At 40.0% G+C, this 288358-nt stretch overlaps 1 protein-coding gene and 3 pseudogenes across 4 annotated transcripts; all 4 read left to right on the top strand.

Moving 5' to 3' along the window:
- Positions 1–31660: 31660 nt before the first annotated feature.
- On the top strand, positions 31661–31862 carry LOC141569809 (U2 spliceosomal RNA; annotated as a pseudogene).
- Positions 31863–33853: 1991 nt separating this feature from the next.
- On the top strand, positions 33854–33960 carry LOC141569805 (U2 spliceosomal RNA; annotated as a pseudogene).
- Positions 33961–79176: 45216 nt separating this feature from the next.
- Positions 79177–80501, top strand: LOC109439111 (large ribosomal subunit protein uL4; annotated as a pseudogene).
- An 11072-nt stretch (positions 80502–91573) lies between these two features.
- DCX (doublecortin) lies at positions 91574–287846 on the top strand. Of its 4 annotated transcripts, none has more exons than XM_074323613.1 (7): positions 91574–91674; positions 93422–93807; positions 116443–116783; positions 192829–192931; positions 210482–210604; positions 246137–246231; positions 279227–287846. In XM_074323613.1, the coding sequence occupies exons 2-7, from the start codon at positions 93444–93446 to the stop codon at positions 279281–279283; spliced, it is 1083 nt and encodes a 360-aa protein (XP_074179714.1). In that variant the 5' UTR covers positions 91574–91674; positions 93422–93443; the 3' UTR covers positions 279284–287846. The 4 variants fall into 4 exon arrangements, with proteins under 4 accessions (XP_074179714.1, XP_074179713.1, XP_019574886.1 ...); XM_074323612.1 differs by having other exon boundaries at positions 210482–210619; XM_074323615.1 differs by lacking the exon at positions 91574–91674 and adding an exon at positions 91719–91844 and having other exon boundaries at positions 210482–210619.
- Positions 287847–288358: the final 512 nt, after the last annotated feature.

The raw sequence follows: 288358 nt of genomic DNA, 5'->3' as shown, positions 1-288358 counted from the left end.
TGAATCCAAGAATTGGTTTTTAGAAAAGATAAACAATATCAACAAACCTTTAGCGAGACTCATAAAAAAAAAAAAGAGAGAGAGAGGACCCAAATTAATAAAATCAGAAATGAAAGAGGAGAAGTCACACCAGACACCACAGAAATACAAAAAATATGAGCAAATATATGCCAAGAAATGTCACAATCTGGAAGAAATGGACAATTTTCTAGAAGCATACAACCTTCCAAGGCTAACTCAAGAAGAAACGGAATACCTGAATAGACTGATTACCACCAGGGAAATTGAATCAGTAATCAACAATCTCCCAACAAACAAAAGCCCTGGATCAGATGGGTTTACAGATGAATTTTACAAAACATTCAAAAAGGAATTATCACCTATACTCATATCAAAGTACCAAGTACGTTTTTCACAGAAATAGAACATATAATCCTAAAATTTATATGGAACCATAAAGGACCCTGGAGAGCCTCGACAATCTTGAGAATTAAGAACAAAGTGGGAGGTATAACGATACCTAATATCAAATTATACTACAAGGCTACAGTAATCAAAACAGAATGATACTGGTATAAAAACAGACACATATGTTTACAGTGGCCAAGACATGGAAACAACCAAAATGTCCTTCGATAGATGGATGGATAAAGAAGCTGTGGTATATATACACAATGGAATACTATTCGGCAGTAAGAAAAGATGATATAGGAACATTTGTGACAACATGGATGGATCTTGAGAGAGTAATGCTGAGCGAAATAAGTCAGACAGAAAAAGCAGAGAACCATGTGATTTCACTGATATGTGGTATATAAACCAAAAACAACAAAAGAACAAGACAAACAAATGAGAAACAGAGACTCATAGACACAGACAATAGTTTAGTGATTGCCAGAGGTTAAGGGGGGTGGGGGGTGGGGGGTGGGAGATAAGGGTAAGGGGGATCGAATATATGGTGATGGAAGGAGAACTGACTCTGGGTGATGAACACACAATGGGATTTATAGATGATGTAATACAGAATTGTACACCTGAAATCTATGTAATTTTACTAATAATTGTCACCCCAATAAATTTAATAAAATAAAATTAAAACAGCAACAACAACAAAAAAAACAGACACATAGATCAATGAACAGAATAGAGAGCACATAAATAAATCCATGCCTGTATGGTCATTTAATCTACAACAATAGAAGCAAGAATGTACAGTGGGGTAAAGACAGTTTATTCAATAAATGGTGCTGGGAAACCTGTATAGACACATGCAAAAAATCGAACCTGGATCACCTCCTTACACCACATACAAAAATAAATTCAAAATGGCTTAAAGACTTAAGTGTAAGATCTAAAACCATAAAATTCCTAGTAGAAAGTATAGGAAGAAACTTTACAGCCGTTACCCTGAGTAAGATTTTTACTGATATATGCCCTCGGGCAAGGGAAGTAAGAGAAAAAATAAACATGTGGGAGTACATTAAACTAAAAATTTTTTCACAGCAAAGGAAACCATCAGTAAAACAAACTTGATCCTACTGAATGGGAGAACATATTTGCAATGACATAGCGTATAAGGGGTTAATATCCAAAATTTATAAAAAACTCACTGAACTCAACTCCAAAAAAACAAACAACACAATTTAAAAAAGGGCAGAGGATATGAAGAGACATTTTCCTAAAGAGAACATACAGATGGCAAACAGACATGAACAAATGCTCAACCTCACTAACCATTAGAGAAATGCAAATAAAAACCACAATGAGATACCACCGCACCCCAGTAAAAATGGCTATCATCAATAAATCAACAAACAACAAATGCTGGCAAGGATGTGGAGAAAAGGGAACCTTTGTGGACTGTTGGTGGGATTGAAGACTGGTGCAGCCACTGTGGAAAACAGTATGGAGGTATCTCAAAAATCTGAAAATGGAACTACCTTATGATCCAGCAATTCCACTCCTAGGTATCTATCTGGAGAAATCCAAAACTCTAATTCAAAAAAATGTATGCACCCCTATTTGTATTGCAGCACTATACACAATAGCCAAGACATGGAAACAACCGAAATGCCCATTAGTAGATGACTGGATTAAGAAACGGTGATACATTTATACAATGGAGTATCATGCAGCCATAAAGAAGACAGAAATCTTACCATTTGCAACAACATTGATGGACCTAGAGAAAATTATGTTAAGTGAAATAACTCAGACAGAGAAAGACAAATACCATATGATCTCACTTATATGTGGAATCTAAAGAAAAGAATAAATGAATGAACTAATCAGAAACAGTTTCAGAGACATAGAGGAAAAACTGAGGGTTGCTAGATGGGAGGGAGGGTGGGGATAAGGGGGAAGGTGAAGGGATTAGAAAGCACAGTCAGTCACCACAGGATTGACGAAAGTTAATTTGTGGAATGTAATCAATAATGTTGTAAAGATTTTGTAGGGTATCAGATGGACACTTGTCTCGTTAAGGAGACCACCTCAGGGAAGATGTAGATGCCTGATCACTGCACTGTACACCTGAAGCTGAAGCTGAACAATAATGATTGTCAACTACAACTACAAGTTTATATATATATATATATATATATATATATATATATATATATATATATATATATATATAAATACACACACACTTATATATACAGATTATGTATATAGTTACAAGAAGAGGAGTACAGCATTAGGAATAGTTACAGTGGAAATGTAATGGCTGTGTGTGATGTCAGACGGATAGTGGATGGGGGGAGGGGGGTTGACACAGTGTGAGTGATATAAATGATAAATGTCTAACATTGTTTTGTGCATCTGAAACTAATTAAAAAAAACACAATCAAACAGCAAAAAAATAGACATCACTGCTTCTGTTAAAGACATTAAGCAGCTAAATCCTTCAGCATTAAAGACCTTGCCAATGTTTTCAGGCATACTGCTTTGGAAGGTTTGCATTGTTTCACGTCATTAATTTTCCTTTTGGGTCTTCTTTTGCTGTTCTGTCATTCAGAGAGATGGTGATACTTAAATGTAGGTATAGTTATCACCTCTGCAAAATGCATAATGTGTCTTTGGGGAAAGGAAGGTAGTGCTGTTGAAGAGATGGAAAAGTAGAAACTCCAAGGGAAAAAACTTAGAATAGAGTGTTTTTAGTGTATCTGCAAGTCAGTAGGTATAGTTATCACCCCTGCAAAATGCATAATGTGTCTTTGTGTGGGGAGAGGAAGGTGGTGCTGGTGAAGAGATGAAAAGGCGGAAACTCCAAGGGAAAAAGCTTAGAATAGAGTGTTTTTAGTGCATCTGCGAGTTACAGACCAGTCAAGTGGAACCTCACTGTAGAAACTGTCGCTTGTTATCTGTAGTGAGTTTGCTTGTGGAACAATGCGTGTCCATCTCACAGTTGTGTGTATTAAGCCAATACTGAATTTCACCAACTGTCAAATTGAGAAGCAAGAGAAACACTATCTACTCAGTTGCCTGAGGCTGACGCATACTGAGGGGCTCTCTCTTTCCCCATTAATTTATCAAATTTTAAACTACATCTTGTTGCTTATCTTCTTATTCATCTCTTACCTACTGCCTTCTCAGCAAGGAAACTCCAAGACAGGGTAGGCAATCATTCATCTTGGTCATACTACTCTTTAGGTGTAACACAGAGAAACGAGCCTTCCTCCAGGAAGTCACCAGCTGGGAAGCTTTACGGAGACTCAATAAAAAACTTCCAAAGCTCTGATTCTCACTTTCATTTAGAATCTAATACTTCAATGCCGATGCCTCTGAGTTGGTGGGCTTTTTGAGGTTGTGACCATATTCCATGTCACTAATGACATTAGTTAGAATGTAGCAAAAGCATTGTGGGCTACAAAGTAGTATAGTATGTGATTTGAAGGGCACTAAGAGGCACCCCTTACCTCCCCAAACATTCCCTCCAAAAAATCTCATTAAATCACTTAGTTTCAATTTTTTCCAGGATCAAAAATTAATTTGGATGAACCTGATTTTTTAAAATGCCGAGTCAAGATTATTCAAGAGCTCTCTATCATCCCTACCTAAGCTTGAATTAGTTCAATCAGATTTTATGTAGTTAAGACTAAATAATAATAAAGACCACAAATTTTAATGATGACCAGGGAGAATGGAAGTCTAATTTTACAAAATGGGGATGGAAGAACTTTTTGGTGGAAGGAATGAAACCGGGTCCAACTAGAGAACAGAATTTGGGGGAAGAGAAGAAGGAGGTTTAGAGCACAATCCTAGGTTTTAAAATGTACTAATGCAATTATTTTCAGAGTTCCCATTAAGCTCTCACCTTTGGCTGAGTACATATCATCCTTTGGCTTCATAAATTATTTTTAATTATTGTCAGCAACAAAGGAAATCATTTTATCAGAATGTCTCAAATGTTCATAAGAGCATCAGAGCCTTTCTCTAAGATTGGACTAAAGGCTCCTGCTAGCTTTCCTTGTCTTTGTGTTGCTCATTCTACTGCTTCCATGAGGCAATACCCATATTCAATACCCAGGTTGCTCTGCTAAGCAACACTTAGCTGGCACAAGGGAGCTGTTGCTATTTGGCTTTTTTCTTCCTGCACTTTTGTTTCTTGGGTCTTCCATGCTGGGGAATGAGGGATTTTAGGAGAGAAGATTTCCTATCTAGGGCTTTATCCTCTAAACTCCACTTAAATGTTCAAGTGTCCTAAAGTCCATCTCCCCTGTGTTAAGAAATGGACTAAACAGCAAAAAGTGCAGGGGTGGGGGCTTCACATCAGTTTGTCCTAAGTGATTTCACTATAGACCTTCCTAGAGGCTAAGGAATGAACTAGGATATGGATGGCTTGTTGTGGGGCCTGTGCAAGCCCCTTGATTCCTTGGTTCTAAGAGAAATTGCTATTTCCTTTTTAGGCTGTCATTAGGTTGTCGTGTTGGTTGCCCTGATTCCCTTTCTGCTCCTGACTGCAGAAGTTTCAGTAATTATTTCCCTGAGCTCAAGACTTGAGATGACAGGCAGCAGGCACAGTGCTTCACCAGCAATCAACCCAATGCAACCTCCCTACAACCAGACGCCATCAGGGATCAGACTGTGTCTGAGGGGACTGGAGACAGGCAAAGCACTGATGTGCATATACAGCTCTGACTCTCTCCCCTAACTGTTTCCAATAAGCTGAACCTAGGAGCAGAGAGAAATAGATTCCTAAGGAAAAAAAAAAGATGCAATGATATTGCACTTATTTCCCACAAAACTGTTATCCCAAGCAATCTATATGTTTTCTGTTTAGTTAACTGTGTGACTACAAAGGGCTTTACTTGCACAATGTCAAATGCATTGCAAAAGCAATTATTTATTTGTATGTCCACCTAGGGAAATTATAGAATCCAGTTTATTATTAATATGTGAGAATTGCCATTCGAGTCTAGTTTATAGAAGGTTACTCACTTCAGTTCCAAGCAAATGCTTGACTTACTCAAATCATGCAAAGCAAGGGTCAATGTCATAAGTATATGTTTAGAAATGCCACTGGGTGTAGTGTCCTAATGACAGTTATGATGCTATATGATGCTATAATGATGGTTGACATTTATTGAATGCTATATGTCAGTTATATTTTCAAGCATTGTGTGTAAACTAATTCATTCAATCTTTATAAGAACACTGTAAAGTAGGTACTATTCTTATCCCCATTTTACAAACTAGAAGACTGTCAGAGAGGCAAGTAACTTGTCTAAGGTCAACGGTGATGGCAGGTGTGGGGAGAAATGGGAAGTGACTACTAATGGATATGAGATTTCTTTTCAGAGTAATTAAGATATTCTGGAATCAGATAGGGTTGATGCTTGCAACACACTGTGAACATATTTTAAAACATTGAATTTTCCACTTCAAAGGGGTGATTTTTGTGTTATGTAAATTATGCCTTGATAAGGCTGTTATTAGTAAAGTGACTTGCCCAAAGTCATAGAGCTAATGCATAATAGAGCTGAACTTGCATCCAGCACAGCTTTCCTCTAACCTTGATTTTGAATCTTCATTAGTTATTCTAAAACACAACATTTGTGATGGCCTTCCTCTTATTAAAATCCTCTGGGAGCTTTCTCATAAAATAGAAACTCCTCACCATGACATTTAGCCTTGTTTACCTTGCATTCTTAATATTCACTAATGATTCATTCCTTAAACAACTGAATCCCTACCATGAACACCTCCACTTGCTAGGACTGAAGGTCTTAAAGTAGTAGTTGTGGTGGTAAGCCCCACTGAAATAACTATAATACAGGGTACAATTAGTGTTGTGGTAATTCAGAAAAGGCAGAGAACATTTGGATGGTGTTTGGGTGTATTTGTAGGTGAAGGGAGGTGGTAGAAGGGAAGGGTTTGTTGAGGAAATAGCATTTGAATTGGGCTCTGACAAGGAAAATACTCACTATCCAGCAAAAATCATAGACAAAGGCAGTAGAATCCAGGGCAGGTTTGGGAAGCAGCAAGTAGTCTGGCTAGGTGGGAATATGAGATTGGACACTTAAGTTCACAAACTCATCCTAGAAAAAGTGCTACATACCTCATTGCTGAATATCATTATGGTCACCTTCAAAGTACACCCCTTGGGAAGCTATGGACTGATGCGAGCACCTAGTCCACCTTTCAAAGCAATTTTGGAATTCTTTTTCTGGAATGGCCATCAAAGCTGTTGTCGTATTATCCTTGATGTCCTGAATGTCATCAAAATGTCTTCCTTTCAATATTTCCTTTATCTTCGGGTAAAGAAAGAAGTCATTGGGGGCCAGATCAGATGAGAATGGAGGGTGTTCCGATATAGTTATTTGTTTACTGGCTAAAACTCCCTCACAGGCAGTGTTGTGTGAGCTGGTGCATTGTCGTGAATCAAGAGCCATGAATTGTTGGCAAAAATGTCAAGTCATCAAACTTTTTCATGCAGTCTTTTCAGCACTTCCAAATAGTAAATGTAGTTAACTGTTTGTTCAGTTGGTACAAATTCATGATGAATAATCCCTCTGATATCAAACAAGATTAGCAACATTGTTGCAACAAGTTCATGAACTTAATTGTCTGACCTCATAGAGTGGCTATAAAGAGAAGAGGTGTGAGATGATGGGAAAGTAAACTGGAAGATAATGGAACACTAACCTAAGGTATCTGGGCTACATCGGGATGTGGCGTAGAGTGAAAAGACCATGGTCTTTGGACACAAGCTTGAATTCAAATCTTGACTGCGTTACTGAGCAGGCAGGTGACCTTCAGTAAATTATTTTTCCTAGTTTTCAAAGTGGGAATATGGATATCTACTTCATCTTGTTTGTGTAAACTAAATGGAGTAAGAGTAACTATTATGTGTTAAGAGAACCGCTGGTAAATTTGGGGAGAAGGATAGAGGAAGTGATTAAAGCTATGCTTTAGAAAGTTTCATCTATCAGCGAAGGAAAGAGGGAGGAACTAGGTAATGATAGCAGTCAGGATGCTGCTGCTATAATTCAAGTGAGAGATATACTGATTCTAAATCTGCAGCTGTCAAAGGTTTCCTTACACTGATGAGATGGTGATATCCAAAGACCTTCTTCTAGAAGTAATATCAACAAGATATTTGATGGCTGAGCTGCATGGAGCAAGGGAAAAAGGCATCTAAGAGGACTCTGGGCTGTATAAACTTAACTGAATAGAAATTTTATTGCTATCGACAGAGCCTGGAAAGTCATGAAGCTGAACTAGTTTGGAATAGGGGTGGATGAGCTAGGTTTTTTACTCCTGTGATGAAATAATAATTTTATGGAGAGTGATGAGAATAAGAAATTCGAAAGCCATGGGAGGACTGGAGATGCGAAGGTAATTTAGGGAGCTGTCAAGTTGGGAGCTTAGAGTAGCCTAAAAGGCACTATAACCCTGACTGGGAAAGGTGTAGAAAGGAAGGTGGGTATTTTTCAGGAACAATTTGGCATGTTTGAAAATTTGCCTCAAGCAGGCCATGACTGTTCCTGAGAGAGGAGCAGGGATTGTAGAATTCTCTTCCTCATTCTTCTTCTCCTCTTTACTTCTATATGCATGGCCCCCAGCAGCTAATATTGAATAAGAATATAGAATTCCAAATACTATCATAATATTGTAACTCAGCTGCACTGGAGGATTAATAGGTTTTTATGGGATGGATAGGAAACTGAAAATTAATGCATAACATTAATTCTACAGGAAAAATATGGTTTGAGTTCCAAGCCATTAAACCTTTGAAATACATTTTATTTATAATATGGGGGCTACCGCTACTAAAATAATAGTTATAATACTTTTCCACTGGACTCCACCATTCTAGAAAGCTAGATGGTAAAGCATGTAGAAAAAAATCTGTTCTCTATGTGGATACTCCAGTATTAGTTTAATTAGCTGGTTGGCTACTGGTCTATCTGCTCTTGATAAAGAGCCTGGCCATCCACAGCTCTTGAAGGGATCATGTCAATTCACTTTATAACAGGTGTTAGCTGCTTTGGTCATAGTCCCTAAGCACCCATATAGAAAGAAGCATGGAGGTCAGTAATGACCTCAATCATCCAGGACCTCTAGCTACTGTCTTGTCCTAGCATAAGTCAGTTCATTGAGAGTTGCTCTGGTTTAGTGGCCATTCTGCAGGCCTGGGAACATGCTGGGCATTTAGTATCCTTTCAGGGTACCACTAAACCCTATGTACAGAATGCCTTTGTAATGTCCTCTTTTTGGGAACCCAGTTTTCTATAGTCCTGTCTTGTCATTTAGCCAACTGGCAAGTGCCTTTGGTCACTCCATGCTCTTCTTCCTGAATATTATCTTTTTGTGCCACCTGAGGTGCTCATGGACAATTAACTGGCAATGGACATCACAATAATCCTGAAAGAGGAAGGAACATGGGTCCCTATACGGTTGAACCAGGGCCTTGACTCTTGAAGAATAGGTAAGTATATTGAATTGAGTTTACTGAAGTATAGGTAAGCATATTGAACTGAGCATATCGAATTCTCCATCTGATTGGGTGAGACAGAAGAGAAATACAGAATGTAGAGCATTTCTCCAAAATGTTAAAGTGACTCCTTTTGTCTATAGATACTGGGTCTAGTTTTCCATTTTCTTCTGCTAGATCCACATACCAAAACACAATTCTAGGGAGGAAAATAGTGCCAGATTTGGTTGACTATAGATATGAAAATTACAAGGACAAAAAAAAATCGGACATCATCAAAATGGCGGTGTGAGGTGAGTCTGGAAATCTCCCCTGGAATTTACAACAAATTGAACAACTATAACTCCACAGGACTCCTTGCACAACAGACAGGCAAGACGAAGAGGCTCACTACTGAATTCACCTAAAGGTGGGCAAATTGCACAAGAGGGGAGGGGGGGAAGGGAGAAGTGCAGAGACGGAACCATACGGGCGAAGGACTCAAACCTAGCTCAGAGCTCTGACTCGCTGCATGCCAGAACTACCGCATCTGTGGGAGAGGGAAGAACTAAGACTGCTAGGGCTCCGTTTAAGGCCCACAGGACTGAGGGGACAGCATATAATACGGCTGAACCCAACGCTCAGGGCAGAGACCTTGGAGAAAAGACTAAGGGAAGAAGACTGTAAACAGTGGTTTAAGCCCTCACTGCCGAGCAGAGAACGGAAGCCTTAGGCACGGAGACGAGACAAGCCGGCCTCTCCCTACCCTCCCAAAACTCACCCCACCCCCACCTGTCCAGTGCTAGAAATGGAACAGTAGCAGTGTCAGATCAAAAGAACAGAATATTTGCAGTTCTGAGAACTGTGGTCTGTAAACACAGATTTGAAGCCCAACCAGTTCCGGCAAAGGGGAGGGAGTTGTGGAAGCAGGACTGCCTATGATGGTGGTTGCCGCCATTGCTCTAGGCCAATTCTCACAACTCACCCAGCCCCCTCTCCACACCTATCTGGGGGAATCCCTGCAGGGGTAAACAGAACTGCTGATATACACGGGATCTGAATCTGGTGCAGGAAGAGCTTTGGAACTTCAAAAGCTCTCCACATCCCCACAGGGACACAGTGCCCTATGACCCAGGCAAACTGTTAACAGAGGAGAAGCTTGCCTTACAGGGAATCCCCCCATTGTGGGAGAAGCTGGAATAGTGCAGAGAAAACATAACACTACAGTGTGAGAGAGAAAAAAAGGCTACAGTCAGAGAGAAAATAAAACATTCTACAAACACGTACTGGTACACAAAAGAAAGACCTCTTCCTATCAAGAGTTGCAGAACCCACTCCTGTAGATGTCTAGGAAGAGAAACAATAAATCATTAATTGCCATGACTAACAAAGGCAAAGAGACAGCTCAGAAAGAAAGTGAAAATCTCCAAAAAAGGAACTTAAAGATATGGAAATATGTGACTTAAATGACAGAGAATTCAAGATTGCAGATCTGAAAAACTCAAAGAAATGCAGAAAACACAGAAAGACAGTTTAATGCACTGAGAAGCACAATTAAAGAACAACATGAACATTTTACCAAAGAAATTGAAATTTAAAAAAAAGAACCAAAAACGGCCGGCCCAGTGTCTCAGGTGGTTAGAGCTCCATGCTCCTAACTCCAAAGGCTGCCAGTTCAATTCCCACATGGGCCAGTGGGCTGTCAGCCACAAGGTTGCCAGTTCGATTCCTGGACTCCCGCAAGGGATGGTGGGCAGTGCCCCCTGCAACTAAGATTGAACACGGCACCTTGAGCTGAGCTGCTGCTGAGCTCCCGGATGGCTCAGTTGGTTGGAGCGTGTCCTCTCAACAACAGGGTTGCTGGTTTCGACTCCCGAAATGGACCACAAGTTTGCTGGTTTCGACTCCCACAAGGGATGGTGGGCTGTGCCCCCTGCAACTAGCAACAGCAACTGGATCTGGAACTGAGCTGCGCCCTCCACAACTAAGACTGAAAGGACAACAACTGGAAGCTGAATGACACCCTCCACAACTAAGATTGAAAGGACAACAACTTGACTTGGAAAAAAGTCCTGGAAGAACACACTGTTCCCCAATAAAGTCCTGTTCCCTTTCCCCAATAAAAATGTTAAAAAAAAAGAACCAAACAGAATTTCTGGAGATTAAGAACTCAATAGAAGAAATAAACAATGAAGTAGCCAACTGAGGTAGTAGAATTGACCAGATGGAGGAAAGAATCAGTGACATCGAATACAGAAACATGGAAATTACATGGAAGGAAGATGCAAGAGACTTGAGACTTAAAAGAAATGAAAGAACTCTGCAAGAACTTTCTGACTCCGTCAGAAAGAGCAATATAAGAATAATGGGCATACCAGAAAGAGAAGAAAAAGAGAAGGGAACAGAGAGTATATTCAAACAAATAGTCAATGAGAACTTCCCAAACATGTGGAAAGAACTGGATCCTCGAATCCAAGAAGTAAATAGAACACCTAATTACCTCAACCCCAACAGGACTTCTCCAAAGCATGTTGTATTGAAGCTGTCAAAAATCAATGACAAAGAAAGAATCCTCAAGACAGCCAGGGAAAAGAAGATGGTAACCTACAAAGGAAAGCCCATTAGACTATCAGCAGATTTCTCAGCAGAAACTCTACAAGCCAGGAAGGAGTGGAACCAAATATTCAAACAATTGAAAGAGAGAAATTTTGAGCCAAGAATAGTATGTCTAGCAAAGATATCCTTTAGATATGAAGGAGGCATAAAGACCTTTCCAGACATGCAGAAGCTGAGAGAATTTTCTAATACACAACCTGCACTACAAGAAATACTAAAGGAGGCTATTCGACCACCATCAACAGGGACAATTTGTGGCAACCAAAACATAAAAAGGGGGAGAGTAAAGGCCTGAACCAGAATATGGGAATGGAGAAAGTAAGCATGCTGAAGAAAATGGAATATTCTAAATATCAAACTTTCTTTTACATAAACTTAAGGGTAATCATTAAAAAAAATACAGAACTGAAAAATATAATAAACAAAAGAAGAAACAAAGGGAAACATCACAGAATACCACTACACAGAAATAATAAACAACAAAAAGGCAAAGAAACAATGGAGACACAGTGTTATCTGAAAACTAAAGATAGAATGATAGGAAATCCTGACATATCAATAATCACCTTAAATGTAAATGGACTGAACTCACCAATAAAAAGGCACAGAGTAGTAGATTGGATCAAAAAACTAAAGCCAACATATGCTGTCTCCAAGAGACGCATCTCAGCTACAATGAGAAGCACAGACTGAAAGTGAAAGGGTGGAAATTGACACTCCAAGCAAATGGTATGCAGAGAAAATCAGTTGTAGCTATAATGATATAAGATGAAAAAGACTTTGGGGTGAAAAAAGGTAACAAGAGACAATGATGGACATTTTGTAATGGTAAAGGGGACTATACAACAAGAAGACATAACAGTCATCAACATTTACGCCCCCAATAAGACAGCACCAAAATATACCAAGCAACTACTACCAGATCTAAAGGGAGATATCCACCAAAACACAATTATAATAGTGGACCTAAATACATCATTGATGGCTATGGATAGATCATCCAAACGGAAAATAAATAACGAAATAGTAGCCCTAAATGACACATTAGATGAAATGGACATAATTGACATTTATAGAGCACTTCATTGTAAAACATCAGACTGAACATTTTTTTCTAGTGTACATGGAACATTCTCAAGGATAGACCATTGGGATATTGGGATGTAAAACTAACCTCAACAAATATATACTAGCAAATTTATGATAAAATTTTGTTTAGGATTTTTGCATCTGTATTCATCAGAGATATTGGTCTGTAGTTTTCTTTTTTTGTGTTGTCCTTACCAGGTTTTGGTATCAGGGTAATATTGGTCTCATAAAATGAGTTAGGGAGTACTGTCTCTTCATTTTTTGGGAAGAGTTTGAGCAGGATTGGTATTAGATCCTCTTTGAATATTTGGTAGAATTCACTAGTGAAGCCATCTGGTACCAGACATTTGCTTTTGGGAAGGTTGTGGATGACTGATCAAATTTCATTACTGGTGATCGGTCTGTTTAGATTTTCCATTTCTTCATGGTTCAGCCTTGGAAGGCTATATGTTTCTAAGAACTTGTCCATTTCTTCTAGGTTATTAAATTTGGTGGCATAGTGTTATTGGATGATCTTTTGTATTTCTATGGTGTCTGTGATAACTTCCCCTTTTTCATTTCTGATTTTGTTAATTAGTGTCTTCTCTCTATTTATCTTAGTGAGTCTAGCCAAGGGTTTGTCAACTTTGTTAATCTTTTCAAAGAACCAGCTGTTTGTCACATTAATTTTTTCTATTGTCTTTTTGTTCTCTATTTCATTTAGTTCTGCTCTGATTTTTGTTATTTCCTTTCTTCTGCTGAGCTTGGGTTTCATTTGTTCTTCTTTTTCTAGTTGTTTAAGGTGTAACGTGAGGTTGTTTAGTTGGGATTTTTCTTGTTTCTTTAGATAGGCCTGTAATGATATAAATTTCCCTCTTAAAGATTTTTGCAAACAGTGCCTCCGATAAGGGGGTTAGTATCCAGAATATACAAGGAACTCATGCAACTCAACAACAAAAAAACAAACAACCCAATTGAAAAATGGGCAGAGGACTTGAAGAGACATTTCTCCAAAGAGGACATACAAATGGCAACTAGACATATGAAAAAATGCTCAACATCACTAATCATCAGAGAAATGCAAATCAAAACCACAATGAGATATCACCTCACCCCAGTCAGAATGGTGGTCATCAACAAGACAAATAGTAACAAATGTTGGAGAGGCTGTGGAGAAAAAGGAACCCTCATATACTGTTGGTGGGAATGCAGACTGGTGCAGCCGTTATGGAAGGCAGTGTGGAGGTTCCTCAAAGAATTACGAATAGAATTGCCATATGACCCAGCAATCCCTCTCCTGGGTATCTACCCAAAAAATCTGAAAACATTTAGAGATAAAGACACGTGTGCTCCAATGTTCATTGCAGCTTTGTTTACAGTGGCCAAGACATGAAAACAACCAAAATGTCCTTTGATAGATGAATGGATAAAGAAGTTGTGGTATATATACAGAATGGAATACTATTCGGCAGTAAGAAAAGATGATATAGGAACATTTGTGACAACATGGATGGATCTTGAGAGAGTAACGCTGAGTGAAATAAGTCAGACAGAAAAAGCAGAGAACCATGTGATTTCACTGATATGTGGTATATAAACCAAAAACAACAAAAGAACTAGACAAACAAATGAGAAACAGAAACTCATAGACACAGATAATAGTTTAGTGGTTGCCAGAGGGTAAGGAGGGTGGGAGGTGGGGGGTGGGAGATGAGGTAAGGGGGATCGAATATATGGTGATGGAAGGAGAACTGACTCTGGGTGATGAACACACAATGGGATTTATAGATGATGTAATACAGAATTGTACACCTGAAATCTATGTAACTTTACGAACAATTGTCACCCCGATAAATTTAATAAAATAAAATTAAAAAAAAAAATTCCCTCTTAAAACTGTTTTCGCTGGATCCCAAAAATTTTGGTAGGATGTATTTTCATTGTCATTTGTTTCTATGTATCTTTTGGTCTCTCTAATTTCTTCTTTGACCCGGTCATTCTTTAAAAGTATGTTGTTTAATCTCCATGTATTTGTGTTTTTTCCTGCTTTCTTTTTGTAGTTGATATCCATTTTCAAAGCCTTGTGATCAGAGAATATGCTTGTTATGATTTCAAACTTCTTAAATTTGCTGAGACTGATTTTATGTCCCAATATATGGTCTATCCTTGAGAATGTTCCGTGTATACTAGAAAAAATGTAGTTTGATGTTTTAGGATGAAGTGCTCTTTATATGTCAATTATGTCCATTTCATCTAATGTGTCATTTAGGACTGCTATTTCGTTATTTATTTTCTGTTTGGATGACCTATCCATAGCTGTCAAAGATGTATTTAAGTCCTCTAGTATAATTGTGTTTTGTTCAATTTTTCCCTTTAGTTCTGTTAGTAGTTGCTTGGTATATTTCAGTGCTCCCTGATTGGGGGCATAAATATTGATGACTGTTATGTCTTCTTGTTGTATAGTCCCATTTACCATTATGAAATGTCCATCTTTGTCTCTTGTTATCTTTTCACTCTGAAGTCTGTTTCATCTGATAGCATTATGGCTACACCTGATTTTCTCTGGATACCTTTTGCTTGGAGTGTCAATTTCCACCCTTTCACTTTGAGTCTATGCTTGTCCTTGTAGCTGAGATGTGTCTCTTGGAGACAGCATATGGTTGGGTTTAGTTTTTTTATCCAATCTGCTACTCTGTGGCTTTTTATTGGCGAGTTCAGTCCATTTACATTTAGGGTGATTATTGATATGTGAGAATTTCCTGTCATTCTAGCTTTAGTTTTCTGGTAAGTCTGTGTCTCCATTGTTTCTTTGCCTTTTTGTTGTTGTCTATTATTTCTGTGTGGTGGTATTCGACGATGTTTCCCTCTGTTTCTTCTTTTATTACAGTATATATTTCAGGTCTGGATTTTTTTTGAGTGGTTACCATTAAGTTTATGTAAAAGAAAGTTTGATAATTAGAGTATTCCATTTTCTTCAACATGCTTACTTTCTCCATTCCCATATTTCCGTTCAGGCCTTTACTCTCCCCTTTTTATGTTTTGGTTGCCACAAATTGTCCCTGTTGATGGTGGTCAGAATAGCCTCCTTTAGTATTTCTTGTAGTGCAGGTCATGTATTAGAAAATTCCCTCAGCTTCTGTATGTCTGGAAAGATCTTTATTCCTCCTTCATATCGAAAGGATATCTTTGCTGGATATAATATTCTTGGCTCTTAATTTCTCTTTTTCAATAGTATGAATATTTGGTTCCCTCCCTCCTGGCTCGTAGAGTTTCTGAGGAAAAATCTGATGATAATCTAATGGGCTTTCCTTTGTAGGTTACCATCTTCTTTTCCCTGGCTGCCTTGAGGATTCTTTCTTTGTCGTTGATTTTAGACTGCTTCAATACAATGTGCCTTGGAGAAGGCCTGTTGGGATTGAGGTAATTAGGTGTTCTATTTGCTTCTTGGATTCGAGGATCCAGTTCTGTCCACAAGTTTGGGAAGTTCTCATCGACAATTTGTTTGAATATATTCTCTGTTCCCTTCTCTCTTTCTTCTCCTTCTGGTATGCCCATTATTCTTATATTGCTCTTTCTGATGGAGTCAGAAAGTTCTTGTAGAGTTCTTTCATTTCTTTTAAGTCTCAAGTCTCTTTCTTCTTCCATCTGTGTCATTTCCAGGTTTCTATCTTTGGTGTCACTGATTCTTTCCTCCATCTGGTCAACTCTACTACCTAATTTCATTCTTAATTTCTTCTATTGAGTTCTTAATCTCCAGAAATTCTATTTGGTTCTTTTTCTAAAATTTCAATCTCTTTCGTAAAATGCTCATGTTGTTCTTTGTGCTTCTGAGTTCATTAGACTGCCTTTCTGTGTTTCTTGCATTCTGTTGAGGTTTTCCAGAACTGTGATCTTGAATTCTCTGTCATTTAAGTCACATATTTCCATATCTTTAAGTTCTTTTTCGGAGACTTTTCACTTTCTTTCTGAGATTTCTTGTTGCCTTGGTTATTCATGGCAATTACTGATTTATTATTTCTCTTCCTAGAGACCTACAGGAGTGGCTTATGGAACAGTTTTATAGGAAGAGGTCTTTCTTTTCTTTTCCAGTACTTGTTGGTAGAAAGTTTTGTTTTCTCTCAGACTGCAGCCTTTTTCTCTCTCTCACACGGTAGTGCTATGTTTTCTCTGCACTATTTCAGCTTCTCACACAATGGGGGGATTTCTTGGGAAATGGGCTTCTCTTCTCTTAATAGTGCTCCTGGTTCACATGGTGCAGTGTCTCTGTGGATATTCGGAGAGCTTTTGAAGTTCCAAAGCTCTTCCTGCACCAGATTCGGAGCCGGTGAGTTTAAACAGTTCTGTTTACTCCTGCAGGGATCCACCCAGAAAGGTGGGGCCAGGGCCGGGGTGAATTGTGAGAGGTGGCCCAGAGCAACGGCGGCGACAACCACCACAGCTGGTCCTGCTTCCACAGCTCCCTCCCCTTTGCCAGAACTAGTTGGGCTGCAAATCTGTGACTGCAGTCCACAGTTCTCAGAACAGCAAATATTCTGTACTTTTAATCTGACACTGCTACTGTTCTGCTTCTAGAACTGGGCCGGTGGGGGCGGGGTGAACTCTGGGAGGGTAGGGAGGGGGCGGCTATTCTCAATGCGTACTACTTCCATTCTCTGCTCGGCCATGAGGGCTTAAACCACCGTTTTGAGCCTTCTTCCCTCAGTCTTTTCTACGAGGTCTCTGCCGTGAGCGTTGTGTTCAGCCATGTTATATGCTGTCCTCTCATCCCTGTGGGCCATAAACAGAGCCCAGCAGTCCAAGTTCTTCCCTCTCCCGTAGCTGCAGTAGTTTCGGAATGCAGCGAGCTCGGAGCACTGAGCTAGGTCTGTTGTCCTGCTCCCGCGTGGCTCAGTCTCTTTACTTCTCCCTTTCCTCCTCCCCCGCCTGCGCGATTCTCCCACCTTTCGGTGAATTTAGCAGTGAGCTTCTTCGTCTTGCCTGTCTGCTGTGCAGGGAGTCCTTTGTGGAGTTATAGTTGTTCCATTTGGTGTAAATTCCAGGGGAGATTTACAGAAGCTCTCCTCACCCCGCCATTTTGGTGACGTAAACTATTTTTTCAATTACAGTTGACATACAATAGTATATTAGTTTCAGGTGTACAACATAATGATTAGACATTTACATAATTTATGAAGTGATTCCCCAGGTAAATCTAGTACCCATCTGACATCTTATATAGTTATTACAATATTATTGGTTATATTCCTTAACCTATACTTTATATCCCCATGACTATTTGGTAACTACCAATTTGTACTTCTTAATCTTTCACTTTTTTCACCAATCCCCCCAACCCCACTGTGGGGACAGAGCCAGGAGTGCAGTTTCCAGGCTCTCAGCCTCACGTGGAAAGGTTCTGGCTCAGGTAGTAAATGGCCATCAACTGTGATTGGATGGCCATCAGCTGTGGCTAGTTGGCTGTCAGCTGTAACCAGTGAGCCATTGGCCACTAATGTAACTGCTGTGGCTATGCTAGCAGCAAATGGGGGGCTAGCAAAAAGATGGTGGCTGGTCTAGCAAGCACGTATTGTGAGAGGCGGTTGTCACCAGCGAGAATATAGTGGTATGACTCCCTCATTTATGGCTCCATGGGTGTTCCTTTTTGGTCTCACCATATCTTGTGTTCTTGTGTGGGGTGCGGGAGATGAGAACCTGCAGACTGCCCCGCATGTCACATGGCGCAGCGAGCAGGATCCCCCGCACGACACATGGCACAGGGAGCAGGGTATGGCACTGGCCAAAGCTCTCTGAAGGGTGGTGAAGCAGTTTATATGTATGAACACTCAGTCTCAGGAAAACTAGGAGGAGCAGCTGCCGGCGAGCTGGACCCCCGTGGAGGGATGGAAAGACATGGATGGTTCCCCAACCAGCACAGGCCAGAGAAAGCAAAGGTCATTGCGGCCCTGTGGGCTGGGAAGTGCTTGCTGAGGTAGCCTGGATGCAGGACTTGTAGTCCCAGGAGGAAGCGCTTGCTGAGTCCTCCGTGGGAGCTGAGGGTGAGGTCAAGGTCGTCCCTCACACCCAGGGCAGCCCTGGCAAATGACTATGGACTATGGGGAATTGCCTTCTATCCCTAATTTAATGGACTACTTGACTGATTGTTTGGGAACATACCACCGTGTAGTGGAACTGACGGATGTTTGCTTTTTTGTCTTGACTGGCAGCCATCTAGAATATGTAACCACCTTGACTGTGAGTCGCTGTTGTTCCAGCATGGTACCCTGAGAGGATCAGAGAGAGTGGCAATGCCCTGAGAGCCCTGGCTGAGTCCAGGAATTCTGACTGTTCCCAGAGAGAGTGGCAGTGTCCTGAGAGGCCTTGGCTCTGTCCAGGAAATCTGGCTGTGCCCAGAGAGAGTGGCAGTGCCCTGAGAGGCCCTGGCTGTGCCCGGGAAGTCTGGTGGTACTCTAAGAAGCCCAGGAAGTCTGGCCATGCCCAGAAGGACTGGTGGTGCCCTGAGAAACCCTGGCTGTGCCCAGAGAGTCTGGCTGTGTCCAGGATATTGCATTCACCTCCAAGTTCCTTGCACAGAGCCCCTCGCGGAAGATGCTTGTCGCATAGATTGTGATGCGAGACCCTGTAGGGATGGAGTGTGGGGATAGAGCCAGGAATGAAGTTTCCCAACTCTCGGCCTCACGTGGAAAGGTGCTGGCTCAGGTAGTAAATGGCCATCAACTGTGATTGGATGCCCATCAGCTCTGGCTAGTTGGCCATCAGCTATAGCCAGTGAGCCATTGGCCACTAATATAACTACTGTGGTTATGCTAGCAAAAAATGGGGGCTAGCAAGAAGATGGTGGCTGAGCTAGCAAGCGCGTATTGTGAGAGGTGGATGCAGCCAGCAAGAATATAGTGGCATGACTCTCCCATCTATGGCTCCATGGGTGTTCCTTTTTGGCCTCACCATATCTTGCGTTCTTGTGTGGGGAGCGGGACCAGAGACCCCGCAGGCTGCCCTGCACGACTCCCCCTCCCATCTGGCAACCATCAAAGTGTTCTCTGTAACTATGAGTCTGTTTCTGTTTTATTTGTTCATTTATTTTGTCCTTTAGATTCCACATGTAAGTGAAATAATTCTTTTTTTTTTCCTTTTTAATAATAGCCATCCTAATGGATACGAAGTGGTACCTTGATATGGTTTTGATTTTCATTTCTCTAATGACTAGTGATGTTGAGTATTTCATGCGTTTATTGGCCACTTGTATACCTTCTTTAGATAAATGTCTATTCAAGTCCTTGGTCCCTTTTTAACTAGGTAGTTTTGTTGTTGAGTTGTACTTGACACTTTCAAGCTGCTGAATCAACCAACTCTGAGGCTTCCTTTGTCTTAAACAATAAGGTAGTGTATTAGTTTCCTGTTACCACTGTAACAAATTATCACAAACTTAGAAGGTTGAAACAACACTAATTTATTATTTCTCAGTTCTGGAGGTCAAAAGTCTGAAATGGGTCTTGCAGAACTAATATCAAGGTATAGGCAGAGTTGCATTCCTTCTGGAAGATCTAGGGGGAAATTTATTTCTTGCCTTTTTCAGCTTCTAGACACTTCCCATATTCATTGGCTCATGGCCCCATGTCACTCTGACCTTTGCTTCCATTGTTATATCTCCTTCTCTGACCATGACCCTGCTGCATCCCTATCATAAGGACCCTTGTGATTACATTGGGCTCATCTGGATAATCCATGAAAATCTTCCCATCTCAAAATACTTAACTTAATTAAACCTGAAAAGTCCCTTTTGCTATGTAAGGGAACATAAAAGCAACAACCTGATTAAAAGGGGGGCAAAAGTTTTCTGTTATTTATAGGCAACAACATCTTAATTGATATACCAGGTAAACTAACAATAAAATGGCCAATCTCAGACTTTTCATGAATTTTCACTATATTGCAACCATGTTTGGGGAGGTTGCAAATAGTTGTTGCAGTACGGGGGACTGACTAGAAAAAATAAATTCTGATGTACATTATGGTTAGAGAACAACTGAAATTGCACTCAAATGTTTGATTAATAAATGAATGAAAAAATTTATTTGATTATTGGTGTTTATAATGCTCCCCTGGTTTAATGATTCTGTGGTACTGACCTGATGGGCCTACCTATTCTTTACCAGACTTTGGCTTGGCATGTGTATTTGAGGGGGAATATGCATAGGAGTTGAATGTTTCCCCAGAGACTTGTCTTATAAACTCAGACTCCTTTGCAAACTATTTTGCCTCCTTTAGGGACCTTTTCCTTCCCTGTTATTTGTTGTTAAATCACTAGGCTGAATTAAGTACCTAAACAACAGAGCTTTCTCATCAGGTCCCAGAGGAAAGAAACCTAGTCCACTCACCTTGAACCTCAAGTCCCCAAATCACCAGTGAAGCATACAATATGTAAGTTCCTTAATCCCAAGTCCTGATTCCATCTTTGACGGGCAGAAGTTCTTACCTTAAAACAAATCAAAGCAAAAATAAACCCAACCAACCAACCAACCAACCAACCAACCAAACAAACAAACAAAACAGACAGCCTTTTCCCCCTTCTTCTCCTGATATCTAGATTTCATGTTAAAACTGAATTTTTTGTCTTTACTCTCAGATGAGAGGGTGGGGATTACAGAGCAGTGCTATAAAGATTGTTAAAGACCCTGCAGATTACTTTGAAGGGAGAAGAACAATTTCTGAAAAATATATAAGCAATCCCTGTGTCTAGAAGTAAAGCTGTTTCCTGGAATAAAATTTTCCATTAATCAGGTATCCATCTCCCCACGATAAATTCCAAATAACTGGAGATACAATCATTTTTCTTTCTAGGCTAGCTGATAATCTAAGTCATGGATTCTTAAGACACTTGGTTTCTTCCTAATCTCCCCATGGCCGCTGGATTTTTTGACTTTTCATAGCAGGTCAGCAGCCCACTGAAGCTAAAATATTGTCCTTGGTACATGTAACTCGAATTTCAAGAATCATAAGAAGTTGGGTATTTTTGCAAAAACAGGTCTCCAATGAACTGCTTGAATCCAAGCTTGAGGGCTCAAGAGGTGAACCAGCCTGTGCAGGGAGATCTGCCCAATCTCATGTCCTTAATGAATTAACTTCAGGTGCAGAATTTAACTTTCAGCTTGCACTTTGGCATAAGACCGGCTTAGGTTCAAGTCTTGGCTTTCTCCCAGTACTAGCTCGAGGTAATTTTTAGGTTAACCATTTCACGCCTCAATTTCATTATCTATGAGATGGGGATAATAGTATTTAACACTCAGTGTTGTTGTAAGCATTAAATGAGATCACATGTGTACAAATCCTCAAAAAAGGTTACAGGTATTAGAAAATGTTTGTTGTGGCTACTTGGGGGCCAGGTTCTTGCCCTATGATTCTCGAGACTTATCTGATAAAATCATAATTCCTGAGTGAAATTTTATAATGAACACTTGATAGACAGCTCTGGCACTGCAGTTTAAACTCTACAACGAGAGAGCACAGATCTTGCTCTATGACATTTTGCCATCACAATTTTCTTCAGTTCTGTTAATTGTGACTTAAGATAGATTATTTTAGGGAGCAAGCAGCTTCTCCGGGGCAAAGAAAGCATTAAGTCTAACAGGTATCAGGCTATGTGACATAGAGAATCAGTAATCCCAGTGCCCAATTTTGTCAAACACACATTCAATTCCAATTATGTTACCTCTCACCCCAGTGATCTCCAGGGCTAACTCAACCTGGCTCACTGAAGAGGTGACGCCGTCCTCTCCCACTGCTCCATGTGTTATGTTGTAGCACCGTCTTATGTGAATATTAAGGCTCAAGGGGAATATGAATCTATCCCTCCCTGAACTATAGACTGTAAAAAGTAAGGTAAGGTTTGTTCCATTCCACTTCCAGCATGGTAGATTTATATCAGTTTCCTAATCAAAAAGAGGTACATAGGGTCATCTAAATGATCAGCACAATCTCTAACAGTGCCAATGCCAACTCAGAAATGGCATTGAGGATTATGTCATAGAAATGGCCATGTAAGGTGACCCTCTTGAAATCTCCCCTGGAATTTACAACAAATTAAACAGCTATTAATATAATTCCACAAAGGACTCCCTGAACAGCAGACAGGCAAGACTAAGAGATGCACAATTGAAATCATCTAAAGGTGGGCAAATTGGGCGAGCTGGGGAGGAGGGAAAGGAGAAGTGCGGAGACTCAGGCTGCAGAACACAGACTGGAACTTGGAACTCCTAGTTCCCTGCATCTCAGTGATGTAGGTAATGTTGGATCTGCCAGCAATTTCTGAGTGTGGGCTGGGATCTTGTCTTGTGAAGCCGAAGAATGGAAACACGGACCAGGGAGAGGCAAAAAGATTTAAAAAGAGGATAGTTTATTACAAGCAGGAGAAGAGGTTGCAGTTCCTGAGCGGGATGGGGTCCCGAATGGGGGGTGACTCATGAGTGAGGCAAAAGCTCTTACTTTTATGCCTTCCCTTGCCTGCTTGGGGAAGGGGAGCTGCTTGAAGAAGGGAACTTGTTTGAAGAAGAGAACTGGCGCCTTCTAATGAAATTTGTCTACCAGGTTTGTTCTGCTTGCCCATCCTAAAGGAATTAGCAAAGTAACCCACTCTTATCTATCAGATCTGCTCCATTTGTCAGGCCAAAATGAATTTTATGATTAACTGCAAGGCCTTGTTACATTATGTCTTGGAGCAAAGGAGTGATTTCAAAGCCTGAAGTTTTAGGATATGGCTGTCTTTTCTTTATTTTACCAGGGACCTCCCTGTCTACCTAGGCACATACTAACTCTCCTGTATCGTCAGAGCTATAGCAGTTACGGGAGAGGGAAAACTTTGGACTGCTAGCACTTCCCTTATGGCCTGAAGTCCCAACTAAGGAATCAGCATATAACACCACTGAACCCAATGCTCAGGGCAGAGAACTTGGAGCAAAGACTGAGGGAAGAAGGGTGACAACAGTGGTTTAAGGCCTCACTGCCAAGCAGAGGACAGAAGACATACGCATGAAGCCTGGCAGACACCTCAACACCCTCCCAGAGCTCACCCCACCCCCACCTTCCCAGTGCTTGAGGCAGAAAGTTAGAAGTGTCAGGTCAAAAGAACAGAATATTTGCAGTTCCTAGAACTGTGGCCCTGCAGACATGGACAAATGGCCCAACTAGATCCAGTGAAGGGGGTGGGGGATCCTCGGTTGCAGGTTTGGCTAGGCTGGTGGTCACCACCATTGCTCAGAGCCACCTGTCACAACCCACACCACCCTTGTCCCGACCTATCTGGGAGGATCCCTGCAGAGGCAAAGAGAGCTGCTGAAACACACAGGCTCTGAACCTGGTGCAGAAAGAGCTTTGGAACTTCAGAAGCTCTCCACATCCCCCACAGAGGAGGTGCCCTGAGACCCAGGCAAACTACTCACAGAGGAAAAGCCCACCTTCCAGGGAACACCACCCCACCCATTGTGTGAGAAGCTGGAACAGTGCAAACAAAATATAACACTATAGCGTGAGAGAGAATAAAAGGCTGCAGTGGGAAAGAAAATAAAATATTCCACCAACGTCTACTGAAAAGCAAAAGAAAGACCACTTCCTAAGAATCTGTTGAAGAACCCAGTCCTGCACATGCCTATGAAGAGAGATAATAATTCATTAATTGCCATGAATAACCAAAGTAACAAGGCAGCTCAGAAAGAAAATGAAAAGTCTCTAGAAAAGGAACTTAAAGACATGGAAATATGTGATTTAAATGATAGAGAATTCAAGATTGCAGTTCTTAAAAAAACTCAACAAGATGCAAGAAAACAGAGACAGGCAGTCTAATGAACTCAGAAACACAATCAAAGAACAAAATGAACATTGTATCAAATAGATTGAAATTTAAAAATAGAACCCAATAAAAATACTGGATATAAGAACTCAATAAAAGAAATAAAGAAATAGCGAGCTTAGATAAAAGAGCTGACCAGATGGAGGAAAGAATCAGTGACACGAAGATAGAAATCTTGAAATGATGCATACGGAAGAAGACAGAGAATTGAGAGTTAAAAGAAACTAAAGAACTCTAAAAGAAATTTCTGACTCCCTCAGAAAGAGCAATATAAGAATAGTGAACATACCTGAAGGAGAAGAAAGGGAGAAGAGAATAGAGAGTATATTCAAACAAATAGTCGTCAAGAAATTCTCAAACCTGTGGAAAGAACTGGGTCCTCAGTGCTTGCTTCGGCAGCACATATACTAGAACTGGGTCCTCAAATCCAAGAATCAAATAGAACACCTAATTACCTCAATCCCAACAGGCCTTATCCAAGGCACATTGTATTGAAGCTGTCAAAAATTAATAACAAAGAAAGAATCTTCAAAGCACCAGGGAAAAGAAGACAGTAACGTACAAAGGAAAGCCCATTAGATTATCACCAGATTTTTCAGCAGAAACTCTACAAGCCAGGAGGGAGTGGAATTAAATATTCAAAATATTGAAATAGAGAAAAAATGAGCCAAGAATAATATATCAAGCAAAGATATCATTTAGATATGAAGGAGGAATAAAGACCTTTTCAGAAACACAGAAGCTGAGGGAATTTTCTAACACATGGCCAGCACTACAAGAAATAGTTTCAGTTTTATATACCACATGATGTATTGCAGAATTGTACACAAGAAATCTATGTAACTTTATTAAAAATTGTCACCCCAATGAACTTCAATTTAAAAAACAGGAAAGAAAGAAATACTGAAGGACGATATTTGACCCGAAACAAAAAAAGTAAAAGAATACAAAACCATAAATAGTATTATGAACAGAGCAGGAAATGGTAACCCCTACACCAAATAGGACACTATACACTTAAACGTAATGTACAGGGTAAAGAAAAAAATACTTAAAGGAAAAAGACAACTTGCTACTGCAGTGCAGAAATCAACTCACAGCACAAAAGGGACAAATTGTGACAACAAAAGCATAAAAGGGGAGAGAGTAAACGTCTGAAACGTCAAAAGGGCATGGGATAGGAAGCATGCAGAAGAAAATAGAATACCCTAAATATGAAAATTTCTTCTATGTAAATTTAATGGTAGCCACTCAAAAAAAAAAAAAAAAAAAAAAAAGAAAATCTCGAACTGAGATATTTAACATAAAACAAAAAGAAACAGAGGAAAAATCATAGAATCCAACCACACTGAAATAATAGACAGTGACAAAAAGGCAAGGAAATACGGAGACACTGTCCTTCCAGAAAACCAAATATAGAATAATAGGAAATTTCATATATCAATAATTACCCTAAATGTAAATGGACTAAACTCACCAATAAAATGGCGCAAGTAGCAGATTGGATAAAAAAAAAACAAAAACTAAACCCAACTATATGCTGTCTCTAAGAGACACATAAGAGCTAGAAGGAGAAATACAGACTCAAAGTGAAAGGGTGGAAAATGACAATCCAAACCACTGGTATTCAGAGAAAACCAGGTGTAGCCATACTGATATCAGATGAAGCAGTCCTCACGTTAAAAAACGTAACAGGAAACAAAGATGGATATTTCATAATGATAAAGGGGACTATAAAACAAGAAGACATAACACTCATCAATATTTTTGCCCCTGATCAGGGAGCTCCAAAATATTCCAAGCAACTACTAACAGAACTAAAGGGAAAAATTGACCAAAAACAATTTAAAAAATTATAGTAAGGGACCTAGATACATCATCGACAGCTATGAATACACCATCCAAACAGAAAATAAAGAAATAGCAGCCTGAAATTACACATTAGAATAAATGGACATAATTGACATTTATAGAGCACTTTATCCTAGAGCAATAGACTATATATTCTTTTCTAGTGTACATGGAACATTCTCAAGGACAGAGCATATATTGGGACTTAATACTAGACTCAGCAAATTTAAGAAGATTGAAATCATAGCAAGCATAATCTCTGATCACAAGGCTTTGAAATTGGATATCAACAGCAAAGAGAGCAGGAAAACCCACAAATATGTGGAGATTAAACAACACATTTTTAAAGAACCATTGGATCAAAGAAGAAATAAGAGAGCTCAAAAGATACATAAAAACATACGAGAATGAAATTACATCCTACCAAAAATTTTGAAATGAAGCGACAGCAATTTTAAGAGGGAAATTTATATCATTACAGGTCTATCTCAAGAAGGAAGAAAAAAATCCTGATAATAACCTCACGTTATACCTTAAAGAACTAGAAAAAGAAGAACAAAAGAAACCCAAAGTCAGCAGAAGGAAGGAAATAATAAAAATCAGAACACAACTAAATGAAACAGAGGTCAAAAAGTCAACAGAAAAAAATTAACGCAGCAAAGAGCTGGTTCTTTGAAAAGATTTAAAAAATTGGGAAACCCTTGGCTAGACTCACTAAGATAAAAAGAGAAAAGATATAAATAAAAACAAAATCAGATGTGAAAGAGATGAAGTTAGCACTGATGTCACAAAAATACTAAGGATCATCCAAGAATACTATGAAGGACTACATGCCACCAAATTCAATCACCTAGAAGAAATGGACAAGTTCTTAGAAACATATAGCCTTCTTAGGCTGAACCATGAAGAACTGGAAAATCTAAATAGACCGATCAACAGTAAGGAAATTGAATCAGTCATCCAAAACTTTCCCAAAGGCAAAAGTCCAGGACTAGATGGCTTAACTAGTGAATTCTACCAAACATTCAAACAGGATCTAATACCTATCTTGCTAAAACTCTTCCAAAACAATTGAAGAAGAGACAATACTCTGTTACTCGTTTTATGAGTCCAACATTACCCTGATACCAAAACCTGGTGAGGATAACACAAAAAAAGAAAATCACAGACCAATATCTCTGATGAATACAGATGGAAAAATCCTAAACTAAATTCTAGGAAATCTAATGAAACAATGCATTAAAAATATTATACATCACAAGCAAGTTGGGTTCATCCCAGAGGCACAAGGATTGTTCAACATATGTAAATAGATCATGTGATACAAAACATAAACAAAATAAAGGACACAAATCATATGATTATATCAATAGATGCAGAAAAAGCATTTCACAAGCTACAATATCCATTTATAATGAAAACGCTTAATAAAATGGGTACAGAAGGAAAATACCTTAGCATAAAAGGGCCACATATGACAAACCCTCACCTGATATCATAATTCATGGTGAAAACCTGAATCCCTTCGTTCTACGTTGAGAAACAAGACAGGGCTGTCGCCCATCACCTCTGCTTTCAACATACTACTGAAAGACCTGACCGGAGCAATCAGGCAAGAGAAAGAAATAGAAGGTATCCAAATTGGGAATGAAGAAATTAAATTGTCTCTCATACAATGTTGGTGGGAATGCAGATTGGTGCAGCCGCTATGGAAGGCAGTGTGGAGGTTCCTCAAAAAATGACGAAAGACATTTTGGTTGTATCCATGTCTTGGCCACTGTAAATAAAGCTGCAATGAACATTGGAGCACATGCATCTTTATGGATAAAAGTTTTCAATTTTTTGGGTAGATACACAGGAGAGGGATTGCTGGGTCATATGGTAATTCTATTCATAATTTTTTGAGGAACATCCACACTGTCTTCCATAGTGGCTGCACCAGTCTGCATTCCTATCAACAGTGTATGAGGTTTCCTTTTTCTCCACAGCCTCTCCAACACTTGTGACTATTTGTCTTGTTGATGATAGCCATTCTGACTGGGGTGAGGTGATATCTCATTGTGGTTTTTATTTGCATGTCTCTGATGATTAGTGATATTGAGCATTTTTTCATGTCTATTTGCCATTTGTATGCCCTCTTTGGAGAAATATCTCTTCAGGTCCTTTGCCCATTTTTCAATTGGGCTGTTTGTTTTGTTGTTTTTGTTGCCTGAGTTCCTAGTATATTTTGGATATTAGCCCCTTATCGGAGACACTGTTTGCAAAAACATTCTCCCATTCAGTTGGTTGCCTCTTAATTTGTCAATGTTTTCTTTTGCTGTGCAGAAGCTTTTAAGTTTGATATAGTCTCATTCGTTTATTTTAGCTTTTACTTGTCTTTCCTTTGGAGTCAAATCCATAAAATGGTCTTTGAACCCTAGGTCCATAAGTTTAGTACCTATGTTTTCTTCTATGCAGTTTATTGTTTCAGGTCTAATGCTTAAGTCTTTGATCCGTTTTGAATTAATTTTGATACATGGTGACAGATAACAGTCCAGTTTCATGATTTTGCACGTTGCTTTCCAATTCTCCCAGCACCGTTTATTGAAGAGGCTATCTTTTCTCCATTGTATGTTTTTTGCTCCTTTGTCAAAAATTATCTGTTCATATTTATGCGGTTTTATTTCTGGGTTCTCAAGTCTATTCCTTTGGTCTATGTGTCTGTTTTTCTGCCCAAACCATGCTGTTTTGATTATTGTTGCCCTGTAGTACAAGCTAAAGTCATGGAGTGTGATACCTCCATTATTGTTCTTTTTTCTTTTCTTTTTTTTTTTTTTTAATTAAATTTATTGGGGTGACAATTGTTAGTAAAATTACATAGATTTCAGGTGTACAATTCTGTATTACATCATCTATAAATCCCATTGTGTGTTCACCACCCAAAGTCAGTTCTCTTTCCATCACCATATATTCGATCCCCCTTACCCTCATCTCCCACCCCCCACCCCCCGCCCCCGTTACCCTCTGGCAACCACTAAACTATTGTCTGTGTCTATGAGTTTCTGTTTCTCATTTGTTTGTCTTGTTCTTTTGTTGTTCTTGGTTTATATACCACATATCAGTGAAATCACATGGTTCTCTGCTTTTTCTGACTTTTTTCTTAAGATTGCTTTGGCTATTCGGTGTCTTTCATGGTTCCAAACAAATCTGATGATTTTTTGTTCCATTTCGTTAAAAAATGCCATTGGGATTTCGATGGGGATTGCATTAAATCTGTCTATTGCTTTGGGTAATATGGCCATTTGAAGTAGGTTGATTCTTTCAATTCATGAACACAGAATGTTTTTCCATTTCTTCATGTCCTCTTCAATTTCTTTTAAAAATATCTTGTCGTTTTCAGGGTATAGGTCTTTCGCATCCTTTGGTTAAGTTTATTCCTAGGTATTTTATTTTATTTTATTTTATTTTTGCAATTGCAAAAGGAATTTTGAAAAAAATTTTTTTTCTGAGATTTCATTGTCAGTATATAGGAATGCAGTGTACTTTTGTAAATTGATTTTGTAGCCAGCAATTTACTGTGTTCATTTAAAGTTTCTCATAGCTTTTCTGAGTTTTTAAGGTTTTCTATATATAGAATCATGTCATCTGCAAAAAGACACAATTTAACTTCTTCATTCCTAATTCTGATGTGTTTTATTGCTTTCTCTTGCCTGATTGCTCTGGCTAGGACTTCCAATAATATTGAAAAGCAGTGGTGATAGGGGACAGCCCTGTTGTGTTCCTGAATGTAGAGTGAAGCGCTTTGATTTTTTGCCATTAGTTATCATATTGGCTGAGGGTTTGTCACATATAGCCTGTTTTATGTTAAGGTATTTTCCTTCTATACACATTTTGTTCAGTGTTTTAATCATAAATGGATGTTGGACATTGTCTATTGCTTTTTTTGAAATTAAAGTATATTGGGTTGACAATTGTTAGCAAAGTCATATAGATTTCAAGTGTACAATTCTGTATTACATCATCTATAAATCCCATTGCCTGTTCACCACCCAGAGTCAGTTCTCCATCCATCACCATATATTTGAATCCCTTTACCCTCATCTACGACCCCCCACCCCCCTTACCCTCTGGTAACCACTAAACTATTGTCTGTGTCTATGAGTTTTTGTTTCTCAACTGTTTCTCTTGTTCTTTTGTTGTTTTGGTTCATATACCACATATCAGTGAAAACACATGGTCCTCTGCTTTTTCTGTGTGACTAATTTGGCTTAGCATTATAATCTCAAGATCCATCCATGTTTTTACAAATGGTCTTATTTCATCTTTTCTTACCGCCGGAAAGTATTCCATTGTGTATATATGCCACAACTTCTTTATCCATTCATCTATCGAAGGACATTTTGGTTGTTTCCATGTCTTGGCCACCGTAAATAAAGCTGCAATGAACATTGGAGCACATGTGTTTTTATGCATAAATGTTTTCAGAAGTTTTGGGTAGATACCCAGGAGAGGAATTGCTGGGTCATAAGGTAATTCTATTTTTAATTTTTTGAGGAACCTATACATTGCCTTCCATAACGGCTGCACCAGTCTGCATTCCCACCAACAGTGTATGAGGGTTCCTTTTTCTCCACAGCATCTCCAACACCTGTTAATATTTGTCGTGCTGATGATAGCCATTCTGACTCAGGTGAGGTGATATCTCATTGCGATTTTTATTGGCAGTTCTCTGATGATTAGTGATGTTGAGCATTTTTTCATATGTCTATTTGCCATTTGTATGTCCTCTTTGCAGAAATGTCTCTTCAGGTCCTCTGCCAATTTTTCAATTGGTTTGTTTGTTTTTTGTTGTTGTTCAGTTTCATGAGTTCCTTGTATATTTTGGATATTGGCCCCTGATTGGAGGCACTGTTTACAAAAATCTTCTCCCGTTGAGTTGGTGGCCTCTTTGTTTTGTTGATGGTTTCCTTTGCTGTGCAGAAGCTTTTAAGTTTCATATAGTCCCAATTCGTTTATTTTAGCTTTTACTTCCATTGCCTTTGGAGTCAAATTCATAAAATGCTCTTTGAATCCAAGGTCCATAAGTTTAGTACCTATGTTTTCTTCTATGCATTTTATTGTGTCAGGCCTTATGCTTAATTAAGTCTTTGATCCATTTTGTATTAATTTTGGTACATGATGACAGATAGCAGTCCAGTTTCATTCTTTTGCATGTGGCTTTCCAATTCTGCCAGCACCGTTTACTGAAGAGGCTGTCTTTTCTCCATTGTATGTTTTTTGTTTCTTTGTCAAAAATTATCTGTCCATATTAATGTGGTGTTATTTCTCAGTTCTCGATTCTATTCCATTGGTCTATGTGTCTATTTTTCTGACAGTACCATGCTGTTATAGCTTCTCGGCCTTTTGGCTAAGATCAAGTGTAGTACCATGCTGTTTTGATTATTGTTGCCCTGTAGTAGAAGCTAAAGTCAGGGAGTGTGATACCTCCAGTATTGTTCTTTTTCCTTAAGATTGCTTTGGGTATTTGGGGTCTATTTTGGTTCCAAACAAATCTGATGGTTTTTGTTCTATTTCTTTAAAAAATGCCATTGTGATTTTGATCGGGATTTCATTAAATCAGTATATTGCTTTGGGTAATATTGCCATTTTAACTATGCTGATACTTCCAATCCATGAGCACGGAATGTCTTTCCATTTCTTTGTGTCTTCTTCAATTTATTTAAAAAATGTGTTGTAGTTTTCAGCATATAGATCTTTCACATCCTTGGTTAAGTTTACTCCTAGGTATTTTATTCGTTTTTCTGTAATTGCAAAAGGAATTTTTCTTTTAGTTCATTTTCTGAGTATTCTTATATTGCTCTTTCTGATGGAGTCAGATAGTTCTTGTAGAGTTCTTTCATTTCTTTTAATTCTCAAGTCTCTTTCTTCTTCCATCTGTGTAAATTCCAGGTTTCTATCTTCGATGTCACTGATTCTTTCCTCCATCTGGTCAACTCTAGTACCTAAGCTGGTTATTTCATTCTTAATTTCTTCTATTGAATTCTTAATTTTTAGAAATTCCATTGGGTTCTTTTTTAAAATTTCAATCTCTTTCGCAAAATGCTCATGTTGTTCTTTGATTGTTTTTCCGAGTTCATTTAACTGCCTATCTGTGTTTTTTTGCATCTCGTTGAGTTTTTTCAGAACTGCAATCCTGAATTCTCTGCCATTTAAGTCACATATTTCCATATCGTTAAGTTGCTTTTCTGGAGAATTTTCATTTTCTTTCTGAGATTTCTTGTTGCTTTGGTTATTCATGGCAATTACTGATTTACTATTTCTCTTCCTAGACATCTACAGGAGTGGCTTCTGCAACAGGTTGATAAGAAGAGATCTTTCTTTTGTTTTCCAGTACTTGTTGGTACAATATTTTATTTTTTCTCCGACTGCAGCCTTTTATCTCTCTCTCACACTGTAGTGCTATGTTTTTCTGCACAATTCCAGCTTCTCACATAATGGGGGGATTCCCTGAGAGATGGGCTTCTCCTCTGTTCATAGTTTGCCTAGGTCACAGGGCGCAGTGCCCGGTGGGTATGCGGAGAGCTTCTGAAGTTACAAAGCTTCTCCTGCACCAGATTCAGAGCCTGTATGTTTCAGCAGTTCTGTTTATTCCTGCAGGGATCCACCCATAAAGGTGGGACTAGGGGCGTGGTTAGTTGTGAGAGGTGGCCTAGAGCAATGGTGGCGACCACCTCCACAGCCCGTCCTGCTTCCACAGCTCCCTACCCTTTGCGTGAACTAGTTGGGCTGCGAATCTGTGTCTGCTGTCCACAGTCAGAACATCAAATATTCTATTCTTTTGATCTGAGACTGCTACTGTTCCGTTTCTAGCTCCAGGCAGGTTTGGGCGGGGCGAGCTCTGGGAGGGTAGGGAGGGGGTGGCTAGTCTCCGTGCCTAAGGCTTCCGTTCTCTGCTCGGCAGTGAGGGCTTAAACCACCTTTTTCAGCCTTCTTACCGCAGTCTTTTCTCTGAGGTCTCTGCCGTGAGCGTTGGATTCAGCCGTGTTATATGCTGCCCCCTCAGGCCTGTGGGCCATAAGCGGAGCCCTAGCAGTCCGAGTTCTTCACTCTCCCGCAGCTGCGGTAGTTCTGGGATGCAGTGAGCTGGGAGCACTGAGCTATGTCTGCGTCCGACGCCTCGGGGCTCCGTCTCTGCACTTCTCCCTTCCCTCCTCCCCGCTCACTCGATTTGCCCACCTGTAGGTGAATTCAGTAGTGGGCCTCTTCGTCTTGCCTGTCTGCTGTGCAGGGAGTCCTTTGTGGAGTTATTGTTGTTCGAATAGTTGTAAATTCCAGGGGATCTTTACAGAGGCTCACCTCATGCCTCCACTTTGATAGAAAAAAAAAATTTTTTTTAATGATTTCTATGTCCTCCTTTATGCTAAGTATATCTTTGTTGAAATTCTCAGTATGTTCCTTAGGCGTTGTTTTTTTAAAAAAATTCTTTCTTTTTTTAATTAAAATTTATTTTTGTGACAATGGTTAGTAAATTTACATGGGTTTCAAGTGTACAGTTCTGTTATATTTCACCTATACCTCACATCACTTCTTCGTCTTTTGGATAAGATCAAGTGTAGTATGTATTCTTATCAGTTTAATATCTGATACATGTTTTAAATTGTCTCTGGCAGGTTGTTTGCTTCCCTTTCATTTAGTTTCATTTCTGAAAGTTTCTCCTCTTCTTTTTTTTGGGGGGACATGTTTCTTTGTTTCTTCATTCTGGCTGCCTCTCTATGTTTGCTTCTATGTATTAGGTAGATCTCCTATGTCGCTCAGTCTTTGCTGGGTGGCCTTCTGTATTATGTGTCCTGTATGCACCAGTGGCACAATCCCCCTGATCTCCTGTATGTGTGTCTGTTCCAGGAGTGTCCCTTGTGTGTATTGTATATGTTCTTTTGTTATAGTTGAACCTAGATTGCTTTTGATGCATCAGTGGATGGGATTGACTCCCAGGCTTACTGCCTGTGAGGATTGGCTATACTCACAGTGTGTGAATTGCTGGGTGGGGGCTAACCCTTCCTAGTTGGGTTTGCCCTAGCAGGCTCTTGTGCCTGTTGATTCTACCCTTTGTGTGTGCCACATGTTGGGATAATCATATAGTGTACTGGTGTATTCTGGTGCCAGCCTCTGTGTGTGTTGAGTCTGATGTCTCTTGGGTGGGGCTCCCATACAAACTGATTACAGCCTTCTCTGTGAGTGGCCCAGGCTACCCAGTAGCAATTATATAGCTATACATGTTTGGTTGCTGCCTGTGCTGGACCTGCAGGCATGTGGGAGTGGCCTCCCTGTGAACTAAGGCTAGCTGCCACCTGTATTATGCCTATGCCATCTTAGAAAAAGGCCGAGGACTCCTAATGCCTGTTGCCACCTGCCAGCTGCCCATAAGGCTCAGCTTTTGAAAGAGCCACCTTAGGTGCGTGGGCCAGGCCGGTTGACCTTGCGTTGAGAGTTCCTCTGGTGTTGCAGCCTTAGGTGTGTGGGATTGGGTTCCAGGGAGTTATAGGGTGTTGGTGGTTGTTTCCACAAAGTTAAGGAAGTTTTGGTTCTTGCACCAGTGCCAGGCCCGTGACCACTTGCCTCAGTCCCCCAGCTCTCCAGGAATTACCCAAGATAGTCTGCAGTGTAAGGTTGTAGCATGCTGCTCACTACCAAAATTTGCCCAGGCCAACCCAGGCTGTTTGTTGCTGCAAAAGGCTTCTGCAGCTCATGACGTGGTGCCGGGCTGGCACTCAGCAGCTGAGAGTGCCCCCAGTGATGCAGCCCCAGCTGCGTGGGGCAGGAACTGCAAGCATCAGCAATGTGGTGTGCATGCACAGACTTTACCAGACCAGTACAGTCTCAGATTTCACCCTTTGGGGGAGAGTACAACAAAAGATGGCATCTTTCTTTAGGGTATTCATAAGGCAGGCTCTACACAGGGACAATGGCTGGTCCCCCCAGCTCTTACCCTGAGGCCACATGATTTATTCTTTCCTTGTATGTCTCTGGTGCCTCTTAAGATGCTGCCCCTCCACTAGAGACCATGTAAGTGTTTGCAAGCGAGTGAGTCTGCATATATTCCCCAAAGAGGGTGTCTGTTTTTCCAACCACCTTCTGTCTCACGAGGATAGACAGACAGAGTCCTCGCTGATCTTCACTGCGTGATGTTGTGGGAATTCCTCTTCCCAGCACAGGACCCCAGAGCTGGGGAGTCTGGTGTGGGGCTGGGACCCTTCCTTCTTTTGGGGTGACCTCTGCGACAGAGGTGTCCCTCCCAGTGCTTAACCACTATCTGTGGTTTTGTGGTCATCTCATTTGACATCTCCACCAATTCAACCAGTCTTTTTTATTTTTATATTAAAGTTCATTGGGGTGACAATGGTTAGTAAAGTTACATAGTTTTCAAGTGTACAATTCTGTAATATATCATCCATATATCACATTGTGTGTTCACCAAGAGTCAGTTCTCCTTCCATCACCATATAGTTGATGCTTGTACTAGTCTTGCTGTTGTCTGTTTCATAGATACTGAGTTATATGTGTTCTGTTTAGCTAGTCTTCAGGTAATTCTTGGGGTTGATTTTTTGATAATTTATTTGTAATTTTGGTATGATCCTGGGAGGTAGTAGGAATAGTGTTTACTTAATCTAATCCACCATCTTGGGCCTTCTCCTTTTTGTCATTATTTCTTCAAATACATTCTCAATCCCTTGTTTTCACTCTTCTCCTTCTCGTACCCCTATGATTCAAATGCTGTTATGCTTGATGTTATCCCAGAGGTTCCTCAAACTATGGTAATTTCTAAAATTCCTTTTTTCTTTTTGCTGATCTGATTGTGTGTTTTCTGCTACCTTGTCTTCTAAATCACTAATTTGATCCCCTGCTTCATCTAATCTGCTGTTGATTCCTTCTAGTTTATTCCTCATTTCAGTTATTACACTCTTCTTTTCTGACTGGTTCTTATTTATGGATTCTATGTCCTTTTTTATGCTTACTAGCTGTTTTTTAAATTTATCACTAAGTTTCTCATTAAGTTATAATCAGTGTTTTGGAATTTGTATCGTGTATGGGTGGGATTGACCTCATGCTTACTGGCTGTGAGAGTTTGCCATGACCACAGAGCAGAGATGTTGTTTTGGGGCTGACCCCATAAAGTGAGATTTGTCCCAGGGGGCTCTTGTGCCTGCTGACACTACTCTTTGAGTGTGATGCTTGTGGGGTCAATCAGGTTCTGTTCTGTTGTTGTTTGTAGCTGGCCATCATGTGTACTGGTTCTGGGGCCTCTTGCGAGGGGCTTCTGTGCAGGCCAAGGCCAGCTTCTTCCTGTGACTTGTCTGGGGCTACCTGGTAGGAGCTAAAAAACAATCCATAGTTTGTCGCTGATACTGGTGGACCTAGAGGTGTGTGGAAGGTTCCATGCTGGGAAATGAGGCTGGCCATCATCAATATTGGACTTGGGGAAGCTCAGCAAAAGGCCTAGGGCATGCCAAGCCCTGCTACCACCTGCCAGCTCTCCATATGCCTCAGCCACTGAAAAAGCCTTGGTTGGTACAGGAGTTGGGTGGGACGTAGTCTCAGAGAATCACCATCATGGGGCAAATGGTGTTCAACAGTTTAATGCAGACTCTGATTTGACACCAGTTCTAAGTCTGGCACCACTCTGCAAAAGACTCAGAGCTCACCAAGGCCTGCCACCACCTGTCTGGGGAACGCATATCCCTGAAAGTTGTCCAATGAGGACTGCAGTGTGGGCCAACACTGGCTGCCCACAAGCTGCCAAAACTACCTCTGGCAGCTCTAGATTGGTAGGGTGGGGTGGGGTCTCAGGGAGTCACTAGCGTGGGGTGAGTGGTGTTCAGTGGGTTAACACAGATTCACAATTGACTCCAGTTCTGCACCTGGCTTAACTCTGCAAAAGTCTCAGAACACACCAAGGCCAGCCGCCACCTATCTGGTACCCATGGACCCCCAAGAGTTGTCCAAGAAAAACTGCAGCATGGGCTAACCCTGGCTGCCTGCCAGCTGTGAAAATGCCTCTGGCATTGTGCAAGTTGGGTGGAGTGGAGTCCCAGGGAGCTACCAGAGTGGAGTGACACTCACCAGCCCAATGAAAATTCAGATTTGGTTGGATGGAGGGAGGGCTCAACACAGGAAACATGGAGTCCACCCACTGGCTACAGGGTAGTAGGGATCAACACAAGGACAATGGCTGTTTTTCCCCCAACCCTTGCCCTGATGCCACACAATTCAGGCTCTTCCCCTATGTCTCTGTCACCTCTCAAGCCACAGTCCCTTTTCCGGAGCCCAGGATGAGTGCCTGGGAGTGAGAGATTCTGTGTGCAGTCCCTTTTAAGAGGACGAGTGGATTTCCAGCCACCTTCTTTCTCACCTGGTCAGATGGAATCCCTGCTGATTTTCACAGCCAGATGCATTGGAGATCCTCTTCCCGGCACTTGTGCTCCAGGCTGGAGAGTCCAGTGTAGTGCTGGGACCCCTCACTCTTTAGAAGGGACCTCTGCACCTGAGATATTCTTCCCAATTCTTGACCACCATACGTGGATGAGAAGTCAGCCCATTTTGCGTGTCTGCCCTTTCTACCAGTCTTGAGGTGCCTTCTTCTTTATATACTTAGTTATAGGACTTCTGTTCAGCTAGTCTTTGGATGGTTCTCCAGATTGATTAGGATCTCCTTCTTTTCTACTATCTTGAAATAAAAAAAACCTTACAGTCGACACTTTGTTCTACTCTAGCCCCTACCTTTTCTTTATAGATAAGCTTCCTGAAAGAAGCTCTAATTTATCTCTCAATCATTTTCTCTTCTGATCTCAATATTTCACTTCCCAAAGTCACCAATGGCTACATTGTGTTTGATGTAAAGGACAATTTTATTTTTTATTTATCTACCTATTTATTCATTCAGTCATTCAGTCATTATTTCTCTACCTTGTGATAAAGAAAAGGAATAGACAAGTAGGTACTATTATTATCCTTCTTTATGGATAAATAAATTAAGGCTTAGCAAGGTTAAGAATCTTACCCGGGGTCTAATGAGCATCCAAGGTAACACAGCTAGCAAGTGGCAGAGCCAGGATTTGAACCTAGGTCTATCTCCTGGATTTCCTACACCACATAGGTTACTATTTCTCAGCCTGATTCGCAAGTTCCACTTCATCACTGGAGTGTCCCAGACCTCAATACTCAGACATTATGTCTATCTACAGTTGACCTTTGAACAACTCAGGGTTAGCAGCACCAACCTACCATACCAACAAAAATCCACATATATGTTTTGACTCCACCAAAACTTAATTATTAACAACCTGTGTGGATCAGAAGCCTTACCAATAACATAAAGAGCTGATTAACACAAAATTTGTATGTTATATGTATTATATACTATATTCTTAGAGTAAAGTAAGCTAGAGAAAATAAAATATTATTAAGAAAATCATAAAGAAGAGAAAATAGATTTACAGTGTTGTACTATATTTATCAATACTGTAAGTTTATGTTGTTCATTTACAAGATGAATCATCTGTCAGTACCTACATCAATATTGTCTTATATGATACAAAACACTGTAGATGTTATATGTATTACTGACACTAGACATAAAAAATGAAAACATAATTTGAAATTGAAATTCATATTTGTTTATAAGTATAATGATTCATGCATTGATAATGAAGAAGAAGCAATATGGTAGTCTACCTAGTGTAATTGATATGATTGCTTCATGGTAAGAAATCTTTAAAAAATTTTCCAATACATTTATAGAAAAAAAAATCCACATATAAGTGGACCTGTGCAATTCTGTATTGTTCAAGGGTGAACTATATATTCACTCCCTTAACAATCTCATGACTTTAAATATTGTGGTGCATTTTCTGCAAAGATGACCAGCAATTCCTCCCATTGCTGTATGTGCACATTATACCTCCTATAAGGAGGTGAAGTCTATTTCTTTTCTTTTTTGAATCTGGACTGGTGTTGAAACTTGCTTTGACCCACAGAATGTGGTAGAATGTGGTGAAATTAGAATGTTACAGTTCTTGGTCTAGCCCTTAAGAGACCTAGCAGCTTCTGCTTTCTTTGAAGCCAGTTCCCATGTCTGAATCTTGTGTTACATGAAGAAGGGACCATACAGAGAGAGAGAGACCACATCGAGGAGAATTAAAATGCCTCAGACAACAGTTAGCACCAAGGCCCCAGGCATGCATGTACCAGCTGCACCTGAACTCACAGATAATGCAGCCACATGAGTCATGACAAACCCATAGAATCATGAGGAATAATAACTCATTATTGCTTCAAGCCAGTAACATTTGCGGTTTCTTTTAACATAGCAATAGTTAACTGAAAACAAATGTTATCAACATGCTGATGACTCCCAAAATTTTATTCCCAGCTTGAATCTCTCCCCCCTTTTAGACTCAGGTATGTAACTGTTCACCAGATGGCTAAGAGTCACTAACAGGCCTAATACAGTTTTTTTGTAACAACTTTATTAAGATATAATTCACAAATGATACAATTCACCCATTTAAAGTATACAATTCAGTGGTTTTTATTATATTCATGGAGATGTAACACAGACCTTTGATTCCCACCTCACTACCCAAAAAACCCTACCAACTTTCTTACCGATCTCCCTAAGTGTTTTTAAGACCCAAATCTAAGAATCATCAGGGGCCCCTCTCTTTCCCTCCTACTGCTCATCCAATCCATTGGCAAGTTCTGACATCTTTACCTTTAAAATACATCACAAATTTAACTATTTCCTTTCACTCCCACTACTCCCATTCTAGTCAGACCATCTCTTCTTGCCAGGTATACTGTAATAGCCTCTGAACTTGTCTCTCTAAACCCCACCTAAATGGTTATTCACTCATATGACCCTCAGTCAAGTCTTCACAAAGCAGAGCAATGATTTACTAGTATAGATGTTGTCCCCTGTCTGAAACCCATAAATGACTTCCAATTACAGAATAAAATTCAAACTGCTTACCATGGCTTATGAGACCCCTGTTTATATCTGACTTTACCTCCTACCACTTCTCCCCAACTCTCTCTGCTCTAGACATGTTGAGTTTCTTTTTGTTCCTTCAAGTTATTAAACTCATTCCTGCCTCAGGGGCTTTTCACTGACTACTGCTACTGGAATGCCGTTTTCTCAAACTTTCACATGGTTTTCTTCCTTAATCAGGTGTTCGATCAAAAGTCACCTCCTGAGAGAGGCTTTCTGTGATCATGTTATCTCAAATATGAGCTCTCCTTCCTCTTCCAAGCAAAAGTCACTTTTTACGGCCTTATCCTGATTTATATTTTATTCCTAACACTTATCGCTACCTGACATTATATCCTACATTTAGTTGTCTATGTGCTTGTGGCAGCTATGTAAATATTCTTCTCAGATCTTCTTCAAGAAAACCTCTTGCAGGAAGCATAATTGACAGTCCCAGCTTATATCTATTTGGACACATCACCACATTGCTACCAAAGCCACACTTCTCTGAGGCTGCTCCTAGCCAATGATTGAACATGACAGGCACACTAGAACTGGCTTATTGCTGAGGGATGCAGGACTCCTTTAATGTATTACTTTGGCTCATGGATTCCCCATTGACCTGGCAAAAACTTTCTTAGAATGGTGCTGCAGTCTGAGAGTCTTTCTACCCAAGCTTCCTTTCCCTCTTTCCTTCCACAAAGGTCAGACAGGCACTGGGGTCTGAAGACTCTCTGTGCTCACTCCTGCTCCCTCCTTTTTATACCTCCTTTGTATTTCCCCCAATAAATATCTTGCACATCTAAACTCACCTTGACATCTGCTTCTTGAAAGACCCAAACTGATCCACCTATTATGTACCCAAGCGAAGGGTCATGGATATACTGATGGGATCATGGGACCAACAGAGATCTGGAAGTCGGACAAGGCCACTGAGGGTGGGGGCCTTGATGTCTAGGGGCAATGGCATAATCAGCAGACAGCCAGAGTGGATGCTATTTTATGTCAAAAAGGCATATGGAACCACTTGTATGCAATATATGTCAGTCCAGAAATCAGTCTAGACCAGCCATCTTGCAGCAAACACCAGCAGAGGCAGGCAGGATGGGATGGCACTGAAAGTTGGCCATCCTTTCTCCAATTTTTAGGAGAATCTGTAAACTGTCTCTTATACCACCTATACCCCAGTGGGGTGGGGAGCACTTGAATAAGATTAGACCAGTAAGAGAAAATAAAGAAGTCATATTGTTTGTACAGCTATATGTAGTATATAAATCATTCACCATATAGAAAAGAGGACGTTAACATCTCTAGTTTTAACTAAACAATCCCAAGCCTTTTCATGGCCAGCATTAAAGCTGGTGAATTGAAACCGATGAATTGAAAGATCTGGGTTTACTCCTATCTTTGCTTTTTACCAGCTTTATGGGCCTGGAAAACTCTGAGTTTGTTTCCTCATCTATAAAATAGGATAACCATTTCCTGTGCAGATCACATAATTATGGTGAAGAAAAATCACATATTGAAAAACCCATATGTAAATTATTTTGTTCATTTTTTAAAGTATTATACAAATATAAGCTGGTTTTTTTTTTTTTAATTTTTATTTATTTATTTATTTTTTAAATTAGTTTCAGGTGCACAAGACAAAGCAAAACTTAGACGTTTATCATTTATATCCCTGACACTGTGTGAACCCCCCTCCCCCCATCCACTATCCCTCTGTACGTTCCCAAAACCTCTCACCTTCCCCTTATCCCCACCCCCCCGCCCCTCTAGCAACCCTCTGTTTTTCCTCCATGTTTCCAAAACTGTTTCTGATTAGTTCATTCACTTATTCTTTTCTTTAGATTCCGCATATAAGTGAGATCATATGGTATTTGTCTTTCTCTTTCTGACTTATTTCACTTAACATAATAAGCTTGTTTTTAAAGATCCATTACAACCTGAAAATGCTGATCCTTTCTTCAGACTGCTTTTACGTTCTGAGTCTACTTTTGTATAATGATGCCCTCTGCTGTTCCCTTGTATATCTTTACTTCAGTCCATACAAGAAACAGAGTTTATATCATCATTCTATCCAAAACTATTAGAGTGGGAATGATATGTGGAGATCAGTTAGTCTCGTTTTTTTTTTTTTTTTTTTTAAATTAAATTTATTGGGGTGACAATTGTTAGTAAAATTACATAGATTTCAGGTGTACAATTCTGTATTACATCATCTATAAATCCCATTGTGTGTTCACCACCCAGAGTCAGTTCTCCTTCCATCACCATATATTCGATCTCCCTTACCCTCATCTCCCACCCCCCACCCACCACCCCCCTTACCTCTGGGAACCACTAAACTATTATCTGTGTCTATAAGTTTCTGTTTCTCATTTGTTTGTCTTGTTCTTTTGTTGTTTTTGGTTTATATACCACATATCAATGAAATCACATGGTTCTATGCTTTTTCTGTCTGACTAATTTTGCTAAGCATTACTCTTTCAAGATCCATCCATGTTGTCACAAATGTTCCTATATCATCTTTTCTTACTGCCGAAAAGTATTCCATTGTGTATATATACCACAACTTCTTTATCCATTCATCTATCGAAGGACATTTTGGTTGTTTCCATGTCTTGGCCACCGTAAACAAAGCTGCAATGAACATTGGAGCACACGTGTCTTTATCTCTAAATGTTTTCAGATTTTTGGGTAGATACCCAGGAGAGGATTGCTGGGTCATATGGCAATTCTATTCGTAATTTTTGAGGAACCTCCACACTGCCTTCCATAACGGCTGCACCAGTCTGCATTCCACCAACAGTGTATGAGGGTTCCTTTTTCTCCACAGCCTCCAACATTTGTTACTATTTGTCTTGTTGATGATAGCCATTCTGACTGGGGTGAGGTGATATCTCATTGTGGTTTTGATTTGCATTTCTCTGATGATTAGTGATGTTGAGCATTTTTTCATATGTCTATTTGCCATTTGTATGTCCTCTTTGGAGAAATGTCTCTTCAAGTCCTCTGCCCATTTTTCAATTGGGTTGTTTGTTTTTTGTTGTTGAGTTGCATGAGTTCCTTGTATATTCTGGATACTAGCCCCTTATCGGAGGCACTGTTTGCAAAAATCTTCTCCCATTCAGTTGGTGGCCTCTTTATTTTGTCAATGGTTTCTTTTGCTGTGCAGAAGCTTTTAAGTTTCATATAGTCCCATTCGTTTATTTTAGCTTTTACTTCCATTGCCTTTGGAGTCAAGTTCATAAAATGCTCTTTGAACCCAAGGTCCATAAGTTTAGTACCTATGTTTTCTTCTATGCAGTTTATTGTGTCAGGTCTTATGCTTAAGTCTTTGATCCATTTTGAATTAACTTTGGTACATGGTGACAAATAGCAGTCCAGTTTCATTCTTTTGCACGTGGCTATCCAATTCTCCCAGCACCATTTATTGAAGAGGCTGTCTTTGCTCCATTGTATGTTTTTAGCTTCTTTGTCAAAAATTATCTGTCCATATTTATGTGGTTTTATTTCTGGGTTCTCAATTCTATTCCATTGGTCTATGTGTCTGTTTTTCTGCCAATACCATGCTGTTTTGATTATTGTAGCCCTGTAGTACAAGCCAAAGTCAGGAAGTGTGATACCTCCATTATTGTTCTTTTCTCTTAAGATTGCTTTGGCTGTTCGGGGTCTTTTGTGGTTCCAAACAAATCTGATGATTTTTTTGTTCTATTTCTTTAAAATATGCCATTGGGATTTTGATGGGGATTGCATTGAATCTGTATATTGCTTTGGGTAATATGGCCATTTTAACTATGTTGATTCTTCCAATCCATGAGCACGGAATGTCTTTCCATTTCTTTGTGTCTTCTTCAATTTCTTTCAAAAATGTCTTATAGTTTTCAGCATATAGGTCTTTCACATCCTTGGTTAAGTTTATTCCTAGGTATTTTATTCTTTTTGCTGCAATTGCAAAAGGAATTGTTTTTTATTTCTTTTTCTGAGATTTCATTGTTAGTATATAGGAAGGCAATGGACTTTTGTGCGTTGATTTTGTAGCCAACAACTTTACTGTATTAGTTGATTGTTTCTAATAGCTTTTTGGTGGAGTCTTTAGGGTTTTCTATATATAGCATCATGTCATCTGCAAAGAGTGATAATTTAACTTCTTCATTCCCAATTTGGATGCCTTTTATTTCTTTCTCTTGCCTGATTGCTCTGGCAAGGACTTTAACACTATGTTGAAAAGCAGAGGTGATAGGGACATCCTGTCGTGTTCCTGAACGTAGAGCAAAGGGCTTCAGTTTTCTCCATTAATTATGAGATTAGCAGAGGGCTTGTCATATATGGCCTTTATTATGTTAAGGTATTTTCCTTCTATACCCATTTTATTAAGTGTTTTAATCATAAATGGATGTTGTATCTTGTCAAATGCTTTTCTGCATCAATTGATATAATCATATGATTTTTGTCCTTTATTTTGTTTATGTGATGTATCACATTGATGGATTTTCGTATGTTGAACCATCCTTGTGCCCGAGGATGAACCCCACTTGGTCGTGATGAATAATCTTTTTAATGCATTGTTGTATTCGATTTGCTAGAATTTTATTTAGGATTTTTGCATCGGTATTCATTAGAGATATTGGTCTGTAGTTTTCTTTTTTTGTGCTGTCCTTACCAGGTTTTGGTATCAGGGTAATGTTGGCCTCATAAAATGAGTTAGGGAGTACTGTCTCTTCTTCAAATTTTTGGAAGAGTTTGTGCAGAATTGGTATTAGATCCTCTTTGAAGGTTTGGTAGAATTCACTAGTGAAGCCATCTGGTCCCGGACTTTTGCTTTTGGGAAGGTTTTGGATGACTGATTCAATTTAGTTACTGGTGATCGGTCTGTTTAGATTTTCCAGTTCTTCATGGTTCAGCCTTGGAAGGCTATATGTTTCTAAGAACTTGTCCATTTCTTCTAGGTTGTTGAATTTGGTGGCATATAGTCCTTCATAGTATTCTTGGATGATCCTTTGTATTTCTGTGGTGTCCGTGATAACTTCCCTTTTACGTTTCTGATTTTGTTAATCAGTGTCTTCTCTCTTTTATCTTAGTAAGTCTAGCCAAGGGTTTGTCAATTTTGTTAATCTTTTCAAAGAACCAGCTCTTTGTCACATTAATTTTTCTATTGTCTTTTTGTTCTCTATTTCATTTAGTTCTGCTCTAATTTTTGTTATTTCCTTTCTTCTGCTGACCTTGGGTTTTACTTGTTCTTCTTTTCTAGTTCTTTAAGGTGTAACATGAGGTTATTTATTTGGGAGTTTTCTTGTTTCTTGAGATAGGCCTGTAATGAGATAAATTTCCCTCTTAAAACTGCTTTCGCTGCATCCCAAAAATTTTGGTAGGATGTATTTTCATTGTCATTTGTTTCTATGTATCTTTTGATCTCTCCTCTAATTTCTTCTTTGACCCAGTCCTTCTTTAAAAGTATGTTGTTTAATCTCCATGTATTTGTGTTTTTCCGCTTTCTTTTTACAGTTGATATCAATTTCAAAGCCTTGTGATCAGAGAATATGCATGGTATGATTTCAATCTTCTTAAATTTGTTGAGACTGATTTTATGTCCCAATATATGGTCTATCCTTGAGAATGTTCCATGTACACTAGAAAAGAATGTATAGTCTGATGTTTTAGGATGAAGTGCTCTATAAATGTCAATTATGTCCATTTCATCTAATGTGTCATTTAGGGCTACTATTTCGTTATTTATTTTCTGTTTGGATGATCTATCCATAGCTGTCAATGATGTATTTAAGTCCCCTAGTATAATTGTGTTTTGGTCAATTTCTCCCTTTAGTTCTGTTAGTAGTTGCTTGGTGTATTTGGTGCTCCCTGATTGGGGGCATAAATATTGATGACTGTTATGTCTTCTTGTTGTACAGTCCCTTCACCATTATGAAATGTCCATCTTTGTCTCTTGTTATCTTTTTCACCTTGAAGTCTGTTTCATCTGATATCATTATGGCTACACCTGATTTTCTCTGGGTACCATTTGCTTGGAGTGTCAATTTCCACCCTTTCACTTTGAGTCTATGCTTGTCCTTGTAGCTGAGATGTGTCTCTTGGAGACAGCATATGGTTGGGTTTAGTTCTTTGATCCAATCTGCTACTCTGTGCCTTTTATTGGTGAGTTCAGTCCATTTACATTTAGGGTGATTATTGATATGTGAGGATTTCCTGTCATTCTATCTTTAGTTTTCTGGTAAGGCTGTGTCTCCATTGTTTCTTTGCCTTTTGTTGTTGTCTATTATTTCTGTGTGGTGGTATTCTATGATGTTTCCCTCTGTTTCTTCTTTTATTTCAGTATATATTTCAATTCTGGATTTATTTTGAGTGGTTACCCTTAAGTTTATGTAAAAGAAAGTTTGATATTTAGAGTATTCCATTTTCTTCAGTACGCTTACTTTCTCCATTCCCATATTCCGGTTCAGGCCTTTACTCTCCCCTTTTTGAGTTTTGGTTGCCACAAATTGTCCCTGTTGATGGTGGTCAAATAGCCTCCTTTAGTATTTCTTGTAGTGCAGGTCGTGTATTAGAGAATTCCCTCAGCTTCTGTATGTCTGGAAAGTCTTTATTCCTCCTTCATATCTAAAGGATATCTTTGCTGGATAGATTATTCTTGGCTCATGATTTCTCTCTTTCAATAGTTTGAATATTTGGTTCCACTCCCTCCTGGCTTGTAGAGTTTCTGCTGAAAAATCTGATGATAATCTAATGGGCTTTCCTTTGTAAGTTACCGTCTTCTTTTCCCTGGCTGCCTTGAGGATTCTTTCTTTGTCGTTGATTTTAGACAGCTTCAAAACAATGTGCCTTGGAGAAGGCCTGTTGGGATTGAGGTAACTAGGTGTTCTGTTTGCTTCTTGGATTCGAGGGTTCAGTTCTGTCCACAAATTTGGGAAGTTCTCATCGACAATTTGTTTGAATATATTCTCTGTTCCCTTCTCTCTTTCTTCTCCTTCTGGTATGCCCATTATTCTTATATTGCTCTTTCTGATGGAGTCAGAAAGTTCTTGTAGAGTTTTTTCATTTCTTTTAAGTCTCAAGTCTCTTTCTTCTTCTATCTGTGTCATTTACAGGTTTCTATCTTCGATGTCACTGATTCTTTCCTCCATCTGGTCAACTCTACTACCTAAGCTGGTTATTTCATTCTTAATTTCTTCTATTGAGTTCTTAATCTCCAGAAATTCTCTTTGGTTCTTTTTTAAAATTTCAATCTCTTTAGTAAAATGCTCATGCTGTTTTTTGATTGAGTTTCTGAGTTCATTTAACTGCCTATCTGTGTTTTCTTGTATCTTGTTGAGTTTTTTCAGAACTGCAATCTTGAATTCTCTGTCACTTAAGTCACATATTTCTGTATCTTTAAGTGCCTTCTCTGGACATTTTTCACTTTCTTTCTGAGCTATCTTGTTGCCTTGGTTATTCATGGCGATTACTGGTTTACTATTTCTCTTCCTAGACATCTACAGGAGTGACTTCTGCAACAGGTTGATAGGAAGAGGTCTTTCTTTTGTTTTCCAGTACTTGTTGGTAGAATGTTTTATTATTTCTCCAACTGCAATTTATTTTTCTTCTCCCACACGGTAGTGCTATGTTTTCTCTGCACTATTCCTGCTTCTCACACAATGGGGATTCCCTGGGAGACTGGCTTCTCCTCTGTTAATAGTTCGTCTAGGTCACAGGGCGCAGTGTCCCGGTGGGTATGCGGAGAGCTTTGATGTTCCAAAGCTCTTCCAGCTCCTGATTCAGAGCCCGTATGTTTCAGCAGTTCTGTTTACTCCTGCAGGGATCCGCCCAGATAGGTGGGGTCAGGGCGGGTGAGTTGTGAGAGGTGGCCCAGAGCAATGGCGGCAACCACCACCACAGCCGGTCCTGCTTCCACAGCTCTCTCCCTTTGCTGAACTAGTTGGGCTGTGAATTTGTGTCTGCCCACAGTTCTCAAAACAGCAAATTTTCTGTTGTTTTGATCTGACACTGCTACTGTTTCGCTTCTAGCACCGGGCAGGTGGGGGCGGGCGAGCTCTGGGAGGGAGGAGGCGGCTAGTCTCAGTGCCTAAGGCTCCGTTCTCTGCTTGGCAGTGCGGGCTTAAACCACCGTTTTCAGCCTTTTTCCCTCAGTCTTTTCTCCGAGGTCTCTGCCATGAGCGTTGGGTTCAGCCGTGGTATATGCTGTCCCTCAGCCCTGTGGGCCACAAGCGGAGCCCTAGCAGTCCGAGTTCTTCCGTCACTCGCAGCTGTGGTAGTTCCGGGAAGCAGCAAGCTCGGAGCACTGAGTGAGGTCTGCGTCCTGCGCCCGCGCGGCTCCGTCTCCGCGCACTTCTCCCTTTCCTCCTCCCTCCACTCGCGCGAATCTCCCACCTGTAGGTGATTTCAGTCGGTAGTGGGCCTCTTCATCTTGCCTGTCTGCTGTGCAGGGAGTCCTTTGTGGAGTTTTTGTTGTTCGATTCGTTGTAAATTCCAGGGGAGCTTTACAGAGGCTCACTTCACGCCTCCATTTTTCCGGAACTCTAGTCTCGTTTTAAGGATGAGAAAAAAGCATGATCATAATGGTGAAGTGCCTAAAATCAGTCAAATCAGGACCAGAACCCAGGCTTCTAGACTCCAAGATCACTCTTCTTTAGTCAAATGACAATATAGAGGTATAAAAACACTGTAGAATATGGTCAATAATATGGTATGGTGTCAGACGGCTATGAGACTTATCAGGTGATCATTTCATAAGTTACATAAATGTCTAATCACTGTGTTGTACACCTGAAACTACTATAATATTGTATGTCAAATGTAATTAAAAACAATTAAAAAGTAAAATAAAATATATAATGACAGGTCAAGGAAACACTATGGCGTTTGAAATAAATGTCCAAATAGACTTTATTATCATGCCTTAGTACTTGTTCTTCCTCCTAAACTTATTATCAACCTTAAAGAGTTATTGGCAGCATCAACCCAGTCACCCAAGACACAAACCTCAAAGTAAGCTTAAATCCGCTCACTGCTTTACCCATCACATTAAATGTGTTATGTACTTTCTCTCTCTCTGAGCAATCTCATACATCTCAAGACTAAATATTCTACCTCCTAAACCTATTTCTACCTTCTAAATCTATTAACATTATCTTCTTTGTTTGAATCTACTGATCAATTTGTTCTAAATACTTTAAAATTTATTGGGAGTCTTTGTTGAAATCATCTGTCCATATTTATGTGGGTTTATTTCTGGGTTCTCAGTTCTATTCCATTGGTCTGTGTGTCTGTTTTCTGCCAATGCCACACTGTTTTGATTATTGCTGCACACTAATACAAGCTGAAGTCAGGGAGTGTGATACCTCAAACGTTCTTTTTTCTTAGGATTGCTTTGGCTGTTTGTGGTCTTTTGTGGTTCCATACAAATCTGATGATTTTTGGTTCTATTTCTTGAAAAATGCCATTGGGATTTTGATGGGGATTGCATTAAATCTGTACATTGCTTTGGGTAATATAGCAATTTTAACTATGTTGATTCTTCCAATCCATGAGCACGGAATGTCTTTCCATTTCTTTGTGTCTTCTTCAATTTTTTAGAAATGTCATAGTTTTTAGTATATAAGTATTTCACATCCTTGGTTAAGTTTATTTGTAGGTATTTTATTCTTTCTGTTGCAAGAGCAAAAGGAATTGTGGTGTGTTTTTTTTTTTCCATTTCTTTTCTGAGATTTCATTGTTAGTTTATAGGAATGCAATAGATTTTTGTATATTGATTTTGGAGCTGGCAACTTTACTGTACTCGTTTATTATTTCTAATAGCTTTTGGTGGAGTCTTTAGGGTTTTCTATATATAGCATCATGTCATCTGCAATGAGTGACAATTTAACTTCTTCATTCCCAATTTGGATGTCTTTTATTTCTTTCTCTTGCCTGATTGCTCTGGCTAGAACTTCCAGTACTATGTTGTAAAGCAGAGGTGATAGGGACATCCCTGTCGTGTTCCTGAACATAGAGCAAAGGGCTTCAGTTTGTCATCATTAATTATGATACCAGCTGAGGGTTTGTCATATATGGCCTATATTATGTTAAGGTATTTTCCTTCTATACTTATTTTATTAAGTGTTTTAATCATAAATGGATGTTGTATCTTGTCAAATGCTTTTATGCATCTATTTATATAATCATGTAATTTTTGTCCTTTATTTTGTTTATGTGGTGTATCACATTTGTCAATTTGTGTATATTGAACCATCTTTGTGCCTCCTGGGTGAACCCCACTTGGTCATGATGTATAATCTTTTTAATGTATTGTTGCATTGGATTTGCTAGAATTTAGTTTAGGATTTTTGCATCTGTATTCATCAGAGATATTGGTCTGTAATTTTCTTTTATTGTGTTATTAGTATTTTTAATGCAATTTTAAATAAGATTGTTTTCTTAATTTCTATTCTGATAGTTCATGATAACTGTATAAAAATGCAACCAATTTCTGAATATTAATTTTTATCCTGCTACTTTACTGAATTCATTTATCAATTGTAATCGTTTTTAAAAACTGATTAAAATATAGCTAACATACAACATTATATTTGTTGCAGGTGTATACCACAGTTTTTCAACAATTACATACCTAAAAGTGATCACCGTGATAAGTCCAGCAACCGTCTGACACCGTACCAGCCCATCACAATATTGTTGATTATATTCCTCATGGCGTATATTATATCCCCATGACTTATTTGTTTTATACCTGGAAATCTGAACCTCTTACTCCCTTCATCTTTTCCCCACACTTTTAAATTTTTCAATTATAGTTGACATTCAATATTATTTTATATCAGTTTCTTGTGTACAGCGCAGTGGTTAGACATTTATATAATTTAAGAAGTGATCCCCTCACCAGTGCTGAACCTACCTGGCATTACACATAGTTAATACTACATTATTGCTTATATAACTTATGCTTTACTTTACATGCCCATGACTATTTCGTAACTATCAATTTGTACTTCTTAATCCCTCACCTTTTGCACTACCCCAACTCCTCTCCCATTTATCACCCTGATAAATTTAGTACCCATTTGACACCTTGCATAGTTATTGCAATATTGTTGACTATATTCCTTATGCTATATCCTATATCCCCATGACTACTCTTTAAAACCAATTTGTACTTCTTAATTTGTTCCCTTTTCACCCACTCCTAACCCTTCCAGTCTGGCAACCTAAAAATGCTCTCGGTATCTCTGAGCTTGTTTCTTTTTGTTTGGTTTTTTTGTTGTTCTTTAGATTCCAAAGGTAAGGAAAACTACATTGCCTCTGTCTTTCTCTGTCTGACATACTCCACTCAGCACAATACCCTCCAGGTCAATCCATGCCATCACAAATGACAATAACCCACTCTTTTCATGGTCAAGCAATAGTCCATTGTATATATGTACTGCCTCCTCTTTAACCATTCATCCATTGATGGATACCCAGGCTGCCTCCAAATCTTGACCATTGTAAACAATGTTGCAATGAAAATATGGATGCTCACATTCCTTCAAAGTAGCATTTTGGGTTTCTTCAGATAAATACACAAAAGTGGGATTACTGGGTACTTCTTTGCCTCTTGTTATACCATTTGTTTTAAAGTCTATTTTGTCTGGTATAGGTATTGCTACCCCAGCTTTTTTTTCATTTCCATTTTCATAAAATATTTTTTCTTCCCTTTATTTTCAGTCTTTCAATTTGGAGTTTCACTCCAGTAAGCAGCATATGCAAGGGTCTTGTTTTCCTATCCATTCAAACATCCTTTCTTTTGATTGGAGCATTTATCCATTTACGTTTAAAGTAATTGTTGAATAACAATGAGATCAAGGAAGAAATCAAGATATCTCGAGACAAACGAAAATGAAAACATTATGAACCATCTATGGGATCCAGCAAAAGCAGTCCTAAGAGAAATTCATAGCAATGCAGGCCTACCTGAAAAAACAAAAACCATTTATCAACAGTTTATCTTCACACTTAAGGGATCTGGAAAAGAGCAAAATAAGCCCAAAGGGAGCACAAGGAAGGAGATAATAAAAATCAGAGCGAAAATAAATGAAACAGAAAAAAAAATAAAAATTTTACAAACGATCAATGAATCCAAGAGCTGGCTTTTAGAAAAGATAAACAAAATTGACAAACCTTTAGCTAGACTCATAGAGAGAGAGAGACCCAAATTAATAAAATCAGAAATGAAAGAGGAGAAGTGACAACAGACAACACAGATATAAAAAAAAATAAGAAATTACTATGAGCAGCCATATGCCAAAAAATTTTCTAGAAACTGACTCTGGGTGATGAACACACAATGGGATTTATAGATGATGTAATACAGAATTGTACACCTGAAATCTATAATTGCCAATAAATTTAATAAAAAAGAAACAGAAAACCTGAATAGACTGATTACCACCAGGAAATTGAATCAGTAATCAACAAGGTCCCAACAAAGCTCTGGACCAGATGGCTTTACAGGTGAATTTTAAAAACATTCAAAAGAAATATCACCTATTCTCCTTAAACTATTCCAAAAATCCAGAAGGAGGAAGGCTTTTTATGAGGCCACTATCACCCTGATCCCAAAATCAGACAAAGACATTACAAAAAAAGAAAACTACAGGCTGAAATCCCTCATGAATATAGATGCAAAAATCCTCAACAAAATATTAGCAAACAGAATTCAGCAACACATTAAAAAGATCATACACCATGATCAAGTGGGATTCATTCCTGGTATGCAAGGGTGGTTCAACATTTGCAAATCAATTAATGTGATACACCACATTACCAAACTGAAAAATAAAACTCATATGATCATATCAGTAGATGCAGAAAAAGCATTTAACAAAATCCAACAGCCATTTATGATAAAAACTCTTAAGAAAATGGGAATACAGGGACTGTGTCTCAAAATTAAAAAGGCCATATATGATAAACCCACAACTAACATCATACTCAATGGGGAAAAGCTAAAACCATTCCCCTTAAAATTAGGAACAAGGCAAGGTTGCCCACTTTCTCCACTACTATTCAACATAGTGCTGGACGTTCTAGCGACAGCAATAAGACAAGAAAAAGAAATAAAAGACATCCAAATTGGTAAGGAGGAAGTAAAATTGTCATTATATGCAGATAACATGATACTATATATGAGAATGCTAACGACTCCACCAAAAAACTATTAGAACTGATAAATGAATTTAGTAAAGTAGCAGGATACAAAATTAATATTCAGAAATCAGTTGCATTTTCATATACCTATAATAAAATATCAGGAGGAGAAATTAAGAAAACCATCCTGTTTACAATTGCTTCAAAGACTGTAAAATAACTGAGGATAAATTTAACCAAAGAAGAAAAAGATCTGTACTTATAAAATTATAAGACACTGAGGAAAGAGAGTAAAGAAGATACAAACAGATGGAAAGACATACCATGCTCACGGATAGAAAGAATTAATATCATTAAAATGTCCATACTGCCTAAGGCAATATACAGATTCAACACAATTCCTATAAACCTACCAAGGACGTTTTTCACAGAAATAGAACATATCTCCTATGGATTTGGTTGATATGGAACCAAAAAGACCCCGGATAGCCTCGGCACTCTTGAAAAATAAGAACAAAGTGGGAGGTATAACGATACCTGACATCAAATTATGCTACAAGGATACAGTAATCAAAACAGCATGGTACTGGCATAAAAACAGACACATAGATCAATAAACAGAATAGAGAGCCCAGAAATAAATCCATACCTATATGGTCACTTAATCTACGACAGTGGAAGGAAGAATTTATGGTGGGGTAAAGACAGTCCATGTAATAAATGGTGCTGGGAAACCTGAACAGACACATGCAAAAAAAATGAAGCAGAACTACCTCCTTACACCATATACAAGAATGAATTCAAAATATGTCATGCACAGTGTTGTGCAGGGTCTCTACTGGGGTCTCTAGTCCCACTCCCCACATAAGAACTCAGGATATGGTAAGGCCGAAAGGGAATACCCACGGAGCCATAGATACGGGAGTCATACAACTATAGTCTCGCTGGTGGCTAGGTTGGAGACACAGGAAGCAGGATCCACGCGATCTGCAACCTTCCACTCACTTCTCTGCCAACCAACCTCACTTGCTAACTGCAATCCGCAATGCGAACTGCAATCCGCTCTTGCTAGCTCAGCCACCATCTTCTTGCTAGCCCCCATTTTCTGCTAGCGTAGCCATGGCAGTTATATTAGTGGCCAGTGGCTCACTGGTCACAGCTGATGGCCAACTAGCCACAGCTGATGGCCATCCAATCATAGGTGATAGCCATGTACTACCCGAGAGAGCACCTTTCCACGTGAGGCCGAGAGCCTGGAAACTGCACTCCTGGCTCTGTCCCCACAGCCTCTCAGGGCACTGCCACTCTATCTGGGCACAGCCAGACTTCCTGGACACAGCCAGGGTTTCTCAGGATACCCCAGTCCTTCTGGGCACAGCCAGACTTTCTTGGCACAGCCAAAGTTCTCAGGGCACCGTGCTGGAACAATAGTGGCTCACAGTCAAGGAGCTTACATATTCTTGATGGCAGCCGGTTGAGACACAGGAAGTAAACATCCACCGGTTTCACTGCATGGTGGTACGTTCCCAAGCAAACAGTCAAGTGGTCCACCAAATAAGGGGTGGAAGGTAATTCCCTATAGTCCACAGTCATTCACTAGGACTGTGCACCGGCCCCACAACGTGTGCCCTCTCCACAGGGCGAGGGCTCCAAGTCTTCCCCAACCTGGGGGTGAGGGATGACCTTCAACTCACCCACATCCTCCACCAAAGACTCACCAAGCGTTTCCTACTGGGACTACAAGTTCCGCATCTGGGCTGCCTCAGCAAACACTTCCCAGCCCACACGGCCACAATGATCTTTGGTTTCTCTGGCCTATGATGGTTGGAGAACCATCCACGTCTTCCCACCCCTCCATGGGGGTCCAGCTCTCTGGCAGTTGCTCCTCTTGGTCTTCCTGAGACTGAGCGTTCATACATATAAACTGCTCCATTACCCTTTGGAGAGTTTTGGGCAACACCATATCCTGCTCTCTGCGCCATGTGTCATGCAGGGTGTCATGCGGGGTCTCTTCTGGGGTCTCTAGTCCTCCTCATTTATAGATGATGTAATACAGAATTGTACACCTGAAATCTATGTAAGAGTACTAAAAATTTTCACCCCAATAAACTTTAATTAAAAAAGAATAAAAGAATGTTAAAAAAAAAAAAAAAAAAGAAAGAAAACAGAGAAAACCTTGTTTTGGCCACAAGATGGCGCCACCAGTTGCTTGGAAATCCAATTCCAAGGTGATCTTCAGCACATTTTTTTTTTTTATTGGGGTAACAATTGTTAGTAAAATTACATAGATTTCAGGTGTACAATTCTGTATTACATCATATATATATCCCATTGTGTGCTCACCACCCAGAGTCAGTTCTCCTTCCATCACCATATATTTGATCCCCCTTACCCTCATCTCCAACCCCCCAACCCCCTTACCCTCTGGTAACCACTAAACTATTGTCTGTGTCTATGAGTTTCTGTTTCTCATTTGTGTGTCTTGTTCTTTTGTTGTTTTTGGTTTATATACCACATATCAGTGAAATCACATGGTTCTCTGCTTTTTCTGTCTGACTTACTACGCTCAGCATTACATTCTCAAGATCCATCCATGTTGTCACAAATGTTCCTATATCATCTTTCCTTACCGCCGAATAGTATTCCATTGTGTATATATACCACAGCTTCTTTATCCATTCATCTATCGAAGGACATTTTGGTTGTGTCCATGTCTTGGCCACCGTAAACAAAGCTGCAATGAACATTGGAGCACACGTGTCTTTATCTATAGATGTTTTCAGATTTTTTTGGGTAGATGCCCAGGAGAGGGATTGCTGGGTCATATGGCAATTCTATTCGTAATTCTTTGAGGAACCTCCACACTGCCTTCCATAACAGCTGCACCAGTCTGCATTCCCACCAACAGTATATGAGGGTTCCTTTTTCTCCACAGCCTCTGTCATGTGGAAGAATTAAACAACAAAAAACACACAAGCAATCCAGGTTTCAACCTGACCAAACAGAAGAAGGAGAAGTATGTCTTCATTTCACTAATGCCTGGGGAAAAAACAAAACAACAACAACAACAACAAACGAAGAAATGAAAATCCATGTTTTTGGTTATAGTCTGTCAACTGATAATCCTTTAAGGTAGACTGGGATTTTGAGGTTATCCAGAAAATATTCTGATTCAAAAAGAGAGACAGGCCCTTAAAATTAAAAATGTGTTGCATTCCCTAGGCTGTGTTGGAGGTGATAGAACCATTTATAGCTTCTCATACAATGTAAGGAAAAAAATACAATTTGTTGTATCACTTCAACCATAATGTAACCGAAGATCATTACTACCCTGCTCGCTGCGCCATTTGTCATGCGGGAGATCCTGCTCGCTCTCTGCTCCCGCTCCCCACACAAGAACACAGGATATGGTGAGGCCAAAAAGGAACACCCACGGAGCCATAGGTAGGGGAGTCATACCACTACGGTCTCACTGGAGGCTGGGTTTACTGGATGTGCGACCTGCTGTCCGTTTTGTCTGCAACCCACCGACGACTCTCTTTCAGTCTCCTCCACTCTCCTCGGCTCTCCTTCGTAGCCGCAGCAGTTATATTAGTGGCTAATGGCTCAATGGCTACAGCTGACGGCCAACCGGCCACAGCCGACGGCCATCTACTACCCGAGCCAGCACCCCTCCACGTGAGGCCGAGAGCCTGTAAACTACTTTCTGGGGCTCTGCCCCCACAGCCTCTCCAACACTTGTGACTATTTGTCTTGTTGATGATAGCCATTCTGACTGGGGTGAGGTGATATCTCATTGTGGTTTTGATTTGCATTTCTCTGATGATTAGTGATGTTGAGCATTTTTTCATATGTCTATTTGCCAATTGTATGTCCTCCTTGGAGAAATATCTCTTCAGGTCCTCTGCCCATTTTTCAATTGGGTTGTTTGTTTTTTTGTTTTTGAGTTGCGTGAGTTCCTTGTATATTCTGGATATTAGCCCCTTATCAGAGGCACTGTTTGCAAAAATCTTCTCCAATTCAGTTGGTGGCCCCTTTATTTTGTCAATGGTTTCTTTTGCTGTGCAAAAGCTTTTAAGTTTCATATAGTCCCATTCGTTTATTTTAGCTTTTACTTCCATTGCCTTTGGAGTCAAGTTCATAAAATGCTCTTTGAACCCAAGGTCCATAAGTTTAGTACCTATGTTTTCTTCTTTGCAGTTTATTGTATCAGGTCTTATGCTTAAGTCTTTGTTCCATTTTGAATTAATTTTGGTACATGGTGACAAATAGCAGGCCAGTTTCATTCCTTTGCACGTGGTTATCCAATTCTCCCAGCACCATTTATTGAAGAGGCTGTCTTTCTTCCATTGTATGTTTTTAGCTTCTTTGTAAAAAATTATTTGTCCATATTTATGTGGTTTTATTTCTGGGTTCTCAATTCTGTTCCATTGGTCTATGTGTCTGTTTTTCTGCCAATACCACGCTGTTTTGATTATTGTGCCCTGTAGTACAAGCTAAAGTCAGGAAGTGTGATACCTCCATTATTGTTCTTTTTTCTTAAGATTGCTTTGGCTATTCGGGGTCTTTTGTGGTTCCAAACATATCCGATGATTTTTTGTGCTGTTTCTTTAAAAAATGCTGATGGGATTTTGATGGGGATTGCATTGAATCTGCATATTGCTTTAGGAAAATGGCCATTTTAACTATGTTGATTCTTCTAATCCATGAGCACGGAATGTCTTTCCATTTCTTTGTGTCTTCTTCAATTTCTTTCCAAAACGTCTTATACTTTTCAGCATATAGGTTTTTCACATCCTTGATTAAGTTTATTCCTAGGTATTTTATTCTTTTTGCTGCAATTGCAAAAGGAATTGTTTTTGTATTTCTTTTTCTGAGATTTCATTGTTAGTATATAGGAAAGCAATATACTTTTGTATGTTGATTTTGTAGCCAGCAACTTTACTGTATTCGTTGATTGTTTCTAATGGCTTTTTGGTGGAGTCTTTAGGGTTTTCTATGTATAGCATCATGTCATCTGCAAAGAGTGATAATTTAACTTCTTCATTCTCAATTTGGATGCCTTTTATTTCTTTCTCTTGCCTAACTGGTCTGGCGAGGACTTCCAACACTATGTTGAAAAGCAGAGGTGACAGGGGCCAGCACTGTCATGTTCCTGAACATAGAGCAAACGGCTTCAGTTTTTCTCCATCAATTATAAGATTAGCTGAGGGTTTGTCATATATGGCCTTTATTATGTTAAGGTATTTTCCTTCTATAACTATTTTATTAAGTGTTTTAATCATAAATGGAAGTTGTATCTTGTCAAATGCTTTTTCTGTGTCAATTGATATAATCATATGATTTTTATCCTTTATTTTGTTTATGTGATGTATCACATTGATGGATTTTAGTATGTTGAACCATCCTTGTGCCCCAGGGATGAACCCCACTTGGTCATGATGAATAATCTTTTTATGCATTGTTGTGTTCAATTTGCTAGAATTTTATTTAGGATTTTTGCATCAGTATTCATCAGAGATATTGGTCTGTAGTTTTCTTTTTTTGTGCTGTCCTTACCAGGTTTTGGTATCAGGGTAATGTTGGCCTCATAAAATGAGTTAGGGAGTACTGTCTCTTTATCAATTTTTTGGAAGAGTTAGAGCAGGATTGGTATTAGATCCTCTTTGAAGGTTTGGTAGAATTCACTAGTGAAGCCATCTGGTCCCGGACTTTTGCTTTTGGGAAGGTTTTGGATGACTGATTCAATTTTGTTACTGGTGATCATTCTGTTTAGGTTTTCCAGTTCTTCATGGTTCATCCTTGGAAGGCTATATGTTTCTAAGAACTCGTCCATTTGTTCTAGGTTATTGAATTTGGTAGCATATAGTCCTTCATAGTATTCTTGGATGATCCTTTGTATTTCTTTGGTGTCCGTGATAACTTCCCCTTTTTCGTTTCTGATTTTGTCAATCAGTGTCTTCTCTCTTTTTATCTTAGTGAGTCTAGCCAAGGGTTTGTCAATTTTGTTAATCTTTTCAAAGAACCAGCTCTTTGTCACATTAATTTTTTCCATTGTCTTTTTGTTTGCTATTTCATTTGTCAGCGCTGATTTTTGTTACTTCCTTTCTTCTGCTGACCTTGGGTTTTACTTGTTCTTCTTTTTCTAGTTCTTTAAGGTGTAACATGAGGTTATTTGGGAGTTTTCTTGTTTCTTGAGATAGGCCTGTAATGAGATAAATTTCCCTCTTAAAACTGCTTTTGTCGCATCCCAAAAATTTTGGTAGGATGTATTTTCATTGTCATTTGTTTCTATGTATCTTTTTTTTTTTTTTTTTTTTTTTATTAATTAGTTTCAGGTGCACAAGACAAAGCAAAACTTAGACATTTATCATTTTTATCCCTCACACTGTGTGAACCCCCCTCCCCCCATCCACTATCCCTCTGTACGTTCCCAAAACCTCTCACCTTCCCCTTATCCCCACCCCGCCCTCTAGCAACCCTCTGTTTTTCCTCCATGTTTCCAAAACTGTTTCTGATTAGTTCATTCACTTATTCTTTTCTTTAGATTCCGCATATAAGTGAGATCATATGGTATTTGTCTTTCTCTTTCTGACTTATTTCACTTAACATAATGTTCTCTAGGTCCATCCATGTTGTTGCAAATGGTAAGATTTCTTTCTTCTTTATGGCTGCGTAATACTCCATTGTATAAATGTACCACAGTTTCTTAATCCAGTCATCTACTGATGGGCATTTCGGTTGTTTCCAGGTCTTGGCTATTGTATATAGTGCTGCAATAAACATAGGAGTGCATAAAGATTTTTGAATTGAGTTTTGGATTTCTCCGGATAGATACCTAGGAGTGGGATTGCTGGATCATAAGGTAGTTCCATTTTCAGATTTTTGAGATATCTCCAAACTGTTTTCCATAGTGGCTGCACCAATCTGCATTCCCACCAACAGTGCACCAGCGTTCCCTTTTCTCCGCATCCACGCCAGCACTTGTTGTTTGTTGATTTATTGATGATAGCCATCCTGACTGGGGTGAGGTGGTATCTCATTGTGGTTTTTATTTGCATTTCTCTAATGGTTAGTGAGGTTGAACATTTCTTCATATGTCTGTTTGCCATCTGTGTGTCCTTTTAGAAAAATGTCTCTTCATGTCCTCTGCCCATTTTTAATTGGGTTGTTTGTTTTTTGGAGTTGAGTTGAGTGAGTTTTTATAAATTTGTGATATTAACCCTTATCAGATATATCATTGGCAAATATCTTTTCCCAATCAGTAGGATCCTTTTGTTTTATTGATGGTTTCCTTTGCTGTGAAAAAGCTTTTTAGTTTGATGTAATCCCACATGTTTATTTTTCCTCTTACTTCCCTCGCGCGAGGCGATATATCAGTAAAAATCTTACTCCGGGTAATGTCTGTGAAGTTTCTTCCTATATTTTCTTCTAGGAATTTTATGGTTTCAGATCTTACATTTAAATCTTTAAGCCATTTTGAATTTATTTTTGTATGTGGTGTAAGGAGGTGATCCAGCTTCATCTTTTTGCATGTGTCTGTCCAAGTTTCCCAGCACCATTTATTGAATAGACTGTCTTTACCCCACCGTACATTCTTGCTTCCATTGTCATAGATTAAATGGCCATATAGGCATGGATTTATTTCTGGACTCTCTATTCTGTTCCATTGATCTATGGGTCTGTTTTTATGCCAGTACCATGCTGTTTTGATTACTGTAGCCTTGTAGTATAATTTGAAGTCAGGTATTGTTATACCTCCCACTTTGTTCTTATTTCTCAAGATTGTTGAAGATATCCGGGGTCTTTTGTTATCCCATATAAATTTTAGGATTATATGTTCTATTTCTGTGAAAAATGTCGTTGGTAGTTTGATAGGAATTGCGTTGAATATATATATTGCCTTAGGCAGTATGGACATTTTAACTATATTAATTCTTCCTATCCATGAACATGGTATGTGTTTCCATCTATTTGTATCTTCTTTCATTTCTTTCTTCAGTGTCTTATAATTTTCTGAGTACAGATCTTTTACTTCTTTGGTTAAATTTATTCCCAGGTATTTTATAGTCTTTGGAGCAATTGTAAATGGAATTGCTTTTTTAATTTCTCCTTCTGATGTTTTATTATTGGTATATACAAATGCAACTGATTTCTGAATATTAATTTTGTATCCTGCTACTTTACTAAATTCATCTATCAGCTCTAATAGTTTCTTGGTGGAGTCTTTAGGGTTCTCTAAATATAGTATCATATCATCTGCATATAATGACAGTTTTACTTCCTCCTTACCGATTTGGATGCCTTTTATTTCTTTTTCTTGTCTGATTGCTGTGGCTAGAACTTCCAGCACTATGTTGAATAGAAGTGGAGAAAGTGGGCAGCCTTGCCTTGTTCCTGATTTTAAGGGAATGGTTTTAGTTTTTCCCCATTGAGTATGATGTTAGCTGTGGGTCTATCATATATGGCCTTTATTATGTTGAGATATGATCCTCTATTCCCACTTTCTTAAGGGTTTTTATCATGAATGGCTGCTGAATTTTATCAAATGCTTTTTCTGCCAATTGATATGATCATATGATTTTTATTTTTCATTTTGTTAATGTGGTGTATCACATTAATTGATTTATGGATGTTGAACCACCCTTGCATACCAGGGATGAATCCCACTTGATCATGGTGTATAATCTTTTTAATATATTGCTGAATTCTGTTTGCTAGTATTTTGTTGAGGATTTTTGCATCTATGTTCATTAGCGATATCGGCCTGTAGTTTTCTTTTTTGTGGTGTCTTTGTCTGATTTTGGGATCAGGGTGATAGTGGCTTCGTAAAAAGTGTTTGGGAGTCTTCCTCCTCTGGATATTTTGGAAGAGTTTGAGGAGAATAGGTGACAATTCTTTTTGGAACGCTCTGTAAAATTCACCTGTAAAGCCATCTGGTCCAGGGCTTTTGTTTGTTGGGAGATTGTTGATTACTGATTCAATTTCCTTGGTGGTAATCAGTCTATTCAGGTTTTCTGTCTCCTCTTGAGTTAGCCTTGGGAGGTTGTATGCATCTAGGAAATTGTCCATTTCTTCCAGGTTGTCAAATTTGTTGGCATACAGTTGCTCATAGAAATTTCTTAGGATTTTTGTATCTCTGTGTCTGTTGTCACTTCTCCTCTTTCATTACTGATTTTATTAATTTGGGTCCTCTCTCTTTTTTTAATGAGTCTGGCTAAAGGTTTGTCAATTTTGTTTATCTTCTCTAAGAACCAACTCTTGGATTCATTGATCTTTTGTATTGTTTTTCTGGTTTCTATTTCATTTATTTCCGCTCTGATCTTTATTATCTCCTTCCTTGTACTCCTTTTGGGCTTATTTTGTTGTTTTTCCAGATCCCTTAAGTGTGAAGATAAACTGTTGATTAGTGATGTTTCTTGTTTCTTTAGGTAGGCCTGCAGTGCTATGAACTTCCCTCTTAGGACTGCTTTCGCTGCATCCCATAGATTTTGGGTCGTTGTATTTTCATTTTCGTTTGTCTCGAGATATCTTTTGATTTCTTCCTTGATCTCCTGTTTGACCCATTCATTGTTTAGTAACATATTATTCAGCCTCCATGAATTTGTGTGTCTTCCAGTCTTTTTCCTGTAGTTCATTTCTAATTTCATAGCACTGTGGTCAGAGAAGACAATTGGTATGATTTCAATTTTCTTAAATTTATCCAGACTTGCTTTGTGGCCTAACATATGGTCTATCTTGGAGAATGTTCCATGTGCGCTTGAGAAGAACGTGTATTCTGCAGCATTGGGGTGAAATGCTCTGAAAATATCAATTAAATCCAAGTGGTCCAATGTGTCATTTAAGGCTGTTGTTTCCATATTGATTTTCTTTGTGGAAGACCTGTCCCTCTTTGTCAGAGGTATGTTGAAGTTCCCTACTATGATAGTTTTACTGTTGATCTCCATCTTTATGTCAGTCAATATCTGTTTTATATATTTAGGTGCTCCTATGTTGGGTGCATAGATGTTTACTAGAGTTATATCCTCTTGTCGAATTGATCCCTTTATTATTATATAGTGTCCATCTTTGTCTTTTAATATTTTCTTCATTTTAAAGTCTATTTTGTCAGAGATAAGTATTGCAACTCCAGCTTTTTCTCATTTCCATTTGCATGGAATATCTTACTCCAACCCTTCACTTTCAGCCTGTGTGTGTCTTTTGATCTGAGGTGAGTCTCTTGTATACAGCATATACAAGGGTCTTGCTTTCTTATCCATTCAGCCACCCTATGTCTCTTGATTGGAGCATTTAAACCATTTACATTTAAAGTGATTATTGATAAGTACATAGTTATTGCCATTTTTAAATTTGTGGATAAATTGTTTTCGTCTTTCTTCTATTTACAGAAGTCCTTTTAGTATTTCTTGCAATGCTGGCTTGGTGGTAATGAATTCCTTTAGCTTATTCTTTTCTGGGAAGCTCTTTATCTCCCCGTCAATTTTAAATGATAGCCTTGCTGGATAAAGCAACCTAGGTTGTAGGCCTTTGTTTTCCATCACTTTGAGTATCTCCTGCCACTCCCTCCTGGCCTTCAATGTTTCTGCAGAAAAGTCATTTGATAGTCTTATGGGAGTTCCCTTGTATGTAACCCTCTGTCTTTCTCTTGCTGCTTTTAGGATTCTCTCTTTGTCTTTAATCTTTGCCATTTTAGCTATAATGTGTCTTGGAGTGGACCTGTTTGGGTTTATCCTGGTTGGAACTCTCTGCACTTCCTGGACTTGTATGTTGGTTTCCTTCATCAGGTTAGGGAAATTTTCAGACATTATTACTTCAAATATGTTCTCAATCCCTTGTTTCTTCTCTTCACCTTCTGGTATTCCTATGATGCGCATGTTGTTGCGCTTGATGTTATCCCATAGGTCTCTTAAACCATCTTCATTGTTTTTTATTCTTTTTTCTTTCTGTTGTTCTGTTTGGGTGATCTCTGCTAACTTGTCTTCTAAGTCGCTGATTCGATCCTCTGCTTCATCTAACCTGCTGTTAATTCCTTCAAGTGAGTTCTTTATTTCGGTAACTGTGTTCTTTAGTTCTAACTGGTTGTTCGTTATGATTTCTACATCCTTCTTGATGTCCTCTCTAAGTTCCTTAAACATTCTTATCATCAGTATTCTGAACTCTGTCTCTGACAGTTTGGTTACCTCTGCTTCATTTAGTTCCATTTCTGAAGGTTTCTTCTGTTCTTTTATTTGGGATATGTTTCTTTGTTTCCTCATTCTGGTTGACTCTCTGTGTTTGCTTCGATGTATTAGATAGGTGCCCTGGAGTTCTTAGTTCTTGCTGGATTAGTATATAATAAATGTCCTTTATATTTGACTTGCACTACTGTTCTTCTCCCCTCGTGTGCTCTAAAAGTGACTCTTGTGTTGTGTATATTGTCCTGTTAAAGAAGATCCTTAATTGCTTTTCGCTTGTGAGTAGGTGGAGTTAACTCCTAGGCTGACTAGTTGTAAGACTTGGCTTTGCCCACGCAGGGTATTCTGCTGCGTGAGGATTGACCGCTTAGATGTGGTTTGCCCTTTGGCCTCTATGTGCCTGTAAAGAATCCCTCTGAGTGTGTCACTTGTAGGTCAAACCCGGTAGTACTCTGGCTTGGTCTGGAGTTGGCCGCTGGGTATGTTGAATCTTGTGCCTCTTAAGCTGGGCACTGGTAGGGCAATTACAGAACAAAGCAAATCACCAAGCACAACAATAACAACAAGGAAAAAGTCAAATACATTCACATGTAAAAAACAATCGACAACCCCCACTGACATAGGCAAAGATGTCAAAATATAAAGACAAATCAACACCGAACAAAAACAAACAAACAAACAAAAACAAACAAACAAAAAACAAACAAACAAAAACACAGCGCCAGTTGTGGCTTAAGCCCACCAAGTAATCTCCAAGTTGTTCTCTGCTGTAGCACAGAATCCCCACTGACACAGGCAAAGATGTCAAAAATATAAAGACAAATCAACACAGAACAAAAACAAACAAACAAACAAAAACAAACAAACAAAAACAAACAAACAAACAAAAAACACAGCGCCAGTTGTGGCTTAAGCCCACCAAGTGATCTCCAAGTTGTTCTCTGCTGTAGCACAGAATCCCCACTGACACAGGCAAAGATGTCAAAATATAAAGACAAATCAACACCGAACAAAAACAAACAAACAAACAAAAACAAACAAACAACAAACAAACAAACAAACAAAAAACACAGCGCCAGTTGTGGCTTAAGCCCACCAAGTGATCTCCAAGTTGTTCTCTGCTGTAGCACAGAATCCCCACTCGACACAGGCAAAGATGTCAAAAATATAAAGACAAATCAAAACAGAAAGAAAAGAAAGAAAAAAAAAAAAAAAAAAAAAAAAAAACAGCGCCAGTTGTGGCTTAAGCCCACCAAGTAATCCCCTGCGTATTGTGCAGGTAGAGCCGTCACCTGATGCCCAGAGTGACTCTGAGGCTGCAGCTTTAGATGCGTGGGGCTGAGGGGTCTGGACAGTAGGTTTTACAAAGTCAGTGCAGTTTCTGCCCTTGCCGGCACATATGCACACCGAGAATAGCACCACCAGCCCTGTGTCCAGCTCTCCTGAGTCTTAGGGCACCTCTTCCCTGTGTGTGTGTGTGGCCGGCAGGGAATTCCTCAGCTGCTGAAAGCTGAGTGCTGTATATACCACTTACTGCTGATCCCTGGGAGTGCCTCCGCCATGTAATTGCCACGCCCTAGGCAGGCCAGAAAGGGTGGGGGCTGGGGATGGAAAGAGGGGTCTTCTCTTTCCCAGCCCAGCTGTGTCACACCCCACCCACAGGCCAGAAACGGTGGTATCTGGGGGTGGATGAGTCTTCTGTCTCCTAGTCCAGGGCAAACCACACTCTTCTCAGCCTCTTCCCTGGACCAAAGCCAGCGGCCAGTCTTCCCTTAGCCCAAACCCCAAGGCTCCTCTGTAATCTGACACTGCTCTTCAGATCAGGAGCCAGTTTAAGTCTCTGGAAGGGTGGGGGTAGGATTGGAAGAGCGGGGGGAGGGGCCCAGGTATGGAGTTTAATAGTCTCAAATGCTAGAAATCCTCCCTCTGCGGGAGGGAGAGGTCTGCTGTGGGACGCAAAGTAGAGTCCGGCACTTGGCTTTTGTGTTCTCTCGTGTCTCCTGGGAACCCCTGCGTCTCTGCAGCTGGGGATGTGTTTACCCCGCTCTAGGCTGGCTAGAAAGGGTGGGGGCTGGGGATGGAAGGAGGGGTCTTCTCTTTCCCAGCCCCGCTGTCTTAACACTCTTCCCGCAGGCCAGAAAAGGTGGTGGCTGGGGCCGGAAGATTCCCAGCTCCTAGCCTCCTCCCTGGGCCCGCCTGTCTTCCCGGAGCCGGGGCTCCAAGGCGCCTCTGTAATCTGCCGCTGCTCCTTAGTGCAGGGGCTAGATCAAGTCTCTAGAAAGGCGGGGGTAGGGTCAGAAGAGCGGGGGAAGGTGCCCAGGCACGGAGTCTGTGTTCCTTGTCCGGCCCAAGGACCAACTGAGGTTATTAGCTGAAGTTAATGCTGGATATGCTGCCCCTGCAGCGGGAGAGGTCCGCTGTGGGACGCAGGGCAAAACGCCCACCTCCTGGCTTCCGGGCTCTCCTCCGTCCTGGGATATCCTGCGTATCTGTAGCCGTGGGTGTGGGCTGGAATTTCACAGGCACAGGTGCGGAGCAGATTTCCACAACCCGAGGGTGGGGGCCGAATTTCTACCGCCACAGGTGTGGACCGCGATCCCAACCCGCGTCCCCACCGCCACCGCAGGTGCGGCGCGTCTCCGCTCCGCTCCCTTCCTTCTTCCCCTGCTCGCCCAATTTTTCCCCCCACCTGCAAGAAATCCCTGCGCGAGTCTCTTCGCTGTTCTGCGTGATGAGCAGAGAGTCCTTTGATGGGTTATAAGCTTCCCGTTTCTGATAAGATCCGACGGAGAACTCAAAAAGTGCGCCCCGCTGCCGCCATTGCTATGACGTCACTCCTCTATGTATCTTTTGATCGCTCCTCTAATTTCTTCTTTGACCCAGTCGTTCTTTAAAAGTATGTTGTTTAATTTCCACGTATTTGTGTTTTTTCCTGTTTTTTTTTGCAGTTGATATCAAATTTCAAAGCCTTGTGATCAGGGAATATGCTTGGTATGATTTCAATCTTCTTAAATTTGCTAAGGCAGATTTTATGTCCTAATATATGTTCTATCCTTGAGAATGCTCCATGTACACTAGAAAAGAATATATAGTCTGATATTTTAGGATGAAGTACACTATATATGTCATTTATGTCCGTTTCATCTAATGTGTCATTTAGGGCTGATATTTCGTTAGTTATTTTCTGTCTGGATGATCTATCCATAGCTGTCAATGATGTATTTAAGTCCCCTAGTATAATTATGTTTTGGTCAATTTCTCCCTTTAATTCTGTTAGTAGTTCCTTGGTATATTTCGGTGCTCCCTGATTCGGGGCATAAATATTGATGACTGTTATGTCTTCTTGTTGTATAGTCCCCTTTACCGTTATGAAATGTCCATCTTTGTGTCTTGTTATCTGTTTCACTCCTAAGTCTGTTTCATCTGATATCATTATGGCTACACCTGATTTTATGTGGGTACCATTTGTTTGGCGTGTCAATTTCCACCCTGTCATTTTGAGTCTATGCTTGTCCTTGTAGCTGAGATGTGTCTCTTGGAGACAGCATATGGTTGGGTTTAGTTTTTTGATCCAATCTGCTACTCTGTACCTTTCTATTGGTGAGTTCAGTCCATTTACATTGATATGTGAGGATTTCCTGTCATTCTATCTTTAGTTTTCTGGTAAGGCTGTGTCTCCAGTGTTTCTTTGCCTTTTTGTTGTTGTCTATTATTTCTGTGTGGTGGTATTCTATGATGTTTCCCTCTGTTTCTTCTTTTATTACCGTATATATTTCAGTTCTGGAGTTGTGTGAGTGGTTACCCTTACGTTTATGTAAAAGAAAGTTTGATATTTAGAGTATTCCATTTTCTTCAGTATGCTTACATTCTCCATTCCTATATTCCGGTTCATACCTTTACTCTCCCCCTTTTTATGTTTTGGTTGCCACAAATTGTCCTTGTTGGTGGTGGTCAAATAGCCTCCTTTAGTATTTCTTGTCTTGCAGGTCGTGTATTGTGACAACATGGATGGATCTTGAGAGAGTAATGCTGAGCGAAACAAGTCAGACAGAAAAAGCAGAGAACCATGTGATTTCACTGATATGTGGTATATAAACCAAAAACAACAAAAAAACAAGACAAACAAATGAGAAACAGAAACTCATAGACACAGACAATAGTTGAGTGGTTGCCAGAGGGTAACGGGGGCAGGGGGTGGGGGGTGGGAGATGAGGGTAAGGGGGATCGAATATATGGTGATGGAAGGAGAACTGACTCTGGGTGATGAACACACAATGGGATTTATAGATGATGTAATACAGAATTGTACACCTGAAATCTATGTAATTTTACTAACAATTGTCACCCCAATAAATTTAATAAAATTAAATTAAAAAAAAAAAAAAAAAAAAAAAGAAAATTCCCTCAGCTTCTGAATGTCTGGAAAGGTCTTTATTCCTCCTTCATATTTAAAGGATATCTTTGCTGGATATATTATTCTTGGCTCATGATTTCTCTCTTTCAATAGTTTGAATATTTGGTTCCACTCCCTCCTGGCTTGTAGAGTTTCTGCTAAAAATTCTGATGATAATCTAATGGGCTTTCCTTTGTAAGTTACCATCTTCTTTTCCCTGGCTGCCGCGAGGATTCTTTGTTTGTCGTTGATTTTAGACATCTTCAATACAATGTGCCTTGGAGAAGGTCTGTTTGGATTGAGGTAATTAGGTGTTCTATTTGCTTCTTCGATTCGAGGATCTAGTTCTGTCCACAAGTTTGGGAAGTTCTCATCGACAATTTGTTTGCATATATTCTCTGTTCACTTCTCTCTTTCTTCTCCTTCTGGTACTGTCCATTATTCTTATATTGCTCTTTCTGATGGAGTCAGAAAGTTCTTGTAGAGTTCTTTCATTTCTTTGAAGTCTCAAGTCTCTTTCTTCTTGCATCTGTGTAATTTCCAGGTTTCTATCTTCGATGTCACTGGTTCTTTCCTCCATCTGGTCAACTCTACTGCCTAAGCTGGTTATTTCATTCTTAATTACTTCTATTGAGTCCTTAATCTCCAGAAATTCTATTTGGTTCTTTTTAAAATTTCAATGTCTTTTGTGAAATGTTCATGCTATTCTTTGATTGCACTTCTGAGCTCATTTTATGGCCTTTCTGTGTTGTCTTGCATCTCGTTGAGTTTTTTCAGAACTGCAATCTTGAATTCTCTGCCATTTAAGTCACATATTTCCTTATCTTTAAGTTCCTTTTCTGGAGACTTTTCACTTTCTTTCTTTTTTTTTTTTTTTTTTTTAAATTAAATTTATTGGGGTGACAATTGTTAGTAAAATTACATAGATTTCAGGTGTACAATTCTGTATTACATCATCTATAAATCTTATTGTGTGTTCACCACCCAGAGTCAGTTCTCTTTCCATCACCATATATTCGATCCCCCTTACCGTCATCTCCCGCCCCCCACCCTCCGCCCCCGTTACCCTCTGGCAACCACTAAACTATTGTCTGTGTCTATGAGTTTCTGTTTCTCATTTGTTTGTCTTGTTCTTTTGTTGTTCTTGGTTTATATACCACATATCAGTGAAATCACATGGTTCTCTGCTTTTTCTGTCTGACTTGTTTTGCTCAGCATTACTCTCTCAAGATCCATCCATGTTGTCACAAATGTTCCTATGTGGCCAAGACATGGAAACAACCAAAATGTCCTTAGATAGATGAATGGATAAAGAAGTTGTGGTATATATACACAATGGAATACTATTCGGCAGTAAGAAAAGAAAAGAAAACATTGTTTTTGTTTTTTTTAATCATTCTAGTAAGTGTGCAGTGATATATCATTGTAGCTTTAATTTGCATTTCCCTAAGGAAAAATGATGTGGAACTTTCATTCATGGGCCTATTTGCTATTCACATATCCTTTTCAGTAATATATCTGTTCAAGATTTTTGCCATTTTTAATCAGTGGTTTCAGACTGACATTTAAAAAAATGGAATCTGATAATGTTCAACATCTACCCTCCCTGCAATGAAACATTTATTCCTTATTTTTAATTCCATTCATTTTTTATTTTTGATGTGCATTTGCTGACTTTTGACAAATGCATGCACCTGTGGCAACGAAACCCCTATGAAGTGATATAACATAATCACATCCCAGAAATTCCCTCATGCCCCTTCCAGTTATTCCCTGTCCCCAATCCCACCCAAAGTAATTAGTGTTCCAACTTTTTCACCATACATTTTGCCTGATTTAAATGGAATCTTACAAAATATACTCTTTTGTAAGACTTCTTTATTTAATGTAATATTATTGAGATTCATCCATCTTTCATGCATCAGTCATTCTTTTTTATTGCTGAGTAGTATTCCATCATATGAATAGATTATAGTTTGTTAATCCATCTTTCTTTTGATGAATATCTGGGCTGTTCTCAATTTGGATTATTATGAATAAAGCTGTTGTGAAGATTTATATACAAATATTTTTCTGGATATACATTTTCACTTATCTTGGATAAATACCTGGTATTGAATTGCTGGATCATAAGATAGATATAGAGTTGACCCTTGAGCAATACAGATTTGAACTTCATGACTCCACTTATATGCAGATGTTTTTGAATAAATGCTGTAAATATATTTTCTCTCCCTTATGACTTTCTTAATAACATTTTCTTTTTTCTAGCTTACTTTACTGTAAAAATACAGTATATAATACATATAACATACAAAATATGTGTTAATCGACTGTTTATGTTATTAATATGGCTTCTAGTCAGCAGTAGACTATCAGTATTTATGTTTTTAGGGAGTCAAAAGTTATATGCATGTTTTCAACTGCAGTTGTTGGGGTCAATGCCCCTAACCCCTGCATTGTTCAAGGGTCAACTCTATATGTAACTTTGTAAGAAACTTCCATACCTTTTTCCAAATGTGGAGAAACACTTCTTTCATTTAAGATGGCTCAGGCATCTCTGACTCATGGGTTTCCCAGGAATACAATTACCTTTTGTTATGGAAATTGGGGAGGTGCAATGATTCCCACCCACTTTACGAATCAGAATTGATCCAAGAAGATATGTGCCTTTCCAAGCAGCTCTGCTCTCACAGCTTTCAGCCCTGGTCAGGGGAACTTGGGGAAGTTTAAGTATTATGCTTCTGGCAGTTTCTGCTCAGAGATCCCAGTGCCTGCTGCACCAACAGCTGAGCTCAGCTGCTGTACTGAAAACTCACCTCTTAATATCTGGCTCTTCCTTAGTAGGCCTACTTAATAGTCCAATAATTTTATGGTTCCATGTGCTCAGTTCTAGTCTGGAGCAGGTTTCAGGCTGCAGTCACACTCCAGCTTGAGAGGTTTGCATAATTTTCCTCATCTTACTATTGGGTTGGCTGCAGCCCAGGACACAGCCCAGCAGAGCCTAACTATCGTGTTTCCCCCCAAATAAGACCGGGTCGTGTATTAATTTTTGCTCCAAAACACGCATTAGGGCTTATGTTCAGGGGGTGCCATCCTGAAAAGTCATGCTAGGGCTTATTTTCTGGTTAGGTCTTATTTGCGGGGAAACATAGTACCTGACAAAAGAGTCCTCAGAGTCATCGCATTTGAACATATGTCCACTGACTGGCTCTGCTCATGTCCCTCTGGGATCCATTTGTATGTCCTCTGTCTTCTTTCTTCCATGGTTGATTAGGAGAGCAGGGACACCAGTATGCTCTGGGATGCGAGGAACTCTTGTTTTTCCTTTTCTGGAAATGCTCTTACTCCCATAGCACTTCAGCAGTGCCTCTTTTATGACACTGAACAGTTTATATCCTGTATCATCTCTATTTGAGGTCATTTGCTTACTTAATACTACACCTTGTTCCAGAAAGGATTTGAAGTGATTTTTAGAGTAAATAAAGTACAAATAGATATCACAAACTAAAAGTGGAATAAAAGACAAATAAAGCTGAGGACATAAAATGGAGCCCAAAGTGCTATTTTTGTACACTTCTTAACCCTCTTTATAGTGCCGTAATGAAAAAACTGTTTTATTCATCTTTGTAGTTCTAAAAAGACCTCACCCATTCCTTTTCCTTAAATAGCTATATTGAGGTATAATTCATGTACCACAAAACTCACCCATTTAAGTGTGAAAGTCAATGATTTTTAGTATATTCACAGAGCTGTGCAATCACTGTTACAATCCATTATTGAATATTTTTGTCATCCCCAAAAGAAACCTCATACCCTTTAGCAGTCACTGCTCCTTTCCTCTTACCCCCAGCCCCTGGCAAACATTAATTTATTTTCTGTCTGTATGGATGTGCCTCTTCTGGGTATTTCACATAAATGGACATATACAACATATGGCCTTTCGTGTCTGGCTTCCATCACTTAGCATATTTTCATGGTTCATTCATGTTGTAACATGTATCAGTACTTCACTTCATTTTATGGCTGCATAATATTCCATTGTATGAACATAATGCATTTTGTTTATCCATTCATCTGTTGGCCATTTAAGTTATTTCCACCTTTTGACCATTATAAATAGTGCAGCTCTGAATATTTGTGTACAAGTTTTAGGTGCATGTATGTTTTCATTTTTCTTTGGTACACAAGGTCTGACAAATTTGCAAATTTGTTCTAATGATGCTAACCTTTTTGTGATATCAGAAGGATTATTCATTATGAATTTTTACCAACTGGACAAATGGTGAACCAAGTTTACTGTTTGGAAGCGCTGAAAAGACTGCATGAAAAAGTTAGATGACCTGAACTTTTCGCCAACAATTCTTGGCTCTTGCATCATGTCAATGCACCAGCTCACATGGCACTGTCTGTGAGGGAGTTTTTAGCCAGTAAACGAATAACTATCGGAACACCCTCCCAACTTACCTGGTCTGGCCCCCAATGACTTCTTTCCTTACCCGAAGATAACGAAAATATTGAAAGGAAGACATTTTGATGACGTTCAGGACATCAGTGGTAATACGGCAACAGCTCTGATGGCCATTCCAGAAAAAGAGTTCCAACAGTGCTTTGAAGGGTGGACTAGGTGCTGGCATCAGTACACAGCTTCCCAAAGGGAGTACTTCGAAGGTGACCATAGTGATATTCAACAATGAGGTATGTAGCACTTTTTCTAGGATGAATTCATGAACTTAATTGCCCGACCTTCATATACCTAGATTTGGAATTGTTGGATTATGTAATAACTCTATGTTTAATCATTTGAGGAATTGCAAGACTGTTTTCCACAATCATTGCACCATTTTATATTCTCATAACAAAAGCACAAAAAGCACGAGGGTTCCAATTCGTCTACATTCTTGCCAGTATTTTTTATTATCTGTCTTTATGATTCTTCCATCCTAGAGGGTATGAAATAGCACCTCATTTTGGACTTAATTTGCATTTCCCCAATAACTAATGATGTTAAGCATATTTTTATGTGCTTATTGGTCATTTGTATATCTTATTTGGAGAAATATCTGTCATATCCTTTACTCATTTTTTATTGTGTTATTTGCTTATTTTTGAGTTGCAAAGTTTCTTTATATAGCTTACATACAAGTCCCTTGTTAGCTATATGATTTGCTACTATTTTTTCCTATTATGTGGGTTGTCTTTTCACTTTCTTGGTGGCATCATGTAAGCATAAATGTTTTAAATTTTGTTGTAGTTCAAGGTATCTATTTTTCCTTTTGTCATTTCTGCTTTTGATGTTGTAAGGAATTTTTGCTAAACCCAAGGTCATGAATATTTCCCAGCCCTTTCTTGCACAGATTGGACATGCAAATGTTTAATTATAATGACAGCTACCCTTTGTTGACTACTTGCTTTGAGCTTGACATTATAACATGCACTGTCTAGAGAGTATTGATGTAAGTAATGGCAACAATAATAACTAGTTTATTGAACACTTAAATGAATGATCTAATTTAATCCTCACAACAAATCTTTGAGGTAACTATGAATATCTCTATTTTACAGATAGCAAAACTGAGGATCAGCGATATTGTTTGCATGTGATGACTACAAATGCTGTGGCTATCTGGCCATGAAATGAGGCATTGATATTAAGCCCTGGAGGACAGAACAGAAATCTGGAAAAGACCATCATCTATTGATAAAACATCAAATTAAATGCTAAACAATAACTTCTTCCACAATATGAATAGCTGACATTTAATGAGTACTTAACGAGATTTATCTCATTCAATAGTTATAACAGTTCTTTGGGGAAAAATCCACTCTGAGGACCCCACTATAAAGCTCAGAAATCTTAGGTACTCTAGCAAACCTTGTTTATCCTTTCCTCTTCCTTGTTAATAGAACCTCAAAATTTTCACTTTCCTCTGGGTTGCCATGATTATTTGGGGGGCTGAACTCTTTCCCATCCTGAGGAGGTGAATCATGATTAATTTTACCTAACCAGTGCTCTCATTTCCCTTGCTAGTAATTGTTTTTTTTTTCCATGGATATGGGACTAATCCTGGTCAACAGGACCTGAAGGGAAGTCTGGTGAGGGGCTTCTTAGGAGAGACTTTTATTGAGAATAAAGACACTCATGGGAAGAAATGTTACTTAAAATGAATGGTTCAGCATAGGATGTCTAGAACATCTGTAACCTTGTGGCTCATATGAATACATGTAGACATTGCTGACAACTAGAGGTGGGGAGAGGAGATAAATAGAAAGTTCTGGATCCCTGATAAGCCACTGAATTAAGAACTCTAGAATTGTCCTGTGTCCAGACTTGTTGTTTAAGCCACTGTTCATTGGTCATTTTGTCATTGACAGCTAAATTCATCCTGTGTTATCCAAATACAAAGGCAGTAAATGGTAAATTCAGCAATCAAACCAAGATCTGTCTGACTCCAAAGCTCATTAGCTTAAATACTATATAAAGTGTCTCTGAACGGGTGAAATTTCAGTGCAGGACTAACAGTCTGTGATATTATATAAGATCTTATAAGTTAAAAATCATTTTGTGTTGGTAAAAAATATACGTATAAACTTAGAAGACAAACTTAGAATCTTAGCGTTGTAAGAAATCTTAGATGTTTTGATCCAACCTCTCACTTGGTCAGGAATTCCCTCTCTAACACCTCTAAGTGATGATATGTATAATCAACTTAAATATTTCCAGTGGAGAGGCAATAATTTTTTCCAGTGGAGAGGGAAAAGTTAGACTTTGGAGTCTGACCTGTACCTGAATCTTGACTCTACTATTACCTTAGCCTTTTTGAACCTAAATTTGTAAAATGGGCGCAATAATAGCTACTCCAGCTTGTGATGATGGATAGTACAATAATGAATATAAAATGTCTGACACAAATTAGAATGTAGAGAGGTCATTATCTCATAAGGCAGGTCATTCTATTGTTGGACATACAGTCATTTCTGATGAAAATAAGTTGAGCTCTTATTCAAGCATCAGGGAAGAGGAAAACACATCTTGGTTTTTTAGGGCTAAAGCATTTTGACGGGTGCTAGCTGATACTAAGAGTAACAACCACACCATTTTATAGGCATAGGGATCTTTGGGATCCCATCTGACATTTGCATTTTGAACTTACAAATTTCTTTTTTTTTTTTTTATTAAATTTATTGGGGTGACAATTGTTAGTAAAATTACATAGATTTCAGGTGTACAATTCTGTATTACATCATCTATATATCCCATTGTGTGTTCATCGATAACATAAAACATTGTATGTTCCTATATAATTACAACAATATTTCTTTCCTTATGTGTTCTTCAAATGTGACTTCAATATTCTCCCCATTGAAGAGTGGGCCCTGTGTTTCTTCCCCTTTGACACACTTGATGTCTGGAAGTCAGCCATCATGCTGTGAGATAAATCATACCAACCCAAGAAGAGAGACCACATGGAGAAGCTCTGTATGGAGGGGAACTGAGGCCCCCAGCTGACAGCTTGGATCAACTAGCAGACATGTGAGTGAACTAGCCTAGAGATGATTCCATACACTAGCCTTAGTATTCCAGCTGAGGCCTCAGACATTATGGAGCAGAAACAAGCCATCTTCACTATGCCCAGTCCAAATTCCTGATGCACAGAATCCATAAGCATAATAAATGGTTGGTTTATGCTTTTAAGTTTAGGGGTAATTAGTTATGCAGCCATAGTAACTAGAATAGGTAATATACAAAAATTCAATAACACATATGTAGGGTAATTTTTAAGCACAAACCTATGAATCGTAGTTATTATTTTATATCACCAGGTATGGGCCCAGAACTTTGTATGCATTATTTTATTTAATTCTTACAATTTCCTACAGAGTTGGCCCTAATATTATCCACATAGTATAGCTGAGTAAACTGAAGCTCAGTAAGATTAAACAACTTGCTTGGGGTCATGCAGTTAAAGTCTACACTCTTTCCACTATGTCACATGGCTTCTTAGGAAGAACTGTAGTTTAAATATGCAACAAAAGATGGAATCTTCAGATTTCCAGTCAAGATGGTGGAATAGGTAGATGCTATGCTTACATCCTCTCATGACCACATCAAAATTACAACTAAACTACAGAAAAACTGTCATTGAGAATTACCTGATGTCTAGCTGAACCAAAGTCCAACCTCTAAGGACACACAGAAGAAGCCACTTTGAGACTGGTGGAAGGGCAGGGACATGGAATGGGCTGGTCCCACACCAATATGTGACGGTTAAAAATTGAGAGGGGTATCTTGGATGTTGAGGTTCCCCCACAGGAGTGAGGAGTCCTAGCCTCACACCAGGTTCCCCACACCAGGTGATCCAGGGTTGGGGAGAGATGTCCCTATAACTTCTGGCTGTGAAAATCAGTGGAGATTGTGGCTGAGTGAGACAGAGGACAGCTGCAGCCCTAGGTGCTCCTCTTAAAGGGTGGGCTTATGGACTTACTCACTGATGGACTTACTTGCTCTGAGCTCCAGCACTGGGGCAGCAGCTCAAGACTTGCCAGGGACATATGGGGAAGTATTGAATTATCTGGCTTCAGAGTGAGGGCTAGAGGGGCAGCATTCTCCCAGACAGAAGTGCTGGTTGAATCCATTGTTTGTTTGTTGAGCCCTCCCCCCTCACAGAGTACAGATGCAGATGGCTACCATATCTGAGTCTAAATCAATTTGGCTAACACTGTTTGTTTCCTGCCACCCCCCCTCTTTCAGTGATTCTATGAGACAACCCCCAACCCAATTTGCAGGCACACCCAAGCCACTTCCAGTGGATTTTCCATACAAACAGCCTGTCTTAGCTCATGCTGTGAACTTTCCCAAAGTATGGCAAATGTTCACAAAATCCAAACAAGTAGCATCTGGCTTCAGTATGTCCCATAGCTCTTGCCGAGCAGCCCCAAGCCCAGCACTAGCAGCAATTAAACTCTCTTCACAGCTTGGCGTCTCCCAGGAACTGAAAACTTTCCTAACCTGGTGAAGGAAGTAGACATACAAGCCCAGGAAGTGCAGAGAATCCCAAATAAGATGAACCCAAACAGGCCCACTCCAAGACACTTTATAATTAAACCGGAAAAGGTTAAAGACAAAAAGAGAATCCTGAAAGCATCGAGTCAAAGGCAACTAGTTACTTACAAGGGAGCTCCCATAAGTTTGCAAGCTGATTTCTCAACAGAAATTTTGCAGGCAAGAAGGAATTGGCAAGAAATATTAAAAGTGAAAAGCAAGGAACTACAACCAAGATTACTTTACCTAGCAAGGCTATCATTTAAACTTGAAGAAGAGATAAAGAGCTTCCCAGACAAGAGAAAGTATTAGAAGAAATGTTAATGGGACTTCTTTAAGAAGAATGGGTGGGAGAAATAGAACATAAAGATGAATTTTAAAAGTGGCAAAGACTACGTATCAATCAATAATCACTTTAAATGTAAATGGATTAAATACTCCAATCAAAAGACATAGGATAGCTGACTGGATAAGATAACAACACCCTTACATATGTTGCTACAAGAGACTCACTCCAGAGTGAAAGATGCACAGAGACTGAAAGTCAAGGGAGGGGAAAATATATTTCATGAAAATGCAAACAACAACAAAAAAGCTTGGAAAGCTATACTTATACTGACAGAATTGAATTTAAAACAAAGGCTGTAACAAGAGACAGAGAAGGACCTAGTAATCACAATTCTGGGTTATTTATCTGAAGAAACCCCAAAACACTACTTCCAAGGGACATACATGCATATGTTAACTGCAGCATTATATGCAATAGCCAAGATATGGAGGCAACCTGGGTGTCCATCAATGGATGAATGTATAAAGAAGTGGTGGTACATATATACAATGGAATACTACTTGGACATAAAAAAAGAATTAAATTTTGCCATTTGCAACAACATGGATGGATCTGGAGGTTATTGTGCTGAGAGGAGTAAGTCAGATAGAGAAAGACAAATGCCATATGATTTCACTTGTGTGTGGAATCTAAAGAAAAAAATAAAGCAAACTAATATATTATTGTAAGTCAACTGTAAAAGAAAAATAAAACAATTATTAAAAATAAAAGGAATGAGCTTTCCTTTTTTCCTGTGGGAGCCTCCGGGTTGAGAGGAGCATGGCTGTCTCCTCTCCCCACCATGGCGTGTGCTCGTCCATTGATATCAGCATACTCCAAAAAGGGGGAATCATCTGGCAAAAATGTCACTTTGCCTGCTGTGTTCAATGCTCCCATTCAACCGGATATTGTGAACTTTGTTCACACCGACTTGTGGAAAAGCAATAGAGAGCCCTATGCTGTCAGTGAATTAGCAGGTCATCAAAACAGTGCTGAGTCGTGGGGTACTGGCAGAGCTATGGCTTGAATTCCCAGAGTTCGAGGTGGTGGGACTCATCGTTCTGGCCAGGGTGCATTTGGCAATATGTGTCATGGAGGCCGCATGTTTGAAACAACTAAACTTGGCGCCATTGGCTCTGCAGAGTAAACACAATGCAGAAGCGATATGCCATCTGCTCTGCCTTGGCTGCCTCGGCCTTACCAGTGCTGGTTATGTCTAAACGTCATCGTATTGAGGAAGTTCCTGAACTTCCTTTGGTGGTTGAAGATAAAGTTGAAGGCTACAAGAAGACCAAAGAGGCTGTTTTGCTTCTTCAGAAGCTTAAGGCCTGGAAAGATATCAAAAAGGTCTATGCCTCTCAGCGAATGAGAGCTGGCAAGGGCAAAATGAGAAACTGTCGTCATATCCAGCGCAGGGGACCTTGCATTATCTATAATGAGGACAATGGCATCATCAAAGCCTTCAGAAACATCCCTGGAATTACTCTGTTTAATGTAAGCAAACTGAATATTTTGAAACTTGCTCCTGGTGGACATGTGGGCCATTTCTGCATTTGGACTGAAAGCACTTTCCACAAGTTAGATGAGCTGTATGGCACGTGGCATAAAGCTGCCTCCCTCAAGAGTAACTACAACCTTCCCATGCACAAGATGCTCAATACAGACCTTAGCAGAATCTTGAAAAGCTCAGAGATTCAAAGAGCCCTCCGAGCACCATGCAAAAAGATTCATCGCAGAGTCCTGAAGAAGAATCCACTGAAAAACCTGAGAATCATGTTGAAGCTAAACCCATATGAAAAGGCCATGCGCTGGAACACCATTCTTCACCAGGCCAAGAATCACAAGCTCCAGATGGATAAAGCAGCAGCAGCTTTAGAAGCCAAATCAGATGAGAAGGGGGTTCCAGGCAAGAAGCCAGTGGTAGGAAAGAAAGGAAAAAAAGCTGTTGGCATTACAAAGCAGAAGAAGCCTTTGGTGGGGAAAAAGGCTGCAGCTACCAAGAAACCAGCAGCTGAGAAGAAGCCTGCAGAAAAGAAACGTACCACAGAAGAAAAGAAACCATGGCATAAACTTAAATTTGTTTATTTCTTGAAAGTCAAATCACTTTGGAGAGCTAATTTTGAATAAAGGGATCAAAGAGGCAAGGAGAAACATGAAAAAAAAAAAGGAATGAAGTGATGTCATCAAAATGGTGACGAGAGGTGAGTCTCTGGAAATCTCCCCTGGAATTTACAACAAATTGAACAACTATAACTCCACAAAGGACTCCCTGCAAAGCAGACAGGCAACACAAAGAGGCTCACTACTGAATTCACCTAAAGGTGGGAAAATTGAGCAAGCAGGGGAAGAGAGAAGGGAGAAGTATGGAAACGGGATTGCGTGAGCACAGGGCACAGACCTAGCTCGTGCTCGAGCTCCCGGGATCCCTGAACTATTGAAGCTGTGGGAGAGGGAAGAACTCGGAATGCTAGGGCTCTGTTTATGGCCCACTGGGCTAAGGAGACAGCATATTACACGGCTGAACCCAACGCTCAAGGCAGAGACCACAGAACAAAGACTGAGGGAAGGAGACAGAAAACAGTGGTTTAAGACCTCACTGCATCAGAGAATGGAAGCCTTAGGCACTGAGACTAGCCACCCCCTCCCTACCTTCCCAGAGCTTGCTCTGCTCACACCTGACCAGTGCTAGAAGCAGAACAGTAGCAGTGTCACATCAAAAGAACAGAATATTTGCAGTTCTGAGAACTGTGGTCCACAGACACAGATTCACAGCCCAACTAGTGTTGGCAAAGGGGAGGGAGCTGTGGAAGCAGGACTGGCTGTGGTGGTGGTTGCTGCCATTGCTCTGGGCCACCTCTCACAACCCACCCCGCCCCTGTCCCCACCTATCTGGACGGATCCCTGCAGAAGTAAACAGAACTGCTGAAACACACAGACTCTGAATCAGGGGCAGGAAGAACTTTGGAACTACAAAAGCTGTGCACATCCCTACATGGATGCGGTACCCTATGACTCAAGTGAACTGTTAACAGAGGAGAAGCCTGCCTTCCAGGGAATCCCCCCATTGTGTGAGAAGCTGCAATAGTGCAGAGAAAACATAGCACTTCCGTGTGAGAGAGAAAAAAAGCTGCAGTCGGAGAGAAAATAAAATGTTCTACCAACAAATACTGGAAAACAAAAGAAAGACTGCAACCTATTGACCTGTTGCAGAGCCCACACCTGTAGATGTCTAGGAGGAGAAACAATAAATCATTAATTGCCGTGAATAACCAATAACCAACAAACAAGACAGCTAAGAAAGAAAATGAAGTCCCCAGAAAACGAATTTAAAGATATGGAAATATGTGACTTAAATGACATAGAATTCAAGATTTCAGTTCAGAAAAAAATGAGATGCAAGAAAACACAGAAAGGCAATTTAATGAACTCAAAAACACAATCAAAGAACAACATGAACATTTTACCAAAGAGATGGAAATCTTAAAAAAGAACCAAATAAAATTTCTGGAGATTAAGAACTCAATAGAAGAAATGAAGAATGAAATAGCCAGCTTAGGAAGTAGAGTTGACAAGAGGGAGGAAAGAATCAGTGACATCGAAAATAGAAACCTGGAAATGACATGGATGGAAGAAGAAAGAGACTTGAGATATAAGAATAATGGACATACCAGAAGGAGAAGAAAGAGAGAAGGGAACAGAGATTATACTCAAAGAAATAGTCGACGAGAACATCCCAAACTCGTGGAAAGAACTGGATCCTCGAAACCAAGAAGCAAATAGAACATCTAATTACCTCAACCCCGAAGGCCTTCTCCAAGGCACACTATATTGAATCTGTCAAAAATCAATGACAAAAAAATAATCCTCAAGGCAGCCAAGGAAAAAAGAAGTTAACCTACAAAGGAAAGCCCATTAGATTATCATCAGATTTTTCAGCTGAAACTCTACATGCCAGGAGGGAGTGGAACCAAATATTTAAACTATTGAAAGAGAGAAATTATGAGCCAAGGATAACATACACAACTAAGATATCTTTTAGATATGAAGGAGGAATAAAGAATTTTCCAGACATACATAGGCTGAGGTAATTTTCTAGTACATGACCTGCACTACAAGAAATACTAAAGGAGGCTATTCGACCACCATCAACAAGGACAATTTGTGGGAACCAAAACTCAAAAAAGGGGAAAGTAAAGGCCTGAACCAGAATATGGGAATGGAGAAAGTAAGCGTGCTGAAGATAATGGAATACTCTAAATATCAAACTTTCTTTTACATAAACTTAAGGGTAACCACTCAAAAAAAAACCAGAACTGAAATATATACTGTAATAAAAAAAGAACAAGACAAACAAATGAGAAACAGAAACTCATAGACACAGACAATAGTTTAGTGGTTGCCAGAGGGTAAGGGGTGTGGGGTGTGGGGTGGGAGATGAGGGTAAGGGGAATCGAATATATGGTGATGGAAGGAGAACTGATTCTGTGTGGTGAACACACAATGGGATTTATAGATGATGTAATACAGAATTGTACACCTGAAATCTATGTAATTTTACTAACAATTGTCACCCCAATAAATTTAATAAAATAAAATTTAAAAAAAAATAAAGAAAATGCTCTTTGTGGAGCTAATTAAAACAAGAAATACTAAAGGAGGCTATTCGACCACCATCAACAGGGGCAATTTGTGGCAACCAAAACTCAAAAAGGGGGAGAGTAAAGGCCTGAACCAGAATGTGGGAATGGAGAAAGTAAGCATGCTGAAGCAAAAAAAATAAAAGATCAAGACAAAAAAATGAGAAACAAAAACTCATACACACACAATAGCTCAGTGGTTACCAGAGGGTAAGGGGGGTGGGGGTGGGAGATGAGGGTAAGGGGGATCAAATATATCGTGATGGAAGGAGAACTGACCCTGGGTGGTGAACACACAACGGGATTTATGGATGATGTAATACAGAATTGTACACCTGAAATCTATGTAATTTTACTAACAATTGTCACCCCAATAAATTAAAAAAAAAAAAAAAAGGAAAATGGAGTACTCTAAATATCGAAATTTCATTTACATAAACTTAATGGTAAACAACCAAAAAAATCCAGAAGGGAATGTATACTGTAATAAAAGAAGAAAAAGAGGGAAACATCATAGAATACCACCACACAGAAATTATAGACAACAACAAAAAGGCAAAGAAACAATGGAGACACAGTCTTACCAGAAAACTGAAGATATAATGATAGGAAATCGTCACATGTCAATAGTCACCCTATATGTAAATGGACTGAATCACCAGTAAAAAGGCACAGAGAAGGACAGGAGGAAAAATGGCTGCGTGAGGTGAGCCTCTGTAAAGCTCCCCTGGAATTTACAACAAATCGAACAACAAAAACTCCACAAAGGACTCTCTGCACAGCAGACAGGCAAGACGAAGAGGCTGACTACCGAAGTCACCTACAGGTGGGAGATTGTGAGAGCGGGGAAGAGGGAAGGGAGAAGTGCGGAGACGGAGCTGCGGGGGCGCAGGACGCAGACCTAGCTCAGTGCTCCGAGCTCGCTGCATCCAGGAACTACCGCAGCTGCAGGAGAGGGAAGAACTCGGACTGCTAGGGCTCCGCTTATGGCACACAGGGCTAAGGGGACAACATATAACACGGCTGAACCGAACGCTCACGACAGAGACCTCGGAGAAAAGACTGAAGGAAGAAGGTTGAAAACAGTGGTTTAAGACCTCACTGCCAAGCAGAGAACGGAAGCCTTAGGCACTGAGACTAGCTGCCCCCTCCCTACCCACCCAGAGCTCGCCCCGCCCCCACCTGCCCGGTGCTCGAAGCGGAAAAGTAGCCGTGTCAGATCAAAAGAATAGAATATTTGCTGTTCTGATAACTATGGACCGCAGACACAAATTTGCAGCCCAACTAGTTTCGGCAAAGGGGAGAGAGCTGTGGAAGTAGGACCGGCTGTGGTGGTGGTCACTGCCATTGCTCTGGGCCACCTCTCACAACTCACCCCGCCCCTGACCCCACCTATCTGGGTGGATCCCTGCAGGAGTAAACAGAACTGCTGAAACATACTGGCTCTGACTCTGGTGTAGGAAGAGCTTTGGAACATCAAAAGCTCTCCGCAACCCACCGGGACACTGCGCCCTGTGACCTAGACGAACTATTAACAGAGAAGAAGCCCATCTCCCAGGGAATGCCCCCATTGTGTGAGAGCTGGAATAATGCAGAGAAAACATAGCACAAATGTGTGGGAGAAGAAAAATAAGCTGCAATTGGAGAAAAAATAAAACATTCCACCAACAAATCCTGGAAAACAAAAGAAAGACCGCTTCATATCAACCTGTTGCAGAAGATACTCCTCTAGATGTCTAGGAAGAGAAATAGTAAACCAGTAATTGCCATGAATAACCAAGGCAACAAGATAGCTCAGAAATAAAGTGAAAAGTCTCCAGAAAAGGCACTTACAGATACAGAAATGTGTGACTTATGACAGAGAATTCAAGATTACAGTCCTGAAAAAACTCAAAGAGATGCAAGAAAACACAGATAGGCAGTTAAATGAACTGAGAGACACAATCACAGAACAGCATGAGCATTTTACGAAAGAGATTGAAATTTTAAAAAAGAACCAGAGAGAATTTCTGGAGATTAAGAACTCAATAGAAGAAATTAAGAATGAAATAACCAGCTTAGGTAGTAGAGTTGACCAGATGGAGGAAAGAATCAGTGACATCGAAGATAGAAACCTGGAAATGACAAAGATGCAAGAAGAAAGAGAGTTGAGACTTAAAAGAAATGAAAGAACTCTACAAGAACTTTCTGACTCCATCAGAAAGAGCAATATAAGAATAATGGGCATACCAGAAGGAGAAGAAAGAGATTTAGGAACAGAGAATATATTCAAACAAATTGTCGATGAGAACTTCCCAAATTTGTGGACAGAACTGGACCCTCGAATCCAAGAAGCAAATAGAACACCTAGTTACCTCAATCCCAACAGGCCTTCTCCAAGGCACATTGTATTGAAGCTGTCTAAAATCAACGACAAAGAAAGAATCCTCAAGGCAGCCAGGGAAAAGAAGACGGTAACTTACAAAGGAAAGCCCATTAGATTATCATCAGATTTTTCAGCAGAAACTCTACAAGCCAGGAGGAGTGGAACCAAATATTCAAACTATTGAAAGAGAGAAATCATGAGCCAAGAATAATATATCCAGCAAAGATATCCTTTAGATATGAAGGAGGAATAAAGACCTTTCCAGACATACAGAAGCTGAGGGAATTTTCTAATACACGACCTGCACTACAAGAAATAGTAAAGGAGGCAATTCGACCACCATCAACAGGGACAATTTGTGGCAACCACAACTCAAAAAGGGGGAGAGTAAAGGCCTGAAGCGGAACATGGGAATGGAGAAAGTAAGCGTGCTGAAGAAAATGGAATACTCTAAATATCAAACTTTCTTTTACATAAACTTAAGTGTAACCACTCAAAAACAATCCAGAACTGAATTATACACTGAAATAAAAGAAGAAACAGAGGGAAACATCATAGAATACCACCACACAGAAATAATAGACAACAACAAAAAGGCAAAGAAACAATGGAGACACAGCCTTACCAAAAAACTTAAGATAGAATGACAGGAAATCCTCACATATCAATAATCACCCTAAATGTAAATGGACTGAACTCACCAATAAAAAGGCACAGAGTAGCAGATTGGATCAAAAAACTAAACCCAACCATATGCTGTCTCCAAGAGACACATCTCAGCTACAAGGACAAGCATAGACTCAAAGTGAAAGGGTGGAAATTGACACTCCAAGCAAATGGTACCCAGAGAAAATCAGGTGTAGCCATAATGATATCAGATGAAACAGACTTCAAGGTGAAAAAGATAACAAGAGACAAAGATGGACATTTCATAATGGTGAAGGGACTGTACAACAAGAAGACATAACAGTCATCAATATTTATGCCCCCAATCAGGGAGCACCGAAATATACCAAGCAACTACTAACAGAACTAAAGGGAGAAATTGACCAAAACACAATTATACTAGGGGACTTAAATACATCATTGACAGCTATGGATAGATCATCCAAACAGAAAATAAATAACGAAATAGTAGCCCTAAATGACACATTAGATGAAATGGACATAATTGACATTTATAGAGCACTTCATCCTAAAACATCAGACTATACATTCTTTTCTAGTGTACATGGAACATTCTCAAGGATAGACCATATATTGGGACATAAAATCAGTCTCAACAAATTTAAGAAGATTGAAATCATACCATGCATATTCTCTGATCACAAGGCTTTGAAATTGATATCAACTGCAAAAGAAAGCAGGAAAAACACAAATACATGGAGATTAAACAACATACTTTTAAAGAAGGACTGGGTCAAAGAAGAAATTAGAGGAGAGATCAAAAGATACATAGAAACAAATGACAATGAAAATACATCCTACCAAAATTTTTGGGATGCAGCAAAAGCAGTTTTAAGAGGGAAATTTATCTCATTACAGGCCTATCTCAAGAAACAAGAAAACTCCCAAATAAATAACCTCATGTTACACCTTAAAGAACTAGAAAAGAAGAACAAGTAAAACCCAAGGTCAGCAGAAGAAAGGAAATAACAAAATTAGAGCAGAACTAAATGAAATAGAGAACAAAAGACAATAGAAAAATTAATGTGACAAAGAGCTGGTTCTTTGAAAAGATTAACAAAATTGACAAACCCTTGGCTAGACTTACTAAGATAAAAGAGAGAAGACACTGATTAACAAAATCAGAAACGAAAAGGGAAGTTATCACGGACACCACAGAAATACAAAGGATCATCCAAGAATACTATGAAGGACTATATGCCACCAAATTCAACAACCTAGAAGAAATGGACAAGTTCTTAGAAACATATAGCCTTCCAAGGCTGAACCATGAAGAACTGGAAAATCTAAACAGACCGATCACCAGTAACGAAATTGAATCAGTCATCCAAAACCTTCCCAAAAGCAAAAGTCCGGGACCAGATGGCTTCACTAGTGAATTCTACCAAACCTTCAAAGAGGATCTAATACCAATCCTGCACAAACTCTTCCAAAAAATTGAAGAAGAGACAGTACTCCCTAACTCATTTTATGAGGCCAACATTACCCTGATACCAAAACCTGGTAAGGACAGCACAAAAAAGAAAACTACAGACCAATATCTCTGATGAATACCGATGCAAAAATCCTAAATAAAATTCTAGCAAATCGAATACAACAATGCATTAAAAGATTATTCATCACGACCAAGTGGGGTTCATCCCGGGGCACAAGGATGGTTCAACATCAAATCCATCAATGTGATACATCACATAAACAAAATAAAGGACAAAAATCATATGATTATATCAATTGATGCAGAAAAGCATTTGACAAGATACAACATCCATTTATGATTAAAACACTTAATAAAATGGGTATAGAAGGAAAATACCTTAACATAATAAAGGCCATATATGACAAACCCTCTGCTAATCTCATAATTAATGGAGAAAACTGAAGCCCTTTGCTCTCGTTCAGGAACACGACAGGGATGTCCCCTATCACCTCTGCTTTTCAACATAGTGTTGGGAGTCCTTGCCAGAGCAATCAGGCAAGAGAAAGAAATAAAAGGCATCCAAATTGGGAATGAAGAAGTTAAATTATCACTCTTTGCAGATGACATGATGCTATATATAGAAAACCCTAAAGACTCCACCAAAAAGCTATTAGAAACAATCAACGAATACAGTAAAGTTGCTGGCTACAAAATCAACGTACAAAAGTCCATTGGTTTCCTATATACTAACAATGAAATCTCAGAAAAAGAAATACAAAAACAATTCCTTTTGCAATTGCAGCAAAAAGAATAAAATACCTAGGAATAAACTTAACCAAGGATGTGAAAGACCTATATGCTGAAAACTATAAGACATTTTGAAAGAAATTGAAGAAGACACAAAGAAATGGAAAGACATTCCGTGCTCATGGATTGGAAGAATCAACATAGTTAAAATGGCCATATTACCCAAAGCAATATACAGATTCAATGCAATCCCCATCAAAATCCCAATGGCATATTTTAAAGAAATAGAACAAAAATCATCAGATTTGTTTGGAACCACAAAAGACCCTGAATAGCCAAAGCAATCTTAAGAAAAAGAACAATAATGGAGGTATCACACTTCCTGACTTTGGCTTGTACTACAGGGCTACAATAATCAAAACAGCATGGTATTGGCAGAAAAACAGACACATAGACCAATGGAATAGAATTGAGAACCCAGAAATAAAACCACATAAATATGGACAGATAATTTTGACAAAGAAGCTAAAACATACAATGGAGCAAAGACAGCCTCTTCAATAAATGGTGCTGGGAGAATTGGATAGCCATGCAAAAGAATGAAACTGGACTGCTATTTGTCACCATGTACCAAAGTTAATTCAAAATGGATCAAAGACTTAAGCATAAGACCTGACACAATAAACTGCATAGAAGAAAACATAGGTACTAAACTTATGGACCTTGGGTTCAAAGAGCATTTTATGAATTTGACTCCAAAGGCAATGGAAGTAAAAGCTAAAATTAATGAATGGGACTATATGAAACTTAAAAGCTTCTGCACAGCAAAAGAAACCATTGACAAAATAAAGAGGCCACCAACTGAATGGGAGAAGATTTTTGCAAACAGTGCCTCCGATAAGGGGCTAATCTCCAGAATATACAAGGAACTCATGCAACTCAACAACAACAAAACAAACAACCCAATTGAAAAATGGGCAGAGGACCTGAAGAGACATTTCTCCAAAGAGGACATACAAATGGCAAATAGACATATGAAAAAATGCTCAACATCACTAATCATCAGAGAAATGCAAATAAAAATCACAATGAGATATCACCTCATCCCAGTTAGAATGGCTATCATGAACAAGAGAAATAGTAACAAGTGTTGGAGAGGCTGTAGAAAAAAAGGAACCCTCATACACTGTTGGTGGGAATGCAGATTGGTGCAGCCGTTATGGAAGGCAGTGTGGAGGTTTCTCAAAAAATTATGAATGAATTTCCATATGACCCAGCAATCCCTCTCCTGGTTATCTATCCAAAAAATCTGAAAACATTTATCCATAAAGACATGTGTGCTCCAATATTCATTGCAGCTTTATTTATGGTGGCCAAGACATGGAAACAAACAAAATGTCCTTCAATAGATGAATGGATAAAGAAGTTGTGGTATATATACACATTGGAATACTATTTGGCTATAAGAAAAGGTGAAGTAGGACCATATGTGACAACATGGATGGATCTTGAGATTATAATGCTAAGCGAAATAAATCAGACAGTAAAAGCAGAGAACCATGTGGTTTCACTGATATGTGGTATATAAATCAAAAACAACAAAAGAACAAGACAAACAAATGAGAAACAAAAACTCATAGACACAGACAATAGTTTAGTGGTTACCATAGGATAAGGGGCGAGGAGTGTGGGAGATGAGGGTAAGGGGGATCAAATATATGGTGATGGAGGAAGAACTGATTCTGGGTGATGAACACACAATGGGATTTATAGATGATGTAATACAGAATTGTTCACCTGAAATCTATGTAACTTTACTAACAATTGTCACCACAGTAAACTTTGAAAAAAAAAAGAGAATAAAGTCTAATCCAAATCCTTAATGTTTAAGTTTTAAAATTCCACCCATTTTTATATCCTCAATGGAAATGAAATGATTTTGAATTGAATGCAAAATCAATTGCTGGATATTTATAGAATGCTTATGATGTGCAACAAAAAGCAATTAAGGCACTGGCCTTTCTGGACAAACAAGTTTCAAGCATTGATAAGAATTTCCATATTTCCCTGCTCCCATTCTTTGATATTTCTCTTCTCTTGACCTGACTAACCCTGGGTTTTCCAGAGGTGGCCTCAATGTTATGCAGAAAGAAATGGAAGAGAACAGGAAACATGCATGCAATCACCTGAGGGACTTACTTAGAAACCAGGAGAGCAGCAACAAGCTGTTAAAGGGACATGACTGTGCAGGTTGCACACTTCAGGCTGACCACCAAGCTAACATAGATAGCTAGGCTTTGCTGAGCCAACACCTTCCAGAAAAGGAAAATCGTAATTTTTCTCCTACTTCAAGGTAAAACACATGCATGGAAAGTGCTTAACTGTAAATCCGCAACAGTTATATGTAAAAAAGAGGGTCAGTTGTACTAGGAATCAGATATAAGATAATTACTGAGCATACTATTAACTCTGAGATTCCTGGAGGGCAGGTAAAAAATGGAAACATGTAGTTAAAGACAGTTTCATATTTATGTATGTAGCTTCATTTGTGAAGATAGTAGCACACCCCACTTTAATCTCTCACCTTTCTCTTTGGCTACATTACTTAATTAAATTTGGATGCTTCCTAGTCCCTTTTAAAATATTTGATGTAAATAAGTCAATTAGAAACAAATAGGTAGTTTGATGAGAGAGACTTTAATATTTATCTTGTACCATCAGACTCACTTCACATAGAAAGGTCTCTGGATTGGATTTGAACTCTCAAACTCCCGAAGGTAAATGCCACAAATCCCATTAACCAAATTACTACATGAAGATGAAAGTTCTATGCGGTCTTTTCTCAACTCTGTCTTCCATGAAATTTTGGAACTCTTTTCCTTTTTCTTGTCTGTTTCCTACTTCCTCTTAGTCTACTCCTCAGTTCTCACTTCAAAAATAACCAGTTGTTGGATGCATAAACTAAAATGCCTTAAAGAATTTGCAGATTTGATTTTTTTTAATCAAGAAGGTGAAAGAAATAGAGCTACAATTTCTAGGAAGCCTGGTTTGACTGAATCCAGCCCCAGGAAGATTAGTTCCAGGTTTGGAAAAGTGAAATTGTCTATTCCCTAAAAGAAAAGGCTAGCACGTTCGTTGCTTATTAGAGCATTCTGAACTTGCTTGTGCAATCTTTTTGCTATCCTGCAATTTCCTGTTGGTTATAAATGAAATCTTTCTAGCTGTTAATGCAGCCTGTGAATTGAGGAAAAAAAGGATGTAATTAATCATAGGAGATTTGGGGGATTCACTAAGTCTGAATATAAGGGAGATGTTGGACAAGGCACTAGGACCTAGAAGGCATCTATCCACCCTGGCAGGAATTTCTTGCTTGGAGCTCAGACAACAAAGGCATAGAGAGATTGGTTTTCTTTCCCTCAGCATCTCCACCCAACCAGCAGAAAACCGGTGAGTGGGGCTTTTGAGTGATTTTCAGGGAGAATGTAACAAATGTCAAACGTGAAAAGCACAAGGCAAAGGGTGTACTCTCTATCTCTCTGTCTTTCTTTCTTTTTTTTTCCCTGCCTTGTTCTCAGATTTTTTCCCTAAGCCTCTACCTGGGATTTTCCTTTGAAAAAGTGAGTTTGATGTTGCTTTGTTTTCACTGTAATGTTGATGTAGAATAATACCACCCCTGACCTTAAAGGAAAGCCAAGGGTTGCTGCATGCCTGGGGAAATGCTTGCTACTTGTCTTGAGGAGGTGGGGTCTCTTTCCACTGCAGGTTGTCTGACAGAGACAATGCTGAGCTCAGCACAGGTCATGGTGACATTGGAAGGAAAGGGGGACTGAGCCTGGCAAACCTACCAACACCAGCCCTCTTTTATCTCCTGTGTCCTGGTCCCTTGCAAATATCTCAATGTGGCAGTGTGTAGCAGCTGAGCCCTGCTTGCTTTGTGAGCCCTTTCATCCCCATCTGTGAGATGCATGTTAATAGTCCAGTTCCTACGCTGTCATTAGCTTTGCTAGCTTTTGAGATTTCTGTTGTATTTCATTACATGTTCTGATTTTCTTTCTTTCTTGTTTTGTTTGTTTGTTTTTGGTTCAGTAGAAGAGGGAAAGCAAATCTGAACAGATGACCGTCTTTTTCCTAGTTAACATACCTGGACAATAGACAAGTTTGCGGGGGAATTGCCTGCTCTGAGGGCAAAATGCCCCTTCAGTCAGGGTAAAAATCCAGAACAATGAAAGGTGTGCTTGCTTCTAATAGTCCCATATGCTGTTTTCAGGGACTCATTTGAGAATCTTTCAATAATCAAATTATTCCATTAAGAGGTAGGGCTGCATCGGTGGGGAGGGGATAAAGCATCAGGAAAAAAGAAAAAAAGAAAAGCAAAGAAAAGGATTTTGTGACCAAATGGTACCAGAGGGAAATAGCTAATAACTTGTTAAATAACTGATTTTTCTAATCCTTTTTGTTTTTCGGCTTATTTCTTATGAATCTTGGATAGCTGCACCAGCTTGGTGGGGAAAGGGTTTGATGAATAGCACAAAGACACCGGCTATTCCCTAGAGGCTGTCCCTTTAAAAGAAAATCCTAGTTAATTCTGGTGGGGGTGAGGTTATGCACACATTAGAATAGGAAAGAGGGTTTGGAATAAAATTTAAAAACTCCACTTCATACTCATTTTACTGATATGCAAAGATTGCTTCCTAAGCCGGAGATACTAACCTTGGCTACCTCCTTCTGTTGTCTTCAAAGGGCATTCTGTCAGGCTCTGGATTCACTTACAACTGTTAGTCATGTGAACATGTGTGAGGAAACAGATACCAGTTTTAATGTATTTAGCCCGAAGTTTCAATTTCATAAGAGCCACTGTCAGTAGGTCCCAGGATTTTAAGCTATTTCAAAATCCCTCTCTCTCCTCTATTGGAATAGTGCCAAAAGTGCCTCCCTCTCTATCTCTTGCCCCAACCCCCACAACCACCAGCACCCCCTTAGCCCCTCCTTCTTCTCTGTTAAGATCAATATTCCTGCAGGTCAGGGGCAAGCAGCAGATGGGTCAGGGGATTTTTTTCAACCAGTTCTTTTCACAAGCAGCAGATTGCAGATCTGGATCTGGCTAATATTTGAATTCCTTTCTTTTTTTTTTCCCTCCCCACTGCTTTTTCTTTGCCTTTTTTTTTTGTCCCCCACCTTTTTCTCCAACACTCAGGTCTCTGACGTTTCATCAAAATATGGAACTTGATTTTGGACATTTTGACGAAAGAGATAAGACATCCAGAAACATGCGAGGCTCACGAATGAATGGGCTGCCTAGCCCCACTCACAGCGCCCACTGTAGCTTCTACCGAACCAGAACCTTGCAGGCACTGAGCAACGAGAAGAAAGCCAAGAAGGTACGTTTCTACCGCAATGGGGACCGCTACTTCAAGGGGATTGTGTACGCTGTGTCCTCTGACCGTTTTCGCAGCTTCGATGCCTTGCTGGCTGACCTGACTCGATCTCTGTCTGACAACATCAACCTGCCTCAGGGAGTGCGTTACATTTACACCATTGACGGATCCAGGAAAATTGGAAGCATGGACGAACTGGAGGAAGGTAATTCATAAAGTGGGTGGTGGCCCTTGGTGGGAGATGGCATCATTGGTTATGGTTATATTTCTTGGATTTCAATGAAATAAATTAGGAAATAGATTTGTGAAAATACCGGGATGATGCTCAGGCTTTTGATTCTATAGGCACCAACAGAGCCATCAGCCATTACCCCTCATGGCTTTCAGTCTCTGCTGGGTTGAGTGTTGATGGTGGTGATAATGCATTGTGCTTATCCACCAGGGTTCACAAAGGAATATCTGAATAGTGTCATTTACTCAGAATATGAATTGTTGTTCAAAATTAACTCTAAGTAGAACTATGGAGGCAGAGTATGAAATCATTAGGGGTATTAAATGAGCAAAGAAGTTTGGTTGGGTTAACAGAAAAAAAATGGACTCAAATATTCTTTGAACTGCTAAGAGACTATTTGTGAATTGCATCTCATGGAAATATGCACCCTAAAAGCAGGATTTCTTGGACATATTCACAAAGGATTATACTTTTAGGTAAGTGGTCACTGCTCAGCTGTTGCTTCTAAAAAGCCCACATCAGCGTGTGTCCCTAAGGCTGAGGTCATTGAGAGAAATACCAAAGAAAGCTGTAGGTATGCCTGGTATTTTAATACACTATTCCTATTAGAATATGAACTGACTCACTGTACCTAAATCCCTTTAAATCCTCTCTACATTTTGGTTTGTGCAATTGAATTTTATGACTAGATTGCTGAAAATCGTGACAACCTCTGTATCTACCCCAAAACAAGGAAAATCCCCACTCTTGCCAAAACTTGCTAAGCCATGAAGTCTTTTTGTGCTCATTTAGAAAACAGATGTTGGGATGTGTTTATATATTTTACTTTATCAAGTCAATTATATTGAGGATGCCTTTTTACTCCCACTTTTAAATTGGTATAACATATGTGATCAGTTTAACCTCACACAATGCTTTAGAGGAGAGCCTTAAGGAGTGGTGATAATGAAAATGACCTTGCCCCCACAAACTCACCCCCGCCCTTCAGCCCTCTCTTCTCACTCCTTCCATTCCCTGAGCAAAGGTGAGTTTACAGCAGGCAGGTCTCTAGGAAAAACAAATTATGATACAGCCGACAAGGAAGGAGAAACAGAATATTCAATGAATTGGTGTGGGAGTGCCTGCCTCCGCTTCACTGCTTGTAGGTTTCTTGTGTTCCCAGACAAAGGAGCATGAGGGCTTCCCTTATACAAGACCACATTGTCGCACGTAACTGCTATTTCCCAAGTTAGGTCAAGTGATTTGGGGCCAGTTACTTATAAGAGACAATATCCATATGGCTGTTAGATCTGGGTCTCAAGGTTCAAGTCCAAGGTTTTTCTACATAGTTGACCTTGAAAAACGATGCTGAGGAGGCTTAAATTATTTGATCATGTGCTGAATGGCCAGGCAGTGGTTAATCCTAGGCTTCTGAACATTGAAGGATTGGCCATCCTAGTGTATATCTTGAAATAAAGGAGAGTCAGGGCAAACTTGAAGGGTTTGAAGCTAGGCTGAAGGAGCTGTCCAACAGAGTAATTGATAAGGTGTGTCTTTCGTCACTGTAAAATACATATCTCAGTCGAATTTGAGGGGGTTCTCTGTAATAATTTTCACAAACAAAGAACCCTGAATGTAGCATATCCTCATTTCCCAGTATGTCCTCGTTTCTACTAGCTGTAATCTTCTAAAGACTATGATAGACACTATGGCAGACTTCTGAACCAAATGACATCGTATTCAGAGCAAGGATTATACTGTTCTTGGGTCTGATATAAGAAAGATGTCATGCACAAATCCCCCCACCCACAATCTATGTTTTAACATGTCTTGCTCAAAGAGAATTCCTTGATATTGATTTCCACCCCCTGGATTTGTGTGTGTGTGTGTGTGTGTGTGTGTGTGTGTGTGTGTGTGTGTGAGATGATAATCTTAGTTCAATATAGATAATAAAAGTAATTTTGAAGACTGTAGCTTCCTTTTCTTTTGATCTTTTTAAGTCCTGTTGAATTGTACTTTTACCATCTACTGTTCCAGGATGCTGTGGTAATAATTCCTGTGAATTCCCTCACTATGTAGAGTGTGTTTATGGCTCAGTTGCATTTATCCATATGTCATTTACAACCACAAGCTGCAGTGGCTCTCAACGCCTCCCCCTACTCCTGAGTACTGCCCATTCAGTCAAAGAAATTCTGGATATCTTTAGGATAGTGTTGAGAAATGTGACCAGCTTTCCCACTACCACAGAGCTAGATGGGAAAGGGCATTGGGATGAGGAGGATAAAGATAAAGGGTATTTTTCTCTCCTATTTTTGTCCTTTGGAACTACTCACCTAGGAATGGAGGACAGGAGTCTCTCACTTTGTTCGCTTTTGGAAGAAATTAAATGAAAGATTACAAAATTCATATACATTGTTTTCTGTGAGACTTCAAATTGAAACAGTTTGGAAAGATCCCTGGGTGAAGAATCAGAGGCATTGGGTTCAAGTCTTAGAGGCAGAAGATTATAATGGAAGAAGTCTTTGGAATCAGATTGAGTTCAAATCCAAGATCTGCCACCTGCTAGCTTATGTGTCCCTAGTGAAACCATTTTGACTGCCTGAACCTCACCTTTTCATTTGTAAAGTGGGAATAACTGCTTTGAGAATTAAATAAGACAATGGATATTAAATGTTTAGTATTATGCCGGGCACACAGTAGGACTCAATAAAGGATAGCAATTATTGTTTGAGCCATTCTAGTTTGTAGCTGGTTAGCTAAATGACCATAGGTTTGGACTTATCATCACTGTGACTAATATTCTCTCTTTTATTTATTAATTAAAATTTTTTTTCAATTACAGTTGACATACAAATTAATTTCAGGTGTACAACATAGTGATTAGAGATTTATACAACTTATGAAGTGATCATCCTGATAAATTATGATGTTCTCTTTTTAATTTATTAAACTTATTAGGATGACATTGGTTAGTAAAATTATATAGGTTTCAAGTGTACATTTCTGTAATACATCATTTATCTATTGCATTGTGTGTTTACCACCCAGAATCAACAATTCTCCTTCCATCATCACCATATGTTTGATCCAATGTTCTCTTTTTTAAAAACAACTAGTTTTAAAAGGCAACTTTACTAAGTTATAATTTGCATACCATAAAATTCACCCATTTAAGTGTAAAATTCAATGATTTTTAGAAAATTTACCAAGTGGTGCACCCATCACCATAATCTAGTTTAGGCCATTTTCATCACCCTGAAAAGAAATCCTGTACTAATTAGCTGCCACTGCCCATTTCCCCCAGTCTATCCAGTCCTAAGCAATAATTAATCTACTTCATGTCTCTACAGATTTTCCTTTTCTGGACATTTTATATAAATTGAATCATACATTATATTCTCTTTTGTGACTGGCTTCTTTCACTTATAAAAAGATGTTTTCAAGGCTTATCCATGTTGTAGCATTTATCAACACTTTATTCCTTTTTATCGAGGAATAATATTCCATTGTATGTACAGATCACATTTTGTGTATCTATTGCAATATTCTTATCTATAAAATCAGACTAGTAACAGCTGCCTTCTTTATCTATTAAGGTGGTTGTGAGGATAAAATTAGATAATAGTTATGGAAACACATTGACAAGGTAAACCTATAGCTACAAGGTACCATCATTGTTAGTGATGTAATAATAATAATAATAATAATAATAATAATAATAATAAAAATGGCGATGCTAGTGAGGGGTTGGAATGGCCAGTGGTTCCCAAACCAGGCTGACTTTAAGAATTTTGTAGGGCTTTACAAAAATATAGATTCCTGGGCTACATTTCAGATCTATTGAATTAGAACCCGCAGGGCTAGGGCTCCAGAATCTATGTTCTCACAAATCTCCCCAGGTGATTCTTGTGAGCACTTAAACTTGGGAAGTACAGTACTTGATTAGCTGATCTTGATGGTCCCCTTCAGCTAACTACAGTGGTGAGAGTTCCTAGGAATGCAGAAATCCTTGTTTGTGCTTTTTTCTTTGTAGATCTTAAAGGAATAATGAACCAGAGATCATACTATGTTTCCAAATGGCCTCATTAAAATATATCCTAAAATGAAATGAAATAAAAAGCAAACATTTAATAATCACTCTGGCCTTGTGGACCTCTTTTGTCTAATGCCTCTAGTCTACAGTCTGCTTCTAGATACTGAAAGTAACAAGGGGAGAATTTTAGACTAATGTCGGGTTATTGATGTCAGCTTTCTCACAGCTCCTTGGTTACACTAGGTGTCTTACCAGAGCTATATAGAATGTGGCCCTTATTACCTGTATTCCTAGTGAGTCAGTGAATGAAATCCATGAGTGACTTTCATTTGCCTTGCTTAGTCTTTCTTTGTTGAATCTTTCTTCTTCCCCTCATATCCTGTCCAAATCTTTCCTCGTTTTCTTGTATGTGAGTGCCCAGATCAATCTTAAGGGTATCCATTTTGAGCATTATTATGCAGACCGTGGGACAGAATATTTACAATTGAGACAGGCCTGTTAGAAAATTGGAGCTGTATAGTGACAGTAGCAAGATCCAGTTCCTTTGCCATAGCTCACTTTTTTCCAATGAGATGAAACCATCTTGTCACTAATTTATCCTGACTACTAAAGCAAATTGCCAAGGAGGAGGATTTTAGGATAACTGGGAGAGATACATCATTAATAGGTATGATAATTCAATGAAGTACCATTTAATATGTTTTTTCTTGAGTGATGAAGCCCCAGAAAAAAAGGAAAAAAAAAACCCAGGCAGGAATGCTTTCGCATTGAGAAAATGTAAATATGTTTAATGTTTTTGAAAATGGAGTCCCTCTGAAAGTGAAAGGAGGTAGACATTAGATCATCTTGAGCACACAACTTGTTCCCTTCTTACCTTTTCAGCTGTGCTTCCATGACTTCATTTCCTTACCCTCTACCCCTGAAGAACTTTGTCAATTCCACCAAATTGTCACCTTGCTCAACTATCTGAAGCCAGGTTTACTTCTAAGCTCCCAATGGGTGGGGAATGGCCCTTGGAAGCTGTGGAAGGATGGGAATGCAGCTGTGTAAAGGTGCAACAAACATCACCCAGTTTTCAAGTGCCAGGATGAAGGATGTGCAGAAAACACTGAGCTCTGACAGCAGATGTAGCAGACATTGGCAAAATTAGAACAAAGAAAGCTTGGTCTAGAAAAGTAGCACATTTATACTATTCGGCAGTAAGAAAAGATGATATAGGAACATTTGTGACAACATGGATGGATCTTGAGAGAGTAATGCTGAGCGAAACAAGTCAGACAGAAAAAGCAGAGAACCATGTGATTTCACTGATATGTGGTATATAAACCAAAAACAACAAAAGAACAAGACAAATAAATGAGAAACAGAAACTCATAGACACAGATAATAGTTTAGTGGTTGCCAGAGGGTAACGGGGGCAGGGGGTGGGGGGTGGGAGATGAGGGTAAGGGGGATCGAATATATGGTGATGGAAGGAGAACTGACTCTGGGTGATGAACACACAATGGGATTTATAGATGATGTAATACAGAATTGTACACCTGAAATCTATGTAATTTTACTAACAATTGTCACCCCAATAAATTTAATAAAATTTAAAAAAAAAGAAAAGAAAAGTAGCACATTTGATGTCCTTCCAGTAGTAGAAGTGGAGAGTCCTCGGTGGTGGGCAACTATTTCTTTAATATTTAATTACCATAACAGCTTTGTCACCTAAAAGCTATTTGGGATGGAATAGAGAAGAAAATTCCTTCTTTTAGATCATTAGGACTGGACAGGACTCAGACGTCACTAGTATAATACCTTCAGTTTATAGATGGAAAAGCTGAGACTCAGAGATTGACTGATTTGCCTGAGGTCACACAGCTTGTAAATGCCTGGTTGGGATTTGAATCTAGGTCTGTCTGACTGTCTGAATCACTGCTTTTAACTACCATAAATATTCTGCTAACTGGTGGGGGATGGTGATAATGGGGGAGGCTATACATATGTGGGGATGAGGGATATGTGGGAAATATCTGTACCTTCCCCTTAATTTTGCTGTGAACCTAAAACTGCTCTAAAAATACACTCTTGAAAAATCCTGCCCTCAGTGTGCATCAGCAGTGGCAGCAAATGGCTTTGCTGGTTGTTAGCCATAGAGCTCCTACATTTGGCATTTACGGCAACTGGAGGCCTCTTAAACAGCAGAACATCTTATCTTTGTGGAATGGGACCTGGCCAGTTCTCATATGATGATTATAGCTCAATTCCAAGATGGCTGCTTTTGCTTCTTTCTATTGTCTTTTTTCAGCTTCTACTCCTCCTCTTTTCATTTCCTTCCCCCACCCTTTATGTCTCCTTTCCCTCTTTCCTTCTTGTTCTCTTCAGATTAAGTCCTAATAATAATGATATCTAGAATTTATCAAGTGCTTACTGTGACCATGATCTAGGCTCAGCACTTTATATTCATCATCTGATTTGTGCCTCACAACAACCTTATGAGATAGCAATTGTTACTATCAACCAACTTTGCAGACAAGTAACTGAAACCAAGGTAACTTGTCCAATGGCACACAACTGGGAAGTACTGAGGACATGATTTGGACTGACATCACATCAGCTGCTCTTTTTCCATCACTTCAGATTGGGGCCAAAAGGAGAGAGAGTGGAGAGACTGAAATATACTTTTGGAAGGTGCTTAACATAGATTTGGCTGAGGGCTGGGCCCTCTGGAAAGTTCTTGTGTGCCATATGATACTATAGCTCTGGGCCATCATGTTCATTTGCATCTGGGGTGGTTAATCATATTCATAGTTCAGAGGCTTAAGAGGTTTAAGAGATGGGAGCAAAAAAAGTCCAGAGCCCTAATAGTGCTACACAGCTGACCCTCCAAAAGAGACTGTAGATGAGTGAAATCATAAATATATAGCTCCACAACACCTTTTGTCTAACAGAGTTTTAAAGTATATGACAAGTTATGGAAAACATCTGACTTAAAGGCAGTGGCGTCGTGGAAGGTGCCCAAGCATCTGGTGAAGTACTAAGACAATAGGGCCCTTTCTACGGTGTGGAAGATATTGGCTATAAATATATGCGGGGATTGAAAGACCCCCTTCATCTTAAATCACAATTTTTAAAAAATTTATTGAGGTGACAATTGTTAATAAAATTACATAGATTTCAGGCGTACAATTCTGTATGACATCATCTATAAATCCCATTGTGTGTTCACCACTCAGAGTCAGTTCTCCTTCCATCACCATTTATTTGATCCCCTTTACACTTATATACCATCCCCTTCCCCCTTATCCTGTAATAACCACTAAACTATAGTCTGTGTCTATGGGTTTTTGTTTCTCATTAGTTTGTCTGGTTCTTTTGTTGTTTTTGGTTTAAATATCACATATCAGTGAAATCATGTGGTTCTCTGCTTCTTCTGTCTGACTTATTTCACTTAGCATTATAATCTCAAGATCCATCGACGTCACAAATGTTCCTATTTCATCTTTTCTTACTGCCGAATAGTATTCCATTGTGTATAAACACCACAACTTCTTTATCCATTCATCGATCAAAGGACATTTTGGTGGTTTCCATGTCTTAGCCACTGTAAATAAAGCTGCAATGAACATTGGCTCACACATGTCTTTATCTATAAATGTTTTCAGATTTATTGGGTAGATACCTAGGAGAGGGATTGCTGGGTCATATGCAAATTCTATGCATAACTTTTGGAGGAACCTCCACAATGCCTTCCATAATGGCTGCACCAGTCTACTTTCACACCAACAGCGTATGAGGGCTCCTATTTCTCCACAGCCTCTCCAACACTTGTTACTATTTGTCTTGTTGATGATAGCCATTCTGACTGGGGTGAGGTGATATCTCATTGTGGTTTTGATTTGCATTTCTCTGGTGATTAGTGATGTTGAGCATTTTTTCATTATGTTTATTTGCCATTTGTATGTCCTCTTTTTTTAAAAATTTTATTTTATTAAACTTATTGGGGTGACAATTGTTAGTAAAATTACACAGATTTCAGGTGTACAATCTGTATTACATTATCTATAAATCCCATTGTGTGTTCACCACCCAGAGTCAGTTCTCCTTCCATCACCATATATTTGATTCCCCTTACCTTCATCTCCCACCCCCCACCCCCACCCCCCTTACCCTCTGGTAACCACTAAACTATTGTCTGTGTCTATGAGTTTCTGTTTCTCATTTGTTTGTCTTGTTCTTTTGTTGTTTTTGGTTTATATGCCACATATCAATGAAATCACATGGTTCTCTGCTTTTCCTGTCTGACTTATTTCGCTCAGCATTACACTCTCAAGATCCATCCATGTTGTCACAAATGTTCCTATATCATCTTTTCTTACCACCGAATAGTATTCCATTGTGTATATACACCACAAATTCTTTATCCATTCATCTATCGAAGGTCATTTTGGTTGTTTCCATGTCTTGGCCACCGTAAACAAAGCTGCAATGAACATTGGAGCACACGTGTCTTTATCTCTAAATGTTTTCAGATTTTTTGGGTAGATACCCAGGAGAGGGATTGCTGGGTCATATGGCAATTCTATTTGTAATTTTTTGAGGAACCTCCACACTGCCTTCCATAACGGCTGCACCAGTCTGCATTCCCACCAACAGTGTATGAGGGTTCCTTTTTCTTCACAGCCTCTCCAACACTTGTTACTCTTTGTCTTGTTGAAGATAGCCATTCTGACTGGGGTGAGGTGATATCTCATTGTGGTTTTGATTTGCATTTCTCTGATGATCAGTGATGTTGAGCATTTTTTCATATGTCTATTTGCCATTTGCATGTCCTCTTTGGAGAAATGTCTTTTCAAGTCCTCTGCCCATTTTTCAATTGGGTTGTTTGTTTTTTTGTTGTTGAGTTACATGAGTTCGTGTATATTCTGGATATTAGGCCCTTATCGGAGGCACTGTTTGCAAAAATCTTCTCCCATTCAGTTGGTGGCCTCCTTATTTTGTCGATGGTTTCTTTTGCTGTGCAGAAGCTTTTAAGTTTCATATAGTCCCATTTGTTTATTTTAGCTTATACTTCCATTGCCTTTGGAGTCAAATTCATAAAATGCTCCTTGAACCCAAGGTCCATAAGTTTAGTACCTATGTTTTCTTCTATGCAGTTTATTGTGTCAGGTCTTATGCTTAAGTCTTTGATCCATTTTAAATTAATTTTGGTACATGGTGACAGACAGCAGTCCAGTTTCATTCTTTAGCACATGGCTATCCAATTCTCCCAGGATCATTTATTGAAGAGGCTGTATTTCTCCATTGTATGTTTTTAGCTTCTTTGTCAAAAATTATCTGTCCATATTTATGTGGTTGTATTTCTGGGTTCTCAATTCTATTCCATTGGTCTATGTGTCTGTTTTCTGCCAACACCATGCTGTTTTGATTATTGTAGCCCTGTAGTACAAGCCAAAGTCAGGAAGTGTGATAACTCCAGTATTGTTCTTTTCTCTTAAGATTGCTTTGGCTATTCGGGGTCTTTTGTGGTTCCAAACAAATCTGACGGTTTTTGTTCTATGTCTTTAAAAAATGCCATTGGGATTTTGATGGGGATTGCATTAAATCTGTATATTGCTTTGAGTTATATGGCAATTTTAACTATGTTGATTCTTCCAATCCATGAGCACGGAATGTCTTTCCATTTCTTTGTGTGTTCTACAATTTCTTTCAAAAATGTCATATAGTTTTCAGCATATAGGTTCTTCACATCATTGGTTAAGTTTATTTATAGGTATTTTATTCTTTTTGCTGCAATTGCAAAAGGAATTGTTTTTTGTCATTTTTTTTTTAAATTAAATTTATTGGGGTGACAATTGTTAGTAAAATTACATAGATTTCAGGTGTACAATTCTGTATTACATCATCTATAAATCCCATTGTTTGTTCATCACCCAGAGTCAGTTCTTCCATCACCATATATTCGATCCACCTTACCCTCACCTCCCCCCCCACCCCCCTGACCCTCTGGCAACCACTAAACTATTGTCTGTGTCTATGAGTTTCTGTTTCTCATTTGTTTGTCTTGTTCTTTTGTTGTTTTTGGTTTATATACCACATATCAGTGAAATCACATGGTTCTCTGCTTTTTCTGTCTGACTTGTTTCGCTCAGCATTACTCTCTCAAGATCCATCCATGTTGTCACAAATGTTCCTATATCATCTTTTCTCACTGCGAATAGTATTCCATTGTGTATATGTCCCACAACTTCTTTATCCATTCATCTATCGAAGGACATTTTGGTTGTTTCCATGTCTTGGCACACGTAAACAAAGCTGCAATGAACATTGGAGCACACGTGTCTTTATCTCTAAATGTTTTCAGATTTCTTGGGTAGATACCCAGGAGAGGGATTGCTGGGTCATATGGCAATTCTATTCGTAATTCTTTGAGGAACCTCCACACTGCCTTCCATAACGGCTGCACCAGTCTGCATTCCCACCAACAGTGTATGAGGGTTCCTTTTTCTCCACAGCCTCTCCAACATTTGTTACTATTTGTCTTGTTGATGATAGCCATTCTGACTGGGGTGAGGTGATATCTCATTGTGGTTTTGATTTGCATTTCTCTGATGATTAGTGATGTTGAGCATTTTTTCATATGTCTATTTGCCATTTGTATGTCCTCTTTGGAGAAATGTCTCTTCAAGTCCTCTGCCCATTTTTCAATTGGGTTGTTTGTTTTTTGTTGTTGAGTTGCATGAGTTCCTTGTATATTCTGGATACTAGCCCCTTATCGGAGGCACTGTTTGCAAAAATCTTCTCCCATTCAGTTGGTGGCCTCTTTATTTTGTCAATGGTTTCTTTTGCTGTGCAGAAGCTTTTAAGTTTCATATAGTCCCATTCGTTTATTTTAGCTTTTACTTCCATTGCCTTTGGAGTCAAGTTCATAAAATGCTCTTTGAACCCAAGGTCCATAAGTTTAGTACCTATGTTTTCTTCTATGCAGTTTATTGTGTCAGGTCTTATGCTTAAGTCTTTGATCCATTTTGAATTAACTTTGGTACATGGTGACAAATAGCAGTCCAGTTTCATTCTTTTGCACGTGGCTATCCAATTCTCCCAGCACCATTTATTGAAGAGGCTGTCTTTGCTCCATTGTATGTTTTAGCTTCTTTGTCAAAAATTATCTGTCCATATTTATGTGGTTTTATTTCTGGGTTCTCAATTCTATTCCATTGGTCTATGTGTCTGTTTTTCTGCCAATACCATGCTGTTTTGATTATTGTAGCCCTGTAGTACAAGCCAAAGTCAGGAAGTGTGATACCTCCATTATAGTTCTTTTTCCTTAAGATTGCTTTGGCTATTCGGGGTCTTTTGTGGTTCCAAACAAATCTGATGATTTTTTGTTCTATTTCTTTAAAATATGCCATTGGAATTTGATGGGGATTGCATTGAATCTCTATATTGCTTTGGGTAATATGGCCATTTTAACTATGTTGATTCTTCCAATCCATGAGCACGGAATGTCTTTCCATTTCTTTGTGTCTTCTTCAATTTCTTTCAAAAATGTCTTATAGTTTTCAGCATATAGGTCTTTCACATCCTTGGTTAAGTTTATTCCTAGGTATTTTATTCTTTTTGCTGCAATTGCAAAAGGAATTGTTTTTTTGTATTTCTTTTTCTGAGATTTCATTGTTAGTATATAAGAATGCAATGGACTTTTGTACGTTGATTTTGTAGCAGCAACTTTACTGTATTCGTTCATTGTTTCTAATAGCTTTTTGGTGGAGTCTTTAGGGTTTTCTATATATAGCATCATGTCGTCTGCAAAGAGTGATAATTTAACTTCTTCATTCCCAATTTGGATGCCTTTTATTTCTTTCTCTTGCCTGATTGCTCTAGCAAGAACTTCCAACACTATGTTGAAAAGCAGAGGTGATAGGGGACATCCCTGTCGTGTTCCTGAACGTAGAGCAAAGGGCTTCAGTTTTCTCCATTAATTATGAGATTAGCAGAGGGCTTGTCATATATGGCCTTTATTATGTTAAGGTATTTTCCTTCTATACCCATTTTATTAAGTGTTTTAATCATAAATGGATGTTGTATCTTGTCAAATGCTTTTCTGCATCAATTGATATAATCATATGATTTTTGTCCTTTATTTTGTTTATGTGATGTATCACATTGATGGATTTGGATGTTGAACCATCCTTGTGCCCGAGGATGAACCCCACTTGGTCGTGATGAATAATCTTTTTAATGCATTGTTGTATTCGATTTGCTAGAATTTTATTTAGGATTTTTGCATCGGTATTCATTAGAGATATTGGTCTGTAGTTTTCTTTTTTGTGCTGTCCTTACCAGGTTTTGGTATCAGGGTAATGTTGGCCTCATAAAATGAGTTAGGGAGTACTGTCTCTTCTTCAATTTTTGGAAGAGTTTGTGCAGAATTGGTATTAGATCCTCTTTGAAGGTTTGGTAGAATTCACTAGTGAAGCCATCTGGTCCCGGACTTTTGCTTTTGGGAAGGTTTTGGATGACTGATTCAATTTACACTGGTGATCGGTCTGTTTAGATTTTCCAGTTCTTCATGGTTCAGCCTTGGAAGGCTATATGTTTCTAAGAACTTGTCCATTTCTTCTAGGTTGTTGAAATTGGTGGCATATAGTCCTTCATAGTATTCTTGGATGATCCTTTGTATTTCTGTGGTGTCTGTGATAACTTCCCCTTTTACGTTTCTGGTTTTGTTAATCAGTGTCTTCTCACTTTCTATCTTAGTGAGTCTAGCCAAGGGTTTGTCAATTTTGTTAATCTTTTCAAAGAACCAGCTCTTTGTCACATTAATTTTTTCTATTGTCTTTTTGTTCTCTATTTCATTTAGTTCTGCTCTAATTTTTATTATTTCCTTTCTTCTGCTGACCTTGGGTTTTACTTGTTCTTCTTTTTCTAGTTCTTTAAGGTGTAACATGAGGTTATTTATTTGGGAGTTTTCTTGTTTCTTGAGATAGGCCTGTAATGAGATAAATTTCCCTCTTAAAACTGCTTTCGCTGCATCCCAAAAATTTTGGTAGGATGTATTTTCATTGTCATTTGTTTCTATGTATCTTTTGATCTCTCCTCTAATTTCTTCTTTGACCCAGTCCTTCTTTAAAAGTATGTTGTTTAATCTCCATGTATTTGTGTTTTTCCGGGGTTTCTTTTTACAGTTGATATCCAATTTCAAAGCCTTGTGATCAGAGAATATGCATGGTATGATTTCAATCTTCTTAAATTTGTTGAGACTGATTTTATGTCCCAATATATGGTCTATCCTTGAGAATGTTCCATGTACACTAGAAAAGAATGTATAGTCTGATGTTTTAGGATGAAGTGCTCTATAAATGTCAATTATGTCCATTTCATCTAATGTGTCATTTAGGGCTACTATTTCGTTATTTATTTTCTGTTTGGATGATCTATCCATAGCTGTCAATGATGTATTTAAGTCCCCTAGTATAATTGTGTTTTGGTCAATTTCTCCCTTTAGTTCTGTTAGTAGTTGCTTGGTGTATTTGGTGCTCCCTGATTGGGGGCATAAATATTGATGACTGTTATGTCTTCTTGTTGTACAGTCCCTTCACCATTATGAAATGTCCATCTTTGTCTCTTGTTATCTTTTTCACCTTGAAGTCTGTTTCATCTGATATCATTATGGCTACACCTGATTTTCTCTGGGTACCATTTGCTTGGAGTGTCAATTTCCACCCTTTCACTTTGAGTCTATGCTTGTCCTTGTAGCTGAGATGTGTCTCTTGGAGACAGCATATGGTTGGGTTTAGTTTTTGATCCAATCTGCTACTCTGTGCCTTTTTATTGGTGAGTTCAGTCCATTTACATTTAGGGTGATTATTGATATGTGAGGATTTCCTGTCATTCTATCTTTAGTTTTCTGGTAAGGCTGTGTCTCCATTGTTTCTTTGCCTTTTTGTTGTTGTCTATTATTTCTGTGTGGTGGTATTCTATGATGTTTCCCTCTGTTTCTTCTTTTATTTCAGTATATATTTCAATTCTGGATTTATTTTGAGTGGTTACCCTTAAGTTTATGTAAAAGAAAGTTTGATATTTAGAGTATTCCATTTTCTTCAGCACGCTTACTTTCTCCATTCCCATATTCGGTTCAGGCCTTTACTCTCCCCTTTTTGAGTTTTGGTTGCCACAAATTGTCCCTGTTGATGGTGGTCGAATAGCCACCTTTAGTATTTCTTGTAGTGCAGGTCGTGTATTAGAAAATTCCCTCAGCTTCTGTATGTCTGGAAAGGTCTTTATTCCTCCTTCATATCTAAAGGATATCTTTGCTGGATATATTATTCTTGGCTCATGATTTCTCTCTTTCAATAGTTTGAATATTTGGTTCCACTCCCTCCTGGCTTGTAGAGTTTCTGCTGAAAAATCTGATGATAATCTAATGGGCTTTCCTTTGTAGGTTACTGTCTTCTTTTCCCTGGCTGCCTTGAGGATTCTTTCTTTGTCGTTGATTTTAGACAGCTTCAATACAATGTGTCTTGGAGAAGGCCTGTTGGGATTGAGGTAACTAGGTGTTCTATTTGCTTCTTGGATTCGAGGGTCCAGTTCTGTCCACAAATTTGGGAAGTTCTCATCGACAATTTGTTTGAATATATTCTCTGTTCCCTTCTCTCTTTCTTCTCCTTCTGGTATGCCCATTATTCTTATATTGCTCTTTCTGATGGAGTCAGAAAGTTCTTGTAAGTTCTTTCATTTCTTTTAAGTCTCAAGTCTCTTTCTTCTTCTATCTGTGTCATTTCCAGGTTTCTATCTTCGATGTCACTGATTCTTTCCTCCATCTGGTCAACTCTACTACCTAAGCTGGTTATTTCATTCTTAATTTCTTCTATTGAGTTCTTAATCTCCAGAAATTCTATTTGGTTCTTTTTTAAGATTTCAATCTCTTTCATAAAATGCTCATGCTGTTCTTTGATTGAGTTTCTGAGTTCCTTTAACTGCCTATCTGTGTTTTCTTGTATCTCGTTGATTTTTTCAGAACTGCAATCTTGAATTCTCTGTCATTTAAGTCACATATTTCTGTATCTTTAAGTGCCTTCTCTGGAGATTTTTCACTTTCTTTCTGAGCTATCTTGTTGCCTTGGTTATTCATGGCGATTTCTGGTTTACTATTTCTCTTCCTAGACATCTACAGGAGTGACTTCTGCAACAGGTTGATAGAAAGCGGTCTTTCTTTTGTTTGCCAGTACTTGTTGGTAGAATGTTTTATTATTTCTCCAACTGCAACTTATTTTTCTTCTCCCACACAGTAGTGCTATGTTTTCTCTGCACTATTCCAACTTCTCACACAATGGGGATTCCCTGGGAGACGGGCTTCTCCTCTGTTAATAGTTCGTCTAGGTCACAGGGCGCAGTGTCCCGGTGGGTATCGGAGAGCTTTGATGTTCCAAAGCTCTTCCAGCTCCTGATTCAGAGCCCGTATGTTTCAGCAGTTCTGTTTACTCCTGCAGGGATCCGCCCAGATAGGTGGGGTCAGGCGGGGTGAGTTGTGAGAGGTGGCCCAGAGCAATGGCGGCAACCACCACCACAGCCGGTCCTGCTTCCACAGCTCTCTCCCTTTGCTGGAACTAGTTGGGCTGTGAATGTGTTTGCGGTCCACAGTTCTCAAAACAGCAAATTTTCTGTTGTTTTGATCTGACACTGCTACTGTTTCGCTTCTAGCACCGGGCAGGTGCGGGCGGGGTGAGCTCTGGGAGGGGAGGGAAGAGGCGGCTAGTCTCATTGCTTAAGGCTCCGTTCTCTGCTCGGCAGTGCGCGCTTAAACCACCGTTTTCAGCCTTTTTCCCTCAGTCTTTTCTCTGAGGTCTCTGCCGTGAGCGTTGGGTTCAGCTATGTTATATGCTGTCCCCTCAGCCCTGTGGAGCCCTGGCGGAGCCCTAGCAGTCCGAGCTCTTCCCTCTCCCGCAGCTGTGGTAGTTCCGGGAAGCAGCGAGCTCGGCGCAGAGCTAGGTCTGCGTCCTCCGCCCGCGTGTCTCCGTCTCCGCGCACTTCTCCCTTTCCTCCTTCCTCCACTCGCGCGAATCTCCCACCTGTAGGTGATTTCAGTCGGTAGTGGGCCTCTTCGTGTTGCCTGTGTGCTGTGCAGGGAGTCCTTTGTGGAGTTTTTGTTGTTCGATTCGTTGTAAATTCCAGGGGAGCTTTACAGAGGCTCACCTCACGCCGTCATTTTTCCGAAAGTCATTTTTTTTAATTAAATTTATTGGGGTGTCAATTGTTAGTAAAATTACATAGATTTCAGGTGTACAATTTCTTTTTCTGAGATTTCACTGTTAGTATATAGGAATGCAATGGACATTTATACATTGATTTTGTAGTCAGGAACTTTACTGTATTCGTTGATTGTTTCTAATAGCTTTTTGGTGGAGTATTTAGGTTTTTCTATATATGGCATCATACCATCTGCGAAGAGTGATAATTAGCTTCTTCATTCCCAATTTGGATTCCTTTTATTTCTTTCTCTTGCCTGATTGCTCTGGCAAGGACTTCCAACACTATGTTGAAAAGCAGAGGTGATAGGGAACAGCCCTGTCGTGTTCCTGAACTTAGAGCAAAGGGCTTCAGTTTTTCACCATTAATTATGAGATTAGCAGAGGGCTTGTCATATATGGCCTTTATTATGTGAATGTATTTTCCGTCTATACCTATTTTATTAAGTGTTTTAATCATAAATGTATGTTGTATCTTGTCAAATGTTTTTTTCTACATCAATTGATATAATCATATGATTTTTGTCCTTTATTTTGTTTGTGTGATGTATCACATTGATGGATTTGCAGATGTTGAACCATCCTTGTGCCCTGTGGATGAACCCCACTTGGTCGTGTTGAATAATCTTTTTAATGCATTGTTGTATTCGATTTGCTAGAATTTGTTTAGAATTTTTGCATCTGTATTTATCGGAGATATTGGTCTGTAGTTTTCTTTATTTGTGTTGTCCTTACCAGATTTTGGAATCAGGGTAATGTTCGCCTCATAAAATGTGTTAGGGAGTACTGTCTCTTTATCAATTTTTTGGAAGAGTTTGAGCATGCTTGGTATTAGATCCTCTTTGAAGGTTTGGTAGAATTCACTAGTGAAGCCATCTGGTCCCGGACTTTTGCTTTTGGGAAGGTTTTGGATGACTGATTCAATTTCGTTACTGGTGATCGGTCTGTTTAGATTTTCCAGTTCTTCATGGTTCAGCCTTGGAAGGCTATATGTTTCTAAGAACTTGTCCATTTCTTCTAGGTTATTGAATTTGGTGGCATATAGTCCTTCATAGTATTCTTGGATGATCCTTTGTATTTCTGTGGTGTCCGTGATAACTTCCCCTTTTTCATTTCTGATTTTGTTAATTAGTGTCTTCTCTCTTTTTATCTTAGTGAGTCTAGCCAAGGGTTTGTCAATTTTGTTCATCTTTTCAAAGAACCAGCTCTTTGTCACATTAATTTTTTCTATTGGCTTTTGTTCTCTATTTATTTAGTTCTGCTCTGACTTTTGTAATTTCCTTTCTCGAGCTGACCTTGGGTTTCACTTGTTCTTCTTTTTCTAGTTCTTTAAGGTGTAACATGAGGTTCTATATTTGGCATTTTTCTTGTTTCTTGAGATAGACCTGTAATGATATAAATGTCCCTCTTAAAACTGCTTTCACTGCATCGCAAAAATTTTGATAGGATGTATTTTCATTGTCATTTGTTTCTATGTATATTTTGATCTCTCCTCTAATATCATGTTTGACCCAGTCATTCTTTGAAAGTATGTTGTTTAATCTCCACATATGTGTATTTTTTCCTGCTTTCTTTTTGCAGTTGATATCCAATTTCAAAGCCTTGTGATCAGAGAATATGCTTGGTATGATTTCAATCTTCTTAAATTTGCTGAGGCTGATTTTATGTCCCAATATATGGTCTATCCTTGAGAATGATCCAGTACACTAGAAAAGAATGTATAGTCTGATGTTGTAGGATGAAGTGCTCTGTATATGTCTATATGTCCATTTCATCTAATGTGTCATTTAGGGCTGCTATTTCATTATTTATTTTCTGTTTGCATGATCTTTCAATAGCTGTCAATGTTGTATTTAAGTCCACTAGTAAAATTGTGTTTTGGTCCATTTCTCCCTTTAGTTCTGTTAGTAGTTTCTTGGTATATTTCGGTGCTCCCTGATTGGGGGCATAAATATTGATGAATGTTATGTTTTCTTGTTGTATAGTCCCCTTTACCATTAGGAAATGTCCATCTTTTTTTTTTTAAATTATTATTATTATTTTTTATTTTATTAAATTTATCTTTGTCACCCTGAAATCTGTTTCATCTGATATCATTATGGCTACATCTGATTTTCTCTGGGTACCATTTGCTTGGAGTATCAATTTCCACCCTTTCACTTTGAGTGTATGCTTGCCCTTGTAGCTGAGATATGTCTCTTGGAGACAGCATATGGTTGGGTTTAGTTTTTCATCCAATCTGCTTCTCTGTGCCTTTTTATTGGTGAGTTCAGTCCATTTACATTTAGGGTGATTAAGGATATGTGAGTATTTCCTGTCATTCTATCTTTAGTTTTCTGGTACGACTCTGTCTCCATTGTTTCTTTTCCTTTTTTTGTTGTCTATTATTTCTGTGTGGTGGTATTCTATGATGTTTCCCGCTGTTTCTTCTTTTATTACAGTACATATTTCAGTACTGGATTTTTTTTGAGTGGTTACCCTTAAGTTTATGTAAAAGAAATTTTGATATTTAGAGTATTCCATTTTTTTCAGCATGCTTACTTTCTCCATTCCCATATTCCAGTTCAGGCCTTTACTCTTCACATTTTTATGTTTTGGTTGCCAGAAGTTGTCCCTGTTGATGGTGGTCGAATAGGCTCCTTTAGTATTTCTTGTAGTGCAGGTCTTTTATTAAAAAATTACCTCAGCTTCTGTATGTCTGGAAATGTATTTATTCGTCTTTCTTATCTAAAGAATATCTTTGCTGGATGTATTATTCTTGGCTCATAATTTCTCTCTTTCTGTAGTTTGAGTAATTGATTCCACTCCCTCCTGGCTTGTAGAGTTTCTGTTGAAAAATCTGATGAGAATCTAATGGGATTTCTTTTGTAGGTTACCGTCTTCTTTTCCCATCTGCTGGCTGCCTTGCGGATTCTTTCTTTGTCGTTGATTTTAGGCATCTTCAATACAATGTGCCTTGGAGAATGTTCCTGTTGGGAATGAGGTAATTAGGTGTTCTATTTGGTTCTTGGATTCGAGGTCCATTTCTGTCCACAAGTTTGAGAAGTTGTCATCGACAATTTCTTTGAATATATTCTCTGTTCCCTTCTCTGTTTCTTCTCCTTCTGGTATGCCCATTATTCTTATATCTCAAATCTCTTTCTTCTTCCGTCCATGTCATTTCCAGGTTTGGATCTTCGATGTTACTGATTCTTTCCTCCATCTGGTCTACTCTACTACCCAAGCTGGCTATTTCATTCTTAATTTCTTCTATTGAGTTCTTAATCTGCAGAAATTCTATTTGGTTCTTTCTTAAAATTTCAATCTCTTTGGTAAAGTGCTCATGGTTTTCTTTGATTTTGTTTCTGAGTTCATTAAACTGCCTTTCTGTGTTTTTGTTGCATCTCATGGAGTTTATTGATAGCTGCAATTTTGAATTCTCTGTGATTTAAGTCACATATTTCCATATTTTTAAGTTGATTTTCTGGAGACTTTTCACTTTCTTTCTGAGTTGTCTTGTTGCCTTGGTTATTCATGGCAATTAATGATTTATTATTTCTCTTCTTAGACATCTACTCTAGTGGTTTCTGCAACTGGTTGATAAGAAGAAGTCTTTCTTTTATTTTTCATTACGTGTTGGTAGAATGTTTTATTTTCTCTCCAATTGTAGCCCTTTTTTTCTCTTTCACATTGTACTGTTATGCTTTCTCCCCACTATTCCAACTTCTCACATTATGGGAAGATTCCCTGGAAGGCAGGCTTCTCCTCTGTTAATAGTTCGTCTGGGTCATAGGGTGTTGTGTCTGTCTTTGGATGCGGAGAGCTTTTGAAGTTCCAAAGCTCTTCATGCACCAAATTCAGAGCTTGTGAGTTTTAGCAGTTCTGTTTACTCCTGCAGGGATCTGCCCAGATAGGTTGGGACAGAGGTGGGGTGAGTTGTGAGAGGTGTCCGAGAGCAGTGGCGGCGACCACCACCACAGCCAGTCCTGCTTCCACAGCTCCCTCCCCTTTGTGGGGAATAGTTGGGCTGCGAATCTGTGTCTGAGGGCCACAGTTCTCAGAACTGCAAATGTTCTGTTCTTTTGATCTGACACTGCTACTTTTCCGCCTCTAGCACTGGCCCCGTGGGGCGGGGCGTTCTTGGGAGCGTAGGGAGGGGTTGGCTAGTTTCAGTGCCTATGGCTTCTGTTCTCTGTGGCAGTGAGTGCTTAAACCACTGTTTTCAGCCTTGTTCCCTCAGTCTTTGGTCCAAGGTCTCTGCCGTGAGCGTTTGGTGCAGCCATGTTATATGCTGTCCCCTCAGCCCTGTGGGCCATAAATGGAGCCCTAGCAGGCCGAGTTCTTCCCTCTCTTGCAGCTGCGGTAGCTCCGGGATATAGCGGGCTTGGAGCACTGACCTAGGTCTGTGTCCTGTGCCCACGTGGCCCCGTCTCTGCACTTCTCCCTTTCCTCCTCTCCTGCTCATGCAATTTGCCCACCTTTAGGTGAATTCAGTAGTGAGTCTCTTCGTCTTGCCTGTCTGCTGTGCCAGGTGTCCTTTGTGGAGTTATAGCTTTTTAATTTGTTGTAAATTCCAGGGGAGATTTCCAGAGTCTCACCTCACGCTGCCAGTTTGATGTTGTTTCTATATCACAGTTTAAAGTTCATAGACTTTTAGTAATCACTTGGAAATTAGGTTTCTTTTCACTGAGACCTTTGACCACCACTTCCTGTGTGTGCATGTGTGCACTAGATTGCTGTTGCTTGCGTACAAATCAAGAGAGAACAGTAGCACCTTCTGGGACTGAGAACTCTGTTGGAAGCCACTTTGCATATGTTGGGAGACAGCTTCCCCCTACACACACACACACACGCGCGCGCGCACACACAAATGTCCTCAAACGTGCCCCAGAGATTCTGACTGAATCGTCTCAGCACTAACTGAAATATTTATTAATTAATGTGACTTAAAGGATTTGGTGCTACAGCCAAGCAATCAATATTTGCACTGGGAGTGAATTATCAGCCCAGTGTTTCTGAATGTCTCTGTATGCGTCTCCTGCTGAGACCAAAGAAGGTGAGCCATCAGACTATAATTGTGTTGTATGCATTCTTTGCACTGGCTACGGTATATGTATGTATGTATGTATGTATGTATGTATTTATTTATTTATAGCCATTACTGATAGGGGAATCCTGATTAAATTACACTGGTTTTCTGCAGCTGAACCGCTGGATGAACTTCTGTATACCTTGAGGCAAATGTCTTTTACTCAACAAGTTCAACCTTTTCTAAAACTCTCTCCCTCAGGCTGAGCCTAACTCTCTTCCTTTGTTCTCCAGCTTCTAGTCCCATGTGTCTAATCCCCTCCTTTTGCCTTTGGCCCTGCATTTCTTCCACTATATTAGTCATTTCCTCTAGCCCAAGGTACATGTGAAAATTACACTAGATCCTTCCAATCTGTAAATCAGGCTGTACAATCTATTCTCACATTTCCACTTTATTACAAGAGCCAAGGATGAGCACTGGTGAAGATGTCCTTGAATAAACAGTGCAGCATTTGGAAAGATGGAAAGATGAGGGGTCGGTGGTGGCAACAAGGGAGAATATTTCTCAAGCAAGAGCTAAGATATGCAGACATAAGGAATGTTTTTTTTTTTTTTTTTTTTTTTGTGTGTGTGTGTGTGTGTGTGTGTGTGTGTGTGTGTGTACAGGTTGTTTTTCTCCTCTTGCGTGTGGGGCTAAGCAGTAGAAGACACAATTATGCTCACATATATACATTCAGCACACACACGTATTTCCCATTTCAATATTACACTGCTTAGCCATATACTCTGTGGAAAGGATAATCTGGCTTCTTGGCAAGTATGTGCTGTATGCCCAATATGCATAGTTACATGGGTCATTTTAACTTGGAATGAAAATATAGTAACGTTGAGAGTTCTTCTTGGTTCATAATATAACAGTGGAATAGGGATATGGGTCCAGAAATAGGACTGGAACATTAAGTAAGATAGACATGTTAGAAACACTCCAGTAATGGCCCTAGATGTTAACAAACATCCTAGAAATTTACATGAACATTTCAATTCCAATAAAACCAAATCGAGCTTGAGAACCCTGCTTGTTAGATTATACTTAGGTGTGTTCATTCTCTTTAGGACCCTTAGCTTTATAGGATTTTCCAAATAAGTCTGCCATTATAATGAAGAGTGTTTTTCTAGTTATGTTTTCTTGAAATTGAATAAGCCAAGTTATTAGAGAGCCCAATTAGGAATTGAACTTAAAGTTGGTTATTATCACCATTTCTCCAAAAGTCCTACTCCAGGGTCAGTGTGTATTAGTTTGGTTAGAATAGTCATATATCTGTAATTAAACTAATCACCACTTGTTTTTTCCCTTAGGGGAAAGCTACGTTTGCTCCTCAGACAACTTCTTTAAAAAGGTGGAGTACACCAAGAATGTCAATCCCAACTGGTCTGTCAATGTGAAGACATCTGCCAATATGAAAGCTCCCCAGTCCCTGGCTAGCAGCAACAGTGCTCAGGCCAGGGAGAACAAGGACTTTGTGCGCCCCAAGCTGGTGACCATCATTCGCAGTGGGGTGAAGCCTCGGAAGGCCGTGCGTGTGCTCCTGAACAAGAAGACTGCCCACTCATTTGAGCAAGTCCTTACTGATATCACTGAAGCCATCAAACTAGAGACCGGGGTTGTCAAAAAACTCTATACTCTGGATGGAAAACAGGTAGGTTTTTTTTTTGGAAGTACTCTTTTTATTATTTGTTCTAAATCATTGGATGACCATCTTGTACCTCAGGTATCATTTCTGATTGAGGGACAATCCTCCACTTCTCATCATCCCTATCTGATGTTTTATGTCTCATTTGGAAGAAAGTTCTTTTTAGGAGACAAATCAATGGATGAGGAATCTGAGGCTTTGAAATTCAATCTGCTTCTGACTTACCAAGTAAAATGGTCACTTACTCATAGCCTCAGCTTCCTTATCTGCTAAGAAAAGATGTGTTAGAACCTAGATCATCTACATTCTTATGTATATGAATTTAGGTATTACCTGATGCAATCTTGGTTGTTCAATAAATGTGACTGGAAATGAGATTTCTACCACTCATTTCTTCTTAGATACCCTCATGTTGGTTGGTATTCAGCATTCATTTTGTTGAAAAGAGTTGAAGTGACCCTCATATTGTATGAAGAAATCAGATCTGGGGGAAGCACTGAAGTCTCTCATTTGTTTTCTTGCCTCACACTAGACCACATTTTTTCTCCGTTCCTTTTCCATGTGACATAGCTATCTTAATTTGCTTCCACTGATGGTTTATGTGAGAAAGGGTTTCAGGATCCTAAAATTAGCTCAGGAAAGATGCTGCCATCTGTTCTCCTCCAAATCAGGTTCTTCATGTCATTGGTTATGCTACTGAAGTGACACCTATATTAATATTTGGCAAAGAATGCAGCCAGGCATCTCCATCAAACAGATGCACCATTCTCTTGAGTACAGGAAACTATAAATATACAACAAAAAGTATTCCAAAGGCATTGGAACAGTGACTGGTTCTGTTGGCTCTAAAGAGATTCCTGGTTCCCCATCAGAGAAGAAAAGTGTGAATTATTATCAGTTCATACTTTCCACCTCTTAAAACAGCTTTGTTGTTTGAGTAACAATATAGATTGCAAAAAAGCATATTCAGTACACATCAGAATGACCAATGAGTGTTCAAATGCAGAACTGTGTCTCCTCCCATTATTTCTGATATATACTGTGTGCTAAAAGATTTTAAGTTTCTTGGAAGACTCAAACTTGTATACTTGGCAATTTGATAGATTTATGGCTTCTACCTGTTCCCTAACATTTTGTGATCAGAGAGACACCTGGAGATATTTTCCTTATATTGAGAATAAGTCTGCTTCCCTATACCTGTTGAAATAACACAGGACACATAAAAATTAAGGACATAAGACTGATTCAGAAGACCTGGTTTCTAGTCTTGATATAGCCACTTACTGTGTGACCTTAGGCTAATCACTTTACTATCTTGAGCCTCACACTTCTCCTGTGTACAAAGGTGCTGATCACACCTGCCCTGCTCATGCTCACAGAATTCTCATGAGGATCAAATAAAATAATGGGTATGAAAGCATTCTGTAAATTAAACATATGATGTAAATATGTATGTATACAATTTAGCATTAAATGAGATATTAATAAATGTTAGCTCTCTTCCCTCTACTTTATCTCCACCATTCTTTAATTGAATTTCCAACATTTTGTGGTGGTATACCGTACCTTGGCATTCTGTCATTTCTCCTAATAATAAAAGGACAACTCTGCCTCCTTGGTAAGAAAACTCCAGTCCAGTAATGGGTAGATTTTTATCCTACAGCAGCATACATAAAGTGGCAAACCCTCTCCAACTCCTTCAAGCATCAGGTCCCATTTCTTGGGGGAACACAACATGAAATGCCAGTGTATGATAAAGTCTGACAATTAAATTCATGAACTCATCTTAGAAAAAGTGCTACATACCTCATTGCTGAATATCACTATGGTCACCTTTGAAGTACTCCCCTTGGGAAGCTATGCAATGACACCAGTGCCTAGTCCACCCTTCAAAGCAATTTTGGAACTCTTTTTCTGGAATGGCCATCAGAGCTGTTGTCGTATTACCCTTGATGTTCTGAATATCATCAAAATGTCTTCCTTTCAATATTTCCTTTATGTTTGGGTAAAGAAAGAAATCATTGGGGTCCATATCAGGTGAGTAGGAAGGGTGTTCCAATCCAGTTATTTGTTTACTGGCTAAAAACTCCCTCACAGACAGTGCTGTATGAGCTGGTGCATTGTCGTGATGCCATGAATTGTTGGCGAAAAATTCTGGTCATCTAACTTTTTCACGCATCCTTTTCAGCACTTCCAAATAGTAAATTTGGTTAACTGTTTGTTCACTTGGTACAAATTCATAATGAACAATCCCTCTGATATCAAAAAAGGTTAGCAACATCTGTTCAACTTATCTGTCAGACCTTTATTGTCACGAATTTAATTGTCAGACCTTCGTATGTACAAAAATGTCAGGGAGCAGTGATCAAGGGAGCAGAACAAGGCCTTGTCAGGCATCAGTGCCTCTGTAGACACTGTTACGTTTCTTTAAAATGTCTCTGTCTGCCTGGGAGTTGTATTTTCAGGCCTGATTCAAATGTAATGTTATCTCCCCAAACTCTGGCTCCACTATGCAAAATTAAAACAATCTTAACCTCTTAAAAAAAATCTCAGCTCCTAAAACATTGTGGATGCTCTATAAATGTTTGCTGATTGAATCAACTGACATAAAGTGATTCTCACATGGCTCTGGTAGATGTTCTGAAATGTTCTGAGAAGCCCTCTTCTTTCAATGCCCCTTACACTACTACCCTTAGGTCTATCTAAAGAAATCGGGGGCTTACAAAGGAGTGGATATTCTACCCAGGTGGCTCTTATCCCTTACTTACTTGAACGTCATTGAAGGCAGACTTTTAAAACAGTATTTCCCAAAGTATATTCTAAGAACTGTCCCTATCTCCCTGTTCCCAGAAGCTCTTCATAAAAGGGTTCCATGGTCAAATAAGGTTGTGAAATGCTGCCAATTATATGCTATTCTTAGAAATTCGTAGTGCTTATTTGTACATTAAATGTCCTGAGAAGTCCTGCAGAAAGGAAACCTGTTTAATTTAGTCTCAGGATTTCCCAATCCTATTTAACCACAAATACCTTTTACGGAATACACACACACACACACACACACACACACACACACATGAAATAGATATATTATATATATATATATATATGTATATATATATATGGTAGATATATATATATAATATATATAATATATAGTATATATTATATAATATATACTATATATTATATATATTATATATATTATATATTATATATATTATATATATTATATATATAATAAATATATATTATATATATACATATATATGTATATATACATATATATACTGCAGAGCACACTAGGAAATCATGTTTACAGAAGATCCTGAATGATTAGGAACTAACTAACTTCACTGGTATAATTGGTATGTATGCAGTAACCCACAAATGAAACATCGTTGTGTGGTTACAGCAAGAACATTACATAATGACATTTGGGGGTGCAGGAAAAAACCTACTAAATACAAAAGGTGCTGGGTATACTGAAATTTGGTGCCAAACTCAAAATTTTGGATCCCAGCCCATTTCCCAATTCTAGTGATGACAACTCTAATGTTAGCACTTGTCAGTCACTTTGATTACTGGTGGGGATTCTTAAAACTTGGGAATATGATCTACCTCCATGCAGGCTGAAGGCACATGTGTTGCAATGGTTTGGACTTGCTTGGATGAGATTCCATGTCTGTCTTTGGATAAATGTGGCACCAGAAAAGACAAAGTATGCTGAAGGCTATTTGTTATGGAACGTTTTAACATGAAATCGAGGCCATCACTTGGTTTCAGTCTTCCTCTAACTGGATCCCAAATAGACCAAATCAAATTCTTTTCTAATCCTTTGTTAATAATAACTAATTAAAATAGCCTACTTGATTATACCTGATTTATTGTTGCTTCTGTTCTCCTGTGTACATTTGACTGATTGGCTTACGCTGATTGACAAGCAATCTGCAGACATAGCTCTCATCTCTTTCTCTCTGTTCTTATTTTGTTTGGATGGGCTTTTGGAGACTTTTGTCTTTTTAGGGCCTGTGTTTTGCCAATATAGAAGACTGGGCTCCTGACCTCTTGCCTCTGAGATATTTGTGGTTTGTGTAGTCAGGGAAGCTAATCACTAGGAGGAAGGGGTCCCAATTTACTCCTCACCTCAATAAGAATTTTATAATGGAATAAGAAGTAGTTGGTAGGGCCCTAACTACTCCCACATTCTTAATGGGTTCTAGGAGGTCAGGGAAAACATGATGAAGGGTTGGATGGTGATGCATATTAGTTCATTGTTAGGTGAGATTGTTCTTTTGATTCCTTGGCAGCTGGAGTGGTTGCACTGTGTTGACAAAATTATCCAACTACTAATTTCTAGAATCAAGCCATACATTGACCCTTATGTTTAAAGGTCATGGATGCACAAAAACTGGAATCCAAAATTCTGGTTCACTTCGTGGCTCAGTTGATGCATGGTCTAGCCTTATATTCATTCCTTTAAAGCACAGAGAGCATGGTGCTTCTCTTAGAGATGCAGAACTTTACTAATAGATTTCCAGATTTTTGGCATCTTACACAGGGATATAAGGTCCTCACACCACCCATTTTCATGCTACCCTTATTGGCATCTCCAGTGTCAGTTTTGCCCACATCCAGGATCTGTGCAAAGATTCACTGTTGCCTCAAGATAAATGCCTACGGGATAAGTATGGCCTTTAATATTTGCGTTAGCTTTGGTAGGCCAATTTTTAATTGGATAAATTTGTTTTATGTTTCTATCTATTTCTTCCTATTACCAACTATTTGGACCAGGAATATTTTGTCTCAGTATAACAGAAAAGAGGTTTAAGCAGATTCCAAGATTACCCATAGCTTTGGAAGCTAGAACAGGAGTTTTAAGAAATATTTTGAATCATACAATGGTGGAATAGGAAAATCAGTACAAAGGATGTTTGGGCCACTGCTAAGTATTCCAGGAAAGACTTGCCACTTCCATCTCACTATATGCTAAATAACTGGGTGTTGCAAGCACAAAGGCAATTGCAGGAAACACAGGAAGACAAGTTGGATTTAAGCTTGGAAATGTTGAGTCCATTTCCCAAGGTCTTTACTGTGCCTGTGTAGCTAGTTTTTCTTTCCCCTTGTCTCTGTACCCTCCCATCACATCTGGTCTTACTTATATTCTCTGGCCTCCAGCTCTCACAGAGCCAACTTCTCTCTCCTCCTACTGTTATGATCCTGTCAGTCAATGTTAGGCTCACGTGATCATAAATTACACCCCAAGTGGGAGGTCATTTATCATTGACCTTCCCTTGAGAAAATCAACGCTAGGAAGTTTATGTTTGTGTTACCAAAAGTTCTGCCCTTCCCAAACTTCCACAGATTTGATTCCTGCAGACCAGCTTTGGGAGGAATGGCTTGAGCATGAAGTGAAAAAGAGCAAAGGTGGGAAGCCAGGCTGGGCTCTGTGAAAGGAGACAGTTCGCAAACTACCTTGTAATATGTAGTGTATACTTCAAAATGTCTCACACTGAGGTACATTTTGTATTTTCAAAAATGGATTGTGATGCAGATGTCCAAAATCAAATATACTGTCCTTCTGGAAAGAAAGAAAGAAACTAACTGTACCCTAGTTATTGGTTATTTCTTCAGTAACTTATCCTCTTAAGAGTTGTATTGTTGATGAGATGCTCCTGGCTCTGAGCAGTGATAGAGGGGGAGTTTGGCCATATCAATCAAAAGCTTTTGCACAATATTCCAGTCTTCCACCCTGTTGAGTCTGTTGATATCCAACATTCAATATATGGAAAAAGACCTAGACTGGGATTCAGAGACCTGATTTCTAGTCTTCACTCTGTTCTCCATTAGCTATGTGACATGGGGCCAATCCCATTTGTTCTCCAGGCCTTTTTTTTTTAGATCAGTACATGACCTTTAAGAGAACTTCTAACTCCATGATAACAGAGTGTTCATCTCACAATGTTGCTTCTATATAGATATTTTTCACCAGGATACTACTCTTCTTACTGCCCTCTACCTCTTTATGCTCCTAGAATCCCCAACGTGATGTAGTATTCACGTTGGTAGATAAGTTGTATTCTAGGGTGGTCTCTATATGGTATTTGCACAGTTCTTATATTCAGATCTTTCTTGGGTCCCATGATTACATAACCAAAGAATATTTTCAAACTTGTAATTTTGATTTGACCTCCCTTTCTTTCCAACGTGGATGATATGAGGAGTAAAGGTAGTGGAATCACAAAACAAAGCAAGATAAAAAGCAGCCCGCTAAAATTGTGACAAACATTTGACAGTGCCATCATTAAGCCATCTCCACCACAATGGTGTCATTTTAGGTGCTGGGAAGGATCATTACCAATGGGGAAGGTTAGCATCAGAGTTATTTCTTGAATAAACTGAAGAGGATAGCCAAATAAGGGGCTGACATATCACATTGTGTATTTACCACCCAGAGTCAGTTCTCCTTCTATCACCATATATTTGCATCTGTGTTCATTAGGGATATCAGCGTATAGTTTTCTTTTTGTGATGTCTTTGTCTGCTTTGGGGATCAAGGTAATGGTAGCCTCATAAAATGAGCTTGGGAGACTTCCCTGCTCCAGAATTTTTGGAATAGTTTGAGGAGAACAGTTCTTAATTTCTTTTTTGAATGTTTGGTAAATTCACATGTGAAGCCAACTGGTCCATGACTTTTGTTTGCTGGAAGTAGGTTGATTACGGATTTAATTTCATTGGTAGTAATTGGACTGTTTAGATTTTCTGTTTCTTTGATATTTAGCCTTTGAAGATTGTATGCTTCTAAGAATTTATCCATTTTCCCCCAGATTGTCTAATTTGTTGGCATGTAGTTGCTCGTAGTATTATTTTTTTAATTTCATTTATTTATTTATTTATTTATTTATTTATTTATTTATTTAATTTATGGGGTGAAAATTGTTAGTAAATTACATAGATTTCAGGTGTACAATTCAGTATTACATCATCTATAAATCCCATGGTGTGTTCACCACCCAGAGTCAGTTTTCCATCCGTCACCATATATTTGAGCCGCCTTACCCTAATTTCCTACCCCCCGACCCCCCTTACCCTCTGGTAACCACTAAATTATTGTCACTGTCTATGAGTTTTTGTTTCTCATTTGTTTGTCTTGTTCTTTTGTTGATTTTGGTTTATATACCACAGATCAGTGAAATCATATGGTTCTCTGCTTTTTCCGTCTGACTTATTTCGCTTAGCACTATACTCTCAAGATCCATCCATGTTGTCGCAAATGTTCCTATATCATCTTTTCTTACCGCCGAATAGTATTCCATTGTGTATATATACCACAAATTCTTTATCCATTTATCTATTGAAGGACATTTTGGTTGTTTCCATGTTTTGGCCACCGTAAACAAAGCTGCAATGAACATTGGAGCACACGTGTCTTTATGTATAAATGTTTTCAGATTTTTTGGATAGATACCCAGGAAAGGGATGGCTGGGTCATATGGTAATTTTGTTCGAAATTTTTTGAGGAACCTCCACACTGCCGTCCATAGCAGCTGCACCAGTCTGCATTCCCACCAACAGTCTATGAGGGTTCCTTTTTCTCCACAGCCTCTCCAACACTTGTTACTATTTGTCTTATTGATGATACCCATTCTGACTGGGGTGAGGTGATATCTCATTGTGGTTTTCATTTGCATTTCTCTGATAATTAGTGCTGTTGAGAATTTTCTCATATGTCTATTTGCCATTTGTATGTCCTCTTTGGAGAAACGTCTCTTCAGGTCCTCTGCCCATTTTTCAATTGGGCTGTTTGTTTTTTTTGTTGTTGAGTTTCATGAGTTTCTTGTATGTTTTGGACGTTAGCCCCTTATTGGAGGCACTGTTTGCAAAAGTCTTCTCCCATTCAGTTGGTTACCTCTTTATTTTGTCAATGGTTTCTTTTGCTGTGCAGAAGCTTTTAAGTTTCATATAGTCCCATTCGTTTATTTTAGCTTTTACTTCCATTGCCTTTGGAGTCAAATTCATAAAATGTTCTTTGAACCCAAGGTCCATAATTTTAGTACCTATGTTTTCTTCTATGCAGTTTATTGTGTCAGGTCTTATGCTTAAGTCTTTGATCCATTTTGAATTAATTTTCATACATGGTGACAGATAGCAGTCCAGTTTCATTCTTTTGTATGTGGCTTTCCAATTCTGCCAGCACCATTTGTTGAAGAGGCTGTCTTTTCTCCATTGGATGTGTTTTGCTTCTTTGTCAAAAATTATCTGTCCATATTTGTGTGCTTTTATTTCTGGGTTCTGAATTCTATTCCATTGGTCTATGAGTCTGCTTTTCCTGCCAATACCGTGCTGTTTTATTGTTGCCCTGCAGTACAAGCTGAAGTCAGGGAGTATGATACTTCCAGCATTGTTCTTTTTTCTTAAGATTGCTTTGGCTATTCAGGGTCTTTTGTGGTTCCAAACAAATCTAATGGTTTTTTGTTCTATTTCTTTAAAAAATGCCATTGGGATTTTGACAGGGATTCCATTAAGTCTGTATATTGCTTTGGGTAATATGGCCATTTTAGCTATGTTGATTCTTCCAATCCATGAGCACGGAATGTCTTTCCATATCTTCGTGTCTTCTTCAATTTCTTTTAAAAATGTCTCATAGTTTTCAGCACATAGGTCTTTCATGTCCTTGGTTAACTTTATTCCTAGGTATTTTATTCTTTTCACTGCAATTGCAAATGGAATTGTTCTTTTTATTTCTTTAGCTGAAATTTCATTTTTAGTGTATAGGAATGGAATGGACTTTTGTACGTTGATTTTTTGGCCGGCAACTTTACTGTATTCGTTGATTATTTCTAATAGCTTTTTGGTGGTGTTTTAGGATTTTCTATATATAGCATCATATCATCTGCAAAGAGTGACAGTTTAACTGCTTCATTCCCAATTTGGATTCCTTTTATTTCTTTCTCTTGCCTGATTGCTCTGGCAAGGACTTCCAACACAATGTTGAAAACCAGAGGTGATAGGGGAGAGTCCTGTCATGTTCCTGAACATAGAGCAAAGGGCTTCAGTTTTTCAGCATTAATTATGAGATTAGCTGAGGGTTTGTCATATATGACCTTTATTATGTTAAGGTATTTTCCTTCTGTACCTATTTTATTAACTGTTTTAATCATAAATGGTTGTTTTATCTTGTCTAATGCCTTTTTCTGCATCAATTGATATAATCATATGATTTCTGTCCTTTATTTTTTTTTTTATGTGAGGTATCACATTGATGGATTTGCCTGTGTTGAACCATCCTTGTGCTCCTGCAATGATCCCCACTTGGTTGTGATGAATAATCTTTTTAATGCATTGTTGCATTCGATTTGCTAGAATTTTGTTTAGGATTTTTGCATTTGTATTCATCAGAGTATTGGTTTGTAGTTTTCTTTTTTTGTGCTGTCCTTACCAGGTTTTGGTATCAGGGTAATAATGTTGGCCTCATAAAATGATTTAGGGCGTACTGTCTCTTCAATGTTTTGGAAGAGTTTGAGCAGGACAGGTATTAACTAGATCATCTTTGAAGGTTTGGCAGAATTCACTAGTGAAGCCATCTGGTCCCGGACTTTTGCTTTTGGGAAGGTTTTGGATGACTGATTCAATTTCATTACTGGTGATCAGTCTGTTTAGATTTTCCAGTTCTTCATAGTTTAGCCTTGGAAGGCTATATGTTTCTAAGAACTTGTCCATTTCTTCTAGGTTTTTGAATTTAGTGGCATATAGTTCTTCATGATATTCTTGGATGATCCTTTGTATTTCTGTGGCATCCCTGATAACTTTCCCTCTTTCATTTCTGATTTTGTTTATTCATGTCTTTTCTGTTTTTATCTTAGTGACTCTAGTAGGGGTTTGTCAATTTTGTTAATCTCCTCAAAGAACCAGCTCTTTGTCACATTATTTTTTTCTATTGTCTTTTTGTTTTCTGTTTCATTTAGTTCTGCTCTGATTTTTATTATGTCCTTTCTTCTGCTGACCTTGGGTTTTATTTGTTCTTTTTTCTGGTTCCTTAAGGTGTAATGTGAGATTATTTATTTAGGATTTTTCTTGTTTGAATTGTCACCCCAATAAACTTTAATTAAAAAATAATTAAAAGAAACAAGCATTTTTTCCAGGCATTTTGTTTTTTGGGGGTGGGGGGTTGAAAATATTTATTCAATATCCTGTTTTCAATTATATATATATATATATATATATATATATATATATATATATATATATATACACCCAAAATTTGGATTGATAGATCATATGGAAGTTCTATTTATATATATTTTTAGTGAAGTTTATTGGGGTACAATTGTTAGCAAAGTTATATAGACTTCAGGTCTACAATTCTATATTAAATCATCTATATATCACATTGTGTGTTCACCACCCAGAGTCAGTTCTCCTTCCATCACCATATACTTGATCCCCTTTACCCTCATCTACCATCCCCTTCCCCTCTTACCCTCTGGTAACCACAAAACTGTTGTCTGTGTCTATGAGTCTTTGTTTCATTTGTTTGTCTTGTTTCTTTGTTGCTTTCTGTTTTATATTCCAAATATGAGTGAAGCCATATGGTTCCCGACTTTTTCTGTCAGGCATTTCATTAGGTGTTGGGAATATGTAAAGTTGCGAAAGATACATTTGCTGCCCTTGAGGAATTCACTGTTGCCTTGCCTAATGAGCAAGGTTATTGTAGATTTTATAGGAGATAGTATATGTGAAAGTGCCCTGTGAACTATTAATTATGGTTCTTATCAAACCTTGTCCTTCATTCTTACATCTTGCATTCATAGTCGTTCTCTGTAGTGCTTAAAACTTTAACAGACATTCCACTGGTAAAAGCAGAAAAGTGAAATGAAGCAATAAAAACCTTTTACACTTATTTTGTGCTTCATGGTTTTAGAAGCTCTCTCACCTTTATTATCTCTTTTCATTGTCACAGCAACCCTTTGACATAGTTTAAGTCGATATGGTTATCTCCATTTAGCAGATGCAAAAACTGATATTCAGTGAAGAGATTGAGCTGAGGACATAGAACTGATCAATGGCAGACCCATAACTAGAATCCAGATCTCTTGACTTCGAGGTCAATCCTCTTTCCCCCATATCATGCTGACTCATCAAGTAAAAGTCATTTCAGATATTTATTACATGCTAATTAGATTACTGTAAGCACAGATGTGAAATAAACTGAAATGTTTTAAAAAAATTCTTAAACCCGGGCCGGCCCAGTGGCTCAGGCGTTTAGAGCTCCATACTCCTAACTCCGAAGGCGGCCGGTTCGATTCCCACATGGGCCAGTGGGCTCTCAACCATAAGGTTGCCAGTTCAATTCCTCGAGTCCCAAAAGGGATGGTGGGCAGCACCCCCTGCAACTAAGATTGAACATGGCACCTTGAGCTGAGCTGACGCTGAGCTCCCGGATGGCTCAGTTGGTTGGAGCGTCTCCTCTCAACCACAAAGTTGCTGGTTAGATTCCCACAAGGGATGGTGGGCTGTGCCCCCTGCAACTAGCAATGGCAACTGGACCTGGAGCTGAGCTGCGCCTTCCACAACTAAGACTGAAAGGACAACAACTTGAAGCTGAACGGCACCCTCCACAACTAAGATTGAAAGGACAACAACTTGACTTGGAAAAAAGGCCTGGAATTACACATTGTTCCCCAATAAAGTCCTGTTCCCCTTCCCCAATAAAATATTTTTTTTAAAAATCTTTTTTTTTAATTAAATTTATTGGGGTGACAATTGTTAGTAATATTACATAGATTTCAGGTGTACAATTCTGTATTACATCATCTATAAATCCCATTGTGTGTTCATCACCCAGAGTCAGTTCTCCTTCCATCACCATATATTTGATTCCCCTTAACTTCATCTCCCACCCCCCCACCCACATCCAAACTTTACTAATCTGCCTGAGATAAAGCTAAGGGGAAAATAGATAAGCTCCAGTGTTTTGAATTTCTATGTATTAGATGCCTTATCAAATGCTGGCAGGAAATTGGATTACATGTACATTGCAAGAATCAAACGCTTGCATTAGTAAGCTAAATTAGCGGAGACGTCATCACAATGGCTGCATGAGGCAGCCAGGGAAAAGAAGACGGTAACTTACAAAGGAAAGCCCATTAGATTATCATCAGAGTTTTCAGCAGAAACTCTACAAGCCAGGAGGGAGTGGAAACAAATATTCAAATTATTGAAAGAGAGAAATCATGAGCCAAGAATAGTATATCCAGCAAAGATATCCTTTAGATATGAAGGAGGAATAAAGACCTTTCCAGACATACAGAAGCTGAGGGAATTTTCTAATACACAACCTGCACTACAAGAAATACTCATTTGTTTGTCTTGTTCTTTTGTTGTTTTTGGTTTATATACAACATATCAGTGAAATCACATGGTTCTCTGCTTTTTCTGTCTGAGCAACACAAACAAATGAGAAACAGAAACTCATAGACACAGACAATAGTTTAGTGGTTGCCAGAGGGTAAGGGGGGCGGGGAGTGGGGGGTGGGAGATGAGGGTAAGGGGGATCGAATATATGGTGATGGAAGGAGAACTGACTCTGGGTGATGAACACACAATGGGATTTATACATGATGTAATACAGAATTGTACACCTGAAATCTATGTAATTTTACTAACAATTGTCACCCCAATAAATTTAATAAAATAAAATTAAAAAAAAAAAAGAAATACTAAAGGAGGCTATTTGACCACCATCAACGGGGACAATTTGTGGCAACCAAAACACAAAAAGGGGGAGAGTAAAGGCCTGAACTGGAATACGGAAATGGAGAAAGTAAGCGTGCTGAAGAAAATGGAATACTCTAAATATCAAACTTTCTTTTACATAAACTTAAGGGTAACCACTCAAAAAAAATCCAGACTGAAATATATACTGAAATAAAAGAAGAAACAGAGGGAAACATCATAGAATACCACCACACAGAAATAATAGACAACAACAAAAAGGCAAAGAAACAATGGAGACACAGCCTTACCAGAAAACTAAAAATAGAATGACAGGAAATCCTTACATATCAATAATCACCCTAAATGTAAATGGACTGAACTCACCAATAAAAAGGCACAGAGTAGCAGATTGGATCAAAAACTAAACCCAACCATAAGCTGTCTCCAAGACACACATCTCAGCTACAAGGACAAGCATAGACTCAAAGTGAAAGGTTGGAAATTGACACTCCAAGCAAACGGTATGCAGAGAAAATCAGGTGTAGCCATAATGATATCAGATGAAACAGACTTCAAGGTGAAAAGGATAACAAGAGACAAAGATGGATATTTCATAATGGTGAAGGGGACTATACAAGAAGAAGACATAACAGTCATCAATATTTATGCCCCCAATCAGGAAGCACGCAAATATACCAAGTAACTACTAACAGAACTAAAGGGAGAAATTGACCAAAACACAATTATACTAGGGGACTTAAATACATCATTGACAGCTATGGATAGATCATCCAAACAGAAAATAAATAGCAAAATAGCAGCCCTAAATGACACATTAGATGAAATGGACATACTTGACATTTATAGAGCACTTCATCCTAAAACATCAGACTATACATTCTTTTCTAGTGTACACGGAACATTCTCAAGGATTGACCGTATATTGGGACATAAAATCAGCCTCAGCAAATTTAAGAAGATAAAATCATACCAAGCATATTCTCTGACCACAAGGCTTTAAAAGTGGATATCAACTGCAAAAAGAAACAGGAAAAACACAAATACATGGAAATTAAGCAACATACTTTTAAAGAATGAGCGGGTCAAACAAGAAATTAGAGGAGAGATCAAAGAATACATGGAAATAAATGATAATGAAAATACATCCTAACAAAAATTTTGGGATGCAGCGAAAGCAGTTTTAAGAGGGAAATTTATCTCATTACAGGCCTATCTCAAGAAACAAGAGAACTCCCAATTAAATAACCTCATGTTACACCTTAAAGAACTAGAAAAAGAAGAACAAATGAAACCCAAGGTCAGCAGAAGAAAGGAAATAACAAAAATCAGAGCAGAACTAAATGAAATAGAGAACAAAAAGACAATAGAAAAATTAATGTGACAAAGAGCTGATTCTTTGAAAAGATTAACAAAATTGACAAACCCTTGGCTAGACTCACTAAGATAAAAAGAGAGAAGACACAAATTAACAAAGGCAAGAAATGAAAAAGGTGAAGTTAACATGGACACCACAGAAATACAAAGGATCATCCAAGAATACTATGAGGGACCAAGGATGCGAACGTCCTATATGCTGAAAATTATGAGACATTTTTAAAAGAAATTGGGGAAGACACAAAGAATTGGAAATACATTCCACACTCATGGATTGGAAGAATCAACATAGTTAAAATGGCCATATTACCCAAAGCAATATACAGATTCAGTGCAATCCCCATCAAAATCCCAATGGCATTTTTTAAAGAAATAGAACAAAACATCATCAGATTTGTTTGGAACCACAAAAGACCCCGAATAGCCAAAGCAATCTTAAGAAAAAAGAACAATAATGGAGGTATCACACTCCATGATTTTAGCTTGTACTACAGGGCTACAATAATCAAAACGGCAAGGTATTGTCAGAAAGCCAGACACATAGACCAATGGAATACAATTGAGAACCCAAAAATGAAACGACATAAATATGGACAGATAATTTTTGACAAAGAAGCAAAAAACATACAATGGAAAAAAGACAGCCTTTTCAATGAATGGTGCTGGGAGAATTGGATAGCCTCATGCAAAAGAATGAAACTGGACTGCTATCTGTCACCATGTACGAAAATTAATTCAAAATGGATCAAAGACCTAAGCATAAGACCTGACACAATAAACTGCATAGAAGAAAACATAGGTACTAAACTTATGGACCTAGGGTTCAAAGAGCATTTTATGAATTTGACTCCAAAGGCAATGGAAGTAAAAGCTAAAATGAACGAATGGGACTATATGAAACTTAAAAGCTTCTGCACAGCAAAAGAAACCATCGACAAAATAAAGAGGCCACCAACTGAATGGGAGAAGATTTTTGCAAACAGTGCCTCCGATAGGGGCTAATATCCAAAATATACAAGGAACTCATGAAACTCAACAACAACAAAACAAACAACCGAATTGAAAAATGGACAGAAAACCTGAAGAGACATTTCTTCAAAGAGGACATAATATGCAAAATTTCTCAACATCTCACTAATCATCAGAGAAATGCAAATCAAAACCACAATGAGATATCATCTCACCCCAGTCAGAATGGCTATCACCAACAAGACAAATAGTAACAAATGTTGGAGAGGCTGTAGAGAAAAAGGAACCCTCATACACTGTTGGTAGGAATGCAGACTGCTGCAGCCATTATGGAAGGCAGTGTGGAGGTTCCTCAAAAAATTACGAATAGAATTACCATATGACCCAGCAATCCCTCTCCTGGGTATCTACCAGAAAAATCTGAAAACATTTATCCATAAAGACACGTGTGCTCCAATGTTCATTGCAGCTTTGATTACAGTGGCGAAGACATGGAAACAACCAAAATGTCCTTCGATAGATGAATGATATAGAAGTTGTGGTATATGTACACAATGGAATACTATTCGGCAGTAAGAAAAAATTATATAGGAACATTTGTGACAACATGGATGGATCTTGAGAGAGTAATGCTGAGCTAAATAAGTCAGACAGAAAAAGCAGAGAACCATGTGATTTCACTGATATGTGGTATATAAACCCAAAACAACAAAAGAACAAGACAAACAAATGAGAAACAGAAACTTATAGACACAGATAATAGTTTAGTGGTTGCCAGAGGGTAAGGGGGGTGGGGGGTAGGGGGTGGGAGATGAGAGTAAGGGAGATCGAATATATGGTGATGGAAGGAGAACTGACTCTGTGTGATGAACACACAATGGGATTTATAGATGATGTAATACAGAATTGTACACCTGAAATCTATGTAATTTTACTAACAATTGTCACCCCAATAAATTTAATTTTAAAAAAAAGAATATGATTTAATTACAGGAAAATAAAAAAACCCCACCTTTTCTGTCAAAACAGAAACAAACAAAAAAAAAATAGTGTTTTGCAGTGCTGTGCATAGACACCATTTGTGAGGGGAACTTGTTAAAGATTCAGATTTCCTGTACCCCACCCCAATCTACTAAATCAGATTTGCTAGAGGGTGAGATTCAGGACTCTGCATTTTAAGAAGCTGGTAAGGTGACTCATAGAGGTTATAATGTTTAAAGTCCACTGAGCTAACCCTTCACATTCTGCTGTATTAGGAAATTCTTAACACCTAGTGAGTTTAAAAAATACAGAGGGCAGGCCTTTCCATCTCTGGTTTTTAAGGGAGATGGACAGAGACGGACAGAGAGGGAGGGAGGACAAGGAGGGGAAAAGGAGGAGAAGGAGGATGAGGAAGAGGAAAGAAATGCTCAATTATTAAAGATGGGTATTGAAGATTGGAAATGTGCTCCACTGTCAAAGAATAAAAGGCATGTGTACCACACAGAATCATTGACATCTCTGAGAAGTATCTTCATTCCCACTCCTCCCTTAACCCTACCATCTTCACACCCAGGGGTGAATGCTAGAGCAGGTGGAGGTGACAGGAAGCTGAGCCCAAGCAGCCTGATTCAGCAATTGAATCACAACAGTAAGGGGCTGTGGGGACGGAGCCCCAGACAGCAGTTTCCAGGCTCTCGGCCTCACGTGGAAAGGTGCTGGCTGGGGTAGTAGATGGCCATCAGCTGTGGCTAGTTGGCCATCAGCTGTAACCAGTGAGCCATTGGCCACTAATATAACTGCCGTGGCTGCACTGGGGAGTGGAGTCGAGGAGAGAGTCTGTCGGTTGGCAGAAAAGCAGACAGCAGGTCGCACGTCGTGTGAATCCAGCCTCCAGTGAGACTGTGGTGGTATGACTCACCTACCTATGGCTCCATGGGTGTTCCTTTTTGGCCTCACCATGTCCTGCGTTCTTATGTGGGGAGCGGGAGCAGAGACCCCGCAGGCCGCCCTGTGTGACAGGGTCTTTGATTCCTGCTTATCTTCTCTTACTGGAATATACTGTGTTTCCCCAAGCTAGACCATCAGCTCTTTTGGAGCAAAAATTAAAAGATGCATCTCAATGCATCTTTTGGGGCAAAAATTAATATAAGACCCAGTCTTATTTTAATGTAATATAGGACCAGGTATAATATAATATAGGACCGAGTATAATATAATATAATATAATATAATACCAGCTCTTTGTGGAGACAGAGTCCCAGAGAGCAGTTTCCAGGCTCTCAGCCTCATGTGGGAAGGTGCTGGCTCGGTTATTAGATGACCATTAGCTGTAATCAGATGGCCATCCATTGTGGCTGTGTGGCCATTATCTGTAACCAGTTAGCCATTAGCCATGGCTACACTAGGGAGTTGGTTGGTTGGCAGAGAAGCGGACTGTGGATTGTGGATCATGTGGCTCTTGCTTCCTGTGTCTCCAACCCAGTGGCCAGAAAGAATACAGTGGTATCTTTGTCTCCCCTATCTATGTCTCTGTTGATGTTCCTTTTTGGCCTCACAATATCCTGCGTTCTTGTGTGGAGAGTGGCAGCTGAGACCCTGCATGAAAGTCACATTAATTTTTGCTCCAAAAGATGCATTAGAGCTGATGGTACAGCTGGTCTTATTTTCAGGGAAACAGGGTAGCATTAGACCCCAAGACAAAGCTCAGACTGATACAGACCCACTGTCCTATGGGAGACCCTGCTCGCTGCGCCATTTTTCAGGCGGGGTTGCCTGCGGGGTCTCTGCTCCCGCTCCCCACACAAGAACACAGGATATGGTGAGGCCAAAAAGGAACACCCGCAGAGCCATAGGTAGGGGAGTCATACCACTATGGTCTCACTGGAGGCTGGGCCCACTGGACACGCGACCTGCCGTCCGCCTTTCCACCAACCGACCGATGACTCTCCTCCACTCTCCTCAACTCTTTGGCAATCCTCGCAGTCCTCGGCTTTCCTCCGTAGCCGCAGCAGTTATACCAGCGGCCAATCGGCCAACCGGCCACAGCCGAAGGCCAATCAGCCTCAGCCGACGGCCATCCACCACCCGAGCCAGCACCTTTCCATGCGAGGCCGAGAGCCTGTAAACTACTCTCTGGGGCTCTGTCCCCACACTCCACCCCTACAGGTTCTCGCCTCACAATCTACGCGACAATCGTCTTCCGCGGGGGTCGCTGTGCTGTATTAGCCTACTGACACCTGCGGACGAAAAGAAACGGTAGTCTTAGGAACCAACAATGGGAAATCCCTTCCATCTGGGAGGATACATCCCAGCTTTGTGTCCTGGGAAAGGAGGGTCGCTGCCACTGGCACCTTTCCCAGTTTGTGGTACCAGACTTTTATGTCAGTGCTTGGGGTCCCTTGCATAGTTTCAACATGTAACAGAACAGGGGACCGCATAATAGGCCATAGTGAGACCACATAGTTTCCTCGCAAAATCATCCCGGTATCGGGACCTCTGTATACTACAGTCACTTGCGGTGGCCACTCAGCCACCACCCCTGGTGTCACTTGCAAATCATGAGTCAAACCGGCCCCCCATGGAGCTATCAGGCCCAACCACCGACAGTGGGGGCTTTTGACCTGCCAGGGCCAAGTTCATTACATAGTGATATGTCCCCAAGCGGACAGTCAGACGATCCATTAAATCATGAATTGAAGGCACTGCAGCGTGCAAGGGTGGCGTCACCTTATTTAACTCCCTATAGTCCACAGTCATTCGCCAGGTCCCATCTGGCTTCTTGACAGGCCATACTGGGGAGTAAAAGGGACTGTGCATTGGCCCCACAATATGTGCCTTCTCCAATTCCAATATTGTATGACCAATCTCCTCCTGTCCTCCTGGCAGGCGGTACTGTCGCAGTGTAACCACACGCCGAGACTGTGGCAACACTTGAGGAGGGTAGTGAGCATGCCCGCGTGTTACCGCTTTCACCACCCGGATCCGGAGACGGAACTCTCCTACCGACGTCTGTAAGCTGAGGCCATGTAGCATGTCCACCACTAGAATATGCTCCAGAACGGGGGAGACATAAACCTTGTAGGTACAGGGGGGAAGCCTTCCTATACTTAGTGGTAAGGAAACGGCTTTCACAGTCACAGTTTTTCCCCCGTAGCCATCAATGCAGACTGCTGGTCCAGGGAACAGTTCTGGGTTCCCATAAACGAGACTGCAGTCGGCGCCAGTGTCAACTAGAGCCAAAACCCTCTGTACATTCGAAGGGGACCAATGTATGGACAGTTCCACGTGGGGCCTCCGGTCCCTGCTCGTCCCCTCTGACCGGGTACCTTGGCCCCACCCCTAATCAAGCTACAAGGGGTCAGCCTCAAGCGGCTGCATGAAGTCCTGGAGGGACACGGGTCGCGCTTTGCCAGACTCCTCCTTTATGCTTCTCCAGAATTGTTGTTCCGGACGCAACTGTTTCCAAAGTTCAAGCAGGAGTGCATTGGGTTGTCGGTCTATTTTCTTCCTATCGACCCCTGCTGCCACGAGATCACGCCACATCTGTGCGCGTGTTACTCTCTGAGGCCCGCGACCTCACCCCTTTACCTTTGGTTTGGGCTTCCAGGTCTCAACTGTGCGGACCTCCTGTCTTAACTTCCTTCACCTCCGGCTTTCAACATCCCCTAGGGTGGCCATGGCAGTTGTAACTTCATGGATCCGCCGCCCTACATACGGTGTAAGAATAGCAACCAAGGATCCAAAAGCACTGCAGGTGCAGTATCCAAAACCAGATCTCTCATGCTGGCAGTAAAAGCTCGTCATCTGGGCCCTGCATGTTGAGGTTAAAAATAGCATGTCTCATACCCATTTCACGGATTATTTGCGTAAGTTCTGTATATGACTGCCATTGACTCACAGTGTCTGGCAGCTCGCCAGCCTGTCCCCATACTGTGCGTACGCAGCAGTGAGCCACTGCATTAGAGAATGGTTGCCCTGGTTGTTGGCCAACCTATGGCAGTTTTGTAACCTTTGTCACAGGGACAGATGCACTGTCACGAAGGCTAGCTTTTCCATCTCGCCTGGGGAGCAGAGAATGCTGTCTGCTCCCTCATCCCATAAACGTAATAGCCAAGCCGAGACTGGCTCTCCAGGGCGCTGTCTGTACCGCCTCCCCAGCTTGGGAGTGTATGGGGTGCAGGTCGTGAACTCAGTCAAAGCTGGGTTGCTGGCAGCAACGCCCCTGGGGCCCAAAGGTTGCTCACATTTTACCCTTTGCTTCAAGATTGGCCGGGCTTGGGGGTAGGGAGCTACATTGTCTCCACTTGCTTCCTCTGCCTCTGCCTCAGAGTCTCCACTGTGGGGCCCCTGTTCTAAGAGGCGGACCCAGGCTTCCAGCGCATCCAACCGGGACACCTGGTTCGGCACCTGGGCCATTTCATTAGGCGCATTTTCCGTGTTGAGACTCAAGGCCGTGAGGAACATCCAGCCCATGCGGCCGGCTGTAGCCTTCTCCTTCTCCGGCAACCGCTCAGCCAGAGCCTGCAGGGCCCTCTCCATGCTGGCCGGAGAGCCATCCATGTCCTCCCACCTTTCCTTGGGGGTCCAACTCCTGAGAACAGTGGCCATTGGACACCACACACTGTGTGGGGGCCACACGTCCTCCTGCCCAGAGTCAGACGCCATTCCTACCTGGTCGGAATCTTGCTCACTGTGCCAGGTGTCTGAGTGGGTGGAGGCCTCGGTGTAAGAGGTCCACAACCTTCGGATCCTAAGGCCGCAGCAGATCAACAAAAGGAGGACAACGCCTTCTATGACCAAGAGGGTGGTGTGCCAGCTGGAGGCTTGAGTCTCCCAGGCAGACCGTGCCTCCTGTTCCCGGTGTCGCTCCTCATGGTCCTCCCGAAGCTGGGCTCTCACACGCACAAACCGCTCCACCATGCTTTGGTAGGTTTTGGCCGGCACCGTACTCCGCTTACGAAGCCGAGCTTGTATTCGTGTAAACTGCTCCAGTATATTCCGGAGAGTTTCAGCCGACACCGTACCCTGCTCGCTGCGCCATTTGTTGTGCGGGGGACCTTGCTCGCTGCGCCATTTTTCAGGCGGGGCGCCCTGCGGGGTCTCTGCTTCCGCACCCCACACAAGAACACAGGATATGGTGAGGCCAAAAAGGAACCCCCACGGAGCCATAGGTAGGGGAGTCATACCACTATGGTCTCACTGGAGGCTGGGCCCACCGGATGCGTGACCTGCCGTCCACCTTTCCACCAACCGATCGATGACTCTCCTCCACTCTCCTCGACTCTTCGGCAATCCTCAGCAATCCTCGGCAGTCCTTGGCTCTCCTCTGTAGCCACAGCAGTTATACCAGCAGCCAATCGGCCAATCGGCCACAGCCAACGGCCAATCAGCCACAGCCGACGGCCATCCACCACCCGAGCCAGCACCTTTCCATGTGAGGCCGAGAGCCTGTAAACTGCTCTCTGGGGCTCTGTCCCCACACCCACCTGTCATGCAGGGTCTCTGGTCCTGCTCCCTGCACCAGAGCGCAGGATATGGTGAGGCCAAAAAGGAACACCAACAGAGCCAGAGATAGCAATCCTCAGCAATCCTCGGCAGTCCTTGGCTCTCCTCTGTAGCCACAGCAGTTATACCAGCAGCCAATCGGCCAATCGGCCACAGCCAACGGCCAATCAGCCACAGCCGACGGCCATCCACCACCCGAGCCAGCACCTTTCCATGTGAGGCCGAGAGCCTGTAAACTGCTCTCTGGGGCTCTGTCCCCACACCCACCTGTCATGCAGGGTCTCTGGTCCTGCTCCCTGCACCAGAGCGCAGGATATGGTGAGGCCAAAAAGGAACACCAACAGAGCCAGAGATAGGGGAGTCATAGCATAATACTCTTATTTTATTTTATTTTATTTGCTATTTATTTATTTTTTTAATTAAATTTATTGGGGTGACAATTGTAGTAAAATTACATAGATTTCAGGTGTACAATTCTGTATTACATCATCTATAAATCCCATTGTGTGTTCATCACCCAGAGTCAGTTCTCCTTCCATCACCATATATTTGATCCCCCTTACCTTCATCTCCCACCCCCCACCCCCGTTACCCTCTGGTAACCACTAAACTATTGTCTGTGTCTATGAGTTTCTGTTTCTGATTTGTTTGTCTCGCTCTTTTGTTGTTTATGGTTTATATACCACATATCAGTGATATTCTTGCTGGTGGCTGGCTTGGAGACACAGGAAGCAGTAGCCACAACCTGCCGTCCACTTCTCTGCTTACCAACCAACCCTCTAACGTAGCCATGGCAGTTATATTAGTGGATAATGGCTAACCCTAACAGCTGATGGCCACCCAGCCACAGTAGATGGCCATCTGATTACAGCTGATGGCCATCTAATAACCGAGCCAGCACCTTTCCACGTGAAGCCAAGAGCCTGGAAAACTGCTGTCTGGGACTCTGTCTCCACACTACCCCATCCTTCTACTCGTGGCTTGTTTTCTATGGGTATAAGTCATGCTTGCAGTGTTTTGAGTCTGGCAGCTGCAAGGCCTGGTTGCTAGGTAACAATTTCCCAGCACAATGAACCCTCAGATGGGAAGGTCAGGTCTGTCAGTGTGAAACAGCTGTACAGAATTTTTTTTTGTTTTGTTTTGGTTAATCACAGGGCATGGAATCAGAATCAAACTTTTCATAGAAATAAGAAATGCTAGAGGATACTAGTTCAGCTGCTGCTGCTTTTTGCTGCTTTACAAATCACAGTCTTTCTGCTCTTGTTCAATCGAACCCCAACAAGCCCAGTAGGCTGCAGGTAGAGATGGGAAATGGAGGGGTCAGGTGCTCTTTAGCCTCTTTAGAATCTGGGCGGAGGAAGGGATAGCTGATCCATGAGCTAAGAAGTTTCTTCAACTTGACCAGCAGTTTCCTACCGTGTTTCCCTGAAAATAAGACCTATCCAGACAATCAGCTTTGATGCATCTTTTACAGCAAAAATTAATATAAGATCTGGTCTTATTTTACTATAGACCAGGTCTTTATAACATAATATATATAATATAATACCTGCTCTTAAATTATAATATTATATAATACTGGGTCTCATATTACTTTTTGCTCCTGTGGGGACAGAGCCAGGAGTGCAGTTTCCAGGCTCTCGACCTCACATAGAAAGGTGCTGGCTCAGGTAGTAAATGGCCATCAACTGTGATTGGATGGCCACCAGCTGTGGCTAGTTGGCCATCAGCTATAACCAGTGAGCTATTGGCCACTAATATAACTGTGTGGCTATGCTAGCAGCCAATGGGGGCTAGTAAGAAGATGGTGGCTGGGCTGGCAGTTAGTGTGGCAGATTGCAGCTAGCAAATGAGGTTGGTTGGCAGAGAAGCGCACTGCGGGTTGCGGATAGTGTGGCTCCTGCTTCCTGTGTCTCCAACTGTCATGCGGGAGACCCTGCTCGCTGCGCCATTTGTCATGTGAGGCGGCCTGCGGGGTCTCTGCTCCCGCTCCCCACATAAGAACGCAGGATATGGTGAGGCCAAAAAGGAACACCCTCAGAGCCATAGATAGGGGAGTCATACCCCAATCATCTCACTGGCGTCACTATAGTCTCACTGGAGGCTGGAGTCACACGACCTGCAACCTGCTGTCCACTTTTCTGCCTGCCAACCAACCGACTCACTCGACTCTACTCGACTCTTGACTCACCAGCGCAACCACGGCAGTTATATCAGGGACTAATTGGCTAACTGGTTACAGCTGACCACCAATTAGCCACAGCTGATGGCCATCTACTACCCGAGCCAGCATCTTTCTATGTGAGGCTGAGAGCCTGGAAACTGCTCTCTGGGACTCTGTCCCCACACCAACCCAGCCACCAGCGATACTATAGTGGTATGACTCCCCTTTCTATGGCTCCATGGGTGTTCCTTTTTGGCTTCACCATATCCTGTGTTCTTATGTGGGGAGCGGGAGCTGAGACCCCGCATGCCACCCTGCATGACAGCTCCAAAAGATGCATTAGAGCTGATTGTCCGGCTAGGTGTCGTGCAGGGTGCCAGGCGGGGTCTCTGCTCCCGCCTCCAACAAGAGAACGCAGGACATGGTGAGGCCAAAAAGGAACACCCACGGAGACATAGATAGGGGAGTCATACCACTATATTCTTGCTGGCAGCATCCGCCTCTCTAGAATCTGCTCTTGCCAGCCAGCCACCATCTTCTTGCTAGCCCCCATTGTCTGCTAGCGTAGCCCCAGCAGTTATATTAGTGGCCAATGGCTCACTGGTTACAGCTGACGGCCAACTAGCCACAGCTGATGGCCATCCAATCACAGTTGATGGCCATTTACTACCTGAGCCAGCACCTTTCTTTGTGAGGCCGAGAGCCTGGAAACTGCTTTCTGGGGCTCTGTCCCCACACTAGGTCTATTTTTGGGGAAACACGGTAGGACTGGATTTGCCAGATTAAATACATTATACTGCATTAAATTTGAGTTGCAGATGAACAATGAGAAATTCAAATTTAACTAGGCACCCTATATTTTTATTTGCTAAATCTGGCAACCCTTCCTAGTATGCAATTTGGTGTGAATTTTGTGTGAGATTGGTACCAAAAGAATAATAGAAGTAGTGACAGACTTGATTCTGTTGCTATTCTGCACGGTTAAGCCTCTGCCCTGGTTTTGCAGTGCTTGATGCGTATGCTAGAATCTGGAGTCAGAAGGAGTTTTGTATAGTCACAAAGAAAAAGACTGAATCCATTTCTATTGTTGTCACCTTCCCTTATAATTATCCATCAGATGCTAGTCTAGAGACTAAATGTGTGATGCTCTGGGATAAAAACACATAATTGGAAATCAGGAGGACTGGGTTGTAGGACTCGATGGATGGACTAATTTTTTTAATGTTTCATGTATTTTTTCTTTAAAAAACATTTTTATTAAAATATAGCTAGCATAAAATATTATATTAGTTTCAGGTGTTCACCATAGTTATTCAGCATTTATATAGAACACCTAGTTTGTACACTGTGTTCACCTGCACTGGGACAAGAACAAATGGCACTTTCCTTTCTTGCCCCGGTGGAGATTTCTTTGTGGTTTACTCATAGTCCCAAAGTGACTCATAGCAGCAGTTTTCCTTTATAGACTGAATGTTTGCATCCCACCCCCAAATTCATATGTGAAACCCTAAACCCCAGTGTGACGGAATTTTGAGGTCAGGTCTTTGAGAGGTAATTAAGTTTTGATGAGGTCATGAGGATGGGGTGTCCATAATGTGATTAGTGTCCTTATAAGAAGGGAAAGAGAGATGAGAACTCTCTCTTTACCGTGTGAGGACACAGGAAGAAGATGTCCATCTGCAAGGCAGAAAGAGTTCTCACCAGGAACTGAATCTGCTGGCACATCAATTGTGGATTTCTTTGCCTCCATAACTGTGAAAAATGTCTGTTGTTTAAGCCACCCAGTCTGTGGTATTTTGTTATAGCAGCCTGAGCAGACTAACACACACGTTGTCTCTCAACTCTGAAGCATACTATCAGAGGATCTCACCATTTCCACAAATTCAAATAGCCTACTATATAGCACAAATGAAAATTACATCCCACTGAAGACTTGCAGATTCCTAAAGTCCCAAATTGCCTTGCTCAGGAAATTTCCACTTAACTGCTCTCATAAGGAACACCCTCTTCCTCACCCATTCTTTTTACTTTACCTGTAGGTCATAATGGGTATTTCAACATCTTAATTATATGGGTGCAACTCACAGGCTCTAAAATTATATGCATAGAGGGTGGATTTTCTTTACCATCCCCAGTACTAACACTGAGCCTTCCCAATAGCAGATATTCAATGTGTGGTGAATAAAAAGAGCCAGCAAACACAAGGTCTAATTTATTAAGATTTATTTTTTCAAACTTCTTGAATAAGTTAAGAAAATAAAAGTATAGCTCACTTAATTTTACAAAACTGAAGACTGAAAGGAACAAGAATAATTAAGATTGATCTTTTTTTTTTCTATTCCATTATCCCAACTATTTTACTGTGGGATTCTTTTACATTTCCAAGAATATAATCCCTATTGTGATGTTATATATTCTTGTCTAGAGGACAAAAAGCCTCAGAGTTCTCTAGGAGTGGAAAGATATTGGTGGTCATAGCCTTGCAAGGTGCACTGACTTCAGCAGTAATGGCAGCCTTCGCTGCATCTATGTCTTGTGTTCTCTCTTCTTCATCTTGCAAAGCCTCTGTATAATAGGATGGGAAAGCACTGGGGATGTTCCCATTGTTCTTCACCAAAAACTCCAGGACTTTCATCATGCTGGTTTCAATTTGTGCTTTTGGACCCCACAGGAACTCATAGCATGGAGGATCACTGTTGGGCACCTGGCGGTATTCCAGGTACTTTAGCCTCACCAAATTTTTGGTGATGAGCTTCCTGGATTCGCCCCACCCACCCCCGCCATTATGAAGTGCTCCCTCCCAGTGTATATTTGCATTGAACTCAGGAGTCTCCAGATTTCTTCTTCAGTGGCAAGTGAGTTGCCCTTCACAAAGATCATTCATCAGGAGACTGGGCTTAGGTAACCCCTTGCAGGGTTCACCCTCTCATTATTGGAGAGTTTCCATTTGCTGACAAGGTCATATGAATGGTTGCTTGAGTTGACTTCCTTCATATGTAACACAAAGGCAGCCTCAATGTGCTCAGAGACTCTCTTGAGGTTCTCAGGAAATTTGTCTTGGTAATATTTGCTGACAACCTTCAGGATATCTTCCTTCATAATGGTCTGTTTCATTTTATACTTATACAGATGGAACTGCTCCCAAAACACAACAACTTTGAATAAGTGTCTGAGCTCTCAGTGGAGGGTGGGGCCTCAGAGGCGACTGCCCTATCCTCACGTTGTCTGTTGGAAGCTTCATTATATCCAGCACAAGAAATGCCTGCAGAAGTAGTGGCACTAGTTGGTGCACTTTGAGGTGCGTGGGAAATGCTACAAGATTCAGGAGCAGGCAGACTCTGGGCATTACCTCCACACTGAGGAGAGGAGGGAGTGTGCACCGTTTCTGCTGCTGCAGGGCCCTGACCACCTTCACAACCCTGAGCCTCACCGTGGGCCTAGTGGTGTTTCTTGTGGCAGTGATGCTTACTCTTATGATCCTGAGGCATGATGACACTGGTCAGGGAACAGCAGGCAAGAGTATGGATAGAAGGTCAGGAGATGCAGATACCTGGAGGAAGAATGAGATGGAGTGATTGCATTCAGCAGGAGATTTCACATTGGCTTTAACTAAGGCCTCCTCTGCAGATTTCCTTGAAGGCGGTGCTCTAGAAACGCACAGGGCTCCTGTTCTGATCAGCCTGTCCCCTGAGAACTTTGTTAGAGGGAACCTAGACTGCAACCTGCGAGCCCTGACTTGGGGTATGCTGGGGTGACAGCAGTGGGGATTGCCAGTGAGTAGCCTCTGTTCTAGGGTGTGGGGGGTTATCTCAGTTCACAATCAGGATCTTCATGTCACCTATTGGTAGGTTCTGGGCCCCCTCTATTCTGCTGCTGTGAAGTTTATAACTCAAACTAAAGCCAGCACCTCCCTGAGACCCCAGAGGAGACAGTGAAAAGGTTCCTTCGCCCCTATCCCTGTCAGAGAGCACCCAACTGAGCATTATTTGGAGCCCTCTCCTTCATGGGTTACTTGGGTCCTCATTCAGGGTACTCACCTGGTCTCCAGGTAGTGCCTGGCATACTTCCCTTCTGCTGACTGGTGGCTGCATCCTCATCATAAGAATCTCTTCTCTTAGATTTGATGTAAATGAGTGAGGGTGAACCTTAGCCTGAAAGCCCTGCCCTGAGATTGAAGTTCTGAATGCAAATGTGGGGCTCAGATTTTTTTGTTATCTCTTTGTAGGTGGTTCCCTTAATCTTTTCTTCGACTCCTGACATGGCCCAGGAGTCCTCTCTCCTGCCAACATTTCCTGAGACCACCAGCAAGGAGGATGAGGGTTGCCCCATCTGTCCTTGGTCTCCAAAGCTGAGAATAGGGGTTTTCTTGTACGCTTGTGAGTGTTCCCTGAGACATCCTGGTCCGGGGGGGGGGGGGCCTTAACTCCTGAAAAGGTCAGGAAATCCTCCTACTACAAGGGTAAACCATACCTTTTAAACAGGTAGCATCATGCCTGTTATCACATTATACTACAAAGACATGGTAATCAAAGAAGCATGGTATTGGCATAAAAACAGATACATAGATCAATGGAACAGAATAGAGAGCCCGGCAATAATACCATGCCTATGGTCATTTAATCCATGACTCTTGGGAGGGGCTCCCTTGCAGGCCAATTTCAGCCTTGCCTGTGACTAGCCTGAAGCTACCTGGTTGGAGCTACAAAGCTATATGTGGTTGGTGATGCCTATGCTTGACTTGGAGTCGTGGTGGCCTTGCTGTGAACTGAGGTCAGCTGCCACCAGTATTGGGCCTTGGGCAACTTAGCAAATTGCCCATAGCCCCCCTAGACCTTTTGCCACCTGATGGATGCCTGTATGACTCAGTGACTGAAAGAGACTCCTTAGATGCACAGTCTGGACTGATTGCCCTTGTGTTAACAGTGTCTCCAGTGAGTCTACCTGAGTTGGGTGGGTTGGGTCCCAGGGATTCATGAGGTGTGGTCGGTTGTTTTTACAAAGTTAATGCAGATTCAGTTCTTGCACTACTGCTGGACATGTGGCCACTCCATAAAATGCCCTAAGAGCATTGTGGTCAGCCATTATTTGCCTCAGGCATACAGAACCGTAGAGGCTGCTGAAGAAAGGCTGCAGTGGGAGTGGGGCCGACCATATGCCACTGAAAGCTTCCCAGGCTACCATGGGCCATCTGCTGCTTTACAAGCCTCCAGTAGATTGTGGGGCAGGGTTGGCACCCAGGAGCCAAGAGTGTCCTGGTCAATGTTGTGGTAGCTGGGCTGGGTGAGGTTACTGGGATTCAAGAGGTGTAGCCATTGGTTTTTACAAAGTTAATGTAGATTCAGCTCTTGTGCCAGTGCATAGCATGAGGTCTCTCTGCGAACTCCGCGAGAACACCACGGCCAGCCACCACTCACCTCAGATCTGCAGATACCTAAGAGCTGCCCAAGAAGAGCTGCAGAACAAGCTAGGTTTGACTGTCCACAACTGAAAGTTTCCCAGGCCATTGCAGGCCAACCACTGCTGTAAAAGTATCCTGCAGCTTTCAGGGCAGGGATGGCTGCCCAGAAGCTGATGGTGCCATGAGTGATGCCACACTGGCTGGGAGGGGTCCAAGGGAGTCACCAAGGTGGTGAAAACGCATGTAGATTTTACCAGACTGATGCGATCTCAGATTTGGCTCTATGGGAGTGGGCTCAACACAGGAAAGATGGGGCCCTCCTGTGGGTTACACATGAGGTGGACTCCACACAGGGGCAATGGCAACTGTCTCTCTAGCCCTCTTCCTGAAGCCACACAACTCAGTCTTTCCCTGTATGTCTGGCACCTCTTGAGTCACTGTCCCTACACCAGAGACCAGGGTGAGTGCCTGTGAATGAGTTTAGCTATGGACCCTTTAAAAGGACATCTGGGTTTCCAGTTGCCTTCCAGCTAACCTGGATGGTTGGATGGAATCCTTGCTAATTTTCACTGCAAGATGTTGTGGGGACAGCTCTTCCCAGCACAGAACGCTTAGGCTGGGGAGCCTGGTATGGAGCTGGGACCCCTCACTTTTCAGGGGGGTCGTCTGCTGCTGAGATGTCCTTCCTGGTAGTCAACCACTACCTGTGTGTTTGGGGTCAGCACATTTTGTGTGTGCCCTCTTACTAGTCTCTATGCAGCCTCCTCTTTATATACTTAGTTATAGGAGGTCTGTTCAGCTAATCTTCAGATGATTTGAAGTTGGTTATTCTGTAATTTAGTTGTAATTTTATGTGATCCTGGGGGGTGGTAGGCACAGAGTTTACCTATTCTGCCAGCTTGAACCTTCTGTATGTGGCCTCTTCGTTATATCCTTAGCTTTAGGAGCTATTTTCAGCTAGTGCTTGGATGGTTCTCCAGGTTGATCTATAATTTATTTGTAATTTTAATGTGGTCATGGGAGGCGGCATGCTTACCATTTACATATTCCACAAAATTTTTCCAACTCTGAGCTAGAGAATCTTTACGGGCCCTTTTAAATCTTACGTTCATTGTTTCCGTTCAGTCCTTTGCAAGCCCCAGTACTCAGCTCGTCATTTCTTTTTTTTTTTAATTTATTGGAATGAAAATTGTTAGTAAAATTACATATATTTCAGGTGTAAAATTACATATATTTCAGGTGTACAATTCTGTATTACATCATCTATAAATCCCATTGTGTGTTCATCACCCAGAGTCAGTTCTACTTCCATCACCATATATTTGATCCCCCTTACCCTCTTCTCCCACCCCCCACTCCCCTTACCCTCTGGTGACCACTAAACTGTTGTCTGTATCTATGAGTTTCTGTTTCTCATTTGTTTGTCTTGTTCTTTTGTTGTTTTTGGTTTATATACCACATATCAGTGAAATCACATGGTTCTCTGCTTTTTCTGTCTGACTTATTTGGCTTAGCATTACACTCTCAAGATCCATCCATGTTGTCACAAATGTTCCTATATCATCTTTTCTTACTGCCGAATAGTATTCCATTGTGTACATATACAACTTCTTTATCCATTCAACTATCGAAGGACATTTTGGTTGTTTCCATGTCTTGGCCACCGTAAACAAAGCTGCAATGAACATTGGAGCACACGTGTCTTTCTGAATAAATGTTTTCAGATTTTTGGGGTAGATACGCAGGAAGGGATTGCTGGGTCATATGGCAATTCTATTCGTAATTTGTTGAGGAACCTCCACACTGCCTTCCATAACGGCTGCAACAGTCTGCATTCCCACCAAGAGTGTATGAGGGTTCCTTTTTCTCCACAGCCTCTCCAACAATTGTTACTATTTGTCTTGTTGATGATAGCCATTCTGACTGGGGTGAGGTGATATCTCATTGTGGTTTTGATTTGCATTTCTCTGATGATTAGTGATGTTGAGCATTTTTTCATATGTCTATTTGCCATTTGTATGTCCTCTTTGGAGAAATGTCTCTTCAAGTCCTCTGCCCATTTTTCAATTGGGTTGTTCGTTTTTTTGTTGTTGAGTTGCATGAGTTCCTTGTATATTCTGGATATTAGCCCCTTATCGGAGGCACTGTTTGCAAAAATCTTCTCCCATTCAGTTGGTGGCCTCTTTATTTTGTCGATGGTTTCTTTTGCTGTGCAGAAGCTTTTAAGTTTCATATAGTCCCATTCGTTTATTTTAGCTTTTACTTCCATTGCCTTTGGAGTCAAATTCATAAAATGCTCTTTGAACCCAAGGCCCATAAGTTTAGTACCTATGTTTTCTTCTATGAAGTTTATTGTGTCAGGTCTTATGCTTAAGTCTTTGATCCATTTTGAATTAACTTTGGTACATGGTGACAAATAGCAGTCCAGTTTCATTCTTTTGCACGTGGCTATCCAATTCTCCCAGCACCATTTATTGAAGAGGCTGTCTTTGCTCCATTGTATGTTTTTAGCTTCTTTGTCAAAAATTATCTGTCCATATTTATGTGGTTTTATTTCTGGGTTCTCAATTCTATTCCATTGGTCTATGTGTCTGTTTTTCTGCCAATACCATGCTGTTTTGATTATTGTAGCCCTGTAGTACAAGCCAAAGTCAGGAAGTGTGATACCTCCATTATTGTTCTTTTTTCTTAAGATTGCTTTGGCTATTCGGGGTCTTTTGTGGTTCCAAACAAATCTGATGATTTTTGTTCTATTTCTTTAAAATATGCCATTGGGATTTTGATGGGGATTGCATTGAATCTGTATATTGCTTTGGGTAATATGGCCATTTTAACTATGTTGATTCTTCCAATCCATGAGCACGGAATGTCTTTCCATTTCTTTGTGTCTTCTTCAATTTGTTTTAAGAATGTCTTATAGTTTTCAGCATATAGGTCTTTCACATCCTTGGTTAAGTTTATTCCTAGGTATTTTATTCTGTTTGCTGCAATTACAAAAGGAATTGTTTTTTGTATTTCTTTTTCTGAGATTTCATTGTTAGTATATAGGAAGGCAATGGACTTTTGTACGTTGATTTTGTAGCCAGCAACTTTACTGTATTCGTTGATTGTTTCTAATAGCTTTTTGGTGGAGTCTTTAGGGTTTTCTATATATAGCATCATGTCATCTGCAAAGAGTGATAATTTAACTTCTTTATTCCCAATTTGGAAGCCTTTTATTTCTTTCTCTTGCCTGATTGCTCTGGCAAGGACTTCCAACACTATGTTGAAAAGCAGAGGTGATAGGGGACATCCCTGTCGTGTTCCTGAACCTAGAGTAAAGGGCTTCAGTTCTCACTGTTAATTATGAGATTAGCTGAGAGTTTGTCATATATGGCCTTTATTATGTTAAGGTATTTTCCTTCTATACCTATTTTATTAAGTGTTTTAATCATAAATGGATGTTGTATCTTGTCAAATGCTTTTTCTGCATCAATTGATATAATCATATGATTTTTGTCCTTTATTTTGTTTATGTGATGTATCACATTGATGGATTTGCGATGTTGAACCATCCTTGTGCCCCGGGGATGAACCCCACTTGGTCGTGATGAATAATCTTTTTAATGCATTGTTGTATTCGATTTGCTAGAATTTTATTTAGGATTTTTGCATCGGTATTCATCAGAGATATTGGTCTGTAGTTTTCTTTTTTTGTGCTGTCCTTACCAGGTTTTGGTATCAAGGTAATGTTGGCCTCATAAAATGAGTTAGGAGTACTGTCTCTTCTTCAATTTTTGGAAGAGTTTGAGCAGGATTGGTATTAGATCCTCTTTGAAGGTTTGGTAGAATTCACTAGTGAAGCCATCTGGTCCCGGACTTTTGCTTTTGGGAAGGTTTTGGATGACTGATTCAATTTAGTTACTGGTGATCGGTCTGTTTAGATTTTCCAGTTCTTCATGGTTCAGCCTTGGAAGGCTATATGTTTCTAAGAACTTGTCCATTTCTTCTAGGTTGTTGAATTTGGTGGCATATAGTCCTTCATAGTATTCTTGGATGATCCTTTGTATTTCTGTGGTGTCCGTGATAACTTCCCCTTTTTCGTTTCTGATTTTGTTAATCAGTGTCTTCTCTCTTTTTATCTTAGTAAGTCTAGCCAAGGGTTTGTCAATTTTGTTAATCTTTTCAAAGAACCAGCTCTTTGTCACATTAATTTTTTCTATTGTCTTTTGATTGTCTATTTCATTTAGTTCTGCTCTAATTTTTGTTATTTCCTTTCTTCTGCTGACCTTGGGTTTTACTTGTTCTTTTTCTAGTTCTTTAAGGTGTAACATGAGGTTATTTATTTGGGAGTTTTCTTGTTTCTTGAGATAGGCCTGTAATGAGATAAATTTCCCTCTTAAAACTGCTTTTGCTGCATCCCAAAAATTTTGGTAGGATGTATTTTCATTGTCATTTGTTTCTATGTATCTTTTGATCTCTCCTCTAATTTCTTCTTTGACCCAGTCCTTCTTTAAAAGTATGTTGTTTAGTCTCCATGTATTTGTGTCTTTTCCCGCTTTCTTTTTGCAGTTGATATCCAATTTCAAAGCCTTGTGATCAGAGAATATGCATGGTATGATTTCAATCTTCTTAAATTTGTTGAGACTGATTTTATGTCCCAATATATGGTCTATCCTTGAGAATGTTCCATGTACACTAGAAAAGAATGTATAGTCTGATGTTTTAGGATGAAGTGCTCTATAAATGTCAATTATGTCCATTTCATCTAATGTGTCATTTAGGGCTGCTATTTCGTTATTTATTTTCTGTTTGGATGATCTATCCATAGCTGTCAATGATGTATTTAAGTCCCCTAGTATAATTGTGTTTTGGTCAATTTCTCCCTTTAGTTCTGTTAGTAGTTGCTTGGTATATTTCAGTGCTCCCTGATTGGGGGCATAAATATTGATGACTGTTATGTCTTCTTGTTGTATAGTACCCTTTACCATTATGAAATGTCCATCTTTGTCTCTTGTTATCTTTTTCACCTTGAAGTCTGTTTCATCTGATATCATTATGGCTACACCTGATTTTCTCTGGGTACCATTTGCTTGGAGTGTCAATTTCCACCCTTTCACTTTGAGTCTATGCTTGTCCTTGTAGCTGAGATATGTCTCTTGGAGACAGCATATGGTTGGGTTTAGTTTTTTGATCCAATCTGCTACTCTGTGCCTTTTTATTGGTGAGTTCAGTCTATTTACATTTAGGGTGATTATTGATATGTGAGGATATCCTGTCATTCTATCTTTAGTTTTCTGGTAAGGCTGTGTCTCCATTGTTTCTTTGCTTTTTGTTGTTGTCTATTATTTCTGTGTGGTGGTATTCTATGATGTTTTCCTCTGTTTCTTCTTTTATTACAGTATATATTTCAGTTCTGGATTTTTTTTTAGTGGTTACCCTTAAGTTTATGTAAAAGAAAGTTTGATATTTAGAGTATTCCATTTTCTTCAGCACCTTTAATTTCTCCTTTCACATTTTCTGTTTCAGGCCTTTACTCTCCCCTTTTTATGTTTTGGTTGCCACAAATTGTCCCTGTTGATGGTGGTCGAATAGCCTCCTTTAGTATTTCTTGTAGTGCAGGTCATGTATTAGAAAATTCCTCAGCTTCTGTATGTCTGGAAAGGTCTTTATTCCTCCTTCATATCTAAAGGATATCTTTGCTGGATATATTATTCTTGGCTCATAATTTCTCTCTTTCAATAGTTTGAATATTTGGTTCCACTCCTCCTGGCTTGTAGAGTTTCTGCTGAAAAATCTGATGATAATCTAATGGGCTTTCCTTTGTAGGTTACCGTCTTCTTTTCCCTGGCTGCTTGAGGATTCTTTCTTTGTCGTTGATTTTAGACAGCTTCAATACAATGTGCCTTGGAGAAGGCCTGTTGGGATTGAGGTAACTAGGTGTTCTATTTGCTTCTTGGATTCGAGGGTCCAGTTCTGTCCACAAATTTGGGAAGTTCTCATCGACAATTTGTTTGAATATATTCTCTGTTCCCTTCTCTCTTTCTTCTCCTTCTGGTATGCCCATTATTCTTATATTGCTCTTTCTGATGGAGTCAGAAAGTTCTTGTAGAGTTCTTTCATTTCTTTTAAGTCTCAAGTCTCTTTCTTCTTCCATCTGTGTCATTTCCAGGTTTCTATCTTCGATGTCACTGATTCTTTCCTCCATCTGGTCAACTCTACTACCTAAGCTGGTTATTTCATTCTTAATTTCTTCTATTGAGTTCTTAATCTCCAGAAATTCTATTTGGTTCTTTTTTAAAATTTCAATCTCTTTTGTAAAATGCTCATGCTGTTCTTTGATTGTGTTTCTGAGTTCATTTAACTGCCTATCTGTGTTTTCTTGCATCTCGTTGAGTTTTTCAGAACTGCAATCTTGAATTCTCTGTCATTTAAGTCACATATTTCTGTATCTTTAAGTGCCTTTTCTGGAGATTTTTCACTTTCTTTCTGAGCTATCTTGTTGCCTTGGTTATTCATGGCAATTACTGGTTTACTATTTCTCTTCCTAGACATCTACAGGAGTGGCTTCTGCAACAGGTTGATAGGAAGCAGTCTTTCTTTTGTTTTCCAGTACTTTTTGTTAGAATGTTTTATTTTTTCTCCAACTGCAGCCTTTTTTTTCTTTCTCACATGGTACTGCTATGTTTTCTCTGCACTATTCCAGCTTCTCACTCAATGGGGGTATTCCCTGGGAGAAGGATTTCTCCTCTGTTAATAGTTCCCCTGGTTCACAGGGTGCAATGTCCGTGTGGGTATGCAGAGAGCTTTTGAAGTTCCAAAGCTCTTTCTGCACCAGATTCAGAGCCCGTATGTTTCAGCAGTTCTGTTTCCTCCTGCAGGGATCCTCCCAGATAGGTGGGGTCAGGGGCGGGGTGAGTTGTGAGAGGTGGCCCAGAACAATGGCAGCACCACCACCACAGCTGGTCCTTCCACAACTCCTCCCTTTGCCGGAACTAGTTGGGCTGTGAATCTGTGTCTGCGTCCACAGTTCTCAGAACAGCAAATATTGTATTCTTTTGATCTGACACTGCTACTGTTCTGCTTCTAGCACCAGGCAGGTGGGCGGGCGAGCTCTGGGAGGGCAGGGAGGCGGCTAGTCTCAGTGCCTTAGGCTTCCGTTCTTTGCTCAGCAGTGAGGGCTTAAACCACCATTTTCAGCCTTGTTCCCTGTCTTTTCTCCGGCCTCTGCGTGAGCGCTGGGTTCAGCTGCTGATTGGGATTTAGCCCTGTGGCCATAAGTGGAGTAGCAGTCCAAGTTCTTCCCTCTCCTCTAGCTGCTGTAGTTCTGGGATGTAGCGAGCCGAGCACTGAGCAGGTCTGTGTCCTGCGCCTGAGGCTGTCCGCCGGTGGGCCAGAGATAACCTTTAGGTGAATTCAGTAGAGTCCTCTTTGCCTGTCTGCTGTGCAGGGAGTCCGTCAGTTATTGTTGTTCGATTAGTTGTAAATTCCAAGGTAGCTTTACAGAGGCTCACCTCACCCCGCCAGATTGGGTGTTCCTTTTGGCCTCACCATATCCTGCGTTCTTATGTGGGGAGTGGGAGCAGAGGCCCTGCCCACCGCCCCACATGACAAATGGGGAGCGAGCAGGTATGGCGCTGACAAACTCTCCAGAATGGTGGAGCAGTTTGTGCGTGAAAAGCAGTCTCAGGAAGCCCATGAGGAGCTGTGCCAGAACAGGGAGGCACGGTCTGCCTGGGAGACTCGAGCCTCCAGATGGCATGCACCCTGTTGGCCATAGAAGGCATGTCCTCCTTTTTGATCTGCTGGCCTTAGGATCCAAGGGTTGTGGATATCTTACAGGAGGCCTCCACCCACTCAGACACCTGGCGCAGCGAGCAAGATTCCGACCAGGTAGGAATAGCGTCTGACTCTGGGCAGGAGGACATGTGGCCCCCACACAGTGTATGGTGCACGGTGGCCACTGTTCTCAGGAGTTGGACCCCGAGGAGGGGTGGGAGGACATGGACGGCTCTCCGGCCAGTGTGGAGAGGGCCCTGCAGGCTCTGGCTGAGCAGTTGTCGGAGGAGGAGAAGGCTACAGTCGGCCGCGTGGGCTGGATGTTCCTCACGGCCTTGAGTCTCAACACGGAAAATGGGCTTAATGAAGTGGCCCGGGTGCCGAACCAGTGTCTCGGTTGGAAGCACTGGAAGCCCAGGTCCGCCTGTTAGAACAGGGGCCCCAAGGTGGAGACTCTGAGGCAGAGGCGGAGGAAGCAAGTGGTGACAATGTAGCTCCCAACCCCCAAGCCCGGCCAATCTTTAAGCAAAGGGTAAAACTTGAGCAACCTTTGGGCCCTGGGGGCATTGCTGCTGGCAACCCAGCTGTGACTGAGTTCACAACCTACACCCCATACACTCCCACTAAGTTGCAGGAGCTAGGGAGGCAGTACAGACAGCACCCTGGAAAGTCAGTCTCGGCTTGGCTATTACGTTTATGGGATGAGGGAGCAGACAGCATTCTCTGCTCCCCAGACGAGATGGAAAAGCTAGCCTTCGTGACAGTGCATCCATCCCTGCGACAAAGGTTACAAAACTGCCATAGATTGGCCAACAACCAGGGCAACCATTCTCTAATGCAGTGGCTCACTGCTGCGGTACGCACAGTATGGGGACAGGCTGGTGAGCTGCCAGACACTGTGAGTCAATGGCAGTCATACACAGAACTTATGCAAATAATCCGTGAAATGGGTATGAGACATGCTATTTTTAACCTCAACATGCAGGGCCCAGAAGACGAGCTTTTTACTGCCAGCATGAGAGATCTGGTTTTGGATACTGCACCTGCAAGTGCTTTTGGATCCTTGGTTGCTATTCTTACACTGTATGTAAGGCGAAGGATCCATGAAGTTACAACTGCCATGGTCACCCTAGGGGATGTAGAAAGCCAGAGGCGAAGGAAGTTAAGACAGGTGGTCCATGCAGTTGAGACCTGGAAGCCGAAACCAAAGGTAAAGTGTGAGGTCGCGGGCCTCAGAGAGTAACATGCGCACAGATGTGGCGTGATCTCGTGGCAGCAGGGGTCGATAGGAAGAAAATAGACCGACAACCCAATGCACTCCTGCTTGAACTTTGGAAACAGTTGCGTCCGGAACAACAATTCCGGAGAAGCATAAAGGAGGAGTCTGGGAAAGCGCGACCCGTGTCCCTCCAGGACTTCATGCAGCCGCTTGAGGCCGACTCCTTTCAGCTTGATTAGGGGTGGGGCCAAGGTACCCGGTCAGAGGGGACAAGCAGGGACCGGAGGCCCCACGTGGAACTGTCCATACATTGGTCCCCTTCGAATGTACAGAGGGTTTTGGCTCTAGTTGACACTGGCGCCGACTGCAGTCTCGTTTATGGGAACCCAGAACTGTTCCCTGGACCAGCAGTCTGCATTGATGGCTACGGGGGAAAGACTGTGACTGTGAAAGCCGTTTCCTTACCACTGGGTATAGGAAGGCTTCCTCCTCGTACCTACAAGGTTTATGTCTCCCCCGTTCCGGAATATATTCTAGGGGTGGACGTGCTACATGGCCTCAGCTTACAGACGTCGGTAGGAGAGTTCCGTCTCCGGATCCGGTGGTGAAAGCGGTGACACGCGCGCATGCTCACCACCCTCCTCAAGTGTTGCCACAGCCCTGGCGCGTGGTTACAGTGCGACAGTACCGCCTGCCAGGAGGACAGGAGGAGATTGGTCGTACAATATTGGAATTGGAGAAGGCACATATTGTGAGGCCAACGCACAGTCCCTTTAACTCCCCAGTATGGCCTGTCAAGAAGCCAGATGGGACCTGGCGAATGACTGTGGACTATAGGGAGTTAAATAAGGTGACGCCACCCTTGCACGCTGCAGTGCCTTCAATTCATGATTTAATGGATCGTCTGACTGTCCGCCTGGGGACATATCACTATGTAGTGGACTTGGCCAATGATTTTTTCTCCATTGACATTGCACCCAAGTGTCAAGAGCAGTTTGCTTTTACATGGGATGGGAGTCAGTGGACTTTTCAAGTCCTTCCGCAAGGATACTTGCACAGCCCCACTATCTGCCACGGGCTTGTGGCCCAGGATTTGGCACAGTGGGATCACCCATCCTCTGTGGCCTTGTTTCATTATGTTGATGACATTCTGTTAACCTCAGATTCTCTTTCTGATTTAGAGCAAGCAGCTCCCTCTCTTCTCTGCCACCTGAAGTCACGTGGCTGGGCGGTGAATGAGGAAAAGGTCCAACGCCCTGGCTTATCCGTCAAGTTTTTGGGTGTTGTGTGGTCGGGTAAGACAAAGGTCATACCTGAGGCAATCATTGATAAGATACAAGCCTTTCCCTGGCCGACCAAGGTCTCTCAACTGCAGACGTATTTAAGTCTGCTAGGATATCGGCGGGCGTTGGTACCCCATTTAGCACAAATGGCAAGGCCCTTGTACAATATGATAAAAAAGGGGCCTCATGGGATTGGACTGAGGCTATAGAGCAAGCCTTCGTTGCCACGAAACGGGCAGTGCAGCAGGCACAGGCTCTGCAAGTAGTGGACCCAGGCCGCCCATTTGAACTTGATGTTCACGTAACCCAAGAGGGGTATGGATGGGGCCTCTGGCAACGGCAGGAGCGTCTCCGGTTGCCAGTGGGATTTTGGTCCCAATTATGGAAAGGAGCGGAGGTCCGCTACTCTCTAATAGAGAAACAGCTGGCTGCTGTGTATGCAGCCCTAGTGGCCACAGAAGCCATCACAGGAACAGCACGTGTTGGTTGAACAACGTATCCTGTCCAGGGGTGGGTCCACATGGACCCAGGGACCCAAAACGGGGTGGCACAGACCACCACCCTCGCCAAGTGGGGTGCCTACTTGGAGCAACGTAGCACCCTTAGTTCAAGCCCTTTGAGCACAGAGCTACAACAGGTCCTGGGGCCTTGGAGCTTGTAGCCCAGGCTGAGCCAAGTGCTCTGCCTAGAGGGGAGGACTTGGAGCCCTCACCCTACAAAGAAGGACAGTCCCCAGTACCTGAGGATGCCTGGTTTACCGATGGTTCTAGCCGAGGGGCTGCAGCTGTTTGGACGGCTATTGGTGTGCAGCCCAAAACAGACACCATTTGGTTTGATACTGGGACGGGCCAGAGTAGCCAGTGGGCTGAATTACGGGCTGTGTGGATGGTAATCAGCCACGAGCCTGGGCCCCTAGTTATTTGCACTGACAGCTGGGCGGTGTTCCGGGCCTAACATTGTGGCTCCCTACATGGAAACACCAAAACTGGTTGGTGGGACACCGTCCACTGTGGGGTCAAGCCATGTGGCAGGACCTCTGGGACCTAGGGCAGAGAAAGGAGGTGACCTTAATGCATGTCACAGGTCACTCCCCTTAGTGTCCCCAGGTAATGATGAAGCAGACGCCCTAGCACGGGTACGATGGTTAGAGCGGGCTCCTGCCACTGATGTGGCCCATTGGCTGCATAGGAAATTGCAGCACGCTGGAAGCCGAACCATGTGGCAGGTGAGCAGACGCTGGGGCCTGCCTTTGAAATGGCAGGAGATAGCAGATGCCTGCTATGACTGTGCCGTCTGTGCCCAGGACAGCCCCCAAAGGCGGAGGCTCCCTGGGAGACACAGCAGATTACACGAGGGAGAGTGCCCTCACTGCTGGCAAGTGGATTACATTGGACCCCTGCCTAAGGCCCGCAATGCGATATATGCATTTACAGCAGTGGACACTGCTACGGGGTTGATGTTTGCTTGGCCCTGTCCGGCTGCGGATCAGCGGCATACAGTGGTCCCCTTACACAGCTGTCGCCTCTATGGGCGCCCCAAGTCATTGAAAGTGACAGGGGTACCCATTTTACGGGGCAAGAAGTGCAGCGCTGGGCTGCCAGGATGGACGTGCAATGGTTGTTTCACACCCCGTACAATCCACAAGCAGCTGGCATGATTGAACGCTATAATGGCCTTTTGAAGCAAGGTCTCCGGGTGTCAAAACACCCTCCCACGATGCGTGACTGGGCCTCTCGTCTATGGGATGTCTTGAGAGTCCTGAATGAGAGACCACGGAAGGGAGGGCCCGCACCAGTAGAAGCTCTGCTACATCGAACGGCCGCTCCCATTCAATTACAAGTTACCACCAGTGAGACTCTGTTAAAGCCAGGCTACGGCAGAAATGGAACATTTGCTGCCAGCACCCACATGCTTGAAAGCAGGGGAACGGCAGCAATGGACTTGGCCCTGGCAGGTCAAAAGCCCCCACTGTCGGTGGTTGGGTCTGATAGCCCCATGGGGGGCCGGTTTGACTCATGATTTGCAAGTGACGCCAGGGGTGGTGGCTGAGTGGCCACCGCAAGTGACTGTAGTATACAGAGGTCCCGATACCGGGATGATTTTGCGAGTAAACTATGTGCTCTCACTATGGCCTATTATGGGGTCCCCTGTTCTGTTACATGTTGAAACTACGCAAGGGACCCCAAGTACTGCCATAAAGGTCTGGTACCACAAACCGGGAAAGGTGCCAGTGGCAGCGACCCTCCTTTCCCAGGACAAATAGCTAGCATGTATCCTCCCAGATGGGAGGGATTTTCCATTGTTGGTTCCTAAGACTACTGTTTCTTTTCGCCCATAGGTGTCAGTAGGCTAATATGGCACAGGGACCCTCGCGGAAGACGCTTGTCGTGTAGATTGTGAGGCGAGACCCTGTAGGGGTGGAGTGTGGGGACAGAGCCCCAGAAAGTAGTTTACAGGCTCTCGGCCTCACGTTGAAGGGTGCTGGCTCGGGTGGTGAATGGCCTTGGCTGTGGCTGATTGGCCGTCGGCTGTGGCCGGTTAGCCTATTGGCCGCTGGTATAACTGCTGCGGCTACGAAGGATTGCCGAGGATTGCCGAGGAGCCGAGCAGAGCCAAAGAGAGCAGAAGAGGAGGGCCGAGGAGAACGGAAGAGGAGAGCCGAGAGAGATGAACAGAGGAGGGAGAGAGTGGAGAAGAGTCATCGGTCGGTCGGTTGGTGGAAAGGCGGACGGCAGGTCAGCGTCGGGTGGGCCCAGCCTCCAGTGAGACCATAGTGGTATGACTCCCCTACCTATGGCTCTGTGGGTGTTCCTTTTCGGCCTCACCAATCCTGCGTTCTTGTGTCGGGAGCGGGAGCAGAGACCCTGCAGGCTGCCCCGCCTGAAAGATGGCGTGGCGAGAAGGCCTCTGTGCATGACAAATGGCGCAGCAAGCAGGGTCTCCCGCACGACACTCCCCTTTGCCGGAACTAGTTGGGCTGCGAATTTGTGTCTGTGGTCCACAGTTCTCAAAACGGCAAATTTTCTGTTGTTTTTATCTGACACTGCTACTTTTCCGCTTCTAGCACCGAGCAGGTGGGTGCGGGGCGAGCTCTTGGAGGGTCTGGAGGGGGCGGCTAGTCTCAGTGCCTAAGGCTTCCATTCTCTGCTCCGCAGTGAGGGCTTAAACCACCGTTTTCAGCCTTCTTCCCTCAGTCTTTTCTCCGAGGTCTCTGCCGTGAGCGTTGGGTTCAGCAGTGTTATATGCTGCCCCCTCAGCCCTGGTGGCCACAAGCAGAGCCCTAGCAGTCCGAGTTCTTCCCTCTTCCGTGGCTGCGGTAGTTCCGGGATGCAGCGAGCTCAGAGCACTGAGCTAGGTCTGCATCCTGTGCCCGCGCGGCTCCATGTCCGCATTTCTCCCCTTCATCCTCCCCCCGCTCGCGTGAATCTGCCACCTGTAGGTGATTTCGGTAGTCGGCCTCTTCGTCTTGCCTGTCTGCTGTGCAGGGAGTCCTTTGTGGAGTTTTTGTTGTTCGGTTCGTTGTAAATTCCAGGGGAGCTTTACAGAGGCTCACCTCACCCCGCCATTTTTCCTCCGAGTCGTAAGCTCATTACTTTTTAAGGCTACATGTTTAAAATTGCTTCCTGTGTTGAGTTAAAATCTGTCCTGAAATTTTTCTGTCCAGTAGCTCCAGTTCAGTTTTCTAGAGCTAAACAGAATAAGTCAAACCCTTGTACAGGATAACCCTTCATATATTTGAATATGCTTATCATGCCCCACCCTCCACATCTTCTGTTTTCCGGGATAAACACTATGACTCAGGGTGTGACAGATATGTATGTATGTATGTATGTATGTATGTATGTATGTATGTATCTATCTATCTATCTATCTATCTATCTATCTATCTATCTATCTATCTAGGTATCTATCTTTCCCTAAGTGAATTCCATTTTGTGAATATCTCTCTCAAAAATGGTGTCTGGAGTTGAAAAGTGTTCAGATATTTTCTGACCATTGCAGAGTACAAAGACTTATTTTATTAATTTGAGCACAACACTCCCATCAATGTACTCTAAAGTTGCAATGTTAGTGCTAAATCGTTTTGAAATATTATATATATTTTTGCAATGGAATCATTTTATAAATGAAATCTTAACCAGAACTCTAATCCATAAAACAGTTAAGAGTGGATTTTCGTTAAAATGAAAGGAGATTGAGAAGATACAGAACCTTCATCATTTCAACTTCCTTCTTATTCCACAAAGTAATCCAAGAAGAATCCTGAGGATCTGATGAACATAGTTTGAAAACCACAGATTGAGTCCAACTTCTTCAAAGGATAACATAGCCCAGAGAGGAGAAATGACTTACTGAGGTCACAGTTACTTAGCAGGATAGAAAGAACTAAACTCCCATACCAGAGATCTTTTCACTGTGTCTTACTATTCCTCGCTATTAACCCCCTGCTTTAATGATTTATATTAACCTTGGAATCCAGTAAAATCCTAGGACTGCTCTTAATATCCATTTGCTCCATCTTATAGAGTTGAATTTTGGAAATCTAAATGTGGAACTTTACATTTACTCAATGTATAAAATGTAATCTTTCACAGAACTCAAAGAAACATTAGAATTTTGTTGTTGTTTGGGCCCATCAGTCCTGCCTTTTAAAAACTTTCTAAATCTTGATTCTGTCATCCAACATCAATTTCTTTTGGCACGGCTGTTCAAATAAGGCTATAACTCATTGTGTTGATATTCAACCCTTAGTTCTTCAATTTGCCAACAAATGTATAATCAAGACCTAATTTCAAAAACTTCAGACACATTTAATGGCATTTCTCCTCCATTTCTCTTATATGGAGAACTGCTACCTATCTACTGAGATCCATTTAAAATGTCATCCCCTGTGTAGAGTGTTGCTAAGCCCCCATTCCTCATCCTTGAAGCAGAATTGATAGGTCCCATTCTATACTAAAATAAAATTTTAATAACTAACATACTTCCTTTACTATTTTATAAATTCCTTAAGGTTATTATGTATTCTCTGCATCACCAGGCCTTGAGCCTGTGATAGCATGTGGAATATGGTGATTGCCTACCAAGAAGGACTGTGAGGTCAGGTAGAAACTTAGTGGCAAAGAGTGTTGTGAGAGGTTAATGATTTCTTCCTTGGGTTCAGGAGGGAAATATTTTGCCAGACCTGGCTCAGGGCATACCTAGTACTTGAAAATGTTTTTAAAATATATTACACTCCACCCAGATGTCTAGCAAATTTTTCAAGGAAAAGTTAGTTGGGTTTGGCTTGTGACAACCTTGTTTGTGTCTACTGATCATAATTTCTCTTGAGTGCTCACAAACAATATTCTAATAACCCTTTTAAGACATTTTTCTGGGTGTCAGCATCAAGTTAATTGTTAGTTTATATTTTCTGAGATATGCTTCTTTCCCTTTTCAAAAAGTAGGACAACATTTCTTTGTCTTTAGCCTTCTGGCACCTCTTCCATTTTCCAAGAACTTCCCAGGTGGTGGTGACTCATTTGGAGAAAATGGCCCCTTTCACTCGAACCTTTCAACAGCATTGTTTGTAATGGTCAGGGGCCATGACGAGGAGAGCTGTTTCTTGGAAAAAGTATATTTGAATTGGGAAAATCAGAGGCTGAAGTCTGGATGGCCAATAGATGTGTTATTGACAGAAGTGTGGCCTAGAATGACAGCCAAGTCTAGGGAGGCAGTTTTCTCTGAACCATGGTACAGCAAGCATTTCAGATGGCTCTCCCTGTCTCTCTTTCCTTCCCCTTCTCTTGGCCCATGTGCTCCTCTTTCTGTAGTTTGTCACCTCTGAGCTGAGTCTGCATGGCTAAAGTGTAACCTCCACACAAAAATGCCCAGAAGAATGCACATCTTCCCTTGAGATCCAGATGAGGGTCTAGGTCGGTGACTGTCACCCCAATAAACTTAATAAAAAATTTTAAAAGGCTAACCTTCAATAACCAGAAAACGAAATTCACCCAAACTTTCTATTCCAATTGTAAGGTAGTGAAATGACCTCTGGTCTATTGTAAATATGAGGAAAATGAGATTGAAATGACTCCAGCTTGTTGCCCAACCCAGTGCTGTAAGTTCCTTTCTGCAATCCTGGTCTATATTGGGCCTGGGAAATCTCATCATGCAGTCTCAGTCCAGCTAAGTTTCTTGTCTCTTCAATGTGGATCTCACTACTTATTTGGGTAAAAGTCACAGTGAAAAGTGGGACTTTGGCTCTCCATTGTGTGGTTCTGTCACTATAAGCTATTGAAAGGCTGACTCCTGATACCAGAAGCCCATGCAAGAGACAAATGTAAACATGGGCTGTTTTGCTCTCAGTGGAAAGGTTTGAGTTGAACTCCTTACAGGCGATCACAATGGCTGCCATTTTATACAGTCTATTTCTGTCTTCCTGTACACATCCCTCAATTTGCATTTCTACTTAAACTTGCCACTAGTCCTGCCTCTCTGTGTGGGAGGTGGAATGGATTTGAAGAGGGAAAAAAGAAAGGGATTTTTTGTGAGGAGGGGGAGAATATAGGAGTTACACTAGCTTGTCTTCCTGGATGTCTTCTTGTCACAGAAGCTTTCTTTTAGCACAGACATCAGCCTTACCTTTTGTGTATTTGCCTTTTATCTGAGTTTGAACTAATTTGGCTCATTAAAAAAAATGGTGATTGGCATAATGAGAAGATGAAGTAAAAGAAAGTGGAAACAGAATTCTAAAGATGGTTTACATAAATAGAGTGATTTGAAGGGGCCATTAAAGGCCCTTAAATGTCTTTCACCAAATTTTATTGGACATGAGATGTCTACTACTAGAACTTTATTCCTCAGTGTTCAGTTATGGTCTTGTCCAGGCATTAAACTATGAACACTCTAGCATTTATTAGCTTATCAGAAATTTGCAGCCAACTCATTTTTTCCCAGCAACCAGTTGCTGACGTTCCTTGCCAATATATTGGACTTGGATTATTTTTCCCATTCCTAATGGAAACTAATTTAATTGTGCAAATCTGCAAGCTTAACAAGCTCAAAAAGCAATTGGTGTCAGTCAAAACTTGAAATGGCTAAGCAGTTTAGATAATTGTATAAATGAGGTTTAAAAGTAGATTTTTCAGACCATTAAATGTATATCAGATGAAAGAAGAGAATTACGCTGTGACAGAAGAGATTCAACCAAGAAATTTCCACCAGGCTAACAGCTCCTTGAGGACAGGAGCTGTGTCTTTCTGTGTCCCTAACAGTTACCGTGGTGGTTGAAATCTCATGAAAACTCAGTGAGTGTTATTCAATGAGTGAACAAATTCAGAATTTCTTGACTAAAAGATCGATTCTGGAGTGCATTACCAAACAATGTTGGTGAGTGTTTATTGTAGAGATTTTATAAAAGAAGATAGGTACAGTACTACTATGCTCAGTATGTAGAAGTAAAGTGCTCTGTAAGGACAGAGATAGTGCATTTTCCCATTTTCCTTGTAGTTTGTGGATGTAGCTATGGAACAGGATGAAAGTAGTTCATATAAGTTTCTCTCTCTCTCTCTCTCTCTCTCTCTCTCTCTCTCTCTCTCTCTCTCTGTCTCTCCCTCTCTCTGTCTCTCCTTTCTCTCTCTCTCATTCTGTTTCTCTCTCTGTCTCTATCTCTCTGTATTTGCCAAAACCAGTTTACTTTACCAGCTTTTCTTGGTCCCACCTTATCCATTTTCGTTTCCTCTTAGGTCACACATCTTTTGCAAAATAATTATAATAATTTGCATTCATATAGCACTAATGCTTTTCAAGGAACTTGCATATACACTATCTCTTTACATTACAAATTGGGGGGAAAAACCCACTATGAGGCAGTCAAAGTAGTATTAATTAGTTCCATTTTTTTCAGATGAGGAACCTGAGGTATAGAGTGCTTAAGTGACTTGCCCACAATCACATGGTAATGTTTGACCGAACCAGGACTAGAAGTCAGTCCCTTTGCACAATATTACCCCAAGTTTCAAAATTCAGGAATGAGGTTTGCTAGAAAAACAAGAGTTAGTCTTACTGCCTTCATGGTTATAATCCTCATACTTTTTGTTGTTTCAAATTATTTCTTTATACTCCTTTCTAGTCATATGAAGCTGATACTTGAAAAATGGCCAGATCAGACATTATCTCAACTGTGGGGTATCAGTCTATTCTCAGCTTCTTTTTCTTCATCAAACATGAAGTGCATGCTTAACTACCTCTAAAACAACATTTGGTAGGACATCTTCTGTCTGTACTTAAGCCAGCTGACAGAGAAGTCTTTTGGAATGAGCTGTCCCAGAATGCATCCTCTCTTTCTCTTATCACTTTCTTTGATAACCACAGCAGGAGGACCTCTTGTACTATGTGATATTTCATTGAGTCCTTTCTTTCCTAGGGCTGGCAACTTTCTCACACAAATTAAAGAGGTAGCAGGCCTAGTGCAATTACCAGCCCAAATCCTATTTGGTGTCCCAGAATGTAATGAGCAAGGCAGTTGTATACTGAAACAATGGATGAAGTTAGATCTCAGAGCCTGGGAAGGATGCCAAGACTAGAAGAGCGAAGGGCTTGCAAAAACCAGAGGTTTAGGCAGGCCATGTGTCATTAACAAGATAAACAGTTAGGAACTAGGAAATAAACTTCTTATTGGGGTTAAAGCAAGGCCAAGGGTCAAAAACTAAATAGCAATGGACAGTAGTAACAACAATACCACCCTGGAAAATTATATAAATTTTGCCTTAGCCCAGAAGCCTGCTGAAATGGAGCTGGTTCTAGGGAGTGGCCAGCCTGAGATTCATAGGTGGGAGAAAGGAAGCCATCTTTAAAGGTTGGTAGTGGAGAATGTGGTGGTCATAGCAGAGGTAATATCTTGATAGTCAAGAAATGTCTTAAAGCAGGTTTCTCAACACTGGCACTCTTTATATTTTGGGCCATATAGTTCTTTGATGTGTGGTGCTGTTCTGTTCATTGCGGGACATTTAGCAGCATCTCTGGCTTCTACCCACTAGATGTCAGTAGCATCTCCCTCAAATTGTGACAACCAAAAATTGTCCAGTGTCCCTTGAGGGGCTGAGTGGAAGCAAAATGGCCCAGATTAAGAACCACTGCATTAGAAGCTATAGATTGTGAAAGCTTATTGGTCTTGAACCTTCTTGGATTCACTGGCTTCTAAATTATCCTCAGAGCAGGGAATCTAATGTAACAGGTATAAGCATCTGCAATCCCATCCTTCCCCAATTTTTTTTTCTTCACATTTAATACATGGCTCATCTCTTCCATTAGGCATTATTGCAGTTCCTAAGAACATTTAACCCTCAGAATTTCAATCCTACTTAATTGCAAACTCAAGGATAAATCTGCTCATGGTTTTTATTCTTGGTTTATATGCAAAGTGGGACAAATATGAAGATACTTTTAAATTTCAGCAATTGAGTCCTGAAAGACATGTTAAATTTCTGTTTTCTTATTATTTACCTTGAGTTTTCATTTATTCAGTTCCATCCCTTTCCTATTTTCATCCAAACCATATCCTTACAATCAAGGTATGTGGCTGATGAGGTGGGACACCCAGAGGGCAGAAATGAAGGAGAGAGGATGGGGAACTTTGACTAGGGCCATTTGTCAAAAACTAAGTCTAAGGACCTCTGCTCTGGAGAATAGTTGCAAAGACTATTGTACCCACTTATCTGTCTTCCAACTCATCCTTTTTCCCTACCACCCATTATACTGACCCTTTTGTAAAAATGTGAAGAAGTCTATGTGCTTTTGCTCTTCAGTGTTGACCTTGTGATGAATCATCATGTCTGCAAGGAGTAGGAGTCCTCTGAAGGCCTATCCGAATAGCTTTGTGGACTAAAACATGATACAGAAGAGACAATAGGATATAGTGGAAATGGCCCTAGATCAGGAATCCAAACCCAAGTTCTCGTCTCTGTTTTCCTCCTTACAGACATTTGATCTTACAAATCACCTTACATTAACTGAACCTTAGTTTTGTCATGTGCACAATAGAACTGCTTGTATATGAGTATGGTTCAGATGAGACAATGGGGTGAAAGCAGCATGAAACATGTAAAAGCTTTTATAAATGCAAATTATTATTATTAATTGCAGTTTACATCTCTTCAATTATTCTTGCCCAAATGTCACAGTGTCCACTGGAGAGATGTCATAGTCAAGGCTAGCAACAGTTTCGTTCTCTTGCCTGCAGTGACAGACCTACTTTCCAGGCCTTCCTCTTCAGATCTACTTTCTATATTCTACCGTATTCCACCCTGTTCTGTGATCTGGGAGGCTGACCCACATCAACAGGCTCCCTTGTCTTCTGGATTCCAGTTCTGTTTGGCCAATGGGAAACACTAGATGGGAGAAGAGTGAGATTAGTCTATTTATTCCCTGGCAGCCTGCTTGAGAAGTTGCTTGGCATCCCTTTACTAAAGGTCACAGCTTCTATCAGGGAACTCTCTTCATTTAACGTTTATGTTCTCTCCTCCCTCTGGGTTCTGGTACCTGCTACCTCCCATCTCTCTTTCAGACCTAAGGGTGGTAATGGACCCCACTATTACTAGCCCTGGAATACTTCAGTATCCTCTGTGGTTTCTTTATACCCTGTCCATACTTTTGTAATCAGTTCCCTTTATTAAACTCTACACAATTTATCTGCTCTGAGTGTGCCTTGTGTTTCTCACTGGAATCGTGACTGATATACCCACCAAGTCTTTCTTTTCTTCTCTCCCCTGATCTTGTTTTATTTATAGTGAAATATATAGTTATAAATAAGGGGACATGATATAAGAAAATGCAGTAGGTTTATGGCCATTAATACTCTGTCCAGCCATGTTGAGAATTAGCTCCTAAGTCACCACCTCAGAACATCTATAATCAGGCCGTATGTTCCTTACCAATTGGGTAGTCCATGATCTTGATCCTATCCCCAGTTAACTATTGAGGGGCATTCAGAGGCCATGGCTCTCATGCCTACTCTCTCCCACAAAGTTTATATCCTTGATAAATTCCAACAATCTGGGAGACAACTCTCTTATGCACACTCCAGTCTCTGGTTTGCTGTAAATCAGTTTGTACCCCTTTGCTTCCCTTGGACTCAGTTTGCAGAGAATGAACATCCTTTTGCTTCCCTTGGACTGGAGTCTCAGGAAGTCTGGAAAGGGGGGTACAGTTAAGCCTCTGGGATTCCATAACAGCTGCCAGCATTCTGGTCTCTGCTCATTAACCGTGTCCAACCTGGAATGTTTCATAGACTGTCAAAGCTAGAAGAAACCTCAGAAATCAACTTGTCCAGAGGTTCTTAACTTAGGATCTATAGATGAGCTTCAGGGAAATCCTTAAACCCCTTAAATTATATAGAAAATTGGCTATCAATGTGCACATATGTATTTTTCTGGGGAGAAGATCCATAGCTTTCATCAAATATTCAAAAGGGCTTGTGACACACACACAATAAACCATAGACCTAAAAAAGATCTAGACCAGCACTCTTACCTTACAGCAGAGGAAACTGAGTCCCAGAGGGAAAGCAACTTATCCAAGATTCCGTAGTAAGTTAATGACAAGATTTAACAGTGAATCTACGTAGACATTAACTTCCTTTTTAAAACAAACTTTTCTTTCCTCTACTGAAATCCAATGCCATACTCCCACTATACTTTGTACATAGCAGACACCAGCTAACTGTTAAATGCAATTGATAACTGCAGTGGGCCTTATAATTACACTATCTTATTTTAATTGACCCTGCTAAAGAGAATCTGGAGCTCTGTGAGTCTCAGGGCCAACGTTAGAGCTTAGTGGTGCCAAGGGATCAAGCAGGGTTTTTCCACCCCATTTCTCTCTGATGAATGGAGTTCTGTCTCGTCCCAATTTTCTAAGCCAACTTATCCCTAGGGCCCTGTGGAGAGGCAGGTGTCAGTCCTGGGCATGGACTCAGCAGCTCAAATCCAGCGCCTCTGCAGCTGTTCTCATCCCTGTGAGGCCCCAAGTGGGAGCTGACACAGAGACTTGGAAAATGGCAAAGAAGAGCTAAGGAAAAAACACCCTTGAGCCTTGAGGGATTGCCAGACTTCCAGGGGAGCTGGCACTGCCTGGCTCAGGTTAATGAATCACAACTAGCTCCTGGTAAAATAGGGTAGAATGTCTTATTTCTTCTAATCTCTCCTATGCCCCTCTTTCCAGGTCACAGGTATTTTCATACTACCCAGAGTCCCCTGTCTAGGAAATAAGTGCCTTTGCTGTATAATTTAGGTACCCAATATTTCAGAGTGAAAGAAGCAGTCTTGACTTCTAGTATTGCTCAATAACAAACTAGCAATGCAATCTTGTTCAAGTCACTTAACCTTGACGGGTTTTCATGCTTCACACATTTAAAATGGGGCTAATGAACCAAATGAGGCAATGGAGGTGAGATTACTTGACAAATGCAAACCAACAAAAGCTATGAGGGGTCATCATGACCTTTCACCATTCAGACATAAATTATTTTAAACATTGAAAAGAACAACCTTGAGGGCAAATAACCCAGCTGAGATCTAGCTGCCCAGATTTCAGTCTAACTGTTTTTTTTGGGGAAGATTCCAGAATGGAGTGGGAAGGAGAGTCACCATTGGCTGTGAATTTAAGAAAATCAGTGGAAGAAGTCACTTGACAGAATCATGATCTATTCATGGAGTTTCACATGGTACTTTGCATCCCAGAAACCTATGAGAACTTTGCATCCCAGAAACCTTCTTCATCCAGACATGAGTCACTCTTCACAAGGCAAGGAAGAAGAGAGACCCATTCAGATCTAGTGCTGGAGGATCAGAGGGAGTAAACCTCAATATAACTTGCCATAGGAATAAGTAGACTAGCTTGCAGAAGGGCAGAAAATTCCCAGAATGTGGCACAACATAGTGGGAACAGAATATCAATCCTTCTCTTCACAATCAGCCCATCAACACTGCTTGCTAAGGCCCTGGGATGGGTCACTGTTAAAGCTAAGCACCATGAGGCAAGAAGAAGGAAATCAGACACATGGTTGATGCCTTCAGAAAATGGATGCTTTGATGGATGAAAGAGGGAGAAAGGACAAAATCGATAGGGCAACTAAGGTGCTTAACGAAATGGCCTTTAGTGGAGGAAGGGGTTGACACTGTACTGTTTTTGTTCAAATAATTAGAAAACAAATATATGCAGAATTTAGTACACAGTTCAATATTTATTTCTTATAGATTTCTTTAACATGTGGTGCAGAAGACAGTGATCAGTGGTTGAAATAACATTATACTGTAATATCGTTAATTATGAAACTAAGATTTAATTATTACGGTTCTTAGACTTTTTACTTTTGCTGTTACAGATGATAATAATAATATTTTACTTTTTACACTTGAATTTAGTGGGGATACAATGGTGAGCAAGATAGATGAAGGCTTTGCTCTCTTGAAGCTTATATCAAGGTGGTGGTGGTTCTACTTTAGACTGGAAGATAAGAAAGACCTCTTTGAATAAGTTAAATTTGACACCTGCTTCTGTAATATGGAAGACTAAGTATTCTAAAAACTCTTCCTGCTACAATATAAATGCTAGATAAATTATAATTTTTAAACATTTTTATTTTTAGCAGCTTTCTTGATGTACAGTTCACATAACATATAATTCACCCATTTAAGGGGTATAATTCAATGGTTTTGGTATATTACATTATTGATGTTTTTAAATGTGGTAAAATATATATAACAAAATTTGTCATTTTATATGTGCAGTTCAGTGGCATTAATTACATTTACAATGTTTAACCATCACTACTAACTAGTTCAAATCTTAGTTTTCATCACCCTACACAGAAACTGTGCAACTGTTAAGCAATAACTCCCCAATCCCCCTTTCCCATAGCTTCTGGTAACCTCTAGTCTACTTTGTCTCAATCATTTTGTTTATTCTAGATATTTAATATAAGTGGAATCATACAATATTTGTCCTTTCATGTCTAGATTATTTCACTTAGCATGATGTTTTCAAGGTCCAGGTTGCATGTATCAGAACTGCTTTTCTTTTGTGGTTGAGTTGTATGAATAAAATGAATACATGAACACAATGTGATTCCATTGTATGGATATATCATATTTTGTTTATCCATTCATCTGTCAATGGACACTTGGGTTATATCTATATTTTGGCTATTGTGAATAATGTTGTAATAAACATTCCATACAAATAGCTATTTCAGTCACTGCTTTCAATTTTTTTTGTTTATATACCTAGAAGTAGGATTGTTGCATATTGTGGTGTGATACTGTGATAATAAGAAATACAGTCATGTACTGCATAATGACATTTTGGTCAATGACAGACCACATGTATGGTCCCATAAACTTATAATGGAGCTGAAAAATTCCTATCAATTAATCATGTTGTAGCCATTGTAACATCATAGTGCAATGCATTACTCACGTGTCTGTGGTGATGCTAGTGGAAACAAGCCTACTGCACTGCCAGTCATACAAAAGTAGAGCATGTGCAATTATGTACTACACAAAATATTTGATAATAATAAATGACTATGTTATTGGTTTATGTATTTACTATACTATATGTTTTGTCATTATTTTAGAGTGTTTCCTCTCTCTCTCTCTCTCTCTCTATATATATATATATATATATATATATATACATATACATATATATATATACAGACATATTCAAGTTTTCTGTGAAACAGTATGCCACCTTATTCCAGCAGCAACCTCATACATCTTGTGATTACTGCATCTCTTGATTGCATCATTTTCTCTTGTGCTTGATTTAATCTCATGTTGTTTTGTTCATCATGGCTTTTAAGAATACAGAATCCACTGCTAATGTTGCCAGTAAGAGACCAGTCAAGCGATTGACCTAGAAACAAAATTAAAAGTGATTAAAGACTACAAAGTTAGAAAATCAAGGGATGGTTATTACCCACCAGTTAGACATGTTCCATTCCGCCATAGTTATGATCTTGAAGAACAAGAACAAAGTGACAGAACCTGTTAAAGGATTTGCTTCACTGTAGGAAATGGGGCTAACAAAAGTTTGAGAAGGGCCTATATCAGACATGGAGAAACTTCTAATAACCTGGATTGAAGACCAGACACAGAAGTGCATCTCTCTTAGCACCATAATGATAATAAACAAAGCAAAAACTTTGTTTGAGATGTTGAAAGAAAAAGCTGAACCTGACTATGATGTTGAATTTACTGCTAGCTCTGGATAGTTTAAATAATTCAAGGGTTGTTTTTCATTATATAATGTGAAGTTAAGTGGTGAGTTTGTAGGTACTGATGTGAAGGAAAATTACTCACCAGGGTAAATGTTCAATATGAATGAAACATCCCTTTCTAGAAACATATGCCTGAAAGGACATTCATCCATAGGGAAGCCAAGCTAATGCATGGTTTCAAAGCTTTTAAGGACAAGATAACCATCTTGCTTGGGGGCAATGTTACAGGCTACAAATTGAAATCCTTTGTCATCTGGTACTGTGAGAACCCCAGGGCTTTCAAGCATATCAATAAGCACACTGCCAGTGTACTACAAGAACAATAAAAAGTCATGGATGACCTAGCTTCTCTTCCAAGATGCCCTCCCAAATTGCTATGCCAGCAAAATGGAGAAGTACTATTTGTATAATAACATACTTTTTGAGATTTTTCTTATTGTTGATAATGCTCCCAGACATCCTCCTTCTATTGGTCATCTCCATCTTAATATCAAAGTGATGTTTTTCTCTCCAAACAACACCTCTTTGACTCAGCCAATGGAACAAGGTGTTATAGCAGCTTTTAAGGTCTGCTACCTGAGGAAGACTTTTGCCCAGACTATTGCTACAACCGAAGAAGACACTGATGTGATTCTGGAAGGATTACAATATGTATGACTGCATCAAGAACCTTGTTTGGCCTTGGGGTGATGCCACCATAGAGTATATAAATGGCATCTGGAAGAAGACACTCAAGAGTTTCATCCATGACTTCAAATGATTTGCCAAGTGTGAAAAGTTTGCAAAAATCAACAAAGCTGTGGTTGACAGGGCAAACAACTTTAAACTGGGTGTAGATGAGGATGACATTGGGTAATTCTTAGAAGTAGTTCCTAAGGAATTGACTAATGAGGAGTTCTTGGAACTGGAACAGGATTGCATAGCTGAAGAAGAGGTAAGAGAAAAAGAAACTGTAGAGAAGAAACAAAAGAAAATTTACAGTGAAACGTTTAACAGAAGCTTTTGCAGACGTCAACAATCTTCTTGAAAGGTTTGAAAACATGGGCACCAACACCAAAAGGTTTTTATTAATAGACAGGAATGTTCATAGTACATTATCTGCTTACAAGAAAATCTATGATGAAAAAAAGGAAACAAACCAAGCAAATCACCATGGACATATTTATGAAGAGTGACTCCTCCTCAAGAAGAGCCTCAGGCAAATCCTTCAGTCAGTATTACAGAAGAAGGCATTATTATCATAGGAGAAGACAGCTCCAGGTGTCATTGCCCTTGAATACCTTCCAGTGAGACAAGATGTGGAGCTAGAAGACAGTGATATTGATGATCCTGACACTGTTTAGGCCTAGGTTAATGTGTTTGTATCTTAGTTTTTCACAAAAATGTTTAAACTGCAAAAACGCTTAAAATATTAAAAAAACCTTATAGAATAAGGATATAAAGAATGGAAATATTTTTTGTACAGCTGTACAATGTGTGCTTTAAGCTAAGTACTATTAAAAAGGAATCAAAAAGTTAAAAAAACTAAAAGTTTATAAAGTAAAAAAGTTACAGTAAGATAAGGTTAATTTATTATGGAAGAAAGAAAAATATTTTTAATAATTTTAGTGTAGCTTAAGTGTACAGTGTTCATAAGGTCTACAGTAGTGTACAGTAATGTACTAGGCCTTCACATTTACTCACCACTCTCTCACTGACTCACCCACAGCAACTTCCAGTCCAGAAAGCTCCATTCATTGTAACTGCCAAATATTATATTTTAAGTACCATTTATTTTATTTTTAATACCATATTTTTACTGTATATTTTCTATGTTTAGATATGTTTAGATACAAAAATACTTAGCATTCTATTACAATTACCTACAGCCTCCAGTACAGTAATATGTTGTACAGGTTTGTAGCCTAGGAGCAATAGGTCATATCATATACTTTAGGCGTATTGTAGGCTATACCATCTAGGGTTATGTATGTGCATAACAAAATTGCTTAACGATGCATTTCTCAGAATGTGTCCCCATTGTTAAGCAACACATGACTGTATTCAGATATGGGATGAATAAAATAGACATTGAGAGACCGTATTTAAGATGGTGGAATAAGTAAACACTGTGCCTGCTGCCTCCCATGACCACATTCAAATTACAACTAAATTATAGAACAATCAACCTTGAGAACAATCTGAAGAGTAGTTGAACAGAACCTCTATAACTAAGGATATAAAGAAGAGCCTATGTCAATACTGGTAGAAGGGACAGGGATGTAAAACAGGCTGACTCCATACCCTTGGGAGGGAACCCAGATGTCCTCTTAAAGGGCCTGCATGCAGACTCACTCACTCAAAAGCATGAACCCTGAGCTCCATTGGAGAGGTGGCAGCTTGAGAGGCACCAGAGACATACAGGGAAAGACTGAGTTATGTAGCTTCAGGGTGAAGGATAAAGGGTCAGCCACCATTTTTCTTGGGTTGAGCCCACCTGATGAGTAGCCAATATGTGGGCACCATCTTTACTGTGTTGAGTTCTCCCCCACATGGCCAAACCTGAGACTACATTGGCCTTGATGTACTATGGGCATTTTGTGGAGTGGCCACAGACTAAGCACTGGCACAGAAACTGAATCTGCATTAACCTTGTGAATACCACCTACCCTACCCTGGTGACTCCCTGGGACTCAGTACCCCCTAGTTCATGAGTCCTCGCTAGGGGCACTCTCAGTACCTGGGCAGCCAGCCTTGAACTGCACACTGCAGGAGGCTTTTCTAGCAGCAGATGACCCACAGCAGCTTGTGTGACTGCCCTGTCTCATGCTACAGAATATCTTGGACAGCTCTTGGAGATATGAGGGTCAAGGTGAGCAGCAGCTGGCTTCGGTGCTCTCTGGGCATTTGCATGGCACTGGCTCAAGGACTTCATCTGTATTAACCTTGTGAACACCTCCTGCACCACCCCAGTGATTCCCTGAAATGCCACCCTGCCAAACTTGCACAGAAGCACCGGAGGCACTGTCAGCACCAGGGCAACCAGCCTGGCCCTGTACACCTAAAGAGGCTCTTTCAGGAGCTGAGCCATACCAGAAGCCAGTAGATGACAACTGGCCTAAGGGTGCCCTGAACCTTTTGCTAAGCTGCCTCAAATCCGATACTGGTGACAGATGGCCTCGGTTCACAGCATAGCCACTACCACATTCCACCACAGGTCTAGTAAAGGCAGCAACCAACTGCATACAGCTTTGTAGCTCCTACCATGTCTCCCTGAAAATAAGACCTAGCCGGACCATCAGCTCTAATGTGTCTTTTGGAGCAAAAATTAATATAAGACCTGTTCTTATTTTCCTTATAGTAAAATAAGAATGGGTCTTACATAATATAATATAATATAATACCCAGTCTTATATTAATTTTTGTTCCAAAAGATGCATTAAAGCTCATTGTTCGGGTAGGTCTTATTTTTGGGAAAACATGGTACCTGGTAGCCCAGGGCCAATCAATGGCAAGGCTGAAATTGGCTGGCATGGGAGCAACTCCCAAGAGGCACCAGAAACAATACACCCAGAGGCAAGCCGCAGACCACACTAGAGTACTATATAATTAGTACCACATGTGGGACACCCAAAAGGGTGGTCTCAATGTGTAGAAGAGCCCACTGGAGCAAATCACCCTCCGAGAGGTCAGCCCCCACACAGCAGCTCATACACTGTGGGCATAGCCAATACTCACAACCAGTCAGCTTGAGAAACAATCCCTCCCACTGATGTGCCAAAAACAATCAAGGATCAACTACAACAGGAGGGCACATACAAGTCACACAAGGGACAGTCTTGGAGCACATGGCACAGGTGATCAGGGAGACTGTGCACTGGACAACATGACACCTACTACCTAAGGCCACCTGGCAAAAACTGAGACTCATAGGACATCTACCTAATACATAGAAATGAATACAGACAGGCAGACAAAATGAGGAAACAGAAACATATCTCATATTTCAAAAAAAAACACAAAAAAAGGAAACACAAAAATTATAGATGAAATGGAGGCAACCCACCTACTTGAGACAGTGATCAAAACACTGGTTTTAAGAATTGACTCTGGGTGATGAACACACAATGGGATTTGTAGATAATGTAATACAGAATTGTGCACCTGAAATCTATGTAATTTTACTAACAATTGTCACCCCAATAAATTTAATAAAATAAAAATTTAAAAAAAAATTTTTAGTGAGAACTTCAATAAAAGGATAGTAAGCACAAAGAAGTACATAAAACCATAAAAAAGAGCCAGTCAGAAAAAAGAATACAATAACTGAAATGAAGAATACACTAGAAGGAATCCAGCAGATTAATTGAAGCAGAGGATCAAATCAGTGATTTTGAGAACAAGGTAGCAGAAAACACCCTATCAGAACAATATAAAAAAGAAAATAATTTAAAAATAATAGTTCAAGGGACCTCTGAAATAACATCAAGCATAACAACACATCACAGGAGTACCAGGAAGAGAAGAGAGAGAGCAAGGGATAGAGAATATATTTGAAGAAATAATGACAAACCTCCCTAACCTGGTAAAGGAAATAGACACATAAGGCCAGGAACTGAACAGAGTCCCAAATAAGATGAATGCAAAGTGGCCCACAGAAGACACATCATATTTAAAATAGCAAACTTTAAAGACAAAGAAAGAATCAAAAAAGCAGCAAGAGAAGACAACTAGTTACATATAAGGGAACTCCCATAAGACTGTTAACTGATTTCTCAAAAGAAACTTTTCAGGCCAGATGGAAATAACAAGAAATACTCAAAGTGATGAAAAACAAAGATCTACAACAAAGACTACTCTACCCAGCAAGGCTATCATTTAAAATTGAAGGAAAGATAAAGTGCTTTCCAGACATGAAAAACCTAAACAAATTCATTACCACCAAGCCAGTATTACAAGAAATGTTAAAGTGTCTTCTTGAAGAAGAAGAGGGAGAAGAAGGAGAAGAAAGAGTAGAAGGAGAAGGAGAAGAAGGAGAAGGAGAAGAAGGAGGAGGAGGAGGAGGAGGAGGAAGAAGAGGAGGAGGAGGAGGAGGAGGAGGAGGAAGAGGAGGAAGAGGAGGAAAAAAACAGAAAAGGATTAAAAATATGAATAATAAAATGGCAATAACTGTGTACCTATCAACAATCACTTTAAATGTAAATGGATTAAATGCTCCAATCCAAAGACATAGGCTAGGTGAATGGATAAGAAAACAAAACCCATACATAGGCTGTCTACAAGAGACCTGCCTGAGATAGAAAGACAGACATAGACTAAAAGTAAAGAGATGGAAAAAGATGCAAATAGAGACACAAAAACCTGGGAAGTTGGGTAGCAATGCTTATGTTAGATAAGAGAGACTTTAAAATTAAGACTATGATATAGAGATGATGTATTACAGAATTGTACACCTGAAACCTATGTAATTTTACTAACAATTGTCACTCCAATAAACTTTAATTTAAAAAAATGAAGACTATAATAAGAGACAAAAAAGGACTTTACACAATGATAAATGGATCCATCCAACAAGAGTATATAACCCTATTAAATATCTATGCACCTAATATAGGAGCACTTAAATATAGAAAACAAATATTGACCAACATAAAGGGAGAGTATGACAGTAATACAGTCATAGTAGGGGACTTTAACATGCCATTGGATCAAAATGGTGGTGTGAGGTGAGCCTCTGGAAATCTTCCCTGGAATTTACAAGAAATTGAACAACTATAACTCCACAAAGGACTCCCTGCAGAGCAGACAGGCAAGACAAAGAGGCTCACTACTGAATTCACCTAAAGGTGGGGAAATTGCATGAGCAGGGTAAGAAGGAATGGAGAACTGCGGAGATGGTGCTGCGTGGGCGCAGGAAGCAGACCTAGCTCAGTGCTCCCAGATCGAGATCACCGCATAACGGAACTGCCGCAGCTGTGGGAGAGGGAGGAACTCGAACTGCTAGGTCTCCATTTATGGCCCACAGGGCTGAGGGAACAGCATATAAGACGGCTGAACCCAACGCTCACGGCAGAGACCTCAGAGCAAAGGCTGAAGGAAGAAGGCTGAAAAGGGTGGTTGAAGCCCTCACTGCTGAGCAGACAATGGAAGCCTTAGGCACTGAGACTAGCTGCCCCCTCCCTACCCTCCCAGAGATCGCCCCACCCCCACCTGCCAAGTACTAGAAGAAGAACAGTAACAGTGTCAGATCAAAAGAAAGAATATTTGCAATTCTGAGAACTGTGGTCCACAGTCACAGATTTGCAGCACAACTAGTTCCGGCAAAGGGGAGGGAGTTGTGGAAGCAGGACTGGCTGTGGTGCTGGTCACCACCATTGCTCTTGGCCACCTCTCACAACCCACCCCGCCCCTCTCCCAACCTATCTGGGCAGATCCATGCAGGAGTAAACAGAACTGCTGAAACACACGGGCTCTGAATCTGGTGAGGAAGAGCTTTGGAATTTCAAAAGCTCTGCACATCCTCACACGGGTGCGGCACCCTATGACCCAGGTGAACTGTTAAAAGAGGAGAAGCCCGCCTTCCAGGGAATCCCCTATTGTGTGAGAAGCTGAAATAGTGCAGAGAAAACATAAAACTACAGTGTGAGAGAGAAAAAAGGGCTGCAGTCAGAGAAAAAATAAAACATTCTACGAACACGTACTGGAAAACAAAAGAAAGATCTCTTCTTATCAACCTGTTGCAGTACCCACTCCTATAGATGTCTAGGAAGAGAAATAATAAATCATTAATTGCCATGAATAATAAGGCAACACGACAGCTCAGAAAGAAAGTGAAAAGTGTCCAGAAAATGAACTTAAAGATATGGAAATATGTGACTTAAATGACAGAGAATTCAAGATTGCAGTTCTGAAAAAACTAACGAGATGCAAAAAGACACAGAAATGCAGTTTAATAAACTCAGAAACACAATCAAAGAACAACATGAACATTTTACCAAAGATACTGAAATTTTAAAAAAGAACCAAATGGAATTTCTGGAGATTAAGAACTCAATAAAAGAAATGAAGAATGAAACAGCCAGCTTAGGTAGTAGAGTTGACCAGATGGAGGAAAGAATCAGTGACATCAAAGATAGAAACCTGGAAACGACATGTATGGAAGAGATTTGAGACTTAAAAGAAATGAAAGAACTCTACAGGAACATTCTGACTCCATCAGAAAGAACAATATAAGAATAATGGGCATACCAGAAGGAGAAGAAAGAGAGAAGGGAACAGAGAATATATTCAAACAAATAGTCGATGAGAACTTCCCAAACTTGTGGACACTACTGGATCCTCGAATCCAAGAAGCAAACAGAACACCTAATTCCCTCAACAGCAACAGGACTTCTCCAAGGCACATTGTATTGAAGCTGTCAAAAATCAACGACAAAGAAAGAATCCTCAAAGCAGTCATGGAAAGAAGATGGTAACCTACAATGGAAAGCCCATTAGGTTATGATTAGATTTTTAAGCAGAAATTCTAGAAGACAGGAGGGAGTGAAACCAAATATTAAAACTATTGAAAGTGGGAAATTATGAGCCAAGAATAATATATCTAACAAAGACATCTTGTAGACATGAAAGAGGAATAAAGACATTTCTAGACATACAGAAAGTGAGGGAATTTTCTAACACATGACCTGCACTACAAGAAATACTGAAGGAGGTTATTTGACCAGCATTGATAGGGATAATTTGTGGTAAATTGATATTTATGAGCACTTCATCCTAAAACATCAGACTACACATTATTTTTCTAATGCACATGGAACATTCTCAAGGATAGACCATATATTGGGACATAAAGCTAGCCTCAGCAAATTTAAGAAGATTTAAATCACCCAAGCGTATTCTCTGATCACAAGGCTTTGAAATTAGATATCAACTGGAAAACGAAAGCAGGAAAAGCCACAAATACGTGGAGATTAAACAACATACTTTTAAAGAACAACCTGGTCAAAGAAGAAATAAGAGAGGGCAAACGATACATTGAAACAAATAAGAATGAAAATACATCCCACCAAAATTTTTAGGATGCAGCAAAAGGAGTTTTAAGAGGGAAATTAAAATCATTACAGGCCAGAGGGTAAGGGGGGCGGGGGGTGGGGGGTGGGAGATGAGGGTAAGGGGGATCGAATATATGGTGATGGAAGGAGAACTGACTCTGGGTGATGAACACACAATGGGATTTATAGATGATGTAATACAGAATTGTACACCTGAAATCTATGTAATTTTACTAACAATTGTCACCCCAATAAATTTAATAAAAAAAAAAAGAAAAAAAAATCATTACAGGCCTATCTCAAGAAAAAAGAAAAATCTCAAATAAATAACCTCACATTACATCTTAATGAAATAGAGAGAGAAGAACAACTGAAACCCAAGTTAAGAGGAAGAAAGGAAATAACAAAAATCAGAGCAGAACTAAACTAAATTGAGAACAAAAAGAAAATAGAAAAAATAAATGTGACAAAGAATTGGTTCTTTGAAAAGACTAATAAAATTGACAAACCCTTGGCTACACTCACTAAGATAAAGAGAGAAAAGACACTAATAAACAAAATCAGAAATGAAAGAGAGGTAGTTATCATGGATACCACAGAAATACAAAGGATCATTCAAGAATACTATGAAGGACTATATGCCACCAAATTCAATAACCTAGAAGAAATGGACAAGTTCTTAGAAACATGTAGCTTTCCTAGGCTGAATCATAAAGATTTGGAAAATCTAAATAGACCCATCACCACTAAAGAAATTGAATCAGTCATCCAAAACCTTCCCAAAGGCTAAAGTTCAGGACCAGATGGGTTTACTAGTGAATTCTACCAAACCTTCAAAGAGGATCTAATACCAATCCTGCTCAAACTCTTCCAAAAAATTGAAGAAGAGACAATACTCCCTAACTTATTTCATGAGGCCAACAGTACCCTGATACCAAGACCTGGTAAAGATAACACAAAAAAGAAAACTAAAGACTAATATCTCTGAAGAATAAATCATAAACAAAATTCTAGCAAATCCAATGCAACAATACATTTAAAAAGATTATACATCACGATGAAGTGGGTTCCATCCCAGGGGTACAAGGATGGTTCAACATACACAAATACTTCAATGTGATACATCACATAAACAAAATAAAGGACAAAAATCTTATGATTATATCAATTGATGCAGAAAACGCATTTGACAAGATACAACATCCATTTATGATTAAAACACTTAATAAAATAGGTATAGAGGAAAATACCTTACCTTAATTTTGGCCATATGTGACAAACCCTCAGCTAATATCATAACTAATGGTGAAAAACAGAAGCCCTTTGCTCTAAGTTCAGGAACATGACAAGGGTGTTTCCTATCACCTCTGCTTTTCAACATAGTGTTGGAAGTCCTCGCCCAAGCAATCAGGCATGAGAAAGAAATAAAAGATATCCAAATTGGGAATGAAGAAATTAAGTTGTCACTTTTTGCAGGTGACATGATGCTATATATAGAAAACCCTAAAGACTCCACCAAAAAGCTATTAGAAACAATCAATGAATACAGTAAATTTGCTGGCTACAAAATCAACGTACAAAAGTCCATTGCATTCCTATATACTAAAAATGAAATCTCAGAAAAAGAAATACAAAAGCAATTCATTTTGCAATTGCAGCAAAAAGAATAAAATACCTAGGAATAAACTTAACCAAGGATGTGAAAGACCTATATGCTGAAAACTATAAGACATTTTTGAAAGAAATTGAAGAAGACACAAAGAAATGGAAAGACATTCCGTGCTCATGGATTGGAAGAATCAACATAGTTAAAATGGCCATATTACTCAAAGCAATATACAGATTCAATGCAATCCCCATCAAAATCCCAATGGCATATTTTAAAGAAATGGAACAAAAATCATCAGATTTGTTTGGAACCACAAAAGACCCCGAACAGGCAAAGCAATCTTAAGAAAAAAGAACAATAATGGAGGTATCACACTCCCTGACTTTACCTTGTACTAAAGAGCAACAATAATCAAAACAGCATGGTATTGGCAGAAACACAGACATATAGACCAATGGCATAGAATTGAGAACCCAGAAATAAACCCACGTAAATATGGACAGATAATTTTTGACAAAGAACCAAAAAACATGCAGTGGAGAAAAGACAGCCTCTTTAATAAATGGTACTTGCAGAACTGGAAAGCCATGTGCAAAAGTATGAGACTGACTATCTGTCACCATGTACCAAAATTAATTCAAAATGGATCAAAGACCTAAGCATAAGACCTGAAACAATAAACTGCACAGAAGAAAACATAGGTAGTAAACTTATGGTCCTTGGGTTCAAAGAGCATTTTATGAATTTTACTCCAAAGGCAAGGGAAGTAAAATCTAAAATAAATGAATGGGACTATATCAAACTTAAAGATTCTGCACTGCAAAAGAAACCATCGACAAAATAAAGAGACAACCACCTGAATGGGAGGAGATTTTTTTGGAAGCAACCCCTCAGATAAGGGGCCAATATCCAAAGTATGCAAGGAACTCATACAACTCAACAACAACAACAACAACAACAACAAAACCAACCCAATTGAAAAAAGCATAAGACCTGACACAATAAACTGCATAGAAGAAAACATAGGTACTAAACTTATGGACCTTGGGTTCAAAGAGCATTTTATGAACTTGACTCCAAAGGCAATGGAAGTAAAAGCTAAAATAAACGAATGGGACTATATGAAACTTAAAAGATTCTGCACAGCAAAAGAAACCATTGACAAAATAAAGAGGCCACCAACTGAATGGGAGAAGATTTTTGCTAACAGTGCCTCCGATAAGGGGCTAGTATCCAGAATATACAAGGAACTCATGCAACTCAACAACAAAAAAACAAACAACCCAATTGAAAAATGGGCAGAGGACTTGAAGAGACATTTCTCCAAAGAGGACATACAAATGGCAAATAAACATATGAAAAAATGCTCAACATCACTAATCATCAGAGAAATGCAAATCAAAACCACAATGAGATATCACCTCACCCCAGTCAGAATGGCTATCATCAACAAGACAAATAGTAACAAATGTTGGAGAGGCTGTGGAGAAAAAGGAACCCTCATACACTGTTGGTGGGAATGCAGACTGGTGCAGCCGTTATGGAAGGCAGTGTGGAGGTTCCTCAAAGAATTACGAATAGAATTGCCGTATGACCCAGCAATCCCTCTCCTGGGTATCTACCCAAAAAATCTGAAAACATTTAGAGATAAAGACACGTGCTCCAATGTTCATTGCAGCTTTGTTTACGGTGGCCAAGACATGGAAACAACCAAAATGTCCTTCGATAGATGAATGGATAAAGAAGTTGTGGTACATATACACAATGGAATACTATTCGGCAGTGAGAAAAGATGATATAGGAACATTTGTGACAACATGGATGGATCTTGAGAGAGTAATGCTGAGCGAAACAAGTCAGACACAAAACCAGAGAACCATGTGATTTCACTGATATGTGGTATATAAACCAAAAACAACAAAAGAACAAGACAAACAAATGAGAAACAGAAACTCATAGACACGGACAATAGTTTAGTGGTTGCCAGAGGGTAAGGGGGGTGGGGGGGGAGGTGAGGGTAAGGGGGATCGAATATATGGTGATGGAAGAACTGACTCTGGGTGATGAACAAACAATGGGATTTATAGATGATGTAATACAGAATTGTACACCTGAAATCTATGTAATTTTACTAACAATTGTCACCCCAATAAATTTAATTAAAAAAAAAAAAAAAGAAAAAAAAAATAGAAAAATGGGCAGAGGACCTGAAGAGGCATTTCTCCAAAGAGGACATACAAATGACCAGGAGACATATGAAAAATTTTTTTCATATGTTCATATTTTCAAATGCTCAACATCACTAATCATCAGAGAAATGCAAATAGAAACCACAATGAGATGGCACCTCACCCCAGTCAGAATGGCTATCATCAAGACAAATAGTAACAAGTGTTGGAGAGGCTGTGGAGAAAAACGAAGCCAAATACACTATTGGTGGAAATGCAGATTTATGCAGCAGCTATGGAAGGCAGTGTGGAGGTTCCTTAAAAAAGTTATGAATAGAATTTCCGTATGACCCAGCAATCCCTCTCCTGGGTATCTACCCAAAAAATCTGAAAACATTTATACATAAAGACACGTGTGCTCCAATGTTCATTGCAGCTTTGTTTACGGTGGCCAAGACATGGAAACAACCAAAATGTCTTTTGGTAGACAAAAGGATAAAGAAGTTGTGGTATATATACACAATGGAATGCTATGCAGCAGTAAGAAAAGATGAAATGGGACCATTTGTGACAATATGGATGGATTTTGAGATTATAATACTAAGCAAAATAAGTCTGACAGAAAAAGTAGAGAACCATATGATTTCACTGATATGTGGTATATAAACCAAAAACAACAGAAGAACAAGACAAACAAACGGGAAACAAAAACTCATTAATACAGACAACAGTTTAGTGGTTACCTGAGGGTAAGGGGGGAAGGGAATGATAGATGAAGGTAAAGGAGATCAAATATATGGTGATAGAAACAGAACTGTGTCTGGGTCGTGAGCACACAATGTGATTTATAGATGATGTAATACAGAATTGTACACCTGAAATCTATGTAACTTTGCTAACAATTGTCACCCCAATAAACTTTCATTTTAAAAAGAAAGAATGAAACTAGACTGCTATCTGTAAACGTATACCAAAATTAACTCAAAATGGATCGAAGATCTAAACATAAGGCATGATACAGTAAATTGCATAGAAGAAAGCATACGTACTAAACTTATGGACCTTGGGTTCAGAGATGATTTTACAAATTTGACCTAAAAGACAAGGGAAGTAAAAGCAAAAATAATTGAATTGAACTATATGAAAAATTCTCTGTACAGCAAAAGAAACCATCAATGAAACAAAGAGGCAACCTACTAAATGCAAGAAAATATTTGCGAACAACACCTCTGATAAAGGGGTAATATGCAAAATCTATAAAGAACTCATACAACTCACCACCACCAATAACAACAAAACAATCCATTTAAAAAATGTGCAAGAAACTGTACAGACACTTCCCCCAAGAAGACAAACAACTGCCAACAGATATATAAGAAAAAAAAGCTCAACTTCACTAGCTATTAGGGAAATGTAGATCAAAACCACAATGAGATACCACTTCACATCTGTTATATGGCTATTGTGAACAAGAAAAATAATAACAAGTGTTGGAGAGGCTGTGGAGAAAAGAGAACTCTCATACACTGCTGGTGGGAATGCAGATTGGTACATATAATCTTTTGTTCACACTTACACACAACCAAACTAGCTTCCCTTTCTCCAATAGGTGATGATTTTTTTTAAAAGGAACAACATTTTATTAATGGTTCAATGTTAAAGTGAGTTGATTTTATTGATTTTGTTCTGGCAGTTGATTAATTGGCAGAGTCTTGTTCTCTTCTCTGACTTAAATACTCAAGTGTGACTCATACAAAAGCTGATGTCAGCAATACCCTTGCTTTCTGAGGATGCTGTAAGTGGTATCATAATGATTATTATTTTTACCACTTCTGTTGCCACCTCATGATGGAAATTTTATCTCAAAAAACTCACTTTCAAATTTATACATTTGCAATGTAAGCAAAGGTGGACTTTGTGTTGCGTTACCTCCATGAAATTTTTAAATTCAAGTGTAAGTGTGAGTTTTATTTGGAAATTATGTCTGACACTCCATTCTTGTCCTCCTTGTTTCCTTCTTCTTCTTTCTTTTCCTCTTCCTTCTCCCCCTCCTCCTCCTTGTCTTCCTTTTCCAAGACATACTCAGTTGCCAGGTAGAGTAATGAATAGGAGTTTTCTTGTTCATAGATTAAAAATATGATCCATAAATATGTTTTCTCTTTTTCAATTCAGTAAAATGTTCTAATGCATATTACACACTGATTAGGACAAATGGCAACTCTCCTCTCTAGGCTAGATACAAGCCTTTCAGTTCAGGGCTTTAGGAATGCATATTCTATCAGGAAATTGAATTGTTTTGTCTTGAAATTGAACAGGACACCGAGTGCTAGTCTCAACTCTGCCATAAGCCACCTATGTATCCTTGGGCCACTTTGACTCTGTGATTTGGGCTCCTTACATTTAATATGGAAAACTTTTTATTTTCCAATTTCTGTAACAAAGTGGAGGAGGGCTGTTGTATCTTAATATTCAAGGCATTTGGGAAAGCTGGGTATACACATGCACAGTGTGAATTCATCTATATTTGGGAGCCAGCAAAATGCAGGGTGGGATTACACAAGCAACCTGATGCTGAACAGCTGGATTGCAAAATGAATATGCTTTAAGTCAGCCCCACCATTGTGAGTGTTAGAAGCATAGGGGCCTTTGCCTTAGGAGCTCCCCAAAGGAGTAGTTGTCCAAAGGCTTTTCCTAAAGCTTGGGTGGGGGCAGAGAGGCTTGCAGTTGGAGGACGATAGGTCATTGTAAGATCAATCCCCAGAGCAACATGTGAAGGCTTTGTTGTCCTACATTAGGATATCATGGCATGTGACTGTCATGGCTGCTTTGGAGCTTTTGGTTTTTCTTCTTGGGAAGCAATTGCCACAAATACCTCCAAAATGAATGCTCTGGTCATTTTTGGGGAAGAGAGGCTGTTTGAAGTATTTACTAAATTCTTTTTATGGCTAGTAGTTGATGGAGGTTTTCTATTTCTTTTTTCAGCTAATTTCATTTTTTTAGGTTTTCCTTCATTTCATCTAAGTTTTGAAACTAATTAGCATAGTTATGCAAATAACTCTTTTATACTTTATTTCATCTTTTTTAGATTTATGCTACAAATATTGCTAACATACATTATGTCACTTACAAGTATACACCATAGTTGTTCCACATTTATATACCTAAAAGAGTGATCTTTACAAGTCCAGCAGCCATCTGACACTGTACCATGCTATCGCAATATTATTCACTATATTCCCTATGCTGTACATAACATCCTCATTAAAAAGGGGGGGGGGGTGAAAGGCGAAGGGGAATAAGAGGTTCAAATTTCCAGGTATAAAACAAATTAGTCTATCTCAGTGAAATAAGTCAGACAGACTTATTTGTTTTATACCTGGAAATTTGAACCTCTTATTCCCCTTCATCTTTCACACCCCCCCCCTTTTTAATTTTTCAATTACATTTAACATTCAATATTATTTTACATTAATTTCAGGTGTACAACATAGTGGTGAGACATTTGTATAATTTAAGAAGTGTTATCACTGACTACTAGTACTCACTTGGCACTATACATAGCTATTACCATGTTATTGACTATATTCCCTATGCTTTATTTTACATCTCCATGACTGTTTTGTAACTACCAATTTGTACTTAATGCCATCACCCTTTTCACCCTGTCCCAACCACTCCCATCTGTCACCCTGATTAATCTAGTACCTATCTGACACCATACATAGTTATTACAATATTGTTGACTATATTCCTTATGCTATATCCTACATCCCATGACTGCTTTGTAGCAACCAATTTATACTTCTTAATCCCTTCCCCTTTTTTTCACCCACTCTTTCAACCCCCCCTCCCATCTGGCAACCATCAAGATGTTTTCTATATCTACGAGTGTATTTGTTTTGTTTGTTTGTTTATTTTGTTCTTTAGATCCACTTATAAGTGACATCACATTGTATCTGTCTTTCTCTGTCTGACATACTCCACTCAGAACAGTACCCTCCAGGTCCATCCATGCTGCCGTAGGTGGCAAAAACCCATTCCCTTCCATGGCCAAGCAATACGACATTCTATGTATGTACCACCTCCTCTTTATCCATTCATTCATCGATGGGCACCCAGGCTGCCCCCACATCTTGGCTATTGTAAATAATGCTGCAATGAACATATAGATGCACATGTCCATTTGAAGTAGTGTTTTGGGTTTCTTCAGATAAACACCCAGAAGTAAGATTACTGAGTCCTTCTTTTTCTCTTGTTATAACCTTTGTTTTAACATATATTTTGTCTGGTATAAGTATTGCTACTCCAGATTTTTGTTTGTTTCCATTTTCATGAAATATCTTTTTCCATCCCTTTGCTTTCAGTCTTTGTGTGTCTTTCGATCTGAAGTGAGTCTCTTTCTTTTAGACAGCATATGTAAGGGTCTTGTTTTCTTATCCATTAAGTCACCTTATCTTTTAATTCAAACATTTAATCCGTTTACATTTAAAGTAATTGTTGACAGATATATTGTTATTACCATCTTATTATTCATATTTTTTTAATTTATTTTTTCATCTTAAAGAAGTCCCTGTAGCATTCCTTGTAATCCTGGTTTGGTGGTGATGAACTCCTTTAGCTTTTTCTTGTCTGGGAAACTCTTTTTTTAATTTTAATTAAAGTTTATTGGGGTGACAATTGTTGGTAAAGTTACAAAAATTTCAGGTGTACTCTTTATCTGTCTTTCGATTTTAAATTATAGCCTTGTTGGGTAGAGTAGTCTTGGTTGAGATCCTTGCTTTTCATCATTTTGAATATTTCCTGCCAATCCCTTTTGACATGCAAAGTTTCTGTTGAGAAATTAGCTGTCAATTTTATGGGAGCTCTCTGATAAGTTACTAGTTGCCTTTCTCTTACTGCTTTTAAGGTTGTCTCTTTGTCTTTAACCTTTGCCATTTTAATTATAATGTGTTGGTGTGAACCTTTTGGATTCATCTTGTGTGAGACTCTCTGTGCTTCCTGGGCTTGTATGTCTATTTCCTTTGACAGGTTAGAAAAGTTTTCAGTCCTTATTTCTTCAAATAGGTTTTCAATCCCTTGCTTTCTCTCTTCTCCTTCTGGTACCACTATGATGCAAATGTTGTCACGCTTAATGTTGTTCCAGAGGTCTCTTAAACTATCCTCATTTTTTTGGATTCAAAAAAGAATCCAAATTTTTGGATTTTTTGGATTCAAAAAACCTTTTGCTGTTTTGATTGGGTGTTTTCTACTACCTTGTCTTCCAAATCGCTGATTCTATTCTCTGTTTCATCTAGTTTCCTGGTGATTTCTTTTAGTGCATTGTTTATTTCAGTTATTGTATTCTTCAATTCTGACTGGTTCTTTTTTATGGTTTCTATGTCATTTGTTATTCTTGCTATATCTCTGTTGTAGTTCTCACTAAGTTTCTTGAGCATCCTTACAACCAGTGTTTTGAACTCTGTCTCTGATAGGCTGCTTGCCTCCATGTCGTTTAGCTCTTTTTCTGGAAATTTCTCCTGTTCCTTCATTTGGGCTGTATTTCTTTGTTTCCTCATTTTGGCTGCCTCTCTGTGTTTGTTTCTATGCATTTGGTAGATCTGCTACATTTCCCAATCTTGCCAGTTGGCCTTATACAGTAAGTGCCCTTTGGAGCCCAGTGGCACAGTCTCCCTGATCATCTGCACCGTATGCTTCAGGAGAGTCCCTTGTGTGGGTTGTGAGTTCTTTCCTGTTATAGTTGAGCCTTGATTGCTATTGGCACGTCAGTGGGTAGGATTGTTCCTCAGGCTGACTGGCTATGGGGTTAAGCCATGTCCACAGCTTATGGGCTGCTGTGCAGGGGGCTTACTACACAAAGTGGGATTTGCCCCAGTGGGATCTGGTGCCATTGAGACCACCCTTTGGGTGGGCCACTTGTGGGGATAATTGGGTGGTGTTCTTCTGTGGTCTGAAGCCAACATCCAAGTATGTTGGTTTTGGGGCCTCTTGGGAAGAGCTCTGGTGCAGGCCCAGTTCAGCCACTGACTGTGATCAGTTGGGAATGACCTGGTAGGAGCTATAATGTGATCCACAGTTGGTCACTGCCTGTGGTGGCCATTGAGGTGTGTGGGAAAGGTCACAGTGTGAACCAAGGATGGCTGCAACCAGTACTGGGTCTGTGGTAGCTCTGCATAAAGCCAGGAGTCACCAAGGCCTGCTGCTGTTTGCTGGATCCCTTAAGGTTCAGTCACCGATAAAGCTTTGTACAGTATAGAGTTGGGTGTGGCAGGGTCTCATTGAGTCACCAGGGTGGAGCAAGTGGAGCTCACCAGACCAATTCAGATTGAGATTTGGTCATGAGTGTGGGGGAAGGCTCACCACAGGAAATATGATGCCTGCCTTCCCACTGCAGGGGAGGAGGACCCCAGCCAGAGAAAATGTCAACTATCTTCCAGCCCTCACCTGAAGCCAAATACCTCAGTCTGCCCTCCATATGCCTCCGAGGTCCCCCATGTCACTGTTCCTCTGCTAGAGCCCAGGGTAGGTGCCTGCAAGTGAGTTAGTGTGGGCTGTTTAAGAGACAGTCTGGGTTTCCCACAGCCTTTTGTACCACTGAGACTGGAATCTCTACTGTTTTTCACAGCCAGATGTTGTGGGGGGTTCCTCTTCCTGGCACCAGCACTCCAGGCTGGGGGGCTTGGTATGGGGCTAGGGTCCCTTGTTTCTCCATGGAGAATCTGTGTCCAAGATATCCCTCCCAATTTTCATCCACCACACAGGGGTTTGGGGCCAGCCCATTTTGAGTCTCTGCCCCTTTTACCGTCTTGATGCAGCTTCTTCTTTATATCATTAGTTATAAAATTTCTGTTCAGCTGGATGTCAGATGGTTCTCCAGGTACATTGTTCTATAATTTAGATGTAATTTTGATGTGTTCATGGGATGGGGCAAGCACAGTATTTATCTACTCTGGCATCTTGGATTCCCTCCACAAAGAATAACTTCTGACTTCACATAATTTGTCCTTTCTTGTTCCTAATTTGTGTATTTGTTACCTTTCAAAACCTTTGAATGTTACGTAGTTTCTATTGTCTGCCACAATTGATTTCTTCTTTATTGTTTCTACTTTTTTGCCATTGTACATCCTTACAAAGCCTCCTCCTCCTCCCCTCTTCCTCCTCCTCCTCCTCCTCCTCCTCCTCCTCCTCCTCCTCCTCCTCCTCCTCCTCCTCCTCCTCCTCTTCTTCTTCTTCTTCTTCTTCTTCTTCTTCTTCTTCTTCTTTTCCTCCTCCTCCTCCTCTCCGCCTCCTCCTCCTTCTTCTTCTCCATCTACATTTGGTTGAGGCAAAACAGTCCTGGCTAAATTCTCACTATGTGATAAGCACTCTACCAGGAACAATGGGGAGATACACAAAGAGGGATAAATTTGGTCTTTACATGCAGGAAACCTGTGATCTAATGGGAAGGACTAGGTGAGTACTCATGAAAATACCGGCAGGTCTTGAAACAAAATGCTAAATCCTACAGACCACTAGTGGATGGACAACAAAGGGCGAGGGTTCCTTCACTCATGATCAAAACTAAAAGCAGCCAGTCAGGGTAAAGAAACCTCAAATATGTGTGCATATCAGAGATCTCATGTCAAGGAGGTGGCAGGCAGTAAACAGTTGAGAGATACACAATGTATCAATGTTAGGGGCTCCAGGTTTTATTGAGCCAAGGTCCAAGATGTCAGTGGGAGTCTGCATCAGGGTTCGAAGCCATGTATCCTATGTCATTGGACCCACTACCAGGAAAATATGCAGGATACTTATTGAAGTAACAGTGCCAGCCAGTGACTTGTTCACTTGGATGTGGTACTAAATAGCTCCCATGGCACCTACATATCCTCCCATCTTAGCACTCATGATACACATTGAATTGCTCTGTTTCAATGTATCTCACTCCATCAGATTATGAGCTCCAGAAAGTCATGAACTGAGTCTTATTCATCTTTATCTCCACAGTGCCTGAAATATACATAAGTGCTTTGTATTACTGAGTGGCCAAAAACACAGGATTTAGAGTCAGACAGATCTGCATTTGTTTGGCTTCATCACTTTCTTCCTGAGTAATTTACTTACTGTCTCTGGGCCTCAGTTTTCTCATCTGTAAAATAGTGAAGAAAATAATACCAATTTCTAGGATTTGTTGTGAAAGTGAAATGCGATGACAGATTTGGAAGTACTTAACAGAGTGCCTGTCACAGAATAAGCATTCGATTAGTGGTAGTTCTGATTGTCATTACATGATCATGGAATGCATGAATGGGGGCGGAGCAAGTGGGCTTAAGCAGGATGTTGGCTTATTTTGATGAAGTCAGAACCCAGGGCTGGGAACTGGCTTAATGGGAGCAATCCTGGCAATTCTCTAAGTTTCTTTCCCGCTTCTTGGCATCTCTTGGATGGTTGGGAGGTTGAGACACTGGGGATAATATTTATGCATCTCTTGCTTTGTGTAAGGCTTGTAATCATCTTGACTGGGGAATAGAGATTGACTAGGCCCCAGGTGGGGCATGATGTTATTAATATAAATATTTTTCACACATAACATATTATTCTCTGTACCCAGCAGGCCATTATTAGTTTGTCAGCACTATGCCTGTGGAAAGCCATTGCTGGCAGATTGAATGGGTAGCTTAGAATAATTAGAAGCTTTGAATACTTTCAAGATAAAGATTGGTATAAGAACATTTTGACTCTATGGTTTCTACTGGGGTTTCCCTGGTGTGCTGGACTACTTATCAAATGTAACTAGGAAAACTGAGAATTGGGGAGACTGCAGGGAACAGCATACTTTCCCAGGGATCCTTGTTTCTTTGTGTAGAAAATAAATAGAGACTGTCTCTCTATTGTGGATAAGCAACAGTGCATAGGGCACTACAAGGTGGGAAGGGTCCTGGGAACATGGCTTTACCAGCAGAACCTCAAGCCTATGGGAATCTATTGTTCTTGATTATGTTTTAAGTGGTGAGGACAGTTTTCCCCTCCTTGTTCTTTAGGGAGGCATGGTATTCTGGGCCACTACCAGTTTCTTGGTCTATTTTAAGCAAAAGTTCAATTTTTGTGGGTTCAAAGCAGTGAAGAACTGGTGTCCTTTTTTAAAAAAACTAATGATGAAGAGAGAAACTTCTATGTACTGGTCAATCACAGACTCTATCCACAACGTGTTTCAGAAGATATTTTTCGTCTGCCTTGGCCTAGACCCCTGGTCCCCAAGTTGGGCTAGGAGAACTCTGCCTTTGAGGCTCTGACAAAAGGTGACATTTGTAGGGCTATCCGCTTGTTTACTTTTATTCAGAGGTGGGCATTCCATTTAGACATGTTCCCATAGTTACTCTACGGGATACAAGACTGTGATACAAGACTACCACATATGAAACGTGGAAAGACAATGGCACTCAATATTTATTTACTCTCTAGGGGCTGTGGTGCATACTATGAGCCTGGTATTTTGAGAAAAAGTAAATCCCTGGGGGCTAGAGATAATGGCCTAGATGTGAATTTTTTTCCCCTGCCAACATGGTATGATTGTCGTAAGATGATCAAATACCAATCCAATGATTCTGCTTTATCCATAGGTAACTTGTCTCCATGATTTCTTTGGTGATGATGATGTATTTATTGCCTGTGGTCCTGAAAAATTCCGCTATGCTCAGGATGACTTTTCTTTGGATGAAAATGGTAAGCACCACCACTGAATGTTATTGCTACAGTGTTCCCCCTCATTCTATCCCTTAGGATTTCCATGGGTTCATATGGCCTGCAGTACATCCATTCATGGTCATTTAAGGTCAAATATTGTTAGTCTTGTTCTTGTGTATTTGGATAAATTAGTCACTAAGTCAAAGGTGTCCAAACTGTGGCCCGCAGGCCAACTGTGGCCCACGATCCATTTTTTATTGGCCCGCAGCAAATTCCAAAAATATATTTAGTTTACTTAAATAAACCAGGTGAGGCAATATGTACTTCACTCGAGTGAGTGGCCCAACTGTTTGTGTATTTTACCGCATATGGCCCTTGGTGAAACACGTTGAAAAAACTTTGGACACCCCTGCGCTAAGTGAAAGGTTGATTGATAAACCAGATGCCCAGCCTCCAATCTCAATAAAACTCACTATCTACCCCCAATAGAGGCCATATTTCTTGAACTATATATTGTGTCACATGGGCTGACAGGCACAATCAGACCATGGGAAGGAACATTTAGAGTCAGAACTTGGATATTGTATGTATGTGTTTTTTCTAGTCAATATCCTCGGGCAATTTGGCCCATGTTGATGATTCTATTTTAGAAAGATTTTCCACCGAGCTCTCACTGCCAAAACTTTTCCCTTTTCCCACCTTCTGGTTTGCTGCCCCATTTCCCCTGCCTTTTAACTCAAGAATTCAGAAGGCTGTTAATCTGAGGAAGGAGGTGAAACATTTGCCCATCTGTCTTCGCTGAATCTAAGCTCCAGGTATAAGTTAATGGTGAATTAGCTCACACAACAACAGGGTTAGGATGTGATCCTGATGGAAAGACACATTCAATATATATTTCCCACATATGAAGAATACAGTGTGAGAAAAACAAACCGAGTTGTACTAATATAGACTTTACAAAAAACTCAAGTGAGAAAGACCATGAAAGAGGTGGCATTTCTTCTGTGTTCCCATTGAGAAGAGGCACATGACCATAAAATAGCTAAACAAATCCCAGGCTATGTCAAATTTCTTATACCTTCTACATCTCCATCTCTGGACAGTGATAACTGAAGTTCATCAACCAAAACAAGAAGTGAAAAGTAAAACAAACAAAAATTAGCTTTCTGCTTATCCCAGTTTCCTAAAAATCTCAACCTATCAGAAAATATCCCCTAATGTTTTTGGGTAAATGGTATTTCAATGTACCTTTATGTAGAAGATGACAAGGGGGTATTTAAAGAAAAAAGAAAATGACCTCTACCAAACAGTTCTGTTCTAATCTGAGCAGCACACGTTGGGAAAAAAATCCTGAAATATAGTGGAAAGAAAACTAGACTGGGACTCAGGAGACTTGGCTACTAGTTTTTGTTCTGCTATTTTCTTGCTTTTTGGCCCTAAGGAAGAGGCTTAAGCTCTTTGTATTCTTATCAGGAAAATTAGCATAATTATTCTTATATTGATAATATATTAGCACAATCAGTGCCCTAAATTGCCATAGTAGGAATGCTGTGTGACCTGCATAGAAAGGGTGCTGCAAACATGTCAGTCTGGGGTTGGAGCAATTAGCAGGAATATTTGACAGGCTTTGTTACACACTCTTGAGCTTTCTGTTCCATGAGTTCTAAGTGGTAGAGTCACTGCTGACTTGTTCATTCATTAAATCAGCATAGGGGTTATAATAACATACATTTAAAATTAAAAAGAACTTGGATTCTGGTCAAGATGACAGAGTAGGAAAACACTGTGCCTGCCTCCTCTCACGACCTTTCAAAATCAAACCCAAACAATAGAAAAACTGTCATGTGGGAACCCTGCTCCCACTCCCCACATAAGAATGCAGGATACGGTGAGACCAAAAAGGAACACCAACGGAGCCATGGATGGGGGTTCATACCATTATATTCTTGCTGGCGGCTGAGTTGGAGACACAGGGAATAGGATCTAAACGATCTGCAATCCACCGTCCGCTTCTCTGCCAACCAACTAACCCCCCAGCGTAGCCACAGCAATTATATCAGTGGCTAATGGCTAATAGGTTACAACTGATGGCCAACTAGTCACAGCTGATGGCCATCTGTTACCCGAGCCAGCACCTTTCCACATAATGCCAAGAGCCTGGAAACTGCTCTCCTGGCTCTGTCCCCACACTCCACCTCCCCCAGGGTCTTGCCTCACAATCTACATGACAAGCGTCTTTAGTGATGGAGCCTGTGTCCTATTAGCCTATAGGTACCTATGGGCAAAAAGAAATAGTAGCCATAGGAACCAACAATGGCAAATCCCTTCCATCTGGGAGGATACATGCCAGCTTTTTGTCCTGGGAAAGGAGAGTCGCTGCCATTGTCACCTTTCCCAGTTTGTGGTACCAAACATTTATGGCAGTGCTTGGGGTCCCTTGCATAGTTTCAACATGTGACAGAACAGGGGATCCCATAATAGGCCATAGCGAGAGCACGTAGGTTCCCCTCAAAATCGTCCCGGCATCAGGACCTCCATATACCACAGTCACTTGCATTGGCCACTCGGCCACCACCCCTGGTATCACTTGCAAATCATGGGTCAAACCAGCCCCCCTTGGGGCTATCAGGTCCAACCACCCACAGTGGGGGCTTTTGACCTGCTACAGCCAAGTCCATTGCTGCCATTCCCGTTTTGAAGCATATGGGTGCTGGCAAAAAACTGTGTTCATTTCTGCCATAGCCTGGCTTTAACAGAATCTCACTTATAATAACCTGTAACTGAATGGGGGCAGCCGTTCGATGTAGCAGAGCTTGTATTGGTGTGGGCCCTCCCTTCCGTGGTCTCTCATTCAATATTGTCAAGATGTCCCATAGACGCGAGGCCCAGTCACACATCGTGGGAAGGTGTTTTGACACCCAGAGGCCTTGCATCAAAATTGTAGCGTTTAATCATGCCAGATGCTTGTGGGTTATACGGGGTATGAAACAACCATTGTACGCCCATACTGGCAGCCCAGTGCTGCACTTCTTGCCTGGTAAAATGAGTACCCCTGTCACTTTCAATGACTTGAGGGTGCCCATACAGGGTGCACAGCCGTGTAAGAGTGACCACTGTATGCCACTGATCCGCAGCCGGACAGGGCCAAGCAAACATTCACCCCATAGAAGTGTCCACTGCTGTGAACGCATACATAGCATTGTGGGCCTTAGGCAGGGGTCCAATGTAATCCACTTGCCAGCGAGTGAGGGGCACCCTCCCTCGCGTAATCTGCTGTGTCTCTCAGGGGAGCCTCCACCAATAGGGTCTGTCTTGGGCACAGATGGCACAATCATAACAGGCATCTGCAATCTCCTGCCATTTCAAAGGCAGACCCCAGTGTCTGCTCACCTGTCATGTGGTTTGGCTTCCAGCATTCTGCAATTTCCTATGCAGCCAATGGGCCACATCAGTGACAGGGGCCCGTTCTAACCATCAGACCCATGCTAGGGCATCTGCTTTATCATTATCTGGGGTCACTAAGGGGGAGTGACCTGTGGCATGCACTAGGGTCACCTCCTTTCCCTGCCCTAGGTCCCAGAAGTCCTGCCACATGGCTTGATCCCACAGTAGATGGTGTCCTACCAACAAGTTTTGGTGTTTCCATGTAGGGAGCCACAATGTTACACCGTGGAACACCGTCCAGCTGTCAGTACAAATAACTAGGGTCCCAGGCTCGTGGCTGATTATCATCCACACAGCCCACAGCTCAGCCCACTGGCTACTCTGGCCTGTCCCAGTGTTAAATAAAATGGTGTCTGTTTGGGCTGCACACCAATAGCAGTCCAAATGGTTGCAGTTTCCTGACTAGAACCGTCAGTATACCAGGCATCTTCAGGTACTGGGGGCTGTCCTTCTTTGTAGGGCGAGAGCTCCAAGTCCTCCCCCCTAGGCAGAGTGCTTGGCTCAGCCTGGGCTACAAGCTCCACAGGCCCCAGGACCTGTTGTAGTTCTGTGCTCAAAGGGCTTGAACTAAGGGTGCTACATTGCTCCAAGTAGGCACCCCACTTGGCAATGGTGGTGGTCTGTGCCACCCCCGTTTTGGGTCCCTGGGTCCATGTATAGACCCACCCCTGAACGGGATAGGTTATTTGAATCAATACCCGTGCCGTCCCTGTGATGGCTTCTGTGGCCACTAGGGCTGCATACACAGCAGTGAACTGTTTCTCTATTAGAGAGTAGCAGACTTCCGCTCCTTCCCACAATTGGGACCAAAATCCCACTGGCGACCAGAGATACTCTTGCTGTTGCCAGAGGCCCCAACCATACCTTTCTTGGGTTACATGAACATCAAGTTCAAACGGGTGACCAGGGTTTATTACTTGCAGAGCTTGTGCCTGTGGCACTGCCCATTTTGTGGCAACAAAGCCTTGATCTACAGCCTCTGTCCAATCCCATGATGCCCCCTTTTTACCATGTTATACAAGGGCCTTGCCATTTGTGCTAAATGGGGTACAAATACTTGCCAATATCCCAGCAGAACCAAATACGTCTGCTGTTGGGGGATCTTGGTCAGCCAAGGAAATGCTTGTATCTTATCAATAATTGCCTCAGGTATGACCTTTGTCTTACCCGACCACACAGCACCCAAAAACTTGACAGATATGCCAGGACCTTGGATCTTTTCCTCATTCACTGCCCAGCTACATGACTTCAGGTGGTGGAGACGAGAAGGAGCTTCTTGCTCTAAATCTGAAAAAGAATCAGAAGTTAATAATATGTCATCAACATAGTGAAACAGGACCACAGAGGATGGGTGATCCCACTGTGCCATGTCCTGGGCTACAAACCCATTGCAGATAGTGGGGCTGTGCAAGTATCCTTGTGGCAGGACTTGAAAAGTGCACTGCCGCCCATCCCAAGTAAACGCAAACTGCTCTTGACACTCAGGTGCAATGTCAATGGAGAAAAAAGCATTGGCCAAGTCCACTACATAGTGATATGTTCCCAGGCGGACAGTCAGACGATCCATCAAATCGTGAATTGAAGGTACTGCAGCGTGCAAAGGTGGCGTCACCTTATTTAACTCCCTATAGTCCACAGTCATTCGCCAGGTCCCATCTGGCTTCTTGACAGGCCATACTGGGGAGTTAAAGGGACTGTGCGTTGGCCTCACAATATGTGCCTTCTCCAATTCCAAAATTGTATGACTAATCTCCTCCTGTCCTCCTGGCAGGTGGTACTGTCTCACTGTAACCACGTGCCAGGGCTGGTGCAACACTTGAGGAGGGTGATAAGCATGCCTACATGTCACTGCTTTCACCACCCAGATCTGGAGAGGGAACTCTCCAACCAGTGTCTGTAAACTGAGGCCATGTAGCACATGCACTCCTAGAATATATTCCGGGATGGGGGAGACAAACACCGTGTAGGTATGGAGGTGGAGGAAGCCTCCCTATATGCAGTGGAGGAAAGAGCTTTTACCATCACAGTCTTTCCCCTGTAAACACCAATGCAGATTACTGGTCCAGGGAACAGTTCTGGGTTCCTATAAATAAGACTGCAGTCTGTTCCAGTATCAACTAGGGCCAAAACACTCTGCACATTAGAAGGGGATCAATATATGGCCAGTTCCATGTGGGGCCTCCGGTCCCTGCTCGTCCCCTCTGACTGGGTACTTTGGTCCCCCCAAACAAGCTGAAAGGAGTCAGCCTCAAACGGCTGCATGAAGTCCTGGAGGGACATGGGTCGCACTTTCCCGGACTTCTACTTTAGGCTTCGCAGGAATTGCTCTTCCGGATGCAGCTGTTTCCAAAGTTCCAACAAGAGTGCATTGGATTGTTGGTCTATTGATCAACCCCTGCTGCCACGAGATCACACCACATCTGCGTGTGTGTTACTCTCTGAGGCCCACAGCCTCGCCCCCTTACTTTTGATTTGGGCTTCCAGGTCTTAGCTTCTCAGACCTTGTGTCTTAACTTCCCTCGCTGCCTGCTTTCAACATCCCCCAGGGTGGCCATGGTGGTGGTAACTTCATGGATCTGCTGCCCCACGTAAGGCGTAAGAATGGCAACGAAGGATCCAAAAGCACTTGCGGGGGCAGTATCCAAAATCAGATCCCTCATGCTAGTTGTAAAATGCTCGTCATCGGGCCCCTACATATTAGGGTTGAACATAGCATGTCTCATACCCATTTCACAGATGATTTGAGTAAGTTCAGTATACGATTGCCATTTACTCACAGTGTCTGGCAGCTCGCCAGCCTCTCCCCATACTGTGTGTACCACAGCAGTGAGCCATTCCATTAGTGTGGTTACCCTGGTCTTGGACCAACCTATGGCAATTCTGTAACTTTTGTTACAGGTACGGATGCACTGCCATGGAGGCTAGCTTTTCCATTTCACCTGGGGAGCAGAGAGTACTGTCTGCCCCCTCATCCCATAAATGTAGCAACCAAGCCGAGATCAGCTCTCCAGGGCATTGTTGGTACCACTTCGTCAGTTCCTGCAACTCAGTGGGAGTGTAGGTTGTGAGTTCAGTCACTGCTGGGTTGCCAGCAGCAATGCTGGGAGGAATATCCAGCCCACAGGGCTGGCTGTACCCTTCACCTCCTCCAAGAACCGCTCAGCTAGAACCTGCAGGGCCCTCTCCACACTGGCCGGAGAGCCATCCATGTCCTTCCACCCCTACTTGGGGGTCCAACCCCTGAGAAGAGTGACTACTGTGTACCACACACTGTGGGGGCCACATGTCCTCCTGCCCATTGTCATACACCATTCCTACCTGTCTGGAATCCAGCTCGCTGTGCCAGGTGTCTGATTGGGTAGAGGACTCAGTGTAAAATGTTCACAACTCTAGGAGCCCATGGCAGCAACATACCACCAAAAGGAAAATGACACTTGCTTTGGTCAATAGGGCGGTGTGCCATCCAGATGCTTGAGAGGACCTCCAATTCACCGAGGGGTCACGTTTCTTCGAAGCAGACCACATTTCCTATTCCCGGCTCTGCTTCTCATGGGCTTCCTGAGACTGAGTGTTCATATGCACAAACTGCTCCACCACCCTTTGGAGAGCTTTGGCCGACACCATACCCTGCTCGTGAAACTGAGCTTTCATACATATAAACTGCTTTATTACCCCTTTGAAAATTCTGGCCGGCACCATACCCTGCTCACTGCACCATATGTCATGCGGGGACTCTGCTCCCACTACCTGCATAAGAACACAGGATATGGTTAGGCCATAAAGGAACACCAACAGAGCAATGGATGGGGGGTTCATTCCACTATATTGTCGCTGGCAGCTGGGTTGGAGACACAGGAAGCAGGATCCCCACGATCTGTAATTTGCTGTCTGCTTCTCCGCCAAACAACCAACCCCCCAGTGTAGCCACAGCAATTATATCAGTGGCTAATGGCTAACCAGTTACAACTGATGGCCAGCTAGTCACAGCTGATGGCCCTCTATTACCGAGCCAGTAACTTTCCACGTGAGGCCAAGAGCCTGGAAATTGCTCTCCTGGCTCTGTCACCACAACAATCATTGTTGAAAATTGCCTGAAGTCTAGCTGAACAGAAGTCCTATAACTAAGGATATACAGAAGAAGCCACGTTGAGACTGGAAGGATGGGATGATTCCCCCACCTATATGTGGCAGTTGAAAATCAGGAGGGATATCTTAGTGCCAGAGGTCCCCCTCAGGAGAGAGGTGTCCTATCCCAACACCAGGCTCTCCAGTCTGGGGATCCAGGGCCTGGAGAAGTCCCCACAGCTTCTGCCTCTGAAAACCAGTGGAGATTGTGGCTAAGTGAGACGAAAGGCTGCTGGAGTCATAGGCATTGCAATTGAAGTCCACACATGGACTTACTCACTGATGGACTCACTCACTCTGAGCTCCAGCCTTGGGACCACAGTTCAAAAGGTGCCAGGAACATACAGGGAGGAACTGAGTTGTCTGGCTTCAGGATGAGGCCTGCAGGGACAGCTTTCTCCCAGTAAGCAGTGCTGGCAGAAGCCACTGTTTCTTTCTTTAGCCCTCCCTGAACCTCTCATACAGATGCAGGCACGTGCCATATCTGAATCTCCATCAACCTGGTTAACACTTTCCCCTCCATGGTGTTTCCCTGAGACCCCATCACACCCAATTTGTGGACCAACACAAGACATGTTCAGAAGCTTTTCCATACCAATGGCCTGTCTTGGATTATTCTGTGGACTTTCCTAAAGCCTCTCAAAAGTTCACAACCCCTAAACAAGCAGCATCTGGCCTTGGCTTGCCCTATTCCTCTTGCTAAGCAGCCTCAACCCTGGCACTAGTGGCACCTGGCCTCAGTTTGCAGGTTAGCTTCTCCCACGCACCTGTAAACCCCCCAAAAGTGGAACCTATCTGCAGATCACTTTGTAGCTCATACCAAGTGGCCATGCACATGGCACAGGCAGCAGCAGACTTTGGCCCACACCAGAGTCCCTCCCAAGAGGTCCCAGAATCAAGATACCTGCTGGGACCACGCCAGACCACGCCAGAGCACCACTCAAACACCTTCACAAATGACAAGCCAAAGGGGCACTCTGCATAGGAACCAGAGCCCTGTTAAAGTAAATCCTGTACCATAGGATCAACACTTGCACAACAACTCTTCTGCTGTAGTCAAGGCCAGTACTCAGAACAAATCAGCCCAATGGTCAATTCCTCCCACTGATGTGAAAACAGCAACCAAGGTTCAACTACGATAGGCGGGCACACACAAGCCACACATGGGACACAAGTGTGGCACCTGCCTCAGGTGACCAAGGAGACTTTACCTCTGGGCCCCACAGAACACCTACCACATAAGGCTACTCTACTAAGACCATGAGAATAGCAGCTCTGCCTATTACATAGAAACAAACACATGGAGTAAGCCAAAATAGGGAGACAAAGAAATATGTCCCAAATTAAAGAAAAGAACAAAGCTCCAGAAAAAGAACTAAACAAGGACATCATAGAAATGTGGCATGAGGAGAGCCTCTTGAAATCTGCCCTGAAATTTACAACAAATTGGACTGTAATTCCACAAAAGACTCCCTGCACAGCAGACAGACAAGACTAAGAGACGTGCAACTGAAATCATCTAAAGATGAATAAATTGGGCAAGCGGGAAGAGGGGAAGCGGGAAGTGTAGAGACGCGGGCCGAGCAAGCGTAAGAATCAGACCTAGCTGGGAGATCCGAGCTCCCTGCATTCCAGACCTACCACAGTTGAAGGTGAGGGGAGAATTCAGACTTTTAGCTCTCCAATTATGGACAACAGTCCCGCCTGAGTGATCAGCATATAATATAGCTGAACCCAATGCTGACGGCAGAGACCTCGGAGGGAAGACTAAGGGGAAAAGGGTGAAAACGATAGTTTAAGTCCTCACTGTCAAGCAAAGGACGGAAGTCTTAGGCACAGAGCCTAGCCAACCTCTCCCACCCTCCCAGAGCTCGCCCCACCCCCTCCCTGCCCAGTGCTAGAAGTGGAATGGTAGCAGTGTCAGCTCAAAAGAACAGAATATTTGCAGTTCTGAGAACTGCGGTCCACAGCCATGGAATTGCAGCCCAACTAGTTCCTGTGGAGGGGAGGGAGCTCTGGGGGCTCTGCTGGTGGTCACCAACATTACTCAGAGCCACCTCTCATAGTCTATCCCAGCCCCACACCCACCTAACTGTGCAGATCCCTGCAGGGGTAAACAAACCAGTGAAACACACAGGCCCTGAATCTGGTACAGGAAGAGCTTTGCAACTTCAGAAGATCTCCACATTGCCCCACAGAGGCAGTGCCTTGTGACCCAGGTGACCTGTTTACAGAAGAAAAGCCTCCCTTCCACGGAATCCCCCCATTGTGTGAGAAGCCTGAATAGTGCAGAGAAACTATAACACTACAGCATGAGAGAGGATAAAAGGCTGCAGTCAGAGAAAACAACAAAACATTTTACCAAAAAATGAGAGACCTTTTCTACCAATCTATTGCAGAACTCACTCCAGTAGATGACTAGGAAGACAAATAATAATTTGTGAATTGCCATGAATAACCAAGGTAACAACACAGCTCAGAAACAAAATGAAAAGTCTCCAGAAAATGAATTTAAAGACATGGAAATATGCAATTTAAATGACAGAGAATTCAAGATTGCAGTTCTGAAAAAACTGAATGAGATGCAAGAAAATACAGACAGGCAGTTTATTGAACTCAAAACACAATCAAAGAACAAAATGAACACTTCACCAAAGAAACTGAAATTAAAAAAAAAAAAGAACCAAATAGAATTTCTGGTGATTAAGAACTCACTAAAAGAAATGAAGAATGAAATAGCCAGCTAAGGTAATAATGCTGACCAGATGGAGGAAAGAATCAGTGACATCAAAGATAGAAATCTGGAAATGACACAGATGGAAGAAAGTAGAGACTTGAGAGTTAAAAGAAATGAAAGAACTCTACAAGAACTTTCTGACTACATCAGAAAGAGCAATATAAGAATAATGGGCATACCAGAAGGAGAAGAAAGGTAGAAGGGAACAGACAGCATATTCAAACAAATAGTTGATGAGAACTACCCAAACTTGGGAAAAGAACTGGATCCTCCAATCCAAGAAGCAAATAGAACACCTAAATACCTCAACCCCAACAAGTTTTCTCTGGGGCACATTGTATTGAAGCTGTCAAAAATTAATGACAAAGAAATAATCCGAAAGGCAGCCAGGGAAATGAAGACGATAACCTACAAAGGAAAGCCCATTAGATTATTATCACATTTTTCAGCAGAAACGCTACAAGCCAGGAGCGACTGGACTCAAATATTCAAACTATTGAAAGAGACAAATTATAAGCCAAGAATAAAATATCCAGCAAAGGTATTCTTTATATGTGAAAGAGGAATAAAGACCTCTCCAACATACAAAAGCTGAGGGAATTTTCTAACACTTGATCTGCACTACAAGAAATACTGAAGGAAGCTATTCAGCCAGCATAAATATGGATAATTGGTAACAACAAAAAGGTAAAAGGGGGGAGAATAAAGTTCTGAACTGGCATAAGTGAATGGAGAAAGTAAGCATGCTGAAGAAATTGGAATACTCTAAATATAAAACTTTCTTTTACATAAACTTAATGGTAAGTACTAAGAAAAAAATCCTAAACTGAAATATATAAGATAATAAAAAAAGAAGCAGAGGGAAAATCAGAGAATACCACCATACTGAAATAATAGAAAGCAACAAAAAGGCAAAGAAACAATGGAGACACAGTCCTACCAGAATATCAAAGATAGAATGATAGGAAATCCACATATATCAATAATCACCCTAAATGTAAATGGACGGAACTCACCAATAAAAAGGCAAAGAGTAGCAGATTGGGTCAAAACACTACACCGACCTTATGCTGCCTCTAAGGGACATACCTCAGCTACAAGGAAAAATACAGACAAAAAGTGAGTTGGTTGAAATTCATACTCCAAGCAAATGGTATCCAGAAAAGCAGGTGAAGCCATACTGATATCAGATGAAACAGACTTCAGGGTGAAAAGGTAACAAGACACAAAGATGTACATTTCATAATGGTAAAGGGGACTATACAACAAAAAGAGATAACAGTCATCAACATTTATGCCCCCAATCAGGGAGCATCAAAATATACCAAGCAACTACTAACAGAACTAAAGGGAGAACTTGACCAAAACTCAATTACAGTAGGGGACATAAATGCATTATTGACAGTTATAGATAGATCATCCAAACAGAAAATAAATAAAGAAATAGCAGCCCTAAATGACACATTAGATGAAATAAACATTATTGACATTTATAGAACACTTCATCCTAGAAGATCAAACTATGCATTCTTTTCTAGTATACATGGAACATTCTCAAGGATAGACCATATATTGGGACATAAAACTAACCTCAGCAAATTTAAGAAGATTGAAATCAAACCAAGCATATTCTACAATCACAAGGATTTGAAACTGGATATTAACTTCAAAAAGAAAGTAGGAAAAACCATAAATATGTGCAGATTAAACAACATACTTTTAAAGAACAACTGGGTCAAAGAAGAAATAACAGTAGAGATCAAAAGATACATAGAAACAAATGAGAAGGATTGCTGAGTCATATGGCAATTCTATTCGTAATTTTTTGAGGAACCTCCACACTGCCTTCCATAACGGCTGCACCAGTCTGCATTCCCACCAACAGTGTATGAGGGTTCCTTTTTGTCCACAGCCTCTCCAACACTTGTTACTATTTGTCTTGTTGATGATAGCCATTCTGACTGGGGTGAGGTGCTATATCATTGTGGTTTTTCTTTGCATTTCTCTGACGATTAGTGATGTTGAGCATTTTTTCATATGTCTATTTGCCATTTGTATGTCCTCTTTGGAGAACTGTCCCTTCAGGTCCTCTGCCCATTTTTCAATTGGGTCGTTAGTTTTTTGTTGTTGAGTTACATGAGTTCTTTGTATATTTTGGATATTAGCCCTTTATCGGAGGCACTGTTTGCAAAAATCTTCTCCCATTCAGTTGGTGGCCTCTTTATTTTGTCGATGGTTTCTTTTGCTGTGCAGAAGCTTTTAAGTTTCACATAGTCCCATTCGCTTATTTATCTTTTACTTCCTTTGCCTTTGAGTCAGATTCACAAAATGCTCTTTGAACCCAAGGTCCATAAGTTTAGTACCTATGTTTTCTTCTGTGCAGTTTATTGTGTCAGGTCTTATGCTTAAGTCTTTGATCCATTTTGAATTAATTTTGGTACATGGTGACAGATAGCAGTCCAGTTTCATTCTTTTGCACGTGGCTATCCAATTCTCCCAGCACCATTTATTAAAGAGGCTGTCTTTGCTCCATTGTATGTTTTTAGCTTCTTTGTCAAAAATTATCTGTCCATATTTATGTGGTTTTATTTCTGGGTTCTCAATTCTATTCCATTGGTCTATGTGTCTGTTTTTCTGCCAATACCATGCTGTTTTGATTATTGTAGCCCTGTAGTACAAGCCAAAGTCAGGAAGTGTGATACCTCCATTATTGTTCTTTTTCTTAAGATTGCTTTGGCTATTTGGGGTCTTTTGTGGTTCCAAACAAATCTGATGATTTTTTTTCTATTTCTTTAAAATATGCCATTGGGATTTTGATGGGGATTGCATTAAATCTGTATATTGCTTTGGGTAATATGGCCATTTTAACTATGTTGATTCTTCCAATCCATGAGCACGGAATGTCTTTCCATTTCTTTGTGTCTTCTTCAATTTCTTTCAAAAATGTCTTATAGTTTTCAGCATATAGGTCTTTCACATCCTTGGTTAAGTTTATTCCTAGGTATTTTATTCTTTTTGCTGCAATTGCAAAAGGAATTGTTTTTGTATTTCTTTTTCTGAGATTTCATTGTTAGTATATAGGAATGCAATGGACTTTTGTACGTTGATTTTGTAGCCAGCAACTTTACTGTATTCGTTGATTGTTTCTAATAGCTTTTTGGTGGAGTCTTTAGGGTTTTCTATATATAGCATCATGTCATCTGCAAAGAGTGATAATTTAACTTCTTCATTCCCAATTTGGATGCCTTTTATTTCTTTCTCTTGCCTGATTGCTCTGGCAAGGACTTCCAACACTATGTTGAAAAGCAGAGGTGATAGGGGACATCCCTGTCGTGTTCCTGAATGTAGAGCAAAGGGCTTCAGTTTTTCACCATTAATTATGAGATTAGCAGAGGGCTTGTCATATATGGCCTTTATTATGTTAAGGTATTTTCCTTCTATACCTATTTTATTAAGTGTTTTAATCATAAATGGATGTTGTATCTTGTCAAATGCTTTTTCTGCATCAATTGATATAATCATATGATTTTTGTCCTTTATTTTGTTTATGTGATGTATCACATTGATGGATTTGCGGATGTTGAACCATCCTTGTGCCCCGGGGATGAACCCCACTTGGTCGTGATGAATAATCTTTTAATGCATTGTTGTATTCGATTTGCTAGAATTTTATTTAGGATTTGCATCTTTATTCATCAGAGATATTGGTATGTAGTTTTTGTGCATGTGTGTGTGTTGTCCTTACCAGGTTTTGGTATCAGGGTAATGTTGGCCTCATAAAATGAGTTAGGGAGTACTGTCTCTTCTTCAATTTTTGGAAGAGTTTGAGCAGGATTGGTATTAGATCCTCTTTGAAGGTTTGGTAGAATTCACTAGTGAAGCCATCTGGTCCCGGACTTTTGCTTTTGGGAAGGTTTTGGATGACTGATTCAATTTCGTTACTGGTGATCGGTCTGTTTAGATTTTCCAGTTCTTCATGGTTCAGCCTTGAAGGCTATATGTTTCTAAGAACTTGTCCATTTCTTCTAGGTTATTGAATTTGGTGGCATATAGTCCTTCATAGTATTCTTGGATGATCCTTTGTATTTCTGTGGTGTCCGTGATAACTTCCCTTTTTCATTTCTGATTTTGTTAATTAGTGTCTTCTCTCTTTTTATCTTAGTGAGTCTAGCCAAGGGTTTGTCAATTTTGTTAATCTTTTCAAAGAACCAGCTCTTTGTCACATTAATTTTTTCTATTGTCTTTTTGTTCTGTATTTCATTTAGTTCTGCTCTAATTTTTGTTATTTCCTTTCTTCTGCTGACCTTGGGTTTCACTTGTTCTTCTTTTTCTAGTTCTTTAAGGTGTAACGTAAGGTTATTTATTTGGGAGTTTTCTTGTTTCTTGAGATAGACCTGTAATGAGACAGATTTCCCTCTTAAAACTGCTTTTGCTGCATCCTAAAAATTTTGGTAAGATGTATTTTCATTGTCATTTGTTTCTATGTATCTTTTGATCTCTCCTCTAACTTCTTCTTGATCCAGTCGTTCTTTAAAAGTATGTTGTTTAATCTCCATGTATTTGTGTTTTTTCCCTCTTTCTTTTTGCAGTTGATATCCAATTTCAAAGCCTTGTGATCAGAGAATATGCTTGGTATGATTTCAATCTTCTTAAATTTGCTGAGACTGATTTTATGTCCCAATATATGGTCTATCCTTGAGAATGTTCCATGTACACTAGAAAAGAATGTATAGTCTGATGTTTTAGGATGAAGTGCTCTATAAATGTCAATTATGTCCATTTCATCTAATGTGTCATTTAGGGCTGCTATTTCGTTATTTATTTTCTGTTTGGATGATCTATCCATAGCTGTCAATGATGTATTTAAATCCCATTGTGTGTTCATCACCCAGAGTCAGTTCTCCTTCCATCACCATATATTCGATCCCCCTTACCCTCATCTCCCACCCCCCCCCACCCCCCTTACCCTCTGGCAACCACCAAACCATTGTCTGTGTCTATGAGTTTCTGTTTCTCATTTGTTTGTCATGGTATATAATCCAAAAGCAACAAAAGAACAAGACAAACAAATATTGTTTCTTGTAGTGCAGGTCGTGTATTAGAAAATTCCCTCAGATTGTGTATGTCTGGAAAGGTCTTTATTCCTCCTTCATATCTAAAGGCTATCTTTGCTGGATATATTATTCTTGGCTCATTATTTCTCTCTTTCAATAATTTGAATACTTTGTGGCACTGCCTCCTGGCTTGTCCAGTTTCTGCTGAAAAGTCTGATGATATTCTAATGGGCTTTCCTTTCTAGGTTACCATCTTCTTTTCCCTGGCTGCTTTGAGGATTGTTTCTTTTTCGTTGATTTTAGACAGCTTCAATACAATGTGCCTTGGAGAAGGTCTGTTTGGATTGAGGTAATTAGGTGTTCTATTTGCTTCTTCGATTTGAGGATCCAGTAGTGTCCACAAGTTTGGGAAGTTCTCATTGACAATTTGTTTGAATATATTCTCTGTTCCCTAGTCTCTTTCTTCTCCTTCTTGTATGCCCATTATTCTTATATTGCTCTTTTTGATGGAGTTAGAAAGTTCTTGAAGAGTTCTTTCATTTCTTTGAAGTCTCAAGTCTGTTTTTTCTTCCATCCGTGTCATTTCCATGTTTCTATGTTTGATGTCATTGATTCTTTCCTCCATCTGGTCAACTCTACTACCTAAGCTGGCTGTTTCATTCTTCATGTCTTATATGGAATTCTTAATCACCAGAAATTCTATTTGGTTCTTTTTTAAAATTTCAGTGTCTTTCGTAAAATGCTCATGTTTTTCTTTGGCTGTGTTTCTGAATTCATGAAACTGCCTTTCTGTGTTTTCTTGCATCTCGTTGAGTTTTTTCAGAACTGCAATCTTGAGTTCTCTGTCATTTGAATCACATATTTCCATATCTTTAAGTTCCTTTTCTGGGGACTTTTAACTTTCTTTCTCAGCTGTCTTGTTGCCTTGGTTATTCATGGCAATTACTGATTTATTATTTCTCTTCCTAGACATCTACAGGAGTGGCTTCTGCAACAGGTCGATAGGAAGATGTCTTTCTTTTGTTTGCCAGTACTTCTTGGTAGAATATTTAATTTCTCTCTGACTGCAGCCTTTTTTTCTCTCTCACACGGTAGTGGTATGTTTTCTCTGTACTGTTCCAGCTTCTCATACAATGAGGGGATTACCTGGGTCAGAGGGTGCAGTGTCCGTGTGGGTATGCGAAGAGCTTTTGAAGTTTCAATGCTCTTCCTGCACCAAATTCAGAGCCCGTATGTTTCAGCCGTTTTGTTTACTCCTGCAGGGATCCACCCAGATAGGTTGGTAAGGGGGGCGGTGAGTTGTGACAGGTGGCCGATAGCAATGGCGGCGACCACTACCACGTTTATTCTTGCTTCCACAGCTTCCTGCCCTTTGCTGGAACTTGTTGTGCTGGGAATCTGTGTCTGCGGTCCACAGTTCTCAGAACAGCAAATATTCTGTTCTTTTGATCTGACACTGCTACTGTTCTGCTTCTAGCACTGGGCAGGTGGGGTTGGGGTGAGCTCTGGGATGGTAGAAAGGGGGCGGCTAGTCTCAATGGCTAATGCTTCTGTTCTCTGCTCGGCAGTCAGGGCTTAAATCACCATTTTTAGCCTTCTTCCCTCAGCCTTTTCTCTGAGGTCTCTGCCATGAGCGTTGGGTTCTGCCATGTTATATGCTGTCCCCTCAGCCCCGTGGGCCATAAACGGAGCCCTGGCAGTCTTAGTTCTTCCCTCTCCCGCAGCCGGGATTGTTCCAGGATGCAGCAAGCTCGGAGCACTGAGTTAGGCCTTGTCCTGAGTCCACACTGCTCCATCTCTGTGCTTCTCCTTTCCCTCCTCCCCCGCTTGCGCAATTCGCCCACCTTTAGGTGAATTCAGTAGTGGGCTTCTTCGTCCTGCCTGTCTCCTTTGCAGGGATTCCTTTGTGGAGTTATAATTGTTCGATTAGTTGTATATTCCAGGGGAGATTTACAAAGGCTCACCTCACTCCGCCATTTTGATGACGTCCTCTTCCCTTATTTCTATAATCCAGTGAGTCAAATACTTGGTTTAACCCAGGTGACTTTTGAAAGTCACCCAAGCCTCCCTCTTGAGATTCATCATTCTTGCAAAAATTTAGTACCATCTTGTCCTCAGCCTTTAGTTGCTTTGTCCTCTGGGGTGTTTTCCACTTTCCAGAGGTTGGTAACATGTTGAGCCTCAATTTCATCCTGGCTCTACTAAGCTGTCTGTGTATTTTTCCACCAGAATGTCGAGTCATGAAAGGAAACCCTTCAGCCACTGCTGGCCCCAAGGCATCTCCAACGCCTCAGAAGAGTTCAGCCAAGAGCCCTGGCCCCATGCGCCGGAGCAAGTCCCCAGCTGACTCAGGTAACGACCAAGACGGTGAGTGTTCTTCTCCTAATTGTGCATGCTGGCTTCATTTATGGAGGCCAGTACCCTCAGCATGCAGAGAAATGAGTTCCTCATAAACACCATTGTGTCTCCATGATATCAATTCTATGAATTCAGAGACTAAAGCGTCAAACTTGTTTGGAGTAATGAGATACACCCACAACCCTTATTCTACTTGAGTGGATGCAAACCAGAAATCTGACCTATTTTTCCATGATTGCTGTGATGCCTATTGCTGTGGTTGTCTTCATTGTCATCATTTCCACCATCATAGTAATGAAATAATAATTTCAATTATAAATTTGAGATAGAAAATCAAAACCAAAAACAAGAAGTTAAAAAATTCCACCTAAAATTGTCAACATAGTTGATGCACTTGAGCTTCATATTTCACTTTGAACTTTATAGAATTCAAAACAAAAATGATAAACAAGATAAACTGCATCACTCTTACAGTTAGAAAAGAAAGTACTGTATAGGCCAAATTCTGAAAAGAAACAAAGAGATTTGTCATATAGTATTTTATCTAGTGGATAGTAAGTAATCTAAAAAATGTTGTCTATGGCTCACTGCCAACCCATGAACAATTTATCAATCTAGGATGAGATTGGTAGCTTATGCCAAAAGTAAACCCTGCCATGAACAAACCATTTACTTCAGCTGACTCTTTTTTTCATAGCATGATATTATTGATGAAGGCTGAAATATGTTGTATGTTCTGGTGTAAGGTCTTGTACCCACAGTTTGAGTGATACTGATTTAAAAGGCAAAAGGACATAGAAGTCCAAGTTTAGAAGATTAGTAGATTCATGCACAGACAATTTGAGTTCTTCATGGCAAGGAAAATACATGGTCCAGAAGACCTTACACATTTATCTTCCCAAGGCTCAGGGTTCACCATGAGAATTCAAGATTGAGAACCTTGGGGCAGAGAGCACAAGCATTCTTTCTTTCTCCTTCAATTTGGGACAGCTGGAGCAGTCTCTTACCTTTGAAATGCCTGTAGTCTAGAAAAACAGCCTGTCCTGCCAGCCTCACGCTGGCAAGTGCGTGCATGTCACCAGCCATCTCTTTATTCTGAGGCAGAAAGAAGAGGCAGCTCAGGCTTTTCATACTTTCATGTGTTTGCACACACTGTTGCTCTGCACCTGGAATTCCATCCCTCCAGTCAACCACCCTTCTTTGTTTGAAAATTCCTATGCATTCTTCAATACCTCAAATAGATAGTTGTTCTGATCTCTGCAATATCATAGCATGTATAAAGTATGTATTTACCTGTCTACTATCCCAACTAAATATTGGGCCCTTGCAAGAACAAGGTGTCATGTTCATTTTTGCATCCTCAGTGCCGAACACAGTGCCTGGGTCCTAGTAGATGCTCAAATAATGCCTGTGAATGAATAGATGTATAAATGCTCCTATTTCACACAGCATAGTGCTAGAGATCCAGTAAGCATTTGTGTAATGCTTGCTGAAGGAATAAAAATGCATGTGTTTAGTGATATTTTGGTTAAGTGTACAGAATAGCACATGAATCTAAACAAATCTATATTGCTCAAACTACAAAGACCAAGGTTTTAACACTTGGATTAAAAATGAAATTGTTTGTACAGATTTTAAGCAGGCTCCTGAAAAAAAAAGTTGACTTTAAACACTTGGTCAAGATCCTAATGTCTGGTAATAATTGCTTAGCTAATGATTTTTTCCAGATATATCACTGGCTATTTTTGGTATTTCTAACCTTTATCACTTTTCTCTTACTATGAAACAAATTGCTACCTAATCTGAGTGACTTAAAACAACAGATATTTGTTATTATCTCACAGTTTCTGTGGGTTAGGAATTCTAGTGTGGCTTAGTTAAGTGGTTCTTTCTGGCCCAGGATCTCTCATGTAGCTTTGGTCAAGATATTGATAGGGGTTGCAGTCATCTGATGGTTCAATTGGGAATGTAGGATCCACTTCCAAGATGGCTGTTAGGAGGATCTTTGCCCAGACTGAGTAATTCAAAAAAGTGAACAAGGAAAATGTAGTGTCCAAAGCCACATACTGTCACTTCTATTGTAGTCTATTCATTAGAAGCAGTCGCTAAGTCTAGCCCATATTCAAGGGGAGGGGAATCAGGCTTCACTTCTTGCAGGAAGGAATATCAAATAATTTATGAATCTATTCTTAAACTGCCACATGACCCATGTATTAGAAATGCTCAGGTGGCAGCAGCTTGAAGTAAATGAATTTTCTTTGCTGACTGTATCCAATTGGGTTACTCAGCACACAAGAACACAACCACCAGTCATTAAACACAATTTAAACATGTCAAATTATTGATCTTTAGCATGGTATCTACAGAATTTCCCTTCTACGAAATATGCACCTCACTGATTAGAAGATATTAGAGACAGCAGGAATGCATAAGGACTCAACAAATATTTGTCAAAGTGAAAGTGTTGTAATATAACCCAACCCAAGCTTAGGCAGACAAGATATGCTCTTGTTCCTTCAGAATTTCCTTGCTGATGGAAAGGAATGAGGATGTATTCACAAGCAAAAAATAAACTGACTAATCAATTTGAGGGGGAAAATGGGACTTTACTTGGCATATTCAGAATTACAAGCAGCCCCTATTCCCACCAGTACAAAATTTGAAGTGGTGTTCTCAGTAGTGAATATTTAAATCTTCAGTTCACATAGTTTATGAACATAAGTGAAGCCTAACTCCAGTCTAATCAGCCTCCTTGGCAATTTCCAGAACATTTTGGGCTCATCTTAAATGATGTATCTGGAGCCTCCACATGATTTCAGCCCCAAAGGGTAAAAGGGTCCATGTAACATAACCTTGTCCATTTCAAGACAGTTTGTTTAGGGCCAAGTTCAGTGAATCCACTTAATGAATATTCCACATGGGCAAAGTGATCGCAGGCAAAACAGAATTTAGGTTCAGTTTGGATTTGACATACTCATTTTCCCCTTTTCACCCCTACCTCATTCAGGGTCATTTGAAGCTAGGAGGTGGAGGGGGATAGCATATGGAGGAGAACGAGAGGGAGACATCTCTCTAGGAAGTCTTGGCTACTTCCCAGCTTTGTGATTTGGAACAAGTTTTTCACCTTCTCTAAGACATAGTTTCCATCCTGGATGACACGGAATTTGCATGTCTGTAAAAAAAATCATTTTCCATTGTTATCAGTTATTTCCAATTTACAGGGTTTACAAGAGCTTCCACCTAATCAGAATCAGGGAACCAAAAGGATGAGCTATAGACAACACATAGTTTTGCATTAGCATAAATTTCCCCTTTCAGACATTAAGAAGAAAGAATTATTTCATAAAGATCCAAGTTTTCTCTAAGCTGTTAGTAAGGGTCATATGCAGGTTAACATACATTTAACCAAAGAATACTGGCATGCAGTATGGCTGAAATTCTTTGTTCTGTTCTAGAACAAGGTAGTACCACCTTGTTTCCATCCTGTGTTAGTTTGTCTTGGATGTGGGCTTTATGGATGCATTCACATTCCTTCATTCAACCTGAATAACTAAAGGTTGTGGAAGATAGGCCACTTGCAGAGAATTTTTAACTACCTTCCTTTGAAGGCAAATGAAGCTGAAAACGTTCCTGTTTAGCAGGGAATCAAACCAAATGAAACAATTGCTCAGTTCAGGTTGTTAAAAGAATGTTTTGATGTTCTAATTCATTATATAGATTTGAATCTGGTTTGAACAAGTTTGCTTGATATATACATACATATACATATACATATACATATATATATATATATATATATATGCACACACATATATGTATGTGTATATATATATACATATACATATACATATACATATACATATACATATACATATACATATACATATACATATATATATATATATATATATATATATATATATATATATATATATTTGGCCCAATTCTTTGTTAATATTTGGGTTCAGTTTGACTTGAGGTTTAGTAAATTCATGCTATTTTGGTCTGTAATTTGCATCACTATTTGATTTTTTATTCCTTAGTACTTAAGTTGTCTTTTTCCTATTCAGCACATGAATAAATCAAAATCCTTCTGTTTTATTCCCTTCAAGTTCAATGCCTATGCCTGCCAATATTGAGTTTGCCCTAAATTGAATGTCTGTTGCTAAGTCAAAAACTCTAGTTTAGGTAGGCTTTAATATTTTATTGCTATAAATAGCTCATTCTCATCGGGCAGAGCTGATGGACTCTGAGTCCAAGTCCTGATAGCCATGTCTGTCTTTAAAGTAGGCCAAGGGACTGTGGTCAGCAGATAAAATCTGAGCCCAGGAGGCTCTTATGGGATGTTTGAAGAAAGCTTGTTGTGTAGTGCCACATTTTGATTAACCCCAGACTTGCCATTTAAGAAAAATATTTATTAAATTTATTGGGGTGACATTGTTTAGTAAAATTATATAGATTTCAAGTGTACAATTTTATAATACATTATCTATATATTGCATTGTGTGTTCACCACCCAGAGTCAGTTATCTTTCCAGCACCATATATTTGACTCCATTTTTCCTCTTCTACCAACCCCTGCCCATACCCTCTGGTAACCACTACACTGTTATCTGTGTCTGAGATTTTATCTTGTTCCTTTGTTGCTTTTAGTTTTATACCCCACATATGAGTGAAGTCATATGGTTTTTTACTTTTTCTGTCTGACTTATTTTGCTTATCATGATAATCTTAAGATCCATTCATGTTGTCACAAATGGCAGTATTTCATCTTTTCTTATGGCAGAGTAGTATTCCATTGTGTGTATGTACCACATCTTCTTTATCCAATCATCTATCAAAGGACACTGATTACTCCCATGTCTTGGCCACTGTGAATAATGCTGCAATAAACATTGGACTTACCATTTTAATGGGCAAAGGTAAGTCTGGCTTTAAAACTAAAGGAAGACATCTCTATTTCCATTTCTGCCATTAATGTGTTAATTTTTCCCTTTATGCAACTACCCCAATTAAGTTGAATTGAATTAAAAGGAAGGAATCTCTCTCTCTCTCTTTCTCTCCTTCCTTCCGTCCTTCCTCTTTCTTTCTTCCTCCCTCCCCTCCCTCCCTCCCTCCCTCCCTCCCTCCCTCCCTCCCTCCCTCCCTCCCTCCCTCCCTCCCTCTTTCTTTCTTTCTTTCTTTCTTTCTTTCTTTCTTTCTTTCTTTCTTTCTTTCTTTCTTTCTTTCTTTCTTTCTTTCTTTCTTTCTTTCTTTCTTTCTCCTTCTTTCAATGAGCCTCCAAGGAAGCTAATTACCCAGCCTAGTAGGCTGAGAGTATAGTAATATGATAATTAGTTTGCTCTACTTCAACTACCTCATTATTGTAGCTACCTGATGGTCCTCACCCCTCTTCCCCCAACCTATACACACTTATATTTGGAAGTGAAATCTTCCCTGTTCCCAAATTCCCAAGAAAGAATGGCTTCTCTACCGAAGTATATAGCCTTTGAAAGGGGGAAGTCAAGGGACATAAAACAGTGGGGGTTAGGTGGGTTGGAGTAGTGGGAGGGTCCATGGGAGAATTGAATATGTGAGTCTTTCTCTTCTGCACCAAACAGGCTGCTTTGGGTTACTTAAAATGTATTCTGAACTTTCTGAATGTGACTGTCTCAATGAGTTCTGATTAACAGATACAATGTGAGCCACAAATATGAGCCTTGTATGTAAATTTCCATTTTCTGGTAGCCACAGTAAAAAATTTCAAAGCAAAAGGGGAAATTCATTTTTCTAAAGATTTTTCTTAAAATATAGCTAACATACAATATTATCTTAGTTTCAGGTGTGCACCATAGTTATTCAACATGTATATACCTAAAGAAGTGATCACCATGATAAGTCAGCAACCATCTGACACTGTGCCATGCTTTCACAATATTACTGACTATATTTTCTATGCTGTATATTACATCCCCATGACTTATTTGTTTCATACCTGAAAACTGGAACCTCTTATTAACCTTAACCTTTTCCTCCCCTTTTTAAAATTTTCAATTACAGTTGACATTCAATATTATTTTATGTTAACTTCAGGTGTATAGCATGGTGGTTAAACATTTATATACTTTAAGAATACCCCTGAGTAGTGTAGTACTTACCTGACACTATACATAGTTATTACCATATTATTGATTATATTCCCTATGCTTTACTTTACATCTCCATGACTGTTTTGTAACTTCCAATTTGTACTTCTTAATGCCTTCACCTTTTTCACCCTGCCCCAACCTGTTGCGACCTGCACAACACAAGCAGTGGGGAAAGCGAGGGAGGCGGCAAGGGCTAAATTCTATTATAGAAATAAAGAGACCAGAGACACTGAATGCAGAGAAACCACAGAGGACCAAGGGACTCACAGCCTCAAGAGACTGGAGCCCCGAATCGGGTCGTCGTGGGTATTTATTGCTTTTTTACAATAGGCATCACATGATTCTGGGCAGGGTCTGTAAAACTCTTACACCACTAATACAATTAGCATGTTCCCAATATCCAATCATATTGTCCCAAAGCAACCTGTGCATGCTGTCCCCATGTGAACAAGGTGCGGTGTATACAATCCCTGGGGGAGCAGGTCTCTCATGGCAATCATCCCATGAGCCAAGCAGGGAGTGAGATGGTTTCACTCAATTAATCATTCCTTAGCACAATAGGGTGCTGGTCACTTGAAGCAGGAGTCAGCAGCTCCCAGGAAACATTGGAGGAGGGGCATCCCTCCTAGTTTCAAAGGCTAACTCATGGGGGTCCCTGGGGTCCCGTCTGGCTTAAGTCGTCCCTCCCTTGAGGAAACTTACTCGTCTTTGACCGCAGACCCAGCATACTGGGACCAAGAGAGGAGACCTATAAAACTCAACCCCTAAGAGGGACAACCCGCAACCCTCTTTCCCTAAGGAAAGGATGGTAGGGACAAGCGGCTAGGCTGCTGTGTGACAACACCAACCCCCTCCCATCTGTCACTCTGATTAATCTAGTACCCATCTGACACCATACATAGTTATTACAATACTGTTGTCTATATTCCTTATGCTATATACTATATCCCCACGATTTGTAACAAACAATTTGTGCTTCTTAATCCCTTCCCCTTTTTCATCCACCCCAACACCCCTTCCCATCTGGCAATCATCAAAATGTTCTCTGTATCTATGAGTTTGTTTCTATTTTGTCTGTTTGTTCTTCAGATTCCACATATAAGCAAAATCACATTGCATTTGTCTTTCTCTGGCTCACATGCTCCACTCAGCACCATACTCTCCAAGTCCATTCATGCTGCTGCAGATGACAAGAATTCATTCACTTCCATGGCTGAGTAATATTCCATAGTATACATGTACCACCTCCTCTTTAGCCACTCATCTTTTGACAGACACCCAGGCTGCCTTCACATCTTGGCAATTGTAAACAATGCTACAATGAATATACGGATGCCCATGTCCCTTGGGTTTCTCCAGATAAATACCCTGAAGTGGGATTACTGGATCCTTTGTTGTCTCTCATTATAGCCTTTATTTTAAAGTCATCTTGTCTGGTATAAGTATTGTTACTCCAACTTTTTGGGGGTCTTTTGTTTGTTTGTTTCCATTTTTATGAAATAACTTTTTCCCATCCCTTTACTTTCAGTCCGTGTGTGTCTTTCAATCTGAAGTGAGTCTCTTGTAGGCAGCATGTGTAAGCGTCTTCTATTTTTATCCACTCAGCCACACTATCTTTTGATTGGAACATTTAATCCATTTACATGTAAAGTAATTGTTGATAGATACATAGTTATTGCCATTTTATATTCATATTTTTGAAGTTTTGATTCATATAATGTGTCTAAAAATTAAAAACATTTCCCACCCTCAACTGCCTGTCTGACAATAGAATCAATTCTAAAACCTTGGTGTTATCATTGACTCTACCCACTCTTTAATCCTTCATGCCCACCATATCCTGTTGTTGTTATTGTTGCTGTTGTTGTTGTTATTGTTGTTGAATCTTTGAAACATCTCCACATTACTCACACAGAAGTCCCCTCCCTTCCCTCATCATCTGATGCTTGGATTACTCCATAGACTCTTAAGTAGTATCGCTGCTTCAAATCTCTGTCCCTTTATGCATCTTGTGTGGTGCCACCATATTTCTTTTCCTAAAACACCATTTCTATTGTATTTCTCCTCTGCTGCAAAACCTTCAATGTCTCCACATTGCATTCATCGACATCCCTTCCCACCATGGTAATGCTGGTAAAGTAAAAAGAGAGAAGAGCAGAGGGCCAAGAGCCTTGTTTGAGAGAGCACAGCAATAAAATAAAAAACTGGAAGTAATCATTTTCACTCAGGAAAACTTTAGTCCTCTAATGCTTCACCTACTAGCCAAAGAATTAGCCTTCAGCCTGTATAGATTGATAAATCATCCCTTGGGGGAGGAGATTTCCTAATTCAGTGTCCATATATTGCATAGTTAATTCATTCCATTTCTAGTAGTGGCCATAGTAATATTAATAAAAGATGTCATTATTGAGCCCTTCCTAGGTTCTAAAGCACTTGGCTAAGAATTTTATGTATAGTCTGTCATGTAATCCTCAAAACAACAATAGTTGAGATGTACATTATTTTTATTCAAATGGAGGAACTGAGACTTTCAGAGGTTAGTTTACATTCAAGGTCACACATCTAGGAAATGGCTAAGCCAGGATTTAAAATCTTGACTGATTCCAAGTTGCGTGTTCTTTCCATAAATTAAGAGCACTGCAGTTTGTTCTCCTTCCTGCCCTATAAAACCTATAGTGAGCATTGTTAACAGGCTTGCTTCATCAGAAACATATTCTCAGAAGAACCACCTTTTATAGGAAATAAATGTTATCAGCATTATCAAGCCTGGAAAAACAATCTTGGAACTTCCATCAATCTTTTTATAGATGCTCTTTTGTTGAGGGAAACTGATCTGTGTCAGAATATTGTAGGAATGGGTACACATATTTGTTTTACAACAGAAAGCACTCTTAATTTTGTCCCTTAATTAAAGTATTCACAACTGCATACTGTCCGAGACACTTTAGGGAATATATTTAAAATTTAAATTCCTACTTGTAAATTTATAGTAACTCACAACCTGTGATTGAATTTGACCTAAGAACCAACCCTATTATCAAATCAGTGAAAAACTGTTCCTGAGTCCTCAATTCTTACTTCCGTAATGGATGAGTTTGTGGAGAGGTGCAAGTTGTCTTGGTGAGCAGAAACAATTAGCCAAACCAATCCAGATATTCCATCCAACAGCACTTTGGAATAAATGTGTGAAAACCACACACTCTGCCTCCTGGTCTTGTTCTGAAGTAGGTTGAAACCACCTTGGTTCTACTTGGATGGTCTTCCAGAAAAACTCCCTGTATATGTAAGGAGAAAACAGGATGCCTTTGGACTGGAGTAAAGGAACACTTAGAGCATCTCAATATGAGAAAAAGTGAGGCAGTGACAGAATTGTGTATTAAGGTCTCCTCTGCAAGACATTATGGAATTAGGGAAAACAAGACAGAGAACCAATCACTGAAAGATCATGGTGGGAGGTATGTGATGTGCTAACCTTAATGCAAGTCCCCCAAACCACTATCCATTGAGGAGAAGCAGTTTATAACATTAAGTAAGTCCTACTCTTTCTGAACTTCTATATCCTTGTGATTAAAAGGAGACCAGTGATTCCTGGCCACCATTTCTTGAGGTTATCAGGAGAGTCTTGTGAATTTATATATGGTAAAATTACTTGAAAATATTTGTCAAAATACAATGACAATTTAATATATATATATATATATATTTATTTATTTATTTTTCTTTCCAGTTACAGTTGACATTCAATATTGTTTTATATTAGTTTCAGGTGTACAGCATAGTGGTTAGACATAGTAGTTATAATTTATGCAGTGGTCCTCCACCCCAGTTAGTCTAGTACCTACCTGACACTATACATAGTTGTGGCAACATTATTGACACTATTCTCTATGCTGTACTTTACATCCACATGATTGTTTTGTAACTGACAATTTGTATTTCTTAATTTCTTCACCCATTTCACCCCCCTTCCCTTTGGCAATCATGAGCTTGTTCTTTGTATCTATGAGTCTGTTACTGTTTTGTTTGTTCCTTTATCTTGTTCTTTAGATTCTACATATAAGTGAAATCACACGGTATTTGTTTTTCTCAGTGTGACTTATTTCACTTCACATAATACCCTCTAGGTCCATTCATGTTGTTGCAAATGGTAAGATTTCATTCTTTTTTAAGGTTGAATAATATATTTACCATCTCTTCTTTATCCAATTGTCTATTGATGGGCACTTCAGTTGCTTACATATATTGTAAATAGTGCTGCGATGAACATACAGGTGTATGTATCTTTTTGAGTTAGTGTTTTAGATTTCTTCAGGTAAATACCCAGAAATGGAATTGTTGGGTCATAAGGTAGTTCTATTTTTAATTTTTTGAGGAACCTCCTAACCATTTCTCATAGTGGCTGCACCAATTTGCAATCCAACCGGTAGTACATGAGGGTTCCCTCTTTTCCGCACCCTCACCAACAATTGTTTCTTGATTTATTGATGATAGTCATTCCGACAGGTATGAGGTCATATCTCATTGTGGTTTTATTTTCCATTTTTTGATGAATAGTGACTTTGAGCATCTTTTCATATGTCTATTGGCCATCTGTATGTCCTCGTTAGAGAAATGTTTATTAAGGTCCTCTGCCCCTTTGTTAGTTGGATTGTTAGATTTTTTTGGTGGTGAGTTGTATAAACTCTTTATAAATTTTTCACATTAACCCCTTATTAGATGTATCAATGGTGAATATCTTCTGCCATTTAGTAGGTTGTCTTTTCATTTTGTTTATGGTTTCCATTACTGTGCAAAAACATTTTAGCTTGATTTAGTCTTATTTGTATTTTGTTTCCCTTGCCTGAGGAGATAGATCAGAAAAAAAATACCAGTAAGAGCAATGTCAGGGAGTTTACTGCCTTTGTTTCCTTCTAGGAGTTTTATGGTTTGGGGTCTTATATGTAAGTCTTTAATCCATTTTGAGTTTATTCTTGTATATGGTGTAAGAAGGTGGTCCAGTTTCATTTTTGCATGTATCTGTCCAGTTCTACCAGCACCATTTATCGAATATATTGTCTTTACCCTAGTGTATGTTCTTGCCTCTTTTTTTTATTTATTAAATTTATTGAGGTGACAATTGTTAGTAAAATTACATAGATTTCAGGTGTACAATTCTGTATTACATCATCTATAAATCCCATTGTGTGTTCATCACCCAGAGTCAGTTCTCCTTCCATCACCATATATTCGATCCCCCTTACCCTCATCTCCCACCCCCCACCCCCCACCCCCCTTACCCTCTGGCAACCACCAAACCATTGTCTGTGTCTATGAGTTTCTGTTTCTCATTTGTTTGTCTTGTTCTTTTGTTGTTTTGGTTTATATACCACATATCAGTGAAATCACATGGTTCTCTGCTTTTTCTGTCTGACTTATTTCGCTCAGCATTACACTCTCAAGATCCATCCATGTTGTCACAAATGTTCCTATATCATCTTTTCTTACCGCCGAATAGTATTCCATTGTGTATATATACCACAGCCTCTTTTGTCATAGATTAAATGACTGTATTGGCATGGGTTTATTTCTGGGCTCCCTATTCTGTTCCTTTGATCTATGTATCTATTTTTATGCCAGCCCCATGCTGTTTTGATTATATAGCCTTGTACCATAATTTGATATCAGGTAGGGTGGTACCTCCATATTTTTTTCTTTTCTCTCAAGATTTCTGTGGCTATTCAGGATCTTTTGTGGTTCCATATAAATTTTAAGATTGTTTGTCCTACTTCTCTGAGAAATGCCATTGGTATTTTGATAGGGATTGCATTGAAGCTATAGATTCCTTTGGGTATTATGGACAGCTTAATGACGTAATGCTTCCTATCCATGAGTACAATATTTGCTTACATTTATTTGTATCTTCTTCAGTTTTTCTCTTCAGTGTCCTATAGTTTTTGGAGTACACGTCTTTTAATCCCTTGGTTAAATTTAACCCTAGGTATTTTATTATATTTTGATGCATACGATTATTGTTAAGGCAACTCTTAAGTTATTATCATGGCATTTTTGGTAGTCTGGGTTGTTTTCTTTTTTTTTTTTCCGGGTGGGAATATTTCATTATTATATGAAACCAAAACCAATATGCTTGACTTTGAGTTGAGTTTAATTTTTTAAATGTATTTTTTAAATTTATTGAGGTGACAATTGTTAGTAAAATTACAAAGATTTCAGGTGTACAATTCTATATTACATCATCTATAAATCCCATTGTGTGTTCACCACCCAGAGTCAGTTCTCCTTCCATCACCATATATTTGAACCCCCTTACCCTCATCTCCCAACCCCCAACCCCCTTACCCTCTGGTAACCACTAAACTATTATCTGTGTCTATGAGTTTCTGTTTCTCATTTGTTTGTCTTGTTCTTTTGTTGTTTTGGTTTATATACCACATATCAGTGAAATCACATGGTTCTCTGCTTTTTCTGTCTGACTTATTTCGCTCAGCATTACACTCTCAAGATCCATCCATGTTGTCACAAATGTTCCTATATCATCTTTTCTTACCGCCGAATAGTATTCCATTGTGTATATATACCACAACTTCTTCATCCATTCATCTATCGAAGGACATTTTGGTTGTTTCCATGTCTTGGCCACCGTAAACAAAGCTGCAATGAACATTGGAGCACACGTGTCTTTATGGATAAATGTTTTCAGATTTTTTGGGTAGATACCCAGGAGAGGGATTGCTGGGTCATATGATAATTCTATTCGAAATTTTTTGAGGAACCTTCACACTGCCTTCCATAACGGCTGCACCAGTCTGCATTCCCACCAACAGTGTATGAGGGTTCCTTTTTCTCCACAACCTCTCCAACACTTGTTACTATTTGTCTTGTTGATGATAGCCATTCTGACTGGGGTGAGGTGATATCTCATTGTGGTTTTGATTTGCATTTCTCTGATGATTAGTGATGTTGAGCATTTTTTCATATGTCTATTTGCCATTTGTATGTCCTCTTTGGAGAAATGTCTCTTCAAGTCCTCTGCCCATTTTTCAATTGGGTTGTTTGTTTTTTCGTTGTTGAGTTGCATGAGTTCCTTGTATATTCTGGATATTAGGCCCTTATCGGAGGCACTGTTTGCAAAAATCTTCTCCCATTCAGTTGGTGGCCTCTTTATTTTGTTGATGGTTTCTTTTGCTGTGCAGAAGCTTTTAAGTTTCATATAGTCCCATTCGTTTATTTTAGCTTTTACTTCCATTGCCTTTGGAGTCAAATTCATAAAATGCTCTTTGAACCCAAGGTCCATAAGTTTAGTACCTATGTTTTCTTCTATGCAGTTTATTGTGTCAGGTCTTATGCTTAAGTCTTTGATCCATTTTGAATTAATTTTGGTACATGGTGACAGATAGCAGTCCAGTTTCATTCTTTTGCAGGTGGCTATCCAATTCTCCCAGCACCATTTATTGAAGAGGCTGTCTTTCCTCCATTGTATGTTTTCAGCTTCTTTGTCAAAAATTATCTGTCCATATTTATGTGGTTTTATTTCTGGGTTCTCAATTCTATTCCATTGGTCTATGTGTCTGTTTTTCTGCCAATACCATGCTGTTTTGATTATTGTAGCCCTGTAGTACAAGCCAAAGTCAGGAAGTGTGATACCTCCATTATTGTTCTTTTTCTTAAGATTGCTTTGGCTATTCAGGGTCTTTTGTGGTTCCAAACAAATCTGATGATTTTTGTTCTATTTCTTTAAAAAATGCCATTGGGATTTTGATGGGGATTGCATTAAATCTGTATATTGCTTTGGGTAATATGGCCATTTTAACTATGTTGATTCTTCCAATCCATGAGCACGGAATGTCTTTCCATTTCTTTGTGTCTTCTTCAATTTCTTTCAAAAATGTCTTATAGTTTTCAGCATATAGGTCTTTCACATCCTTGGTTAAGTTTATTCCTAGGTATTTTATTCTTTTTGCTGCAATTGCAAAAGGAATTGTTTTCTGTATTTCTTTTCCTGAGATTTCATTGTTAGTATATAGGAATGCAATGGACTTTTGTACGTTGATTTTGTAGCCAGCAACTTTACTGTATTCGTTGATTGTTTCTAATAGCTTTTTGGTGGAGTCTTCAGGGTTTTCTATATATAACATCATGTCATCTGCAAAGAGTGATAATTTAACTTCTTAATTCCCAATTTGATGCCTTTTATTTCTTTCTCTTGCCTGATTGCTCTGGCAAGGACTTCCAACACTCTGTTGAAAAGCAGAGGTGATAGGGGACAGCCCTCTCGTGTTCCTGAACGTAGAGCAAAGGGCTTCAGTTTTTGACCATTAATTATTAGATTAGCTGAGGGCTTGTCATATATGGCCTTTATTATGTTAAGGTATTTTCCTTCTATACCTACTTTATTAAGTGTTTTAATCATAAATGGATGTTGTATCTTGTCAAGTCCTTTTTCTGCATCAATTGATATATTCATATGATTTTTGTCCTTCATTTTGTTTATGTGATGTATCACATTGATGGATTTGAGGATGTTGAACCATCCTTGTGCCCCAGGGATGAACCCCACTTGGTAGTGATAAATAATCTTTTTGATGCATTGTTGCATTCTATTTGCTAGAATTTTATTTAGGATTTTTGCATCTGTGTTCATCAGAGGAATTGGTGTGTAGTTTTCTTTTTTTGTGCTCTCCTTACCAGGTTTTGGTATCAGGGCAATGTTGGCCTCATAAAACGAGTTAGAGAGTACTGTCTTTTCTTCAATTTTTTGGAAGAGTTTGAGCAGGATTGGTATTAGATCCTCTTTGAAGGTTTGGTAGAATTCACTAGTGAAGCCATCTCTTCCTGTACTTTTGCTTTTGGGAAGGTTTTGGATGACTGATTCAATTTCGTTACTGGTGATCGGTCTGTTTAGATTTTCCAGTTCTTCATGGTTCAGCCTTGGAAGGCTATATGTTTCTAAGAACTTGTCCATTTCTTCTAGGTTGTTGAATTTGGTGGCATATAGTCCTTCATAGTGTTCTTGGATGATCCTTTGTATTTCTGTGGTATCCGTGATAAGTTCCACGTTTTCATTTCTGATTTTGTTACTTAGTGTCTTCTCTCTTTTTATCTTAGTGAGTCTAGCCAAGGGTTTGTCAATTTAATCTTTCCAAAGAACCAGCTCTTTGTCACATTAATGTTTTCTATTGTCTTTTTGTTCTCTATTTCATTTAGTTCTGCTCTGATTTTTGTTATTTCCTCTCTTCTGATGACCTTGGGTTTCACTAGTTCTTCTTTTTCTACTTCTTATGATGTAACATGAGGTTGTTTATTTGGGATTTTTCTTGTTTCTTGAGATAGGCCTGCAATGATATGAATTTCCCTCTTAAAACTGCTTTCACTGCGTCCCAAAAATTTTGGTAGGATGTATTTTCATTGTCATTTTTTCTATGTATCTTTCCATCTCTCCTATAAATCCTTCTTTGACCTGGTCGTTGTGTAAAACAACATATGTTTAACAACATATGTTTAATCTCCATGTATTTGTGTTTTTTCCTGCTTTCTTTTTGCAGTTGATATCCAATTTCAAAGCCTTGTGATCAGAGAATATGCTTGGTATGATTTCAATCTTCTTAAATTTGCTGAGGCTGATTTTATGTCCCAATATATGGTCTATCCTTGAGAATGTTCCATGTACACTAGAAAAGAATGTATAGTCTGATGTTTTAGGATGAAGTGCTCTATAAATGTCAATTATGTCCATTTCTTCTAATGTGTCATTTAGGGCTGCTATTTCGTTATTTATTTTCTGTTTGGATGATCTATCCATAGCTGTCAATGATGTATTTAAATCCCCTAGTATAATTGTGTTTTGGTCAATTTCTCCCTTTAGTTCTGTTAGTAGTTTCTTGGTATATTTCAGTATTCCCTGATTGGGGCATAAATATTGATGACTGTTATGTCTTCTTGTTGTATAGTCCCCTTTACCATTATGAAATGTCCATCTTTGTTTCTTGTTATCTTTTTCACCCTGAAGTCTGTTTCATCTGATATCATTATGGCTACACCTGATTTTCTCTGGGTACCATTTGCTTGGAGTGTCAATTTCCACCCTTTCACTTTGAGTCTATGCTTGTCCTTGTAGCTGAGATGTGTCTCTTGGAGACAGCATATGGTTGGGTTTAGTTTTTGATCCAATCTGCTACTCTGTGCCTTTTTATTGGTGAGTTCAGTCCATTTACATTTAGGGTGATTATTGATATGTGAGGATTTCCTGTCATTCTATCTTTAGTTTTCTGGTAAGGCTGTGTCTCCATTGTTTCTTTGCCTTTTGTTGTTGTCTATTATTTCTGTGTGGTGGTATTCTATGATGTTTCCCTCTGTTTCTTCTTTTATTACAGTATATATTTCAGTTCTGGATTTTTTTGAGTGGTTACCCTTAAGTTTATGTAAAAGAAAGTTTGATATTTAGAGTATTCCATTTTCTTCAGCACGCTTACTTTCTCCATTCCCGTATTCCGGTTCAGGCCTTTACTCTCCCCCTTTTTATGTTTTGGTTGCCACAAATTGTCCCTGTTGATGGTGGTCGAATAGCCTCCTTTAGTATTTCTTGTAGTGCAGGTCGTGTATTAGAAAATTCCCTCAGCTTCTGTATGTCTGGAAAGGTCTTTATTCCTCCTTCATATCTAAAGGATATCTTTGCTGGATATATTATTCTTGGCTCATAATTTCTCTCTTTCAATAGTTTGAATATTTGGTTCCACTCTCTCCTGGCTTGTAGAGTTTCTGCTGAAAAATCTGATGATAATCTAATGGGCTTTTCTTTGTAGGTTACCGTCTTCTTTTCCCTGGCTGTCTTCAGGATTCTTTCTTTGTCGTTGATTTGAGACAGCTTCAATACAATGTGCCTTGGAGAAGGCCTGTTGGGATTGAGGTCATTAGGTGTTCTATTTGCTTCTTGGATTTGAGGATCCAGTTCTGTCCAAAAGTTTGGGAAGTTCTTATCGACAATTTATTTGAAGATATTCTCTGTTCCCTTCCCTCTTTCTTCTTTCCTTGGTATGCCCATTATTCTTATATTGCTCTTTCTGATGGAGTCAGAAAGTTCTTGTAGTTCTTTCATTTCTTTTAAGTCTCAAGTCTCTTTCTTCTTCCATCTGTGTAATTTTCAGGTTTCTATCTTCGATGTCACTGATTCTTTCCTCCATCTGGTCAACTCTACTACCTAAGCTGCTTATTTCATTTTTGGTTTCTTCTATTGAGTTCTTAATCTCCAGAAATTCTATTTGATTCTTTTATGAAATTTCAATCTCTTTCGTAAAATGCTCATGTTGTTCTTTGATTGTGTTTCTGAGTTCATCAAACTGCCTTTCTGTGTTTTCTTGCATCTCGTTGAGTTTTTTCAGAACTGCCATCATGAATTCTCTGTCATTTAAGTCACATATTTCCATATCCTTAAGTTCCTTTTCTTGAGACTTTTCACTTTCTTTCTGAGCTGTATTGTTGCATTGGTTATTCATGGAAATTACTGATTTATGATTTCTCTTCCTAGACATCTACAGGAGTGGGTTCTGCAGCAGGTTGTTAGGAAGAGGTCTTTCTTTTGTTTTCTTGTACTTGTTGGTAGAATGCTTTATTTTCTCTCAACTACAGCCTTTTGTTTCTCTCTCTCACGGTACCGCTATGATTTCTCTGCAGTATTGCAGCTTCTCACACAATCGGGGGATTCCCTGGGAGACGGGCTTCCCCTCTGTTAATAGTTTGCCTGGGTCACAGGGCTCAGTGTCCATGTGAGTATTCAGAGAGCTTTTGAAGTTCCATAGCTCTTCCTGCACCAGATTCAGAGCCTGTATGTTTCAGCAGTTCTGTTTACTCCTGCAGCGATTCCCCCAGGTATATGGGGCCAGTTCCTTTGGTGAATTGTGATAGGTGGCCCAGAGCAATGGCGGCGACCACCACCACAACCGGTCCTGCTTTCACAGCTCCCTCCCCTTTACTGGAACTAGTTGGGTTGCTAATCTGTGTCTGAGGTCCACAGTTCTCAGAACCACAAATATTCTGTTCTTTTGATCTGACACTGCTACTGTTCCTCTTCTAGCACCAGGCAGGTGGGGGCAGGGCGAGCTCTGGGAGGGTAGGGAGGGATCGGCTCGTCTCAGTGCCTAAGGCTTCTGTTCTCTGCTCAGCATTGAGGGCTTAAACCACTGTTTTCAGCCTTCTTCCCTCAGTCTTTTCTCCGAAGTCTCTGCCATGAGCCTTGGGTTCAGCCATGTCATATGCTGCCCCCTCAGCCCTATGGACCATAAGCGGAGTCCTAGCATTCCACGTTCTTCCCTCTCCTGGAGCTGCGATAGTTCTGGGATACAACGAGCTTGGAGCACTGAGTTAAGTCTGCGTCCTGCACTTGCGCGTCTCCGTCTCTGCACTTCTCCCTGCCCTCCTCCCCTGCTCGCACGATTCCCCCACCTTTAGGTGAATTCAGTATTGGGCCTCTTCGTTTGTCTGTCTGCTGTGCATGGAGTCCTTTGTGGAGTTATTGTTGTTCGATTCATTGTAAATTCCAGGGGGCTTTACAGAGGCTCGCCTCTTTTGATCTCAAAGAAGATTTTATGAATTTGACTTGAAAGGCAAGGGAAGTAAAAGCTAAAATAAATGAAAGGGACTGTAACAAACTCAAAAGCTTCTTCACAGCAAAAGAAACCATCAACAAAATAAAGAGGCCATCTACCAAGTGGGAGAAGATTATTGCAAACAACTCCTCCAATAAGTGGCTAATATCAAAAATATACAAGGAAGTCACACAATTCAACAACAAAAAGACAAAGAATCCAATGAAAAAATGGAAAGAGGACCTGAATAGACATTTCTCCAAAGAGGACATACAAATGGCCAATAGACATATAAAAAATGATCAACATCATTAATCATTAGAGAAATGCAAATAAAAACCACAGTGAGATATCACCTCACACCTCTTAGAATGGCTATCATCAACAAGACAAATAGTAACAAATGTTGGAGGGCTGTCGAGATAAAGGAACCTTCATACACTGTTGTTGGGAATTCAGATTGGTGTAGCCACTATGGAAGGCAGTGTGGAGGTTCCTCAAAAACTTAAGAATGGAATTACCATATGACCTAGCAATCCCTCTCCTGGGTATCTACCAAAAAAATCTGAAAACATTTATCCATAAAGATATATGTGCTCCGATGTTCAATGCAGCTTTATGTATGGTGGCCAAGACATGGAAACAACAAGTGTTCTTCGATAGATGATTGGATAAAGAAGATGTGGTATATATACACAATGGGATACTATTCTGCCATAAGAAAAGATGAAATAATGCGATTTGCAACAACATGGATGGGTCTTGAGATTATTATGCTAAGCAAAGTAAGTCAGAGAGAAAAAGTAGCGAACCATATGATTTCACTGATATGTAGTATACAAAACTGAAAACAACAAAGAACGAGACAAACAAATGAAGAAACAAAAACTCATAGACACATACAATAGTTTAGTGGTTACCAGAGGGTAAAGGTGGAAGGGAGTAGTAGATGGTGTTAAAAGGGATTAAATATATGGTGATGGAAGAGGAACTGAGTCTGGGTGGCAAACACACAATGTGATATGTAGATGATGCATTGCAGAATTGTACACCTGAAACCTATGTAACTTTCTTTACTAACAAATGTCACCCCAATAACCTTTGATTAAAATAACAATAATTAAATGAAGTACCTGCAGTACTCGGCAAATAGTAGGTATTAGATTCAAGCTGTTGTAGTTAGTGCAGTGCTCTTATTAGTACCTTGTATCTACTGTACTATTATTTGGGAGATTAAATGTGATAGCACTTTGAAAAACTATAAAATCCTGTCCTTTAAATTTTGATCAAATTACTTATGAGGTTTTTTTTCAGAAGAGAAAAAGCTGAATACTGGATGAAAATAAGGATAAGGAAAAAGATAAATGTCAGCTATTCGACAAAACGAAATATGCCCACAAAGGATATGAAAGAGCTAGAGAGATCATTTAGAATCAAGTACGAAGTTTGGCTCATGGAAGAAGCAGCAAATTGTGATCTGTTACCACACAGCATGCAAAGCGAGGACACAGTTCTAAAACATAGGAGTTTCACTTAATACCAAGGTGTGGTGCAAAGGAAAACTACCTGTGTTTACTTGATGCAGAACCAAGAAAGGTATTTTAACAACACAAATTAGTGTGGCTCATTTACATATAAAGCAAGTGGTAAAACCACGAACCACTATCAGGAATCATCATGAACTGAAGAACCATATAAATTATAACTTAAAGAGGGAGGGAGAAGTACCTTGGCATTCTTTATTGTCATTTAGGTGAAATCAATCTGGACAAGTACAATCATAGGATCCTTCTGTATTAATGCAGTCTCCTCCGTGGTAAACACTATTATTTTCCAAACATTTGTTGATATCTACAAATCAACTTTAAAAATGTAAAAGATTAAAAAACTATATCATAGAATAGAGACAGTGGAATTGTAATAGATATATATGATGTCAGAGGGGCAATAGATTGGGGGAGGGGAGTTATCACTTTGTGAGGGGTGGAATGTCTAACTGTTACATTGTTTTGTACACCTGAAACTCATAAAACAAGAAAAAAAGAAACACACACACACACACATACACAAACTATATCATAAACAGTTATTTTTCCTTACCTCTACACACAAAAATCACAGAAATGTACATTATTTTACATCACTCATAACACAAGATTTTAAACGAATGGCAGCTTTTCAATTGGAGTTTTTTAAAAATAAAACATTTTGAATGGATTTTAACTTTGAACAATATATAAACTGAAATTTTAACATCAAATGAAATTAATTGGAAAAGGAAATGCAAAAATTCTGTAACAAACAATAGTTTATTTGGCTATATTCTTGGTGATGATAGAGAACAAAAATATCCTTTAAAAAATAAATAAAAATAAATATACACCATATATTCGATCCCCCTTACCCTCATCTCCCACCCCCCACCCCCCACCCCCCTTACCCTCTGGCAACCACCAAAGTTACAAAGCAAAAAAATAAAAAAATAAATAAATAAATAAATAAATAAATAAATAAATAAATAAATATACAATTCAGTGGTGTTCCGTTTAGCCACAGAGTTGTACAACAGTCACCATTATTTAATGCCATACCTTCGTTATTGCCCTAAAAGAAACTCTATATGAGCAGACACTCTCCATTTTCCCCCAACACCTCCCCACACACCTCCTTGGCAACCATTGATCTACTTCTGTCTATATAGATTTGTCTATTCCAGAGTCATCTTTCTTTTACTAATTTGTTTATTTTTTCAATTATAGCTGACATTCAATATTATTTTATATTAGTTTCTGGGGGACAGCATAGTGGTTATACATTTATATAAATTACGAAGTGTCCTCCTGATAAGACTAGTATCCATCTGGCACCATACATATTTATTACAATATTATTGATTATATTCCCTATGCTTTATTTTATATCCCCATGACTATTTTGTGACTACCAATTTGTACTTCTCAATCACTCCTCCTTTTTCCCCCATCCCCCAAAAACCCTCTACCAGCTACCAACCATCAAAATGTTCTCTGTATCTATACATTTCTTTCTGTTTTGTTTATTTTGTTCTTTAGATTCCACATATGTGAAATTATATAGTGTTTGTCTTTCTCTGTCTGACTTACTCCACTCAGGACAATACCTTCTAGGTCCCTCAGTGTTGTTGCAGATGGTAAGAGTTCATTCTTTTGATGGCTGAGTAATATTCCATATTATCTATTTATCACCTCTTCTTTATCCATTTATCCACTGAGGTTTTTTTCTTGTTGTTCTTTTTCTGCATCTTTTCTTCTGTTCTTTCATTTGGGACATTTTTTTTTTTTGGCCCGCCATTTTGGCTGTCTCCCTGTGTTTGTTTCTATGTAATAAGTAGGGCTATGTTACCTGGTCTTAGTAGAATGGTCTTATGTAGTAGGTGTTTTTTGTGGCCCAGTGGCGCATCCTCTCCAGTAACCTGAGCTGGGCGCTTCAGGTGAATTTCTAGTATGGGTTGTGTGGACTTTCATGTTGTGATTGAGCCTTCATTGCTGTTTACACATCAATGGGAGGCATTAACCCTCAGGCTGATTTGTTCTCAGGACTGGCAGTGACTACAGTAGAGGAGCTGTTGTGTAGAGGCTGACCCTATGGAGCAGGATTCACATTAGCAAGGAGCTGGTGTCTGTCCAGTCTGTACTTTGGGTGTGTTGTCCACAGAGACAGCTGGGTGGTATTCCAGTTCAGTCTGAAGCCAGTCACCAGGTATGTTGGCTCTGGGTCTCCAGCAAGGTGCCCTGCAGTGAGCCAAATTCAGTTAAAGTCTGTGCTAAGGGCCACCTGGCATGAGCCACAAAATAATTGACAGATGGAAGCCACTCATACTGGGCTTAGAGTTACCTTGAAAGACCAAGCCATGAACCGAGGCTGCCTGCCACTAGTGCTGCACTTGGGGCTACTTAGCAAGAGGTATGTGGCACACTGAGGCCAAACTGCTTGTTTAGGGTTTGTGATTCCTTGGAAGATTTTAGGAAGGTATTCAGTATGAGCCATGACAGGCCATTTGTATAGAAAAGACAGTGGAAGCAGCTTGGGTGTTTCTGCAATTTGGGTGGAGTGGGGTGTCAGGGAATGACGGTTGTGGGGGGAGTGAATAGGGGTAGCCTGGTTAATGGAGACACAAAAATGGCAGCTGCCTGCATCTGCGTGCTGGGTGAGGGGAGCCCTCAACAACATAATAATGGCTTCTCCGAACAATTCAGTCTGAGAGAAAGCTGCCCTCCAGTGCTTCCCCTGAAGCCAGACAATATTGTTCCTCCCCATATGTCCCTGGCACCTTTTGAGCTGCTGCCCAAGTGCTGGAACCCAGAAGCAAGTGAGTCCATCAGTGAGGAAGTCCATGCATGGAATCTTTAAGAGGAACACATTAAACTCCAGCAGCCTTCCATCTAACTCAGCCATAATCTCTGCTGGTTTTCACAGCCAGAAGCTGTGGTGGACTTCTCTTCCCAGTACTGGAATCCTGGGCTTAAGAACCTTGTATGGGGATGGAACCTCTAATTCCATGCCTAAGATATCCCTCCCGATTTTTAACTCCCATAAGTAGGTGTACAACATCTCTTTCTGCTTCTCTGCCCCTCCCACCAGTCTTGAGGTGACTTCTGTGTATCCTTAGTTATAGGACTGCTGTTCAGCTAGACTTCAGGCCATTCCCAATGATGGTTGTTCTGTAGTTTAGTTGTACTTTTGATATGGATGGAAAGGAGTCAAGCACTGTGTATATCTACTCTGCCATAGTGACCAGAAAATTAGTGTGTCATTTAAGGCCACTGTTTTCTTGTTGATTTTCTGTCTGTAAGACTTGTCCATTGGTGTCAATGGGGTGTTAAAGTCCCATACTATGACTGTATTACCCTCAGTCTCTCCCTGTATGTTGGTCAGTATTTGCTTTATATAATTGAGTGCTCCTATGTTGTGTGCATAAATGTTTACAAAGAAAAATCCTCTTGTTGGATTCTTTATTGTTATGTCATGTCTTTCTTTGTCTCTTATTATAGTCTTTGTTTTAAAGACAATTTTGTCTGACGTAACTATTGCTACCCCAGCTTTCTGTTTGTTTCTATTCTCAAGAAATATCTTTTTCCATCCCTTTCATTTCAGTCTGTGTGTGTCTTTCAAACTGAAGGGGGTTTCTTGTAGATAGCACATATATGTCTTCAGCCACCCTATGTCTTTGGAGCATTTAATCCATTTATATTTAAAGTAATTATTGATAGGTACATAGTTATTGCCATTTTATTATTTCTATTTATGTTTTTCCCCTTATTTTCCTTTTTCCTTTTTTTTTTTAGTTTCAGGTGCACAAAACAATGTAGTAGTTAGACATTTATCATTTATATCCCTCACACAGTGACAACCCCCTCCCCCCATCCACTATCCCTCTGACATCGCACACAGACATTACATTTCCACTGTCTCTATTCCTAATGCTATACTCCACTTCTTGTAAATATATATATATATATATATATATATATATATATATATATATATATATAAAACTATATATGTATATAATTGTATATATGTATATATATACATATTGCATATATATGTATATAATTGTAGTTGTCATTCATTATTGTTCAGCTTCAGGTGTACAGTGCAGTAATCAGGCATCTACTGATCCCTGGGGTGGTGTCCCAAATGAGACAAGTATCCATCGGATACCTTACAAAATCTTTACAACATTATTGATTACATTCCCCAAATTAACTTTCATATAGCCGTGGCCATCTTGTGGTTACTGACTGTGCCTTCTAATCACCTCACCTTCCCCCTTATCCCAACTACCCTCCCATGTAGCAACCCTAAATTTTTCCTCTATGTCTCTGAGACTGTTTCTCATTAGTTCATTCATTTATTGTTTCCTTTAGATTCCACATATAAGGGAGATAACATGGTATTTGTCTTTCTCTGTCTGACTTATTTCACTTAACATAATGTTCTCTAGGTCCATCCATGTTGTTGCAAATGGTACGATTTCTTTCTTCTATATGGCTGCATAATATTCCATTGTATAATTTTACCATAGTTTCTTAATCCAGTCATCTACAGATGGTCATTTTGGTTGTTTCCATGTCTTGGCTATTGCATGTAGTGCTGCAATAAACATAGGGGTACATGCATTTTTTGGAATTAGAGTTTTGGGTTTCTCTGGATAGATGCTGTCGTGCAGGAGACCCTGCACGCTGCGCCATTTGTCGTGCAAGGTGGCCTGCGGGGACTCTGGTCCCGCTCCCCACATAAGAGCGCAGGATATGGCTAGGCCAAAATGGAACACCCACTGAACCATAGATAGGGGAGTCATACCACAATAGTCTTACTGCAAGCAGTATACTCTCACTGGAGGCTGGACGCACAGGACCTGCAACCTGCTGTCCGCTTCTCTGCCTGCCAACCAACCAACTAACCAACCAACACAGACACAACAGTTATATCAGTGGCTAATTGGCTAACTGGTTACAGCTGATGGCCAGCTAGCCACAGCTGACGGCCATCTACCACCTGAGCCAGCACCTTTCCACATGAGGCCAAGAGCCTGGAAACTGCTCTGTGGGACGCTGTCCCCACACTCCACCCCTACAGGGTCTCACCTCACAATCTATGTGACAATCATGTTCCATGAGGGTCCCTGTGCGAGGAGCCTGGAGGTGAATGCAGTATCCTGCACAAAGCCAGGCTCTCTGGAGACAGCCAGGGTTTCTCAGGGCACAACCAGTCCTTCTGGGCACAGCCAGACTTCCTGGGCTTCTTAGGGTACCACCAGTCTCCTCCTGCCCTCCTAGCAGGTGGTGCTGTCACATTGTAACCATGAGTCGGGGCTGCGGCAACACTTGAGGAGGGTGGTGAGCATGCCCGCGTGTCACTGCTTTCACAACCCAGATCTGGAGACGGAACTCTCCTACCGATGTCGGTAAGCTGAGGCCATGTAGCCCGTCCACCCCTAGAATATACTCTGGAACGGGGGAGCAATAAACCTTGTACTTACGAGGGGGAAGCCTTCCTATACCCAGTGGTAAGGAAACAGCTTTAACAGTCACAGTCTTTCCCCCATAGCCATCAATGCAGATTGCTTGTCCGGAAAACAGTTCTGGGTTCCCATAAACAAGACTGCAGTCTGCACCAGTGTCAACTAGGGCTAAAACCCTCTGCACATTAGAAGGGGACAAATGTATGGACAGTTCCACGTGGGGCCTCCCGTCCCCGCTAGTCCCCTCTGATCAGGTACCTTGGCCCCACCCCTAATCAAGCTGAAAGGAGTCAGCCTCAAGCAGCTGCATGAAGTCCTGGAGGGACACGGGTCACGCTTTCCCAGACTTCTCCTTCAGGCTTTTCCATAATTGCTGTTCCAAATGCAACTGTTTCCAAAGTTCCAACAAGAGTGCATTGGGTTGTCGGTCTATTTTTTCCCGATCGACCCTGCTGCCACGAGATCATGCCACATCTGTGCGCGTGTTACTCTCTGAGGCCCACAACGTCACCCCTTTACTTTTGATTTGGGCTTCCAAGTCTCAACTGCTTGGACCACCTGTCTTAACTTCCTTTGCCTTCATCTTTCAACATCCTCTAGGGTGGCCATGGCAATTGTAACTTCATGGATCCGCTGCCCCACATAGGTTGTAAGAATGGCAATCAAGTGTCCAAAAGCACTCGCAGGTGCAGTATCCAAAACCAGATCTCTCACGCTGGCTGTAAAAAGCTTGTCATCCGGCCCCCGCATATTACAGTTGAAAATAGGATGTCTCCACAATGGGATTTATAGATGATGTAATACAGAATTGTACGCCTGAAATCTATGTAATTTTACTAACAATTGTCACCCCAATAAATTTAATAAAAAAAAAAAAAAAAGAAAATAGGATGTCTCATACACATTTCACAGATGATTTGAGTAAGTTCCGTATATGATTGCCATTTACTCACAGTGTCTGGCAGCTCGCCAGCCTGTCCCCATACTGTGCTTACGACAGCAGTGAGCCACTCCATTAGAGTGTGGTTGCCCTGGTCTTGGGCCAACCTATGGCAGTTCTGTAACCTTTGTCGCAGGGACAGATGCACTGTCATGAAGGCTAGCTTTTCCATCTCGCCTGGGGAGCAGTGAAAGTTGTCTGCTCCCTCATCCCATAAACGTAATAGCCAAGCCAAGACTGGCTCTCCAGGGCACTGTCTGTATCGCCTCCCCAGCTCCTGGAACTCAGTGGGGGTGTAAGGGTTATAGGTTGTGTACTCAGTCACAGCTGGGTTGCCAGCAGCAAAGCCCATGGGGCCCAAAGGTTGCTCAAATTTTACACTTTGCTTCAAGATTGACCAGCTTGGGGGTTGGGAGCTACATTGTCTCCACTCGCTTCCTCTACCTCTGCCTCAGAGTCTCCACTGTGGGGCCCTTCTTCTAACAGGCGGACCCGAGCTTTCAGCGCCTCCATCTGGGACACCTGATCCGGCACCTGGGCTATTTCTTGATGCGCATTTTCTGTGTTGAGAGTCAAGGCCATGAGGAATATCCAGCCCACACAGCTGCCTGTAGCCTTCGCTTCCTCCAACAACCGCTCAGCCAAACCCTGCAGGGCCCTCTCCACGCTGGCTGGAGAACCATCCATGTCCTCCCATGCCTCCTTGGGGGTCCAACTCCTGAGAACAGTGGCCCCCAGGCACCACAGACTGTTGGGGGCCACCTGTCCTCCTGCCCAGAGTCAAACGCCATTCCTACCTGGCCGGAATCTTGCTCGTCATGCCACACGTCTGATTGGGTGGAGGCCTTGGTGTAAGATGTCCACAACACTTGGAGCCTACAGCAACAGCCCACCAAAAAGCCAGTAATGCCTACTATGGGCAACAGGGTGGCATACCATCCAGAGGCTTGAGAGGATCACCAATTCACTGAGGGGTACATCTCTTCCAGGCAGACTGCGCTCCCCGTCTCTGGCGCTACTCCTCATGGGCTTCCTGAGACTGAGTTTTCACATGCACAAACTGCTCTACCATCCCTCGGAGAGCTTTGGCTTGCGCCATACCTTGCTCGCTGTGCCATTTGTCATATGAGGCAGCCTGGGGGGTCTCCGGTCCTGCTCCCCACATAAGAAGGCAGGATATGGCTAGGCCAAAAAGTAACACCCACAGAGCCATAGATAGGGGAGTCATACCACTATAGTCTCACTGCAGGCACTATAGTCTCACAGGAGGCTGGATCCACAAGACCTGCAACCTGCTGTCTGCTTCTCTGCCTGCCAACAAACCGACTGACCAAGCAGTGCAGCCGGGGCAGTTATATCAGTGGCTAATTGGCTAACTGGTTACAGTTGACAGCCAACTAGCCACAGATGACGGCCATCTACTACCTGAGCCAGCACCTTTCCACGTGAGGCCTGGAAACTACTCTCTGGGATTCTGTCCCCACAGATACCTAGGTGTGGAATTGCTAGATCATAAGGTAGTTCCATTTTCAGATTTTTGAGGTAACTCCATACTGTTTTCCATCGTGGCTGCACCACTCTGCAATCCCACCAAGAATGCACAAGGGTTCCCTTTTCTCCACGTCCTTGCCAGCACTTGTTATTTGTTTATTTATTCATGATAGCCATTTTGACTGAGGTAACCAACCTATCAGAGACAGAGTTCAGAACACTGATGATAAGAATGTTTAAGGAGGTTAATGACAACATAAAGAAGGATAGAGATATGATAATGAACAATCAGTTAGAACTAAAGAATACAATAACTGAAATAAAGAAAACACTTGAAAGAATTACCAGCAGGTTAAATGAAGCAGAGGATTGAATCAGCGACCTAGAAGACAAGTTAGTAGAGATCACCCAAACAGAACAACAGAAAGAAAAAAGAATAAAAAACAATGAAGATGGTTTAAGAGACCTATGGGATAACATCAAGCGCAACAACATGCGCATCATAGCAATACCAGAAGGTGAAGAGAGGAAACAAGGGATTGAGAACATATTTGAAGTAATAATGTCCAAAAATTTCCCTAACCTGATGAAGGAAACCAACATACAAGCCCAGGAAGTGCAGAGAGTTCCAACCAGGATAAACCCAAACAGGTCCACACCAAGACACATTATAGTTAAAATGGCAAAGGTTAAAGACAAAGAGAGAATCCTAAAAGCAGCAAGAGAAAGACAGAGGGTTACAGGAACTCCCATAAGACTATCAAATGACTTTTCTGCAGAAACATTGAAGGCCAGGAGGGAGTGGCAGGAGATACTCAAAGTGATGGAAAACAAAGGCCTACAACCTAGGTTGCTTTATCCAGCAAGGCTATCATTTAAAGTTGATGGAGAGATAAAGAGCTTCCCAGAAAAGAATAAGCTAAAGGAATTTATTACCACCAAGCCAGCATTGCAAGAAATACTAAAAGGACTTCTGTAAATAGAAGAAAGATGAAAACAATCTAACTACAAATTTAAAGATGGCAATAACTATGTATCTATCAATAATCACTTCAAATGTAAACGGATTAAATGCTCCAATCAAGAGACATAGGGTGGCTGAGTGGATAAGAAAGCAAGACCTTGTATATGCTGTGTACAAGAGACTCACCTCAGATCAAAAGACACACACAGGATGAAAGTGAAGGGTTGGAAGAAGATATTTCATGCAAATTAGTAAAATCAGAAATGAAAGAGGAGAAGTGACAACAGACATCACAGAAACACAAAAAAATTTAAGAAATTACTATGAGCAACTACATGCCCACAAATTAGAAAAATTTGGTTCCAATTCAGGAAGTTTCTTCTGTTGTTTTACTTGGGACATGTTTTTTGGTTTCCCCATTCTGGCTGACTCTCTGTGTTTGTTTCGATGTATTATGTAGATTGCTGGGTTATCTTACATGCTATGTGTTCTTTATATTTGACTTGCACCGGTTCCTTCTTCTCCTGTGTATGTGCTCCAAAGGGGACTCTTGTGTTGTGTATATTTCCTTGTTAAAGTCAATCTTTAATTGCTTTTGGCTTGTCAGCAGGTGGAATTGACTCCTAGGCTGACTAGTTGTGAGACTTGGCTCTGCCCACAGTGGATGTTCTGCTGCGTGAAGGTTGGCCACTTAAATGAGGCTTGGTCCCTATGGGCTCTTTTTTCCTGTAGAGGATTCCCTCTGGGTGTGTCACTTGTAGGTCAAACCCGATAATACTCTGGTTTGGTCTGGAGTTTGCCTCTGGGTATGTTGAATCTTGTGCCTCTTGATCAGGGCCCCAGTGTAGAGAAATTTCAGAAGAAAGCAAATCACCAAGCACAACAATGACAACAAAGAAAAAAACAAATACACTCACATGTAAAAACAAACAATAACTCACACTCAACACAGGCAAAAATATCAAAAATACAAAACAAAACAAAACAAAAGCAGTGCCAGTCTTGGCTTAAGCCCTACAAGTAATCTCCCGGTTGTCCTCTGCTGTACCAAAGAGTCCTCCGCATATTGCACAGACACAGCAGGTCACCTGGTGCCCAGAGTGACCCTGGGCCTGCAGTTTTAGATGAGTAGGGCTATGTGGTCTGGATGGTAGTTTTTACAAAGTCAGTGCAGTTTCTGCTCTTGCCTGCACATATGCACACTGAGAGTAACACAACCAGCCTTGTGCTCAGATCTGCTGAGTCTTAGGGCACTTCTTCTGTGTGTGTGTGTGTGTGTGTGTGTGTGTGTGTGTGTGTGTGTGTGTTTGTGGAGGGCGGGAGATTTCTGAGCTACTGAAAGCCCAGAGCTGCGTCTGCTGCCTACTGCTGATGCCTGGGAGTGTCTCCGCAGTTGTAATTACCCTGCCCTAGGCAGGCCAGAAAATATGGGGGCTGGTAATGGAGGAGTCTTCTCTCTCCCAGCCCAGTGGTGTCACACTCTTCCCAGCCTCTTCCCTGGGTCAGAGCTGCACAGTGCTGGGTCTTCCCAGATCCTGATTGCTATGGTCTCTCTGTAATCTGACACTACTCCTCAGTTCAGGGTCCAGCTTGATTCTCTGGAAGAGAGGGGGTGGGTTTGGGAGAGTGGGAGGAAGGACCCAGGAATGCAGTTCATGTCCTTTGTCCAACCTAGGGCCCAGCTGGAAGTCTCAGCTGAGGTTACTGCCTCAAATGCTGGATATGCTGATCTCTTGGCAGGAGAGATCAGCTGTGGGACGCAGGGAAAGAGCCCACCTCCTTTCTTTTGTGATCTCTGGTCTCTCCTGTGAATCCCTGTGTCTCTGCAGCCATGCATGCAGGCCACATCTCCACTTAGCTCCCTTCCCTCTTCCCCTGCTCGCCCAATTTGCCCATCTTCAAGTAATCCTCATACTAGTCTCTTAGCTGTTCTTTGTGTTGAGCAGAGAGTCCTTTGATGGGTTATAGATGTTCAATTTGTGGTAAGTTCCAGAGGAGAAATCAAGAAGACCACCTCGCTGCCGCCATTCCCAGAAAATAGGTGAAGTGTGATGTATCCATTTGATTGGATGTCTCTGGTATTGACAATGTGCATTTACTCCAACAGTCAATACTTTGCAGCTGTATCAGAAGGCTGCCCAAAAGACTCCCCTTCTTTTGCTTAAATAAATCCCTTTAACATTTTTTATCATACTGGATTTTTGGTTATGAACTCCTTTAACTTCTTGTCTGGTAAACTCTGTATCTCTCCTTCAATTTTAAATGATAGCATTGCTGGGTAGAGTAATCTTGGTTGTAGGTCCTTTCTTTTGATTACTTTGCATATTTGGTGCCAATCCCTTCTGGCCTGCAATGTTTCTGTTGAGAAATCAGCTGACAGTCTTATGAGAGCTCCCATGTAATTAACTAACTGCCTTTCTCATGTTGCATTTAAGAGTCTCCCTTTGTCTTTAACCTTTGCCATTTTAATTATAATGTGTCTGGGTGTGGGTCTCTTTGGGTTCATCTTGTTTGGGACTCTTTGTCCTTCCTGGACTTGTATGTCTATTTCATTCACCACATTAGGAATGTTTTCTGTCATTATTTCTTCAAATATGTTCTCAATATCTTGCTCTCTCTGTTCTTCTTGTACCTCTAAGATATGAATGTTGGTATGCTTCATGTTGTCGCGGAGGTCTCTAAAACTATCCTTATTTTTCATTATTTTTCCTTTGTGCTGTTCTGATTGCTTGCTTTCTCCTCTGTTGTCTACCAAATCGCTGATTCAATCCTCTGCTTCATCTAATCTGGAGTTGATTCCTTCTAGTTTATTCTTTCTCCTTTCAGGTATTATATCCTTCATTTCTGACTGGTTCATTTTAATCGTTTCGATGTCCTTTTTTATTCTTACTGTCTCTTTGTTGAAGTTCTCACTAAGTTCCTGAACATCCTTATAACCAGTGTTTTGACCTCTGTATCTGGATGAATGCTTGCCCCCATTTCAGTTAATTCTTATTCTGGAGTTTTATCCTCTTCTTTCATTTGGGATATGTTCCTTTGTCTCCTCATTTAGGCTGCCTCTTTGTGTTAGTTTTTGTCTATTAAGTAGATATACTACACCTCCCAGTCTTGGAATGGTGACTTTATGGAGCAGATGTCCCTTGGGGTCCAGGGGTACAGTCTCCTGATCACCTGAGCTGGGTGCTCCAGATGAGTTTCTTTTGTGGGTTATGTGTGCCCTCCTGTTGTAGTTGAGCCTTGATTGCTGTCTGCACATCAGTGGGTGGGATTGACCCTCAGGCTGACTGTGAGGATTGGCCATAACCACAGCTTACAAATTGCTGTGAGGTGGTTGACTCCATGGAGTCGTATTCACCCCAGTGGGTTGTGGTTCCAGCTGAGACCACCGTTTGTGTGTGCCACTTTGGGGGCTAATCAGATGGTGCTATGTTGTGGTCTGAAGATGGACTCTGGGTGTGTTGCTTCTGGGGCCTCTTGGCAGGGGTTCTTGTGCAAGCCAAGGTCACTTGCTGCCTGTAACTGGCAGCTTTGTAGGAGCTACAAAGCAATCTACAGTTGGTCATGCTTGTGCTGGACCTGGAGATGCATAGGAGAGGCCATCTTGTGAACCAAGGTCAGCTGCCACAAGTACTGGGGCTGCTCAGGAAAAGACCCCAGGTATTCCGTGGCCTGCTGCTGCCTGGAAGCTGCCCATAAGGCTCAGCCACTGAAAAACCCTTGGTTTGTATCTGAGTTTGATGAGGCAGGGTCTCAGAGAGTGACCAGGGTGGAGTGAGGGGATTTCCCCAGGTCAATGAAGATTCAGGTTTTTCCATGTGGGAGGAGGGCTCAACACAGTAAAGATGGTGCCTGACCACAGGCTTCATGGGTTGAGGGCTCAACACAGAGACAATGGCGTCTGTCCCTCCAGACCTCGTCCTGCAGCCTTACAACTCAGTGTTTCCCTGTATGTCTCTGGTGCCTCCTTAGCAACCATCCCTCTGCTAAAGGCCAGGGTGAGTGGCTGGGAGGAAGAGAGCCTGTGTTTGGGTCCTTTAAGAGGATGCTTGGGTTTCCAGGAACCTTCCACTTCATCTAGACACACAGAATTCTTGCTAATTTTCACAGCCAGATGTGGTGGCTCCTTTTCCTGGAACTGGTACTCTGAGCTGTAGAGCCTGGTTTGGAGCTGGAATCCCTTGCTCCTCAGAGGGTACCTCTGTAACTGAGATATCCTTCCCAATTCTCAATTACCATATATGGGTGTGAAGACAGCCCATTTTGTGTTTCTGTCCCTCCTACCAGTCTTGACATGGATTCTTCTTTACATGCTTAGTTATAGGACTTATGTTCAGCTAGTCTTCAGATGGCTCTCCGGGTTGATTGTTCTATAATTTAGTTGTAATTTAATGTAGTCATGGAAGGAGACAAGTGTTTACCTACTCTGCCATCTTGCCCAGAACCTCACAGACTCATTTTTCAAGACCTTTTTCAGATGTTGCCTCCTCTTATTTGCCTCCCAGTCCCATGATTTGAAAGCTTCTCCTCTTGGCTCCAAAAACAGCCCTTGCATAGCTCTATCATAATGCTTAGCCCACTGTGTTCTTGCCTGTCTCCCCACAGGTAGCGACTACTCATCTCTGAAACCCTAATGTCTAATACTTGGCCTGGCTTAGAGAAAGTACCCTGTAACTATTGGCTAAATGAATGAAAGATTTCCAGGAAACCCTGACAGGGAGAAAGGTCTCTCAGTGAGTGGGTGAGGGATGAGTAAATACAAGAACAACTAAACAGTGGATGCCTAAGTGCCCACTATTTTCAGCTTACTTGCACTTGGATAATTGCTGCAACCACTAAACTGATGTCTATTCTATCTCTACAGTTGGTATGCAGATTCCAGAATCTAGGGAAACATTACCATAAGTGGTGCAGAGGAAGTATATCCTCAGGAAACATTTATCATACAGAAGTTTAAGCTTTACCTGTGGGACTAATAGCAACACTCTAAGGCCATATTCTTGCTTAACGTCTTCAATTTTCTATTCTCTCTCTCTCTCATATCTATCTATCTATCTATCTATCTATCTATCTATCTATCATCTATCTATCTATCATCTATCTATCTGTCATCTATCTGTCATCTATCTATCTATCTATCGATCTATCTATCTATCATCTATCATCTATCTCTATCTCTCATACTCTCTTTCTCAATCTTTCTCTCCTTTCTCCCATTTCTGCCTTCCTTTCCTCCTCCTTTCTTTCATTTTCCTTCCTTCTTCCCCCTCCCACACAGCCTCATGATATTTACGTGTATTTGTAAAGCACATTTCAGAATATCTCTGATTAATAATGTAGGTCCTTAGATTTAAAAAAAGAATAACTTTAGCATGAGTTGCATGCACATGAATCCACTTTGAAAGCTGTGTAATTGTTCAATTAAATGCACTCCATTTCTTTTTACTTGATTGAATATTTAAAAAGCTCATTAGCAAGGGAATATAGAAAAATTTGCAAACACAATAGAATATGAAGTTGTTAAATATGAAAGCATTTCATTTTCAGCATTTTATTGACTACAGATAATTGGGGTGCACTCTGATTTTGGCCACCATTGTGTGCTGTTCTCTGTTTCTGTCCCTATTTCAAATTTCCTCATTCTTTCCTTCCTTCTCCTAATCTCCTACCCTATCTTTCCTCTCTCCCTTCAGCTCTATTCCTGACATCTTTCACTCTTTTTTGATTCTGTCCTCCTCCCATTTTTCTGTATGAACCTTGCATTATGTTTCATTCTGCATTTCTCCTCAACTTTTTCATTCTTCTTCCTGACTAGCCCCCTTTCTCTTCCTTTCCTTCTATTATTTTTCCCCAGGATGAGGTAGGGAAGAGAAAGTGTGTGTGTGTGTGTGTGTGGGGGGGGGGGAGTTGAGCATGAAAAGAGAGAGTGGGGAGAGATTGACAGTATGGTTGCCCTGCACCTGCCACATCATCTGCAACTAAAGGGGATGTGCCCCGATCTGAACCACGCATATTTCTTCCCCTTTAAGGTAATACACATAACCTTCTTGTGCTTCACATTTTTCCTCTATAAAATTGAAACTAAATAATACATTCCCAGACTACCTCACAAAGATGTTAGGGTCAAACTTGGGAATGAATATGAAAAAGGTTTGAAAAGAACCAGACCCTGTAATTAGAAGCACTCATGGGGAAAGAGTAGGGGGATTATTGCCTTCTACTGAGCAGGGATCTAATTAACTGAGCATTGCATTTCTTTCCTTTCTGAGAAATATGTTTTGTTTCACCTTTGTTCTATTCATCAAATCACTTGGTTGTATGAGTGCCTTGTTTAAATGTTCTTAGTGTCTTCAGAGGTGAAGGATAACTTGTTACTTTGTATGCTGTTGATTTTTATCCCTTCCTTTTCTCTCGCCTTGGGCTAGCAAATGGAACCTCCAGCAGCCAGTTCTCTACCCCCAAGTCTAAGCAGTCTCCCATCTCTACGCCTACCAGTCCTGGCAGCCTCCGGAAGCACAAGGTATTATGTCTCTTATACCTTACTAAACCCCTTTGCATTTGGATTTTTGAATGACTGGGTGAGGGTTTTCTCTTCCATCAACTTCAACAGCACATCAAGGCCAGAATTTCCTTTCGTCTGGTCCATTAGTATGAAGCCCTGGGAATCTCAGCAGGGGCTAAGCTTCCAGTCACTAGTATTTATTCCTCTGACCCCTGGTTTGTTTAATTATGGTTACATTGAACCAAAATTAAGAGACACAAAGGTCCCAAATACACATTCTGAGCCAATGTTGTTACCAAATGATGACTCAAGGGATGGGTTGACCACTTTTTCTGTCCAATTCAGAGACATAGCAAAAAGAGCATTAAGGGCAACTTATGTCCCCAGGCACCAGTCAGTAGAAGTGACATACATATAGCAGTCAAAGAAAGTTTGCACTGAGTTACTCCCTTTAGATTTGTTGGACATCAAAACATTTCATTGACTATAGACAGACCCTAGTTTCACTATGTATACTTTACCAGGCAGATTCTGGTACAGTGCAGGGAGACAGGGCACATATGCATTGCATTGGCCCTGGGCACCATTTACACCTCACCTCTAAGTCATTCCAAATAAATATCAGGGGTGCCAAAATATACACATTTTAAGAGATGTTATCTATGTATTGCTTTTCAAAGTTGAATTGAATTACGGTAGCAATGTGTAGTATAATGTTTGCTCAAAAGATGGCATTGATCAAATGAATACTATCATTCATCGTATTACAAATTTAATAGTTTTTTTCCCCTTAATTAAAATGTGTATGCATTTTTCTGGCAACCTCTGTATACCATTAAAATTATATAATATATTAATATATTTATATATTTCTAGCCCCATTTCCAAGATTCCCACTCAAAAGTGTCTCTTGTATAGAAAATCTGGAGTGGTCTCTGCCTTGGACCTCATCTCTGAAGTGATATGAATGTAGTTTCTGCTCTGATTACCAAACTCTAGAGCATCTTCCTCTAGGACTCTTGCCTTCTGCCTACTCAGAAGACATGGTGTGAAATGTGAAAAGGCAAAAAGCCACCAATGTGACCAACTCCATCACAGAACCATGGTCAGAGCTGGAAGAGATCTTAGATGGAGATGAATTAATTTCATTTTATTCTCTCAATGATCTTATGAGGTTGATATTTTACAAATGAAGAAATTACAACCCAGAAAGTTTAAATTACTTAGTAGGGTAACATAGCTAGCTAGTAGCAGACAGAGGTTTGGTACCCAGGTTACTGCTGGAAGTACACTGGAGCCAGTTCACACTAGGTCATGAGAGCTGATTGTATATAATTTCCCAACTCTGTGTTTAGTGACATTGTGTTGATAACTAGAACACAGCAGTGGTGGAAATATTTACACCATGGAAATCAGCAAATACTAAAAATGAAGGTTTTTTTCCCCCACATACATTCAGTTGTTAAAGATTTAAGAGCATACCGCTGTCTGACGTCCATTTTTATTTCCTTTTCTTTACATCAGGATTTTAATATCCTGGTTAATCTGACCGTTACCGCTTTACCACTCTTAATATCTATTCCCTTCCTTTAGTGACCTCTTTAACTTCTGGTATTGACCTTGGCCAGAACCTTTTAATTGTCCTGATGAGCTATTTGGTTACCCTGAAAGAGGACCTGCTGAGCTGTCGCTATAGCCAAAAGTACCCAGATATTGTGAGAAGGATGAAAATTGCTTTTGCAGTCAGCTTGCAGTTATTCTTCTGAGCAGCAAAGCTTTTAAATGTGGACATTTCAACATGAGGAATAGCCTACTTCTGTGGTTCTGCTCTCCCCACAGAACCTCGTATGCTACATTGCTTCTTACTTTATCTTTGCCCTATGTATTTCTGCCCTTGCTTTCCTTCTAGGAAGTGTGACCTATTCCAGCACCTTCCATGAGTGTCTTCCCCAAATAGCCAGGAGAAGCATGGGCATTTATTTGGTCTGCACACTTGAGTCATGCAGCTTTTCAGTTGACATGTTTAGTTCATTTAGGTTGAAAACCTATGACCTACAAGGCCATTGAGCTGAGTGCAGGTAGAGTTAAACCATTTCTCCTGGTCGGATTTGTAGGGTTTTTGTTTGTTTGTTTGTTTGTTTAATTTATTTATTTGAGTCAATTCTAGAATCTAATTTGACCACTGAAGAACTAGAACAAGTTATAGGTAGCAGCATTGTCAGAGCTTCACTATTTTCTTAACTGTGGCATTGTCAGTGTCATTCTATTTTTAAAATTACTCTTTTAGGACAGTTAAGCAAATATTAAGTGATGAATTATATAATTTTCTAGGAAAAAACTATTAAAATTATACTTTGGTATAATTCTTACTAATTTTTGAACTTTTTACTTTGATATCATTTCAAATTTACAGAAGAGTTTCAAGAATAATAAAGAACTTCTGTATACTCTTTACACAGAATAATCAGGTGTTTATATTTTGGCCCCATTTACTTTTTTTGGTGTGTTCTCTCTCTCTCTCTCTCTCTCTGTCTCTCTCTCTCTCTCTCTCTCTCTCTGTCTGTCTCTCTTTCTCTCTCTCTCTCCACACACACACACACACACACACACTTTACTATTGTTTTAACCATTTGAGATTAAGTTACAGACATTTGCAGACATCACGTCCTTTTGCATTTAAGTACTTCAGTATGCATTTCCTAAGAATAAGGACATATTATTTCATAACTGTAGAACAATGATCAAAATCAGGAAATTTGCACTGCCATAATACTATTATGTACTCTACAGTCCATATTAAAATTTTATTAATTGCCCCAATAACATTCTTTTTCTGGTCCAGGATCCAATCTAGGATGACACATTGCCTACAGTCATCATGTTTAGTCTTCTTTAAGCTAGTAAAGTTTTTGAGCCTTTTTCTTATCTTTTGGGACAGTATATTGTAGAAAGGGAGAGAACAAGCCAGTTATTTGGTGGGATGTTTTTTCATTTATTTAGGTTCATCTAATGTTTCCTTGTGGTTAAATTCAGATTATGCCTTTGGGGCAGAAGTGCCATAGAAGTGGTGTTGTGCCTTTTTTGGTACATCCTATCAGGAAGCAACAGCCTCATGCTTATACCACAAAAGGAGGATGAACTGGTTTTTGTGAATAAGCTAAAAAATGTCTTGTAACCTTGGCTTAGTCCCCCTGGGGCTCAGGTATCAGCTTCTTGCTCCTCCTCTCATACAGCTACCTGAGCCTTAGTACCATCAAGATACTTGGCAGTAGGCCTAAGCAAATCTCATCTGAAAGTCCATCCAAATGGACCTGAAAGCTGTGAGTCATTATGGAGACAGGAAACAGGTGGCTAAGGCCATGACTTTCCTCCTGCGCAATTGGAAACAAACTTGAAGTCCCAGCATCCCTTTGGTAACTTTTGATGGCTGTGGCAGGGCCCTGAGCTGTAATCAGCCTCTTGGCGTCCCCTGTTAAGCAGCTCATGGAGAATCTTCGTTAGTGCAGCTGCAATGGGGTTAGCCAAAGTCCACATACTCAAGTACTACAATATGGACACAAAATAAATCCTTATATAGTTAATGAGAACAACGTTTTGCATTTCTATACAGCTTTATCCTTTTGCATAGCCCTTTTTCTCATTTGTCATTGTGATAATCCTGTGAAAGAGGTAGGGTGGGTAGCATTTCCATTTTACAGATGAGAAAAAGGAGGTGCTGAGGTTAAAGGCAGCCCAAGTATGATTAAACAATTTGGATTCAACATATTAAATATGTTCAAAAAACTTAGAAACATAGGGAAAATTTTTCATTTATTTATATATATTTTCCAGATTAGTGATTGCACTCATGGCTTTAAATTTGGAGGCGTTTTGCTTGCTAAGTTGCCTGGAGATTGGAGGAAAATATATTTGACATATTATTTGAAAATATAACTAAGATTATTTAAATATATATGCATATTTTTTTCCTCTGTGTTCCCAGACTTTTTTTTCCTTTTTTGTCATCTTGTAAGTGCTTGGAGAGATAGTTGGGTGAATAAAGCAGGGTCCTGACCTTTAAGTCACAGACACCACTCTAAGTGGATTTTGGTAGTGTAATCAAGAGTGAACAAAGGACTGCAGGAGCACAAAGGAGGGTGGGAGATGAGGAAAACTTTACAGACTAGGTGACATTTAGGTGGGGCCTTGAAGCCTGGATAGGATTTTTGATGGCTGGTGAAGAGAACTGGGCACTTCAGCTTTTAAGAAAAATCAACAAAACCAAAGCCATGCCATCAGAAATGTGCAGGACACATTTGGGAAACAGCAAACCCAAATTAGAAACCATGTTTCTTAAAACTCCTCCTCTCTGATTCCCTTTGGAATTATAAACTCCTTGCACCAGAGACCAAGTTTTTATTTCCTTTAACACAAGAGTATTGCCAGCACAGCTGTATTTGTTACACTTTGTTCTGCAGTGATCCCCGGGACTAAGCAAATGAATTTCAGGTGCAAATTATTTGCATTTTTAAGCAATATGTGTGCTTCTGTATTTCTACATATCAATTAAAAAAACCAGAATGTTGAGATAATACTTTTTCCTGAACATTTTTCTATGCATACAAGGAAGTATCTTTTGAATAGTAAATAAATGATGGAGGACAGAAATACAAATGTTCATACTTAGGCCTAGTCCTGTGGATTATCTTCATAGCCTGCATCTCACCCTACACATTCCAAGTCATAGCAACTGAGAGTGAAGTTTCCTCACAGTTCTACCCCAAGGGCTATCCCCCTGTCCTCTGAGAGAAGACTCTGGAACAATTTTCTCAGATAATTATTTCCACCAATAAACCAACTACACTGAAGTGTCTGTTACATGAACAATTAAGAGCAGGGGTGAATGGATAAAGGTCCAGATGGCAGAATAGGTAAACCCTATGCTTGCTGCCTCCCAGTATTACATTTAAATTACAGCTAAACTATAGAACAAACAACCTCAAGAATCATCTGAAAAGTACCTGAACAGAACCCCTATAACTATGGATATGCTGAAGAGGCCACATGGAGACTGGTAGGAGGGGCAGAGATGTAAAAAGGGCTAACCCAAAACCCACAGTTAGTTGTTGAGCACTGGGAGGGTCACCTCAGTGATGGAGGTCTGCCCTGAAGAGGCAGATGTCACAGCCCCACATGGGGCTCCCCAGCACAGGGGTCTTGTACCATATTGAGGAGTCCCCTCAATATCTGGCAGTGAAAATTAGTGAGGACTCTGTCCATCATTCTTGGTGAGATGGAAGACAACTATTAGGTTGATGCAAAAGTAATTGCAGTTTTTGCAATTATTTTTAACCTTTCAAACCTAATTACTTTTGCATCAACCTCAAAGAAAACAAGGCATCATCTTAAAGGGCCCCCACAGATTTACTCACTTGCAAACACTCACCTGGGCTCCAGTGGAGGACAGCAACTTGAGAGTTGCCACAGACATACGGGAAAGATAGAGTTTTGTGGCTTTTGGGCAAGGGATGGAGGGACAGCCATCATTGTCCCTGTATGGAGCCTGCCTCATGAATAGCCTGCAGGAGGGTGCCATCTTTCCTGTGTTGAACCCTCCCCAAAGGGCCAAATCTGAAAATGCATTGGTCTGGTAAAATCTGTGCATGTGTGACACCCTGGGTCCCTGCCCCTCCCACCTAGTGCTGTATTGTCAGGGGCATTCTCTTCTTCTGGGCAGCCAGCCCCACTCCACAAGCTGCGGAAGACTTTTACAGCAGCAGATGGCCCACAACAGCCTGGGGAACTTTCAGTGGTTGGCAGTAAACCACAGCTGGTGCTCCAGTCTCTCTTGGGCAGCTCTCGGGGATCTGCAGTCCCGAGGTGAGTGGTGGCTTGCCGCAGGGTCCTCAGAGCATTTTGCTGAATGGTCACAGGCTCAGCACTGCTGCAAGAACTGAAGCTGCATTAAGTTTGTAAAAACCATTAACCCCACAACCCATGACTCCCTGAGGCCCTACCCCACCTAGGTAGTGTTGCATCACTGGGGACTCTCTTGGCTCCTGGGCACCAGCCCTGCTCCCACAAGCTGCAGAGACTTTTACAACAGCATAAGTTCCATGGTGGTCTGGAAAACTTTCAGTGGGGGCCAGTCAGCCACAGCTTGCATTACAGCCTCTCTTGGGCAGCTCTTGGAGATATGCAGGCTCTAGGCAGCGGTGCCTGACTGCAGTGTTATCAGAGCATTTTGTGAAGTGATCACAGGCCTGAGACTGGCACCAGAACTGAATCTGCATTAACTTTGTAAAAATCACCACCCCCGCCCTGAGACTCCCTGGGACCCTGCCCCACCCAGCTAGTGCTGCATCACTGGAGACACTCTCAACACCAGGTCAACCAGCATAGCCTGTAAACCTAAGGAGGCTCTTTCAGCAGCTGGGCCTTATGGGCAGCCAGCAGGTAGCAACAGACATAGAGGACCTGGGCCTTTTGGTAAGTTGGCTCAGGCCTGATACTGGTGGCAGCCAGCTGTGGTTCATAGCTAGGATACTGACACATGCCTCCAGGTTCAGGGCATGCAGCAACAAACTACATATAGGTTTGTTGCTCCTACCATGTCGCCCTGGGCTAGTCACAGGCAAGGCTCAAATTGGTGTGCATGGGAACACCTCCCAGAAGACACCAGAAACAACACACTCAGAGGCCAGCATCAGACCACAGCAGAGTAATACCCAATTAGCCCGACAAGTGGCACACCCAAAGGGTGGTCTCAACAGGCACAAGAGCCCACTGGGGCAAATCCCTTTCTGAGAGGTCAGGCCCTACACAGCAGCTCAAAAACTAAGGGCATAGCCAGTCCTCACAGCCAGTCAGCCTGAGAGTCAATCCCACTCACTGACACACCAAAAGTAATCAAGGCTCAAATACAACAGGAGAATACACACAACACACACAAGGGATACTCTTGGAACACATGTACATGTGATCAGTGAGATTGCACCACTGGATCACGCCAGACACCTACTACATGAGGCCACATGGCAAAGACAGAGATATATGAAGTCTGACAATTAAATTCCTGAACTCATCTTTGAAAAGGTGCTACATACCTCATTGCTGAATATCACTATGGTCACCTACAAAGTACTCCCCTTGGGAAGCTATGCACTGATGCCAGCACCTAGTCTGCCCTTCAAAGCAATTTTGGAACCCTTTTTCTGGAATGGCCATCACAGCTGTTATCATAGTACCCTTTAAATCCTAAATATCATCAAAATGTTTTCCTTTCAATATTTCCTTTATCTTCGGGTAAAGAAAGAAGTCATTTAGGGCCAGATCAGGTGAGTAGGGAGGGTGTTCCAATACAGTTATTTGTTTACTGGCTAAAACCTCCTTTCAGTGTCATGTGAGCTGGTGCATTGTCATGATGCAAGAGCCATGAATTGTTGGCAAAAAGTTCAGGTTATGTACTTTTTCAAGTAGCCTTTTCAGCACTTCCAAACAGTAAACTTGGTTAATTGTTTGTCCAGTTGGTACAAATTCATAATGAATAATTCCTCTGATATCAAAAAAGCTTACCAACATCATCAGACCTCGTGGGAGATCTACCTAATACATAGATGCAAACACAGAGAGGGAGCCAGAATTAGGCAATAAAGAAATATATTCCAAATAAAAGAACAGGAAACAACTCCAGAAAAAGAAACAAATGAAATGGAGGCACTAATTACTAGAGACAGAGTTTAAAATATGGTTATAAGAATGTTTATGGAAGTTACTGAGAACTTCAACAGAGAGATATTAAGCATAAAGGACATAGAAACCATAAAAAAGAATCACCAGAAATAAATAACACAATAACTGAAATGACAAATACACTAGAAGTAATTGACAGAAGATTACATGAAGCAGATGATTAAATCAGTGATTTAAAAGACAACGTAGCAGAAAACACCCAACTGGAAAAACAAAAAGGAAAAATAATCTTAAAAAAATAAAGATAGTTTAAGGGACCTTTGGATAACATCAAGCATAACAGCATTTGCATAATAGGAGTACCAGAAGGACAACAGAGGGAGCAAGGGATCGAGAACTGACTTGAAGAAATAATGACAGAATTCCATTGTGTATATATACCACACTTCTTTATCCATTCATCTATCGAAGGACATTTTGGTTGCTTCCATGTCTTGGCCACCGTAAACAAAGCTGCAATGAACATTGGGGCACACGTGTCTTTATCTCTAAATGTTTTCAGATTTTTTGGGTAACACAATGGGATTTATAGATGATGTAATACAGAATTGTACACCTGAAATCTATGTAATTTTACGAACAATCGTCACCCCAATAAATTTAATAAAATAAAAAATAAAAAAAGAAAAGAAATAATGACAGAAAATTTCCCAAACCTGACAAAGGAAATACACATACAAGGCCAGGAAGTACAGAGAGTCCCAAACAAGATGAACCTAAACAGGCCTACAATAAGACACATTATAATTAAAATTGCAAATGTTAAAGACAAAGAGAGAATCCTAAAAGCAGCAAGTGAAAGACAACTAGTTACTTACAAAGAAGCTTCCATAGACTGTCTGTTTGACTCTTAACAGAAACTTTGCAGGCCAGAAGTGAGTGGCATGAAATACTCAAAGTGATGAAAAACAAGGGCCTACAGTGAAAACTAGTCTACCCAGTGAGGCTATCATTTAAAATTGAAGAAGAGATAAAGAGCTTACAGACTAAAAAAAGCTAAAGGGATTAATTACTACCAAGCCAGTATTACAAGAAATGTTAAAAGGACTACTTTAAGAAGAAGAAGGGAGTAAACAAACAAACAAAAGAAGATAAAAATATGAATAATAAAATGACAATAACTATGTACATATCAATAATTACTTTAAATGCAAATGGATTAAATGCTCCAATCAAAAGATATAGGGTAGCTGATTGGATAAGAAAACAAGACCCATGCACATGCTGTCTATGAGAGACACACCTCAGATCAAAAGACACAAATCGACTGAAAATAAAGGGATAGAAAAACATATTTCACACAAATCGAAATGAGAAAAAAGCTGGGGTATCAATATGTATATCGGATAAAATAGACTTTAAAGTTAAAAACTATAATAAGAGACAAAGAAAACATTACATAATAATAAAGGGTAAGTCCACAAAAGGACACAACCCTAGTAAACATTTATGCACCAAACATAGGAGCACCTGAATATGAAAAACAAATATTGCCCAACATAAAGGCAGAGATTGACAATAACACAATCATAGTAGGGGACTTGAACACTCAACTGACACCAATGGACAGAACTTCCAGACAGAAAATCAACTAGGAAATACTAGCTCATATAGATTTAATTTATATTTTTAATACATTTCTCCCTAGGCAGCAGAATATGCATTTTTTTTTTCAAATGCACATAGAACATTTTCCAAGGTAGACCACAGGTTAAGCCACAAAACAAGTCTTAATAAATTTAAGAAGATTGAAATCATATCAAGTGTCTTCTCTGACCACAGTGGTATGAAACTAGAAATCAATGACAAGAAAAACACTGAAAAACTGCAAACACGTGGATGCTAAATAACTTGTTACTAAATAATGAACGGGTTAAAAATGAAATCAAGGAAGATATCAAAAGATACTTTGAGGCAAACAAAAATGAAAACATAATGACCCAAAAATCTATGGGACACAGCGAAAGCAATCCTAAGAGTGAAAGTAATAGCAATGCAGGCCTACCTCAAGAAACAAGAAAAATCTCAAATAAACAGTCTAACTTTATACTCAAAGTAACTAGAAAAAGAACAGCAAACAAAGCCCAAAATGAGTACAAGGAAGGAAATAAAGATCTGAGAGGAATTAAACAACATAGAGGCAACAAACAAACAAACCAGCAAAAAAAAAAAAAAAAAAGCAAAAGATCAATGAATCCAAGAGCTGGTTCTTTGAAAAGACAAACAAAATTACTAAGCCTCTGACCAGACTCATCACACAAAAAAAGAGAGGATTCAAATTAATAAAATCAGAAATGAATGAGAAGAATTAACAACAGAAACCACAGAAACACACACAAAAAATTAAGAAAATACTATAAGTAACTATGCACCAGCAAATTGCACAATCTGGGAGAAATGGATAAATTCCTAGCTGCCTACAAACTTCCAAGGCTGAATCAAGAAGAAACAAAAAATCTGAAACAACTGAATACTACTAATGAAATTGAATCAGTAATCAACAAGCTCTGGCCTAACAAAAGTCCTGTACCAAATGTCTCTACAGGTGAATTTCACTAAACTTTCAAAGAAGAATTAACACCTATTCTCAAACTATTCCAAAAAATCCAACAGGAAGGAAGGCTCCCAAGCTCATTCTACAAGGCCACCATTACTTTGACTCCAAAACAGACAAACATATTACAAAAAAAGAAAACTATAGGCCAAAATCCCTGATGAACATAGATGTAAAAATCCTTAAGACAATATTAGCAAACAGAATCAACAATACATTAAAAAGATTATACACCACAATCAAGTGTGATTTATTTCTGGTTAGTTCAATATCCACGAATCATTTAACATGATACAACAAATAAACAAAATAAAAAATAAAAATCATATGATCATATCAATAGATGCATAAAAAGTGTTTTACAACATCCAGCACCCATTTATGATAAAAACTCTCAGCAAAGTGGGAATAGAGGGAACATATGTCAACATAATAAAGGCCATATATGACAAACTCTCATCTAACATCATACTCAATGGGAAAAAGCTAAAACCATTCTCCTTAAGACCAGGAACAACACAAGGATAACCACTTTCACAACTTTTATTCAATATAGTACTGGAAATCCTAGCCACAACAATCAGACAAGAAAAAGAAACAAAAAGCATCCAAATTGGAAAGGAAGGAGTAAAACTGTCATAACTTGCACATGGCATGATACTATATATAGAGAACCCTGAAGATTCCACACAAAAAGACTATTAGAACTGATAAATGAATTCAGTAAAGTAGCAGGATACAAAATTAATATTCAGAAATTGGTTGCATATTTATACACCAATAACAAACTATAAGAAAAGAAAATCAAGAAAAAAATCCCATTTACAATTGAATCAAAAAAATAATAAAATACCTAGCAACAAATTTAACCAAGGGAGCAAAAGACCTGTAATCAGAAAATTGTAAGACATTGAAGAGAGAAACTGAAGATGATACTAATATGTGAAAACACATGCCATGTTCATGGATAGAAAGAATTAATATAGTTAAAATGTCCATACTACCCAAAGCAATATATAGATTCAGTGCAAACCCTATCAAAATACCAATGGCATTTTCCACAGAACTGAAACAAATAATTCTAAAATTTACCTGAAACCATAGAAGAGCTCGGATAGTCACGGCAACCCTGAGAAACAGCAACAAAGCTGGAAGTATCACCCTACCTGAGATCAAACTTTACTACAAGGCCACAGTAATAAAAATAGCATGGCATTGCTATAAAAACAGACACATAGATCAATGGAAGAGAATAGGGAGCCCAGAAATAAATCCATGCTTGTATTGTCATTTAATCTATGACAAAGGGAGCAAGAATGTAACTTCAACAAGTTAAGACAATCTATTCAATAAATGGTGCTGGGGAAACTGGAGAGATACATGCAAAAAATGAAACTGAGCCACCTGCTTATATATGGCTTATATATTATATATGGCTTACTCCATATATAGTAATAAACTCAAAATGGACAAAAGACATGAACATAAGACCCAAAACCATGAAACTCCTAGAAGTGAACATAGGCAGTAATTCTCAGACATTACCCTTAGTAATATTTTTACTGATCTATCAGCTTGGGCAAGGGAAACAAAACAAACAAATGGGACTACATCCAACTAAAAGTTTTTCACAGCAAAGGAAACCATCAACAAAATGAAAAGTTATCCTACTGAATGAGAGAAGATATTTGCCAATGATATATCTAAGGGGTCAATATTCAAAATTTATGAAAAAAAATTCATACAGTTCAACACCAAAAAACCAAACAATCCAATTAAACAATGGGCAGAGGAATTGAATAACGATTTCTCCAAACAGGAAATACAGATCAACAATAGACATATGAAACGATGCTCAATATCACTAATCTTCAGAGAAATGCAAATAAAAAAACACAATGAATTATCACCTTACACCTGTCAGATTGGCCATCATCAATAAAGCAACAAATAAGAAGTCTTGGCAAAGATGTGGAAAAAAGGGAACCCTCATGCATTGTTGGTGGGATTGCAAATTGGTGCAGCCACTGTGGAAAACAGTATGGCGGTTCCTGAAAAAATTAAAAATGAAACTATGTTATGACCCAGTAATCCCACTCCTGGTATTTATCCAAAGAAATCCAAAACACTAATTCGAAAAGATATATGCACCCCTATGTTTACTGCAGTGCCATTCAGAGTAGCCAAAATATGGAAACAATTGAAATGATCATTAATAAAGATAAAGAAATTGTGGTATATTTATACAATGTACTATTACTCTGCAATAAAAAGGAATGAAATCTTATCATTTGCAACAACATGGATGGACCTAGAGGATTTTGAAGGTATTACTCTAAGTGAAATAAAACAGAAAAAGAGTGAAATAGTCTATGATCTCATTTACAAGTGCAGTCTAAAGAATAAAATAAATGAACAAACAAAATGGAAACAGACTAATAGATACAGAAAACAATCTGATGGTTACTAGATGGGAGGGGAGTTTGGAGGCTTGGTGAAAAAGTTGAAGGGATTAAGAAGTACAAGTTGGTAGTTACAAAATATTCACAGGGATGTAAAATGCAGTATGAAAAATATAGTCAGTAATATTGTAAAATCTATGTGTAGTGTCAGGTGGGTACTAAGATTATTGAGGGGATTGCATCAAAAAATATATAAATGTCTAACTGCTACACTATATACCTGAAACTAATATATTAATAAATTAATATTGAATTCAACTATAATTAAAAAAATAGTCACAGGATATAAAGTACAGCATAAGGAATATAGCAAATGATATTGTAATAACTACGTACAGTGCCAGATGAATAATAGACTTACTGGGGTTACCACTTGGCAACAAACATAAGCGTCTAGTTACTATGTTGTTTTGTGTACCTGAAACTAATAATTTAATTTTCTTTCTTTTTTTTTCTTCTTTCTTGGGGTGATAACTGTTAGCAAAACTACATAGATTTCAGGTGCATAACTCCGCAACACACCATCTACAAATCCCATTGTGTGTCCACCACCCACAGCCAGCCCCCCCTCCATCACCATACACCCGATCCCCCCCACCCCCGTCTCCCACCCCCACCACCCTTACACTCTGGTAACCACTAAACTATTGTCTGTGTCTATAAGTTTTTGTTTCTTCATTTGTTTGTCTTGTTCTTTTGTTGTTTTTGGTTTATATACCACATATCAGTGAAATCACATGGTTCTCTGCTTTTTCTGTCTGACTTACTTCACTTAGCATCATACTCTCAAGATCCATCCATGTTGTCACAAATGGTCCTATTTCATCTTTTCAAACCACCGAATAGTATTCCATTGTGTATATATACAACAACTTCTTTATCCATTCACTTATCGAAGGACATTTTGGTTGTTTCCATGTCTTGGCACTGTAAACAAAGCTGCAATGAACATTGGATTACACGTGTCTTTATGTATAAATGCTTTCAGATGTTTTTGGTAGATACCCAGGAGAGGGATTGCTGGGTCATATGGCAATTCTATTCCTAATTTTTTGAGGAACCTCCACAATGCCTTCCATAACGGCCGCACCAGTCTGCATTCCCACCAACAATGTATGAGGGTTCCTTTTTCTCCACAGCCTCTCCAACACTTGTTATTATTTGTCTTGATGATAGCCATTCTGACTGGGGTGAGGTGATATCTCATTGTGGTTTTATTTGCATTTCTCTGATGATTAGTGATGCTGAGCATTTTTTCATATGTCTATTTGCCATTTGTATGTCCTCTTTGGAGAAATGTCTCTTCAGGTCCTCTGCTCATTTTTCAATTGGGTTGTTTGTTTTTCTGTTGTTGAGTTGCATGAGTTCCTTGTACATTTTGGATATTAGCCCCTTATTGGAGGCACTGTTTGCAAAAATCTTCTCCCATTCAGCTGGCGGCCTCTTTATTTTGTCTATGGTTTCTTTTGCCGTGCTGAAGCTTTTAAGTTTCATATAGTCCCATTCATTTAGTTTAGCTTTTACTTCCATTGCCTTTGGAGTCAAATTCATAAATGCTCTTTGAATCCAAGGTCCATAAGTTTAGTACCTATGTTTTCTTCTATGCAGTTTTTTGTGTCAGGGCTTATGCTTAAGTCTTTTATCCATTTTGAATTAATTTTGGTACATGGTGACAAATAGCAGTCCAGTTTCATTCTTTTGCACGTGGCTATCCAATTCTCCCAGCACAATTTATTGAAGAGGCTGTCTTTCCTCCATTGTATGTTTTTAGCTTCTTTGTCAAAAATCATCTGTCCATATTTATGTGGTTTTATTTCTGGGTTCTCAATTCTATTCAATTGGTCTATGTATCTGTTTTTCTGCCAATACCATGCTGTTTTGATTATTGTAGCCCTGTAGTACAAGCTAAAGTCAGGAAGTGTGATACCTCCAGTATTGTTCTTTTTTCTTAAGATTGCTTTGGCTATTCAGGGTCTTTTGTGGTTCCAAACAAATCTGATGATTTTTGTTCTATTTCTTTAAAAATGCCATTGGGATTTTGATGGGGATTGCATTAAATCTGTATATGGCTTTGGGTAATATGGCCTTTTTAACTATGTTGATTCTTCCAATCCATGAGCACAGAATGTCTTTCCATTTCTTTGTGTCTTCTTCAATTTCTTTCAAAAATGTCTTATAGTTTTCAGCATATAGGTCCTTCACATCCTTGGTTAAGTTTATTCCTAGGTATTTTATTATTTTTGGTGCAGTTGCAAATGGAACTTTTTTTTGTGTGTGTGTGTGTATTTCTTTTTCTGAGATTTAATTGTTAGTATATAGGAATGCAATGGACATTTGTATGTTGATTTTGTAGCCAGCAACTTTACTGTATTCGTTGATTGTTTCTAATAGCTTTTTCGTGTAGTCTCTAGGCTTTTCTGTATATACCATCATGTCATCTGGAAAGTGTGATATTTATCTTCTTCATTCCCAATTTGATGCCTTTTATTCCTTTCTCTTGCGTGATAGCTTTCGCAAGGACTTCCAAAACTGTGTTGAAAAGCAGAGGTGATAGGTGACAGCCCTGTCATGTTCCTGAACGTAGAGCAAAGGGCTTCAGTTTTTCACCATTAATTATGAGATTAGCTGAGGGTTTGTCATATATGGCCTTTATTATGTTAAGGTATTTTCCTTCTATACCTATTTTATTAAGTGTTTTAATCATAAATGGATGTTGTATCTTGTCAAATGCTTTTTCTGCATCAATTGATATAATCATATGATTTTTGTCCTTTATTTTGTTTATGTGATGTATCACATTGATGGATTTGCAGATGTTGAACCATCCTTGTGCCCCGGGGATGAACCCCACTTGGTCGTGATGAATAATCTTTTTAATGCATTGTTGTATTCGATTTGCTAGAATTTTGTTTAGGATTTTTGCATCTGTATTCATCAGAGATGTTGGTCTGTAGTTTTCTTTTTTGTGTTGTCCTTGCCAGGTTTTGGTATCAGGGTAATGTTGGCCTCATAAAATGAGTTAGGGAGTACTGTCTCTTCTCCAATGTTTTGGAAGAGTTTGAGCAGGATTGGTATTACATCCTCTTTGAAGGTTTGGTAGAATTCACTAGTGAAGCCATCTGGTCCCGGACTTTTGCTTTTGGGAAGGTTTTGATGACTGATTCAATTTCATTACCTGTGATCGGTCTGTTTAGATTTTCCAGTTCTTCATGGTTCAGCCTTGGAAGGCTATACGTTTCTAAGAACTTGTCCATTTCTTCTAGGTTATTGAATTTGGTGGCATATAGTCCTTCATAGTATTCTTGGATGATCCTTTGTATTTCTGTGGTGTCCGTGATAACTTCCCCTTTTCGTATCTGATTTTGTTAATTAGTGTCATCTCTTTTTATCTTAGTGAGTCTAGCCAAGGGTTTGTCACTTTTGTTACTCTCTTCGAAGACCCGCTCTTTGTCACATTAATTCTATTGTCTCTTTGTTCTCTATTTCATTTAGTTCTGCTCTGATTTTTGTTATTTCCTTTCTTCTGCTGACCTTGGGTTTCATTTGTTCTTCTTTTCTAGTTCTTTAAGGTGTAACATGAGGTTATTTATTTGGGATTTTCTTGTTTCTTGAGATAGGCCTGTAATGATATAAATTTCCTCTTAAAACTGCTTTCGCTGCATCCCAAAAATTTTGGTAGGATGTATTTTCATTGTCATTTGTTTCTATGTATCTTTTGATCTCTCCTCTAATTTCTTCTTTGACCCAGTCGTTCTTTAAAAGTATGTTGTTTAATCTCCATGTATTTGTGTTTTTCCTGTAGTTTTTTTTGCAGTTGATATCCAATTTCAAAGCCTTGTGATCAGAGAATATGCTTGGTATGATTTCAATCTTCTTAAATTTGCTGACGCTGATTTTATGTCCCAATATATGGTCTATCATTGAGAATGTCCCATGTATACTAGAAAAGAATGTATAGTCTGATGTTTTAGGATGAAGTGCTCTATAAATGTCAATTATGTCCATTTCATTTAATGTGTCATTTAGGGCTGCTATTTCTTGATTTATTTTCTGTTTGGATGATCTATCCATAGCTGTCAATGATGTATTTAAGTCCCCTAGTATGATTGTGTTTTGGTCAATTTCTCCTTTAGTTCTGTTAGAAGTTGCTTGGTATATTTCGGTGCTCCCTGATTGGGGGCATACATATTGATGACTGTTAGGTTTCTTGTTGTATAGTCCTCTTTACCATTATGAAATGTCCATCTTTGTCTCTTGTTATCTTTTTCACCCTGAAGTCTGTTTCATTTGATATCATTATGGCTACACCTGATTTTCTCTGGGTACCATTTGCTTGGAGTGTCAATTTCCACCCTTTCACTTTGAGTCTATGCTTGTCCTTGTAGCTGAGATGTGTCTCTTGGAGACAGCATATGGTTGGGTTTAGTTTTTTGATCCAATCTGCTACTCTGTGCCTTTTTATTGGTGAGTTCAGTCCATTTACATTTAGGGTGATTATTGATATGTGAGGATTTCCTGTCATTCTATCTTTAGTTTTCTGGTAAGGCTGTGTCTCCATTGTTTCTTTGCCTTTTTGTTGTTGTCTATTATTTCTATGTAGTGGTATTCTATGATGTTTCCCTCTGTTTCTTTTTTATTACAGTATATATTTCAGTTCTGGGTTTTTTTTTGAGTGGTTACCCTTAAGTTTATGTAAAAGAAAGTTTGATATTTAGAGTATTCCATCTTCTTCAGCACGCTTACTTTCTCCATTCCCATATTCCGTTCAGGCCTTTACTCTCCCCCCTTTTTATGTTTTGGTTGCCACAAATTGTCCCTGTTGATGGTGGTCGAATAGCCTCCTTTAGTATTTCTTGTAGTGCAGGTCGTGTATTAGAAACTTCCCTCAGCTTCTGTATGTCTGGAAAGGTCTTTATTCCTCCTTCATATCTAAAGGATATCTTTGCTGGATATATTATTCTTGGCTCATAATTTCTCTCTTTCAATAGTTTGAATATTTGGTTCCACTCCCTCCTGGCTTATTCAGTGTCTGCTGAAAAATCTGATGATAATCTAATGGGCTTTCCTTTGTAGGTTACCATCTTCTTTTCCCTGGCTGCCTTGAGGATTCTTTCTTCGTCATTGATTTTAGACAGCTTCAATACAATGTGCCTTGGAGAAGGCCTGTTGGGATTGAGGTAATTAGGTGTTCTGTTTGCTTCTTGGATTCGAGGATCCAGTTCTGTCCACAAGTTTGTGAAGTCTCATCGACAATTTGTTTGAATACATTCTCTGGTCCCTTCTCTCTTTCTTCTCCTTCTGGTATGTCCATTATTCTTATATTGTTCTTTCTGATGGAGTCAGAAAGTTCTTGTAGAGTTCTTTCATTTCTTTTAAGTCTCAAGTCTCTTCCTTCTTCCATCTGTGTCATTTCCAGTTTTCTATCTTCGATGTCACTGATTCTTTCCTCCATCTGGTCAACTCTACTACGTAAGCTGGCTATTTCATTCTTAATTTCTTCTATTGAGTTCTTAATCTCCAGAAATTCTATTTGGTTCTTTTTAAAAATTTCAATCTCTTTCGTAAAATGCTCATGTTGTTCTTTGATTGTGTTTCTGAGTTCATTAACTGCCTTTCTGTATTTTCTTGCATCTCGTTGAGTTTTTTCAGAACTGCAATCTTGAATTCTCTGTCATTTAAGTCACATATTTCCATATCTTTAAGCTCATTTTCTGGAGACTTTTCACTTTCTTTCTGAGCTGTCTTGTTGCCTTGGTTATTCATGGCAATTATTGATTTATTATTTCTCTTCCTAGACATCTACAGTAGTAGCTTCTGCAACTGATTGATAGGAAGTGGTCTTTCTTTTGTTTTCCAGTACTTGTTGGTAGAAGTTTTATTTTCTCTCCGACTGCAGCCATTTTTTCTCTCTCACACGGTAGTGCTACGTTTTCTCTGCACTATTCCAGCTTCTCTCACAATGGGGGGATTCCCTGGGAGACGGGCTTCTCCTCTGTTAATAGTTCGCCTGGGTCACAGGGTGTAGAGTGCCGGTGGGTATGCGGAGAGCTTTTGAAGTTCCAAAGCTGTTACTGCACCAGATTCAGAGCCCGTATGTTTCAGCAGTTCTTTTTACTCCTGCAGTGATGTGACCAGATAGGTGTGGCCAGGGTTGTGGTGAGTTATGTTAAGTGGCCCTGAACAATGGCAGGGACCACCACCACAGCAAGTCCTGCTTCCACAGCTCCCTCCCCTTTGCCAGAACTAGTTGGGCTGTGAATCTGTGTCTGCAGTCCACAGTTCTCAGAACAGCAAATATGGTATTCTTTTGATCTGACATGGCTACTGTTCTGCTTCTGGCGCCGGGCAGGTGTTCCGGGATGAAGCGAGCTCGGAGCACTGAACCTGGTCTGCTTCCTGCACCCGCTGCTCCTCCGTCTCCACACTTTTCCCTTCCCTCCTTCCCCACTGCCATGATACACCCACCTTTAGGTGAATTCAGTAGTGGACCTCTTCGTCTTGCCTGTTGATTAGTTGTAAATTCAGGGGAGATTCACAGAGGATCACCTCACGCCACCATTTTGATGACGTCTATAAAAAATTTGTTTTGTAAAGAGCAGGGGTGAATGCTGAAAATCAGTGGTTGAGAGTGGTGGACTCAAAGTGGCCTCCATAATGAAAAGTCTGTTTTGTACTTCCTGAACTCTTTCCAAGGAGTTCCATAACTTGGCAGTGTATATCACATTTCTCTTGCTTTTGTATAACTAAAGAAAAACAAAAGGCAATAATCCAACTTATATTTTATAGTATTTTAGAACTAAGAGGAACCTTAAAGATTTTGTAGTCCACGTATTCCTTGGTTTTCAGACAAAGAAGCAATGGTCCTGAAAGGGGAAAGTTAAATGAGAAAGTTAGGCCTACAAGTTAGATCTCCTGACTCTTAATAATGCGCTTTTTCTTCTATAGTGGACTTGGCATTATGTGTAAGTTTAACTTGTGGAATTCATCAATAGTCACAATATAGTCATAGAAAAAAACTACTACTACTCTTATATTTGTACACATAATTACATCCTGAATATTACAATATGCATTATATATTTCTACATGCATATTTTTGTATAAGGTTACATGCTCAGGAATCACTTAAATAGCATCTAATTATCAATGTAAGGGATTTTCAAAGGTATTTTTTATCTTTATTAAATTCATTGGGGTGACATTAGTAAAACTACAGAGGTTTCAAGTGTACATTTCTAAAATATATCATACATTCACTCAAAGTGCTATTTTTAATAACTTATTGAGCTTATTGAGAAGTAATTCATATGTTATAAATTACATCGTTTTAAAGCATAAAACGTAGTGGGTTTTCATATAGTCACACAGTTGTGCAAGAATATATTTATCACCCTCAAAAGAAACTCTATGTACTTTAGTGGTCACAGCACCGTCCCCTTCCACACATGCTCTGACAACCACTAATTTACTACTCTTTCTTTCCATGAGTTAGTATATTCTGAACATCTCCTATAAATTTCCCTCTGAGCACTGCTTTAGCTGCATCCCATAACTTTTTCTACAGAAGGTGCCAAAAAAATGTATACACATTTCAAGAAAGGAAAACAAACCTATTAAAATTGTAATACTCAATGTATACTAATGACAAAATATGAATACAAGTCAGCTTGACTTCTGCAATTACAAGAGGTGTTCAAAGTGGTTGCCATCAGTGTCCAGACACTTCTGATTACGGTGAACTATTGCTTGAGTAACATTGACCAAAGTGTCCACTTGTATACATTTTTGGCAACCCCAGTATATTATTATTTTGTTTTTCTTTATCTCAAAAATATTTTCTAGTTTCCCTTATAATTTCTCCTGTGACCCATTGACTCTTTAGCAGTGTGTTGTTTAATTTTCACATATTTGTGAATTTTCAAACTATCTTTGTCGCTGCTTTCTAATTTAGTTCCACTGTAGTCAAAGAATATATTTTTGTATGATTTCAATTCTTTTAGATTTATTAAGACTTGTTTTATGACATAACATGATCTATCCTACAGAATGTTCCATGGGCACTTCAGAAGAATTTGTATTCTGCTGTTGTTGGATGGAGTATTCTAGAAATGTGTAATTGTTTCTAGTGTTGTTCAAGTCTTCTCTTTCCTTCATGGTCTTCTGTCTACTTATTCTATGCATTACTGAAGGTTCAGGGTATTGAAGTCTTCAACTATTATAGTTGAATTCTTTATTCTTTCTTCCAATTCAGTCATTTTTTGCTTTATATATGTGGGTTGTTAAGGTGCGCATACATTTATAATTATTTTTTGGGATGTATTGCTTCTTTGTATCGTTATAAAATTCCTTCTTTGTCTCTAGTAAAAATTTTTTTCTCAAAGTCTACTTTTTCTGATATTAGTATAGCCACACCAGCTCCCTTTTGGTTACTAACTGCATGTTAAATCTTTTTCCATATCTTTTCTTTCAATCTGTTTGCGTCTTTGAATCTGAATTGTGTCTCTTTCAAACAGCATAGAGCTGGATAATGTTTTTTTCCTTTAATACATTCTGCTAATCTCTGCCTTTCATTTGGGTGTTTAATCTACTTATATTTAATGCAATTACTAGTAAAGTGGGAAATACATACCCCATTTTCCTATTTTCCATTTGTTTTATAGCTTGTGTGTTCTTTTATCCCTCAATGCCTGCCCTTTTGGTCTTAAGGAGATATATTTCTAGCGTACCATTTTTATTCACTTTTTGTATTTTTACTAATTATATTTTGAGTTTTCTTAGTGATTGCTGTGGGAATTACAATCAACATCTTTTAAAAAAATTAGTTTCAGATGTACAAAACACCATAGTGATTAGACATTTATATACCTCACAAAGTAATAACCCCAATAAGTCTGTTACCCATCTCACACTGTACATAGTTTTTAGAATATTATTAACTATATTCCCTATGCTATACTATGTATGCCCATGACTATTTACAATCAACACCTTAATACAATCTTTTTTGAATTAATATAACCTTAATTTTAATTGTATATAAAAATTTTGCTATAGTATATCACTAGTCTTTTCCACCTCCCTTTGTGCTCTTGACAAACAAATTACACCTTTATACAAAATAAGTCCATCAACACATTTTTATGATTACTATTTCATGCAGTTGTCTTTTGCATTGGATAATAGAAGAGTTACAAAAGTAAATTTGTACCATCTTTTGTATTTACCAATGTACTTACGTTTATGAATGTTCTTTATTTCTAATGTGGATATGAATTATTGTCTGTTGTCCTTTTGTTTCTCCCTGAAGGATTCTCTTTACTATTTCTTGTGGACATGTTTGCAAGCAATGAAAAATCTGTTTTTGTTTATCTGGGAATCATCTTGATTTATCCTTCATCCTTGAAAGATAATTTTGCTAGATTAACTTCAATGCTTTGATCCAATAAGTCTCCCAGCCTTTGCTGAGGGCTCTCTCTGTGTCTTGGGATATGATTTCAATGCTGTCACGCAGTTTACAACTTTGTCTTAGTATTCAATTGCTGCTTGCACAGGGCCCCAAAACCAACCAGAGGTAAAAGATTAGGGATTTTCAGGTCTTTTCTGAGAATACTCACAGTTATGTACACATGCCTGGCCTTAGAGGTTACTGGGAATATATTGGAGCTTTTCAAAGTCCCCTAAGGACATTCATTTACCAGCTTTTCCTTTTAAGGTTTTGAGCAGCTTCATTTGCCCCAAATAATTCCCCCACCTCAGGCCGCCTGCGGTTTTAAACAATTGCAACTGATTAATACTCCAGTAAAAAGCTGTGTGCAATGAGTGTACTCTGACTTAGGTCAAACAAAGAAGAGCCCTACAAGTGGGAGTTTCCAGGGAGCTACCAGACAGGTCAAAAAGTGACAATTCTCTGGGAATGGGGCATTTTGAGGAGTTCCAAACCTGTTCTGCATCCTCCCATGTCTCCTACAGTGCTGTTTTTCGAGATTGCACTGCTGAGGCTGTTAGTTTTCAAAGCTATCTGGAGCTGGGGAGAGGGTAGCTTTGAAAACACCACAAATCTTGGTATTCTCATTTTTCTTGAATAAGCACTTTTTGGATTTTTACAAGCCTTTAGTTAATTTCCAAAATTCTGAAAGTGTTGATTTTGACAATTTTTCCAGTGTTACTGCATTTATGTGAAATTAGATTTTCAGAGAGTTTTTCTCCACCATTATGGAAGTATAGCGCTCAAAGATATTTTTTTACTATGATCAATTTTCACTTTACTCAAGTACTGAAGAACTAAATCCTTTCAGAGATGCAACTCCATTTTATGCCACTTTGCTTCAATTCCATTTGACAAGTTTTTATTGCACTCTTTTTTTAAAAAATTAAAGTTTATTGGGGTGAAAATTGTTAGTAAAGTTACATAGGTTTCAAGTGTACAATTCTGTAATACATCATCTATATATCATATATTGCACTCTTATTATTTCCTCAGACTTTTACTTCTTACCTGTTTATCAGTTTTTTAAGGAATCGTACTTGGTAGATTAAAAGAAAACAAGGCTGCCAAATGCTGCCTATGGCCTGGTTGTTTTTGGATTAACCCCAGACGTAAAACAAAACAAAATAAAAATGTTTCTTATATCTTTAAAGGGTTATAAAGGAAACAAATCTCAAACAAGACTGTGTGTCAGCGACCATATATGACCAGCAAAGAGAGTCTAAAATATTTACTATCTAGCCCTTTACAGAAGAACTTTGCCAACCCCTGATTTACAGTGAAAGGGTGGTGAGAAGTGAGTCTATACACTGTAGTTGCCTTTGTTGTTGTTTTTTGTTAAGGACTTAATATTCTCTTAAGAGTTCCAAATAATAGTCTCTGTGCTAGAAGAGACCTTACAGATTATCCATTCCAATATCTGCGTTTTCTTGACGAAGAAACCAAGACTCTTTGTGGTGAACACACAATGTGAGATATAGATGATATATTACAGAATTGTACACTTGAAACATATATAATTTTACTACCCATTGTCACCCGAATAAATTTTAATTAAAGAAAGAAACCAAGACTCAAAAGACTTGCTAATGTCACAGTACTAATTAACCAGAATTAAAACCTCATGTTTCTGAATATACTTTACTCCTCTTTCCATTCTAAGCTGCCTAAAAATTCTCCTGTCACTCCTTCCAAGCAAAAAGCATTCTCAATGTTAGATGAATAAATCCCTCTCTTCCCCATTCTTGTTCCTATTGCTAATCTTTACTTTTTCCTCTACATCAGGGAAAAGCTGTATTCTCTAATTTTCTTAGACAGTTCTCTACTGAAGTTCTCTGTTTCCATTTTACCAAAGTAGATCTCTTAAATATCCACAGAATTAATCTTAAGTTTTCTAGTTCCCTTTAGAATCTTGCTGATAACATGAATGAAAACAGTGGTTTTTCAAATTGCTTCACTTGGAGATGGGTGAGATTCTGCCTCCCCCATGTCTGGTTCAACCAGAACTACTACAGTTTTATTTATTTCATGTATTGGACTTCCAAGCAAATTTTATTTTATTTTTTTTATTTTTATTTTTTTTAATTAAATTTATTGGGGTGACAATTGTTAGTAAAATTACATAGATTTCAGGTGTACAATTCTGTATTACATCATCTATAAATCCCATTGTGTGTTCATCACCCAGAGTCAGTTCTCCTTCCATCACCATATATTCGATCCCCCTTACCCTCATCTCCCACCCCCACCCCTCACCCCCCTTACCCTCTGGCAACCACTAAACTATTGTCTGTGTCTATGAGTTTCTGTTTCTCATTTGTTTGTCTTGTTCTTTTGTTGTTTTTGGTTTATATACCACATATCAGTGAAATCACATGGTTCTCTGCTTTTTCTGTCTGACTTGTTTCGCTCAGCATTACTCTCTCAAGATCCATCCATGTTGTCACAAATGTTCCTATATCATCTTTTCTTACTGCGAATAGTATTCCATTGTGTATATATACCACAACTTCTTTATCCATTCATCTATCGAAGGACATTTTGGTTGTTTCCATGTCTTGGCCACCGTAAACAAAGCTGCAATGAACATTGGAGCACACGTGTCTTTATCTCTAAATGTTTTCAGATTTTTGGGTAGATACCCAGGAGAGGGATTGCTGGGTCATATGGCAATTCTATTCGTAATTTTTGAGGAACCTCCACACTGCCTTCCATAACGGCTGCACCAGTCTGCATTCCCACCAACAGTGTATGAGGGTTCCTTTTTCTCCACAGCCTCTCCAACATTTGTTATTATTTGTCTTGTTGATGATAGCCATTCTGACTGGGGTGAGGTGATATCTCATTGTGGTTTTGATTTGCATTTCTCTGATGATTAGTGATGTTGAGCATTTTTTCATATGTCTATTTGCCATTTGTATGTCCTCTTTGGAGAAATGTCTCTTCAAGTCCTCTGCCCATTTTTCAATTGGGTTGTTTGTTTTTTTGTTGTTGAGTTGCATGAGTTCCTTGTATATTCTGGATACTAGCCCCTTATCGGAGGCACTGTTTGCAAAAATCTTCTCCCATTCAGTTGGTGGCCTCTTTATTTTGTCAATGGTTTCTTTTGCTGTGCAGAAGCTTTTAAGTTTCATATAGTCCCATTCGTTTATTTTAGCTTTTACTTCCATTGCCTTTGGAGTCAAGTTCATAAAATGCTCTTTGAACCCAAGGTCCATAAGTTTAGTACCTATGTTTTCTTCTATGCAGTTTATTGTGTCAGGTCTTATGCTTAAGTCTTTGATCCATTTTGAATTAACTTTGGTACATGGTGACAAATAGCAGTCCAGTTTCATTCTTTTGCACGTGGCTATCCAATTCTCCCAGCACCATTTATTGAAGAGGCTGTCTTTGCTCCATTGTATGTTTTTAGCTTCTTTGTCAAAAATTATCTGTCCATATTTATGTGGTTTTATTTCTGGGTTCTCAATTCTATTCCATTGGTCTATGTGTCTGTTTTTCTGCCAATACCATGCTGTTTTGATTATTGTAGCCCTGTAGTACAAGCCAAAGTCAGGAAGTGTGATACCTCCATTATTGTTCTTTTTCTTAAGATTGCTTTGGCTATTCGGGGTCTTTTGTGGTTCCAAACAAATCTGATGATTTTTGTTCTATTTCTTTAAAATATGCCATTGGGATTTTGATGGGGATTGCATTGAATCTGTATATTGCTTTGGGTAATATGGCCATTTTAACTATGTTGATTCTTCCAATCCATGAGCACGGAATGTCTTTCCATTTCTTTGTGTCTTCTTCAATTTCTTTCAAAAATGTCTTATAGTTTTCAGCATATAGGTCTTTCACATCCTTGGTTAAGTTTATTCCTAGGTATTTTATTCTTTTGCTGCAATTGCAAAAGGAATTGTTTTTTGTATTTCTTTTTCTGAGATTTCATTGTTAGTATATAGGAAGGCAATGGACTTTTGTGCGTTGATTTTGTAGCCGGCAACTTTACTGTATTCGTTGATTGTTTCTAATAGCTTTTTGGTGGAGTCTTTAGGGTTTTCTATATATAGCATCATGTCATCTGCAAAGAGTGATAATTTAACTTCTTCATTCCCATTTGGATGCCTTTTATTTCTTTCTCTTGCCTGATTGCTCTGGCAAGGACTTCCAACACTATGTTGAAAAGCAGAGGTGATAGGGGACATCCCTGTCGTGTTCCTGAACGTAGAGCAAAGGGCTTCAGTTTTTCTCCATTAATTATGAGATTAGCAGAGGGCTTGTCATATATGGCCTTTATTATGTTAAGGTATTTTCCTTCTATACCCATTTTATTAAGTGTTTTAATCATAAATGGATGTTGTATCTTGTCAAATGCTTTTTCTGCATCAATTGATATAATCATATGATTTTTGTCCTTTATTTTGTTTATGTGATGTATCACATTGATGGATTTGGATGTTGAACCATCCTTGTGCCCCGGGATGAACCCCACTTGGTCGTGATGAATAATCTTTTTAATGCATTGTTGTATTCGATTTGCTAGAATTTTATTTAGGATTTTTGCATCGGTATTCATTAGAGATATTGGTCTGTAGTTTTCTTTTTTGTGCTGTCCTTACCAGGTTTTGGTATCAGGGTAATGTTGGCCTCATAAAATGAGTTAGGGAGTACTGTCTCTTCTTCAATTTTTGGAAGAGTTTGTGCAGAATTGGTATTAGATCCTCTTTGAAGGTTTGGTAGAATTCACTAGTGAAGCCATCTGGTCCCGGACTTTTGCTTTTGGGAAGGTTTTGGATGACTGATTCAATTTCGTTACTGGTGATCGGTCTGTTTAGATTTTCCAGTTCTTCATGGTTCAGCCTTGAAGGCTATATGTTTCTAAGAACTTGTCCATTTCTTCTAGGTTGTTGAATTTGGTGGCATATAGTCCTTCATAGTATTCTTGGATGATCCTTTGTATTTCTGTGGTGTCCGTGATAACTTCCCTTTTACGTTTCTGATTTTGTTAATCAGTGTCTTCTCTTTTTATCTTAGTAAGTCTAGCCAAGGGTTTGTCAATTTTGTTAATCTTTTCAAAGAACCAGCTCTTTGTCATATTAATTTTTTCTATTGTCTTTTGTTCTCTATTTCATTTAGTTCTGCTCTAATTTTTGTTATTTCCTTTCTTCTGCTGACCTTGGGTTTTACTTGTTCTTCTTTTTCTAGTTCTTTAAGGTGTAACATGAGGTTATTTATTTGGGAGTTTTCTTGTTTCTTGAGATAGGCCTGTAATGAGATAAATTTCCTCTTAAAACTGCTTTCGCTGCATCCCAAAAATTTTGGTAGGATGTATTTTCATTGTCATTTGTTTCTATGTATCTTTTGATCTCTCCTCTAATTTCTTCTTTGACCCAGTCCTTCTTTAAAAGTATGTTGTTTAATCTCCATGTATTTGTGTTTTTTCCGCTTTCTTTTTACAGTTGATATCCAATTTCAAAGCCTTGTGATCAGACAATATGCATGGTATGATTTCAATCTTCTTAAATTTGTTGAGACTGATTTTATGTCCCAATATATGGTCTATCCTTGAGAATGTTCCATGTACACTAGAAAAGAATGTATAGTCTGATGTTTTAGGATGAAGTGCTCTATAAATGTCAATTATGTCCATTTCATCTAATGTGTCATTTAGGGCTACTATTTCGTTATTTATTTTCTGTTTGGATGATCTATCCATAGCCGTCAATGATGTATTTAAGTCCCCTAGTATAATTGTGTTTTGGTCAATTTCTCCCTTTAGTTCTGTTAGTAGTTGCTTGGTGTATTTCGGTGCTCCCTGATTGGGGGCATAAATATTGATGACTGTTATGTCTTCTTGTTGTACAGTCCCGTTCACCATTATGAAATGTCCATCTTTGTCTCTTGTTATCTTTTTCACCTTGAAGTCTGTTTCATCTGATATCATTATGGCTACACCTGATTTTCTCTGGGTACCATTTGCTTGGAGTGTCAATTTCCACCCTTTCACTTTGAGTCTATGCTTGTCCTTGTAGCTGAGATGTGTCTCTTGGAGACAGCATATGGTTGGGTTTAGTTTTTGATCCAATCTGCTACTCTGTGCCTTTTTATTGGTGAGTTCAGTCCATTTACATTTAGGGTGATTATTGATATGTGAGGATTTCCTGTCATTCTATCTTTAGTTTTCTGATAAGTCTGTGTCTCCATTGTTTCTTTGCCTTTTTGTTGTTTTCCATTATTTCTGTGTGGTGGTTTTCTATGATATTTCCCTCTGTTTCTTCTTTTATTTCAGTATATATTTCAATTCTGGATTTATTTTGAGTGTTTACCCTTAAGTTTATGTAAAAGAAAGTTTGATATTTAGAGTATTCCATTTTCTTCAGCACGCTTACTTTCTCCATTCCCATATTCCGTTCAGGCCTTTACTCTCCCCTTTTTGAGTTTTGTTGCCACAAATTGTCCCTGTTGATGGTGGTCGAATAGCCTCCTTTAGTATTTCTTGTAGTGCAGGTCGTGTATTAGAAAATTCCCTCAGCTTCTGTATGTCTGGAAAGGTCTTTATTCCTCCTTCATATCTAAAGGATATCTTTGCTGGATATATTATTCTTGGCTCATGGTTTCTCTCTTTCAATAGTTTGAATATTTGGTTCCACTCCTCCTGGCTTGTAGAGTTTCTGCTGAAAAATCTGATGATAATCTAATGGGCTTTCCTTTGTAAGTTACCGCCTTCTTTTCCCTGGCTGCCTTGAGGATTCTTTCTTTGTCGTTGATTTTAGACAGCTTCAATACAATGTGCCTTGGAGAAGGCCTGTTGGGATTGAGGTAACTAGGTGTTCTATTTGCTTCTTGGATTCGAGGGTCCAGTTCTGTCCACAAATTTGGGAAGTTCTCATCGACAATTTGTTTGAATATATTCTCTGTTCCCTTCTCTTTCTTCTCCTTCTGGTATGCCCATTATTCTTATATTGCTCTTTCTGATGGAGTCAGAAAGTTCTTGTAGAGTTCTTTCATTTCTTTTAAGTCTCAAGTCTCTTTCTTCTTCAATTTGTGTCATTTCCAGGTTTCTATCTTCGATGTCACTGATTCTTTGCTCCATCTGGTCAACTCTACTACCTAAGCTGGTTATTTCATTCTTAATTTCTTCTATTGAGTTCTTAATCTCCAGAAATTCTATTTGGTTCTTTTTAAGATTTCAATCTCTTTCGTAAAATGCTCATGCTGTTCTTTGATTGAGTTTCTGAGTTCCTTTAACTGCCTATCTGTGTTTTCTTGTATCTCGTTGAGTTTTTTCAGAACTGCAATCTTGAATTCTCTGTCATTTAAGTCACATATTTCTGTATCTTTAAGTGCCTTCTCTGGAGATTTTTCACTTTCTTTCTGAGCTATCTTGTTGCCTTGGTTATTCATGGCGATTACTGGTTTACTATTTCTCTTCCTAGACATCTACAGGAGTGACTTCTGCAACAGGTTGATAGAAAGCGGTCTTTCTTTTGTTTGCCAGTACTTGTTGGTAGAATGTTTTATTATTTCTCCAACTGCAACTTATTTTCTTCTCCCACACAGTAGTGCTATGTTTTCTCTGCACTATTCCAACTTCTCACACAATGGGGGATTCCCTGGGAGACGGGCTTCTCCTCTGTTAATAGTTCGTCTAGGTCACAGGGCGCAGTGTCCCGTGGGTATGCGGAGAGCTTTTGATGTTCCAAAGCTCTTCCAGCTGCTGATTCAGAGCCCGTATATTTCAGCAGTTCTGTTTACTCCTGCAGGGATCCGCCCAGATAGGTGGGGTCAGGGGCGGGTGAGTTGTGAGAGGTGGCCCAGAGCAATGGCGGCGACCACCACCACAGCCGGTCCTGCTTCCACAGCTCTCTCCCTTTGCTGGAACTAGTTGGGCTGTGAATTTGTGTTTGCGGTCCACAGTTCTCAAAACAGCAAATTTTCTGTTGTTTTGATCTGACACTGCTACTGTTTCGCTTCTAGCACCGGGCAGGTGGGGCGGGCGAGCTCTGGGAGGGAGGAGGGGCGGCTAGTCTCAGTGCCTAAGGCTCCGTTCTCTGCTCGGCAGTGCGGGCTTAAACCACCGTTTTCAGCCTTTTCCCTCAGTCTTTTCTCCGAGGTCTCTGCCGTGAGCGTTGGGTTCAGCCGTGTTATATGCTGTCCCCTCAGCCCTGTGGAGCCCTGGCGGAGCCCTAGCAGTCCGAGTTCTTCCCTCTCCCGCAGCTGCGGTAGTTCCGGGAAGCAGCGAGCTCGGCGCACTGAGCCAGGTCTGCGTCCTGCGCCCGCGCGGCTCCGTCTCCGCGCACTTCTCCCTTTCCTCCTCCCTCCACTCGCGCGAATCTCCCACCTGTAGGTGATTTCAGTCGGTAGTGGGCCTCTTCGTGTTGCTTGTCTGCTGTGCAGGGAGTCCTTTGTGGAGTTTTTGTTGTTCGATTCTTTGTAAATTCCAGGGGAGCTTTACAGAGGCTCACCTCACTCCGCCATTTTTCCGGAAGTCTGCAAATTTTATTTTAATAGAAGATTTAAAAGGAGAAGAGAGAGAGATTGAGAGAGAAAGACATATTTGAAAATCACTGATTTAGACAATGGATGAAGTAAGTCCAAGAGGAATCACAAAGCTCCCCAAATAGAGCTCTGGGAACAATGGGAAAAACCAATGCCATATCATGCCTGCGTTACCTCAAGACAATTGATCAGGCTCGGGACAGTATTGGGGCCATGAATCCTAATTCCTGGAAATGGAAACATCAGGAAACAAATTGGAAGTCTGTAGATGGGGTACATTTTCTGGGTTAGGCATTTGTTCAGAGCCTAGGAATTCTCTCAGAGCCTGAAATGAACCTACATATATATATTCACAACTGATTTTTGTCAAAGGTGCAAAAGGCAGTCAATGGAGAAAAGGTACCTTTTTAAATAATTGATGCTAGAGCAATTGGACAGCCAAAAATAAATAAATAAATAAAATGATCCCCAACCTAAACTTCATGTCTTATGCAAAAATTAAATAAAAAATGTATTATAGATATAAACATTTAGAAAGGAAACATAGGAGAAAATTTTCTGATCTTCTTCAAGGCAAAGAATTCTTAGATTTGACAACAAAATCACAATCCATAAAAAGAAAAAAATAATCAATTGGACCTCATTAAAATTAAAAAATTTTGCTCTGTCAAAGACCATGCAAAGGATATGAAAAGACAAACTACAGACTGGGAGAAAATATTTGCAAGCCACATATCTAACCAAAGACATATATAGAATACAAAAATAATCCCTCTCCTTGGTATCTACCAAAAAAATCTGAAAATATTTATCCGTAAAGATATATGTGCTCCGATGTTCACTGCAGCTTTATTTACAGTGGCCAAGACATGGAAAGAACCAAAGTGTCCTTTGATAGATGATTGGATAAAGAAGATGTGGTATATATACACAACAGAATACTATTCTGCCATGAGAAAAGATGAAATAATGCCATTTATGATGACATGGATGGATCTTGAGATTATTATGCTAAGCGAAATAAGTCAGACAGAAAAAGTCGAGAACCATATGATTTCACTGATATGTGGTATACAAAACTGAAAACAACAAAAGAACAAGACAAACAAATGAAGAAACAAAAACTCATAGACACCGACAATAGTTTAGTGGTTACCAGAGGGTAAGGGGGGGTGGTAGATGAGGGTAAAAGGGATCAAATATATGGTGATGGAAGGAGAACTGATTTTGGTTGATAAACACACAATGTGATAGATAGATGATGTATTACAGAATTGTACACCTGAAATCTGTGTAACTTTACTAACAATTGTCACCCCAATAAACTTTAATTTAAAAAAGTAACTTAAATCTCAACAGTAAGAAAAAATCCAATTAGAAAATGAACAAAAGACATGAAGATACATTTCACTGAGAGGGAATTACAGATGTTAACTATGCACATGGAAAGATATTTAACATTAGCCATCAGGGACATACAAAAAACCCACAATGAGATATCAATACAAACTCAGAAGAATGGATAAAATAAAAAGTAGTGAAAACACCAAATACTGATGAGGATGTAGACAAACTGGATCACTAATACTTTTCTGGTGAGAATGCAAATGGTATAGCCACTCTCGAAAACAAGTCCTTACAAAACTAAACGTGTAATTACCATATGATTCAGCAGTTGTGCTCTTGAGCATTTATCCCCAGAGAAATGAAAACATATTGGCATAAAAACCTGCACATGAATGTTTATAGCAGCTTTACTTGTAATAGCCCTGAACTGGAATCATCCCACATGCCCTTCAATGGGTGAATGGTTACATGCTATATGATTACACTTATATAATATTCTTGACATCAAAATTACAGTGATGGCAAAGATTTTTAGTTACCAGAGCTTAGGGATGGGGGAGGGGTAGATGTTGCTATAAAGGCATAGCACGAGAGAGCCCTTTGGTGAGGATGCAGTTCTGTATCTCGACTGGTGATGATTACACAAAAATATATACATGTGGTGAAACTGCATGGGACTACTACTACTACTATTACCACCACCACCACCACCACTACACACACCCATGAGTAAATGGAAAACTGCAATGTGTTACCATTGCAGGAAATTGAGTGAAGAGTAAGTGGTACAAGTATACCTCCCTGTATATCAACTTCCTGTGAATCTATATTTCAAAATAAAATTAGAGAAAATATTAACTAAAAAATAAAAGCAGCCATATAATCTCGCCCATTTCAGAGCCCAAGTTGCTCAGAAAAAGATAATTAACTTTTTCTCTTATCTTCTTATAGGACCTGTACCTGCCTCTGTCGTTGGATGACTCAGACTCACTTGGTGATTCCATGTGAAGAAGGAGAGAGTATTCAGAGTCCAGAGTACAAATCCAAGCTTACTGTTACAATAGGGTACTTCTGCTCAAGTGTCCAACAGGGTTATTGGTGCTTTCAAGTTTTTATTTTTTTGTTATTGTTGTTATTTAAAAAACAACAACACTGTAATATGTTGGGTTTATTTTCCTGTGATTTCTCCTCTGGGCCACTGATTGATCCACAGTTCCCAATTGTAAGAGATAGATTGATAACCATACTTTGGGGTATCTTTCCAGGGATGCAAAATGTGATAGTCCATGACCGTCCTACTGAATATTTAGGCATCTCCATTATTTTCCCTGTCTCACTTTGCTCATACACAGGAGTCATCCTTTTGTAGAGGGTTGTTTACATACATGCACTTAAAATGTGTGTGTGGTGAAAACATCATTGGCAAATCCAAGAGTGATAAACACAAGTACCTCCTGACTCCCAATCTCGAGAATCCTGGAAGATCCTCAGAGGATGGCAAGGCAGCTCCCTGGTCTTGCTCTTCACACCTGATTGAGCCCACTGTTTGTTGTCTAGCATCAATTCTGGCTAACCATGGGGAGAAACACCAGCAACTTATAATTCTGACACTAGACACTTAGGGCCCTGGTACAGGGCTGGCTGAAAGAGACTAGGCAGAATTGGAAAACACTGTAGGCATCTCAGTAAAGTTTATAAATCACAGTGAATTCCTTGTCAACTCCTCCACTGGGGCAATTTAGAATCAATAAGCAATTAATAGAGTTGGGGGTGACGGACTTCATATAGCTGATTCCTCTAGGAGGCTGTCTAACATAGCAAATTATTACACAAAGTGTATGGTATCCATCTATCTCTGTTCTATTGAATGCCTTGTAAACAGCCAACACTGAAAACACTGTGAGAATTTGTTTTCAGGTCTGTTACCTTTCGGTCGCTTTTTATAGCAAGGAACCAATATCCTTTTTATAAAACCTCTTGTCTGTATTTCAGGAGCAAACTCTTCAAGCTCCTTTTTTATAAACTGGTGATTTTTCTTTTGTCTAAAAAACACAGCAGAAAATTTATCAAAAAAAATGCAGAATAACGTAGTTTAGAAATCATGCTGTCACTGCCAAACAGAGACCTCCAGGAGTAAACAAAATAAATAGCAGAGGCCAATTCAATAGAATCAGTCTTTTGATAACTTTTTAACAGTTATGCTTACATTAATAATTTCAATGTGGACCAGACATTCTAATTATATTTTAAATGAAATGTTATGGCATATTTTAAGCAACTCTTTTTTATCTATAATCCTGATAGTTCATACTGAAGCTACAGAAACCTTTCTCCTGTCTTTAACACTAGAAAGGGTTTCTCTTTGCTAAGGACTGATCATTTCAAATAATTATAAGTCTTTGAGGTACAGGTTCATAACACTGCTTTTTGTCTGTAATCATAGCCCATAATTGCAAAGATAACTAAATTTAAGTGAAAACCATGCATGCCAATTCTGTGTTTGTTTTTAACAGATATGAAGATTTTCTTATTTCTTCGTAATGTGCAGATAGTTGGAAAAGCGCAACATTTGAAGCCAAGTTGCTTCTTGGCTATTGAATGACTTGCAGTTTTCCTCTACTTTAATAGGAATGAGCTTGCTGTGTGTGTGTGTGTGTGTGTGTGTGTGTGTGTGTGTGTGCATGCACGCGCGTGCAGGCGTGTGAAAGTACCCCTTCATAATTGAGAGATACTACAGGATACTCCAACATTGATCAGTAGCAACTTGGTGGCCTTGCTGATGAGCACTGTGTAGGAGGGAATTCAGTGGTGGAAGGGGTACTTCAGATGCCTCTAGACAAGATTCAGATGACCTCCGCTACAAGAGACATTCTTGGTTCAAGAGAAGTCCAGATGGTGGCAGTACTGATTCCTGGTTAAATTGGTCATTGAAGAACCCCAAAATATGATAATCTCTTTTTGCCCCTCTCCTCTATTTGTAGGTTTTTTAGAAACCATTAAGAAGCCCATTTTACTTACTCCTTTAATTCTTTTTGAAAAATTCAAGGTTTTCTTAGTACCTCCCAGAACAATTTGTAGTTAACTGGGAAAAATTGGTGCTTGAAATGGGTGGTGTTATAGAGAGTGGTAGGAGGTCTATTTGTAAACTTCAGGTCAGACCCCCAAAGATTCCATCCTTTCTCTAGATCTTTCTCTAGATCTCATTTATTCCACTTCCTTCCATCTATGATGAAATTAAGGCTGAAGCAGCTAAATGACCTGCTGGAAAGAGCGGGACTAGAGGAGAGATTGAGATTTCCTTATATCCAGGCCCTATGATACCTCTCTGAGTGTTGCCTTGCTTGTGGCATATGTATCATTAGGAAATACTAAATGGACGTTTTCTTTAGAATAATCTTTGAACCAACAATCTCCTATAATAATAGATTTTCCATCTTTCTTGTAATAAATTATAGGGAAATATTTCTGTACTGCCACTTCAGGGGGACTTGGTATAGTTAAAAATTCAAGGCTTTAGTAATTGCATTTTAAATTGGCCCATTTTCAAGGCAAAAAAGAAAAAAATTGTAACTGAGCTACTTCACCCATCATTCATTTCCAATTTTACCCAATCCAGTTTTACTACTAAATTCCCATTGTGTTACCTGCTGCACAGTTAGCAAATAACAAGTCATTCACCAAACACTTGCTTCCACTCACCCCATTCTTTCTTCCTCTTTAACACACACATACAAACACACACTCAATTGATCTGTTGCTTATTCCTACCTCCTGATTTTTCTCCCTTACAGAAATAGAAATAGGGACCAAGAAGGGGAAAATGTATATATGGGGTCAGGGCAGAACAACTTCATAAGTGGTGTTAACTAGAGGTAAATTGAGAGAAAATTTCCTTTTCAGTTTGGAAAGGACAGCCATTAGCATGACTTCTTTTTGTCCTTACGGACTTTAGTATTAGCCTAGATTGAATCATAGAGTTTTCTAGCTGGAAGGAACCTTAAGATCACATCATCTACTCTAAATTTTCGTCATTTTCAGGCCAATAATGGAGATGCAGAGGTAAAGTAATTTCCCCAAGGTCACACAGCTGGCTAGGGGCAAGTCTGGGATTAGAACCTACATCTTCTGGCTCTTATTCCAGGGCCTTTTCCAACTGAACTGTACTGCCTTCAACTAGGCTCCTGAGAATTCTTTCCCAGGATCATGTTGCATCTTGGAGCCATATGCTGCTGTCCTGATCTCAGTGGGAAATCCACCCAGCAACCTAATACAGCTTTTTCTCCCTGTATTCATATGGTTCCCATCCACATGGACTGCAGATGTCTGCAAAGAGAAGGAAGCACTGAAGACCAACAGGAGCAATGGGGTCCCTGACCTTGTGCATCCAACACAAGGGATCACTGTGAGAAGCCCAACACAGGGGATCACCTTGAGAAGCCCTCAGAACAGCCCCCTGAGTTCCTGCCCTGTCCAAATGGGATATAGAAAGACTGGTTTTCCCAAACAGCTCATTTTATCTCATTTCACACTGGTTGGTCTTCATAGGTCGAGGGAAATGTTTCTTGGTTTTAGAGCATGGAAAGGAAGGAAGGAAGAGGGAACAACAGCTTTGTTCATCCTGACTTTCTGTGATGGCTTTTTAGTATTTTTAAAATGAGTGTGGCTACCATTTGCTGGCAATGATTTCTTTTAAAAATATGGGAGTGAGACTAGCTAGAGAAAATAACCTGGTCTTGCTGTGGTTATCCTCATCCGCAATGTTCCCATAACCATCTTGCCATTATAGGGACAATTTCCAAGTATAAGCAAGGGACTTTGTGACTAAAATGTACCCTGGCCTATGTTAAACATTGGCTCCTTGTGTTTGCACTAAAATAGTAAGCTATGTGCTCTACACACCATACTCATCTTGTGTACACTGCTCCTGTGGCCTTCCATGGCAGTAACCAGGACAACAAGTTCTGAACACGTACTATTACTCACAGCAAGCCTCTTCCTGGGAACTAAAGGGTATTTATTAGTTCAGTTCCAAGAGACCTCCTTCCAGGCTTACCCTATTCCTCAGGAAATTCTGTCTCATTCCCGCTTCTCCTCCCCAATCCAAAATAACCAAGAAACCTTAAAGTGGATGTGTATTTATCTGAAGAAGGCAAGAAGAAACGGTCTGAGCCCCTAGATCCCTCTTTGAATTAACCAGTCCAAGTCTTAGAGCAGCAATCCAGTGCTTGCCTTGGAAAAAATTGTGTCCGCTTCCCTAGTCCTTTCAGTATTATGGATGGACATGCTCCCAATCCACCTCAGATTTGGTTCTCAACTTAAAAAACAAACAAACATGTCTTCCTTGGACAAGGGAACAAGGCTTCGCATGTCCCCAAAATGAGCTCTAGCACACTGATGAGAATGCTTCCAAAGACCCGCTCACCTCAGAAATATCTATGCCAAGAGACTTACCCAGATAGATGCACTGGGACAGTGGGGTTTGAATGACCTCATCCACTGTCCAGTTTGCTATGGAAATAAAAGCATTAGAAATAAAAATAAAAATAAAAACAAATCAAACAAAAAAAACAAGGACATTGGAACTTGTCCTTGGCCACTTGGGGTCACTTTGATCTCCACGGCCAGGTCTCACTCATACATTGCCTTCATTGCATTAAGGGATTTAGCTCTTAGGCCTAGGCTGGTTTCCTAAGTAAATGATCAGTGTTTTGAAGCTTATCTTGGATGGGGGAGGGATTAGAGTTGTATGTTTTTGGACCTGGGATCTAGAGAGACTAAAGGTACAGCCATTGATAGGCCAGAAGTGATCTGAGACCTCTTGTGTACAATGATGCCTTGCAATTGCTGGTCTTCCTGGGTGTTGCTCCTGGTATGGAACTTTGAAGCTGTCACTCTTCTGCCCATATGTAGCCTCATCTACTGTTCTGATTCCATGGAAGTTTTCCTCTTCCTTACAGGTGTTACCACTTGGAGCAAGGATACTGCATTGATCCCTCATGCCTAGCTTTTGGATGGAGAGGCATCTCTGACAGGTTCTCTGGTTATTGTTGATCCAGACCCAGTCTAGTACTCTTAACACTCAGTGAATTGTCCTTAATCATAGCTAAAGGCTGTGATCCTAAACTAAGGCAACACAGGTCATTTCTTAAAAATGAATTCCCAACAGGCCCAATAATTTTCATCTATGGCCTATGCAATGTTTTGCTGCAAGTACAAAGTAATATATGAAACATGAAAGTATGCACTACCCTTGCTTACATTTTTAAAATTTTTGATTGAGATTTTTTTGGGAAGAAATAAATTAGAGGTAAAATTAAAGTTCTCTATTTCAATTTTAATAACATACTTACAATTTTAAAAAGCAATAAGTCCAAAAAAATAAATTCCCAATTTTATTCTTCCTCTGGCTTGCAGACCTCACTTCTCTAGTAGGTAAAAGGCTGGAAGTTTTAGTCACACAGTAGCCAAGTCACGTGTGTGGGGATAAAATGCATTTCTAAACCGACAGAGCACTGAATCCAATGGGCAACCTACTATAGTCTGGGACTGTCAGCAGCTTCTCCTAGCCCCTTCTACTTTCTCTTTTCAGAGACTAAAAGACTCACTCTTCATTGGCTTTTCTTTTAGTATGCCTGGTTAAAGAATCTTGCCCCTCCTATCTCTTCAGGAAAAAATGACTTCCTCCTCTCTCTCGCATACCTGGGTCCTCAAAGATCTAGTGTGATCTTTACACCCAGCTTCTCAGTGTTGGTGTTGCTTCCTGCTTGTTTCCCATTAAGGATCCATGCAGATCTCCCACTTTGGCCTAGGTAGCGTGACACTGGTTATCATGTGACAAGACTCTTGAAGCCCCCTTCTGCCTGCCTAATTTGGATCTCTTAGTTTATAGGCTTCAACATCTTCTGGAATCAGAGGCAATCTTGCCTTGCCTTGGATGCCAGGGGTAGGAAAATATAGAATTCCCTTTGGAAATAAAGGCACCTTCCTGCTCCAGATTAGAAAGACAGGCTAGTGAGAGAGGGCAGATGGCACAGCCTAAGTCAGAACAAACACCTTGTAAATTAAGGCAAAAACAGGCATTGAGACTTCTCATTTCTGGGTTAGTAACCTGAGGAAATCAATGGGTTTTTTGCCACTCTCTACCTCCCCTGCGTATCTCTTTGCTTTTTCTCTCTAGTTCACTATTTTTTATTTTAGTTTTATACTCTGTGTTGCCACTCTCTTTCCACAGTACATACATCCACCCTTTGTCCTCTGCAATTTTTTTACTCTGTCTTTTGTCCTCTAAAAGCCTTTTAATTTTTTTTCCTTCCTCCTTGTCTAGGAATTGGGCATATGTCTCTGCTTAACCCTGTGATTTCCCCTTGGTGATGAGAATTATTTCCCTACTCAGCCAGCCCTGATCCTACCCACGTCTAGTAAGAAGTAAATTGGTGGGAATAATCCAAATCTGGCCCTTTATTCTTCGCCCTTTTCAGTTGTAATTCCCTGAAGCGGATCCACACAAGCAGTTTCCTTATAGCTCATGTACCTTTTGGCCTTTGCTTTCCAAGCACTGTGCAGAATACTTTGTGATTACTTTTTAGTCTTCCATTTTGTGGAGCAGTTAAGTGTGCTCAGAGAAATAATCAGCAGAACAGAAAAATCCACCCATGGATTCATATCAGCTAAATACTATTAATTAATTTTGTTTAATGTGCTCTTAGTTTGAAAAGCTGCAATGTAATATAATAAGAGACCACAGGTAATTTCCCCTGTCATTTGGTTTGGCTGGGTGGTCGTGTTGGGTGGGGGAACAATTTGTTTAAAGTTTTACCAACATACATTAAGCTCTGCATAACAACCTTATATTTTGGGGCTTGCCAACTGCTGATTTTTTTTTTTTTTTTTTTTTTTTTTGCTAAACTTATAGGCAATTGGGGTTGATTTAAATGAAAAGTGTATTTAACAAATCCATACCATAAAAAGAAACATTTGCTTAACTGAAATGTGTTTTTCCATCTGTTACTAAATTAACCTAAATATTTACTGTCGACACCAACTGTTCATGATTTTGTTCAGGTAGTCCATATAAAAGTAACTATTAGACAAATAAGTCAGCCTGTAGGTGCTAATTTATTTAACAGGGTACAAAGCCCTTGGGAATGTCAATGCTTGGCAATACGATATGGAATGCCCTTTCCAATGCCATTTCTTTATAAGTCCTTTTAATGGGATTTGAGCAAGTAAGAGGTTATATCAAAATGTCTTCAATGTATGGTCCTGTAATATATTGCAGCTTGACGCCAATGATCCCTTATAACTTGTACACAACTGATGCATGTTTTGATTGAATTTTTGCATTTCTCATGTGTGGTAAGTTCTTTAAAACATTTTTGGTCATCATTTTCTGCCATTAAACTTGTACAGAAAACTGTTTTATGGCCATTTTCAAAGGGAGAAAGTTTAAAATGGAAACAGCCCACCCTTTCTGTCCTATATCTGTAGTTAGAACTCAGTAAGTGTAGCAAAACAACTGTAATTGGTGGTTGTAGTGTTAGAGATGTTAGCTTGCTAGTGACTAGCTTTGGAGAGTAAATGCATGGTATTGTACATCACATTTCTTAAATAACTCATTTTAATCTCTGAAAAGAAAATATTCTTCCTTGTGATCCCTCCTCCCTCCCTTGGCCTCTCCTTCCCCCTGCTCCCAGGTGTCTTTACAGTTGTAAATAACTGATTTGGGGGCCAACAATATTTTTCAAGTAAAGTCAGAAAAGAACAAACAAATAAAAAAGGGGGGACGAAGCATTTCTCAACAGTCTCTCTGCAGTTATTGACCATTTCTCAAGGAATGGCATTGTGATCAAAGACTAAACTCCCCTTTACATAAAAATCAGTGGCAAATTGGGAGTGCAATTGGCCATTTAACTACATTGCAGAATTGTCTAGTTCTCAGAGTCACATATAATCAAATGACAGCAAACAATGATGTCTCTATCCCTGCAGCAGTTTTGAAGGCTCTGCTTGACCAATGACCAATAATTATTAAAAAAAAAAAAAAAAAAAAAAAAAAAAAAAAAAACAGAGAAAGACAACAGATATTTAGGAATTATTATCTGCCCCTTCAGAATAGTTACAGGCAGAAAAGACAAGGACTTGGGTTTATATTCACTGCTGTTGGTTTCCCAGGGAATGCCTAGCCTTCTCTTAGACTGTAATTCAAAACGCATTCTCATTTTTGGTATGCTGTTCCCACTTGGACTGGTAGGTTTGGTGAGGCCCATGTAAAGCAGCTGGAGCAGACCCTTTTCATCTCCTGTGCCTGCTAATCTCCCTCTTCCTCCCTCCACAATTTGATGAGGGCTTTCTTTGGTCAGAGGACTTCAAAGTCTAGAAAATTTCCCCATGTGTGTAGCGTGTTGTGAACTATGAATGCTGTACATTCACAGCATTCAACACCGGGCAGCCAAGAGCTGCTCTTGCAATCATTTTGGCTCTCAAGCTCTGTTCTTCATCTCATTCTCATTTCTGTGTACATTTGCAAGATGTGTGTAATGTCATTTTCCAAAAATAAAATTTGATTTCAATATTTCTGGCTGACATTCTTTCTTTTTAAGCATTGAACCAGTGATCATGTAACCACAAAATGTCCAATCTGGCAGAAAACTTAGACAATATTTTGTCCAACCTTTAATTTTATAGATGAAGAAAGCTGAGGATCAATGTATGATGGAAATACCATAATTAACAGCACAGCACATTTGCAACATATAAGATCTTGGATCTCTCTTCCAGAGTTGAGCAGAAATTAAACGACCTCTTTTTACATATAAGACGCTTTGGCTAAGGTCAGTCTGTGCCATCAGAATAGGTGGTCACTTCTAGTACTGTGTTTTCAGAGGTCCAAGAAAGACTCCATGGGTTCCTCAAAAATACTTTTACCTGTTGCCTGAAATTCCTTTGACAGTGTTCCAGTTCTCCCTCCATAGGTTGATGGTACAACCACTCTTTGGGAGAGGGAACTCCTAAATATCTTATTCACCATCAGGCATAAGTGACTAATTAAATGTTTTTTACAGATAAGGTTTTATTAACAGGCAG

This window comes from Rhinolophus sinicus, chromosome X (genome assembly GCF_036562045.2).
Source record: "Rhinolophus sinicus isolate RSC01 chromosome X, ASM3656204v1, whole genome shotgun sequence".
NCBI lineage: Eukaryota > Metazoa > Chordata > Mammalia > Chiroptera > Rhinolophidae > Rhinolophus > Rhinolophus sinicus.
This window is presented reverse-complemented; position numbering and strand designations above follow the sequence as displayed.

Coding starts and splice junctions, on each gene's coding strand:
- DCX (XM_074323612.1), top strand. CDS start 93,444: ATGGAACTTGATTTTGGACATTTTGACGAAAGAGATAAGACATCCAGA. Junction 116,784..192,828: donor ATACTCTGGATGGAAAACAG/GTAGGTTTTTTT, acceptor CTTTATCCATAG/GTAACTTGTCTCCATGATTT. Junction 210,620..246,136: donor CTCAGGTAACGACCAAGACG/GTGAGTGTTCTT, acceptor GCCTTGGGCTAG/CAAATGGAACCTCCAGCAGC.